We start from the raw sequence: 288,358 nt of genomic DNA on the forward strand, positions 1-288,358 counted from the left end.
AATGGAAAAGGACTAAGTCCATTTTCTCCCACCCTACAATGATAGCACGATGGTCGATGAGAGGTTCTAATAGCACTCCTGAGCATGCTGGGAAATTTTACTCAGTGAGCTTTTATTACTGGCCAGACATTGAAGATATTTTGTCATTTCATCTTTACCACAGACATGAATTTTGCATTACTATATTCACTATACTGATGAGGACCTGATAGCTCAGAGAGGTCAAGCAATTTGTCTAAAGGCAAACAGGAGAATTGGAATTCAGATTTTACACCAAAATCCATGGACTTCTCCTTTCTCTTTCCCACATAGCATTATTAGGCCAGTTCTCAACAAACCTTTTCTTGAGCACCTAGCACATGCTAGGCATTCTGAGAACAATGACAAATAAGATATGATCCCTGCCCTTAAAATAATTTTGCCTGTGGATTCAAGGTAAAAAAGGGTTGTGTGAGTGGAAATAATGTGACTGACTGTATGGGTGCTGGCAAATGCGTGGTTAAGCATAGTGGTCCCTGGAAGTTTGCCTTCCACTTCCACTAACTGTCTACAACCCATGATTGTAAACAAGCAGATATCCCATGGCCCTGCCAGTGTCAGGGAGAGAGTCCCCATGTCTCTTGAAGGATGAGGTCAAAGTTCACAGGCTGGATTCTGCAGACAGAAGCTCGGTCTGAAATGATCAAGGCTTGCTCGAGTATTTGCAAAGTTGCCTTGGAAATCTGCCGGGGTGGCTGTTGTGTCCAGAGCTGACTGGTGGAGGGAAGGTGGTACCCAAGCCCTAACCTCTGTCCCCCCACCCAACCCCTTGTCACTGTCAGGCCTCAACACACAGGCAACCAGCAAGGATATGGGCAGGGGGTGGGGGGTGGGGTTAGCACCTGGGTAGCCTGAGGCCTCAGCAAGGGCCTATTGCTCCTGTGAACCTGAGTCAAGTACACATCAGTCGCACAAGCCTCCGACGCCTGGGAGCTGTAATGACAAAGTAGTTCAAGTCGAGAAATTTCCTTCTTGCTTTTCAAAGGAACAGTGAGGCTGCCTTTGGCTCCTCTGTCAGGCCCCAGAGTGGAGGGCTAGAACCGGCTCCTCCAGTGGCTGGGCGGGGGCCCTCTGTGGGAACCCTCCTCAGAGACCCCAAGGGCTCCCCAGCACTGGCAGCATACCCCAGAAGAGGTCCTGTGTTACCAGGGGCCGTCATATGCTCCAGGCCGGGGCCTGCTTGGGGGTAACTGCATTTGTAGAGCTGTTCCTTTAGACATTTCCCATCGTTCCAAACTTTACCCAGGGAGTAGTCTTACAGAACAAATAGCAACCGGTCTCGTTGGTGAGGTGGGGTGGTTGATGGGGGAGGAAATCTGAGCCAGGATTTTAATGCAGGGAATTGCACTAGAAAGAACTGTCAGCCTGTTGTCAAGTGTTATAAGGAGCCTGCCACGCTGGTTGCTAAGTGGTCGACCCCATGGAGCTTGGCCTGCTCCTCCCACCTTCCACTCCATGTGGGCTGTTCTCATGACCCCTCAGAGCTCTGAGGAGACCTTGATGACTAGGACTTAGCCCACCAGCCTGGGAATGAGCTCTGGCAGGGGGGCTGGTGGCAGAAAATGTATGTCCAGGAGGGTGTGAACCAGTGTGAATCCAGTGAGTTCCCTCTAAGGGAACCCAGGCCAGCTCTGCACTGTGGAGGGAAGGAGGGGGAGCATTAGGGACAGTTTTGCTGAGATCCTGTGGGGCCAGGAAGTTTGGAAGCTTGGTTGAGCTTGCCCTGTAAGACCTACTTTTGAAAAGTTGCTCCTTTACTCGGACATGGTCTCATTCATATGCCCTGGAAGCTAGCCAGGTGCTTTCTGGCCTTCAGGGAAGAAGTGCTTGGATGCAGCCTTGGGCCAACTTGGGGCGAGCTCTCCACTAACCAGCAGACAGGTGTCTAGGCTGTGCAATCAAGCGTCTGGTTCAATGTCATTGAGCAAGTGAAGGTGCAGAACCAAATAGCAGTGGGGCTTATGGGAGAAGATTGGAAGAGAAAGTGGGTGTAGGGAGGTGCAGAGGCGAAGAGGAGAAGACACACAGCACACCGCGGGAGTCTTACCTCAGCCATGCCACCACCTTCATGGGTGGGAGGGGAACTCGCAAGGTGTGCAGCTGACAGTTCTTCCTCAACCTTGGAGGCCCCAAGGTGCTGGCTTCATTCAGGAGGGTCCCTGGGAACTGCCCGCCTGGCTCTTGCTCTTTGCACTCCTTGCTCGCATGCAAGTGCACACCCACAGACACGCAAACACACACAGGTCACACTGGCACCTGAGGCTGTAAACTATGGACCAGTGTGCTCCGAGAACAATAGAATGCAAAGCTACCTATGTAATTTAAAATTTTCTAGTAGATCCATTTTTTAAAAAAAGTAAAACAGGTAAAATTCACTTTAATGATATACTTTAACTAAATATATGAACAATATTATCATTTCAACCTGTAATCAAAATTAAAAATGATCAACAAGCGCTTTCCCATGTCTTTCCTTGTAGTCAATCCTGGGAATCTGGTGTGTATTTTCCAGGGGCCGCACATTGAAAATTCTGTTCTAGTGCCGCAGAGCCAGCACGGCTTGTGACTGTCCCAGAGGCAGCCCAGCTACAGACCACAGCACAGATTGCCTGCTTTCCGTAAAAGCAGGCTCTGTGGGAGAGAAAACACAGCGAGCTAGGCAGGAAAGCTGGCTGTCCTCTGCCACTTGGTAGCTGTGTGACCTTGGGCAAGTCACCATGGGATGAACATACTAGAAGGCCCCTGTGTTCCACATCTCCCACTGCCTCCATAAGGTTGCTGGTGGTCCTCTGGCCAGACTGTGAGCCCCTCAGGTGGGGATCCTGCTAACTGTGTGTGTACATGTGTGTACATGTGTGTGTGTGTGTACATGTGTGTGTGGGTGCATGTGTGTCTGAGGGACAGGGTAGGAGGAGCTGCCTGGACCCAGGAAAAGGTAGCCATGAAATGATCAGAGCTGGTGAGTCCCAGGGAAGGGGTGGGTTGAGGACCATTATCCTCCCAAGAGAAATGGACCTTTTAAGACATCCGAGAACACTCAAGGTTAGTTAGAGGGAATGACAAAGCAAAGGGTAGTCTCAGCAGCCTTTTGGGAGTCCACAGAACTCAGGAGCTGTGGGTGGAGAGAAACCAAGTGGCTTTCACTGGCTACAGTGGGGTAGGGGGGCTTCTCTGACACTTCCTTGGTTTCTCCTCTACAGAGAAATTCTGAGTCCCTGGACTAGGCCAACGGGGGGGAGAGGAACAAGTAAAACGAGGGCTCTGACTCGCTAAGGATGGGCACTCAGGTGTGCCTGGGACCGCACCTGCTGAGAGGCAAAGCAAGGCGCAGCCAGGTGCCAGCCAGCAGTGTGGGGTAGGAGCCCCAGGAGCTGTGTCCTGGTGCCCCCTGGGGCTCGCATCCCCAACAGGTCCTTCTCTCCTTCACACCAGGTTCCCTGATTGTAGAATGAAGGGGCGGGCCAAAAAGATACTGGGCTGGACAAACTGCCCCTAGGAGCCAAGTGCCAGGGTTTCAGGACGCTCCCAGGGTCAGGCTGGCTCTAGAAATGCCTTCTCCAGGCACAGAGAAGGAGACGGGGCAGTGACAGGGAGGCTGTGTCTCAGGCTGCAGTTGCTCCAAGCCCACCGCTCTACGTTTGTTTGGGATGGTTTTATAGGGTGAGGATTATGGGGGACTCTCAGGGGTGTGCTGGAAAGCCAGCTTTCCTGGGAAAACCAAGCCCTGACTGGTAGCATGATGCAGCCACTCCCGCCACGGCTCGCTTCGATGGCACAGCAACTGGCTTACAAAATGCCCGAATATTTGTCGGCTGGATTGTTGGAGGAAAGGCAGACACCCAGGGCACATGGGGAGACTCGGAGTGCAATCCTGGAGAAGGGACAGCTCTGTCATGGTGAGCATCAGGGTCAGCTCCGGTGGGTGCGGGACTCATGCGGTGCCTCGGGGTTTAATACTCTGTGCTCATCTTAGATTCTTAGTAGTTTAAAATTTGAATCTGTGTTTTCCAAATGCAGTCTGATGGGACAATGGAGCATGTGCCATGGCTTGCTTGACTCTCTGTGGTCTTCCTCCGGATGCCTCCCCGAACGTGTCCTCAGACACAGGCTCGCCTACCCTCCCCCGCCTCTCCCACCTAAGGGCAGGGGCCCGGTGTGGGCCAGCCTCCTGTCTCCCCTGATCCAGGTACTGAGCACATGTTGGCCGGGAGGTTGCAATTGCTTGGGGGTTGCCATGGGCTGGGATGTGGTCCGAGCCCCAGGTGAGGTCCTTAGGAGCCTGTGAGCATCTGCACTCACCCAACAGATATCCCTGTGTCCCAGGAGAGCAATGTTAAATAGCAAATTAAAAATGTCATGGCAGACAGAAGGTGGAAGAAAAGACGTTTTAGATTTGAGTACCTTTCACGGCACTGTCCCCTGGCTGTTGAACCAGGAGACCTGCATTTTCACCTTGCTCTGGGCCTGCAAATTATATAGCTGGCCACAGGCAGCACCTGCCTTGGGCTCCTGACCAAAAAGGAAAGAGAAGAAGTCACTAGGTCCAGCTTTTTTTCCTTCCTTTCCCTTGGTCCACAGAACTGGGTTGACAACACTTCTACGTTCAAGGTAAACTTAGATCCATACAAGACTCTTCATTTGCTTTTTTGTTTTAATTTTTTTCTTCTCCTTTCACCCCTATTGTGTCCTTCCCACCTGCATTTACCATCTGTTTTATTGAGGTTCATAGAGGCCCATCCACTCCATCCTCCGTACATTAATTTGTGCATATTTATATTTATGAAAAATACTTTGTTGTTTTGTGGAGGGTTTGTTTTCAAATTATATCTAAATGGTTACAAATTATATCTAAATTTTCTTCCTTTTCCTTACTTTTGTGCTCACCATTATGCTTTTGAGACCTAATGGTTGGCTCTCTGCAGACCTAGTTTACATCCGGATTATGCTGCAGGGAGCCTCCCCGTGAAAACAAAATCACATCTTATTTTCCCTTCGAGGCATAGGCGCCTAAAGTCTTGCCCAACACTTGACAGTTGCAAGCAACACTATGACAAATATCCTCAGACATGTTTCCTTCTGCACAAATGTGCAAAATTTTCTTGATATACATGTATTATATACATATGAGATTTAAAAAAAAACCATGTAGCATGATATTTCTTTCCCAAATTTCACTAAACACTGCTTGGCTGCCTTCCAGATGGCCACAGTCATCTCCCCTGCAACCAGCAGTGCCTGAGAACTTCGGTCTCTTCCACAGTCTCAGCACCAATTGCATCCTGCAACTTTTGCCTTGTAGCCAATCGGTATGGGTCATTTTATTTCTCTGTGATTTTCATTTGTATTGCTCCGGTTGCTGCTGAGCCTGAGAATCTCCATACACTCATTAGACTGGGAATCGCCTCTTCCGTGCCATACCTACCCGTTCACATGCATTGATTGCTTCTCTACTTTATTGATCCTCCTTCTCTGGATAACTTGCAAGAGCTTTTCACATATTCTAAATACCAATGTTTATCGGTTATAGAAAATGGCTACAATTTATCCCAGGCAATATTTTCACCCATCTGTTCACTGTGTTTCAGATGCTCATATTGAATGAAAATCTTGACTTGCGGATTAGTGGAGTCAAACAAATTTTTCTCTTCTGATGTATCCTTTCTGCATTCTGTTTAATAAAGCCTTTCCCAATCAAGGTTATAAATACTATCTTCCAGGAAGGAAGAGTGGGAGTGAGCATCAAGGAACCAACTGTCAAAGAGTCTAGGAGCTGGGTAAGCCACCGGCCTGCACGTCTGGGAGCTGATTAAGAGTAACAGCCCACAATTTGGCAATTAGACAATAGTGCAGCCTGCACTATTCCCATACATGGTATGAGTTCCTAGGTAGAGATTACTCTTTAGCCTCAGCTGCATTTGTAACCAGTTCTTTGTCCTTTTGGCTTATACGCTGTTGTCCTTTGATGTATTTAGCACTTGATGTGAGGCCAAGGAGGAGTGTTGGGCTTGCCCACCCCTTCTCCATGCACATGTGCACGCTCATTCTCTCCCTCTCTCTCTCTCTCCCTCTCTTTCTCTCTCTAACACACACACACACACACACACACACACACACACACACACACGATGCACACTAGCTGTGATCCCCTGAGGGCTGCTCTGTCCCTGGCACGGGCTGGAATGTCACTGTCCATTCTTCATCCTTCTCACTCTGGAGGACACAACCACTGGGATCAGCTTGTATGCAGCGGACAGCCATGCATTTCAGTCATACTCATTTCAGTGCCACAAGAGGAGGCCAGCAAGGAATTGCTGCATTATTGATGATGATAGTAACAACATAGATCACCTCCTCCTCATGTGGCACTTGTCCCCTTGAGTCGGCAAGCATGAAAGCTGTTATCAAAGACAACCGAATTTAGGTGGCATCTGAGTGTCCTGGTTGGGGTGCCATGTACTTCCTTCCCATGGCCTTTGTTTTTTTTTTTTTTTTTTAATTTTTATTTATTTATGATAGTCACAGAGAGATAGAGAGAGGCAGAGATAAAGGCAGAGGGAGAAGCAGGCTCCATGCACCGGGAGCCCGACGTGGGATTCGATCCCGGGTCTCCAGGATCGCGCCCTGGGCCAAAGGCAGGCGCCAAACCGCTGCGCCACCCAGGGATCCCCTTCCCATGGCCTTTGAACTGAACGCTGACTGCCTTACACCCACCCTCCTTTCCACAAACATCCACTCAGCGTCTGTCATCTGTGACAGTGTGCTAAGGGAAAGGTAAGCATTTGAATAGGCACGTGCTAAAGGCACTCACACGCCAGTTGGAGAGATCAGCGTGTGAAAATGCACCCTGAAAAGTGTGAGTCAGATATGTTGAGTTAATATGTTGTCAGTGTACATCTGTTGAGCCCCTGGTACATGCCGGGCAGTGTGTAAGGCCCTGGGACACAGCCGTGAACAGGACGGAGGGAGCTTCTGATCTGGGGGTGTGTGATAATGTCAATAGCTAACACGGATGGAGCAAGTGCTTCACTTGTATGCGTTCTTCCAATCCTTTCCGAAGCACTACAGGATGGGTAGTGTCCTCTTTTACACATGGGGACACTGAGGCACCATTAGGCGAAGTAGCTAGTCTGTAGTCACACAGCTCATAAGGGCCAGAATCCAGGACTGGACCCCAGGCAGTCCGGCACCCGAAGCCCTGTGGACAAGCCCTTGAAGAAAGGGGCCCAGAGGAGCCTGTATACAATTTTCTAGGATTCAAGTGGCCCCCTGGTAGCGGTACCAGAATATAGGGACTCCTAGGATAAATGTTAGTCATTGCTTACACATGATTGCATGAACTAGGCACCTCCTCTGTGGTCAGGTAATGTGCTAATTGTAAGGGATGGAAAATGTGCTGCCAAGTGGACCGTAGGTGCTTACTAAGTGTCTGTGATTAAGTGATTAAGAGAGTAACTGAAAAAATGAAAAACAAATCTCTCTTGCAGGTGGGTTGGACGGGTGACTGCTTTCATTGCAGGCCCCTGCCAGGTAAAAGGTGCTGAGGTCACTCAGAGGCTGTGGCTGCGATGTCTGGAGAGGAATGGGTCAGGAGGCTTCACGTGCAAAGTCAGTCCCGAGCATGATTTTGAAGGAAGAAAGTGAGACCATCAGGCAGAGAAGATGGTCGGGCATCCTGAATGCAGTAGGTGTGTGTGTGTGGGGGGGGTCAGGAAGCCTGTGGGCTGTGAGGAGGGGGGTGGGCACAGAGGGGCCCGTGCTGGCCTGGGGGAGAAGTCGGGTGAAAAAGGCAGGCTTAGGTAACCGGGGGCTTGGCGGGGGAAGAGGATGTTTCACAACACCCGGCCACTGCGGTGGGGCGGCTGGAGCCTTGTGAGGTCAGGGGCGAGGGCCCAGCGCAGGAGACCACCCAGGTTAGGGGTGGTGGGAGCCCGGGAGAAAGGGTGGAAGCTGGAGGGATCTAGGGCATGAGAACCGCCAGCACAAGTATTGGTGACGGATTTGGTGTGGCCAGGAAGGAGGAGCTGTGACCTAGGCTGACTCTCGGGCTCCTGGTCCTGGTCCAGGGCGGACGGCCCTCACCCACTGAGAGGAGACCAGGACACGGGCCGAGCGCGGGGGTGGCGGGAGAGCACGGTGCTGGGTGTGCACCCGCACGTGACCCGGGGGTCAGCCTCTCCCGAGCTCCGCCGGTGGGAAAGCCCCCCCGGCTGAGGCTCCAGGGGATGGGGAGGCCTCGCTCAACCCGCCTGCCGTGATTGGCTCAGGCCGGAGGGGGCCCCCTTGCCCAATCAGAGTGACCGCGGGGTCTCCCTTGACTCTTGGGGCAGAGACATTCTCTCTGTCTCTGTCTCTCACCCCCTCAGTGCAGAAGCAAGCAGGCCACCCAGGGAGGCTGGAGAAGAGACTTGGAGGAACCGGGGTCTTGGGAGCGCCTCGGTGCCACCAGACGAAACTCACTGGGAAGCCCGCTTGACCTTGATTCTCTGTTCTGCAAGCCAAAAATTCCCCCAGGGTTCAAGTCTGTTTGAATTGGGTTTCTGTTAATTACAACTGAAAGCACACTAATTGACACAGAAGAACAGACTTCTGGTTTGGGAATCTCAAGCTCCAAGTGGGATTTGGAATGGAGACGGGGTGATGAAGCAAAGGTTCTGCTACATGTAAGAGAAGCCACACCAGCTCCTGTAAGCGGAAGGTGGTTTGCACAGGTGACTCCAAAGTCATGGTGGGCTGCGACAGCCAGCTCGAGGCGGTGGCCCCGGGGGGACTGGCCGCAGGAGAGGTTCAGGGAAAGGCAGGCAGCCCTGCGGAGAAGCTGCAGGGCCGTGCATCTTGGGGAAGGCCCGGAAATACAAGAAATTTCCGAACTGCGCCGTGCCAGGGGCTGGCAGGTAGGAACTCTGCAGTAAAAGGTGGCCTGTCATTGGACGCCTGGGTGGCTCAGTGGTTGAGCACCTGCCTCTGGCTCAGGGTGTGATCCCGGATTTTCAGGTTCAAGTCCCACATCGGGCTCCCTGCATGGAGCCTGCTTCTCCCTCTGCCTATGTCTCTGCCTCTCTCTGTGTCTCTCATGAATAAATAAATAAAATCTTAAAAAAAAAAAAAAGGTGACTATCGTAAATAAACGTCCCGGGGCGCCTGGTGGGCTGAATCAGTAGAGTGGCGACTCTTGATCTTGGGGTCTTGACTTCCAGCCCTAACATGGGGTGTAGAGATTACTTAAATAAAAATTTTTAAAAATGTCTATTTGTTTTGGCATCTGATAGTTTTTTAGGTTATTGGTGGCTTCCACCGGGGCCACTGGGGTCATGGGCAGTGGTGGCAATGGAAGCTGGTACATGGAATCTCAGGTGGGCACGCAGGCAGGCAGTGTAGACAGTGGGGGCAGCCTTGCATGAAATGCAGATTTAAAAAGGAAAGAAAGAGGACAGTGGTTGGAGAGTTTCTTGAGATTGAGAGGCTTTATGTGGAGCAGCATGGACAGGAACCAGCCTGCTTGTGGTTCCCTGGCCTCCAGCCAGACACGGGAGCTGGGGAACTGGTTCTGGACACTTGCAGGAGTCAGGAAAAGGGCCCTAGATCACTTCTGTCTTGCCCGTTTTAAAAATTTAGAACTTGGGGGTGGAGGAGAAATGCTTTCACTGCAAGGCATTTACTTTGGTGAGGGAGGAGGGCTGGCCAAGTGAGTGGGTCCCCGGCCAGGAAAATGCATTGTTGGGTCCCTCTCCATTCTTGGCTCTGGGGATGCTCTAGGCAGCTCTGCCCTGGTGTGGTTAGCAGGGAGCCCGGAGCCCAGTCTCCACCCATGTCCTCGGTTTTTTTAGGGGGAGTGGGGGACTCGGCACCTGGGGTCTCCCCTGTGGCTCCCCACTTACCCCATCTGGCCCTGGGTGACCTAGGCAGGGCAGGGCAGGGCCACAGGGCTCTCAGGGGTGGCCTAGGTTAATCCTACTTCCAGGAGTGCTGAGGCGGCTCCCTGGCCCTGCCCTGGGTTCTTGGCCTGACGACGTGTCTGGCCTACCTGCCACAGTCACGCTGGTTTCTGTTGCTGCTGCCATCACCCAGCAAGTCCCAGGAGACACATACAAGGGCTGACTTACGATCCTGTGCCCAAGGGCTGGGTTCCCTCCAGTGCTGTGCACCCATCGCCTACACAAGTGTCCGTGCATTTGAACAGAGCATTAGTCCTCCATCTGCACACTGGCAGAAAAAAAAAAAGTCTTTACAAAGTTAATACCCACATTTTATTTGATTCCTGGCACCCACGACCTAAAATGAATCTCTCTTCTCTCTGTCATGCCTGGAGGGAGCACCCAATCTTTGTGCTTCTCTGCAACGAGGGGGTGGGAGGGGGAGACGCAGAGACTAGATGAATCGTGGCATGAGGATAGGCAGGCAGGTGTTCCTCGGCCCATCCTTGCCTACAGCCTCCCCTGTTCTCCCACATGGTTGGTCCTGTGCTGTCCACACTCCATGGGGCACCGTGAGGCCCTGGGCCACACAGTCATCTGTGCCCTCGACTATCACCTCCCTGAGGCTGGCTCAGCCCTACACCAATGCCCAGCACAGTGCCTGCCCCACACAGGATTCAGAATAGTCTCTGGGTGCAAAGGAGTTGGGGGCTTGGCAGGGGGCATGTGTAGGGGGGTGGTGTTCGCATAGGGGTGACTAGGAATTATGTCACAGAGGGATATGATCCACGCGTGTCAGTTTGGGGACAAAGCTCCCATGAGATGAGTACTGAAAGCATACTTGAGAGTATTGTCCATAGATCATCGAGATCCTAGATTCTGGTGAGAAAAAATCCCCATATGGGATTTTCCCTTCTAGGCTTTCCTGATATTGACAATAAATTCAAAGGGTGACTGTTGTGTCACCCTTCAAGGGTACAGGCTGGGGCTCCCTGGCTCCTCAAAGCTGCCACCCAGGTGGGCGACGGGCAGAGGGTGCATTTAACAAGCATCCACTGGGCATCTTTCTCCACCTTCTTCCTCCTCAGGCCAGGCTCTGCCCCTTTCTCTTCGGCTCACAAGTGCTTTGGGTGGGGTGCAGCAGGAGAAGCAGTCTGGGGGGCATGTATCCTGTCCAGGCAACCCTGTGAGATTATTTGTCTCTTAGCATCACGACAGATTCATGCCCTGAGCGGCGGGGTCAGCCAGGATCTGCGAACACCTGGTCTCCTTCCTCCTCCTGCCAAGGCTGGCGAGCTGAAATGAAGCTGCTTTTTAGGGAAGAAGACGTGTTATATAAGCTGTCCCCTCTGTTCATTAGCGCTCGGGGGCCCTGGGGGACTGGGGGACATTCCTAGTTCCTTAGCAGCAGGAATGGCTAGTATGGCCCACAGAAGCTCCATGAAAGCCCAGAAAGGCTACTCAGCCTTTCCAGAACTGCTGATGGTGCTGCTTAGCCATGACCTGTCCAGGGAGAGGTACACACTGCGAGTCAACATGAAGTCTCCAGACGCTCTGACTGGAAGTGGGTGGGCCTCGACCCAACGTCCTTCATGAGCACAGATTCCATCTGCCTTCCTCCATGGGCTCTGCAGCCTGCATGTAGAGTGGAGCTGGGAGTTATCTTTCTCGAAGAAGGGGGAACGGAGCCTGGTTCCTCATCCCTCTGAAATGGGGATGTAGGGCGATGGAGAGTCTTCAATCTGACCTGTGCTGCATCTGTGCCTTGATTACACTCAAGTGTTCAATGGCCGGGGTGAAGATCACTCTGGGAGCCGGGCCTGGAGCAGGTCCAGTACAGTTCAGACAGGACTTCAGGCAGTATGGAAGGCTGAGGGTCTCCCCAATAAATCCTCATCTCAAAGATGTCCAATGATGCTTTCTTCTTCTTACTTTTCAGTCTTGATTATCCCGCGTTGATGGAGATTAATCAGATCTGGAGGACAGATCTCCTGACCCCAAATGTAACCAGTGACCTAAATTCACAAACACCACACTTCCTTTGACGTGGCCCATGAGCAAGCCATGGCAGGCCACGTTATGAGTTGGGTCTCACCGAGCCCATCCATCTGCGATGCAGTTGTCTTTTCAAGAGAGTGAAGATTTTGGTCTCTCCCGGCTTGGTGGCTCTTTCTCCTGGTGGGTACCAGGGCCTTCTCCTAATAGCCTGTTTCTTTTGAAGCATTTTCTTGCCTGTGGTTTTCAGGCTTCTGAATCTTCCAGTACCCCTGAAGCTTTTCATCCTTAATCCCTCCCCTGCTGCCCTGGCATCTGATCTCCCTTCTCAGCTCACCCTGCCTCACTGTCCTGCCAGATGCTTCAATTGCAGAGCTAACTGTTAAAGTTTCGGGCCTGGAGCAAACATTTCAGAATCATTCTTCTTCTTCTGAGCATTAATTACCAAATTAATCACTCTTCGGGGAGAAGGTCTCTCCCTTTCCTCCGTTGCTTCTCCTGCGGGCTCCAGAGCAAAGTTTCTGGAATGATGTGTCTTCTCTCTAAATATATGGTGATTGATCAAAGTCAGGCGGCTCTTGAACATCCAGAAAGCACATCACTGGGGGTCTTAGACTTTCCTGCCTTATTCTAACAACTCTTTTTTTTTTTTTGTAAGATTAAGCTTTTTTTGATTTCTTGATGCTTATCCATCCCAAGTCTCCTCAGACTCATCCAGGTCCTTCTTCCTATCCTTTATTTTTAATTGTGGTGAGATGCATATAAACATTAAGTGTATATATGTTTTAACTATTGTTCAGTATACAATGCAGCGGCATTGAGGACATTCGGGCTGTGTGCTACCATCACCACGCCGCCCCCCCACAACCCGCATAGAACTCTCTTTATCCTCCCAAACTCCTCAAACTGTCCTCATTAAATAATAGCTCCCCACGTCCCCTTCCCCACCTCTGGCGACCACCATTCTACTTCCTGTCTCTATGAATTTGACTGTTCTAGGGACCTCGAGTGTTGGGCATCATGGAGTATTTGTCCCTTTGTGTCTGGCTTATTTTACTCAGCATGATGTCCTCAAGTTTCATCCATGTTGCAACAAATGTCAGAATTTCCTTCCCTTTTAAGGCTGAGTAAAATTCCATTGAATGGATAGACGTTTTGCTTATCCAGTCATCCCTCAATGGACACTTGGGTTTTTGGCTTCTTTTGGCTACAGTCGATAATCCTGCCATAAACATGGGTGTGCACATATCTCTTCAAGTTCCTGCTTTCAGTTTTTTGGAATTATGACCAGAATTGGAATTGCCAGGTCAGATGCTCAATCTAGGCTTAATGTTTTAGGAACTGCCAGACTGTTTTCCACAGTGGCTCCAGCATTGCCCATTCTCATCTGTAGCACATAAGAGTTCCATTTTCTTCCCATCTTGCCAATACTTGTTTCACATGTCCATTCCATTATAATACAATTCCCTGCAAGGCAAAACTCTGGAGGGACAAGGCCATGCACGATGACGTCTCAGAGAAGAATAAAGGCAACATGTTTCTACAAGAGCTGCCTACAAGGTTTCTACAAGGGTTACTGCAGGAGGGCTGAATGAGTTCAATTTTCCCAGCAAGAATATTGAAAATGGTCATTTATGCTGGCAATACCTTTATAAATAAAGTGTACGTCTATAAGTTTGATGTTCACATCCATTAATATAATGTATTTATGTGGTCAAAGTTTGTGCACCCAAATTTGTTCTTTGGACAAAAGGAGGGAGGGTTCTTGTAGACATCTTTTTTTTCTTTTTTTAAGATTTCATTTATTTATTTGAGACAGAGAGAGAGAAAGAGCAAGAGAGAGCGCGAGTGAGCACAAGCAGGGAGAGCAGCAGGCAGAGGGAGAAGCAGACTTCTCACTGAGCAGGAAGCCTATGCAGGGCTCAATCCCAGGACCCCAAGATCATGACCTGAGGCGAAGGCAGATGCTTAACCAAGTGAACCATCCAGGCACCCCTCTTGTAGACATCTTTCTACAAGTGGCCACGTTATTGGATAATATTTAAGAAATATAATTTTCCATTTGGAAATCAATCACTGGCAGGAATAATCCTCATACGAACAGTAAGACAGATGATTAGGGCAGCCAAGTTTACTACCGCTGTACATTTCAGGGCAAATCACTTAAGAGGCTCCTGCTTCGAAAGAACAGAACAAGATATGTCACATTAGGGAGAAACGCTTGATTTCAGAGCTCTTCTCAGTGGTATCAGTATAAACAGTGTGGCTCCGTATGCCAGTCTCTTTACCTGGGTCACTACCAGGCCTCCACTTTGCACAGGCATTCAGAAATGAGATGGTTTTAAGACAACACTGGCTGACCAATGGCCTTCAGATTGTTCAAGAGTAACAACAAAATAGAATCAAGAAGGAGTTGAGGGGCTAAACCCACTGATTTTGGTCAAGGAATGCGCCACCTTCTCTTCTGAATCATGCTATCGTGCTATTTGGGTTCTCAAGTACTTAATTTAAAGGGATATATAATGCCCAGCCTTGGAACCCCACAGTCATGGAAGTGGGGATTGTGAATCTCTGCCTGCTGTTTGCAAGCCCTCAGCCCAGATGGGGTTCTGTAATGACTTCTACAAAGGTGTTTAATCAGATCCTAGACAAGCACATGACTGCCATGTTTAATTATTCCAATTTAATGAAGCATTCAGCTAGATCCCTCTTGGTTTCCTATCACTGATCATGGTTGTGGAGATGAGGGGCAAGAACCCAGACGTCCGGGCCCTATTTCTGTTATGCACAGTGATAGAGGAGACTGCCAGGGTCTGAAATCTCCATCTGCAGATGTGTATTTATAGCCATTCTGAGCCAGCACCGATTCAGTTGAGGCAGATAATTTACTGAAATGCTCTGACTCTGAATCCCCCTTGAGCACACAGACTTCATCATGATTTCACTGCATGTGAGGAGCCTGGGAGAGCAGCTGATATTCAAACAACAAAATCACCAGTGCCTAACCTTCCGATCGATGGGTATTGATGCCCAGGATATTGGTAGTCTAACCCTTAATTTTGTTCTTTAATAACTCAGCTATAGTTTAGCAGCCAAAGGACATTTGCATGTCAAGGGAGCTGATTATTTTTTTTTTGCTATTCTGAAAAAGCAAGCTGCTCTGTGCATTTTAGGCAGGTCTCTGATATTAGAGATGAAAACCAGAGGCTGGTTGTTTTTGAGTCTGCAAACGCTAACAGCTGTACCCAAACCTTGATGGTAAGGATTTAACAGGGCAGTGCTTCTCTGATATTAAGATAAACTGGAAGGGCTTAAAGGATTTTTTTAAAGATGACTTATAAGCCCCCAAATCTTCTATGCCAAAATGCAAGAATGTCACCTTCAGGGTGATGATTTAAGCTTTATATAAAATTCACAAGGAGTCTTTTCTCTGTGCTTAAGCTTCTGCCTAATTCCTATTGTTGATAGTCAGGAAGCTTGGTCTTTGGGTTAATTTGGAGGTCACAGGTCAGAAACCTAACCCATGCCTTGGATTTGGGCAGGTTTCTTAACCATTTTCCATCCTGTGGAGCATAAACAAACACATTTACCTCCTACCTGCCTCTAAGCAGGTGTTGGATGAAACCCAGTCAATTCTACTTACTTTCTTTTCCGCTACTGAGTAGCACGCCAGAACTGTGTACACTAGATCAGCGGAGTGGTTTAAAATTTTTAAGCCTCAAATCCACAAACATTCAAGCGGACTAGAACTTACTCTTACCAGTAATTCCAAGGAGCAAAGCAACTGTAAAAAATCTTTATCACTTCTTTTTGTCCCTCCCCCATGCCCAACTTGGAAATTCTGAAGAACACACATTGGTTTGACCTCAGAGGATCTGAGGTTATTTATTAGATTTTTTTTTAAAATTCATGAGAGACAGAGACACAGGCAGAGGGAGAAGCAGACTCCCCACAGGGAGGCCGATGCGGGATTCAATCCCAGGACCCCAGGATCACGACCTGAGCCAAAGGCAGATGCTTAACCAACTAAGCTACCCAGGCGCCCCAACTCCTGGCATTTCAAAAGATAACTGTGAGATCAGCAAAGGCAGGACTGGTATTATGCTCCTCCCAAATTTAACTTGTATTTTTAATGATAAACCTACTCTTGGATAGGATATAGAGTATAGCACGATGGAAGCCTCCAATATACAAATTAATTCAGTCACATAGTAGACTGACCTTAATACATAATAGATCACTCCATATGGTTAGAAAAAAAAAACCCTGCTGGTATTAATTATTCCAAAGTAAAAATAATTTTAGTGGATATATTCCAGTATTTAGTTTGTATTTGGTGAATGTTCCAGAGAGTCAATGTGTCTTAGTTGGTAGAGGGTACATTTTGTAACCGACAGTGTTCACTAGGATGCCAAGTTGCACAAAACCACATGTACTACAGGAGTAGGAGGAGATTTTTCTATGGCTTGGCTGTTGACTGGCAACACCCCATTTGAAAAAAGTTTAACAGGCCAGGGATCCCTGGGTGGCGCAGCGGTTTGGCACCTGCCTTTGGCCCAGGGCACGATCCTGGAGACCCGGGATCGAATCCCACATCGGGCTCCCGGTGCATGGAGCCTGCTTCTCCCTCTGCCTGTGTCTCTGCCTCTCTCTCTCTCTCTCTCTGTGACTATCATAAATAAATAAAAATTTAAAAAAAAAAAAAAAAAAAAAAAAAAAGAAAAAAGTTTAACAGGCCAAAATCACTTTGGCCATCTTCTTTGGCATGGCCCTTTGGAGGCAGACTTGAGAGATGATTCCAACTTTTGCTAATGTAGGCTGAGAAGCACTTCTTCAAAAAATACCTTTTGGTTTTGTCTCCAGGTACACTTTAGGAAGGTGGGATTGCCCTCCATCAGCTAGGTTTTGGTCGGATCCCCTTCTTTTCTCTAAACAATGTCAACTTTCCTTCCTGTCTTCTTCTTGCCCTCTATATCACACGCATCCACTGCTGGCCAATGACACTCTCAGGACCACCTGCTGTGAAGCCTCTGTTAAAAGTTGGACATATTTATGGAAAACTCTCTGGTGAACATGGAGCCCATCTCTTCTTCTGAAGATCAGAGCTTATCCCTGAATCAGACTGTCCCTCCTGTCTCCAACCTATCAGCAGTTCTGTGGGTTCTAGTGTTCAAGTGTAACCCACCTACTTTTCTCTGCCTTTCCTTCCTCCTTGTAGCCCAGCCACGTGCCACTTCCTCCGGGACTGCTCTCGCTTTTCTGTTTTAAATTTTATTTATTATTTTGGAGAGAGAGAGAGTGAATTAAGAGGGAGAGAATCCAGCAGACTATCTGAAGAGTGGGGAGCCTGACACGGGGCTCAATCTCACGACTCCAAGATCATTACCAGAGCTGACACCAAGAGTCAGATACTCAACCAACTGAACCACCTGAAGGTGGCCTTGGTCTCTCTTTTCTACTTTCTCTTATCCCAGGGGTTGGTCAGCTATGCTGGTGGGTGGCTTGAATGCTAAGAGTGGAGTGATCTTTCAGCTTTCAGGGGTAATCAGAATTTAAAAATATGCAACGGAGACAAAACATGATATCCAAGCCCTAAAGTATTTACTACAACGGCCCACACAGAAGTTTGCAGGTGCCTATCCTAGGTGATCCATTCTCCTTCACAGGTCCGGATAGTCTTTTATTTTTTATATATATATATTGCTCCTTTCCTGCTTCATCATTCATCAGCCTCCTTTTGACTTAGGACTAAATCCAGACTCTGCCATGGCCTATCATTCTTTACTGATCTGGCTTCACCTATCTTTCTGACTTGTCCCTATCACTTTCCTCATTACTATGTATGTTCTGTGCACCCTTTCTATAGCCTCAGGGCCCTTGAACTCTGTGTCCCCTCTATCTGGGATATTGTCCCCCAGCTTCTCATGGCTGGCTTTCTTCCCACCTTTAAAGTCTCCCACCCACGGGCGTCTCCCCTGAGCACACTACCGCTCATTTCTTGATCTGTATAGAGGAACTGCATGTAATAATTATCCCACAGGCTGCTGTGTAGACATCAAAGGCTAGAATGGTGCCTGGCACAACATACCCAGCCAAACAATGTCAGCTGTTACAATGATTATTTAAGGAAGCCATCCCAGTCATTCCTTATTTCCGTCTCTCACCTTTTGAAATAATCTGTACCCCCATGTAGACTGCATGCCCCATGCAGACAGGCCTTACTGGGTCTTGACCTGTGTTGGCTGGCTCTTCAGCTCCTGGCACAGTGCCTGGCACACAGTGACAGGAAAGGAAGGGGGCAGGAAAGATCTCTCTGTGGCCCATATTAACATCCTGAATCCCTGAAAAACCACATACACTGGATGCATTCTGGAAGCACACCTGTATTGTTCACAGGGAGGCTTCAAGAAACAGCCTTAGGAAGCCTATGCCTACATTGGGTATAGGAATGTTAAGGATATTTTTAGTACACTCTCAGGTGAAGCCCATGAAAACCCATCTCTTCTAGGGTAAGTTTTAGAAATCACTTTCTTCCTCCAAATTCTTCATATGATTTCTATTCTCAGAAGGTTGAGAAATTTGCTCCTTACATGGCTCCTCTCCCACTTTGGCCCACTTTCTGCATCTTCTTCATCCTACATTTGATTCAAATTCATAGTTTACCTCTTCTCAACTATTTTTCAAATTCCCACCACTTTACCTCATGTATTTTCTTGTAAGCGATGCCAAATTCCTGGCTGGGGTAAATCATTTAACTTGAGCCTCAGTTTCCTGAGCTATAACATGGGAATCCCGCCAATGGAACGTGCAGAGAAGAGTGTGTGGACCACGGCAGCTATTAATAGTAGTTACTCTTTACTTCGAATGAGTTGGGGATTCAGTAATAAGGCGGCGAAGCAGTATTCAGTACAGATTACGATGCCAAACGGCCCAAAACAAATTCACATACACTCAAGTTATTGACACACAGATGCTAAAAATCTACATTCACCTGACAACACCGTGATTGATGTGGACTCTTTTGAACATTTATTAAAAAAGCAAGATGTATGTTCATCTCAAATAGAACAGTTAAAAATGGTAAAGCAATACAAAGGACTCGTTGCTAGCAGCATCCAGTTGTTAGAATTTCCCGCCCTGCTTCTCAATCCGACCCGGGCAAGCTCGTCCTCCCGGAGCTTGCTGCTGCCTACACCTCCCTCATCGTAGTGCAGGTCAAACCAAAGTTTATAAAATTAACAATTTAGGGTTAAATAAGCTTAAATAAGGGGGTTAAATACAAGACACTTCATCAAAGCTTCTGTACAAAGATAAACAAATTTGGCGTCTGTGTACACGGGGTTCGGCTGGCTCGCAGCGGCCGGCCGGGAGGGTGGAGGACAAGCAGGCGTGCGCTTCTCTGCGCAGAGCGTTGACTATACACAGTGAACTAAGTTGAAGGGACTGCTTACTGGGCCATAGACAAGGCATATGGATCTTTTTTTTTTTTTTTTTTTTTAAATCAGAACACTGTTAATATTCAGGCACCGTTTGCTCCTGCAAATAAATAGGTCTCTAAATTAACTGCATTCAAACTAGCGTTAAAGACATCAGTGCTTTTTTCTGTTTTCATTTTTCCTGACACGGCTTCTCCAGCTATTTACTATGCCTCTTTCTTATTGCTATGATCATGTGGCTGTGAGAAATAAAACTACTGTACATCCAAAAAAATAGAGCACCTTTAACATTAAAGTATATGTCTGATTATTTGCTTCCGGGTTTATTTTACAATACTAAAGCCCAAACTATGGTCAATTGCTTTTAACATCGCTACCAGGTCACCTGATCCACAGGAGGTGAAGCCCCTCCTCTCCTGCCTCTTGAGGTACGCCCGCGCCAGAGCACCATTCTAGTGGGGTCCCCCACACGGAGGGCCAAACCGACGCCAGGGTTTACATTCATCTTGACACCAGGGGTTACATTCGTGTGCACACGGCCTCGCTGTCCTCGCTGCTGTCACCAGGTGGCTTCAGGGAAAGAGTCGCCTCCCTACCCTGCGGGGGTGAATGGTGCTAGACGGGTGGAACAGCAAAAACATCTACGATTGGCTGCAAGCACACTGAGAAACCGCGCATCTGCGGGTTCCCGGGGTGGGGGGCGGCGGGGGGTGCTCGGGGCCTCTCCCCCATGACCCCCGGTGGGCTAGGGCCGGGTTAAGACTTTTTGTCGATGGTGTTGAAGAACCACTCCGTGAATTTTCGCAGCTGGGCGGTGGCCGTCTGGGACTCCTCCTGCAGCCGCATGTTGTCTTGGCGCAGATGCTGCACTTCGGCCTGCAGGACCGCCTTGTCCTGCTTCTCCTGGGAAGAGGGCACACAGACAGGGTCACGCATGGGCCGGCACGTCCCCTGTCCCCAAGCTACACACCCAGCACCTTTACTTCTGTGGGGACAGGGGGTGTCACCTCCTCCCAGGTGGCTGGCCTGCACATGGTGTCAGCCCAGGATGGAGGGGCCGAGGGGGACACCGTGGTGTATTATTTCCTCTCACTCTCCTTGGCCTGTGACAGGTATCAACCTAGCTGTTATTTGGGGCAGGTTATTAGCCACAGTTTACCTCTTCCTCTGTCCAAATCAGAGAGATCACAGGAGGAGCTCAAAAGACAGACCTTGAACAAATGCACGAACTTTCTGCACCAACTCCCTCATTGCTGTTGGTCCAAGGTGTTTCTTTCTCTTTTCTTTTTTTCTTTCTTTTCTTTCTCTCTCTCTTTTTTTAAAGATTTTATTCATTCACTTATGAGTGACACACAGAGAGAGGCAGAGACATAGGCAGAGAGAGAAGCAGGCTCCCTGTGGGGAACCCAATGAGGGACTTGATCCCAGGACTCCAGGATCATGACCTGAGCCAGCCAAAGGCAGATGCTCAACCACTGAGCCACTCAGGTACCCCCCGAGGTGTGTTTCTAATAAAGTAAGTACTTGGGCCTTTCACTCCATCGTAAGCTCTCCTGCTACAGTGTGTGTCCTGTGACCTTCAGAGTTTGCCACTAAACAGTATGTGAAAATAATCAAGAATTTCCAGAAGAATCACATCTGATGTACAACCCTGAGTTTCAATTCCCAAGTGCTGAAAGGCATGTCTTGCTCCAAACAGACAAAGAGGTCATTGTCAGATTGCAACAATTGGTTTTTTAAAAGTGGGATCTAACTTGACTTCTAAATCCTGCAGACACCACCCGCTGTGCTGTGCCCAGCATTCTTGGGGGGTGAACTGTAGGGGCTGTGGCTTCTGTTGGCATGTCCGGCACCTCCCTCAAGGTTTGCTTCTATTTCCAGACCTCTGCCCAGGCACCCACAATACTGCCCGCATCACTGCTAAGGGACCCCAGTCACATGAGGAGGCATGAGTATCACATGAGGACAAAGCTCAATACTCCTTTCCTTCTGCCTGGACTCTCCTTGGTGGTTTTGGGGGTCCCTGTCCCAGGATTTGCATCCCAGCATGGTTCAGAGCATCCCACGTGCCTGAGGCCACTTGGTGGCCTGCGTCTCCAAGACTCCTCTGCTCCTTTGTGACCTGTGGAACCAGTCCATGAAAACCTTTGAAACTCTCAACCTCTTCCCCCAAATTCCCTTCATCCTCACACCTCTAAGTGAATCACTACTCTCCTGACACCACCACTCCCTGGCTGCTCATGAAGGGGAGAGAGGGTGTGCTCCTGTAGTTGGAAGACTTGGGCCCTGGTGGTCCGGCAAACAGCTTGTCCCCCAGTGCCCAGGGAGTTACTTCCCTAAAACTTCAGCTTCTCTGAGAAGTGTGACCTGCCACCCCTGCTCACTCTGTCTCCAGTCCGTCCCATCACTAATGGAAGATTCTAGAATGTGGTTTGCTCTTCTCTCCCCTACCACCTGTCCTGTTTGTTGATGGTTCCAAAGCCACTCAGACATTCCACACAATCCATTCTCTCCACCACTTCCTCCCTGTGATCTGGAAACCCACCTCTCCCCAACTCCTGCTCCCACGGCCATCCTGTACCTTGCCATTACCTATAAAACTTCATAGCTTTTGGGATGCTTCAGCCTCTCAAGTCCCACTCACCACCTCTTGTTCTTTTAGAATAATTTCTCCAGTATCCACTCCTCCAATAATTATCTAATGTCTAACCTTATCTTTATGTTCCCTGCAGAGACAGTATGTCTCCTCACCCAGCTTATGCTCTAGGATCCTCAGTTTAATCCCATCCTATAGATACCCCAGGGGCTTTCTCTCTCTCTTTCTCGTCTTGATTTCCTGTCTAAACTCTTAACACTGATTACATTCAACTTTCCAATTATCCTGTGCCCACAGCTGGGGGCAGGGTGATGTCCCAGTTTGCTTGGGACATTTCTGGTTCTAGCTCTGGAGGTTCTGTATCCTGGAGCCTCTCCGTCCCAGGCAAACCAGGACAGGTAGTCATCTGAGCTGGAGAGAAACAGCTAACTTTGCCAACAGATGATGGCTTTAATTGAGGCTGCAAATTCAAATGGACCTTCAGCCTTGCTTGGCAATCCTATCAAATACACCCAGTAAATTTACTCACTATTCTACACCTACCCTCTGACCTCAAACCCCTCCTACTCCTTCCTATCACCTCTCACTCTCACATCATGACTGGAAAAAAGAAACCTTCAGAGGGGAACTCTGTCAATTTATCTCTATGTGTATGTGAACATACGTATGCACACACCCATACCCCCACACCCTGCTCTACTCTGGTACTATGTATAAACTGTCCCCACTCTGAATCAAGGCCAGTCCTTTTGTGTCCTAGGTCAGGGCATGACCCTGACTCCCCCCTATTCCTGCCATTACTTCCTTCCTAAATGGATCCCTCTACCAGCACTGATACCAGCTGTGATTCCTCCCTTCTTCCATAAACAAAACAGTAACAAAATCCTTCCTGTGACATCTCCCCATCACCCTCCCACTGTCACCTTCCCTTCCATTCCCATGGACAGCACAGTGGTGACCCAGCACAGTGCTGGTGATAGCACAAGGGCACAGCAAATGTGTGAGGAATTAGCTAATTTCTTTGGAGGACCGACCATGCACATGTGGACATGGAGGGCAGATGTTGTGAGGGTCACGTAGCTGCCTCAGGGGGAATGTAATAGCTCGGGAAGAACAGGCTTTCTGGCAGTAACTACCTCCCCTCAGGTCAGTTCATAAACAGTTGATACAACTGGTCACTCACTGAACCAAAAAATACTAGCCTGCGTGTTTCTGCCTCGCTCTGAGGACTGGCCGTCCAGAGGGCTCACCCTCACTGGGTCCTATTTCCAGCGATCCTTGGGTCCCCTAACAGTGAAAAATAATGAGCTGGAGGCCAGAACGCAGAATTAGACCTTGTGAGTCTGTTTCTATTAATCATTGGCTTTGACAAGGGCACTCATCTTTCCTGAGTATCTTCGTTTTTATTTCTCCCAGTTGGAAGGGATGGATTGTGCCAGATAGAGCTCTGATTATGGATTGCAGTGGATCTCTTTACCTTCCGAAGGTCAGTCTGCAGTTGTCGAAGAATCAACTCCAGTTGATTGACCTTCCCGGTCAGTGTGGATGGAGACCGCTCCCTAGGGAAGAAGGGGTAGTCAGAAAGACTCAAGGCCACTGGAGTGAAGACGCAGCACTCAGTACTCTTGCTGGGAAAGTTTGCACTCAGAGAATTATTTCATGTGCTTAGTGCCCAGCGAGGGAATAAATAATATCATGTCAGACTTGGAAAGGGAACATATTGCTGCTTTGGTGGAAAATCCCTTCTGAGTCTCTGTTGATTTAAAAAGGGATTCAGAATCTACAACCATAGATGCTGGTTAAAAACAAAAAAACCAAAAAAAACAAAAAAACAAACCAACAACAACTCAGAAGATAGATTATCTAAATCAGTTTATCCAACTGAGACTCCGTAGACCAATAAAGTCCTGGGAACCAAATATAGAATCGATTTCACCAATTTGTTTTTCTCAGTCAAGAAAATATCATGAAGCTTATTACCAAGATGAATGAGCAAGTTAATAGTAACACAAGTCCATATAAAAATTGGAATCAGGTAAAGAACATATACTCTGTGGGGATAAACAATTTCAAAAAATACAGGGGAATGGGATGGTTCATTCAAGTGAGGCTGGGTCATGGGCTGGGGTTCTGGGGGGAGCTGTGTCCTTGGCAGGTCCGCACCTGCAGCCTGGCAGCAGGAGACTGATCACCAAGGTCCCTGTCCATCCCAGGGCTGTGGCAGCAATTATGGGCAGACATCAAGCCTGGTCCACACCCTCCCTCTCTCTGTCAGAGATCCTGGTCACCCTGAGCCCCAGGTGACATGTCTTAGCAGGCAAGGATTGCCTACCCAGCAGGGTAGGGGGCAAGGTCAGCCCCACTCAGTCCTGGGTCTGGATCCTAAAGGTCCAGGGGATGCAGGCTGGATGTGATCTCCTGGTGGCCCAGAACTTCGCTGAACCCGTTACCCAGAGGCCTGGGGAGATGCGGGGGGTGGGGGAGGCTCCCCAGGGGCTCACATACCCAGCTGTGTCCATGAAATCTTTGCCACTGCCTGGGTCTACACATAGAGGCGGCTCCTGCGCGCCTTCCAGGTCCTGCCCGTGCTGCATATCCGTCAGGGTACAGAAGGATGCCACTCTCTGGTCTGAGGAGGGGAGACACACACACGCCAAGGCAGTTGAGTACTGGCTGCAAGGTGGCGTTTGTGCAAGCGAATTTAGTCACTAACCCTCGCCCCCACCCCACGCCGCCCCCACCTCCCAATCAGTTACTGCCCTGTTTTAAACAAAACAAAGATAAACAGACTCAGGCAAGCTGCTGACAATCAGAAAGCATGAGGATTGGCTGTCCTTGGGGGCTGTATGGCATGCGCACATCACAGCCAGGGGGACAATTAGCAGATACTGGATTTGCTAGAGCCAATTTGCTTTCTTCCTTCCACATCCCAAGAAATGCCAAAGCAGCCGGCTGGCACGCAAGAAGGGTGTCGCTGATTAACAGAACCGAGGAGACAGACCTCTCCTCAAGCAGTCCCCAAACCGGGGTGGGAGGGGGATCCCTGAGACACAGCAGCCGGGCCCCACGGCCCCTGTGTGTGCCAACCCTCTGAGCTCAGATATAACCATGCAGACGTGCAGACACGTGAAATAGAAAGAAAAGGTTACAGAACATCCGGAGCCCGTGGTCAGCCCCGGACAATCACCTAGATAGGACGTGTGGTGACAGAGCAGCCCAAGTTCTTCATCTGAGTCAAGACCTGAAATAAGATTTAGAATTTCCTATGAACAGTGGCATCTCTAAGCACCTGGAAGCCTCTGGGGCCCACACAAGACTCAAATAATGGGGTCCTGTAGAGCCTGTGCTTGTGCGTGTGCTGGTGTGCGTGTGCACCTGTCGTGCTGGAGGAGGCATGGCCCTCGACAGCCAATAACAGATGATGCCAAACCATGTGGTTCAACGTTGCACGTGAACGGTCCTGGCTGGACGCACGCTCTCGTGTATGATGAAGAGAAGTGGTGTGCCTCACACATGCAAGCCCAACCCTAAGAACACGTGCCCACTGGGGTTTGCTGAAGTGATCCACTCCGTGAACGTAGAATAGTGGCGGTGAGCGAGGTCAGCTACATACTCTTACTAGAAACAGCAGTGGTAACAATGATCAGTGTGACTCACTGCCTTATCTTGGGACTGGACCATTTTTACTCTTGGCACCAGTAATTTCACATTCAAAGATTCCTGAGCCAGGCAGGAAAGGCAATATTTTCTAAAACAGGCACCAGATAGGCTCAGCTCTGGTGGCTGAACACTGACCCAAGACTATTAGTCCAGAAATGCCAAATGGCATGCAGAGCAGTCCCATGTTTGCACAAGGTGGAGGTGAGAACCAGGAATGTATCTTATTATCTACTTCCCCCATTCCCTGGTGTCTCTTTCCTTGGTGCCTGTGCACATATAGGCATCTACAGTTGGAATCCAAGGGATATAGCAGGTGTATTAGTGCTGTGGTGTCTTTTTCATATGATTTGATTAATGGCTGAGAAATTGCACTTGGGTCCGTGTCAGGGGTGCTCTGTTCTTAATTTATCCCACTCTGACTCCCTCTGGCTGCTGGACGAGTCTCCTAATGAGGCTACCTGCTTGTCTGGTTTATGGAGGGTATTGTACTTCCTGTTAATTAGAAAGAATGGTGGAGGCTGCCAGGGCACATGAAGGAAAGCAAGCTGGAAGCACCCACCAGAGGCCTGGGCCCTCCTGGAAGCAGTGCTGAGTGCACTGCATGATCAGTGGCACAGGGAGTTCTCCGGTCCAGCCTGCTTTCCTACAGCAGATTTCCCAACATCTGTGGTAGGTACACAGATGTCCTTCAACATATACTTCTATAAAGCTTTAAGGATGTCCATCTCCACACTTCAAGCCTACAAGATGATGGACATTCTGTAACTATGCGTTCCTGAGAGACAATCATATTCCTAGTTTGGTACTGACTAGTAGGATTTGTGCATATGATGAAATAATTTGTAACTTAATTAAGATTAATAGCACAATTTGGGTGCCTACTTCTACACGTGACAAGATGCGAATGGTAGAGGTGGGGGCAGGAATGATGAGGCACGTAGCTAGCTGGGGCTGAGCAGCTCCAGGGGCGGGTGGGGAGGGTCTAGGGCTGCCCTGACATCCAAGATAACTCTCTGTTCTGTGATGATCCCAAATAATACCTCACACTTAAAAAAAAAATGAACCGCAGATATATTTTTATTCTACAGTAAATTTACTGACAAAAAATGAATGTCAAAACAGATAAAGAATTTATATTTCTCACTTTTTCATAAAAGAGTTCCACTGACTCATCCAGGTTTTACATGATCCCGTGATAATCTGGTTCGTTTCCATCTCTCTTAATATATGAGTCTGATGGTCAAGCTGAAATACCTGGACGAAAATGTCTTAGCTTGTTCCGTCTATTTTTACCTTAATTGATAAAATATCTACATATTTAACAGAAACAGAACTAGTTGCTGGCAGTCATTCAAGCATTTTTTGGGGAGAAACAAGGTCCTACTGGTCAGAAGGCAAGATGCCAAAAGGGGGGGTTTGCCAGCACTGTAATTTCACAAAGAGGATTTCACTCTGGATCTGAAAAGCTGGGATGTTGAAATCCAAACAGAATGCTGCTTGATTAAGTCCAGACACTAAACTACTCTGTAAAATAGCTAACCTCAGTGACAGTTTCCAGTGGAAGCATTATTCTTCGACAGCTTATTTCTGTGATGATAAATATTCAGTAACCAAGTAGTTACTGACACTGAATCAAGCGGCAGAGAGAAAACCGTGTCTGAGCTTCACATAAATGGTTAGCGCAGCAGATACAATCACCCACAATCCACATATATAGCCTTCTCTTCTTTCCTTCCTGTTCTCCTCTGTGCAAGAACACCTGGCTAAGGGGGGGGGGGGGAGACACCAGGCAATGAGTACATATGGAACACCTCAATCCTTTAAAATAATCTTAGAAAAACTTTATTTCAATGCAATTTCTTGGTTGCATTTGGCACTACACAAGGAGATGAACAGTCAACCAGATATTCCGCATCAATCTGGAGCTGAGTTGGCACAACAGTTGCTGGCAATTAACTCCCATGGCCCAACTGGGCAGCCTAGAGCACTCAGAGAACAGTAAGGCCAAGCCTGCCTCAGGGAGGAGGGTGTCTGCTGAGGAGCAGGAGAAAGGTACCTGTGCCCGGCCATGCAAGCGTGAGGCTGGATTCAACCAAACCCATTTGCACAAACAAAGCTCTTCTAACCTGTCTCTGCTATCACTACAAATTACAGAGAAGCTGGAACTTTACAGCTCTGTGTAGGAAATTAAAGGTACTGACTCTAAGCACCCTGCTTATCAGATCGTGGAAAGCTGACTTTACTGGCAACCAGCAAAGAGGAAAAAAAAAAAGTTACATTGCACTTTTGACATAAACACTTTGGCTTAGGCCTTTTGCAGCCTGCTCATAAATGCTGCAAGATAATAGCCTAGAGCCTGCCTCTCAGTAATGAGCAAAGAAAAGTGCTGGGATTATGCTTCATTTAAGATACAGCTCCGGTTACTGGCCCGAGACAATTTCCTTACTTTTGAGATCATTTAAGTTGATTTACTCTATTAAATTAACTTTGCATTTTTCAACTAAATAGCATTTTTCTTTTCAGTTTTTTTTAAACTAATTATGTCACCTGGGGAGTCATGCAGTATACCACACTGTTTATGCTTGTATACACACACACACACACACACACACACACACACACACACACACACAGTGTTCAAGTACCAGGAACCAGCAACTTTGTCAAGGTTAAGTTGCAGCTTCACAATGAAAACAGTGATTATAAAAAAAATTATGCTATTACTCTCTTTTTAAAGACCAAGGGCATATGGAGCCTCATATTAAAAACATAAACTTGTATTTTTTTAAAAATACGTTTCCATAAACTATTTTGTTCCCACGGTGGGGCCTGATAACTGAGCTGCTGGCTCTGCATGTGTACCGCACCCAGACACTCATGGGCACGCGCATCTCCGTGTGCCCGCGGGCAGACTGCCTTATTGTCACCACCAACCACAAAGGGCTGAAATCCAGAAGAGAAGCCGGGCTGTTGCTGGCATGTGGGACGTGGCAATTCAGTCTCCCAGCACTCATTTGTAATTTCACCTCTGAAAGCCTGTTTTCATTTAAAACATCATCCGTTCAGCAAATGCTTACCACTCATCGCCTGCTTCTGATATTTCGATAAATGAGAACTATTTTAAATTCTAGCACTTTTGAAGAGACTCTGCTTCCCTTCCCCAGCTCCAGGTCCAGTGCTGGACCCACGGCCAGTGGTTCCGGTTGGGTCTGTTCACTTGCCCACACTTGAGGGGGATGGGATCTGCTATATTTATTACAGGCGTGCCCACATCTTCCATTACCCCGCCCAATACAGGGAACGAGGCCTCCATGGCCTATACGCCATGACCTTACTGTACTGTGGAGATCAGAGATTTCATGTAGGTGTTCTGATGTGCAAAGGGTCACATCTCGCCCCCGACAAACAAAAGGACTGCACACACACACTAAAACAAACATGAACTGTGGCCCCATTTTTCAAACTTGATTGTCGCAGGAGAGGGAGGCAGGGGCATAGGCTCACTGTCCTTGAGTTACCCTCTCCCTCACAGGCTTATTAAAGAGGTGCCAATTTTTTGACATTTGGTCTTACAGGCAGAGTTTGGTTATCTACCTATTTCCAGTAAGCAAGTTCTCAGGAATTAGATTTCTGGTCAAAGAGTGGGCTCTAAAAAAAAAAAAAGAGTGGGCTCTAGCTACATATTGTCATACTGCATAAAAAGATGGATCATACCGTCTTTGTAATGATACCAGCCCTGAGTATTCTTCATAGCTTCCTGGAGTGTGGGATCATTCTTCACCTTCTAAAGATATGAGCTGGTACCTCATCGTCATTTTGAATTTACATGCGGTTGAACATTTTTCAAATACTTAATTTTGTAATTCTACTTTTGAGGACTGTGCGTCCCTATGCCTTGGCTGCTTATTTATCAGGGGTTTGGTGTTTTTTTGGTTGAACCCCTCCACACACTTGGGAGAGCCTGGTTTTACCCATCACATTCACTACAAATCCTCCCTCATATTCCTGTTTATCTGAATGTTCTCTTTCAAGTTCATAAAAATGTAAACGTTTAAATACTTTTATCTGGCATTGTATTTTGTATGTTCTCTCATTATGCAATAATTAAAGCACTACCTTGCTTCTAAGATGGTAATCCTACTTTTACTGTTTCTAGAACTGACTTTTCTAAATCCTAAATCCAAGTGGAGTATATACATTCCTTTCCTGTTTAAATTATATTCAGATTTTTGGTCTGGACTCTTCTTCCTCCAAGAAGATTAATTTCTATTTTTTTTGAATCATTACTATGCTGTTTAGTTATTATTTACGGTAGACTTTTTGTGGAATATTTTTATCTATTTCCAACTGGATGCAACTAAGCCTTTTAACATACCCTTTAGATATGTGAATTGAAGTTGTACTAAACCTACACATTAATTCAGGAAATGAATTGATTCATCATCTTGACCATAAGCTTCCCATCCGTTCTTTGCATATGTAGGACTTTCCAGTTACTGAAATGTCCTTTGCTTTCTCGAATTAGAACTCTAATGATGGCTTAATTTCCAAAGAACGTATAATTTGATCTTGCAGATACAGCTAGGGTGCCTTCTGTCTACAAACACTGTTATGGGCACATGGTAGCCCTCACACCAAGAGGCAGAGCCTACCTCCCACCTCCAGGATCTTGGCTGACTTTGGGACTTGCTTTGACCAATAGCATGTGGGGGATACAATGTTCTGAGTCCTCCCAGACCAGGAGGCCCTGAGACATCATGTAGCTTCTGCTTTTGCTCTCCTGATTGGATTCCTTGAGTCACATGGGAAGAAGTAGAATTGCCATGCTGGAGACAGGGGTCCAGCCAGAGACCAGCTGAACATATCAGTGAAGTCACCTTCCAGCTGAGCTCCCACTGAATATGGCTGCATGTGTGATCCCAGCTGAAACCAGAGGGAACCCAACCAACCTACAGAATCATGAGACATAAGCCCTTGTTCCCAGCCATAAATTTTGGGGTGGTTTTTATACAGAAATAGATAACTGAAAAAAATTAACAACCCTTTGAGACAAGGCTTACAAAATATGAGATCTATTTTAAAATCTCTCACCTACTTTGTTTTATAATCTTGGATACTTTCTTTTTTGAAATTTATTTTTTTAGTTCAAGTATAAGTAATGGTGTTATATTAGTTTTAGGTGTACAATATAACTGTTCAGCAATTCTATACTTGTGCTCATCAGGGTAAGTGTCCTCTTAATTTGAATAATTTCTTTTTTATCTTTCGTATTTTCTACATACAGAAGCATATGTATAAATGGTTTGTTACCTCCAAAATTCATTCCTTTTTTCTTTGCATTGCTTGTATAAATGTCAAGTATTTCACTACAGAATGAAAGGACAGAGTCTCAACGGATGACACTGTTTAGTTTCTGGACTGAAGGTATCTGCTTATAAAACCATTTCCCACTAAGTATTTTATAACTACTGGGAATAAAGTAGTTCTTCATTAGTTTTTAACGGTATCTCTCAAATTTCAATTTTTATCAAGAAATAGGTCCTAATTCTACTAGGTATATACACCCTTCTTGGGAAATCGGTACAATAACATTTACTTATTTCATTTACTATAACTTTTTGTAATAGAAGTTTTTCTTTTGTTATACTGGCTAAACTCCTGCCAATAACAATGGATAATCTTTCCAATCTCCTACTGAATTTCATCTAAGGTTGACATTGCTATTAATGACTGAGGTTGTCTTAGGATTTTTCTCTTCTTGTGTGTTAGCAGTAAATAATTCTCTCATGCTGTTTTTGGCTGCTCCTGAATTTCAAGAAAAATTTATATGGGGACACCACTATTTTTTTAAGATTTGAAAACAATGAACTCTAAACATATTAGTTTCAGGTAACATTTTCGATGCCCTCCATCTTTGGTCCACTGACAGTTTTTTATGCTCCCTCCTTTGTTTTCTTGCAAGAAATACCCAATTATTTTATTCATCATATTTCTTCCTATATAGCTACCTGACATTCCTTAATAACTTTTTAAATTTCTCTTATGTATTGGTGAATGCTCATTTCTTTTCTCATTCTACTCTTGTTCATTTGTATTTTCCATTTTTTGACCACTTATGTTGCTTTAAAAATATCCTAGGAAAAAATTAATCATTGCTTTTATTTATAAATTGCACTGAAAATTCATTTGCCAGTTCACAAAAAAATCTATTTGATTTCTTTCTTTTTTGTTTGCTTTTGCAGCTTTTGTAGAATCTTTTTGAAGTATAGTTAACTTGGTTAATTTTCATGGGGTATTTTTTCCCCATTTAAATATGTTTCTGAAAACAGTACATTTTTGTTTAAGGATTTTTCTCTGGCTGCAATCCAAAGATTTTAATAGGTAGCATCTTTTTATTATCACTTACTAAAAAGAAAAAAATGCCCTCGTATTCCCAAATGCTGCTTAGAATAATGATTATGAATTACATTAAGAGTCTTCCAAATGGGGATAATTTTTTGTTTGTGTTTTTCTTCTATTTTTCTTACTTAATTTTATTTCCATCGCCTTGTGGCCAGAAGCACGGGGACATGCTTGTTTTTGGAGAAGCTTCACTCATGGTAACAGAGTATCCGTTATGTACCAACAGAGTTTGGATATATTTAAGCAGCCCTGATTGGGGCAGATTAGATTGGTGCTCCTGCTCTATTCTAGAATGGCATAGTAAAAAATCTAAATTCTTACACTCATGTATCCAGTGTCAATTTTAGCTCTTAAACAAAGGTAAATGCATCATATGCAAAGTGTGGAACATAAACAGATCAACGGGGGAGAGGCATACCTGCTTGGATGAATCTCACTGGTGGATACAAGGGTCATGGTGTTAATAGGCAGACACATTCTATTTTTTGAAATGTGTTTTCAGATGTGTTGACTACTTATGTAGATGTATGGGCACAGCATTATTCCAAGATTGCTCTGAGCTCAGGAAGGCATTTTGAACTGCCTTTATTAGTGTGTAACAATTATGCAGACACTTTTTTTTTATTTGGACTATCTTTATCATGTTTAGTCTAGCTCAGAAATGGCTCTGGGAACTGGTACGAAAAGATCAAGTCACAGGCAGGGCAACTGGGTTATCTCGGTGAAGACATTTCTCTCCAAAGTGCTGAGGTGACTGATGATGCCCATTTGCCACCACACCAGCGGATGTCAGGGTGGAACTGACACCAACACAAGAGAAGCCGATTAGCAAAAGTCTAGAGTTGCAAATTCCCACTGTTATTTTCTCAAGGTGAATGCCGCCTTGTAGGGTAGCACTGAAAATTAACCGGAATTTTGAAATACAAACTATAAACATTTGGAAACTTCAGGAAGGTCAGACAGCCAAAGTCCTCTCCCTCGGCAGAGAGAATTCCACATTCTCTCTGTTCCACATTCTCTCTGCATTGGCACCTGAGCACCAGTTATCTGGTGTTTCCACACCATGCTTTTGGTGCCATGCTCTACGGGTGCCAACTTCCCCCTAGACTCTAACTTCAGCTTATAACTACTTTCTGAAGAACAGGACTGCAGAAGTGGAGGCTTACGACTGCCAAAGCCTTATGTGTTCTTTGGTAAAGGTCTTCATTTTATGGACAAGAAGCCTGAATGAAGCCTAAAAGCAGTCATGGACCTCTGAGGATTACCGTGGAACATCCACTTTGGGCCCAATGTGTGGCCATTATGGTATTTGTCCGAGGCCCACAGCCCAGCAGCTGACCATGACTATGACCAGAGTCTTGAGGTTGATACCTTAATCTTGGCTATATGCACCATTTTGCTTCTTCCACTTCCTGCTCTTACTTAGCCTGTCTCTGGACAAGATCCGTTTCACAGGAGTAATTTTATTCTGAAGAGGTAAAAGGGAACTAAGCACAGATAAAAATGGGGGGGGGGGTAGTGTATGGATCCAGAGATAAATCGATAAATATTGTTTTTTTATTTTATTTTATTTTATTTTTTTTTAAATATTGTTTTAAATCTGAAAAATGAGCATAAAATGCAAAGGACCTTCAGAGGTCAAAAACTATGCCCTGAGTCGGTATAGCTCAGGTGTCCTGTGCAATTGATACCTACATACTCCTTGGGACTAGCTCTTCTCATTTAGTTATCTCACTGTGTGCTTGATAAATAAAGGTAAGATGAATAAAACAAGCAGCCTTCCCTTGAGACATTCATCACCTAATAAGATGACACAGACAAGTGAATAAAGCAAAATTCAGTGTGGTAAGTACCATGCAAATATTTATGCTGTGGAGAACACTGCAGAGAACAGAATAGATGTTCTTATATTCTCCTGGTGTCAGTAAGACAACACAGTGTGTTCAGAACATGCCAGAGAAAATGCTATTACCTGCTGCCTGGGTTGCTCTAGACAGAGGTAAAGACCATGTTCCTGCCCTTTGGGGCAAGGCTGCATCTAGGTCAGTTTGGAAGTACAGAAGTAACTGGGCCATGGGCCTGGGGTTCTATAACCAACTTTGGGTAATGTCAAGGGAATGAAGACTGCATCACAGAGCAGATGGGACATTCTGAGGCTTCCATGTGGAGTACTTTGCAAGGTGGTGAACCAAAGACCCTCACTCCTATTAAGGGAGCAGTAAGAGCCTGTTCATTTTGCAGAAGTTTCCTAACAGAATTTTGCTTTACTTATCTACTGGAGCTAAATGTCCCTGGCGTCTGAATTAACTTGCTAGTAGCCTTCGCCCACCCCCCCCCACGGCAAAGCTTACCTACCTAAAGACAAAGATCCCAGTAACTTACAGCAAATCTACTGGCGGGCTTCCCTGGCAGGGCAAGCTTGCTAAGATTGAGGGGTAAGTAAAGCAGCCTGACTTGGAAGCCCACCTGCCACTCCTGGAAAAGGAACCTGCCTTTGTTTCCTAGATGAAGCTTGGACAGCATGGGTGATGGGGGGCAAGCTGCCAGAGCCTAAGAAGGTAAGTCGACGGGGAGCAGGAGAGAAGAGATGGGTTGCTCAGGCAGCTGCAGCCCCTCCTGTGGGGACGACCTCGAACACTGAACTCCACCGGGACGCTGCGGCCCAGGTGCATGGGGATTCTCCAACAGGCCCTACTGAAATGGCCCTGTGTCTCTTGTCAGTTTTACCAGTCACCCCAGGAGCAGCTGTAATCTTAGAAGAACAGCATCAGCAAATGGCAAAGATCATAATCCCGGGTCATTTGTTCTCTTCTTACCCACAGGTAAGGTCCTGAGGATGTGGGTGAAGCATCTTCCTTGTTTGGGTCTACCTTGACCTGTGAGCTAGAAAAAAGGTACTTCCTACGGAGCAGCTTCAACCTTCTAAAATTCACGTCAGTGTGGCAGCTGGAGGAGTCCTGAGAGGAGTGTGCCCAGCTACTCTCAGGGACCACACTGTTGGAGGAGGAAGCTGAGGCCCGGGGAGGGCCAGGGGCTTGGGTTGGGCAGATCATGTTGCACCTGCGTTTATGCCAAGCCACCAGACACCTCATGTGTGCCCATCTTGCCAAGCTAGGCAGTGTCAGCCTCTGAAGGCCTTTCCTCTCTAGCTTCCCTCATCACACTCAGAGGAAAGAGATGATCTATGCCCTACATATACAACCTCCACATTTCAGGTAAGAAAACAGGTCAGAGAGGAAGAGTGACTTGTCCCAGGTCATAGCTGGGGCCTCATCTGGAATTCAGGTTTGGGGTCCTCTGCCTAGTGCTCATTTCACGAAATGGCATGGTGTCTCCAAGGAAATATCCTTAGTCACAGCTCAGGCCTTCCCCTGCTTGTTTTCATCCATGAAGATGTGCCAAGTATCCGAAACATTAACACAGACAATCCCAAATAGAGCCATGTTCCCTGCGTGGCCGCCCCAGGCCCTGGAGGCTGCGAGTCTTTACCTTCAAATGCCCGTGCCGCGTCCACAAGGTGGGACCAATCTAAGCCCGTGGCCGTGTCCGGGAGGGGCATCAGGCCAGGATCTGCACACTTGGACTTATCCGATAAGGACCCATCGGAGAACCAGAACTCATCTGAACAGAAACAAAACAGGAGTGTCAGTTGGATGGTAGTGCAGGGCACAGGCAGCCCCTCCGAGAGGCCGGGGACTTCTTCCAGCAGACCCTCTGCCCCCAGTGAGAAAGGGGATAGCATGGTGCAGTTATCCAAAAGACACATGGCTGGAAAGACAGAGGTCTGTAGAGAAGCATGACCTACTGACTCATTTAGAGGTTGGTCAGCAACACGCTGAGATGGAAGAGATTCCAGAAAGGACTAGCTGGATGGTACAGTATTGAAATCTGACAGTTTCCTTCCAGGGCAGGTTTCTCGTGGGGACATCCATCCGAGTTGGACTAGCTGCAGGATTGATTCCTGTTTTCTGTAGGCATTACTTCCCCCTTTCAAGTGTTGCAAACTTCTATTGAACACAAGATTTGGTACAGTCTCTCTCTAGCCTGATGGTTTAAAAAGCTTCCTGAGCACCACACGTTCAAGATGCCCCAGTTATCAGTTTATTAGAAAAAATGCAGAAGGGCTAACTTTGCCTTCATTCACAGGCCAGAAAGAGAAGACACAGTCTTTTCTCATGCTATGCCCAAATACGGTGGTTGGACTGCTGTGCCGCCTCACTGAGCCAGCTTGATTACCAACTAAACCAGAAACACCTCGTCGTCCACCATGGAATTTTGTCTGTCCTTTGTCTGTATGAACTGACCTTTTAGTTTTTTTTTTCACCTGACATCACGGGACTTGAAGTGTTTATGCCATTGATAAAACTCGTTAGAACTCACTACGCATCTGAGGACAAATTTTTCAAAGGCTTCAACCGGACTTTCTCTGACATATCTTTTTCTGAACCTGCCCAAAACGTCGCAAGCAGCTGCTTGTGAACACATCTGCCTAATGAGACCAATCAAAATAATGACCACCTGGCTGGCTGAGCCTGCAATTAAGTTAAGTAAGGGGCATAATTAACCCAAGGCACCTGCAATTTTTGTTCCCACACCCTTTGGGGTAGCTGTGAAATGCTGGCATCTGGAGGGAGAGCAAGCAGTGGTGTTTGACCTTGACTCTGAAGGGCACTAACGGTCTTCCACCTGCTTGATACCTTCACGGGCAGCTCTCAGCCTTCCTCCACACGGTGCTGCTAAACCCACCCAATCATGCTATTTTCAGCACTACCACATTTAGCCATGGTAATACAAAACCAACTTAGTCCTGGCCCCCACTGTGAAGGGAATCCAGTTACGGACGCTCTGTCTGCACCGCTCCTGCCATGCTCCCTTGCCACAGGCTCATCTTCTTTGAAACAAGAACCATTTGTACGTGGTCTGTATGTTCAGTCCTCGTCCAGGCCACGGGAGAAACAAGGAACTACATAAGGAGCAAAGCTGGAGTGCCAGTCAGGAGTGCCATGCTCTCCTGACCCAGGGAGGAAGGAGCTGAGCAGAGTTGGACTGAAGCCCCTCCCAAGCGTCAGGGCTTCAATCAGAAGTTTAGGGTTCAACCTCCAGGCAGAAAGGTCAGGAAGCCCAGGGATCTGCTATCACTTCTTTTGTCTTTCAAACACACTGGCTGCTTTGCTTAAAGCAGGTTTTCCACTCAGCATACAGGGATTATTTGACTGGGTGGCAGTTGTATTTGTTACTGATTTCCGTGTGACCCAATAAGGTGAAGAGAGTGGCAGCCCCAGTGAAGGGTGCATCAGGCAGGCTATAACCTATGTCCCTCGGGGCACTCACCTGCTCCCTCTGCCTCCCCTTCCCTCCCTGGAGAAGAACACAGCTAGGACTGGAGAATTATTCAGCTAAATGAACATTTCTATAGAAAGTATACTCTGACAGTCATGCTTTACTAAGAAATGCAAACTTGAGGATTTTCTTTGCTTTTTTAGACAATCCTTCCCCTGAGCTTCTGGCATCATAAAGCCTAAAATCAAGCCAAAGGCATGCTTGCCTGTGCAGTCAGTCTACCTTGTTCCTGGCCCCCACCAGACAACACCATCCTTCCTGGCTCTCACAGGAGCCAGGTGAAAAGAGGGGCAGAATGCAAACTGAAAGGGGCACTAGGCTAACATCCCTGTCCCCAGTCCGCATGCACCTCCAGCAGTTGTGTGCTCCAAGAGCCACCCTCCCCACACCAAGGGAGTACTGGCAGTCCTGGGATGCTCTGATGATTCTTGAGCTGCTGCAGATTCCATGATATGTGGCCATCTGTAATTGAGACAAGGCACAAACTTGAATCCCAGTGGCCAGGAAGCCAGAGCCCAGAGTGAGTGAGTGAGTGTGCCCAGCTATTCACCCAGCAGGGCAGGTCAACCAGCACCACAGCTTTGCTCGCTGCTGCCCTGTACACAAGCCAAGCAGAGGCCGCTTGCAAAGCATGTGATGACTCGGAGACCTGGGAAGGTCTTGGGGAGTAAGTTTAACAAGCAGAGGCGTGCCCAGGGCATGCTAACTTCCTCCAGCTTGTGTGGAGAGGCAGGGAGCAAAAGGAGGGAAATACAGTTTGTGGTCTTTCTTCTTTATCACAAACGACTACCCTTCCTCCCTGGTTCGTGAATGGAACTTTTGTGTTTACTTGAGACTATGGAACTGGCAAAGACGATCAGTAGATTAGAAGTCTCCTCTCCCCCAGGGTTTACTTGGAGTGTGTCCGCTGACGTGTCCATCTGGGATGTTCACTAAGTGACTACTGTCTGCCTCGTGTTATGTTTGGGACAGCAGTGGCTGAGGTAGACAAAGCCCATCCCCTCTCGAAGCTTACAAGTGATGGGGGGGGGGGAGAAAATAAACAAAAAAACAGGGAAATAAAGTCTTCTAAAGAAAACAAAATGGGGATGGGAATGAGGTGCCTGATAGCATGTTGGGGGATTGCTGATCTCAGGAGGCGGCATCGCCAAGGAGCTGCTTGGTGGAGAGCACAGTTCAGGTAGAAAGCTCCTGGGATTTGAATCAAAATCTATCACCTGTCAGTGTGCAGGAGGAACCTAGTGTCAACGACAGTCTCCTTAAATGACGTATAAGAGCGCCGACAAATTTTTCTCTGGATTATCACAATGAAAAAGCACCTCAATTTCTTTTCAATTGTTTGGAAAATCATATAACTGGCAGAAAAAAATACCTTTTTTTTTTTTGTCTGAGACTCCAAACCACCACAAATTCTTTATAATACTTTTAATGGACATTAGGTATCATTACTGCCATCACCTAGATGATGCTTACTGAGCATCTTCTATATTCCAGGCACCACCAGGTACTATATTAGCACCCAGGGAGAGAATGACCAGTGAGACCTAGGTTTGGCCCCTGAGAAGCCCGGTCAGCAAGCAGATGAGCCCTGCTGGTGCTGGTGTGGGGGTGTCTGGTATGGCCCACACAGTAAGTACCTCTAACCTTGGTGCATACCACAGCAGCTGTGACTGGATAGTTTCCTGAGCTTTACAGAGGAGAAGGAAAAGGTACCACTTGCCTTAGGTATCAAAGCCTGTTACTTCAAATCCTGCTCTCCAAAGCTAGCCTTCTGTCAGCAGCACACACTGCTTCTTTTGACCAATTCAAAGAAGAAAGTAGCTTGTGGATTCTGAAGGATGGCTCATGTCCAGGCACTGAGGCTGGGGCCCCCTCCTCTCCAGCCCAGACACTGATCTTGTAGCTTCCTGTTTGTTTAGCCATGACAGGAAAGCCCTGCCCATCTCTACCAAGTCTGACTTTATTTGTTGTTATAAATTTTGAGGAGCCTTCCTGATGGTCAGATAGCTGAAATTTTGCAGTTTCTCTTCAAAAACCAGAGAACATGGAGAACATTTGGAAAAGGGAAACAAATGCCCTACTGAATCAGTCAAACCATGCCACTGTAGGGTGGCATCCACAGATATCTTCTATAATGCCAACTGTAGCAAGGGTCATCTTCTGCCTTCTAGCAGCTCTTAACCACCTATGCTCCCCCATACTGAACCTATACCTGGGACTGCAGCATCTTACGTGAATACTGAAGGAAAGGCAAATACTCATTTTATTTATTTTAAATTCTCCCCCTATTTAAGCTTCAAGAGGCATCTTTAGGGAGGTGCCTAGGTTGAAACTACACGATATGGAAACACACGTAAATTGATGCTTCTTCTTATCTTTGGAAACTTAAGAACTCTTGTGAGTCTTGGTTCATAAGAAGATTTCTACAATTCCCTGGAGAGCTTTCATCTCTATAAAAACCCAGAAATTTTCACAAAAGACCCCAAATAGCTTAAGCAACCTTGAAAAAGAAAAGCAAATCTGTAGGTATCACAATTCCATATTTCAAGTTCTATCACAGAGCTGTAGTGATCAAACAATGTGGTACTGGCACAAAAACAGACACATAGATCAATGGAACAGAAGAAATACCCCAGAAATAAACCCAAAACTATACGGTCAATTAATGTTTGACAAAGGAGGCAAGAATATGCAAGGGCTGAATATGCATGCAGCCACATGCAGAAGGATGAAACTGGACCACTTTCTTCCACTAAACATTAAAATAAATTCAAAATGGATTTAGAACTTAAATATGAATCCTAAAACCATAAACATTCTAGAAGAGAGCAGAGGCAGTAATTTCTCTGACACTGGCCACAGTAATTTCTTTCTAGATATGTCTCCTGAGGCAAGGGAAACAAAAACAAAAATAAACTATTGGAATTACAGCAAAATAAAAAGCTTCTACAAAGCAGTGGAAAAAAATCAACAAACCTAAGACAACCTACTGAATGGGAGAAGATATGTGCAAATAAGACATCTGATAAAGGATTAATATCCAAAATATATAAAGAACTTACACAACTCAACACCAAAGAATAATAATCCAGCTAAAGATGGGCAGAATACAGGAACAGATATTTCTCCAAAGACAGCATCTGGATGGCTAACAGACACATGAAAATATGCTCAACATCACTCATCATCAGGGAAATGCAAATTAAAACTACAATGAGATATCACCTTACATCTGTCAGAATGGCTAAAAACAACACAAGAAACAAGAGTTGACAGGATGTGGAGAAAAAGGAACCCTCATGCACTGCTGCTGGTGGGAATGCAAACTGGTACAGCCACTGTGGAAAATAATATGGCATTTCCTCAAAAAATCGAAATAGAACCTACATATGATCCAGTTGCATTTGGGTATTGCATTACTGGGTATTTATCCAAAGAATATGAAAACACTAATTCGAGGCAATGCATGCATCCCTATGTTTATAGCAGCACTATCTACAATAGCCAAGCTATGGAAGCAGCCCAAGTGTCCACCAACAGATGGATAAAGAAGATGTGGTATGTATGTGTACGTACACACACACACACGGAGGAATATTATTCAGCCATACGGAACAATGAAATCTTTCCATTTGCAACAGTATGGATGTATGGAGAGAATATAATGCTAAGTGAAACAAGTCAGAGAAAAAAAAATACTCTATGATTTCACTCATATGGAATTTAAGAGACAAAACAAAGGTAAAAAAGAGACAAACCAGAAAATAGACTCTTAACTACAGAAAAGAAACTGATGGTCACCAGAGGGGAGGCAGATGGGAGGATGGGTGAAAAAGGTGATGGGGATTAAGAATACATTTATCATGATGAGCACTGAGTAATACATAGAATTGCTGAGTCACCATATTGTACCCCAAAACTAATGTAACAGTGTATATTAACTGTACTGGAATTAAAAGAAAAAGAAAAAAATTATAAAAAGAAAAAATAAGAACAACAGTTTTCAGAAGGGAACATGAAGGATGTAAAAAGCCTTCCTATTATTCCCTTGAAGGCTCTCTTCCCGTTTCAGATATTGTTGAATCTTGAAAATGGATTTTTTAATCAGCCTTTGGCAGTTCTGTCGAGGATATATTCTCTTATGGCATTCTGCAGAAATAAGATTATTGATATACTTTGTTATTGTTTTAAAATGATGTATCTAAAATGGCAGAATTTTTATAAGAAACATTTACCAAGAAAAAAATTGAAAATAAATTTAAAAAAATCAGAAATTCTCTTTAAACATGTTGGGAACCTGTCAATGCTCGGGACTACACTGAATAAAGTGGGTTGCCCAACAGGAATACTTCTCAATATCACTGGTTATCTGGCCTGTGAACCATGTGTCCAAAGGGCCACTCCCCATTTCTTTCTATCTGGGCCATGGAAGAAATCTTGTTCTGAAATCCAATAATAAGAAAGGAAAACAGAGGCCCCAAATGCAGTGCAGAAATATTTCAGAATTCTTTTCAACTGCTTGATTGGTCATAGTTCTACACCTCCAAATTGGGGAACTAATGATCCAGCACATTTTGGTTGCTCCACAGGAAATATATATGAATCATGGCATGAATCACACCCGAAATGTATCTGTGAAGTACCTGTCTCACCAGGTTGAATTAAGATCTCAGTCTTGAGAGAAGAAAGATTCTGAGGTTCAAATTTGGGACATTTACCAGCTAAAAATATCTGAACGAGGAGCCTGTGATTACTGTTATAGTTATAGAAGCATGTAGAAAAGCTGCAGCAATATTTACTGTCGGAGATGAACTTACCGATCCTTTCTCTGCACTACCCTTACTCCAAATTAGGAACGAATCTCTGTAGTGACAGATTCTTTCTTTGAGGATCCCAGGCTAGGAATGCTCAGGTTTTAAAGCTTCTCAGGAGAACACGTATGCCTTCTGAGTTTCTGTCTAGCTCTATGTGGCTCCTGGCCATCCGGTGTTAGAAGGTGGATAGAATTGGCCTCCCCCTCCAAACTTTTACATGAAGCCAGGTCTCTGAGAAGCTCAGAGAAACAACTGGAAAACCTCAACTAGTCCTCACTTCTTACTCACACACATCTGTTGTTCCAGTTTCAAACTACTCTGCAAGAGTCTGATCTTCTCACCGAGGCTCAGCTGAGTGACCAGAGAGCACAGAAAGTGAAGAATGAGTAAAATGTGACAAGGAGTCACAAAAGTAATGACCACACAGGAGAGTGCAGGAGTCAGACACAGCACCAAACATCGGCAGCTCTCTCGTTTACATTTTACACTTCACTCATTGAGCCGAGAGAGAATTTTTCTGAGTAGGTTTTTTTTTTTAAGATTTTATTTATTTGACAGAGAGGGAGAGAGAGAGAGAGAGAGCACAAGCAGGGGGAGCAGTAGAGGGAGAGGGAGAAGCAGACCTCCCACTGAGCAGGGAGACTGATGCGGGGCTTGACCCCAGGACCCTGTGGTCATGACCTGAGCCAAAGCAAGAGGCTTAACCAACTGAGCCACCCAGGTGCCCCTCTGAGTAGTTTCTTAAGTAAACTGGAGAAGTCCCACTGCCAGATGAGGTTCTGTTAAAGAGCAAATAGCAAGGATCACTCTTATTCTTTTCCTAGAGAAATGAATAATGACAACAAGTAGAGCAGCTTTGAACTTGGATGATGAATTAGTTACATATCCTGCTGGTTTCCTACTTGTGCGTTTACACTTTTAAAATACTAAAAAAAGGAGGCAGTCCTTCAGTCAGTGGATGGATGAATAAACTGTGGTCCATCCAGACAATGGAATATTACTCAGCACTAAAGAGGAGTAAGCTTTTCAGGCCATGAACAGACATACAGGCAGGACCAGCCTAAAAAGACTACATGCTTTAGGATTCCAAATCTATGGCATTCTGGAAAAGGCAAAACAATGGAGCCAGGAAAAGGATCAGTGGTTGCCAGAGGTTGGGCGGAGGAAGCTTTGGATGAACAGGCAAAGCACAGAGGATTTTTAGGGAAGTAAAACTATCCTGTATGATACTATAATGGTGGACACACGGCATGTTACTTCATCCAGACCCACAGAATGGACAGCACCAAGAGTGAATCCTAATGTAAACTATGGACTCTGGGTGATGATGATGTGTTGGTGCGGATTCACAGATTCTAGCAAATGTGTCCTGTTGACGGATATTGATCGTGAGAGAGGCCGTGCCTGTGTGGGAACTCCCTGTGCCTTCTGCTAAATTTTGCCGTAAACCTAAAACTGCTCTAAAAAAAATCCATAAAAAAGAAAAAGTAAAGCTAAAAAAAAAAAGATACATATCTTTCACATGGAAGCAAATAAAGGGTATGACACGAGAACTGTCGTACGCATAGGCCACCAATTTCATGAGCACACATCAAGCATTTTGAATGAAAGAAACTACATTTGCAAGAAAATAGCTTCACTGATTTTATGAAAGCTTTCAAGAGGACATTAAAGTTACCTATTTACAAAAAAGGAAAAACATTTAGAGGATTATTAGGTTATTAGAATGTGTTTGACCTTTCATACAGTTATCAAGAAGGAGTTTAAAGGTTTCTCCAATTTAGGCAAATGGACTCGTTATAATAGGCAGGATATTATGTTACTTAAAGAAATAGATTATGAATTTTATGAAACAAGGTTCATTTCCAATTATGTTAAACATCAGAAGAAGCATTATTAGAACTTTTATTTCATTTAGCCTGAGACTTCTATGTATATTATGAAGTTCAAATTGGTTTTAAAGATAATGCTTTTTATGATGAAGCAAGGAAAAAACCTGATAATGAATATATTTCTGATTAAATCCTCATTCTTCCTGTACAATAGAAATTAAACTCTGAAAAAAAGGAAATAAAGCCAGTGTAAGAAAAATTAGCAAGCTAAAACAGTAACATGTTAATAAGAAACAGACACTAGGTAAATATCAAAGATTTTAGGGTTTGAAGGAAAATCAGGCAGAAATTGCCTAGTTAGTCTCTGACCAGTAAACTGGAATAAACTGGACATGGACTGAGAACGTGCTCCCTGTCCTAGGTTGAAAACTCAGGTCTCCTGACGCCCATCTACCACCTTGACCACCACCAGGTATTCAATGTCAAGAAGAAACAGAAACAGAAGGTTACCAAACTTGCTTGCTGCCCACCAGAATATCTACCTACTGTGCCATAGTTCTTTCTTTATAAAATCAAGTCTTAAGATATTTATGAGTGTAATAGCTAAGAGATAGATAGTCACTTAATAGAAATGTTTAATATGGGTTTTTAAATTTTCTTCAAAATGGGCAGTATTGCTTAACTTTTAGAAAATGTCCACTCTGGTGCTTTCATCATATTTTAAAATTACTTAAAAAAAAAAAAAAAAAGAAAAAGAAGATACACCAAATAATACATTTATTAAAAAAATAAACCAACCCCTCCCAAAGCTCTATAGGAGATAACCCAAAGAGCCCACACCTATAGAAGCTCAGCAACCCTGACCCCACCCCACACACTTACTTCTTAGGCTCCCCATGCTGGGTGCTGGGTGGGTCCGAGGGGGCAGTGTGCTGTGGTAGGGCGGGGTGGTGCTGAACAGGATGTCGTTGGGCAGGGCTTGGTCCAGTATTGAACTTCGAGAACTGCCAAAGGAAGAGCCTCTCCGATTGCTGCATATGCTCTCGTCAGAGAGGGTGCGATAGAGTGACCGTCTCGGAGATAGGTTCCCATAGAATGAAAACTAGGGGTTAAAACGTGGGGGGGAGAATGGGGAAGACAGGCAAGAAAGAGTTAAAGCATGGAACTGATTGGACTAAATCCGGTGGGTACACACACCACTGTGCTAGCTTCTCTGGGTTGTCCCTAGGCAGGCAGGCACAAAGCATTAGCTCAGGAATGCTAAACCAGGCTTGCAGGTCATGTAGGCAAACACACCAGGGCTCTGGTGCTGTTACTGGATTTGAATGTTTGCCTCCTTTGACATTCTGTGAAATACTATCATGAATTAGACATGCATGGCTTTATTGATTCTGAAATGTTAAATGGAACCTCCATAACCTTAGAGCAGTGCCAGCTCCTGGAAATGGAGAAGGTTGCCATTTCCAGTACAGTTATTTGAAAGCACACATAGCACTGCCTTGATTTTAATTTGAAATGACTATGTTTTAATATTAGACAATATCTGTACCAATGAACAGCATGTGAGGTTCAATATCATCTAAATAATAATAAAGCTAAATTCTGAACACGGTATAGCTTTCTAGGCCATGCAAACAGGTTCAAGAAAAAGGCTATCAGTCCAGTAAAATCTAGTTGGCTATAAAAATCACCACCCATAAAAGTCTATTACAATTGTTGAAAATGGAGCTATAGTTACTGATCATAACTGGATTTAAGGGAACCACTGAAATGACTGAGTGTTAATCCCAGGTAGGGTGAGGAAAATTCTGACTCAAGAAGCAAACAGTCCAAAGCTCAAGAAAAACTAAATCAAATCTGACTTTCCAACTTCTTCTGCATACCAAACCACATTCCTTTTATATAAACAATAGTAAAAGCCAGAATGTTTGTATCAAACAAATACAGAAACGGCTATTTACATTCATGAGTGAAGCAAGGAGGCTAAAAATATTTCTATTGTTTGTGTTCCTTCCATTGTGTCAGGTCTGTCCAACTGATGAATGGCAACTGGAATGTGTGCAGACTACAAAGTTAAATTTATACTACGAAAAGAAGGTGATTTGTCTTAGGAGGGGGGGAAAAAAGGACCCACATGCCAAGGAGAAGCTCATTCCTATAAAAAGAGAAGCTATTTGCACTTTTTGTACAACGGTCTGCACTCAAGCTTATACAGTACCATATACATGATTTGATACAAGTTTAGAAAAAAAAAGACTCATTATGATTGACTTCATCTGGGATTCCCTCTTCACACACACCAGCAGGTCCTTCAGAACATGATTACAGGCGCATTAGATTAAAGCAGCTTTGAGGTAGTATCTAATTAGAGTGTTATTCTAAGAACACAATTAGGTTAATTGCAGTATTGTTTTATTATAGGGAAGACAGAAGCACACAGACTTGGTGTTTACCCTTATCACAGACAACATAGCAATGCCTGATTTTTTTTTTTTCCTTTTCCTTTGGACAAGAGAACGTGCAGGATTAGAAGGGAGGACATCCAGATTCTGTCCCTGACTCTGCCACCGGATATTTATGTGCACTTCTCATTTCACCATGTGGGGACTCAGTTACTTGCAAAGGGAGGAGACAGAGCTAAATTACCTGCAAGTCCCTTATAATACTTTCCATGACTTCACAAAGTGGTTTAAGGGACTATAATAATAGTGAAGCTACAACTTGTAACAACACTAAGTAATCTATCATCAGCCCAGGACCACTTTGTTATGAATGAAGGTGTGTCAACCAACGTGAGGTTGGCTTATCAGACTGACACATGGCCTTCCCATGGGGCTGCTGCATAGTTCCATATTTACAATGTCCCAGCCTGGAGCAGAGGGTAGACTTCTGTAGCACGTCTGGTGGTATGGATTTAACAGCTACGGTTTCTTTCTTTTTTTTTTTTTCTTTTCTCTCTTTCTTTCTTTTTGAAAAGATTTATTTACTTATTCATGGGACATAGAGAGTCAGAGAAAATAGGCAGAGGGAGAAGCAGGCTCAGAGGGAGGGAGCCTGATGCAGGACTCAATCCCAGATCCTGGGATCACACCCTTTAGCTGAAGGCAGATATTCAACTGCTGTGCCACCCAGGTGTCCCAACAGCTACCATTTCTGATCACCCAGATCTGAAAGTACTGTAGGAGGTCTGTGTGTGTGTGTGTGTGTGTGTGTGTGTGTGTCTTAAGATTTATGTGTTTGAGAGAAGGAGAAAGAACAAGCATGTGAGTGAGCATGAGCAGGGGTAAGGCAGGGGTAGAGGGCAGAGGGAGATAGAATCCTAAAGCAGACTCCCCACTGAGCAGGGAGCCTGATACAGGTCGATCCCAGGACCCTGAGATCCTGGCAACTGGAACCTGAGCTGAAACCAAGAGTCAGCCGCTTAATTGGCTGAGCCACCCAGGTACCCCTGCCCATGTTATTTCTTATCTTTGGTCCAAATCTGCAGTGCACGTTTCATTTTCTCCTTTCTTCAGAGGAGGACCCTGGGCCAAGAGGTCAAGTCACGTGCACAAAGTCATGCAGCTGATTGTCAGGAGAGCTGAGACCTTAGGCCAGCCCCGCTTGCCTCTCGTCCATCCTCTCACCATGCTAGAAAGCTGCCCTTCCTAACCTCTCTCAGGCTCACTCTGCTGAGTGACAGAACCAACCCTAAGGATGGGCAGCCACGCACAGGCTAACAGGTAGAATCGTGAGAGAGAATGCATGTGGGGGGGACTCCTGAAATTTCTGGGTCTCTTTAGAACCTTCTTTAGTGTCTCTGGTAACTTCAAAGCCTCTCAAAAGTAGCTAACCTTTCTTCGTCCCTCCTCCACTAAGGGACTGTCAGGAAGCATCAGCTTCAGGAAATCTTCTTTGGACAGCACATGCTGAGTTTCTGAGGCTGCATCCCCCACCACGGTCTGGTGCTGAGCTGCTGTGGACAGGAGATCCATCTCACCATATAGCCTGTTGAAACAAACCAGAGGGGAAATTAAGAGCCGAGGTCAGCATCTCTGTCAAGTGCCTGTAGCCTAAAGGATTCAAATCCGCTGTTTCGATAACCACATACTCATACATGTGATTCTTAATTATTAAGTCAGCTCATTGTTGCTGCATCTGCTCCAGACCCCCACGTCATTTTACATCTGTGAAATGAGCTCCACAGCAAAGTTAAGAGTTCTGAATAATTCAGAAACAGATCAGATCCCTGAAGCCCTGGGTGGGAAAAAAAATATAGCCCACTTTTTTTTTTTTTTCAAAAAGGCCGTGTCAGAAAACACATTTTCAATAATTCATCAGAGATTATCATATGTCCTTTGCAACACTTCCTTGTGATTCTTAGAAACTCGAGAGAGGCTTTCTCTTGTGGCTAGATGACCACACCCCCACATCTCACCCGGACAACACAGAGAGAGGCACCCTAGGGAGCCTGAAGTTTAAGAGTAATCGATTCAGGCATGTGCCAAGCATGTTTTATTATCAGCAATTCCGCAAAGCCATTTGGATAAATAAAGCAGCTGTCTCCCTTAATTATCAGCATATAAAAATGTATTTACGGACAACAAAAGACTGTCTCGCAGAATTACCGTTTTCAGCTCCTTTCCAGGGAGAAAACCAGGGAGTCATTTTTAAAAGGTTTACTCTGGAAATGCAATCTGAGCAACCAAACATTCCGGAGGACACACAGAACCATTAGTGGCTGTACTGTCAGCAGAGGTGAGTGGTCCTTGCTGCATGACCTGAAATGTAATGTTCTAGGAATCCATGGCCCAGGGCAGCAGGCAACACAGGATGACCTGTATGTTATTGCCAGGTGTCACTGGGATGACTCTATTTCAAAAGCCAGGCTATCTTGTCACAGTGTGACAGCTCACTGAGAAATTACCAGCATAAGAAACTCACACAGATATGCTCAAAATTAACAATGGTTAGGTCTCTATGGCCTTCGCTTTGTTTCTGAGATAGATAAGGCTCAGTCTGAGGGTTCCACAATATGATTTTAAAGGGATAACTGGAAACTTCAGGGTTCTGTGAAACTTCTGGAGGGCAGAACAGATTTTATATTTTATGTTCGAGGAGACACTAACATTCTGTAATCCTCACTATACAGACTAGACACACTATACTTGGCCAGTCCTTTTCAAAGCATTTTTCTGTGATCTGGTGAAACACTGTTTTTGCAGTCTGCAGTGTTAGAGAGTCATCACTTCTACACTAACTGGAGTGTTTCCTTGTTTTCGGAGTGCTTGACTCAGCTGGACAAGGCCTGGGGCACCTGCCCCCGCCCCAAGCACACAGAGACCTGGCCTGGGAGCCGGGTTCAAATTGCAGCACTAGCCTTCTGTGAAGAGGGTATGTAAGTGCTCTGCCAGCCAGATCCTCAAATCCCTTACTCACCATGCCCCCAGGGTTGTCCTCCTTTTGCTAAAAGTCAGTGCCATCAAACCCAGATGTGAAAATGCACAGTCTCTGGTAGGCTCTGGAGACAAAGATGTCCACATGGGCACCTGTGGACAGAGGCAGGCCCTTTCCTGATTCTTCAAGAGAGCCCCCTGCTCAAATAGTGCTTCTACACAGAACTTGAAAGGCTTGGGATGCATTTCTGGGAAGCACTCAGAAGATGTTATTAAAGAGGCAGACATACCAATGTTATCATTAGGAATTTGCATTTATGGTCAAAAAGCGTGGTATTCACTATAAAATTCCTTTCTAAATAACTCATCTGCAATGACTGACATGATTTTTTTTTTTTTTAAAGGATTCCATGTTCAGGTTCAGTACTAAAATGATTTTTAATTGAGAGAGCAGAATCAGGTTCTTCCTATTTAAGAAGTGGAATCATTTTTTAAGAGAAAAAAGTGATACTAATTTATCAACCAAGTTTAAGATCTAGAAGTGCTCTCTGAAAATCACTGCAGTCCCCAGTGTCCCCTGGTGCTGTCAGTATTTGGGGACACAGCCAAACACAGTGGCTTCATAATTTGGTGCATGGGAGATTTTTTTTCCTTAAGGCTGTCTTTTTTTTTTTTTTTTAAATAAGCAAATAAACAGTAAAACAGCGCTGACTGCCCTTGCTTTGCATCCTTGAAACATGATTTCTTTACCTCTTCAAAGAGACAGCAGAACAGTTTCCACATGTGCTTTATAAAATGGATTATCAGCATTTTTTCTTTTTTTCAAACAGGTACATAACATCCCCCCCTTTACCTATTCCCACAAAACCTAACAACCAAAAGGGAACCAAAGTCATGTTAAAATTAGGTAGAGTCCTTTTCCTTTGAAGATGTCACTTATACGACAGATTTAAGAAACACACTCACAGACTCTGTGGGAATTCAAATTGTCCTTGAACTTGTTTATTTATGGGCGTTATGATCCCATCATCAATAATAGCACATTATCATGACTGTTCTACTGCAGGTGGCTTGTTGGATATAAGAATAAAGAACGGGGATTTCTTTTGATTTTCTATGCAAATGCCAAGGAAAGAGAAGACTTTTAAAGAGAAACATAAATGCCACCATTTAAGAAGTTTTACAGAGATGTTTCTAGATTACTCCTTTTTAGAAAAGATGTTTCTGACACATGCTCAGTCAATCCCCATGGTGTGGAAGGTTGCCTAGACACGAGCCCCTGGCCACCTTACCCCTGACACTCGGTCACTTCAGGCTCCTCTGGCGGTGGGCTGCCCTCTGATTTCTTCCAGCCGATGACATACTTGCTCACGGCTCCCTGCCGGTGGTAGGGCTTGGACACAGACCCAGGGACCTGTTGGGCACTACTGTGAGACACGATGTAGACTTTGGACGTATCCAGGGACCCACTATTTTTGGAACAGTGAGCTGAGGGGCTTCCTGAATGGTGTGAACCGCTGGGGAGAGAAAACAGACCAAAGCTGTCATACAACCAGATTCCAGCAGTGCTAGATTAGCCTCTGGATGTGGAGCTACCATGCTTGACACCCGGGAGTGACACTGGGTGGAATGAGGCAGGCACAGCTGTCTTTCCACCATGGGACTTTCAAAATGCCCAGTTTTCCAAGGGCTAAGGATGCTCCTGTGCCAGCTATAGGCCTGTGGCTGGAAGGATGTTAAAAACAATCAGAGGAAAATAAAATAGAAACATAAATAGCAAACTGAAACAGATGCTTCAAAAAACAAGGAAACACAGGAGAAGATGCTCAACCTCTGCTGTTGCCAGGAAAATGTCCCTGCAAACCACAAAAGAGTACCCCACACATTCACTACCTCACAGAAATGGGAGTATCTGACACTGAGTGTCCGGTGTTGGCTGGGACTGGGAGCAATGGGCACCCTCCCACTTCTGGGAGGAGCAAGAAGTGTGGTGGGCAGCCTGGAAGGCAGCCTAGGCATTCCTTGTGCAAGTGTGCACCTGTACAGATATGACCTAGTAGTTCCGCTCCCATGTGCATACCCTAGATAAACCTCTGCATGCGTGCCATTGGAAAGAAGTAACAATGTGGACAGGAGGACTGATTTAATAGGTTCCCAATGGCAGCAACCTGAATCATCAGTGAAGTAGATGGTCAATTAATAAACAAGAATGGATAAAGAGAATACATCATGAACAAATAAACTGAGACTGCACACAACTCAGGTGAACCTCACAGACATCATGTAGAAAAAGAAGCAAGTCACAAAGAATATGTTGATTCCATTTTTAAAGGAAGTTTATAAATAGGCAAGATGGTATTACTCAGGAACCCATATATTCAGTTAGCAAAAACAAGGAGATGCAAGGGGAGGCTGATAGAAAAGCAGGTTAGTGGCTACCTGAGGACACGACGATCGTTGGTCACAGAAATGCCAATTCTGTATCTGGTGGCTGTCTGCATGTTTGCCATATGACCACATGATACAACAGCAACAAAATAAAATTTGAATGATGTAATCCCGAAAACAATTTTTTTTTTAAGTTAGTGGTTAATAAGCTAAGACCAGAAGGACTCCTCGCTGTCTGTATAACCACCTCTAGAGTGATAAAAGCCTAAAAACCTTTTTTAATTCAGGAAATTGACACTATCACGTTTTATGATCATTGAGTACAAAATAGAGATTATTGGCATTATTTTACAAACATGAAAAAATTAAAATTAAAATTTAAATGTTTCAATTATGGTAGGCCTCCTGGTATGATGAAATATAACCTTATTCTGAAACCCCTGATAAGCACCTACCTTTCTGAAAAACCTACATAATCAAGCATCATGTGACGCAGGTGGTAAACAAAAAAAAGTCCAAAATTAAGAATGGTTATTAAAATGGACTTTTTAATAAACATTCACAAAGAAACAGGGTAATAAAATAAACCAACTCATTTTGAGAGTTTACATAGCTGGAGACACTGTGGTATATGAAAAATTAAAAAACAAACAAAACAAAACAAATAAAACACCTCATTTACTACTATGAAGTAACTGCTGTTGGTGGTAGGTCTGGCGTTCCTGCGTGGGACTCAAAGCAACTTCAGTCTGGGCTTAGACTGGGCTCTGAGGGGAGATGCTTAATTGCCTTCTCAAGCCCAAAGCTACCCAAGAAAGAAGCAAGGACTGCAGAAGGGAGCTAATGAACTCTTTTCATTTACTGGGGTACACACCCAGGAGTCACCTCCCAAAATGAAATCTCCACATCCAGGCAATGGGGTCTGAAGGCCTGTATATTTTCCCCTAAACTGCCTATTTTGAAAAATTTCAGATTTAGGGATATGGTATAAAAAAGAGTAAAATAACATCCATATATCCTTTATCTGCAGTTACTATCTGTTACTATTTTGCTACATCTGCATTATTCTTCTGTACACATATTCCTTTCTGAATCTTTTGAAAATAGCTGCAAACTTTGTGACATCATACTCCTGCATTTCAGCATAAGGTCCTTAAAAATAAGGACATTCTCCCCACATGGTAACAACATGATTATCACACTCAGGAGATCACACATTAATGCAATGCTATCACCTAATATGTCGTTCAAATTCTAATTTCCCAACAGTTCCCAATCATGCTTATGGAAAGTTTCCCCATTCAGAGCCTTGCGAAGGGTCATGCATTGCCTTTAGCTACCACGAGCTAACATGATTTTCCTTGAGATGTTTTATTTTATTTTATTTCTTAAATATTTTATTTATTTATTCATAGAGACACAGAGAGAGAATGAGAGGCAGAGACACAGAGAGAGGGAGAAGCAGGCTCCACGCAGAGAGCCTGACGTGGGACTCGATCCAGGGTCTCCAGGATCACGCCCCGGGCCGCAGGCGGCGCTAAACCGCTGCGCCACCAGGGCTGCCCGTTGAGATGTTTTATAGTTAAAATCTCAGGGTACCCCAAGCCTAGGACAGTTAACATGCTGCATAAGCCACCCACATGTCCCACTGAAATGACCAAAATGAACATCTTTTGAGCATGTATTGTGAATAATGACAGCAGGGTCAGAAACTGTCATGTGCTTTTACATTTGCTTTACAAAAGTTATTTTTCTAATGCAGACTTGATTAAAAGTGTCTTTTACCCCAATAGTTAAATGTATCTCTAGAAAGATCTCGGGTTCATGGGTTCGAGCCCCATGCTGGGTGTAGGGATTACTGAAGAAAACAAATAAATACATTTTGAAACAAATTTACTGAGTCGACTGGATGAGCAAAATGGCAAAAATCTATGCTTAGCAGCAGTAACATCATTATAAAAGTTTTCTCTGAAATGGGTAAATATTTTAGCATTTTGGCAATAAGCTTTCCATGAATCCTTCCCTTCTAGACTAAAATTCTTATTTTCAAGTTTCAACACCTGAAAGCTCCAATTGCTGCTACTAAGAAAAGGGTATAAATAATGATAAACAGGAGATAATACGAGTCATTCTGCAGAACAGTCCAGAACATGAAATTATTATTATTTGCAGTTGATTCATTTCACTTTGCAAAATCTTGGTTAGGCTGATATGAATCCTGCTTTGTGTTCTGAGCTCTTATCTATGTGTTCTGCCCTCTCAGAAAGAAAAAAGGGGGGGGGCAGAGATTGCTGAACTAAATATCTTGAGTAGCAAAGAAAGCAGGCTGTATCCACGCTTGTTCTGCTTTTTGGATGACTCCTGCACATCCCTCCACCTGTCCGTTTTTGCCTCCTACCACAGAAGCTTGTCTTATAGAGTTTTTTATGTCCTCTATCTTCCTCAGCACAATCCTGGAATTGTACCACACACACAGCCCTGTGCTTACTTTCCTCCTGGATGGCTGCTAGGAAGTAAGCGTGTGGGCGCTGGGGCTGGAGAGGGTGGTGGTGCAAAAGCCAAATCAGAGTAAGAGTGTGCCCTACACTGATGAGGGCTCGTAAACACCAGAACTGGGAACCACTGGTCCCAGGCACCTCCTACTTCTCCAGGAGAAACCCCCCGTGGGTTTATGTACTGAATCAATAAGCATTTACCAAGCATTCTTCCTGCATTGCCCTCCTTCTTTTCCCAAGCCTTCTAAGGCCCACCATGTGCAAAGACGTGTACTAAAGTGCTGTGGATACAAAGTGAATGAGACAAGCCAAGGGCCTTCCAGGCTCCAGGACACTCCAGTGAAAGCAGGCAGCAGTGAGCTACAGTCTCATGCAGTGAGATGTGGAATAAGCATAAACCATCTTGGCTAGGGGTGAGTGCTCACAGGGAAGGAAAACGGAATGGGATCCAGAGTGCGTGGGGGATGGGGTGTGACTTGAGCCAGGGTGGTCGGCCCTGCTCTCAGCCCCTCCAAGGAGTTTATTGTGCTCCTTCTGCTACTTGGCCTATTCCCAGTCACTACTCAGACCCCTGGGGACTGGCCCTCAGCTCCCAGGTGATCACGCACCAGCCTGAACAGAAGCAGAAGAGGAAAGCAGGGGAGCTGGTGATTTTGTCATCACAGACTTGTGTATGCCAGCTGGGGCACTGGCCCTTCGGGGTCTGCAGAATCTGACAGAGGCTTTCATGAGCACAACTCCTTTTACCTCAACCTGCAGAAACCTTAAAACTTATTTTAAACATTTTAAATGTAAAGTATCAATATATTTAATGTTTAAAGTATTTCAAGATAAAAATACATATAAGTATTTTTATACTCATATAAATAAATATAATGATATTTGAAATTTTAAAATATTTTAAAAGCTTCAAAATATCTTACGTCTTATTTTCTCTGGTTCTCCTGCACAGGTCAGGGGACAGATGGGAGGAAGTATTCAGAAGACTCAATTTAATAACTGAATTTTACACTGAGCAAAAGCCTAGAGCTGAAGTTGAAAGGTGGCTTCAAAGTCACTGTCAGCGAAGAACAACAAGAAAAACCCAGCCAGGTGCTAAGGGACTTCAGTCCCTCAACATGTATCATTTCCACAACAGCTGTGCACAAGTTCAGTTTAAAGTGGTAGAAGAAAGTAAAATCAATCAGAAATTCCATCTCACACTTGTACATACTTTCTAATAGTCTAACCCGTTAAATTAATGAACAGTTAAGGTATTCAAGAAAGTCTACTTCAAATCCCTACACGTATCCCTGCCTCTATTTATAAACGAATGTGCTCTCAGTGCAGCTTCCACAGAAATTTTCCTTAATAGTGCTATAAAATTCTGTTTGCGATGCCAGTAACATTTGTCTTACAAGGTATCATGGAGTCGGCTGTTTTACAAAACTTGTACACTCTGAATAAGACATTCGAAGGGTAGAAATTCCCAAGGTGATTCCTATAGTGGGGCCAATTTTCAACTGTCCCTGAGGTTGGAAAGGAATAATGTAGGTAACTGAAGTCACTAATACTTCTGCATTATATCAGCTATTTATCACTAAACATTTTAAGTCAAATTATTAAAGAGAACTGGTAAGCAGTAGTAAGAACATCTATTTTGAAAATAATCTCCATATCCTATGTTCCCTCTGCCCCAACAGAAGGAGACCTAGTATGGGGTGAATCCTTAGGACCCCTCGTCTGGCACTGCCCCTCCTTCTCCTGGTGAAACAATACTTTGATTTTCTTCTGGGGAAGCAGCAGTCTTCTCGGCTGCATGGTTTGGGAGGGACTGGCCTCTGTGAGGGGCACTGCCTGCCTCAAACAGTGGTACCTCCTACCACTCTGAGGGGACATGAGGAGGTAATTTGAAGATGTGGGTAGGAGAGTTTATGCTGAAACTAAAGAAAATCACACTTTCTTCCTGTGGACACAGGAGCATGGGCTAGGGGTCTGCAGGTGCCATGGCCATTTTTGACCAAGAGGGGCCCCCTGAGATTTCTGGGGCTTTGATGTGGAGCCTAAGGATGGAAGGCAACCCAGTTGTGGGTGGTATCATGTGAGCTGCAAGCAGAAATACCTTGACAGTTCTGGACTTTTCAGTTACATGAACTGAAATATTGTGCTTGTTGTGTGAACTGATTAGTGGGGAGTTTCCTTTGACTTGTAACAAAAATGCCCTCGAGTGACATGAACAGTAAGGAAGACGCCGATGAAGGTGTGAGCCACAGGACAAGAAAAGCAGAACAGCAGCAGTGAGGAGGTGCGTGTGTGTGCAAGTTTTACATAAATAACTTTCCATGACTTCCAGGGCAGAGAGCTGAAATGTTCTACATGTTTCTTTGAGAACGGGATCACGGTTACCCCTGTTTCTACCCACTGACTGAACATGGGGTTGTCACTGTGGCTTTTGGCCCAGAGTTGGTGAAGTCCCCGCCCCTGGCCATGGCTGTAGGAGCAAGGGACAAGGTCCTGGTGCATTGATAGTCTCGAGATGGGTTTTGGGGAAAAGCCTGATAGTAACTGAGAGTTGAGTTAGGAAGCTATGCAGACAAGAAGGGAAATTAGGGTGGTCAGTGTGCAGGGGTTAAATTCTGTCCACAGCCAAACCTGAACAAATGAGTTTCTGTCCAGTCTCTGACAGCACAAATCACAAATTAAAGGAGTTTTAAAACCATTGTACAGATGTACATCACATAAAAGTTTAAAGCTACTTGTAACTGTGTATTAAACATCTGCACTTCAGATATCATTCCTTTAAACTTAGCTAGTCTTTATTTAAAAAAAAAAATGGAACTGATAATCTGAGTGTACTTTCAGACCTTGGGTGCCCCCTTTCTGGAAGGGGGTCATCAGAACCCAGAAGACACCGGCACTGCCTTCATCAGAGGGAGCTACACCCGGACAATGCGGAGCCTTCCACCCCCAGTTCCCGGAGTGGGGGTACAACTGAGTACTGTCCAGATCTGTCCACTTCTCCTAAAACTTTAGGAGATGACACTGGGAGAGGGGAGTCAGTGGCCTGACTCGAGCAATTAATATCCATGTGTAGTTCTCGCCCTCCAGAGAGGAGGGAAGAGAACAGACACACAGTGCCTTACTGATGTGCAAATTTCACACCCAGACTTCCGGAACAAGCCCTTCATCTGAGGTTGCAGGGCTGGGCGGCCAGTGGACAAGCTACCTTGCCTGCGCGCACTGCGTCCGTTTCAGGGCCCTCCCCGCCCCCAGCAGGACTCTGGGGGCGCCCGCAGGTGCAGGCCCGGCACGCAGGCACACTGACCTGGAATGGGACGAGATCTCGCTGAGGTCACCCATGCTGCCGTCGGCCGCGCTGCCGGCCGAGATGGGGGGTGCGTAGCTGTGCACCGCGTACATCTTCGCCTGCTCGTCGTCGGGCCCTGCCACGTCGGCGGAGTCGGCCCACTGCTCGGCGCGGCTGTGCATCACCGCCCGGCCGCCCGGCAGGTGCACGGCGCCCAGGACGGCGGCGGGCATGCAGGGCGCCGTGTCGATGCCGCTGTCGGTGGAGGCCCCCTTGATGTAGGTCAGCCCCAGCAGCTCCGGGTCCATCAGGTCCCCAGACCCGAAGTGCTTGTCGTCGCTGTTGCTGGACGTGTTACTGGAGAGCGTGTTGCTGCTGGAGTGACTGGAGCAGCTTTTGTCTCCGATCTTGAGAAGAAAGAGAAATGGAGAGGCTTCGGATGGATCCATCCCATGCTTTGCTTCTTTGTGAGGATGATTACTCTCACTCAGACTCACAAAGCTATGCACCAGATGACTCCAACTGAACCTTTCTACTTGCTCTTCGGTGTGAGGCAATGAGAAAATTCACTTTTATAAAAAACACCCTGATTTTAGGCAGAAGTCCCAGACTCATAATTCCTCTCATAATTCATTTTAAGTTAAATGGGGATCATCTCAAGTCTCCGCTCAATTATTTATGCACAAAGCCCAAAAGTATTACCCCGGTGTCACTAACTAGAAAATAATCAGCAAATGTTAGACAAACTGGAAAAGCACATGGAAAATTAATAAAAGGAGGAGAATAGCCTTTTATCGAGAAAATTCTACTGTGACAAATTACAGTGCCAGCCTTGGGTGTGGGCAGAGGACTCAGGTTTGAATCACAGCGGTGTGATATTGTGCCATCACTCTGCCCCTATCTGTGCTTGTAACACTGAGTGTGGGTGATTAATACGTGGACCCAACAAGATAATACACTGTCATGTACTGCAGCTGCCAAGCGCAAGATAAGTGTAAGTGACTTCTCTGGGAGACCCCAGGTACTATTGAGAAGGGGTGCTCTTTGCACTCCCTGGAAGACAAAAAGCACAGACAGTGCAATACATGTCCCCATCTGGCTAAGGCGCTCCTACAGACACAGCTCTTCTGCACAGCCTGGGGATGCTGACACAACCTGAAGCACTGGCAAAGGGCAGAATCATGAGGACAAGTGGTGCCCTGAACTATCTTAAAGTGGCTTGGCCTTGGGGGGACACCTGGGTGGCTCAGTGGTTGAGTGTCTATCTTCAGCTCAGGTTGTGATCCCAGGTCCTGGGATCGAGTCCTGCATCAGGCTCCGCAAAGGGAACCTGCTTCTCTCTCTGCCTCTCTCTGTGTTTCTCTCATGAATACATAAATAAAATCTTAAAAAAAAAAAGGAAGGAAGGAAGGAAGGAAGGAAGGGAGGGAGGGAGGGAGGGAGGGAGGAAGGAAAGCAACTAAGTCAGGCAATGATAAAACTCCTTCACCTGCAAGTTTTCCAAACTAAGCTACTCTAAAATGTTGGCTTTATGTGGCAAACACTACCAATTCATGTTTTCGTGTTCGGTGAAGTTCAGCTTCACTGAACTATGGTTGCCTGTAAGGCTCACCCATTAGGTGAGACTTCTGTGAAGAGTAAATGGAACACTGAGTGCAAATGACCAAGAGCCAGGCACCAGGCCTTGTTGGAGTGCTACCTGCAGGTTAGCTAGCAGCCGCTGACTTTACCATCAACCATCTGGAACTGGACATCAGGTGGTCAGCTATGGGCAGAGGTGCTCCAACCACATACTCCTTCACAGTTTCTGGCCAGGCCCACAAGGGGGTGAACAGTTAATGCTCACAGTGGGTAAAGAGTTCACATTTTAAAAACAAGATTGTGATTTAATAAGTATTACGCTGGGTATCAAAGATCAAAAGGCTAAGGATATATTCTTGGCTTTGTCAGTAATTTACTATGTGACCTTTCTTTGAGGGTCTTTATAAATTAAGGAGGAAAAGAAAGCTTATTTATTTTTACTTCACCTCCACTGAGAATCCCTGGTAGTATGGCTAATACTGGGTGCTGAGATGCCTCAGAATGGCTAAAGGAAAGGTTAGTTTACCAATGAAGGACTTACATGGGAAAGCTTATTGGGGGAGTCTTTGCAACTTCCATCTTTCTGCAGCGCTCTTTCTTTATAGGAGCTCAGGACTTTGGAAGGTGGGCCATGCCATTTGGTTTCTGTCACAGAAAGAAAAGATTTGAATATCTATTTCCAGTGTTGACAAAAGAGCAAAGCAAACCCAGAAGCCAAACAAAATGGTTTGTGAAAATGAACAGGACTGTGGTTCTGGAACTTTCTGGTCTCAGCGGTGGATACACTCTAAGAGTACATGGAACAACTACCATAAAGTTAACATTCCATGCCTGTGGGCACCTCAAGTACAATCATCTATGACTGTGTCCCCTGTGACACTGGGAGACATAGCAGACCACACTGGCATGTTGTACCAAGTGGTCTGAACACACGAATGAATGAATGAATGAGGGATGACAGGAAAGGGGGAGCAGGGTGGAAGGGTGTGGAGGTTTCTCCTTACCCAGGTGCCTGCTTCCTTCCAGCGTGTCCTCCCGTTCCCTGGCTCCTTCACACTCCAAAGGGCCTGTGCCCTGGTGCTCGAGCAGCAGAGGAGACTGGCACCTGCAAAGAGCACAGAGCTGAGTGGCCTGCTGGCCAGGCACCCCCTGGCACATCCCCTGTGTGTGCTGCTCCTGAGCAGGCAATCCTGGGGAAACCCCTTATTGGAAGTCAGCTCCTGGCAAACTGGAGTGCCCCTGTCTGCTGGCCCAAACCTGCCAGAGAAGCTTCAAGCACCTGGAATCGAGGACTCTTGTTTCACCACTGGCTCAACAGAGGCACCTGGATGACAGTCGTTTACAGACACAAAAGGGCTGCCAATGCCAGGAGGCTAGAGGAAAACTTTCGTTTTCATTTTTTTTTCTTGTGCTGAGAATATATGGCACTGAAACTTCTTTAAATCAAAATTTTTAAGGAAAGTAATAAGACTGATTGGCTCCAGACTACATCTAGGTGGAGTCTGTTTTATGAAAACTCCAAATATGACAATATAATCTTACAAAAGAAATAAAGCCCAGAAAACCTCTTCATATTACAAAGCCATTTTTATTTGTAGAATTCAGTGACAGATCCTGGTTTGCAGAAAAAGCCAGAAATGGCTTTTCCATTGATTAAAACAAATCTCCTCTACTTTTCAAATGCGACTCAATTGAGAAAAATTTCTTTAAGTTCTTTTTAAGGACTCCATCTATTGCCTAAAGGTAGGGAAGGCATGTAATAGGGAAGGCATGTAACTCTGATGGCAAATGTCTCCTTCTAAGCCTAGAACAGAAGGCAGCGGATTCCAGGGAGAGACATTTCCCCTCTGCCCCTGTGAGAGCAGTAGCAGAAAGCTGCTGCTCCCCCAGGGAGACCCTTCCCGTCTGACCTGGCCATTCATTCTCCTGTCTTCAGACTCCATTAAAAGCAATAAAGGCAAAAGATATTGCCAGGAGTACCATCCTGATCTGCTTCCTCTCCCAAGTTTCTCTGTCAATTTAGCATCTCTGTGTTCCCAGGTGTCCCTGGGCTCTACTTGACCTGCTCTCGGATGTCACACACACACTATGAGGGACAGTCCTCAGCCTGATGTGTGAGGCACCCTTCCGCTGTTCTCAAACAGGAGGCAGGAAAAGATGGCCAAATGCTAAACCTGCCTTCCCCTATTTGGGACCCTGTTGTGGAGAAGATGCACTTTCAAGAGAGGCTGTGAACGGACTCCTCGACAGCAATTTAAGTGAGAATAAAAGTCCCAAAAGCTATTGCCTGTAGAGTCCCCAAATCCTTAATTTTCAGAGAAACTTTCCTTGTTAAAATGAAAAAATATTAAAATCCCACCTGGCATTTTTATATCCCCCAAATAGCCTTGTGTACAGCAGGCACACAGTAAATGCTTCCGTGCACAATACTGAACATGTCCCACCCAGGGGCCAGCAATGGGGTAAGACCAAGTAGTACCCGTCATATGTTGTTTGAGGTCTCCAGGGTCCGCTGCCGCCAGGCCCAGGGTCACTGGAGGATGACTGGTTGCTGGGTGAACTTCTGAAATGTTGACTAGAATTATTAACAGGGCACTGAGGTATCTGCAGAGCACCAACATCGGGATCTGGCTCTTTTTGTTTTACAAATAAACTCATTTTCGATGACAAAGAAAAGGAAGAAATACACATTGCAGTGTGAAACAGAATGAAATGTGGACAAATAAGCCAAGAACTGGTGATGCCAGAGACATCGGGTGGCTCATGGCTGGCAGTTTATTACAGGAAAGAGATGTGGCAGGAATAAGCCTTCACCATCTGAAGATATAAAGCACAGTAACGATTCTAGTGAAATATGGAAGAATGGCAAGAGAACCCCCAAGAATACAGAATTACGAAAACATGACTACTACTTGTTCTATGAAACTTAATGCAAGGCACGTTCTGGTCCTGTATTTAAAACCTACACAGAGAGAGAACCCTACATTTGTCAAAGCCATTTATTTTCACACATCTATTGGATGCAATCCTATTTATTTCAGACACACAAAAATAAGTAATACTCAAGAGAAGTCATTTGATAAAGACGTGCTTGCCAAGTTTCTATTTTGCTGCTAGAACCCTCCAGGTTTTTTTTTTTTTTTTCCCCTAGAATTTACTAAACGTTACTTTACCAAGGGAGGCTCTGCAGACCCCTTCCCTTTCACCTGGGCTATCTATGTGTGCTCCTTTGAATATGGGGAGTTTATAAACTCAGCAGATCTCTGAGCACAGAGAGCCAGAGCCAAGATAATTTAATGTCAAACTGAACACTTTTCCTGCATTCAACCTGGAAAAAATGAACCGGAAAAAACAGAGAAAGGCCTCATGTTGTAATCTTACTAATTATCAGTAATACTTATATAGGCTTCCTACATGCCAGGAATGGTTCTAAGCAGTTTGCAAATATTGACTGAGTCCATCTTCATAATGCCCTGAAGAGGTCTCTATCATTAAGTTTTATTTTTCAGATGAGGAAATCAGAGGTAGGAGAGGATGAGTAATAGCCGAGATGAACATATACACATCAGGTAAGCAGCCTGGCTCAGCATCCTTGCTTCCAAAGCTCTATTAGACCAGAGCCTGGCAAACCACTTTGAGGAAACTCATGGCATCTCTATGGCCCATAAGTTATGAAACCAAATAAGTTTACCATTTTGTTCACTTAAAACTACCATAATGGGAATTATGCAACCAAAAATTCTCGCCAGCTTCTAATGCCATAGATGCACTTTTAAAAAAGTGCGTTCTCTCATTCAAAAATTAATTTTGGGGGCGCCTAAGTGTTGTTTCAGTCAGTTAAGCGTCTGACTCTTGGTTTAGGCTCAGGTTATGATCTCAGGGTCACGAGACTGAGCCTGAGCCCTGTCTGTGTCAGGTTCCCTGCTTGGCGGACACTCTGCTTGAGATTCTCTGCCTCTGCCCATCTCCCCACTCTCTCTCAAATAAATAAATACATCTTAAAAAATCAATTTTAGGGGTTCCCTGGGTGGCTCAGCGGTTTAGCGCCTGCCTTTGGCCCAGGGCATGATCCTGGAGTGCTGGAATCAAGTCCCACGTCGGGCTCCCGGCATGAAGCCTGCTTCTCCCTCTGCCTGTGTCTCTGCCTCTCTCTGCCTCTCTCTCTCTCTATGTCTATCATGAATAAATAAATAAAATCTTTAAAAAAATCAATTTTAAAATTATTTCAGCGTGCTTCAAATAAAAAAAACAGAAAGAAATGCTAATGATCTTGGACCTCTTAAAATATACACATTAGGATGATGGGATTTAGTCACTGATTTTGTAGTTTTCTTTATATTCAAAGCTGCTTGCACTTATCTAGAGGCTCATGAAGAATTCCATCTCGGATACCTTGCCCAAGATGGTTTAGGGAGGCAGGTCACCAGGAGAGGGAAAGCCGAGGTCCTGGTGGGTGAGTCTGGGGTAGGACCTGTAGGTTATCAGCACCACCACTGGGCAGGGGTGGACAGATCCCTGTGGCCCTGCCTGCCAACTTGTTCAAAATAAGCTAACTCAGAAACAAGCCAAATAGAAAAGTCACCCCCCCACACACACACACACAACATCAAGTTCTAATCCGAGTCCTAGAGGAAAGACGCCAGCCTTACCTCGTGCCGTCGGGCAGCTTCCGGTCGAAGGAGGTGCTTCGAGGGATGGCAGCCTGGGCCTGTTGGAGCAGCTGCTGGCACTGCAGTCGGTCGGGCGTGCCGGGCACGGGGGAGGCCCGGGACAGGGGCTGCAGGGCCGGGGTGGGCACGCGGTGCCACGTGGTATTCCTCCGGAAGGGGGTTTTGTACTCGCATGGGGTGCCCTCACTGTCCAGTTTGTACTCCACCATGGGGATGCGACAGAGCTCTGAACACCCTCTGTTGGGCAGAGAAGAGCAGGTAAGTAGGGAGGCTCCATGCCAAGCCATCCGCGAGGCTGCTAGTGGCTTCCAGATGATGGAGCAGAGCCACCTGCCCTCAGGAACATCCCTGGGGTATGGGGGCTCTGTCTTTTGGAGGGCATATGGAGGCCCTGTCTATGATCCAGTATGAACCAGTAGCATCCAACATCACGCTTGTGGCTCTGGTTATCTGACCGATATTGCCTTAGGCATTATGTGCATATATCCTGTCTTTCTAGGTTGTTTGCTTACTTCTTAGACCCGAAAACATCTTTAACCATTTGCATATGTGAATTCTTGCACACTGAAACATGGGCAATAAACAAACTTTAACAGATTAAAAATGCCTCATATACAATCTGAACAGATTCAAAAGAAGTACAGTTATATTATGTAGGAATTAGTCGCATGTCAGTTTTTCTAGTGAGTCTGAGAAAAGTGAAGAACAAAACTAATAAGCTGTCACAGTCAAGAGGAAATATGAGTGCCCATCTTGTCAAAGTGGGGTTCTTAGTTACCATAGTCACTCTCTTAAACTAGCATTATTACAGTCCCCCAGACGCTACCCGCTGGGGTGCCCTCTCACGTACTCAAGTGACCAGTCAGGAACGTAAGACCTGTTAACCTCAAACTGTGGTTTATGCCAGACTTTCTCAAGTTTCTCATTAATTACACAGCACAAATAATACTATCAACTTGACCAGAGTTAGTCTGTGAAACTAACCTGTGCAGTATGGCAAGGACGCAGGAGACAAGGTTAAGTTTTAAATCTGAGCACCAGGGCAAATCATCTCAGTTTACCGTGTTGGTAAAGCCAGTGCCTTTCCCGGACGTTCCAGAGTCAATATAAAAACTTGCTAATATTCTACATCCCACCCATCTCACCCTCTCCGAGACATCTACTAGAGGAAGGTGTGGTTCTTTAAAAAAGAGACTTCGATTCTCAAGATGGTAGAGGAACACTTCAGCCTCTTTTCAAAATCATATAAGAACGAAGAGAACAAGAAACAAACTTGACCATCTACCAAATTTGAGACAACTGAAACTCTAAACCACAGCAATCACAGATGGAAGGCAAATGGAATAGTGCTGATGGTTCAGCAGAGCAGAGGAAGGCAAAACCCAAGGGTGTGCAGAGGGAGACAAGGAGAAATGAGACCATTCCCTTGGCATGACCCTGAGCATGCCCAGGGACAGGAAGTTCCAGGCACTCAGTGCAGGAGATAAAAGTGAAAGAGAAGGCTTCAGAGGAAGGGGTGGTTTAGAAAAGAGACAACCAAAAGAATTTTGAACCTGGGCACCGTGAGCACCACACAGCACCGGGTCACATGCTAACCACTCCTGCCTCTAAAGGGCAAGAACAATGGTCCAGGGAACTCCACCTAAAGGATCCAAACTCCAGTCACAGAGGACAGCATGGCCAAAAACAAAAGGTTAAGCAGAAGTCTCACTGGAAAATGAGACCTAGAGTCATTTCTCCTTCCTTCAAACCTAGCTTCAAAATGCTGATCACCCCACAAAGACAAACAGAATCTTCCTCTAGAGAAAAGACAATGAAATGGAATGAGATGTAAGCCATCCAATCACTCTGCAGTGAGGCTCACCAACCATTTCCTTACAGAAAAAGGAACTTTTGAAATTGAAAAACATGATAGCTAAAATTCAAACTAAAAAAGTCCACAAAGACTAAGCTAAATTGACGAACTCTACTGTTACAGGAGAATAAGCATATGGAAATTAAAGCTCAATCTAAGAAGTCTAAAGTCTACCTAACAGAAGTACCAGAAAGAAGGGAAAGGGAAAAACATGGGGACGAGATTAAGAAACAATACGGGAAAATCTCCAGAACTAAAAGATTCATAAAAACCAGAGTAAAGGGCAGCCTGGGTGGCTCAGCGGTTTGGCGCTGCCCTTGGCCCAGGGTGTGATCCTGGAGACCTGGGATCGGGTCCTGTGTCGGGCTCCCTGTGTGGAGCCTGCTTCTCCCTCTGCCTGTGTCTCTGACTCTCTCTCTGTCTCTCTCATGAGTAAATTAAAAAAAAAAAAAAAAAAAAGAGTAAAAAGTCCACAGACTGCCCAATGCAACGAATGAAGAAAGGTCTACATCAAGAGACACATACGTACATACGTAGCATGGGAAGAAACGTTTGGAGGTGATGGGTACATTTATGGTGATTAGGGTGATGGTTTTATGGGCATGGGCATGGTTTCATGGGAGATAAGTATCTCCAAACTCACTAAGCTTTGTGCATTAGATGCGTGTACCTTTGTTATGTCACTCATACTTCAATAAGGTTTTTTTCAGACATCATGTGAAACTCGAACTCTTGGGTTACAGAAGAGATCCTGAGCTTCTCGCAGGACAGGAAGGTGGGGCTGGCCTCACAAAAAGGGCCAAGGCACAGAACAGCTTCATTTTTCTCAACAACAATCCTGGATGAAAGTTGCTTCCTACCCGTCAACCCAACAGTACTTGGGATCTTGGGATGAAGAGACAGGTAGGACTAGAACAACAGCCTGCTTTCCAGCTTGGGAAACCAAACAGATAGTTGGTGCTACCCTCTGAGAACAGAAGTAGACTGAATAACCCGTCCAAAAAAGATACTCACGCCTGTTGTGTTAAACTTTTACTTCATCTTTTAACTCTCCTTTCCCCAAAGCAAAATTAATCTCTTACCTAGGTGAGTTTAAATTACCCTGAATTTCAGAAATGGGTTAGCTAAATGATTGGTCAAATCTGATAAGCCCAAATTTATACTGGATCACATGGCTATTATTATTATTATTACGATTATTATTTTATAAAATGTCAAGGTTCTCCAACTTTCACTCATGGACTTGTACTGTTTCCAAGTGTTTTTCTCATTAACTAGATGACACATCTCCTGGGACTACTGATTCATCCATGACCAACAACCTAATTCAAAGTCATGAAGGTGGGACAGGAGAGTAATATCAGAATATGGATAAAACCTACTACTCTTGTCTTCTACCCAACCTGGTGCTCTAAGGAAGTCACTGGATATTCAAATGAACCCCCAGGCTTTGGTCTCAAAGCTTGCAGTTACCCGAAGAGTACAGGTTAGGGAATCCTCAAAGGAAGGAGACCTACCCAGGTTACAGGTCCTGGGGTTGTATTTGAATGGAAGGAACATGAAACCTTGAATCTTGTGGACCAAAGGGCAAAGGGTATTTCCAGTGCCTGTCTGGGCTCCAACTTTACTGGGCTAGGCTTAAAAGGAAGAAAAAGCAAAGACAAGACAGATGATGGAGGTGTGTGGAATATTTAATTCATGCTCATAGATTGTAGCCTTTAATAAGACATTGTAATTTAGCTTAAATCTGTAAGGAAAAACATTATATAAATGCATAATCATGAGTAATATTTTAGAGAGTGATGACAAAAATGTGTGTGAATGCATGAGGTCGAGGGGAGACTCGGAATTATTTTATTTTCAACCTCTTGCACAAAGTCATATGTAAATGATCTACTTAATAGTAAAAACAAGCATTCTCTGGCTCTAATAAAGATCAGCTTTTTTCAAAAGAATGGCTTTATGTGAAAATCAAAATTAATTTTGTTAGTATGTGACACTTCTATGGCAACTACTCTTATAAACTAGGTTTCTGCTTTGTTTACTTCTAGGACTCAATCATCGAATAAAACCCGCTAATTTTAACATTCCAGCAAACCTAGTCAAATATAGTTCTGTTCTAAGAAATGTCTGGAAGGACAAGTATAGAAAATTCAACCAATTTTTAGGGAAATAAGGAGTGGTCTAAAATAAGAATTGCCAATTAACCTACAGCAGAGGTCCTCCAGCAGCAGCAGCGAGTCTGAGAAACTCATCCCCACCCGCACCTGTCTCTGCACACTCCTCTTTGTCTCCATGGATAGCTACAGTGCAAGGACATCAGGTGAGAAATCTCCGCTCCTCGGGAGAGAGCATCAAGCCTGGTGCTGCCCTGAAGGAGCGCATGGTAAAGATTTCTGACCACTAGGTAAAGACCAAAGAAACTCAAAGTGACCAAATGCCAAAACACCTAGCACAAAAAGACATTCCCCCAAAGAGTGAACTGCTAATGTTGTGTATAACTGAACATTTTTAAAGAAAGCCTTTAGCTTCCTTGCATTAGCATACAAATTCAGACTTCACAGAAAAATGCTCTCAGCTTCCTTTTGACATACATCAAATCAAGTCCACAGACATGAACTGTGTGTCTCTAGCTTCTAGCACACTTTTCACAGTTTGCTTGCCCAAAGAAGACATTCAAAGACGTTAGAGAAGGCTGTGGGGACACTTCCATGTAAGCATATGGATTTCCTCTTTGCTCAATACCAAATGAATCTGTCACCTACTTATGCTTCTAATTAACATACCAGGTAGAGATCAATATACACTCTGGTTCAGGGTTAAAAATACATATAATTCTTAACATGGCTTGTCTAGCCAATAATTTCTCCGGGTCTACTACTACTCTGTAGTATTAGAAGGAAGGCAAAACATTCTGTAGACCAAAGTGGTCATAAAAATGTGCTCACTGAACGTGCAATATTACAGAAAACTATAAAACTGACAAGCAGGTTCATTTGTTGGCGCCCTCAGAGCATCTTACATTTTACTGCTTTACTCTGCAAAACACTACTACTTGTCCCTCTGAACTTAGCCTGGTAGACTTTCTGGGATGGCTATTCCTGGACAAGGGACACTCGTTAACTTCACTGTACCCTCACTGATCAGCGTTCTCCCTGCTTCAAGCTGCCTGAAGACGTTACCTACGAGTAGGGTTCTAGAGCAACACAGAGATGGTTCCTGCTCCGGGTCACCGTTACAGGCACCCGCCTACACTGCCAAGCACTGTACTTATGCATCATCCCTAACTAGAGAGACACTCTGCAAGGTCCCCAAGTGGGCATTTGCTCTCCCAAGACCAACTTCTTTAAAATGACACCACTGGTTTCCTGGAAGAACGCCCCGTTAGCCATCAATCATTTGAGTATTTGAAAGTAGAATCACCACTGGCTGGGCTGAAGTTCTGAAGGATCCCTGTTACCTTCGAGCCTGACCATCAGGGCCATCAAGGATGGCTCCACCCAGCCAGGCCATAGCAGTTTTCTCTACCCATCCCCAGCAGGGACCCTCCCCAGGAATCACACTGTTCTGCATTAAAGAGACAGTTTGGGCTCTTGGCTCAAAACCCAGAGCTGTCAACGTGTAGCTTAGAAACAGCACACTCTCTTTAGATCCATGTTAAATCATAGGAAGTGTATAAGCTTTCCGAAGTGTTGGCTTCACAAGAAATAAGTCAGTTACAAATAGATACTACTGTTTTTCCCATTGATAAAACAGAAGAAGCTAATATTAAATAAAGACTGAGAGGTGCCTAAATGTTCATGAAAGTTCTTTCTAGATAATATGTAGATTTCTAGAACTATGGAATAGTAAAGCTCATTTAACAATCAGAATTGCAGAAAATTTTGGAGCTGTAAGATTCCCTTTATGTGCCTTCACTTATAGAACAATTCATCATTATCCTGTTCCTTTTTCTTTCCATCTTACATAAAAGTAGGACACATGAGTTTAAGCCACTTCAAAACTAAGAAGGGGGAAGAATTCTAACGGATGACAAATAGGGAAAATGCTTTTGAAGGGTGGCAAAATGAAACCAAAAACCTAGAAGACTGAGAAGACTGAAAGAAACAAGTTATATTTTACCAAAAAAAAAAAAAAAAAAGAATAAGAAAGAAACAAGAAAAAGGCAGTTACATAAGTTCACTCCTGGACCTGTACGGGGTAAGCAGTGGACCGTGCAGCAAGGGCTTAATCACATAATCGTGACTTGCATTTACTGTACTTTGAAACTGCCTATTGGTTTTATTTTTCTTGGCTGCATCACAGAGAACCTTTAACTGAACCCAATAATCTAACATAAAGCCTTACAACATACTGCAATGCTTATTCTTGACTTCCAATCCCCCGCTCACCTTGTGTGGCACTTCCCAGTTTTCCAGACACATCATAGCATTTCAGTTTCACAAAAATGTCTGAAGTAATACAAAGGAAATCTCCCACTTTCAGAAGAAGGCTCAGACAGGTTGGAAAACCCACACAGCCAATCAGGGACAGGTTCACACCAGAACCCGGACTCCTAGCTCAGCACTCATTCCAAAACACTTCATCATCCCCCTCAGAAAACTGTCAGAATAGTAATGTGGCCCACATCATGTCACAGTTTCCAGGAGGAGCTAAGAGCATCTTTGGGAACAAAGGCAGATAGATCCCCTCAAATGAACTACCTGCTTCTTTTATATTATGCACTTTGTAAAAGAACCTTTTTATAGCCCTAGGGATTGAAGTAATCACTGATATTTTAATCATTTTAATGTCTGTTATGCTAATAGCCTGCTAATAGCTAAAAGACTCTTTCCAAATCATCCAACAAGGTGACAGGGGTAATTGATGCTCATTCACTTAAATCACAAACTCTTTCTTTCTGTTGCATAGAAAAAATCAAAAGCTTCCAATGGGGAGATAACCACACAGAGTAACTTACTGTAAAGGTTAGGGCAGTGTCATATATGAAATAGGTACTACATGAAACATTAATGCACTCTTCTACGTATTTCCTTAATTTATACAGAAATAGACATCTAGGCAATACATAGAAAAAGACCTATCTAGACCATAAACCTACTTGACCAAGCCCTTTGAATAAAGGTCAAATTGAAAGGGTGTGTCCCCTACTAAATGGGAAGTAAGGCTATATGGAATTGAATAATTCATCAGCTTGCACCCCTCTCCTGCCTCACCAGACACAGGCAACTGAGTCTTCACCTACTGTGTACTCAGTACATCATTCAACTTAAAACAAGGGCTCAGAAAGTTCTTCAGGAAGCCAACATCCTTCCTTTTTTTTTTTTTTTTTTTTCCTTAGGAAGCTTGAGACCAGGAACAACGTTTTATTGTGGTACATCCTTCAAAGTTAAACACAGAAGATTCTCAATAGCTATTTGATGCCTGATTTTTGAGGAATGTATTTCCATGAAAAAGAAGACCCACTGGCTGTCCATTATTCTTGCACAGTGTACTTGTCCTTTGTCATGCATGCACCTATTTGTCACCCTCTGTGCTCATGTTACAATGTCACTGGCATCACAACATTTCAAACTGCTAAAAAAACAAAAAACAAAACAAAACAAAAACACAGGCACACCAAAAGTGTCAATTATTGACTGGAGAGGATGAAGCATTTTCTGTACTGAGCTACTAAGTATCAAGTAATACAGTATTGCTATAGTTTGAGAAATACACTTCTGTTGGGAAGACCTCTATTTTAGAATGCCAAGTAGGAAAAAAAAAAAAGACTTCAGGGAAATAAGGATGACATCTTTCCTTGTCATTCCCCCCACTTCAGTATCTAGCAAAGTTTGTGGCACAAAGCAGCTAAGGGTGAAAGAAAAGATGGAATGAGTAAACACAAGGCCACCACCTTTTTGTTACTTCTGTAATGCAAAGCTCTTACTTCAAGGGGGAAGAGAAAAATCTGAACTTCAAGTTGGAGGGATGGGGCAGAGGATGCAGAATCTCTCAGTTTACACTGAAAATTCATTCCTAGAGGGCACCCATAAGACAATACTAAATGTGGAGCACCTGGGTGGCTCAGTGGTTGAGCATCTGCCTTGGGCTCAGGCTGTGATCCCAGGGTCCTGGGATCCAGCCCCATGTCAGGCTCCCTGCTCAGCGGGGAGTCTGCTTCTCCCTTTCCCTCTCCAGTCCCTCCCCACTGCTTATGCTCTTTCTCACTATCTTTCTCACTCAAATAAAAAAGTAAAATCTTTAAAAAAAGTACCAAATGTAACTGATTTTTCTTACCCACTCAAATAAGTTGGAATTCTATTCTAAAAACCACAAAGGTCAAGATCTCAACTCACCATCTACACTATATATTTTTATCTCTATCTCCCCAAACTGCTAACATGAAAAAAACTGAGTTTTCCTTCTTAGTTCTATTTCTACATCTTCTTGTGGGTACTTCAGGGAGTGGAATGGTCTGGCAACCAGCAGCACAGCAGAAAAATGTAAAGCTTCCATTTATAGAATGAGCTTAAATTAAAATAAATTTATAAAATGAGCATAAAGCTTCAGAAGAATGATGAGAGAATAACAATTTAGGTTCAAGACGACATGAGACAATTTCCACTGTTTCACATTATATAGAAAAATATGCCTGGGATGGTATGTCAACAAAGTATGAAAAATCGCCCCAAACAGAAGCGCCACAGCAAGGAATTTCATTTCCACGTTTATTGGACATATTTACTGCATCACTCACATTGTATAACAACTCATGCATAATTCTGATGAGTTGTTATTGCCTTTATATCGGGCTTTTAAATTGATGTGCTTGCCTTAAAATGACAGTGATAGAGTGTCAGTCACCTTTGAAGGCTAGGAGCTGGGGCAATGTGATCCCTTGCAAAACCAAGTTAGAGCTTAATGAAGCATCTTCAGCCAAGTCTTCTTCATCTCTGCCACAGAGATGTCTGCTTGGGAAATAACCCTCCTCTCTTTAAAACCTCATTTTCATTTGAAGAGTGCTATTCCCCAACTGCTTCTTGCCACTCATTCCCCGTCTATGTGAATTTGCTCCCGGTCTAACCCCAGCACGACATCAGTTAATAAGCATTCCCGAAGGGATCCTCCTCATTCAGTATACTCTGGATCTCCACAAGGGAAAGGGAAAACGGATCTGCCTTCCTTTCAAGCTGAGGGACAGCCGAATTACCATCACCTCGAGGCTGGAGAACAGGACTTCAAAATGTTGGGGGAGCTTTTGATAAATACTTTCCCAACTAAAGACTTCATTTAATCCAGCAGCTTCTGAGTCATGAGCAAACACCTCCTGACCTGTGAACAATCAGAATTAAGTCTATTAGCGGACAGGCCTATCCTACTGCTGATGGCAACAGACAGGGTGGAGGCGAGTCATTCCCCACTAAGGTCCTGCTGGAGAAAATCCAGCTGATCAATGGCAAAAATGAATTGGAGCATTTTTCACTCTATCATTCGTGATGCTGACAAAGACTGAAGTATCTTTGCCATTCACTGATTTGTCTGTTTTTGTAGTCCTATGGGTCTTACATTAGAGATCAACACACACGTGCGCACAAACACATCCACGTGCACACACGCGCACACATAGACGTGTGCGCCCACAGGCACACACACATGCATCTAAATTAACATCTTCTTTTTTCTGCCCCTCCCTGACAAGCACTCTGAACAGTGTGTGAAAAAGATGGCAGTAATTATCCATGCCACAAATCACACATGTAGCTTTAGCTTGCGGAAGATCCTTGTATATTTTGCTAAGGAGAAATGGCACTAAGCGATGTTTCACTTACAAGTTTTGTACTTTAATTTTTTAAATGAGCGAAGGGGCTATCCATTTCCCCTATTATGCCCCCCTGCCCACCCATCCCAAAACTGTTCCTTAAAAAAATCTAATAACATAGAGGCTAAACTTGCTGGAGCACAGATGAAATTTAAAATGACGTTTCATCCTTGTTTTGCGGTCTGAAGCAAAGGGCTGTTACTGCAAGGATCACTTCTTGTTACGCGAAGCCGCCTGACAACAGCAAGTACTTTGATCAGGGAGCCCAGGCAGTTACAGGCAGAACACGAATCCCAAACTAACAAAAATATGGACTTAAAAACTGAGATTCAAATTCCCACAAAATTGGAAGACTGGATGGAAAGAATCTGAAATAACAAACACGAGGCTTTAAACCTTCGTGACTTGCAGAAATGGGGGCGAGGGGCAGGCAGGGTGTCACTACCAGGCAAACAGCTCATTCTGACCCTGACTAAGGTAAAAATACATGAGACAGTGATTCCAGATTAATCAGGAGAGAAGTCTGTATCTTCAGGAAATGACATTAATGAGACTCTGAGGAAACAAAGACAAAATCTGTAAATACCTTGAAGAGCTTTAATAAAAACATTTGCATTTAAAACAAAGAATTCATTATGTGCAGACCAAGGCAGAAAACATGTCCTTGAATAGAAAAGTAACAGCCAGAACTTTTATTTTTATTTTTTTATTTTTTAATTATTTTTTTTAAGATTTTATTTATTCATGAGACACACACACACAGAGAAGCAGAGACACAGTCAGAGGGAGAAGCAGGCTCCATGCAGGGAGCCTGACGTGGGACTCGATCCCGGATCTCCAGGATCACACCCCGGGGCTGAAGGCAGGCGCTAAACTGCTGTACCACCGGGGCTGCCCCAGCCGGAACTTTTAAATGGTAGTGTTTGTTTGTTTGTTTGTTTGTTTGAGCTGAGAAATAATTCAGTACTTCTCAGGAAATTATATTCTTCTAAATCATACATTCTAAATACCAAACATAAGAACTTCAACATCTTCATTAACCAGAGCTCTTGAAAAGTTAAAAAAAAATTCTACTGAGCAACAGGAGGTCAGAATTATAAATAGGTAAGAAATGTCATTTTTTAAAAATATATTTCATTTGTCAGAGAGAAAGAGAAAGGGATCAAGAGAGAGATCGAGAGAGCGAGCAAACAAGTAGGGGAAGCAGCAGGCAAAGAGAGAAGCAGGATTCCTGCTGAGCAAGGAGTCTAATGCGGGACTTGTTACCAGGACCCCAAGACCATGACCTGAGCTGAAGGCAGATGCTTAACCGACTGAGCTACCCAGGTTTCCCAAGAAATGTCATTTTTTAACTCAAAAGGTGAATATGGCAACTTTTTCTGTCTAACTCCATAGCAGTAATCAACCTCTAAGACAGATACTTACCAGATTTATAAATCTGTATTTCAATCAAAAGAAGAAAAATTTTTATATGGAAAAATTTCTGGCAACTGGCTTAAATTTTATTTTAAAACACTTCACTTACACAATATTGTGGTTTCAAAGGTCTAAAGACTTGCCTTTTATTATTTCCAAGTCTAATTTTTAATAAAATAGTTTGTCTTTGATTTCTTTGCACTCATACTACTATGTGTGATTCGGGGGATTCTCAGAAAGCAAACAGACTGAACAGGACAGAACCTGGCAAGGCAACAAGAAGCATCCTGGATATTTCCCGTGACATACACCTGCTACTCTCAAGAAGAATTTCAGCTCATTAGAACTTTATTTTATAAAACTACTGGGTAGATATAGGAAACAAACCCACAGGAAGTCAGGCAGGTAACAAGTGGTAAGAAGTTTATTTTATTTTATTTTATTTATTTATTTTATTTTATTTTATTTTATTTTATTTTATTTTATTTTTGTTTTTATTTTTTTTTAAGTAGTAAGAAATTTAACAGAAACAGACTTTTGCAAAGTCTGCATGCTAACCAGGAAGGAAGGTATACAGTATGCCTCTGGTCTGTGTTCTAAAAAAGGCCATGGTTTAGGGCTGATCTAGCCAAAAAATGGTAGCCACTAGCCACAGGTGGCTATGTAAATCAACTGAAATGAAAAATTTGCTTTCTTAGTAGCACTAGCTCAAGTGTGTGATAATTGCATGTGGCTAGTGGCCATTCTTTCAGAGAGTGCAGATATGGAACATGATCATCACAGAAGCTGCAGTTGGACAGCGGTGGTTCACAGAATGAAGTAAGGACACAAAGTACAAAGAATGATCTCAGTTACCATGGAAGTACATCCAGAAAGTAGGCAGTCATCTTGCTAACTTGGAATAATAAGAATTTCTTTTAGAGCATGAAAAAACTCACACAAATATCCTAAATTTTAAAAATTTTTTTAGTAACTAAAATGTGTGCAGTTCTGATCATGCTATGTGCTTTATATGTATCATTCTTACTTAATCTTTATAAAAGTAGTCTGAGGGGACTTGATGGGATGATCACTGGGTGTTATACTGTATGTTGGCAAATCGAACTTCAATAAATAAAAAGGAAAAAATAAATAAAAAAAATAAAAGAAGTCTGAGATAGGCAATATTTTAATTCACATCTCATGGAGAGACAGTAAGGCTTAGAGAGAGCATGGGCATGACCCAAAATCACACTGCTAAGGCCTGGATTCCAAGCATGCCTATCTCTCAAAAGCCAGAGACTGGAAGGAGGCCTGTAGGAACTCCTTTTGAGCTAGGGAGAGAATGCACACTGGCTTCTACTACCAGACACTCTACAGCATAACAGAGGGCCACAGCCAGATGGATGGCTCATTCTTAATTGGCATTTGTTCCCATTTTGGCCTAAGATCTTGATGTTGAGCACAATTATTTTCTATTAACAGTGGAACACTACTGGGGCACTTGGGTGGCTTCATGGGTTAAGCATCTACCTTCACCTCAGATCATGATCCCAGGGTCCTGGTCTGGAGCCCTGCATCATGCTCCCTGCTCAGCATGGAGTCTTCTTGTTTCTCTCTTTCTACCTTTCTCCTCTCCTCTCTCTCTCTCTCTCTCAAAAAAAAAAAAAAAAAAAAAAAAGTAAAATATCTCCCACTAATTCCATTCTCTTCCTACTCTCCACCCATCCACCTCTGAGCTTCTTTGCATAGGATTCTCGTGATGGCTTACAAGAATGTCCTACACCAGTTCAACTAGAATGGAGAAGTCATTTCACAGAGTGTATCTCATGGTCCACCACTCCTTCTGACATACAGTACTGATCTCTTACGTATTCTGTTAATAATCATTGAGCTTGCATTATAGAAAGGAACTCTAGCAGTGCAGAGTATTTAACTTGCTAAGGGTGGAGCCATGATAAAGAATATTTCCTCTTAGGGAATATTAGGTGGCTCAGCGGTTAAGCGCCTGCCTTCAGCTCAGGACGTGATCCTGGAGTCCCGGGATCGAGTCCCACATCAGACTCCCTGCATGGAGCCTGCTTCTCCTTCTGCCTATGTCTCTGCCTCTCTCTCTGTGTCTCTCATGAATAAATAAATAAAATCTTAAAAAATAAAAAGAATATTTCCTCTTAGACATGAATCTCAGCAGTCCAGGTGAACCAAGCAGAGTGCTCTTGCTCCTTAGTTTGGAAGATCTCTGCTTTTACATGGTCAATGTTCCTAGAAATTGCTTAGAAAATTGTAATTGATCATTTATTATACACTAATAACTTTTTTAAAGCTTTCTTTAAATCGCTCTAATGGTTGATGTCCAAATGACTTTGGCTATAGATGCATCTGACAGCATCTTCTGCGGATCCTGTGGGAGCAGCCAGGACAGCATTTGCTACAGAGGCCAAGAAGGGGGCGAGCCCTGTACAGGGCCTCCCATGCCTTACCTCCGGGGTGAGCCATCATCGTGGGGCTGGATAATGACCACCTTCACAGTCACGGAAGTTCGGAGCAGGTCAATCATCTGCTCATGGGTCAGGGTGGCCACAGCCACTTTGCAGATCTCCACGAGGCGGCTCCCTTGGCGGAGGCCAGCCTTCCAGGCAAAGCCAAAAGGTTCCACGTCGGCAACAATGCCTTCAAAATTGACGTGGAAGCCAAGCTGGCCCAGCCCGTTCCTCCTCAGGGTCATTTCCACGGTCTCGCAGCCTCTCGTTACTATCTGAAGGGGAAGGAGATCGTGAGACACCGCAGTGGAGCACCTCCCCTACCAACCCTCACTACCCCCAACCGCCATCCCAAGGTAGAGATGCACACACAAGCCTCCCAGCCCTGTCCTCCAACAGTCCAGGTGACATGCCAAGGACATCACAATACCAAGTTCACCATAATTAACTGTGGCATTGGACGCAAAACAGCAAAAGTATAAATAAACAGTGGCTTTACCTTCAAAGGCAAATATACTACTGATACAGATGTCCTGCTTTTTCTTAGAAGCCATTGACCCCAGAGGTCATGAGCTTTAGACAGGTTCTGATAACTCCTTCCTCCCCTTCCCTTGTCAGCTGACTTAGGTCTTTTTTTTTTTTTTTTTTTTTGACTTGGGTCTTAAGCATATAAACCCCATGGTTCCAGATGGACTGCAGCAATGGGAAAACACAGACTCTTTCGAAACCATGACAAGTTTCACCCATTAAACATTAAAAACTATTAAACAATTTCATCCAACTTAAAAAATGGCCTATACCCCTTCCAAGCTAACACTCAGAGGGCTGCTCCCAGGAGGTCACAGCAGAAGTCAGAATGTTAGAAGTGCAAGTGCTCTCTGGGGATATCCTGGTCTGTACTCCGGGAAGCTGTCTCCTGGGGGTGGACTGCCTCTGCTTTCCTGGCGGGGGTGGGGGCAGGGGGGTGGGGTGATTTAATTCAAATGTGGGCAGGCCTCCCAGGCTCCCTGGCATCTGCCGACAAGGGCAGTGTGCAGGATGGTACTCTTGCAGGCAGCAGAGACCTCCTGCACCTGTGTGGCCACCTCTTCTTCACCTCTGGGATCCATCCTTTGGGGGCCAAGGGGAACCCCAAACACAAGCAGCTTCAGTGCTCTGACCTTACCCCAAGAGCGTGCGTCTACAGCTGTATCACAAAAAGGAACATGGAAGAAAGGTCTGTGTCCCTTGCAGTGCACTAAAGCACTGATAATTAGTTAATGCCACCCTCAAAAGTGCTTACTGAGAGTAACTTACATGCACAGAAAGAAAAAACATGGGCTCATTAAATGTCATTTGATGACTAAGGCATTACTTATTTGTGGGAAATTTAAAGTCAGGAAGTATCATACCCATAATCCCCTAAAGCACAGAGCTAATGTATAAAGTTGCAGTTTAAGAAATGCTGCATTTCCATGAAACACACTTGGAATACACAGATTCCTATTTAATAAGAATTACAAGTGTAAGTACAGCTGTAGGACTGGGCTGGGTTCAGTGTATGTCCACTATGTCTGTTTCCATGGTTACCCACAGGGGCACACATGTGGCCTATCCTGTCAATGTCCCATAGACACACAGGACAGTTGGCAGCTCAGGAAATATGGGGCAAGGTATTATTGGTGTTAGTGTTGAAGTTTTCAAAGATTGAGGCTTGCAAAGTTATGAACTGAACTAATTGGAAATTGTTGGAAAAATACTTTTGTAATATGTACAACCTGAATAGAATTTTCCTTTCTTTTCAACTTTGTTTCAACTATACTCTCCTACCAAAAGTCTGCATATGTATGACGTATGCCTTGCCTTCTTTCCAATATTAATGCAATTTTCAGTTGAAATTTAACATCTATGTATCAGACTAAAGAGTGAACAGTCAATCCTTTCCTAAGACCTATGTGTCTCTCCTGCTTATTTCTTCCAAATACCTGCTACCTGCCCTACTTTTGTTTTTTGCTATCTCTTTATCCCTTCTGTTCCTTGCTTCTTAACATTTGCAAAGGGTAAAGGATTAGTTATTTGGAGTTCCTTACATACTCACATGGACTCAATAATCATAGGAGAATGGTGGCTTCTTATCCATGTACCTACCCAGGGCTGGCCACATAATTGGTGGGGCCCAGTGCAAAATAAAAATGCAGGGCCCCTGGGCAACTAGAATTTCAAGATGGTGACAGCAGAGCACTTAACCAAGCAGGGGCTCTTCTGAGAGTAGGTCCCTGAGAATGGGTCACAGATTGCACACGAATATCCCTTTAGGGGTAAGCTCATTCCTCCTGGGTCTCTACCTACATAATAGACACCTTCAATTTCAGTTTCCACCACTATTAAATGCACACTGAATCTACCGCCTGCCGACTAGCACTCGTTCCCCAAATCTGCACTATGAATGCAGCATCCTCTTTCTTTGCATTTCTGTTGCTACTACCCTGTACCAATCTTATGTTCTAATCCTTCAAAACTGTCTGTGGGTTGGTTTGTGTCCAAAATCTCCTGCTGCAAGTCATCTTAGACACACAATACATTTCCTCTAACATAATCCAGACATTAGGCAACTCCATCACATTAGCCATACCACTGCTTTTCTAGGAAAATGGTAGAACAGGATCCCCAAGACGGTGAATGGGTAAGGACCTATGAAATGTGCATTTTAGTGATTGGTGAAGCGGTGTTTATTTGTGTTGTATTTTCAGGAGCACAGATTGTAATGACTAAGTGGATTTCCTAAAAAGAAGTATTTATGACATTATCAAAAGCATAGTGCGTCCTGAAACTCACAAAGATAATTCAATTCTCCAGACACATAAACTAATCACATAATCATCCCCAAATCACATCTATGTTTATGCACATACACTCAATAATACTATTGAACACACTGAGGTCTGTTCCTGTAAATAGTGTCTACAAATAATTACATTATTTCTCCAAGGCTAGCAGATACTGACTTGATTGTATTGTCTCTAATACGTGGTCTCAAATAACAAAGGGGAGATTAATATTTAGTGGGAGGAAATGGGACAGGAAATGGGTATAAGTTCTTTTTTCATGATCCATAATTGACTAAATCTTTTCTAAAAACTGAAATGTCCATCCCCTTGGGGGGAGATTTAAATATGAGAAATTCTTTTGTCAAAGTGCATTTGGGTTCTTACAGTATATTTGATTTATTTTTATAACTGGCTTGACAGACAAACTAAAATCTGGATCTTTCTGTGTGAAAATCAGGATCAGAAATTTTAACTGTTACACACTGTGGATATCATTTAGGAGTTCTGTACTAAAAATAATATTTAAGAAAAATGTTTTATGACTGATTTTTCTTAAAGTTTCAAAGGGTAATTCTATAAAACTTGATGAAGAAACTGTGGCTAGAGATTAATAATATATTGAATCTGGTAGACTAAAGAAAAATGCCTGCTGTATAAACACACACAGAATTGAAGTTGCAAAGAGGACACAGTCATTCATAGGGCCAATGGCAACTGTATGCCCATTAATCTCCCCTAGAAGAGTATGGACATGGCAGTCTCTACACACAGACATATTATCTAGACATTTTTTCCTTTCAGATACTATAAAAATACATCCTGATGTTCCCTTTTGGAAGTTGTCTAACTTTTCCTTTCCAAATGGTTTGTAACAGGTGCTTCTCTACCACTCATATTTAGCAACTGCTCAAATGGACACAGTATTCAGAATTAAGCCCTGTAGCCACATGAAATAATAATTCATTCTCTAGGTGCCAAAATCGTGGTACAATTTCCACAGTGAAGCCCATTATGAATCTGTTATTAAAGACCTAGGATGGTAGAAACACAAAACCTGTACTTACTCCTAATCGCTGGACAATTTCCCTGATGTCTTCAGCACAGTTATCCACTGAGGACAAAAGGATACATTCCCCTCTCTCGTAAAACACTTTGATACTCATTAATCCAGATGTCCACCCAATGACGTCCCTGCAGGAACAGTTAAATACAACGTTCTTGGAATCCTTTTCAATCAACATTATGAATTCATTGGAAATCCCAAGAAGACATTCAATGTCAGCAGACTGGCCAAAGTCCCGAGCTATTACATGCCACATGATTGCTCCGACACTGAACAGATGGGCATCCTTCCTTGGCTTTACTTTCTCCTTTTTCTTTGCACCCAGTGTAATGAAGCTGAATTTCACAGAGGTATCCACAGTGGCAGTCGTGACAAAGTTCTCCGCCAGATCCTTCAAGTACTCTTGCCTTGTTCGAGTGGCCATCGCTCGAAACTTTTCTGATTTATGGGCTGCGTTTTCTGCATTGATTACTTTGGCTAAAAGGAAGTCCCGAAATACTGCTGACTTTGGAAAAGTTACTCCTTTGGGAATTGGTGGACCAAAAGGTGGCACATCTTTTGATCTAGAAACTCCAACACTGAGAAAGAAAAATAGGAAACAAAATGAGCTGTAATTCCATAATATTTGCCTTCAGAAATGTGACATATACCATACAACTCATACCATCTACTTTGTAGCTTTTTGTCATACTAATTTCTGGATATCCAGTGTTTGTTTGATATCCAGTGTTTGTTTGCTTGTTTGTTTTTCAAACTTAGTAGATGCAGGGTGTTATAGGTGGAGTTACGTCTCCATAAAATTTGTATTGAACCCAAGTAATTTGGAATGTATCTGTACTTGTAGATAGGGCCATAAAGCCCTATTTTTGATTAGGTCAAAATGAGGTCATTAAGCTCCAATCCAATCTAACTGGTGTCCTTTTAAAAGGAGATTTGGACACACAGAGAGACACCAGGGGCACATGTTCATAGAAGAAAGACCACTGGAGGACCCAACAAGAAGGCAACTATCTATAAGCCAAAGAGAGGCCCCTGGAGAAGCCAAATCTCCCAACACCTTAATCCTGGACTTCTAGATTCCAGAACTCTAAGAAATAAATATCAGTTGTTTAAAACCAACCTGCTTGTAGGTACTTTGTCACGGCTGCCCCAGCTGACTTAGAGAGAGGGTAATGGATCAACAGTGGGAAGGGAAACCCAGAGTTTCAGAGGAAACTCAGCATCAGTACTAATCTCATGTCTGCCTGCGCTGATATTTTCTACATTGAAATAAAGGAAGTGATTTATACTTCATCTTCATTGTTACTGAAAATTTTGAACATGGTGAACAAAGGAATGAAATAATTCTGTCCAAATTTGTTCTGTTAGGTGTGGGCTCCTCTTCTGGAAAGTGGCTGGTTAGATTCTTAAAAAGAACAGTCTCCAGATCTCTCTCACCTTTGCTTTAATCTGCACACTCTTCAGGAGAGTGAGTCACTTCTGGGGAGCTGGGCAGACTGTCTGCATGGAGCTGTAGCTGGTATGAAAGGGGAGGGAAAGGCTGATTCTCTTTGGGACAGAGGCACCTAATTCATTCAGGGATGGCAGTGAATACACTAAATCAGACAGTGATAGGGCATACTTGACTGTGTCCACAAAGAAAGGCCTTAAAAATGCTATAGAGGCTGAAGTATCTTTGGGACCCACCTCATCCTTGACTCATTTTCCTCTTGCTACTACCCTGAGAGTGGACATTCTAGACTGAGTAGGAATTAATTTGTCCTCACATTTTAACCTTCAGAGACTGTCACAAAGCTACCTATCTGGACTTGTGATTATGCTAACCACATATTGTTGCTTCTCCTTTACACTAGTCAGTGAGCTCCCATGGCCTATCTGCACACTGGGACCTGCCATCCCAGTAAACTCATGTTATCATCTCCCTGAAATTGTTTTTTCTTCCAGTAATCAGCACAAAGTCCTGAAAGAACTGTACTCACAGAAGGCTCAGGTGGCGCAATCTCATGTGACACTTTGCAGGATTACTATTTTGTACCTTGTTCTATGGATCTCAAGCTACTTTGACTACCTGTAGGCATTTAAGCCAGCCAAAGCATCAGGGAAAACTTTTTATATCTAACTGTGCTCCAAAAAAAGATCTCACTGTAGAGCTCCATAGTGGATAAAGGGAAGTATCTTATAAAAGGGCAATTGTTTAAAAAAAAAAAAGGGCAATTGTTTTTGCCCCAAATTACTGACCCTAATATCTAACTGGAAGTTCTCTGTAGCACATACAGTATATTAACTTCTTGATTAACTAAAATCCTGGGCATCTCAGATCCAAATTGTACATAAAAGTATCCAGAATTCAGGTCTAGCTATTCCAGGATCACTATGATATTATGGAATGGAGATCAATTAGAGATTGCTGGTTACAGAAGTATATATTATTCTTTCAAACAGAGTTGAGGTCAGAGGAATATTCCTTGGCTAGATTTAGATGATTTTCAATGGGTTGAAGCAAGAATGTATTTCAGAATTTCTTTCTTTTGTGTTTATTTTAAAGATTTTATTTATTTATTTGAGAGAGAGTGAGCATACCCACGCATGAGCAGGACTGGACAGGGGAGGAAAGGGAGAAAGAGAATCTCAAGCAGACTCCCCACTGAGCACAGAGCCTGTAATGGGCCTCAATCCCATGACTCTGAGATCATGGCCTGAGCAGAAATCAAGAGTTGGATGATTTAACGAACTGAGCCACCCAGGTGTTCCTCAGAATCTTATTTTACCCAAATAACTTGATGGTATATCTAAAGATAAGACCCTCTACTGAAAGCAGCAACACAGAAATGAGCATTCCCTGATATACAAGTTAAAGGGTTTGGGGAGAACAAAGTGATGAGCAGATGCCATGCCCTGTTTGGGATGCCAGCTCTACTGCCTGCTGAGAGGCTCTGAGCTAGCAAGTTAATCCCTCCATGTCTCAGTTTCCTCATCTGTAACATGGAGAATGAGTGCCATTCTCAAAAGGCCATGGTGAGCATGAAACCAAGTAATGCAGGTAAAGCTATTATTATGCAAACTATTTTATCATTATTACTATCACAAACAATCACTATTTTAGTCATTGATTTAACACTATCATCTAATTTTTGTCCAGAGGGACTACATATTAGATTTTCTAAAGAGGAAGCCATCGCTCTCGGTAGATACCATCTCACACTTAATCAACAGCTACCAAACCTACATAGCAAGAAGTTTACTCATTAAGTTACCATGGGATGCATTTTGCAAAGAGTTTATCTTGGAAAGTATACAAACACATAAATCCCTCAAGGTTAGCTCTGCAATAGCTATTGCTAGTAAAATTAAAGCATCTTGTCTAAAGAAAGAGGCAATTAGTTAAGTTTGCTTTTTTAAGATTTCAGAGTACATGGAGCTTTGGAGATGCTACCTCATTGTCTCTCCCCAGGCTCTAGTAGACCCAGCCTCACTTCTTGGGAACTCTGCTGCATCTGTGGGAGGTGCCTTAGACTACCTTTCTAAAGTGAGAGTATGCCTTTCTACCTTTCTAGACTTGCCAGTCGTGACAGTTCTTATAGGAGAAAGTCACCTCAACTGACAGTGAGTCTAGACTATGGATCTACACTAAGCAGTCCTGTAGGTCCTCATCAGTCAGAATGTGCCAACCACTCAACACGTGCACAAAGCTCATCAGAGAAACCGTATTTGTGGGGGTTCCCTGAGGTGCATGTGATTTATTTAGTCTTCTTCAAGATGTATCCATGGGTTAAGACATAGCAATTTAGAGAATAGTAGACCTGGACTATATTTTATCATTTCCTTGGAAATGATTTTAATGAATTTATTTTGTCTCTGGTGTGTTTTGAGGAATGGCATATGGAAGAGCCCTATAAGGTGTTTTTGGAAAATCTAAGCACTGTACCTTATTCCATGTGACAGAGTTAATATGGCTTCATAAAATGTTATGGAATTGATTTGACTATTGTATTCATGAAGATTATTACTGAGTCGTTGTGGGATACTCATGAAGTTTTTAAGCATGATCAGTACAAATGTTTATGAGGCACTTCCCAAAATTTGAGGCACGCTACTGACTTCATATTTGAATCTCATTAGCAAATGGTAATTTAATGATAACAACGTGGTTTCTTAAAGACCGACTCCATAGTCGAATGATTTGCACAATGCTACCATCTATCATAGAATACAGTACACAATCTACTTTGTTTAAAGGTAAGATCTACATCTAGTCCAATACTTGTTTCAATATCCCTCCCTAGTAATTTTATTAAAACCAGAAAATCTGAAACAAGTGAAAATAGACATTACTGATAACTTTTAAGATTTTTGGTGCTCATGAACCATCTCCTGACATCAGTATAAACTATAAGGGAAAGTAATTAAAAATACTTGATTTGACCTAAAAACAGCAGCCAATAAAATAACACCAAATTCCATAAAGCCTTAGGCTTAAGTTTCCAATCCATTAGGAAGGTTCATTTAAGATTATTCTTCATAATTACCATTCATTGGGTGAGATCTCAGAAGAATAATCCAACTTACCATGTTTGTACCAACGTCAATCTGTTTTACAGCATGGATGTTATGGTTTTTGTTTCTTTTCTTTTTTATCTCATTTTTTGAAAGTAGTTCTGAGCATTCAGGCCAGTGGTCTTTACCCAGATGTGACTAAGGAATCACCGTGGGAGGGAAACTCACCGATGCTCAGGCCAACTACAAGTCTGATATTAGCACACTGTACCTCAGTAGGGTGGGAGAATGACCACATTTAACGAGCTGTGAGGCAACATTCAGGCTAGGAAGTACTAGTTTATAGACTCTGTGTTCCTTTGAGATGGGCTAGGCGTGGGGCAGGCCTGTAAAACAGCCACATCTAACACACAGACTAGTTTCTCTGCCTTTAGGAGAACATCCTTTACAGTCTTCCCCATCTTCCCATCCCCTCCCAGTGCACACACATGAGCCCCAGCTCGGCCCAGGAGGCCGCTGAAACAGCACTTACTGTTTTAGGATGATAAAGGGAAATAATCTTTGGTGAGTGCCAGGAACTCTAATGGGTGTTCTGCATAATTTCTGCTATCTATTCTACACACTGATGTAGGTACTATTATCCTCAAATTTAAGAGAAGGAATGAAAAGTTCCAAAGCATTAAATAACTTGTACAAAGCACCGCAGGCAGCAGCGCTGGGTTCTAAACTTAGGTCAGACACCCACTCTTTTACCCCGTAAGACATGATCTTCCAGGGGCAACTACTTTCTACAAAAGAGTCTGTGGGGAGGGAAAAGGAAAAGTCAGAAACAGGCTAGGGATTCTGCGGCACAAGTATGGCTCTTTGAAGTCACCAATGCAAGCATCAACTCCTGGTCTCAGGAGCCCTGTGGGGGTGAGTGTTTCCAAAATCTTGGATGAGAAGCAAGGTTTTCCCACCACAGTAATTACTTCTGCTCAGGAAGAACCGAAATGGCCACATCATCCACCTCCAAGGCTGGTATCAATTGAGCTACGGTTCCGGCAGGGGCTGGATGCAGTTTTTAAGGGGAAAATTGAGGAAATGCATAATCTACAATTTTGAACTCCTAGGCATTTCACTTTTCAAAACGGGAAGGAGGCAGTTACTTTGTACAGCAAGTACCTGAGTGAAGACAGTGGAAATATAATTAGCAAAAGAAAAAAGGATAATGATGGGGTTAGAGATAATAATTGGAAAACAAAGATATTTCAGGAGAAGGTGTGCTGCTGAAATATAGCTGACAGAGTCAAAGCGCAGGACTGCTGGCTCACCTGTAACACACGTTTTCGGTGCACGGATTGTGTACTCTGACTATGACAAAGACGTGCTGGAAGTGGGATCGGATGCTTCTTGGAGTAAAAGGAAGTGCTCCAGGCTCTTGGAAGACAATGGTCACAATGTCATTTCCAATATGCCTTTTCCTCAGAAGCTGCGGTTGAGAACGAGAATACACATGGGGTTAACAAAGTCAATTTTCTGTACAGACAAAATGTGCCAATATATACCACTTGCTCATCTTTCTATTTTAAAGGACTGATTCTGAAAGCCAGAGTGCTTCTTTGAAAGTCAGTGCTCCTCCGTGTGACCCGGGAAGAGCAGAATGGGCTGCGTCCGAAGTGTCTATGGAGGGCAAAGCCTAACTAAGTTAATCTCTTCCACTTTAAAATTCGACTCCTTTTCATCTTGAGTTTCCTCACCCTGTAATAATAACACTTTGGCACTCAAATGTTTTCAAGAATTTTATAGCCTAAGCTCTTCAACTTAAAGCAAGGAGAGAGAGTCCAGGAGAGGGTACAGGTTTGCTAAAAACCCTACACCAGTGTGTTGGGGCCTTCACCTACTGCTCCTCCACAGGCAAGTCTGCAACAGCAACACAGAAAGACTGTTACTTTGGTGGCTAATATATTCAAACTAATTAACTGAAATCTGGCCTTTCACATGTAATTCAGAAACACAGAATTCTACCAGAATAATAGCTAGAAAACTTAACTTACAAATTACAAATGTGACAGAAGACAAGGAACCCTAGAGCAGTAACACTTTATTTATTATTATTATTATCATTATTGCTATTATTATTTGAGCAGCAACATCTTAACCGCACTTTCACTTTTCATGTTCCTGAAACGGGTCTCCCTTTGCCCCAAGTTGCTCCTAGACAGCTCAGGGCTCTGACTTAGGTATCTCCTCACCTGTAAGGGTCTTTCCCAGCAAGCCTATACTGGCACTCCACCCGTACACCCAGGTCTACCTCTATTAACATTAGTGGTAATAGAACTGTGCTAATTGTCAATTTACTTCTCCCGCATCAAATCATGATCTTCAGGGGGGCAGGGGAAGTGTCCTACTGACTTCTGATTCCCTATCTCTGATGGCCTGCACAGGGCATAGCCAACACCCATTACACATTTGCTGAAGGCATAAGTAAGTGGTAGATACAGGATCCCAGCCACATCATACTGTGCAATAAAACTGTGATCACACCTCTGAATATATGTCGATGAAGCCATACACAAAGCACTCTCTAAGTTGATGCAAGTAAAACCATAGTATCTGTGTTCACAAAGTTTGTGATCTTCAGTTTTAATAGATTCAATAATCTTTATAGGAGCTGATGATGTCACCACAGGAATGAGATAATCTCAGGTAGTAAATCTCTCTTTACTAGCAATAACAAAGACAACGAGCTTGCTCTTAAATTTATTTGGCACCTACAGAACATACCTCACCATAAAGAGCATTGAGTTCAACTCTTAAAGCCTTTTCAACCCAGATACAAAAAGGATTTCATTGTCAGGCCCCTGACTCGTGATTTAGTGCGATAAATGGTCTGTAAATGCGGGGATGAAATGTTCCTTCTTCCAGAGTTCTCTGATATGCCAGTTAAATCACTGATTCATATGCTGAAAAACTCCCATTTAAGTAGCCACCACAGTTCAAGTCACACACAAAAAGGTCGCTTTCCTGTTTGGGTGAAGTTTTGGAACATCTACTCATATATGTTAATACAGACCCAATGAGCCATCTGTAGCTTTAAAAATGTTTGCTAAATACTTAAGTTAAAATGCGCCATTTCAGACGCATGTAAAAAAATCAGTAGCAAACCAGGTCCTATACACTGTGTGATTATTTACCCTTATTACAGTGGACACAGATGATAACCACAATAAATATTTCATGTCAAGGAAAGAAAAAAAAAAGCAAGGATAAATATCTAAAACAAACATCACTGACAAGCTAGAGACTGTACTAGGTTAGGATGTTCTTCTCTCATTTCCACAATAGCTGAAACACAGGATTCAGATATTCCTTAGAAGACAAGGGGAAAAAAAGGAGCAAATGAAAAAGTAAAAAATATATATATATCATATATATATATATATATGATATATATATATCAAATACCTAACACTGTGTTCAACTTCTCTGTTCAACACGGATCACAACAGTTGACACAATACTTTACTCAAGATCTTTGAAACACAAGAGTTTTCAGATTGATGAGTGCAAGATGGTTCTTGTGATGGCCAAGGCCACACAGTGAATTCTGCACCCCTCCTGCCTACGTGGCTGCTGTGCTGCACTTCACCTTGGGCCGGCCCTCTCAATTAAACTTGTGGGGTAAGCACGAACTCATCAGTCTGTGCTTCCTCCATTTTCTCTTCATCCAGAAACCGTTAGGTCCAGTTCTATACTTCACATCACAGGAATACTGAAAGCACCACTTAAAAGTCTGGTTCCCTCAACAAGATGTCCCTTTTTAAAGCATATTCTTTGGCTTTGTAAAATGGGCCAAAAATGTTTTTAATAGTCTAGTTAGTTGAACAAGGGTCACAAAATGTTCTTGGCAAAACAATAAAGTGTGGAGGAGCAGGATGGGGGGAGGGGGAGAGGCGGGGAATTAGGAGATTCATTAAGAAGAGTAAAATCTGAAGTTCTTTGTAGGAGAAAAAAATAAGAAAAATTAACACCTTGTCCATTAATGGGATGTCCATTAATTTGTTCAAATGCTAAAGAAAAATAACATCTGGAAAGTTAACAGAAATATCTTTCACTGATTTCCCGGACTCTGCCAAAACATTAAATAACCTCAGTAATTCCTCAGACTTCTTATCTAAAGGTAAATATTTTCTTTAGTTATTATTTAGGGGTTTTTTTCTAAATGGTGAGTGATATTCTATGTAATCGAAGTCCAGAATTGGAAGGAGAAAGGGTATGGCAGCCCAGCAAGTTATGAAGGCAAGCCCCTGGATTATGAAGAAGACATGTCTGGCACTTTGTCAGGGAAGTAAGGAATGGTGGCTTCTAGTGCTGACCCCTCCTTCTAGATGTGAAGCTCATAACACTTCTCAGTACCCAGAGAACCACTTTTGTGAGAATGAGTTAATCAGTACTGTGTTAGACAGATTTACACAGTCAATCCTACAGAATTTCCAATGCTTGATTCAAGCGGTGAAATAAGAATAAAAGCTCTTGTTATGACAAGAAAAGTGAAATGTGATTCTTCACCCAATGCCATGGCAAAAATCATCCAGATGCTACAGAAATAGCAGCTATAGGGGTAATTCTCAATTCCCTAACCAAACATTGGGGCTTTAAAGGACCAGTTTTAACTCAAGGCAACAATCAAAAGCCAGTGAAAAGTGTCAGGTAGCCACACTCGGATCTAGACTGGTATAAAGTTGAACTAGGGCAGATCTAGTAGCCTCTATGCAAACAGGCTCATTTGTTCATTTTCTCTCAGCATAGTAAGGTAAAGAAAGCATTTTGCACACCTCATTCTGGGCGGCAGGGGGCGGGGGGGGGGGGGAGCAGCCTGCACAGTATGAAAGAAATGAAGATGGATGTGGCTCACAAGTGCCTAAGAGTCAGAATTCGTGAAGAGAGAGTTTAATTTGAAACTGGAAAAGGCTGATCTCCAGAGACAGTCTCCTGTCTCAAGAAGCAAATACGTGAAAATTTGCATGATTTCAAAGAGAAAACTGCATCATGTAATGATTATCTTATGTGTTCCAAAATTCAAAGAGACGAACCCAGAACTGAGCAAGAAATTAAAGGTATCCCCATAAAAACCGATCACAAGTTCTGGATCTTGGTCCTTGGGTTGGAATCTAAAGTCCTGTCCCAGGAATAGTGTTGACCAAGACTCCTTTGAGTGTATCCTTCCTACCTCTCTGACTTGTCACCCATCCCCACCTCCCAGAGAGTCACCTTGCCTCTCCAACAGGTCAGTCTGTTTCTGTCACAGGCACTTTGCTCTTGCTACTCCCTTGCCTGGGAAGTTTCTCCCTCTCACACAGAGGGTCAGCTTCTCTCTCTTCAGAGACCCTCTTAATTCTTCTTTTTTTTTTTTGATCCTCTTAATTCTGCATGTGTGCACACAACACACACACACACACACACACACACACACACACATCCTACACCCTCATGTACTCTACACTGAAGACTCAACACCAGTGGTTAGGTTTTGGTTTTGATTTTTAAGAGATTATCTAGATTTTCCTATGAAAAGTAGAAATGTGAATGTAGATCAGGAGTCTAATAAGAAAGAGGGAAACCTACACACATGATCACATAAATTCAAAAGGCTTGTATTCAGAGAGGAAAAGTCTCGCCTATCCACTCCCCACAAAAAAAAGTGAAAGCTAGGTTAACCGCTCTTAGCTTAGCAAATCATATCAAGTTTAACTGCCATCTCAAGGATTCATCGTGGACTTACTTTATATAAACAATAAAAAAATATTATGTAAAACATTTAATATAAAATATGTAAAACTGTATTTCACCAATAAGAAGAGTCAATGTTCAAGTCAGTTAGGCTAGCAAAGCTGAGTATTCTTCTGCAAATGGATAAATAGAAACAAACGAAGAATGTAGATTTTTAGAGATTTAATTAATAACAAAATGAAGAGAAGAAGAGGATTATGAAGATACAATTATTTCTGATACCTGGTAGTACCCACCCTACTGTAAGCTGTCATGTTTATTATCTGAGATAAGTACACATTCTTATTTAGGGCCTGGGGATAAATCTGGTCACAGAAAGCTGAATAAGCATTTTATTCTTCCAAAGTATTCCATATTATTATTATTTATAGGTGAACCCAAATGCAGTCAGGACCTACTCGTACAGTACTTAATGAGATATATTTCTCCTGTATCTGAATGGTTCCTTAGCAGTTCCAATTAGGGACTTACAGAACCAAGTGCATACACCCCTCAAGATAGGTCGGCCATCTATCCAAATTATATAGAGAAAGGCTTCCAGGTTGGCTCAAACCTAACAAGCTGTGTTCTCCATTACCACTGTAGAGGTCAAGTCTGTCCCTAGGCTAATGCCAGTATTCTTCAAATGGAATCTCAGAGACCTAGGGACTTGGCCTAATTCCCCTAGGGACTTGGCCTAACTCCTTAGGGATCTCCTAGAGGCTTAGATAACCCCTGAAAGCAGAGGGGCTCTATCTAACTTTATGCATGTACTTAAAAAAAAAAAAAAAAAAACTACATGTGCTAGGCACCATGCTACCTTTATCCATTTTATATGCTTACATTTAAGAAAAGGTCTCTGCCCAAGTGAATTCTGAAGCTAACTCATGTTCTTTCCACTGATAATATGTCATGATAGCTAATCTATGATGTGGCTACAGGACAAGTAGAAGGGAAGCATACAGGGGAGACAGCCCTGGGAAAAGGAATCCAACCACCAGACTGGCTCAGAGAGACAGATGGGTCTTCAGGGAAGAGGGAAACCACTTCAAGAGCGGGCTCTCTTATTGTTCCCTGGGGCTGCCTAGGTTTTCTTTGTAAGAGTCATACATTCCAAACACTGAACTCTTTTGCAACAGTGGTAAACTCTCTCAAGACTTTTAATACATCTTGGAATCAGCTTTCAGCTTGATTTATTATAAGAACAAACATAAGAAATTATATCTGATGGGGACGAGTCTGGACCAGTTAAATAGTCACAAATACCGTGGTGCTAATGAGGCCAAAGTTACAGGCACAATTCATGTACAGGCCAGCTAACTTTGCTAAGTTCTGTGGCTTCCAACAGCACTCATGAGCCCAGAGAGTCATGTCAGACATTTCCACCCCTGGGATGAACATAATCTGCAGGCATGGGTGAGGAGAATGGGAGATGTGCAGAGGGCCAGTACAACCCATACCAAATCTGGACAGTACATGTTCCAAGATTGCACACTGGCAACATTTATCTACAAACAGAATATTCTGGTAACAAACCAAGATTAGCAAAATATTAAATGCCAAAGTAAAAATAATTTTCTGAAATTTCTGATAAATTAGCCCCTTACTTTTTTAACTATCTAGGCCTTACTGTCTCATAACAGAGCTTCAGGATTGGGAACAGGAAAATAAAATGCAAATTAAGTCATCTAAAAGACTTGAGTTATCTAATATATGATGAAATAGTAACAGCAATTAAAACTTACCGAGCACATTCTGTGCCAGGCACCAGTAAATGCCTTATATGTATTGGCTCACCTAATTTCAGCCACTGTCTACAAAAGGTTCATTTATTCTTTGAACTAGTGTTTACCGCCTGCCTACCGTGTTTGGGGTATGGTTCTTGGTGTACAGGGACACCTCAATGAAGAAAAAATATAAAGTCCTTGCATTCATGGATAAAGGAAACTAGATCATAAAAAAAATTGCCCAAGATCACAAAACTAGTAGCTGGGATTCGAATCCAGATAGTATGGCTTCAGAATTCTTGCTCTGTTAACAACTACATTTTTCTGTTGAAGCTGTTTTTCTATCTAGAAGCAGGAAGCCTCAAACAGCCCAGAATCACAGAAATCTGACACTTAGAGGGACATGCTGTGTATCATCTAGTCTAGGCATCGTGTGTGCCACATCCCCCAGCTGTAAAATACAACATTCTTTCCGTCTGAGCCAGGGTGCTACCCTAGAATCCTTCTTAACACAATTTTCCAAGAAGCCACTGCTGGCCATCTAAATCATGTCCTTATTATATAATTACCTAATTTTTTGAGAGGCTAAGATCTTACCCAAAGACACAAGGCAAGTGTCTGGCTATGGCAAGTTTAGAATACATCCACTGAACTCTTATGTCCATTCTTCACCATCCCCTTTATATTATGAATACTTGCCCACATAGCATTCCATACACAGATTTCCCAGTGGACCATATACAGGATCATATATGTCCCAGGCACAATAAGGGTACTCATTAGAAAAGTAAAACAAACAATTTTACAGTTTTCTACCTCTAATCCATTAGTATAACTTAATGTCATGGATTCTCACTCAAGTTTTAAAAAACAACAAAGAGGTAACCAAGGACGTCTTTAAGCTACAGAGTCTGCAATGTGTAGTATCAACTTACAGGGGATTTGTGTTTTTTTTGTTTTGTTTTGTTTTGTTTTTTTAAATTTCTGGTTTGGGATGTTTAACACATCTATCCATCCCCACTCCCTAATGTCCATCCTTCCATCTCCTTTTTTGTGTATAGGACTTTAAGGACAGTTTCAGTGGGGAAAAATAAGTCAGGTACAGAAAACTCATAAACCCATACATTTTAATTACCATGCAATAGGAAGGAGGCAGGGAAAGCCTCGTTTGAGGTCTGCTAACAGCAAAGTCCAGCAGACTTCAGAATTCCAGAGGCTGCCATCTGGGAAATGATGGGGGCCAGTCCAGCTTGGAGTGCAGTGGCTCAAGTAATTAGGGAGCTGGAAGGGTTCTGTGGTCTGAACACTTGATTACTGGGGTCAAAAGGCACTGGCTCTGTTTCTGCTAACGCACAGACGGATTTCTTGGCCTGAGTAAGCCCTATTAGTTTTCTGAGCGACAACTCACACAGAGCTTAATTACTGAATGATTCACAAGTATCCGGTGGACAAATGCACTGGTCTAAATTAAGCTTCTTAATAGCAAGGGAATCTGTTTGGCATTATTTCAAGTAATTTTTTTTAAGAGCTAGAAATCCTTTAGGTTAAAACATATACAAACACATACATATGATCTAGTGATTGTAACTCTTCCCTTAAAAAATCATACAGATATAGGGGCTCCTGTGTGATTCATGTAAGCATCTGCCTTCAGTGCAGGTCATGATCTCAGGGTCCTGGGATCGAGCCCCTCATTGTGTCGGGCCCTCTGCTCAGCAAGGAGTCTGCTTCTCCCTCTACAATCCCCCTGCTCATGCATGTGCTGTCTCTCAAATAAATAAAAATCTTTAAAAAAAAGAGAAAAAGTACAAATATTGGCCAAAAGGTAGATTTTCTGATGGTAGTGGGAAGAAATCTGATTATTAGGAAACACTGATCATCAGGAAGGACAACAGACTGAGGTTAAGTATCAGATAAATGGCCAGAAAATCCAGCTGGCAATGAGAAGGAAAAGGGAAAGAGGAGCTATCCCTATTGTGAAGAGCTTGGCTGGAATCAGAAGCCAGCTTTCTCGTCCCAGCTGGAGGGTCTAAGGCAGTTCTTACAATTAGTGATGGGTGGGGCAAGCAGTTTCTTTGCAAAACTTTTATTTTGACTACCTTCATTGAATTTCATGAGCATAAAAAGGAGAAAAAACATTCTCTTGCAATTAAGTTTCATTCATTCAGCACATTCTTTTTTTTTTTTTTTTTAAGATTTTATTTGCGACAGAGACAGGGCAAGGTGGGGGAGAGGAAGAGGGAGAGGGAGAGGGAGAGGCAGACTCCCCACTGAGGGTAGAGCCTGACTCAGGGCTCCATCCCAGGACACTGAGATCATGACTTGAACTGAAAGCAGACTTAACCAACTGAGCCACCCAGGCATCCCTCATTCAACAAATGCTATGCAGTCCCTGGTGTGCTAATATATTTTTATAGCAAAGGAGTGCAGTTAAATGACATCATAACTAAACTTCCTTGACATGAAAACAAACTTTAACTCCTGATTGAACCCAAATACAATCAAATCACTAAAACTGAATCATGCCATGAATAAATTAAAAGATCTCCTTACAGTATTTTCTATAAATAAGTTATCTACCCATACTCAGAAACCTGAGCTCAGCTCACCTCACTGGCTTATTTATATTGAACACAGTTGACACTGGTTTCCACTAAGATTTTGCCTAGCAAGCAATAAGGTGCATGTGGAAGAGTGTCCAAGTATTTTAAGGAAAAAGTGCAACAGAAATATGCAAAACTCCTCCCTTTTAAAGGCCCACTACTTCCAAATGATGTAAAGAGTAAATATTATTAATGCTGCTGAAGAGAAAATCCCCCAGTGAGGCTTTGCCAATTCCAATCTCATGAAGCTCATCAGTGGGCTGAGCTCAGATCTGGGAAGTAGAGGGAAGACCCACCTGCTGCCTGTTGTTGGGCATGTAGGGAAGCATGGTGGACACGTGGAACATGACTTCATAGTCTTTGTATGTGGTGTAGAGGGAGTGAGTTCCTGTAGAATCAGCTGAAAACAGAGGTGGAGGACAAAATCAAGTCAGGAAACGGCAAAAGTTAGCAACGGGACACTTAGAAGGTTGTTTTCCTAAGGCAATCCATTTGCAAAGGACAAACCACCCAACTATACCCCACCGGTGGTGTCTTGGCAGCCACTCTGCTCTCTCGCTGCACACCATTCCTGCCACTTCCCAACCCACCTCTGTGGCCTTAATGCTTGGGTTTCTCCTCATCTGCTCTCATCTATGTGCTTCCCCTCCCTTTTTTCAATATGCTCACCTTTGCAATCCTGACATAGAGGACCCACCACGGATGCAGCTGAGCAGAGGTAAGCACAGGATGGAAGCTGGAGGTGCAGCTCGGCAGGCGTGGGTGCCATTATTGGAGAGTACCGGCCAACTAGCCGCCCTCCTTGCCCCACTCTGTGTGTGGGTTTACAGTTAATTCTTAATGATTCTTGGGTACCTGATCTTCCAGAACTCAACAAAATGAAACAGGACTGACTTAATATGAGAATGGGAATAAAAAATGCTCAATATTTCTTTTCCTGAATTACATAATTAATTTCCTTCCCTTTAAAAAAAAATTTCCTTCCCTTTTCAGCAGGCTATGCAATGATGCAGTCATATGATTAAGGCAGAGAACGACGGTGATCTCTTACTGTGTATTATGCACTGACATGTGTTAAAAACTGTGACATCTGAACCCCTCTTAATCATACAGCTATTCACCTGCTGAAAAGCAGAATGATTCTTTGCAAATTCAAAATCCATCTGCATTATCCACAGGTTACCACAAACTGAGTTTCACACACCTAAACCAACAGTGACTTAGCACTTACATGATAACTTTAAGGCATAGTTTTTAACCACTTTGCATATGGATAAATAAAGACAAAAGGATATATATGAGCAAGATGTACACAGAATTCAGGGCTGCCTTTCTCAATCTTTGACTAACACAGAAGTTTACTTGTCTATCTTTTAAACAATAAGAAACAATGTTATTCAAGGTCATTAAAAAAAGTTTATTCCACTGTTTGTTAGGAGGAATTCTATGTAATCATCTTGGGCTTTTTTTGTTTGTTTGTTTTTTAAGTAGGCTCCATGTCCAGCATGGAGCCCAATGTGGGGCTTGAACTCAAGATTGAGATCAAGACCTGAGCTGAGATCAAGAGTCAGACACTCAACTGGCTGAGCCACTCAGGGCCCCCTTTTTTCAATCTAAATATTTTAATTTGGAATGCCTGGGTGGCACAGTGGTTGAGCACTTACCTGTGGCTCAGGTCATGATCCTGGCATCCCAGGATCGAGTCTCGCATCAAGCTCCTTGTAGGGAGCCTGCTTCTCCCTCTGCCTATGGCTCTGCCTCTCTCTCTCTAGGTTTCTCATGAAAAAAAAATCTTCAAAAATATAAATTTTAATTTTACTTTAAAAATATTACAACACTTAACCTTCATGGACCTTTATTCTTTTCTTTCTGAATCCTGCAGTTTTTTCTTTGAATATTCATTCTGACTCAGAAACAGTCCTGAAAATTTTGTAGAAAAAAATGATCACATCCAGTTTTGCAGATTCTGAAAAGGTATTCATAGCAGACAATTTAATAAAAAGGGGAAGTATTTAAAATATTTGACGAATCAATCTGCAGATGTTAAGAGGTTATTCATCTAATAACCTCTTAACCAAATTCCATTAACCAGTTCCCAAATTAATGATCTCTTTTAGTTGTATTTTAGTTGTGTTTTAAGTACATATGTGTTATTTTTCATAGGACTTCTTGGAAGGTACAATTCCATTTCAACTCTCTTGGCTGAAGACAGAGAATGTGGCTTTGGAAGTGAAAGAGCATGGTCATAAGGGACTGATGATCCTCTTCCATGAAGAACTCACTCTTTAATAACAACATGAAGGTCAGGGGCTGAAATAACCCAGCACATTCAATAATTCTCATCACAACACCCTGCTATTTGGATGGTTAGAATTCAGTGAGAGGAATCCTTATAGACAGCTAATAGTCTAGCCACCAGGTTTCAGCTTCAGGATATTTCAATGAAGGCGGGGGAACAGACTTTGTTTTCCTAAAGATTTTATTTATCTGAGAGAGACAGAGAGAGATCCTGAGCAGGAAGGAAGGGCAGAGGAAGAAGACAAGCAGACTCCCTCCTGAGCAGGGAGCCCCATATAAGGCTCTATCCCAGGACCCCAAGATTATGACCTAAGCCAAAGGCAGTTGCTTAACCCACTGAGCCACCCAAGTGCCCCTGGGAGAAGAAAACATTTTTTAAAATAAGATTATAATTTGTCCCAAACAGTCCTACAAGATGGATTTCTGAAATTAAATATTCTGACATTTTTCATCTCAAATATCAGTATGGTAATGGAATAGGTGAATGGACAAGCTGTTCAAGGGTCTGCTACAAATATTTCTTTTTTTTTTTCCTGCAAATATTTCTATTGGAAAAGAGCTGCAGGCCATCAGGGCAGTCCCCAGTTTTGTCACCTCAGCATCCAGACCCAAAAGAGACTGTCCACAGACAGCCTCAGGTCTATACTCCACTGTGGTGAGCAGAGCACCTTAGTGGTTCATGTTCCCTCTCTTCCTACTTCATTTCACTTTGTATTTAAGACAGAAAGAACCCATTTTATGATACCCAGAAGGGACATCCCAGACACGCTAAATTTTCCTTGTGGCTCAGATTCGACCAATGTCCTGTGGGAGGACAGGGTGAAGACCATACCACACCACTCTCCTGAATTCAAGAATGAAGACTTTTTTTGCATCAGTTCTATGAAAGATCTAATTTTATTTGACCATTTCATGAAACATAATTCTTAGAAACTTCCTCTTTACCACAGGGATGTCTTAGACTTCGTCACATCTCACAGAATGCCTTGCCTTGTTCATAAGAATAACTTAGATTTGCTGATTATGAGAACCAACACGTCAACATCTCGTTCTTATGTTATCATTTCCTTGAGTGAGGTACTTAGTATTGCATCTGTAATGGATCAAGGACATGTATCTCCTAGGTCATAAAAATTCAAAGCTGATGTTGATTTTTATACCTAGAAAAGTATTTACATTATCTGTGTGGCAGTTTTACAGAATGTACAGATCAGAAGTTCTTACAATATTTCCTCAATTCACCCCACTGAAGAGAGATGACAGGCATACATAATAAGGAATCCATGTCAGCAGTGGTTTTCCAGGATGTATATCCCTAAGGGTGGCACACCCACATCTCTAGGGGGTGGCTGGTGGTTTGCAGGCAAAGGGAGTTTGCAAATAAAAAGGAAGAAAAATCAGAAAAGGTCTCATATGTGGATACTTACAGTGGGTGTCACAAATTATTTCCTAATCTTTACAGATCTGAGGCAAGAGCAATATGCATCTGATATAATAGTCAAGTCCAACCTTGGCATGCATGTAGGACACACAGGGGCCAACATATGAGGTAATACTGTCTCCAGATCTTAGGATCTACGTTCTAAACCTAACTTTCAAAAGTAGATAAAAGTCCAGATCTGACTGACAGGCACACAAAGACACAGTACCACCCTGATGGTATCGATGAGGATTCCAGGTTGATGGGCTCTGGGTAGCATGGAGCCATGGGCCCTGAGATGGACTCACACAGATGTTCCCTTGGGGAAGAAGCTTCCCCTTCATCCTGCGCCTAGTAGGAGTGGGCTACATGGCTTCCCACTTCCTCCAACTGTAGGATCTATCTGCTCACCTTTGATTAAAAGAGTAAGCAGTCAACTGCTTAATAATAAGCAGAATTTCCTAAAATAAAATTACTTTGTCTGGTATGTTAGATGCTGATGGCAATGAAATCCAATGGCACAAAGATAAGATATTTAGAATCTATGAGGACCAGAGGAAAAGGATCCTCTAAATGAAGATAGAAGATCAATCTGCACATCACAGGATGGCATAGAGTCTATGTTTTCAATCAGCTCCTTGGACCTAGTGTGTGTCCCGCTCAAGGGTACCTGGGTAAGGATACTGAAAAACAGGATGCATCAGCTTTTAATCACTGCTTTAATTCCCCAGCTAACATCATGAAACCAGAAATGAACAGAATGAGCCTGAGAACATGGCATGAGCAAACGCGCTAATATTTTGTCTTTTAGAAATGAATGCAGAGGTGAGGCTAAGAGAAAGAAGGAAATATTAAAAGATTCTTCACGAAACACTGGGGAATATCTCTGCTGGCATTACAGAAAAAGAACTGACCTTTTGAGCTTCTGCGAAACATATACCTCTTGAGAAATGTGCTTCCTTTGCTCATCTGAGGAAATCTCAACTCTATCCCAAATAAGCTTGGCTAGGCCACTGCCAGGGTCAAGAATAGGAGGGCAAGTGATTGCTCACTTAGATTTATGTGGTACGCCTACCTGCGGAGAATTAAATTTGTACACACACACACAAATATGAAGCTTACTTTTATTGTCTAGCTGAGCTCGGTATTTGGTAAATCCTTTCAGCCGGACTCGCTGGCCCAGAAGATCAAGGAATTCTTCAAAAGCTGGTCCTGCCGTCTCATTGTTATACATCTCCTCCTCTGTGCTCTGGCCTGCTTTGCAATAAAGGATCCCGATCTTGTGCTGAAAGCTCAGCTGAAATGGGGGAGAAATAGAATTACTTGGCAAAGAGTAATAGACAAGCTAACTTCCAGTAAAATTAAAACTACAGTAAGCATGCTAGGACAATTCCCATAAGCAAAAGAGGAAGCAATTGTCATTGCGTGAAATGCTACAGATAGATAATGAACACAGAAACCCCCAAATACAGCTGGATAAATGGTAGAAACCCTAAGAAATAGAATGTAAGGCTATGGCCATGTGGGATTGACCAGGTTTCCAGAATGGAGAGACAACTTCAGGAATCTTCTGGAAAATATAACTGGGGAAGTCCTAATCTTATACCCTCCATGCAGTAAGGAGCATCATCTTCTGAGTCCGAAGAAAAAAGAAAGGCCACAAACTTTTAAGTTTTTTCCCTCTCTGGCTCCTGATGCTTTAGTTGTTGTTGTTCTTTGAACATTCATGAAAATATGAAAGACAGTAATGAAAAAACAAATCAAATGAAGGTCCAGTAAGAAAGGAATCCCAGTGAGAACTGTCATAAATGTATATAAGTAGAACAACATTTTGTGTCCGTGAAAGTAACTTTGGCTATAAAATTATAGTTATTTCTGTATTTTTGACTGTCTTGCAAAGAAAACATCTGCTAAATATACAATAGACCATAAAGAATTTTAAGAGCCACTGAAGAGTTCCTGCTGTAATTCTAACTCACAATCAATCTCTTGTCACGCTGGAAGCCTCAGGACTGCGTTCTCCCAAGGCCGGGGAGACACTGGATCCATTTTTATAGCTTTCTTATTTTATCCAAAGAGAAACTACTTCTCACTCATGAAATCAGAGCACTTAATCTTACTACCAGCAAACGGAGCCTCAAAACCTGACAGATTTATCAGACATCACCGATTTCTTAAAGGCAGCAATCCATAACACTATTCACTTTCATTATCAAGCCATAAAATAGAGCCTTTAATCAAAATGTATAGCGGATTATAAGTAAAATAAGGCAAAATTATATTCATTTCCCTCGAACAGGAAAGTGATAAAAGCCGTCTCATCCACATTACCTAATGACAACACACAATTCAAAAAAGGTAGGAAGCCCCCTGCCCGGGTGATCTAAGCAGACTGCAGGAAGCACCTCACTGCACATTAGGATAAATTTAGAGTTGAAGAGAGTCAACTACCACGATATTCTGAATGTTGTCAAACTGGACTAAGTGCTATTGGGTGAGTGGGGAGGATGTTAAAGGAAGCATTTGTTCACAATCTGACTCAACAAGCTACCGATAGTGATGGACTCCACAGCATAGTGGACAGCCCATAGGCCTGGGCTCCTATCATAGCCGAAGACATTTGACTGTACAAGTGAAGACAATGATTCTTATCCTGGATGTGGGAATGTGAGATGCCATGCACAAGCTACTTTACAGCTCCTATCACAAATTTTATTGAGCTAATTCTTCAGTAGGGTCAAGTAGAGAAACATTTCCTTTCATCCAGAGACTGAGGAATAAATGTTTCTGATCAACTCAACTCTCCAAATAAATGAGATCCCATATCTACTGCAAATAGACTGTCATCTAGAAAAAATATGAAGTGCAATAAAAATGCCTAATATTATTTCATTATAAACACTAATTGTTCCTGAGTGACTTGGAAGACATTTCGGATATTAAAGCACACTCAGGAAATGCAGCACTAGCAATATCACCACGGATGTTGGTGATCTCAGCGATTGTCAGGATCCATACCGATCCTCTAACGAGCCAAGATATGCTGGTCTGACGTCTCTTTTGCCATTAGAGGATGATTTCGACTCTCTCCAGTTACCTGGCTCTAGCCTTAATGAGAGTCCAACAGAGATGCAGCGGTATGGTTAGCGCTAGTGCATGTGACCCCTACATCCCACGGGCCTGAACGCCCATCCATCCCCGCTTCCACAGCCTTCCCTGCACCCAGAGACTGCCATACTGTCCTCCACATCCTTGCAGCTCATCCTGTCCGCCCGTGCCCTGCTCCACTACCTGCCACTCACAACAGGGCTCTGCCAGCACCATGTGTCAACATCATCTGGCCACTGCATCCTGGGCTGCCGAAGCCTCCAAGCCCCCTGGCCGCTCCTGAAGCCTGTCTCAGTCTAAGCCTGTCTCAGTCTGCCCTGGCATCCCTAGTGGGAAACTCCTTTCCCTCCTCACGTCCACCCTTTTGGGAGGAGGCCCAGAGCAAAGCTGTGTGAGGCCCTGCAGTTTGGGCTGGTATGGCCTCATGCCCATTAAGCAGAGTGCTCACCAGATTGGCACAATTTCTCTATGTGATTCCAGAGTCTTCTGGACTTGATATTCCTAGGGGGCTCTCATTCAGGCAAAGACCAACACCCAGAGAACTGGACTTCCTCAGGCCTACTTTGCTGGCTGGAGTGCTATCCACATCACATCTTTCTTCCCAGACACTGGACAAACCGGGCAGAGTCTAGACCCTGACTGTGAACTGGATCTGTGTTCCCTCCAAGAAGCCCCTAGGCCCATAAAAATTAGGGTATGTGGTACCAATAGATCTCAAAGCCCCCAAGTATTCACAACAGCCACCAGAGCTCTGTTGCAGTGAAAATGTCCTGGCGCACACACATAGCATGGCATGGGCTTCACACACATTTACTGTAAGGAGCCCACAAAGTGGAACTGTCTTTAGGGACTTGGAACAAATAATTGGAGTTTGCTTGCTACAATGACTGTCATTCCACTAAAGCAATAACAGAATGAAACACTGTGAAGAGACTTCTCTGACTTGAATCTCTTACAAACCTCATGAAAACACTCGACCATCACTCCTCCTTGTGTGGTATCACAGAATCAGCAGTTCTCAGAACTGCTGTTAATCAGTTAATCAGGGCACAAAACAAAGAGGAGACTCCAGCTACCAAGTACTAAAATTCCCAATTGTCTTAGAACCAGGTTTGCATCCAAGCCTCCAGACTTCGGGCAGCCCCCCAAACTCTCACCCTTCCCACTGCCCTTGACTTAACTGCTCTGAACTACAGCCAGTCCCATGGTCCTGGCGGGAGTTCGGCTGATTCCAGAGCATCATCAGTGCTGTTAGAAACCAGAAATGCTTGTAGAAACTGCATATGGCTTCAGTGCTGAAAGCTGGACTTACAGACAGGCTGCCCAGACAGACAACCAGCACAGTACGTTTCCTTTCCTTCCTAAAACAGGATAACAACTGAGTGCTCTTATTCCCAAGGACAGAAGTCTTGTTCTCATTGACAAGGAAATTTAAATTTAAATGAAGGTGACAAAACCCACAAAGCCTCAAAAATGTCTTGCAAATAGACTGGAGTGTGCTGGGAAGCCCTTCTTTCCGGTGCTTTCTCAGGACTCCTACTCCTGGCAAGCCTGCAGTCTCATTTATTTAGATCATTTCTTTAGACTCCTATGACTTCACCTGAAGCAAGCCTGGTATGTATGTATATCTAGGGTGAGGGGACAAGAGGGAAGTCAGCCTGAAAACAATCAATCATTCTGCCAAAGATGTCATGATATTCTAAGACAGTGAGCGGCCATAATTTGAAAGTTTTTTTTACACTGACCTATATAATTTTATAAAGTCATCTGTTTTATAAGTTAGGATTGTCTCTTAAAACAGGAAAAATGGGATTTGAGAGGTTGAGAGGTGAATTTATGTAAAGTAACAAAAGTTTCAGAGTCTCAGTTAATAATTACTTCCTTTATCATTCTCCATTGAGGGGAGTTTTTCTGCTCAAAACATCTTAACGAATGTAAAGAATGGAACATGTATGTGATCTAAACTTCTGCTGAACCTCCCGCTTATGAACCAGTGTCCTGAACACAGCGATGCACTCAGTGACTGTGCTGGACCCAGTTTGTGAGCTACAAACCCCAGGGAAGCAGCACATGACCATGTATCCCTTCAGTACTTTTCAAGATTAACACCCCCCCCCCCCGCCCCGCTAAGAACAGTGCCCTAGAACTGACCCATCACACTCCTGTGCAGATTTACTATTAAGAAGGTGAATAAAAAGAGCACTACCTAGAATAAATTCAATTCTCAAACACTCTAGCAGGTTACTGGCAACTTTTAAGGAACCTTTAAAAACTCTGATGTTAAGAAAAAAAAAAAAACAGCCCTCCAATCTAAAGGATGAATATAAATAGTATCTCTTCCTCATGTCATATAGGAATCAGACACCATCAAGAGGTCAGGGTAAGTGACAATGTCACACTGTACACCATTAGAAAGTATACCAAAGTCAAACAAATACAACTGCCAAAGAAAAACCATACGAAATTCAACCAGAGTAAACGATGCATCGGTCTGCTTAAAAGCAGAGGTTGATTTTGAAAGCATGAATTTTAACATCAGACTACAAAAAGGTATTCATTTAAAAGCAGTTAAACTCTTCATTAACAACAAAAAAATTGCCCAGTATAGCTTCTGGACCTATTCGGCTGAGCAGACATCCCCAGTACTTGCTTCATTTTGTGAGGAGAGGGTCAACTCTAGTTGCTGTGATGTCTCTCAGGGCCTTGAGGACTTTGGGATTCAGGCCTGCAGAACATGGGCCATCTGTGGGAGTTTCCACAGCAACCCAAGGGTACAAGCTACCTCATCCACCAAGCACAGCGAAGCAAGCATAGTGATATATTTTGTGCAGTGTTAATTTCTTAGACAAAATTACCATTTCATCACTTTTGGAATTCCAGCCATCTGAGTATCAAATACACCATCAATATACCACATTGATGTTATTGGGTCAACCAAGAAATACCTCCTATTCTCTCTAAAACAGACAAAAGAATTTTCCTTAGAAAATTCTGGAATAGACATTATTTTTTTAGTTTTTTTTTTTTACAGCATGCATTTAAAAACAAATCCACTCATTTGAAATCTATTGCATACACTGGGATGCTGACCTCTTAGCTTCCCACTACAAGTTATCTCACATCTGACACTTGAAAGATCTCTTCCTGTCTTCTGGGCCACTGTTCCTATCCTGTCCATCATTAATTCTCTCTGGGACGATGTCAACGGCCCATAATTGAACTCCAGCCCATCACCAGTCTTTATCTTTACCAGCCTGTCTCATTCCCTTCCAGCAGGATAATCTTTAATATAATACAGCTCTGATCCTGTCTTGTCCTACCAAAAAGCTTCAGTGGCTCCCTACTGCCTCCTAAATCATGTGCAAACTCCTTAGCCTAGCTTTCAAGGTCTATATATGCTCTAGCTTTTTTTTTTTTTTTTTTTAAACTACAACCTCCTGAGATGTGCCCCTGGCTTATAAAGAAACTCATCAGAGTTCCTAAAGCAGCCAACTCCTTCCAATCCCCTCCTGGAATTCTACCTAAATTCCAGTTACAATGCCACCTCCTTCAGGAGATGTGCCGTCAAATGTTCTTTCTTCTTTTCCCAAGGCACTCACTGCATTTAAACTTCCCCAAGGTCCACTCCCATATCTGCCCTGCAGAGGTCTTGGTCTTACTTTCCCTCCAGGGGGGAAGGGACTACTTCTCTATATCAGTGTCCCCAATGCACAATGTGCACTTCCACCTGTTAGCATGAATGCCTCACACAGTGGACAAGAATAAATGTTAGTTTGGGAAAAGGTCCAATGTGAGTTTTTTAAACCCTGGAAAAAATACCACTGTTCTCTAAGAATCATGAATCAGCTGTGCTCTTGTGAGACACAAGACACAGGACACACCAGAGCCTTGGTAAAAAACCATACAGGTCACAACTCAGCAGGAGGAGAACTACACTAGAAAGCCATTGTGTTTCTTAGGAACAACCAGAGGAGGGGAAACATGCTTTGAGGCATTAAAAATAAATGATCTTAAAAGAGAGATGGATGGGAAGAGTCCAAAACATTCAGAAACACAGACACCTGCTGCTGCCCAAACGTAGAGCCCCACACACCGTACACACCCCTTGTTCATCAAGCTTGAGAAGCTGCTCCGAGACTTTGGGTGAACTGGAAGCCTGTCTCAGGCACTGAATGCTCAGCTCTGGAATGACGTACTCCAGAACTTCTTTGAGAGGTAGTCCCCGCGCGGTTCCATGCCTGGCAGTGGAGGGTATGGCATCTTCTAGAATTGCTCCTCGTAGGGTGGTAAGCTGCGGGGGCAGACCAGAAGACTTCAGAACATCACAGAAGAGTTTGTGTTTATGCTTGGGGACTTCTTGAAAGCATACTACTTTCTTAGTTGCCTTCCTTGCAGGTTAAGTCTCTTTTCTGAGGGGGACAAAAGTGACATCAGCTCTCAACTGGTAGAAGCAAAATCAACACGCCCAGAGTCTTTAGATGACAAAAGTGCATAGGGCTCAGGGAGAAGGCAAGAGGGGGCTGAATCAGTGCCTGGAGGAGGATGGGAGCCAGGCAGAACCCTGATGTTCCTGCAGCTCTCGGGCCGACCAGAGGAGGACGCTGAGGAGAAGTTGGATGTCATGGGGCTGGTCCTGGCCCCGGGCACCTTCTACCTAGCCCTACCTTCTCTTATCCTACTGCCCTGTTGTTCCACATTGACTTTTGTTCCATTCCTTTCTCTTCTCCTATTTAACTTTCCACTGCTGATGAGTCCTGAAGCTGAATGGGGACATCCAGTGACACCCAGGGGCAGGGTGATTCAGGGCTCAGGAGATTACTTACTACTGAATTTTGCCTCATGACTTGTGATAGGTCCTCAAATGTGTGATGAATGCCTGGGACTGCCATCCAGAGAGGAAATCCCAACACTGCAAGTCAAGAGACCTCGCTCTGACTCTACCCACTCTGACTCTGGGAAGAGAACTGATAGTGGTCTACAGAGTCAGGGTGACGGTTGTAGCAATGATGTCTGCCGTGCGTGATGCTCTAGAACACCACTGCCCCGCAGTTTTGTGCAATGATGAGAATGCTCTCCATCTCACTGGTTGATACAGGAGCCACTGGCTCCAGGTGGTTACTGGGCACTGGACATGTGACCATCATGACTGAGGAGCTGTATTTTTAATTTCCTTGAATTACTTTAAATAGTCACATGTGCTAAAAGCTATTTAATTGGACACCACAGGCCTGTGACTTAAAATATGTCACTGCCAGAGAGGAACTTTATCTCCCATTTATTCAGCATAGAGCCCAAATCACTGAAGCACCTGGCAACATACACAGTGGAACACAGGCTCGTGCATACACGGGTCACTAGCAAACAGTTCTCTTCTCCCTCTCTTCTCTCTCTCTCTGATCTGGAAGGAGCCAACCAAAAATACGCACGCTGGAATACTTGCCAGATATATTCCCCTCTAATTACAACAGGTCAAAAGAATAAAACCTTACATGCAGGCCAGATCTCATTCTTTGTCATCAGCATCTCTAACCTATTTGGCTATATACAGTCCATTTGTACAACAATCCCATGTTTTACGAGGCACGAAGCAGGAGCCTCCATGTGATGAAGTGTGCACAGCCATCCTGCCACACTCCCCTCCTCACTGTGGACTGCCTGCCTGTATTAGATTTTGAAGTGGTTTCTAAGTTCTGACATGAATTGTCCAGTTCATGTATGTTCCCTCTGAGCCTCCAAACCTTGCATTCTTACCATTTTATCCATTCTATCATGGGAGAGGGAAGTAAAATCATTGCCCCTTAACATCTGTGATAGGTTTTCAAATTTTTATTTGGAATAAAATACTATAAGCTTTCTCTATGATCTTAAATACTATAATCATTAATATTATATAGTATCTGAAAGAACCTAATGCAGTAACAGCTCCAGCCTCAGGACCGTAAGGACACAAGGCAGCCATTACCTCACTTGTCCTGAAGGCTACTCGGTAGTTGAACTGGGACCCCTCTTTCTCCTTGGCGTCTTCCACCTTCTCCCTCCGGATGCTGACTGCCACGGGGCCAAGGTTTTCATCTATTCCAAAGTAGTTCTGGTGCTCTGTAACAGGAGAGAGTGGTGGCATCAAAAGAAAGGAACAAAAGACCAGATGGGTATTTCTCGACTTCTGTGTCAAATCTCTGAAAAAATATCACAGGGGTCTGGGGAAACAATCCCCTGTGTGTGATCACAGTGTTTTGTTTCTGAATCAGATGTGCTCGTATGTCTCATCTTCTGTTACTTCCTCTTCCCATTCTGCTTTTTCCTAGCTCACAAGCAGCAAGAACCTTCCCGCCACCCCCCCTCCATCCCCAGCCATGATTTTGGCATCACACAAACTGCATCCCCAGAAAGAGTGTGCTGCCATTCCTAGAAATTGTTGAAAGAGGAAACTACTTGAAGACCATGACTGAACAGTTCCCCTCCAGCTGGGAAGGTTATCCTCTCTGAATGAGTGTGGGCACTTGGACTAGCCAGGTAATCTTGGTGCCCAGTGCGGTGGCAAACATCACCCCTGCACTACGAGATCACTAGCCAGGTAATCTTGGTGCCCAGTGTGGTGGCAAACATCACCCCTGCACTACGAGATCACTAAAGGACCTAGCCATCTAAAGCGGAATTTAACAACAGACGGAAAAGACACAAAAGGTCGTTAGCTGCTAAGATCAAACTGTATCTACTAACTCTAACTTGGTTTACCGTTATCAGCTAATCATGTCTTTCACAAAACAAACAAACACCCACTGGCCCTGCAGGGTTTCTAATCTGTACAGTCTTACTGCAATAACATATTTTGGGGGCCTTCTTTTCCATCTAGCATAGGAATCCCCCAGTATATTGCTCTAAGGGATGGCGATTTCATGGTGGGGTCATAATCCAAGACAAATTCCTATTCTTGAAGCCAATATATGAGCCTGAAATCTGCCAATGGCAGGAAACTCATACTTTGTGAGTAATCACTTCTGGACACTGTCTGCTGAAAGAAGTCCAAACACTTCATTGTGACCGGATTTTTTTTTTTTAAAGATTTTATTTATTTATTTGAGAGAACAAGTAGGGGAGAGAGGCAAAAGGAGAAGCAGACTCCCCACCAAGCAGAGAGCTGGATGGAGGGCTAGATTGCAGGATCCCCGGCTCACAACGTGAGCTGAAGGCAGACTCATAGCTGACTGAGCCACCCAGGTGCCATGCAACCAAACTTTTCAAGTATTGTCTTCTAATAGGGCCCGACTTAACACAACACTCTGATGTGGTCTGAACCCATACAAAATAGAGAGATCAATTACCCCAATGTTTATTCATGCAGCTTACCTATTCTTGGCAGCCCCATCATACCATCAATCCATGTGGAACAGGTGGTAAACACAAACCCCCAGGTGGTGTTTATTTCTTAATGAACTGCTGCCAGGTTAGTTCCCCAAGGTGTATACTTATACAAGTAATTTTTTCACCCTCTATGCAGAACCAGGCTCATCCCTTCTGACTGTCACCCTAAAGCTTTTGGCCCATCTTTCCTGACTCTTCATTTTTTAGTTAAAACGAAATATATCAGGTATTTATAAACTTGAAGAAAACTGTAGGTATTCGAAAGCCTTTTAGTTATAACATTTTCTACTGCATTAATTTTTGAAGGAATAAGAAATGTCATTCAGAAGAAGAAATCAGGGTGAAAATAGTGCCTACCATTGGCCAGGGCAAGCATCACCCAAAGCCAATGAAGACTACCAGCTAGACCTTGAAAAGGCATTTATTTCTTTTCCTCTTTATTTTCATGATAATTTACTCCTTTACCTTTTGCAACCCAATGAGATGAACACTGTCATTATATCTCTTTATAGAGCGACGGCTACAAGCAGTGAGTGCGCTATTTTAGGGGCTGGAAGGTGAGTTATTGACTTGCTATTGTCCTGGAATTACACAGTAGGAAACAGGCCTTTGTTTTTGATGCATAACGCATCCCCTGTGTAAATTATATGCTAATAACAGCCAGATTAACTGTTATAGACCAGAACAACTCCAGGGAAACCAAACACACATTGTAAAGAAAATGTATGGGGTTGAGGAGAGCTGATCCAACAGCAGTTAATCTGAGTTTTAAACAAAATTTAAAAATATTCATTGTGAACAGAGACTAGAAGTTAACTGTCTACTTCAGACAACTAGGTATATTATCATTTTGTTAAAGTTGGCATTATTGACTATTAGACCCATGGGCATTATAGTAGATCCTGTGGAAAATGCATCCTTACACTTAAATCAGTTTAGGATTTTCTTAGTTGCAGTTAGTAACTGTCCTGACAAGAACTTTCCTCTTTGTCTAGTTTTTCATAAGGCAAATGCATTAAGAAAAATATTCAGAAAGTGCACTAAAACCTAACCAGTCATCATCATGAAAAAACTTCCTTCCTAGAACCCACTTTGACAAGTTACTTGCAAAAATTCTCAAATCAATTCCCTATTAGGCACTTGAGGAATCCTGCAGAAGTGAATAAAATCCTGCTTCAAGTTATTTTAGAGAGAAAAAAGAATGACTAAATAAAACCCCTTCTTGTGGTGAAATTGAGAGTCCAGATTAAGGGAATCAAATCACTAATTCTAACAGCTGACAACTAAAAATCACATGGTGTGTGCTGCTCTCATACTCAGCAGAAGCTGCAGGCACAACAGACCAGGGCACCCAGGGTCTCATGGCAGGGGTAGGGGCAGGCCGCAGGGGAACACCTGGGAAGTTTCTGGGCTGGGGGAGCTATCCTGCGTCTTGATGGTGCTAGTGGCAATGCATCATATTCATTTTTCAAAATTCTTAGAACTCTACACTTAAAAAAAGGTGAGTTTCACCATAGGTAAAGTATACCTTTATTTTTTAAAATTAGGGAAGAAAAGAAGGTAGATGAGAGAAAAGCTAGTGGGTCTGGCCAGTGGATGGGTCTCTGACAAGACAGGAGTCATGAATGCTCCCCCCAGCCCGTACACCATCTCTCCAGCCCTGCATACCTGCTCCTCAAGTGTTCGCTTTCTCCCCCTCCCCCTTCTCTCCCACCCCACAGCCTTGGCAGGCCTGTCTGCCATGCTGGGCACTCTTGGCTCTGGGGGTATCCTTTCTGAGTGAGCCACCCCCGGCCTCTCTTATCCCAAGTCTCCACTGTCAGCCCATGGCTGTCTGTTCTGACTCTGTCTCTGTTTTTTGACGTATCTGTCTGAATGTCTGTCCATCTGTTTGTCCTTCCAGCCACCCACCCACCTTCTCCTGGAAGTTCCTCAGCGACATCACCTCAAACTCTCTATAGACTCCTCTCCCGTAACTCCTCTAACCCACACGTTTGCCCCCTCGACCTGGCACATCCTTCACTTTTCATTCTAACACATCCTTTAAGACTCAACTCAAGGATCACTGCAAATAATTGCCTCACCTCCAGATGAGGCTGAGTCCTTCAACTTTTAGGTCTTCAAGGCCTGATACAATAGGGCCTGATAAATGATAAGTACTTAACAAATTGTACTTGAACTAAGGAACTAAAGTAGCCTCCCTTGGTAATGCTAAAAAATACTGGTCTTACTGAACTTCAACCAAGACTATAAAAGTTAAACAAGGAGGGACACCGGGGTGACTCAGCAGCTGAGCATCTGCCTTTGGCTCAGGTGGTGATCCCCGGGGTCCTAGGATCAAGTCCCACATGGGACTCCCTGCAGGGAGCCTACTTCTTCCTCTGACTGTCTCTGCCTCTCTCTATTTGTGTCTCTCATGAATAAGTAAATAAAATCTTAAAAAAAAAAAAAATTAAAACAAGGAGGCAGCTCATTTCATGCTGGTGAGTAGAGAAGGCAGTATGAAAGGTCTTGGGACCAGAAATGTAGCAGGTCCTGCCCTCATGAGAGGGGCAATATAGTTTCTTGAAATATTTACACCAATTACAACTCACATGTTGAATCAGTGTCCTAGTGCTGCTATAACAAATTGCCACAAGCATGGAGGCTCGAAGCAACACTCACTAATGGTCTCAGCTCTGGAGGTCAGAAAGCCAAACCCATTTCAACGGGCCACAGTCAAGATGATGGTTGGGATGCATTCCCTCAGGAGGCTCTGTTTCCTCGCCTCTTCCAGCTTGTAGAGCTATATTCCTTGAATACCTTGGTTCACATGGCCCCTTCTTCTATCTTCAAGTCCAGCCCCAGATCCTGCTTCAGGGGCCACACTGCATTCTGCTCTGTCAGACTTGCCTCCGCCTACCTCTTACACGGACACTTAGGATGACATTCAGATTCCACCCAGAGAATCCAGCACAGTCTCTTGGTCTCAAGATTCTTAACTTTACCACATCTGGAAAGCTGCTTTTGACATATAAGGTAAGATTCACAGGCTCTGGTGATTAGGACCTGGGTATCTCTGGGGGCCAGTATTCAGCCCACCACACACACTTCATTCATTCACGCAAATACAGAGCATGGGCTAGGTCTCAGTTATACACCAGACACTGATAAATATGAGGGAAACAACATCGAGCACAGTGCCTGCTTCACAAAATCTTAGTCAGTGGGGCTAGCACTCATCGGAAACAGAGAATTTCACATTCTAAGTTCTATGACACGAATAAGCATGAAGTACCCTGGAAGCACCACCAATATCCCCTATGGAGAGAACCAACAATCCAGAAGAAAAATGCCACACACACAAAGTAAATGTCACAAGGCCCATCTAGCCTATTTTAACATATTCATATGCACATAATTTTAAAAAGCTACTCTCCTTCTTGTTCTCCATTTTTCATCATTCTTAATTCCATTCCTACAAAACACTTCGAATTCTATTACAGACTGAGTATTCTAACCCACAACCTCAACGTGTCGCCTCCACCTTTTAAGGCTTGCACTTGGCTTTAGTGATGCTTTGTAGCCCTCTGTCATTCATTCACATCTTTGTTTGGATTTAGCCCAAGGTCCTTGATGTTTTAGGATAATGTAAATAGTATCTTTCAAAAAGTTTCCATTTCTATTTGTATATTTCTAGTATATAGATAGTTCAGATATGAGATTTGATTATTTCTCCTTTCTGTTTGATCAGTTTTTGTGTTTTTTTTCCCCCCTCAACCTATTCTGAAGCCATGATTTTGGTGCTTGGAACTGACCCTTTTATCATTATAAAATACCTCTCTTCATCTATAGTGACCCACCTTGTTTTACAGGCCACTTCATGTTGCCCTGACTGGGGGGACCCAGCTGTTCTATCGGGGAAACCCCCAGGTCTCAGTACAGGGTGTCTTTTTCTCTTGAGCCCATCCATGGCTCCTTGAAAGTTCTCCCATTTTCCTGTATGGAGGTATTTAGCCCAAATAAAGACACAAGGCTGGGCATCTCACTGTTTTGATTTTCACTTACTTCCTAGTCTTGAGGTTGAGTGCCCTTGTCCTGTCTTTAGCTATGCTGTTATTCAACTTCCCCAGAATAAATCTTCAATCCACATCCCCACCCCACCCCCAGCCAGGTGGGGCTGAGCAGTCAAGGGACTACAAGGGACAGGAAAGAAAACCCAGCTTTTTAAACATATTTAATTAGTTCCCTACTCTCACTCCTGCCCCAGCTCTTCTTCAGATGAACCTGGTTCTGTAGTGGATGAACTGGCTTCCTGATGGCTGGTCTCCGCCACACACACACACACACACACACACACACACACACACACCCATCCATGCTGGAGGGGTGGTGTTTTCCAATCTGCAAAACTGGTCTAGCTCTTCCATGTGCTTTGGTGTATCTAGTCTTCCACTGCTTCTCTCTAGTTCTCTCCTTTGTGGCTTTATGCCCTTTGTTATTCCTTCAGGATCATTCTTAGTGATGTTTTAGAAGGAGAGAAAACACGTGTCTCCAATTTGCCACACCAAACTAGCAGTTCCAAACTTATGTACTCTTAAATACCTGTGATTCTAGTAAGCCTGATTACTGATTTCTGAATTTGGGCTATACTAACATATCCCGTTTGAGCCCTGGGTGAATTACATAACCCTTCTTAACCTCAGTGCGAGCTCCCTGCCCCACTCAAACATGTATCATACTTACCACCCTTAAGCAGTAGTCCCTTTACTGCTCAGCCCCACCCAGCTGGGAGTGGGGGGTGTGGATTGAAGATTTATTCTGGGAAAGTTGAATAACAGCACAGCTAAGGACAGGACAAGGGCACTTAACCTCAAGACTAGGGAGTAAGTGAAAGTCAAAACAGTGAGATGCCCATTATAAAGGAAGACATGAATATTATACAAAAAACTAATCACAAACAAAAAAGGACTGGACATAAAATAAACAGCATGATGGGGCATTTTGACTTTGAGCCCAACAGTGCTATAAAGTTCAAGGGTCAGCCTGAAGGTGATTCACACTTATAATCTCAAAATACAGACCTATAATCACCTAGACAAGCTAGATCCCATTCATGGTAGTCTTTTAAAGAATGCAGTGGCACATATCCTACTTAATTATTTCTATCAAGAAGTATATTAAAAAAAAAAAATCTGGGTGAATCCAAAATTTGGATATTGCCTTTTTCACCAAAAATGGCAGGCAAATTAGTGAAAGAACTTTTTTTATTTTATGTCTGCCTCCCCACACTTTCAATTTTTCTCTCTCCATTTTACACACTCTTTGAATTCAAGCAGAGAGTTGACGTTCCTGCCACTTAGTCATCACACCTTTGAGCATGCCAGCTCTGAGGCCTCCTAGCTGTTTTCCAGGGGGGTCCTTCAATGCTTTCAGTTTGCCAGGGAATAGACAGCAGGCTACCTGGATATGTCTCGAAAGAAGTCACAATCTCCTGCTGCACAGCGTAACATGCACAGCATACAGCTTCCACGTACCATCAGGGAATGCACTCCCTCCAAAGTCTCCACTGAGGAGCCAAGTTGACCCCTTCAAATGACACCCTTCAGGACAGCTCAGCTTGCTTGTCTGCATCATGTGATACTATCCATCTGAGGGCAGAGGACAATGAGCAAGTCCCCCTCATCCACTGGAAACTATCTTTATCCCAAGCACATGATTTCCATAAAATTGCTTTAAGGGTGCATCAAATAAAATCCTTCCTTGGCAGAATGGAAACTGTGAAAAGACTAGAAAAGCTGAATGAAAATCCACATATCATGCAAATACAACAGGGCGAGATCAAAAAAATTGGTTAATGAGATTGCAGTGTAGGAAATGAGATTCAGTGCATCTATCTCTGTGGTGCATTTTGTGTAGTTAGGAAAGAAAAAAATCTAACTCAGAAGAATTAAAAAAAAAAAAAAAGGCAGGGCCACTTGCCATCAGGGCCCAAAGGCTATTCCCAGGTACTGCAGTATCTTGGAAGGAACATTTATCAGGTTCATCACTAATGAATTGAATAGATGAGGATCTCAATTCTGCAGGGCCTCCTGAGGTCAGGTATGTAAAAGCACAATTCTCTGCCTTACATTCTTAGATGTTAGCCCTACATGGCCCAGCCACCATTATCAAGTCCTCCAAAGTCACGAGAGACTGTGGACTGGGCCCTGCACCCTTCACTCCGTGAATGCACACAGCAGAAGCTTTCCTCCATCATGGAGAAAAGCAGTTTTCTTGCTATTTTTCCATAAAACATAGTTTAATGTTTCTTCGTTCTTTCAACAGCAAGTGGATTGCTTAATTGTTGGCTCACTGCCTCTCTGGGTTACATCCATGGCTGCAGGTGGCTGTTGCCTAAATTCCCACCTACGATTATCTTCTTTAACCTTTGCCTCTAAACAATCCTGTGTATGCATTTTAGATCAGCTCCCCTGTTCAGAGCTCTCTTAGACTTACAGAGAAAAAGTCAACAAGGGACAATGAGTGGATGGATGGATGGATGGATGGATGGATGAATAGAACAATAGGGCCTGCTTCTACAGATAATAATAGAAGAGTCATTAGATAACTTCAAGAAGTTTCAAGCTCCCTGTTCATGTTTCATGGATTAAATTACTGAATTCACCATGATGGAGAAAAGGATGCATTTTTGCATTTCTGAAGACTCCTTTGACCAAAACTTAACCAAAGTATTAGCTAAGTTTGAGAATGAGGTGTTACAGTGAAAATAACAACATTTAATAAACCTGACATAAATGAACTCATTTCCTTCTCCCTACCTTTGAGGAGGTATCACCATTTTACAGATAATATTCCTGAAGCTGAGGGGCTAGATGACTTGCTCGGGGTCTTGCAGGGTGACACAGACGATGTTCACCTTGGTGGGCTGGTCTAGGACTCTCTCATGCAAAGGGTGTTGAGAGTCATGGAAAGTTTGAATTCTAAAAATAAATTAATGCATGGTAAAATGAACACAACTTACAGATGAGTCAACAAATCTGTCCTGAACATAAGGACAGTATCTTGGGAGACACCGTTGTAGGAAAACCTCGAATAAAAAGGGAAAGACTGGAAAAAAAAAAAAAAAAGGCAGCCGTCAAAGGCTTCCTTCAATAATCCACAATTTTGAGAGTTATTTACTACAAGAGGAAGAAGAGAACACTAGGAAAGCAAGGAAGAATGCACTGTGGAAAAGCCAAGGAAGGGGCAATCGTCCAGCTTTTTCACTGTATTTCCTAAGTATGGTAAAGAGTGAAATAAATCTTGGAACAAAGACGAGGTAGGTCAGTTTCACTAAGCTTCCAGGTGTTCTAAGACCTTATGTTCCAAAGACTCAGACTTCCAACTTGCTGTACCAAGATGCAAGGAAGTCTAACCACCACATCAGTTACACTGCACCGAAATATTACAGTATCCATTCCTCTACTCCTAGGGAAGTAAACAAAACCTTATTTCCTCTTCCTCAAATAATCAATTCCTGATAAACTCTGAGGCCAGAGGGTCCACAGGAGGAACTCTGCAGTTCTCTCCAAGTTCCTAAAACACGGCAACAGGTGGGAGCTGCCAGCCAGAGTTTCCCACTGCCAGCCGCATGGAACTGATATCATTATAACCCACGAAGCTGGATCTCCCATGCAGCTGGGCAGCTCCTCCCTGCTCAGAGCTGGCTGGGCCTCAATGGGAGCTCTGTTCGTGGAGTTCACACTGGCCAGCCAGAGAGGTGAAGAGCAGAAGCGACTGTGTCCCCTCCAGGAGGAGGACTTTGCATCCCAGAACAGTCCTATTAAATTGGACTCAGTTCACCCAATATGAATTTAATAGTGTCCAACTCCCTATTAATTTCTTCAGTGACTATTTAAAACCAGAAGGGGTGGGGGGAGAAGCCACCAGGCATGAAATTCAAAGCAAATGCAGCCATGCATCACTTAGGCATGGGATTCATTTGATATGTAAAGGTACACAGCGGCCCACAACTGCAACATTTGTGAAATTTAAGTGAATGTGTTTGGAAGGGGTGGCATATTATTTCACCAGACACCTTGCCACAGGGCCCCCTGCCATATGGTTCTACTTTTTTCCTCCTTATCTTTTTAACCTTTTTAATCATTAAAATAAAGTACTGCCCCTTGAAATGTGGCACCAGTGGTACAGACAACAGTTTCTTTCTAGAGTGAAAGGTTTTACACATTTATTTAAGAACCACTTGGGGGAGGAGGAGGCCTGTTTTGTGACAGGCATGGTCATAGGGGATATTTTTATTAGGATCCCATTTTATAGACGAGTAACTGAGGCACAAAGGAGTTGAAGGACTTGTCTAAAGCTGAGTTGGGATGTGAACCCAGGAGCCTGGCTTCAGAAAGGTCTGGGCTCCTCACATTAAGTTGTGTTGCCCTGCCCACCAGTCACAGGCCTCCGACCACAATTAGAACACATGTGCGCTTCTATTAGCAAAAAGGTAAATCTCCAGTCATTAAACAGGAAGCTGGTATCGAGACAGGTGGGAAGGTTCACTACACACATTCTGGGAGAACCCGTTCCTTTTATTTGTTCATTGAGCAGATGTATGCACAAATATTATTCTTCTGTTAAAATACTAATGACAAAAATGGCCACTGGAGAAAACACAGAGCCAGTTGAGGGTAGTTAATAAAGACGTGACCTTGAAGATTCTTAGGGAAAAGAGATTCTAGAAAGAACTGTTGGAAGTGCTGCAGATCCAACAGAGGAGTTTATCCCCAGGTTGTGGCAATGGCCCAGCCCGGGGCTAAGCACAGACATAGGATGGCCTTCAAAGCTTAAAGGTCAGCATCTTGGGGCAGAAATGGACCTTGGAAAGGCCAGTATTGCACCCTACACCATGGGGAGGAGATGGCTTTTGTTGGAGGCCCAGTCCACCTGGAGGCAACTAAAAACTCTTCTCTAAAAAGTTCTGATCTTTCCAAAAAGAATTCTAATCTGCACACACCTCAGAAGTCCTATAAAGCTACGATGGGAAGGAGAAAATCAAAGTTTTCTCCAGCATATTACTTTTTATAAGAAACAGAAGAGAAGAAATCACAGGTGAATGATGGAACTATAAACCTCTGAAGCACCAGACAGAAGGGAGACAACCGTTCAAACTAAGATTAGCTTTTCATATATGCTACAAAACCTGCCCTGTAAAAACCAATTCAGCTCCTTTACAGAGGATTTCTAAAAGATATGTATTTATTTCCTTGGACTTATAGAAAATCCTAAGGGAAAAAATGAGTTGGGCATAAGCTTTCTTCAGAGTTAGTTCAGCAGACATGTGGGAGCCCAAGAATTCAGGGTATCCCAGACAGCACCCCACAGCCACCTGGCCTTAACATGCAGATTTTAGGGGAAATTCAAAGGGGAAGTCTGTGCATTTCAATAATGAAGAAGAAAGTGTAAATTCTACAGCCTAATAATTACCCTGCTCTTGTAGGTAAGTTTGAGGAAAATATTCCTGGCCTTCCACGGATGTGTATAGAAAGGGCTGTGGCAAACTGACATCTTGACATTTTCACTCTACTTGAAACACACTGTGGAGACAGCAGGAATCCTGAAGAGTTTAATGAAGTAACATAAATCTGTAGGTTTGTTACTTTTAAGAACTTTTAAGAACTGCCTATAAGTTCTTTTTCATGTAATTGGAAAGATTCTCATATTAAACATATGAAAATTTTTATGACTTATATTTAAAAATATTTTAAGCAAACTATTTTTAAGCTGGTTTTGATTTGTGGAAAAGCTGCAGAGATAGTAGAGTTCTCTCTATATATACTTTTAGCTCACTTTCTTAGTTGTTAATATCATACATTTCTTTGGTAAGTTCACTCTATTAATGAACCAGTATTGACACTATTATTGATCAAGTCCATCTTTTATTCAGTTTTCTGCTTTATTAGTGTCCTTTCTCTTCCAGGATCCCATCCAGAGCACCCCATTACAGGTACTCGTCATGTCTCTTACAGGCTCTCCTAGACTGTGACAGTTTCCCATACTCTCCTAGTTGTGGATGACCTTGGCAATTTTGATAAGTGGTCAGGATTCTGTAGAATGTCCCTCCCCTCCTCAGGGGTTTAATGTATTTCCCTAATCAGACTGAGGTTGTGGCTTTGGAGGAAGACCCAAGAAATGCCGTTCCCATCATATCAAGGGTATAAACTAACCGCATGACCTCTCAATGTTGATGTTGACCTTCAGGCCCTGGCTGGGGAGGTGCTTTCCAGACTTCTCCACGGCAATCTTTCCCCTCTCCATGCACTAGCCCTTAGAAGGGAGTCACTAAGCACAGTCCACATGCAAGTAGAGAAGGACAATTTTTATATTTTTTCAAACTTCATAAAATTAAAACCTCTTTTATAATTTACTTTTTTAAAATAAAGATTTTTTTGTTAAAATGAACACCAATATATTTGACAGGAGGTGTTTTGCAGCTGTACTTCATCTAGGAGAGTAAGAAATAGATGTCCCTTTATCACTGTGCTTCTATCAAGTTGATGGGTTTTTCTCTGAAATAAAGCAAATACCATCATTAGCTCTTCTGCCCAGATCATGGTTGGCAAATACCTAGCGTCTACTCGTGCACCCAAGGCAGATAATGATAATTGATAATGGCTTGTAAAATGCCGATGTAGCTCTACACATAATAACACAGAAGGATGATGATCATCCAAAGCAAGTTCTACAGACACAGCAATAGAAGGTTCCATTTACATAAATTTATTTGCATCAGAAAAAGCCTACAAGTATAAAGAGGAAACTGTTCATGGTGATTATCTCTTAGGGACTAGGATGATTTTACTTCTTTCGCTTTTGTTTATTTTCCTATAATGATCATGTAATACTTCTATGCCACATAAAAATTCTAGACCAAAAAAAGGTATATTGTCAATTTTATTTATTATTTATTTATTTATTTATTTATTTATTTATTTTTTATATTGTCAATTTTAGTCAATTTCCCCCATATGAAGCAGACACATTCCTGTACCTGGGTAAAACAAGGTCCCAAAGGCTCAAACACTTAGCCACGTTTCACTCCAAAGTCACCAAAGAGACCCAGCTTTATCCTATTCTCTATCCATTACTTTTCTTTCATTATCCAAAAAGGACATAGTCTGCCTTCTAGAGTTATAGCTGTTATGGTCTGTGCAATCTGAAGGTAGAGAACATTTTGTTTGTTTGTTTGTTTGTTTGTTTGTTTGTTTATTTTTATTTAAATTCAATTAGCCAACATACAGTACATCATTAGTTTCAGGTGTAGTGTTCAATAATTTATCAGTTGCATATAACACCCAGTGCTCATTCCATCAAGTGCCCTCCTCAGTGCCCATCACCCAGTTACCCAATTCCTCCCACCCACCTCCCCTCCAGCAACCCTCAGTTTGTTTCTGAGGTTAAGAGTGGTTAAGAGTCTCTTAAGATTAAGATTCTCTTAAGGTTTTTAGAGAACAGTTTTAGAACTCCTGAGTAACTGCAGGTATGCAATTTCCTAAATGAGATAAGACTTGATGGACAGACACACAAGGACCCATGAGTTATCTTTCTCCACTGTCCATTCTGGCCCCACTGGGGACAGCCCATTGCTGACCAGAGGCTCTAAGTGCCCAGGGGCCCAGAAGGAGGCAAAGCTGGCCAGTGTGCCAGCTCAAGGGTATCCAAACAGACTCGAACAAGCAGAACACCTGTCTAAGGGGCCCTTCCTCGTGGTCTGCTTCACAAATGGAAAGAGGGAAATTGTACTTTCATTGGGACTTCAAGGGAAACAGAAGCACGGCAGGCAGTACCCAATTTTCTTCATGGGCATCGCCAGCAACAGGGAGGAACCTTCTCCAGCATTCCCTGTGCTTACTCCAGTCTTACCCCACTCTTCCTTAACAAGCTGTTTCAGGGAAGGCTACAGATGGATTTGCCCAGAAGTGATGGAGCTCCACAGTTTGCTGTGGCTGCCGCCACCCCCACCCCGCGGCATCAATCCTTCTGCAGAGTTCTCAACAAGCCATTCAGGGGCCCTGTGTTAGCAGAGCGCACCTCGCCATCAATCGCAGCCACTCGACGCTAACTACCCAGGAAAGAGTAAACCACATCATTAAGGCTCGGTACTTTCAACCCTTCCCAGCAATTGGGTGCCACTTAATTCTTTTGAAAATGAAATTTCACACAGAACGGTGGAGAATGGAGAAAAAGAAAAGGCGATTCTGGGAAGTATCAAAAGATCCTGGGGTGCCTGCTTCCAAAGAGAAGAACTTTTGAGTGAAGGGAAAAGAGAGAAAGGAGAACAAAGCTCCCTACAAACACACCCGATCTGGGCCAGGCGGCCCAAGGGGTTCTGTTTTTAGGTCGAGCAACGATGTTTCTGCCACTGGGGCTATGTCTGCAGATAAGAGTCTAGAGGTTGAAGCCAGGGACTGAGCTGGCTGCCTGTCCCCATTCCCACACAGTGGGGGACCATGGCCCACTGACCGCCGGGGACCAGGGTGGCTGCCCAGCCTCCAGTCCTTCACGGCTCTGCAGTGGGACCAGGCAGGACAGCAGCCGCAGATGCCGCTGGAGCCAATTTCATTCTGAGACACACTGGCCCACCAGGGAAGAGCTAAAAATAGGAGCAAGCAGGCAGAGTTCACGGCTGCAGGCAAGAGCAGAGGGGCCAGCTTGGTCATATTCTCTCCTCCGATCCATCAGCTGGGACAACAGCACTTCCACAGCCCAGCACCACAGAACACTGATGACAAGGCGAGCTCAGGGACTGCGGCTCCACACCCTTATCTGGCAGGCTTTGCAGAGAGGGTCCTTGACTTCACCTGCCTCGCTCATTCACAGGTCCACAGCAAAGCCCAGAACCAGAGTGAGCCCAATGCCTGGGGGGCCCAAATTCACAGGGTATCTGTCCTCAGGATCTTCACTGGAGCTTATTTTGAATTTCACATTCAAAGTTAACAAGTTTGCTGATGTTATTTCCAATGCCCTGGCAAACCCTAAGCAGTAAATCAGAAAAAGCAGGAGAAATACACCAGTCACAGACACTTTTCAAAACTACCGGGAAGTGAGAGTTGACCATTCAAGAAGAAATCTGCAAAATGCAGTCAAGAGAACTAAGAGAATCCAGCACCTAAAACTATCTCTAGGAACAGACCCTAAGGACATTACTGGTGGTGACCTTGGCTGCAGAAAGCATCCACTGCTCATTCCACAGACACATACACGTGTACTTAACACACACCACTGTATGGATGAGATGCTGGTACTAAGTATCTGCATAAATACACATTCACACACACATCTGCAACTTTTATGTCCTGGTATTTTATTTATTTTTATTTATTTTTATGTTTTGGTATTTTATTTTTTTATTCTTTTTTAAAAGATTTTATTTATTTACTCACGTGAGACACAGAGAGAGGCAGAGACGGCAGAGGGAGAAGCAGGCTCCATGCAGGGAGCCCGACGTGGGACTCGATCCTGAGTCTCCAGGATCACACCCTGGGCTGAAGGCAGGCGCTAAACTGCTGAGCCACCTAGGCTGCCCCTGTTTTGGTATTTTAAAGGGTGATCCACAAACTATTTACAAAACTCAGCTAGCCAAAATGACTCCATGCCTGAGGATTTCAGGGTATAAAAATTCCAGTAGACTATTTTATTGCTGGCATGGACAGCCATGGCTTTGTCAATTAAAGGGTCTTAATGGGGAAGCCTATTTCTTCATGGCCTTCCTTTCCAAAAATAACTAGGTTCCACCTAGAGACCATCTTTGAACAGTGTAGTATAATGTGCTGCCCCTGGACCAATACAGTCATGAGGGCCATGCATTCTTTCACAGCACAGACTAAAAAGGAAGTCCAGGTTTCTCTGAGTTCAACCAGAGGCCATGATTGAAATGGGAGCTGGGGACACACCTGGGGAAGCAAGACAGGCTGATGGAATAATTTCAGTCCCTTTGTGTCATCAGAATGAAAAGGGAAACGTAACTCAAATATGTATGAGCAGTTGTAAAGCAAGTGCCTATTTAGCCAAACAGCTCATCCAATATCATGGCTATTCTACACATTTCTATGATTTCATAATATTAGGATTACAGGAGATTGGTTAAATCTGAATTGATACTAAAATGAGGAAAAAAACTGATGGATGTAACAATCACAATGTACATGGCAAGATGACGCACAAATATTCTGAAGAAACAAACCCCAAGTAAGGTCAGCTCGCCATGATCCATACCTGTGGCAGGTCGGTTTATTCACGAGACTGGCAGGGCCCACCTACGACCTCCTTAGGTGCACTGGGAGGTGACACCTGGGCATACCAGGAGGGTGGCCAGTGACACTGAAACCAGGACAAGATAGCCCCGAAAACTATGCTGCCCTATAAGGCAGGGGCATCGGTAGCAAGCTACACCCAATACCCTGTTTTATGGAGCCCGTGTGGTTGACAGGTGTGTTGGACCTATTTTTCTGCAGGTATCTTCAATAGACCATATTTCATGTCCCCAGAAAAATGAAGACACTCATATAAAGACTGAGGATTCAACTCTATGACTTCTGAGGAATGCATCCTTCAAGCCTGAAAATCTAAATAAAAGAAAAATCCATTTCACATAGGATTAAAGAATTTCGAAAACCATGAAATCCTTTCGAAAACCGAAGGATTACCAGAATCTTGATGTTTAAGGCCATGTATAGAACTTCAGGAAAAATATTTGTTGATCACACTAATTCATACATTCTCTCGGCAAAGATTCACCCAATACTTCCAATGTGTGTGACAATGCATTAGGCACTGGGATTCCTGAAGAAGGGCTGAGTCTGGCACCATGGAGGGTCTGAGACAGCTCTGTGGCCTATGGCCTCAGACCCTCTGGTGAAGGTGCCACAGCCCGAAGTGGCACAGCACGACCAGCCCCAGACACATGCGCACATGCTGGACTCTCCCTTACCTTTCCCATAGAAGAACTTGCGGTAATAGTAGGCTCCAAGGTCAATGTGCTCTATGATGTAGCGCTTCACCTTCTCCCTGTGAATGGGCTGGTTCTCTCTGGGCACTTCCAGGACGGAGACACCTGCGTTTGTGCAGTGGGAGCTCAGAGAGGATTCAAAGGAGCAGCCTTCCCCGGAGCTGAATGATGAAGAACTGGCCCGAGAAAGGGCGATCCTCCTGTCGCCTTCCCCACCGGTCTCATTCCGAAAGTAAGGACAACTCAGGACGAGCTCATTGCTCTTCCCATCTCCGTCATCAGCATCCAGGTTCTCCTTGGAGTTGAGATCCTCCTTGCTCCCCAAAGGGGACTCACAGTTGCCCGTCTGGCCTGCCGGCATCTGAGTCTGGGATGCTGCCGAGGCCCCGGTGGTGATGTTTTTCCGCTTCCCCACGTTGGCCCTTGTAGCCATGGCTTCGTTGATATTAAACAAAATGCTCTGGACATCATAATGTGCAAAACACCGCTGGCAATTCCAAGGGCGAACACCCCGCTCTAGACGACCGTCTTCCGGATCGCATGTGAACTTGAAAGTCTCGTGTTCACTTTTAACAGTCCGCAGCTTCCGGAACAGGGACGTTTCCACTGATTCTGACTTTAACCTCCGTTTGAAAGGTTTGTCCCTGTCTCTCCCCATTAGGAGGGCACTGTCCATGTAGTCTAATCCTGAGATACGGACAAATTCTCCTCTAGAAATCTGTGCTGCTGCATGGAGGCTGGGAGAGATCGCAGGATCGCAGGGGAAAAACTCAGGGAACCCAAAAGGGGCCATCGCTTTGTGGTCGTAATTCTCTACTCGGTACCCTCTGAGCATTGCAAAGAAGTTCTCACCAGATAAACCCTGCCGGTCAATGGAAGACGTGCTTCCGTACTCCCGGTGGAGCGCGGCCCCAGTGTTGGGGTTCACTGCGTTTTGGTCTAAGACATCTTCAGCGTCGATGTCGCTGATGGTGACATCACTATTGCTTCTCTGTCTAATGGGGTGCAGTCCTCTCTGAGGGGAGTGGACAAAGATGTCTCCAATGGTGTACTTGGCCTCCACGAAGTCGAGATCAAGCTGCTCCTCTTGCTGACCATCACTCTGGTCATTTTGCCCATTGTGTGCGATGGATGTGACGCTCTCGTAACTGGTCTGAGACCGGCTTTCCCACAGCGTCTTGCAGGCTAGCTCCTTGGAGCAGTCCTTCTTGGGAGGCCACTCACACACTCTTGCTCTCACACCCATCTTGGGCACAGCTGGGGTTCCATTAGCTGGACCACCACCCTCAGTGGAATTAGAGGCAGTTAAAGAAGTGGCAGGGCCCATGTTGCCATTAATGGCTTTAAATTTTCGAGCAAAATAATCATCAGACTGCATGATTCTGGGAGGATCTTTGAACTTCGATGAGGCTCTACCAAGCTTGTGCTTCTCTTCTTGTGACTGCCTTGGGTCACTCATGTCTGCCGAGCCAAGAAGCTCCAAGTCTCACCAGCAAGATGGAGGTGAATCTAATTACATCTTTACCCACAATGCAATTGTAAATGCAGATATAAAGGCTTCCTCTACAGTTGTGCTTTCTCTTTTTAACCAAAAGCAAACAACATCCTCAGAGGATGGTTTCTCCAGAACCAGCTTCCTTCTCAGTTGCTGAAATAATTTTGTATGTCTCTGTCCTTTTCAAGAGCATTCCTTAAGACATCTGGCCTTCAGTATTTCCTTCACCTGAATCAAAACACAGAAAATAACCATTAACAATTTTTGTAGTTCAAGTTCAAGACATTTTACATATGGTTTCTTCTCCGTCCTTCTCTCCACCTTCTGCCCATCCCCAACTCCCCCAGACTGTCCCGAAGTTTCATGACTGTTCTTCATACTGCTCCTCCTCTCCAGAACATTCTGCCTTCTTGCTATACTTTGCTGGCCAGAATTTATACCACAGAATCAAGCAGGATCCTCTCCAAGAAACTTCCCCTCAGCCCACATCTGAGCAAAGAGTTCTCCTTTTGTGTTCCCACAGCGCTGGCAACTACACTTCTGGTAGCAGATCTCCTTATACTGACCAATCTCCTCCACTAGCTAACTTCAAGCTCCTCTAAGTCAGGAACATAACATGCCTTTCATCTCTATACCAACACTATCTATTAATGTGGCATGGCATGGCTTAAATTAGGTAATCAAGCAACATTTCAATTAGATATAGAGTAACAGAAAGGTCATGTTATCTTTTTGAGTATTATTATACTTTCTTTCAAAATATTTAAACTCAAAATGTCCAGCAGCAAAATGAGTTTTTAGAATGTGGTCTCTGCAATCAAGTAAGCAACTTGTAGAGATCCCCGTTACAGTGGGAAGGAGCTTGAAGAATTTGGTATCTGAACAAGTGTAACTTTCTAGTTCATCTCAACACTAGCAATTTAACAAATATGCAGGGTAAAATAAAAGCATAATTTATCTTTGTGGTCAGTAGAAACTTGACTTCTAATTGACTTTTTTTTCTTTAATCACAAATAACTTTTTCAATTCATTCTATCTTTAGACAAAAATATTTTCCAGGTATGCAGTATTTTCCCAACTTATGGGAACCTTACTACTTGCTGGCGTAAGAATGAATGAATGACTAATTATTCTGAAGTAATGATGGTAGTAAAGGTATACAACATAGCTGATTTCCCTCCATCCTCAAAGCATAAAAAACTGCAATTAACTTAGAAAATATTAAAATTCCAACTAGTTGAAGAGTATTAGAACTCTTTCCACTGGATTCTTTTTTAAAATATTTTATTTATTATTCATGGGAGACAGACAGAGAGAGGCACAGACACATGCTGAGGTTGAGAAGCAGGCTCCCTATAGGGAGCTTGATACAAAACTCGATCCCAGGACCCCAGGATTACGGCCTGAGCCAAAGGCTGATGCTCAACTACTGAGCTACACAGGTGCCCCAATGGGCTCTTTTTATTTTTAAGTAATCTCTATATGCAACATAGGGCTCAAACTCATGATCCCCAGATCGAGAGCTGCATGCTCCACCAAACTGGGCCAGCCAGGTCCCCTCCAAAGGATTGTTCTTTTTTTTTTTTTTTTTTAAGATTTTGTTTATTTGAGAGTGAGACAGAGCACAAGCAGGGGGAGGGGTAGAGGGAGAGGGAGAAGCAGACTCCCCACTGCAGGAGCCCCATGCAGAGCTTGATCCCAGGACTCTAGGACCAGAAATCTAGGATCACAACCTAAGCCAAAGGCAGCCATCCAATGGGTTCTTAATGGCTTTGAGATGAACATGCGGTGGTCTATTGGAATAACTGATATTTTCTTATCACAGCAACCTGCTTCTCCCTCATTGGGAAAAAAAAATCAGTCTCGGCATGATAAGATGCTGTCTGTTCCCAGGGCAACTTCATAATGGAGGAAATATAATGATATTTTAGGATGTGGTAAACAGAGGGAAAGCACAATCAGATGTTCGGTGCAACAGACCAGTGTCTGTCCATAGTTCTCAGAAAGAAGAGAGATGACTGCATCTTATCTATTTCACTTGGAATCATTGTGTTTAAAAGGATCATGGATGATTCTGAATTATAGTTATTTCCTCTACAATTTACACTATTATCGAATCCTTTCCTGGAAATTGAAAACTGACAACTGATATATGAAAGAAAACAACTTTTTGCCTAGAATCTCTCTGCTCAAATGGTATCTGATTTACTAGATCAGCTTCTACATAATCTATAAATTCTATGGATAATTCTGCTGCTTAGAGAACACAACAAAATTTGAAAGCTTACAAATTAGCTCTGTACCAGGCATCGGAAGTAATTTGTGAATTCTTAGGATTAATAGGACATTTATTTTCCGGTATATGCAATTAATTTGTAAATATCCTGTAACAGAAGGAAGAACCATGTCCACCGAAACCACCAAACTGTGTACTTTCAAGAAACAGTCAGCAACCAAGTACTCGCCACCTTAAGATATTAGAACAAAATGTCCCAAAAGAAACCAAGAAAGAAGAAATGAATAAATATTAAAGTGAAGTTAATGGAATAAGGGAAAAACAAGGTAGAAAAAGGAGAGACAAATCCAAAGATAGTTGTTTTGTTTTTTTGTTTTAATATTTTATTTATTTATTCATGAGACACAGAGAGAGAGAGAGAGAGAAGCAGTCTCCATGCAGGGAGCCTGACAAGGGACGTGATCCTGATCCCGGGTCTCCTGGATCACGCCCTGGGCTGAAGGCGGTGCTAAACCGCTGAGCCACCTGGGCTGCCCCCAAGGGTAGTTTTTTAAAAAAATAAAAATAAAAAACAAAGAAATAGATCTCCTTCTAATGCCTGAAAAAGGAAAAGAGAGAAAGAATAATATCATGCAAGTTTGGAAATGAGAAAGGAAACATGACCATATATACAGGAGATTAAAATAAATATGAAGTATAGAAGAATTGTACTATAAGCAACTGTATAACAACAAATTTGAAAACACAGAGGAAACTAATGATTTCCTAGCAAACCACCAATTTCCAAAACTGATCCAAGAATGGGAAAATTTTTTTAATGGAAAATCAATTTATTTTTTAAGATTTTCTTTATTTATTCATGAGAGAGGCAGAGACATAGGCAGAGGGAGAAGCAGGCTCTCTGCTAGGAGCCTGATGTGGTACTGGATCCCAGGACCCCAGGATAACGACCTGAGCCAAAGGCAGACGCTCAACCACTGAGCCTCGCAGGCACCCTAAGTGGATAATTTAAAGACCGATGATCCCTGAAGACAACAGAAACATAACCAAAACCTACATAAAAATATGTCCAATGTATACCAGAAATCCAAAGAGCCATCTTAACCATGACTCTGCAACTCCCTTATCTGCCCATTTTTGAGACCACATGCTATTTAAAAAATTGGGGAAGGATCCCATCTATCTTCCTTTTCCATGTCATGGCACACACCGAAAACATCAATATTCTTCATGAAGCACACGGCAGTCAAAGCAGGAAGGGGCTTAAGACTCAGCACGTTCGGGATCCCTGGGTGGCGCAGCGGTTTGGCGCCTGCCTTTGCCCCAGGGCGCGATCCTAGAGACCCGGGATCGAATCCCACATCGGGCTCCTGGTGCATGGAGCCTGCTTCTCCCTCTGCCTGTGTCTCTGCCTCTCTCTCTCTCTCTCTCTCTCTCTCTCTCTGACTATCAAAAGTAAATAAAAATTAAAAAAAAAAAAAAAAGACTCAGCACGTTCAAGACTCCAGCTACCCCTGGCCCAACCCCACCATGCTTCAAGCTGAGCAGGACATAGGCACATAATGGCTTTTTTTTTCTTTTTTTGGTGTCTGATCTTATTTATTTTGTCACTCTTAGAAAATCTCATTTTTGACTGGACTCAGACTTAGAGGTAGAAGCTCTCAGAGAGGACAGCCTCCGTCTCTTGGCAATCTGTTCCTGGTGTTTTTCTTTGGCCTCCTTCATTCTCTTGGCCAAAAGTTTAGCTCCCCACACAGGTAACCCTCACACCACTCCCCTGGGGTAGCTCTGGGGTTAAGGCATCTGCAAGGAGATGTGTAAGACAGGAAACTTTGAAGCCAGGATTAGCAAGGACAATGCATACACTGAAAAATGAACCATAAAATGATCAGCAGTCACCAGGCTCACTCTATTTGAAAAATCAATATTCTGATAATTAACATCTCTCTACATTTCTAACATTATCACTGTAAGAGACAGTATTAAAAACACAATATCTTTTTTGAAAAAAAAAGATCCTCCAGAAATGGAGGATAACACATTGTAAAAAAAATAAGGATTGTTATTTTTAAACATAAATAGAAACAATTAAAAAATGGATGAATCTGAATTTTCTTATTACACTTGACAAAAGGCAAAAAAACAAGGCAAACTCAGAGCCACAAAACCCTTCCTCCAGAAATCTTCTGAGAATATTCCTTCAAAATTATGAATTTTTAATTGATGGTGTGTGATAAGAACATTAGTAGCTGTAGGTAGACAGCTACTGATTTTTCCTGTCTAGGATCTATTGCCCTTTCTTTTCCAGAATCCCTCTGGGGAATCTTAACTCTAAAATCATTTAATTCATGTAGGGCTAACTCCACCCCCTAACACCTGACCGAGGTTTGACCAATGAAAGCACAGCATCTCCGGGCTACATTGACTGGTCCAGGGATGAGCCCAAAAGCCACCCAGCCAATGAGAGCCCAGCACAGCACTGGTGCTCTGATTCTTGGGAGGGCTCAAGTGGTAGAACATAAACAGGGAGCCGCTGGGCCTGCCTTGCCTATGTGACTGAGGTAGGAACAAGAGTATGGAGGTCATCAAACCTCGAGAGGGAAAGACAAAATCTTAAGGACAGAGCTCTTGACTCCAGCTGGACCTGGAACCAGCTCTACCCATGGGATTTTTCAGTTGTGTGAGCCAACTAATTATTTTTTGGTTTATCCAGTTTCAGTTAGATTTCTATATAGTCCAGATCAATTTTAAATGTTCTAAGAGGCCATATTTATATTCAGTTAAAGATCAGTGACAGTAAATTCAACGACCAAACTATTTTGTACTATGTTGCAAACTGCCTGATCCATGAGGGAATGAAGTGAAATTATAGTTCTGGCACTGAAATCCAATATCAAAACCAGAGTCTCTTGGGCAAGATCCCTGCCCTATTATTATAAATATACACCCTTTAACACATTTCCCGTGTCCACTAACAATTCAAAGTATTCAAAGCCAAAAAATTCTTGACACAGTAGCTAATAATAAAGTTGCAGCAGAACCCCTCCTGCCACGTTATACTCCTAGCCACATTTTCCACTTTCCATACCTCCCCAAAGTCAACCTCCCTATCAGCAAAACCATAGGCAGCACCTTCCTTTCAGAAGTACTACTAAGTATTACTATATACAAAGTATTACAGACAGCACCTTCCTTTTAAAATTACTAAATACATTATTTTTAATATTGCAGTAAAAAGAAAACACCTCAAAACAATCACAGCACTTGTTTTTAAGTAAGATAAATTAGAAATATGATCATGCAATTAAAAAAAATTACAGCACATAGGGAAGAATTAAAATCAATGTCTTTGAAAGCAGATAACAAGAAGGAATGACATGAGTTCTAAACAGGAGGAAATACAGAAAGCAAAGCAATGGAGGGAATGAAAACTAAAGCACAAGTTGGAATGACCTATGAAATAATCCAGAACCTAGGGGTGAGGCTTTGGATGAGAGGGAGACGCAGACATGCATACACACACACACACCCCTACACCAGTGAATCATGTTCACCCTGCAGGGCTGCAGATGAAGAGCTGCAGATCTGGGACGACATGCCTAGATTATAGGCATTGGCATATAAGACTCTTCTGCAGCTCTCATTATCTTTACTTTTTTCTCAAGTTCTAACTTTCTACCTTTGTCTGTTACTTTGCAGCATTCAGCTGAGAAGGTGTATTGTTTTGTTTTCTAGAGAGAGAGAGAAAGAATAGTGGGGGAAAAGGGAGAGAGAGAGAGAAAGAATTTCAAGCAGGCTCCACGCCCAGCACAGAGCCCTGTGCAGGGCTCGATGTCATGACTCTGAGATCATGACCTGAGCCGAAATCTAGAGTCAGATGCTTAACTGACTGAGCCACCTAAGTGCCGCAACACTTGCCATCTTTGTTAAGGTAAAAATCCAAACTCTGCCTCACATGTCTCTTCCCAATATTTTCTGCTCAGTCTGTAGCTCAGGGTCCCCCTCTTTGTCCTCTGTGCTATGGCCAGACACACATAGTGCCTTTCCAGTCTTCAAGCAGCCCACTCTCTGCACCTGTGTCTGAGTTGTCCCTGGAAACAGAGCTGATACTGACTGGACCAAGCTGACAACCACTTGCCCTCCTTGCTCTCACCCCCAACTAGGTGTCCCTGCAACACGGTCCCATGGTGTCTTCTCTTCCCCAAACCCCTGCTTGCTACACCTTCACGCCCAGGGCTGTGTCTGTTTGGTTCACCACTTCCCTGTCTCACTGGGCATGGTTTCTTATGTGTGGTAGATGTTTGATAAATATTATTAAATGAATAAATTGCTAAACACACACGTTATGCAGTGACCTTTTAGAAGATAAAATATTTGACATTTAAATGGAAAGTTCTTATAGTTACAGAATCTACTGCCATCATAAAAGTTTCATAATTTTGCAGAAACATGTTTATTATAGAAACTCAGATAAAAAAAAGAAAAGAAACTCAGATAAATATGGATGCTTGTTAACTCTTTGCAGGATGCTGTTTATACAGAGGCATGCCCAGATCCTTATAAGAACAGGTTATCTTGAACATAAAAGGCAACAGCTAGGCCACTCTGAAAACAGCTTCCCACCCCCACCACTGTCTTAGCCCAGTGAGGTAGTTATAGACGTCTTCTAACTGTACGGAAGGCAAGCATGCCATACGTCATCTTATAACCATTTCAGCAGTGGCATCTATTAGGCTAACGGCCCATCCTAGACACAATGAGAAATGAGGAGACCCAAATAGCCAATCCCCTCATCAGTCTCTGTCCTGCTCTGAGCTGGGCAAAGTGGCTGATTGTTTGCAGGGCTCCATTTTTCTTGAAATGGCACGGTGCCAGGTTCCTGGGACTTTGGATGTATGCCCACTAAGAGTACCACTCCACAGAAGGATGGAAAAGGGAAACCATCCCATCAGAGGACCTAGTCAAACAGATACTGGGCCTCACATCCAAGTTAGAGACAAAGCCGAATGAATCTAAGAGCCCCCACATCACTGTTTTCCTGAACAACCATGAGTCAGCTCCTGTCCTTACTCTGTGATTTTACATTACTTCATCCTTCTGACAGACTTTAAAAAACGGATATGAGAGATGTGCAGTATTCTCCAACAAAAAGGCCATGGTATTCTCCCACAAAAGACAGAAGTGTTATTTCATCAAATATTAAGGAGTAAAATAAAACAGACCCTGAAATGTGCATATTACAGACACCACCCTGACCACTTGCTCCCTCTTGCCTTAATGAAGAGACTACTGAAAAGTATCTTAAAACATCTGACTTTCCTAACTTCATGGCTAACTGAACTCATACTGCCAACTTGATGTGGCTAAAAAAAATTAAACATGAAAAAAAAAAAAAAGGAAGTCCTTTAATTCCTTCCTTAGGCCTTAATTAAGAAAACGGACTAATAATCTATAGTTGGGTCTCATCAGTGGCACAAATGCCCGCCTCACCAGGTAATTCTCCAAACCTAGACACTGACCATTTGTCAAGATAGGAGAAGGTACAGAGTTCATCTTAGAATGATCATTAATGAAAATGTATCTCTAACATGCTTCTACAGCTTTCTTCCTTTCTTTGAGCTCATTTTTGATGTCAAGGACACTGGCCATCCCCCCTCCATTGTTTCCAATTATTCTCACCTTTCATCCAACTCTGTGGCTTTTGCTCCCCAGTAAAAATGCAAATTTGTCACCAGCACTCTGTGATCACTTAAAAAAAAAGTCTACATGTGAACTTGCGTGACCTTATGGGTGGCAGGGTGGCCTCCAGTGAGGACAGGGCTAGCCAGGGGAGGCAATAACCCACAATTTGGGAAATTCAAGAATTTTAGAGCTTGAAGGAATAATCTGTTCTCATGCTAATGGTCTTGGCAATAATTTGTAAAGGAAAGAACAGAGAAATGGAGAAAATGTGGTATTTAAGCATAATTGTCTTTAGATAGACTGTTTTTCAAAGTTTTCCATGAGACATCAGTGAGTCTTTAAGACCAATATTACAGTTATAATTGAGCCACTTATCAGGATTGCAGCTGTAGCAAATGGATTGAAAACCACAAAATACACAAATTATGAGCCTCTTTCAAGGCAAAAAATGGTTAAAATTATATGGCAGACTTATAATAAAAGCCTAACTACTGTAAAAATGCCTATTTTTCAGACTCATATTCCATCGGCTCTAATCCTGACATGTATGATTGGATAGGGAATAAAAGGAGGAACAAGCTGTCCCCACTTTTACCTTCCCTATGACCAGGAAGGCGGGATAGAGCTGAGGTGTGCCGCCACTGAAGCCTGATCACCTGAAATGCATTCACCATAAAATCACTGCATTCAGGTACATTCAGCCCGGTACTAAGTGAAGTTATGGCTAAAGAGCCATAAAACAATCCATTAACTCAACTTCCTATCATAGTAGCCTACTAAAATCAAGGAAATGAGACAATTTGATAAATGGTCTGTTGTTAAGGATTAATGGTCATAAATCTTCATAAATATACAAGTTTAACAGTCATACTTTTGACAGCTAAGTTTTTGGTAGATGTAGACATGAAAATTAGCTCTTAGATATTTATCTTGAACTAGACAATGGGATGATACCAAAGAAATATTCTGGGGCATGAGAATATTAAAAAGAGCAAAAATCTCCTCTTTGGGATTTTGTAACATAGAGGTAACCTAAGATTTGTGAGCAACAATGTTGTAGAATTTCTAAAGTAACATGCCCAGAAAAGCTGATGCCTTTCATGTAGTTAAGGATACTTTCATCAAAGTAAGGCAGGGACCCCAGTAAAAAGCCTAAAGGATTCATTCTCCACTAAAATGTTGTATTATGAGTCTTACTGAATTGTAATCCATGGGAAATAAAGGGGCCAAATCAAAGGTCTGTGCTCTTGTTGGACTTTCTAAATGAAGCAGCTGTAAGCTTCATCAGAGTAGGGTCCGATCTACCCTATTCACACTTATACCCACAGCGTTTAGAGTCATGCTTGTCACTTAGTTGGCACTCATGATTAACTTACATCCATCCATCCATCTAAATTGAAATGGTTGCCAATCAAAGTACCCCAAAGTATTGAGTTGATACTGTCATGATACATTCATGAACACAGTGATTCTTGATTCTCTCTGTTTGGTTTCCTTGATGGATCTTCCCCTGGTCTTCTTTGCTGAATAAATGCTAACGATACTCAAAGTTTATTCTAGGCTATCTTTTCACAATTCCGTACATTTCTTCGTACAGTTCTAGTAGTTTCCTATGCCATCTCTACAGTGATGACTCTAAAACCTATCCAAAAGCCCAAAGAATATTATACAACACCACCAGGTTAAGCTAGGACAGCTTATGTCCTCCTGCTCATCCCCTTTGTACCTGCCCAATTCCAACCAGCTCAGGGATGGCTCCACCACACAGCTGCCACCCAAGCCCAGCATGCTCATTCTGCCTTCCCTGACAGTCCAACATCTATCCCAAGGCCTGTTAGTTCCTCCTTCTGAACGTTCCCAAATCCGTGTACAACTTGCTATCTCAACTGCCTCACCCCCACTGCAGTTAGACCTACTCCCTTATTTTTCCTAGATTATCATAAATCCTTTCAATAATCCCCCATTTCTGTCACAATAAAGCCTGATTGTTTTAAGGTAGCACAGTTCAGTTATGATCGAGTCCCCACGTAGCTGCCTGGCCCCTTCTCCAGCTGCTGAAACTTCACACACCATGTTTCCCACGAATTTTCTATTTCTTTTCCTTGTTTGTTTGTTTTATTTCTTTTCTTTTTTTTTTTGTTTTTTTTTTTTTATTTCGTTTCTTTTCTTTTTTTTTTTTCTTTTAGAAAGGGAAAGACAGAGAGAATCTTAAGTACGCTCCATGCTCAGTATGGAGCCCAACACAGGGCTGAGATCGTGACCTGAGCTGAAATCATGTCAGATTCTCAACCAACTGAGCCATGTAGGTGCTCCTGTCCTGAAATTTCTCATGCAAGGGGCCCTGCACAGGCTTTTCCTCCCATCCAAAGACTCTGAGACTCTCTTTCCCTCAACTTTGCTACCAGGTATTCTTAGTCAGACATTACCCCTTATGTTGGGTTCAATAGAAGCCTTCTCGAATCTCAATATTGATTCTATTTATCTTTATTTGGGCTCCAATACACCTTCTTTCCTACCATACAGCATACCAAATCTATCTCTACCAGCCTTCGTACTTGTCACTAACTTCCTCTAAACTCTAAGCACTGTGAAGGCATGGACATGTCTTTGCACATGGACACTCAGCAAAAATCCAGGATCTACCACATGCTAGCTAAGATTATGGCAAAGTTACACATTATCCCTGAGCCTCAATTTCCTATCTGTAAAATGGGAATGATTTTATCTATTTCAAAGAATTATTCTAAAGACTAAATAAAATGTAGATGCAAAGTGCTATCCTTGTGTCTCCTATAAGGTAAGTTCTAAAAATATTAGCTGACAAAACTGATTGACATGTAAGGATTTATCGATTAACTAATTGTCTTAAAATTGAGCAATTAAAATGAGTAAGATCCATAACCTTCCCTAAGGACCACAATGTTGTTTACAAAACATACCATGATAATTGCTGGTTTCTATACATTCAACAATAGGAACACAAAGCACTGACTGATGTGCCATAGTTAAGCTGATTCTCTAAGAGGCAAACAGAAGATTTCAGACGGTGAAGGAAATGCCCAAAACAATCTCCAGTTAGGTGTGACCCTCTTTCCAGCTAGGAATTCTTTTAAAAATTACTTTTTGAGGCTCTATTAAATGATAACAAGATTATTTGCAACTTTTTAACTTTCAGTGTGTCAATAAAAAAAAATTTTTTTTTAAATCAGTTCTTGGTAGTAAGCTGCTTTCCCTATCCAGCCAGCCAGCTAATGTCAAAAAAAGAGAATAAACAAAGAGCCATTTTGTAAAGTGGAGTATTTTGATCGTGGAATTTTTTTCAAGGAGACAGAACAGCTGTGGGTATTGACTGTTTTCCATTAAACCTTTTAAATCAGAAAGAGATAAAAAGAGATGGCCCTGCACCTCCTTCCCTCAGGAGGTTATTAGTTAATATGTTTTTTTCAGCTATGTGGCCCTTGAATTACAGATGACACAGTAGGAAATCAGACATTCCAATTAATAATTTAAGCTGAAGCATTTGTGTCTTAGGAGAACATAAGAAGAGAAGAAAAGAATTTCAATCCAATGCCCACTGACTTAGATTGTCCTTCTGTTATTTTCATATAAAAATCACAGAAAATAATCTGTGCTATTCTTCAAATAAAGGTTTAGTGATACTGGGTGGCAAAAAAGGGAACAGGGGCATTTTATAAGAAAAACCTGGTAGGCTAGAGCCTGGAGAAAACACTACTCACGATCCTTCTTGTTGTGTTTCTCAGAACCAATCTTCTCACTCTCTTCTTCTGTTAATTTTCCACTGAATCCACAGAGGAAACTCTTTCAAAGCGAAGGTCTGTCACACCTTGCTCCCCAAAACTCCAATCAATCAATACTATTGAAAATTGAACCAAATACACAAAGTGGCTACCTTCAATATGTTCTTTGTAAAAATGCAACAAGTAAACCAAAAGCCGTCAAACCTGAAGATGCTTCCTTTTGAGTATAAAGGGCATGAAAAGAAAACCTCACAAATTCATACAATAGTCTACTATTTGAATAATTATTTTAGCAGCAAATATACAACAAATGCTTTTCACTAATCACACACTCAGAGCCACCTTCCCATCATTCTCATGTTTATTTGAATTACAGGATACTGAGTTTCACTGAACAGCTCTACAAGGTTTATTATCTGATACAAAAAAGCCTTTGTTACTCCAGTAAATAAATGTATTCAGTTTTACTAGGCACTGTACTGGATGCTGGGGGGCTGCTCTGTAGCAGTAGGGATGAATGACAGAGCTTGCTAATCCTCAAGAAGCTGAGCGGGGTAAGATTCACACATGCATAATAAGTAATAGAAGAAATGAGTTAAAAGGATTGGACATTACTTCTGACTAGCATGTTATAAAAGTTATCCACATGCATGCGCACATACATTGCACTCCAGTGTAGGGAGTGTGGGGGCGGGGGGATGGATATCCTCGTGCGCTACTGACAGCACCTCCCTCTGAACACCAATAAAGACAGTCGTTTGGCTCAACATTAACACTGCATCTCAAAAATCCACTCACAAAATAAGACATGTGGGGGAAAACTCAGAAAGATATTTGCTCCAGAACTACAAGAACGAAAAATCTGGAATCATAAAAATGACCAAGGGTTACTATGCCCTCATATGGTAAATATGATACAATGGAATATGATACACAGTCCAAAAAGGTTCTCTGAATGTGCATGATGTTGGAATTTACAACATAAGATTATGTGAAAGGAGCCAAATACAAAACCTGATGTTAAAACTATATACATAAAAGTACTGCAAAAAGAAGCATCTTCGCCTTACGACAGTGGTTACCTATTATGGATAGGCTTATGCATGCCTTTTGCTCTTCTTTATTTTTCTACAGTGCCCAAATTACATAACTGTACATGATGAACATGTAGATCCACATACATATCAACTTTAAATTCAATAAAAAGATTTTTTAAATTGCCTGTAAAACCAGTGGATGTTACATTACACAGAGCATATTACTCATTTACGTACAATGAGATGACCATTAGCTCCCTCTACTTGCTCTAAATCCCACAGTAAGATACGTAAGCATGGAAGTGGATATCCATGTCAGTTGAGCAATACCTACTGCTGATGAACTTACTAGAGTGTATGTTTTTTTTATAGCAGGTATTCACGAAAATATTGCCCTTTATTCCCACACATTGGATGACACATTGGTTAGAATAGTAATATGGTACACTGGCATATATTTTCCTATATCCTACATCCACTGTGAGCCTGCCAGCCAGCAGTGTCTAGAAAATCTGGAATGGAGAAGGTTGTGTCTCCCTCTGAGGACATGATTAATTGTGGGCCCGTGAGCCATCTATGCACTCACTGACTCAGTTTCATCTGCACAATGGCAACTGTGTCTGCCCAGCACACATAAGACAGGTCTTGTGGGACCAAACAAGAAAGCATACATAAGCGCTCTGAAGACTATCGTCTTCACAAATGCAAAAGAAGAACAGTATGGCCATCTGATAAATAAGCATGAGGAAACCCAAATGGGTTAAGTGGTTTGTTCCTGTCTCTAAAGTCCCTCTCAAATGATCTTTCACCTCATTGAGGAACGACATTTTTCCCACTTAAAACTGAGGATTGGGAGCCTAGAGAGAAAAGGGAAGCAGGAAGTGAAACAGACCAAATCGCTGGCAAAACTTAGAAAGAGCATATTATTGAATATTAGCTATGCAAAACATTTCCACTGAGTTTCAGACTCTGATCACCCACTTGTAACCCTCGAGGAGCATCACAGCACCTCTGCTCCCAGTAGCATCCACACTGAGAGCCAGCTAAAGAGGACACTGCTGCAGGAGAACACAGACCTGGCCTCCCCAGCCTTGTCCCTGCAATCACCATCTTCACCTAGGACCCACGACCACGGGCGTCACCTGAGTGTAAAATCCCTGCCAGCGTGCTGCACGGAAGTGTGCATTTCTCACGGGATTCCATGACCCACTGTTTGGGAGTTCTTCCACTTCCAGAATTTATGTATTGGCACCTGCAACATACTTTGCCCTGAGCTGACAATCCATACGCTGGCCTGATCATTAACAGGTGGACATGGCCAGCCAGTCACCCGCCGGACCTGCAGGCCCTGCCCTCACAATGCCTTCAAGGGAGAGAAGCCAGGAGTGGGCTTTACATCTTCCAGCCGAGCCTGTGGCCGCAAGCCCACCACAAGGAGTGTGCCGCAGACCAGTGCCTGGCCGTGAGGACAGTCATGTCCCCTCCCAGGAACCCCACGCCAGCTGCCTGCTCTATTCTACTGCAGGGCCTGCTTCTCGGGGCTAACAGACACCACGGGAGGCTCAGGGAGGCAAGGACTGTCACTTACAGAAAACCACCACCCTTCCCAGAAGGCTGGGCCACCAATAAAGCAATGACCTAATGGGAGAAGACGTTATAAATACTTGATTTAATAGCTACCACTGTGTGCCATCCAAACTTTCCATCCCTAACCACCAATAAACCTGTCCTCACAAAAAACAGGAAACGTGTAGCACAGATACTGAGGTCAGCAAACAGAACGGAGACCCGGGAGGGCTCCATTCATGCTTTTCACTGGCTGCTTTTACCCGTCACGGTCCCAGTGCTGTTCACCAGCTGTGAGGCCAGCTCATTCAGGGCTCCTGGGAACTCAAATCCAGGACTTGTGGCGGAATGAGTCCTGAAGAGATGTTCTGCCCTTGATGTCCTTCGTTAATAAGGTATCTCCTTCCAGGGGGACATGTTTTCATCACATGAGGCACAGAGAATGAAGTCCAGTGCCTGACATGGAAACTCTTCCAACATACCTTACTTGGAATTTTAAAAGTCTGAGCCGAATGCAAAGTAAGAAAGGAAAGTTAAACCACTGGGATGACAGATACATGCTTAATTAATTTGGGTTGGTTATTTTTTTTTCAAAGTTCCTAACTCCAAGATCTTGACTTGAAGAAAAAATGAGAATGACCACCTAACATGATATACAGGATTTTATTAAATTAAAAATAACACTAAAAGCCTTATTTCCTATTATAAATCTATGTTCATGGGAAGTTGATACCTTTTTTGAATTTCTAGGTTAATGAATAAGAGAGAGACCTAGAAACTGCAATTATGATGATTATCAGTTCTGAGATATAAACAGAGTATCAAACAGGGAAAAGTGATCTCATGTAAAATAGCAAGTAAATAAATCATCGATATCACCATAAGCTTCATAACAATCACAGGAAGACCCAAAGATTTGACTAATAATTTGTGCTTTATCATAAGATATTAACATATGTGTATTCCATTTATTTAGGGATTTGCTATCTTCAAAACTCTTTTATGTCCATTCAATCTCAGGAAAACCTCTGGAGAGATGAGATAGAGAGCACCTCTTCTCCCCAATTAACAGATAAGGAAGATAACCTTAGGGCAATTAAATAAGTAATTTGCCTATAATCAAATGACGGTGAGTCAAGAGAATCAGAACCAGAATCTAGGCTGCTTCATTCTTTCTACTGTAAATCAGCAGCTTCTCCAATTTACATATGGTCTATTAAACTTGGGAATAAAAACAAAACAAAACAAAATTATTGGCTTTGTCCAAAAGAAGCCAACCTAATCCAAATTTGCTAATTCGAAGCAAAAAGAAAAATAGGACATCCATTGCTTTGAGGCTTAAGGAAAGGAATAGGGCTGAGGGAATGCAGAGGGTGGGTATGACACATGCAGGGGGAAGTAGGGATTTCAGAAGAGGGGATGCTTCAAGGCCTGCCTTGCCCTGCAGAGGGAAGCCAGTCTGAAGGGTCACCACCAGAAGGCAGCGGGGTCACTGAACATGAAAGAGTTGGGCACCCATGGGTGGCACATCTCTGCAGGCTCTCCCCCTGTTCCACCTCTTTGACCTTCTTAGAACCAGCCTGGGTGGGGGGGGTAGGTCCTGGGCCTTAAAGAACCTAGTCACAGGCCCAGCTCACCAGCCACTGGTATTTTGGTCTGAGTTGGCCAATATCTACTAGTTACCCGAATGTCTCAAGGGAGTCCCAAGCACGTGACTGGCAAAGGAATAACTTGGACATAATCCTAACCATAAACACAACCAAATAATAATATCAAAACTCTCACAACGCTACCAAGGATAGCATTTTGCCTCCCTTGTGCCAGAGAGTATTGTCTAGTGTTCTGAGTATTAATCACTGCCTTAGACTCACAATTGTAACGTTAGCTCTTAAGGGAGCTACTCTGACATGCTCATGTTATAAAGCCCAGAGGTTAGGTGATTTGCCTAAGGTCACACGACTAGTTACGAGCAAAATAGATTTCCTCCTGGGGTCCCCAAACGCTCATTGTTAGGCACTGCCCTTTTTTCTCTTTTTTTGAATGTGGTATTATGAAAACACTCAATTTTGGTTCATACTTATCTTGCTATGGCTGAAAAGAGTTGCCCAGCCATACTCTGTGCCCTCCCACCTCCACGCTTTTGCTAAGCCAATCCTCCTGGCTTGGAAAGCCTCTCCACCTCCATTAGAAGTGACAAAATCCAATGCATTCAAAGCCAGTTTAGATGACTCTTTCCCTCTCCAACTCACTTATCCTGAAACTTTACCCTGAAAGCACTTTCTGTTCCTTTATTGTAAGACAGTCTACACCCTACTCATCCATGCAGCAAACATGTACCTAATCTACCTGCTAAGTGCCACGCTGGGCACAGGAGGATGGACAAACACAGCTCTGGACTTGTAGGAGACTAGTGAAAGCTTCCAGGCCAAGCAAAGTGGATGAGGACTCATGGTGCCAGGATGCAGCTCAGCCAAGAGTATGCCCCACAGAGGGACTGCCTGCTGTTGCCCTTGGCTCCCAGAAGCTAAAATCATATTCAGAGTTGTGTGTCTATCCCCCCACATCCTAGCTGCCAAGATTAAAAACCCACACATCTGTAAAACTGGACGGTAGCAAGGGACATTAAAACAGGATGGTGTATGAGACATCACAAACACCTCTCTTTCCTCAGCTACAAGGAACAGAGCTGCATGCCTGACTCTTTTCTCCTGGGGAAATAAATAGGTGCTGCCAACAGCAGGCAAAAGCAAGCCACAAGAGGTCTGTAACATCCTCCTGAGGGTACCCTGTCTATCAAGGCAGTGTGTCATGAGCCATATTAAGAGTGTCTCACCACCATTGCTGGCAAATGGGGAGAGAAGTGCTGGTTCCCAGACTTGAGTGTGAGTCGCTCAGTGATTAAAGCATAATTCCTACTGACCCCTGGATCACTGCAGGTGAACCAACCTGTTTTTCCCGAACTCTCTCCAGTTTAACCAGAACTCTTTTCCAGTCTGGAGAAAGAAAGCCTTACCATTTACTGTATTTGCATTTACAGGTCCCTTCATATTTTACCCACTGATATTTTCCTGAAGCACAGGCCTGAGTCCCTCCATAAATGAACAGGATGGCTAGAAGTATTGCTCAAAACTCAAGGACCAATCTCTAAGCAAAGAGGTAAGGATTCCTTGTCTCTGAGAAAGAAGTTAACAGGTTGGGGGGCATTTTAAATAGTGGTTCCCAATTTTTAAGACTACCTGAGATATTTATACCTGGCTTCCTGGGCTCTCGTCCCATGATTCGGGTTCAGAGGGTGCAGCATGAGCCCAGGAACAAACAGCTTTAAAAGGTGGTTCTCATGCACCACTAGCATGAGCAGCTACTGGTTTAGACATAATTCTAAAGGATAAAAACCAAAGTTAAATGCATGATTCTGAAATCTTCTTATTTTCCCTTTTCTCAAGTACTGAAATAGCTTCCACTCAGATTTCACAGCTTAATGTCAAGCAATTTATTTGCTCACATTTGTTAGTTAGTTTTGAGGAAAACAAACGAAATCCAAAATTGGAACTGCTCTGGAAACCATTTACATGAGTCCAAAACATGAAAAGTTTCTACTCTGGTGACAGTAGCCTGGGGTTGCTCTGCTCTCAAGATGTACCCATAACTGAACATTTATGAACACTATGTATCAAGCATTTTCTAAGGATTTTTCAAATATTAATTCCAATAACTATATGTGGTAGGAGTTACTATTAGCTTTATTTTTAGATTTTTATTAATTAACTTATTTATTTGAGAGAAAGAGAGTATGCAAGCAAGTCAAGGGGGGGAGAGAGAGAAGGAGAGAGAATCTCAGGCAGACTCTGCACTGAGCATAGAGCCCAACACAAGGCTTGATCTCACGACCCTGACCCTGAGATCATAATCTGAGCTGAAACCAAAAGTCAGATGTTTAACCAACTCAGCCACCCTGGTGCCCCTATTATCTTCAATTTAAAGCAAAACTTCTCAAGCCCCCCAACACAGCACTGAAGGCCCTTCCCAAATTTAGTTCTATTCTACAAGATCATCCTTAAAATCTTGCTGTCTCTCCAAGTACCAAAACCATTCTGGCCTCTGACTTTCTTCTTGGGAGTCCTCCTCTACCCTGGAACTGTCCCTTCCACTCAACAATTATAACTCCTCTGTGACTAAGAACACAGACATTGATTGGTGTTGGCCCTAAGTAAAATGTTGGCTTCATCATTTACTCACTGTAAAGTGAGTTCCCCTGAGTGAATTCCTTATACCCCTAGGATCTGTTTCATTATCTGTACAAGAGGTTTTGATGTGCACATTCAAAGGCACTTGCAGGTGCCTACTACATTCTTTTTTTTTTTTTTTTTTTTATGATAGTCATATAAAAGAGAGAGAGAGAGAGGCAGAGACATAGGCAGAGGGAGAAGCAGGCTCCATGCACCGGGAGCCCGATGTGGGATTCGATCCCGGGTCTCCAGGATCGCGCCCTGGGCCAAAGGCAGGCGCCAAACCGCTGCGCCACCCAGGGATCCCTGCCTACTACATTCTAAGAACTATTCCAGGATTGAAGATACAGTGATGTGCAAACCCTATGTTTACAGAACTTATATTCTGGCAGAAATCATATAATAAAGAAGAACATGCAAATACATAACCTACCAAAGATGAGTGTCACAAAGGGATAGGATAAGGAAGGTTAGGGACATCTGGGCATGTGTATGGCTTTGGCAGAAGGGGAAGATGGGTAATCAGAAGATGGGAGATGATGACCTGAGTCACACCAAGAGGAGAGATGGGTGAGGAAACTCTTATCAGCAAAAACAAAAGACTGGATTTGGAAGCTGGCCTGGGGCATTCAAAGACCAGCAAGGATACTGGGAAATGGGTTAGAAAAGTAGCAGGGGCCAGATCATGCCAGGCTATTTTTCACAGAAGGTTCTGCACAGGAGGAGCAGCAAGGAGACCTGACTCAGGTTTCCAGTCATTTTGTCTGCTGCAATGATAACAGGCTCTGGAGGCCAAAGGTGGAAAGAGGCCGAATGGCAGGGCCCCTGCAATAGGCCAGGCAGGAGAAGGTGATGGGCGCTTGAACTAGGGTGTGATAACAGGCAGGTTCTGGGTGGAAAAATCTGGATCTGGATGAGAAGGGTAGAGTGGGCAACATCCACTAATGGATGGGCTAGGCGGGATTAGAGATCAAGAGGAGTCCAGGATGACTCCAGGACCCGAGGCCTTCTTAATAGGAAGGATTAAGTTGCCCCTCACTAAGCTGGGGAAGACTATCAAATGCAACGATGCACGGAAAATGCTCAGCACACGACTGAAAAACAAAAAGGACTCGATAAATACCAACAGTGATGCCTGCAATCAGCATCAATCCAGGTGAAATCTTGACTTGTCCAGTGAACACTGGTCACTCCCCACTGGAAATCATGTTCATTTAGGCACATGATAAATACCAACCTATCTTGTAGTTTTGCAACCTGGGTGGGGGTGGGGGTGGTGGTGAAAAGTAAACTTAGCCTACAAAACTGTGTACGTGCTTCTTACAAGCAAGAAAACACATGCCATATACTTGCTAAAATGAACTGCCATGTCTAGGGAACTGGAATTTATACCCAAAAGAAATATTCTGAGACTTTGCTGCTATGTGACCCAACCTGAACAAAGAGCCAGACACATGTAGGAAAAGAAACAAAGCAAAACCAAACCTAGACATCACGTCTGTGTTAAAAATTCAGAGGCAGAACAGGACGACAGGGTTGGCTCTTTTCACTTTAGGAGAAATACTAAAGAGGACTTAGGGAAGTCAGGTCCCTGGAGGAGAAAACAGGAGATAAGATTGGGGTCAAGATGGGCAGCCCCAGTGGCTCAGCGGTTTAGCACCACCTTCAGCCCAGGGTATGATCTTGGAGACCTGGGATCCAGTCCTACGTCAGGCTCCCTGCATGGAGCCTGCGTCTCCCTCTGCCTGTGTGTCTCTGCCTCTCTCTCTCTCTCTCTCTCTCTCTCTCTCTCTCTCTGTGTGTGTGTCTCTCACGAATAAATAAATAAAATCTTAAAAAAAAAAAAAGATTGGGGTCAAGAAAGCATGCCTGCTGGGGTGCGGCACTCTGATCCACCTCCAGCCACGTCCAGGTATGGTCTGTCACACTATGGATATGAGATTCCAGAGCCACTGGAGGAGATGGGTCAGAAGTTCCCAAAGGTCTGAGAGTGACCAGTGCCAGGTGCCGGAAAACTGGCTGAGAAGAGTATGTTAGAATACATGACTTCCTTAGCCACCCTCCTAGGAATTCTGACTCATGAGACTGGGTGTGGGGCCCCCAGACTGTTTTTAACAAGTTCCTCAGGTATTTCTGCTATTGACTCATCTTTGAGATCCATGGGGGTAGGAAAGTACTTTGGAAAATATTAAACATTACACAAGCATATGTTGTAATTAGACCATTAATTCAAAAGCAGTGCTAGTGGCCACCCTTCAAAGCCACTGCTACCCCTTCTTCCCTTTGGCCTTATGGACTCCACTCATTCAAGTTCACACTTCTCCACATGCTGGATCCCAGGTAGTCCAGGCACACAGACTGAAGAGCTTGGCCAGGCAAATCTAATCCCTACAGAAGTGGTAACCTACTGGCTTGAAGCTGGACCTGGAGTGGGGAAACTGAACGAGAAAGCAGGGAAAGGGATTTAAATCAGAGTAGGCATCCTGGGGTCTGCGTTCAGTCTAAAAATGTGAGAGGCGACAAGCAAAGCACTGGTGAAATCACAGAGGACAAAGCTGGTGCACATCCAGATGTCCAAGGTAGGCAGGAAGGCACAAAGGGAAGAAAAAGATGTCACACAGACTGCTAGACACACAATACTTAACATTCACACAACTTCCATTTAAAGAACAGGAAATCACAACTCAGAGACACTTAACAGATTCATCGATCTAAAGGTGCACAATGCATTTGGTGACAGAGCAAGATCCAACAGCAAATTTGCCTATCTACACTCTTGCCATTGAAAAATATATACTAAAAAGTATTGGACTCAACAATGGACAGAAATCCCGAGTGTATGGATTACAAGACTCAAGTATCATTAAGATGTCAATTTTCCACCCAAAGCAATCTACAGACACAATGCGATCCCTACCAAAATTGCAGGCTTCTTTTGTGAAAATAGGAAAAAAAACACACTAAAATTTATATGGAATCTATTTATAAGGGACCCTAAATAGATAAAACAATCCTGAAAAAGAAGAACAAAGCTGGAGGTCTCTCATATATTCCAATTTCAAAACTTACTACAAAGCTACAATACTCACAAATAGTGTTGTACAGGTATGAAGACAGGTATACAGACCAAGAGAACAGAGAGCTTGGACATCAATCCCAATCAGATGATCTTTGACAAGGGTGCCAAGACTATTTAAGAGGGAAAGGACTGTCTTCTCAACAAATGCTTCTGGGGCAACTGGATATCTACGTGCAAAAGAATGAAGCTGGATCCTTACCTTACACCAGATACAAAAATAAACTCAAAATGGATCAAAGGCCTAAATGTAAGAGCAGAAACAATAAAACTCATTGAAGAAAACACAGGGCAGAAGCTTTGTGGCACCAGGCTTGCCAATGATTTCTTGGATAGGACATCAAAAAGACAGGCAACAAAAGCAAAACTAGATTAAGTTGGACCTCATCAAAATCAAAACCTTTTAAGTATCACAGGTTCACAGTGATGTGAAAAGGCAACCCACAGAATGGGAGAAAATATTTGCAAACCATGCTATCTGATAAGGGGGAGCTCCAACAGCACATGGCATCCCTGCTGAACCTAGATGCAGGTTTTCATTCAGATGACACCACTGTGGGTAAACCCTGCTACACTCAGCAAGTCTGAGTCCTGTGCTGCTGGACTCTTCAGATGACTCACTGTGCTAGCATTTACACTCAGCCACTCAGTGAATCCTTGCATTACCATGTTCCCCCAAGTCCGATTCCTGAAGCACTTCTCCCCTCTACTTGAATAGTATATGAAAATAAATTAGTTGCATAGAGTATCTGTTAGGCTCTGACAAATGGAATAAATCAGTTGTAACTGGTAGCTTTATATTCCCAATTTAAAATGGCAATTTACACTCATAAATATAATACAGTATGACAGGACAGAATTACTTCCACTGACAACATCAGGTTTTGATCCTAGAGTAATGTGTAAGATACAGTTCCCAATCACCAGACTCCAGGCTGTGCGTTCTGAGTCCACCAGTCCAAAGAAAGATAAAAGGGTATTTAATAAATGGCTGAAACATCAAGGAGCTAGGTTACAAGTCTGCCAAAGAGAGTACGCTCAAAGCCTGGGAAACATCCACAACATATGTTTTTTTAAAGCTGTCATAATTTAAAGTCTTTCTAAACATCTTACTGTTTAATCTAATTTTCCCTCATGAATGTTTGGCTGCAGCTCAAATTGATTCAACATTTCCATTATAAATCTCTATTTTCACATTTTCCTGGTTTGATTGTAGAATGTCTTTCGTCTGAAATATGACACAAGCAGAAGCCTAAATGTTAATGCTCTTCACTGGCAACATGGTTTTACTACACAACCAAACTCACAGTTTTCTGCAAGCCAAATGTCTAGAAATTATTTAAGTGACAGGAGAAATAAAATTTTGCAGAAAAAAATTCTTCTATTATAAATTTTCCTTCTAGCTTCTCAAGAAGAAACAAACAAAGTCTGCTAGGTTTTTTTTTTTTTTATTAATGTTAATTTTTGCCCATCCAAAGATACCACATTTAACTTCACCTCCTGGGACGCCTGGGTGGCTCAGTGGTTGAACATCTATTTGCCTTTGGTTCAGGTCATGATCCTGGGGTCCTGGGATCGAGACCCACATTGGTCTCCCTGCAGGGAGCTTGCTTCTCCCTCTGCCTATGTCTCTGCCTCTCTCTCTCTGTGTCTCTCATGAATAAATAAAATCTTTAAAAAAAATAATTTCATCTCCTGATTGTGGAGATGCACCATGAAACTGTGTCCAAATGCTGTCGAATGCCAATCATTACATTATCAAACACATACCTAGTAGGAAGGGATTCTACACTATATCATCATGACATTTCTTTTCACAAGTCACTTTGTGATGTGTACATTTAAATGTTGAAAATCGACAACAAAAATTCTATTAGTCATTTTTATCAGGGCTCCTAAAATTATACATGACACAGAAAATAAGTGAAGTGTACTCCACATAAAAGAGATTTAATGTTCGATCAAGGTTATAAATGTTGGTGTCTCAAGTGACTTTCTCCTTAGGGATGCATTCTGTATGTAGCTCAAGTAAGAGAAAATTCTTTGACACTCACACCTGAGAATCTGACAGCAGCCAAGGCCAAGGGCACGCTGCTGGGGATCTTTGGAGGAACGTGGAGAACAGAGCTCTGTCACAGGCAAAGGACAGGTCTGATATCTGAGAGACAGTAGGTAGAAAAAGGGAAAAACCAATGCAATGTGCCCTAAGCATCATGTTGCATTATGTTAGCAACCCTCCCCCACCCCCCCCGCAACTCTTCCTTCCACTGACATGACTTTGTCTCAATGATCCTGGAGTAGAATATTCTTACCAATGTCTTATGTACAGGGATGGCTTTCAAATACACAAGGCTTCTTAACGTAAACTAGAGGGAATCCGATTTGATACTCAGGAATCTGCAGACATTCAAGGCCACGTTCTACTTCTACGTGACCCAAACAAGTCTTGCCTCCTCTGTCACTGCCTGGGGAGAACTAGTCTCCTCTCACTCTGCTTCTAATGGTATTTGACTCCAGGCTGGCAAACCCAGGCACTCAAAGAAAAAGTCAAACCTAAGAGCAATCAGGCTACAAAACAATTGAGCTGTTGTAACAAATAAAAGATAGCTCACAACACCAATAAAAATCTGTAAGATTAATGAGAAAAGATGTCTCAAAAAAAACAAAACAAAACCCCTATAAGTTCTACATCTCTTCTTGTCTCATAACTGAAATATTTCTATGAATAATTTCACTTTAAAAGAAATAAAAAGATCTGCCTACAGAAACTAAAGGTGACTGGCTAACAGGAGAACAGATCCAGTAACACAGACTGAACTGTTAAAAACCAACTTCCCTTGTGTCCAAATATTTGGGAAGTCTAACAGCCTAAGATGTTTATGTTCCAAAAAAGGTGCTTTAATTTAATTAACTCCGTGTTAATTTCTGGTATCAAGCAATCTGTGATTACAGTATGTGCTATATGTCTTGGAACAAATCCTATTTTGATCAATAGAATTAAAAAATATTCATATGCACACAAGTCTATAACTAAACCAAATGCATAACAGCAAAGCACAAGAGTTGCTTAAAAAGGACAAAAGAAGCAATATAACTCTGTTTTTTTTTTAAAGTTACCCCAGTAAATACATATTAAAATTCACAGATCCAAAACATGAAGCAACAAGGGATACTTTACCCACTTTAGGAACTTAAAAATTCCAAACTGTAATTCTAGGTCCCACCACTCTTGGGACAGGAGACACAATGTCGTGATGGCTAATAGCTAACAGTACATCAGGGCTACAGAGACAGACACAGACCTTAGAATCACAGCTCCATACTCACTGACCTTGTGACTTAGCCAAGAAACTTGAGCCTTGTGAGCCTTGGTTTTCCCATCTGTGGGATGGAGATAACAACAGGACCTACCATGCAAGACTGCTGTGAGGATGAACCAAGGTAACGCTGGTGAAGCTCAGAACAGTGCTTCCACTATGCTGTGTGTGCAACAGTTACTATTACTCATGATCCTTGCACTGCCTGCAACATTTCTATTTCTCATTAAGATATTTAAGGCTTATCCATTACTCATATATTAAAGTCATCTTGAATGACAAAAATATTCTGCATAGAACCCTTTTTGCAATAAATCATTAGAGTTATCTGTGACAGTCTCCCAGAGAAATTCTATAACCAGTCAGTGGCCAAAGGCTGGGTATAAGCCCTCATTAAGATTTGCTAAATACAACTGACATATGAACCACATGGGTTTGAACTGCGTGGGTCCACTTCCAAGTAGATTTCAACAAATATAGTACAGTATTGTAAATGTATTTTCTCTTACGATTTGCTTAACATTTTTGTTTTCTCTAGCTCTCTTAATTGTAAGAATGCAGGATGTAATGCATATGATGTACAAAATACATGTCTATTGACTGTTTACATTCTCAGTAAGGCTTCTAGTCAGAAATAAGCTATTAGTAATTAAGTTCTGGAGGGAGTCAAAAATTATATGTGGATTTTCCACTGCATGGGGGGTTGGCACCCCTAAATCACCCACTATTCAAGGGTCAACCGTATAAACAACAACAAAGTCTCAGTAATTTCAAGGGTAGGAGTGCAAAGCTCAAGTATCTCTATTCTACCACTGGCCCGTCACTGGTCAAGCAGATGGGGGCTCCTGCTGACACTGGGCTCAGCATTCAGCTCTGTGGAGGGTGTGAACAAGAAAGACTCCAGCAGGCTGGGGTATTCCTAACATGGCCCAGGCCAGAGCAGTCTACAGGGTCTCTGATCCATATAACTTCCCTTCTTCAACATGGCAGAAGGCAGTAAGCAACCCTCAGTAAGGACTCAAACTTCAAGAATGACCCTGAGCAAAAAAGAATGACTGAGGGATGCCTGAGGGGCTCAGTGGTTGAGCCTCTGCCTTTGGCTCAGGTCATGATCCTGGGTTCTGGGACTGAGTTTCGCATCAGGCTCGCCTCGGGGAGCCTGCTTCTCCTTCTGCCTATGTCTCAGCCTCTCTGAGTCTCTCATGAATAAATAAATAAAGTCTTTAAAAAAAAAATGGTGTCCTAGCAATATCTGATTCTTTCAAAGCATCATTCTATATGACGCTACACAACTCCCTTTCCAGAAGCGCCACTACCATTTTCCATTGAAACTTCTTTCACCACTGGTATCATGTAGCAAAACTTAAAATTTAAGTACCTAATCTTGCTGTTTGCAAGTTATCCAGACAAAGAGAATCACTGCAGAGAATGGTGTGATCTTGAGGAGTTTTTATTTTGCTCATTTCTACTTTGTGTAATTTTGAAACTTATGTTTAGTGTTTTGTCTACACCTGCTAAAACAAATAAACCATGTACACGTGCACACACATTCCCACACACATAACTGAGAAGATAAGAAAAACTATGTCTCTTAATCTTCGTGGCTGTAATAAGGTACACTGGTGCTGCCTGAATTCCAAGTAGAGATCTCAGATCCTCTTCTGAATTATAGTTACTCATCCAGGAAAGCCACAGCGGGCCGGCTGACTCACCAGGCACGGGAAAAACTAAAATGTGACCTTGGCATCTAAATCTGCAAGTATATATAATACCATGTTCTTTCTCCTATTTTTGTCACCTTTTCAGACCAGCTGATGAAAATTATGGAGACACAAGTTTTATCTACTTTATTTTCAATGCATCTTAAAACTGTTTTGATGGCCTATGCAGGGACCCTGCCAGTCACATGGTTCTGTTTATGGCACCCCAGAATGAGAATGCCTCTCCTCCAGGTGCCCTATGCGAAGTGACTGGAAGTTCATTTATGTGTGGTCTCTAGCTCTCCACCAAGTTTACTGGAAGCTTCACTGTTAGTAAAGCAGCTCAGTCCCTCAGGCTAATGGGACAAATGAAACCCCCTAGGCTGGAATCCCACCCAGGAGCCTTCCCTGACCCTGCCACTAGCTGGCTCCTTAGGCAAGGCCCCTAGGAGTTCAAAGGAAGGAGTCTTTCAAGTGGGAAGAGTCTCAACGTTTAGGAGCCAAAGGTCAGGCCAGAATATTCAAAAACACTTAGTTTAACTTCATTTTATAGAAAGAGGTAAGAGACCAACAGTGATTAAGTTGCTAACCTGGAGTCAAGCTGAGCCCTGAAAGCCACTTTTACAGGGTGGGTGAGGGTCTGAGAAGAGACCCCCTCTGCCGCATCTTTCAGGAAGGCACTGTTCTATTCTGTATCCCCATGGGGTAGATCTGGGTCCAAGCGATGCTGCCCTTAACCATGACCTTGGAAATGCTGCACGGCCATCACTGTGCTCACTCTGACCAAGCCAGCAAGCAGAACCACCTTCCCCACCTTCTAGACGCAGAGCCTGGCAGTTCAGAGCTGTAGCCTCTGTCCACTGGGAGCCTGAGGACCATGTTCTCGGGTCAGAAGACCCCAGGGACCTGGCAACCGGAACCGGCTCCTGTGGGCTTGATTCCACCAGGTTCTGTTACTGAATCCTACTTCTGTGCAGACTGGAAGGCCCAGACAGAAAGCGGAGGTCCATGCTGGGGGGCGGGGGGAATATCGCTGCTGTGCCCCAGACCAAGGCTCCTGCAGCATGTTCCACGGGGTCGGGTCTTTTTCTCTCTAAATAATCAGGTCATATCAAAAGCACCAATTATGAAAACCAGACAGCAATGTGGTGGTGCCTGCCAATTGGTGGCTAAGTTGCTCTGAACATCCTTACACCCCTTCACTGGTGCAGCTCCACCCCTGTGCTGCCTGCTTCCTCCTGGAGGACAGAAACCCACAGGACCAGGACACTGAGGCCTATCAGGAGGGGAGGAAGTGGACGAAGGCCAGCCAGGGGTCTCTGGCAGTTTACAGACACGTTAGGGAGGAGAGGGCAGAGAATGGGAAGAAGAAAAGGAAGTGGGATGGCAACTGGGGGAAATGAAGGAGGGAAACCTCACAGAGAAACAGAGGAAGGAATCAGACAAGTGGGGTGTGGGGGGGGTGAGGAGAGGGGGAGAGAAGGAAGGGGAGGAGGGGTAGAAGTTCATTTGGTGGAACAGGGTAATAAAATTTAAAACCTGACCAGGACACTATCAGCAACAGCCATCACTTTCATGGAGCGCCTTAACACTCCAAGAGCACCCGCTATGCGCTGGACATGACACTGACCTCTTGAGAGTTCATCTCTGGGCTTGCCACTTAACCAACAATTTATGATTTTCAATCTGCTCTAGAGTCCGGGAGACAGAAATACCTTTGATGATAAGAAGATGCAAAACTCTGGGGCGCCTGGATGGCTCAGTGGGTTGTATGTCTGACTCTTTGTCTCTGCTGAGGTCATGATCTCAGGGTTGTGGGATCAAGCCTTGAATCAGGCCCCATGCTCAGCCAGGAGACTGCTTGTGATTCTCCATCTCCGTCTCCCTCTGGCCCTCCCCCTGCTCATGCTTGCACACATGCACACACACGTGAGCTCTCTCTCTCTTATTAAAAAAAAAAAAAAAGATATAAAACCTGTAACACTGAGATCTTTGGGTTTCCTGCATTCTGAGATCCACATGCCACCCAGGTTGTCTTTAACAAATGAGACTGAATAGTGATTTTTTTTCCTCCTAAGACCTCAGGTTTATTGACACTGAACAAATCCTAAATTACTTTCATGCCAGTATTTGCACCTGTGAGTTAAGATAGTAAGTCAACACAATATAATGACGCTTACATGGTAAAAGTGTTCAGTTACACTTGGACTTTAACTCCCAACAACTTTATCTGCTGGTATGACGCTTTGTACTGACATTTTAACAAAAAGAAAGAAACTACGGAGAAAATCACATCCACGCTATCCAAATGCTAGTTTTCAGTACACTTGCACAAATGAGCTATCCCCTGGAGCAGGGTTCTCTTTGAAAGCAGAGCCCAAGCACATGACCCAGAGGCAAGGGCGGCCTTGATCCTACAGATACACAGAAAGTGAATGAGGCAGGAAAGGAATGTGAAGTCTTCAGTTGAGCCTTAAATCTCCCTTTCTCTGTGCTTTATTTAAAAATACCTACCCAAACCCTTACCAGAAGAGACAAAACAGTCTCATTCCTTTTTTATTACAATGCATCTGATATACAAAAATGTTATCTGAATAGTTAGCATTTGCAGTTAAGGATGTAATAATTTAAAGTTATCATAAGCAGTATAAATAGCACTGGACTGCTACCACCTACTTGCATAACCTTGGGAAAGTCTCATTGGGCTCTTCGGTAATTTCTCTACTGCTTGAAAAAGGCAAATTTCATTTCATAGTTAATCTGCAATAAAAATCATTTCAGAGACACTCAACATCTAAGCCAATCTCCTGCCTACAGGTGGAGCTGCATCTATGCCATACTTGAAAATGCAGGCATTTCATCTATAAGGATTATTCATTTCCAGTAGGGCTGATCCTATGATGATTCACTGTATGCAAAGTTCACCTTTAAAGAAGCTCACTTACATAGAGTATGAGATTGTTTTATCATAAAGTTCTAAAACGCATCTGACTCTAATCTTAAATGCAGTAATGCAATGACCTTCCTGAAGCATGTCTGGTTGTGTCTGGTCATTCAGAACCTTCGAAACCCTTAAGTCATTTCACTCTGACACAGAATTAAGATGCAAATTTCTCCGCAGGAGCCCTCCACAACCTGACCCCAATCTACCTCATTGCTCACTGTCCCCAAGAAACTCGAGCCTAACCCCACAGAGGGAGAGGGACAGGAAAGGAAAATACAATGACCTCAGGTCATTTGTGGACTAAGTACTGGCGAGGTGTCTGCATTTATATTATCTCATTTCATTCTTACAACAATCCACTGTGCTAAGAATCAATACCATTTGTTCAGCTGGTTAAAGAGAGAGACTCTAACCACCTGGAAAAAAAAAAAAAAAAGTAGCCAAGATCACAAGACTAGTAAATGACCAAGCAAGCACTGGGTAGTCTGTGTATGTCCACCTCCAGGAAGCCAGCTGAGCCCCAAGAGGAACTGCCCAGTGCTTGTGCTCACAGATCTTCCTCCCTAAGTGTATGCAAATAGCCTATGGCTATAAGTGGAACATGTTGTGTTTGTACACTGGTATTTGCACATGACAAAAATCAGGCGCTGCCACCTACTAATTCCCTCAGCCATGGCAAAACAGCTAAGTTGTCCAAGAATCTTCAAGACGTTATTTTAAGTAAATTTTGTAAATCTGTACTCCTCCAGAAGGCTTACTGTGTACTAGCTATGTCTCTCCCTGTGTGGGATCTGTCCAGCACGAGCCAACCAAAGGAAACCCTGTGATCCTAAGGCTGTGGGATCGACACAGAGCAAAGCCATAATAACCTCTATTTTTGCTCAAGGTCTAATTAGCGATGGAAAAATGTATTGTACACAAACATAATATGAGTGATTTACTGAAAGATTTTTTGTCATGATATAAAAGAACCAAGATTGGAGTTTATGATATTGCCATGAATATTTTCAAAACAAATGCTTTAAATATGAGCTTATGCATGTAAGTACAAAGACAAGTGTATGCATATAGTTATGTAAACCTCCCCACCAACTCAAATCTTTTTTTCTGATATACAAATGAAAGTTTTATGCTCTTACACAGGGAATAGGCACTGAAGTATTTCCATGCTCTGGGACATCTTGAGGCACAGGGAATATGTTACATGACTGAACAGATGTAAAGACTTTCAAATATAAATGTACTTAAATGACAATAGTAATCTCTCAAAAAGAGTATCTGCTCTAATAAACACAAGTTTGGTCAAAGTAGTGTAGGAATGTGATGGTAGAAAGAAATAGTAAGTCTGCTAGGAGCAACTTTTGCCTACTGGGTCACTTCACTAACAAAAAAAAAGGCATCTAACATCCAGAGTAACAGTACCAAGTCTTCTCACAGGAAAACTAAAAACTAAGCACCAAATGCCTAAGTGTTCTCATTATGCTCTTTTCTCCATCAGAACAGCTCCCCAAGGGGATCCCTGGGTGGCTCAGTGGTTTAGCGCCTGCCTTTGGCCCAGGGCATGATCCTGGAGACCCGAGATCAAGTCCCGCGTGGGGCTCCCGGCATGGAGCCTGCTTCTCCCTCTGCCTGTGTCTCTGCACCTCCCCACTCTCTCTGTGTCTATCATGAATAAATAAATAAAATCTTAAAAAAAAAGAACAGCTCTCCAAACAGACTCCTGACCCCTACTTTTGCTAAGGTAAAACTCCCTGCACGCTGGGGTAAAGCCCACTACATGTAACTTGAACATGTGAATTTCTTTGAAGGGAGTTATCAGGGTTTATACTTGTGAACAGGGCAGACAGGTGCTCCTTTTCATACCTTTCCTTCATGAGAAAAAAATCAGCCACATTGAAGTGTACAGAAGCCACCAGGGCAACCAAGCCCATATCAAAACAGGTATTTCCATTTGCAGGGATGCCTGAAAATTACAAGTAAACTGACAGCCACTTAAAAACTTAATGATTTTGACCAGCCTACTGGGCGGGCATTTCATTAGGGATAAATTGTTACAACATCCCTTGTAGTGTAACATTGAAAAACTGAAAGGTAACTTGCCCAAGGACATAAATTTGTTTCACAAACAGCATACATTTGGTGACGGACTTTTTAAATTAATTAATTTATTTTTAGAGAGAAAGGGGAGAAAGTAAGAGAAGGAGAATCTCAAGCAGACCCCCGACTGAGCAGCGAGCCCAATGTGGGGCTCGATCCCAGGACCCTGAGATCATGACCTGAGCAAAAATCAAGAATAGTGTGCTTAACCGACAGCTACTCAGGTGCCGCTGGTGATGGATTTCTAACTTTTTCTCATACACATTTCTTATTTTCTTCTTTTTCCTTCACATTTCTTATTTTCCTTTTTCTTTCTTTCTTTTTTTTTTTTTAGATTTTTATTCATTTATTAATGAGAGACAGAGAGAGAGAGAGAGAGAGGCAGAGACACAGGGGAGGGAGAAGGAGGCTCCATGCAGGGAGCCTGACATGGGACTCGATCCTGGGTCTTCAGGATCACACCTTGGGCTGAAGGTGGCGCTAAACCGCTGAGCCACCCAGGCTGCCCACATTTCTTATTTTCATATGTGATTTAGAAATGTCAAAATAAAGCACTTGACTCAAATATATAAAAGGCTCTGTGTGGGAGTCTCAGCGCTCTGGAAGAACCATGGCTGGCTTTGCTTGTTTAACTATAAAAGCAATCTACTTACCTTTACAAAGATGGGGAATGGCAGATAAATAAATAATTCATACATAATATCACCATCCTTACAAAAGCTGTGATTTACATCTATTTATTCTAACCTCTTGTCCTCAGATTGTTTTCTCTACCAAAAACTGAAAAGTCACTAATAGCTTTTTATTCTAATAAAGCAGGATAATTGTCTTATAAAAAATCAGGTTGTTGAGAAAAAACAGAAACTTTCTTCATATTATTAACAGTTTAATAATAACAACTTAATAATTAGCTATATTTATCACACTTATATATACGTATTAAAGAGAAAGCATGCAGGTGCCTTCCAGTTTTCTAATTCAGGTATGATTATCTAAATGTTTAAAATGGAATTTACACCATACCATAGATACTATATTATTCTATGACTTTTTTTAATTACAGTATCAGGCGATCCTGGGTGGCTCAGCAGTTTAGCACCTACCTTCGGCCCAGAGCATGATCCTGGTTCCCGGGATTGAGTCCCCCATCCGGCTCCCTGCTTCTCCCTCTGCCTGTGTCTCTGTCTCTCTCTCTGTGTGTGTCTCTCATGTGTAAATAATTTTAAAAATATATTTAAAAAATAAAATAAAATAAATAAATTACAGTATCAATGACTTCTTTCTCTGTCAGTACAGATCTATATTGCTCCTTTAATAAGTCATTGCTGGCTTCCTTTAAGAGCTAGAGGTATAATGCAAATTTGCTACACAATATTTCAGAACTGTTTACAAACTGAGAAGTCCTGTTCCTCCTCCTTCTTCTGGTGTCACTGATAAGAGCATGATCAGCAACCATGCTGCCATTATACTGCAAACTCTGTAAGGAATACTCAGATAACAAAAATCAAAATGCCATTTTTATCTTCCAGCAGACCCAGATCCCTGCCTAAATCTGGAGGCTAACGGAAGCTAGAGAGATTTAGATACAAAACAGTGCAGTAGACTGATCCAGAGACTAGAAAATGTGCCTTGAGCATCTCCTGGGCTATTGGCAGCCAGCTAGATGCATCATGTAACCTTCTGCATACAAGGATGTCCCTCTCACCTGAAAAACAAACAAACAAACAAACAAACAAACATCCTCAGCTCCTCAGAATACTTCTCTACTACCCTGTGGCAAAAGAAAACTCTAAAAGGCTAGCTACTATTATTCAGGAATTTCCACTTGTGGACTTACCAACATTTTTCATCTACTTTTATGGAAGGATATTTACAGCCCACACTTCCTTTGTAAGAGTCAATACCCTTGGTGAGTTAGCTGCCTGCTTAGTCTAGTAAGAGATTTCACAGGAGACACTGCTCAGCCAGCCATCAACAACACTGAGAGCTCACAGCGCCAGACCACACACCACCTGGCTATGAGAGGAGGTGCAGGTGTGATCACAGACATGCTTTAACCTACTCAGCCTGAGAAAATGAACACAGCTCCACCAAATTACACAAAGTAGTACACCAACAAACATAGCCCATTCCACTCATCCATTGAGGTCTACTCTGCTTCAGGGATTGTGTGAGGCACTGGGCATTGTGGAGGACAAATACTCAGTTTCTGAAAGCAGCACACTGTCTAGTAAAGGAAAGAGACATGCAAATAATTAAAACATGATGATGATGATGATGAAAGGCAGAACTGCATAGTGCTATGGAAGCATCGAGAAAACAGCCAACTGTCAGAGGTGGGGCTGGTCAGGATGGCTTCTCAGAAGGAGTTGCCTTACACATGTAAGTACAAAGAAAAGTGTATGTATATACTTACGTAAACCTCCTCACTCTAAGACCCTAAAGGATGAGCAGGAGGTTTGCCAGATGGAGAGGAAAAGGAAGGGCATCCCAGGCAGAAGGAGCAGTGGACCAAATTAAGACAGGATAGACCATAGGGAAGTGGTGGGTGCAGAAAGACTATAACACAGAGACCAGGGCTCTCAAGAGATGAAGTGAGTGATGATGGAAAGGGAGCTTAAAGCCAGAGCTTTTGGACTGTTTCATGCTCATGCTGTGAGCTTTTGTAGGCAATGGGGAGTCAATGTCAACCGTCAATCAGGAAAACAGCAAGATTGGATATTTCCTAAAATGCTGTCATTAGTACTGTTACCAGATAAGCCAAGATTCCACCAAAGACACAGAATCAGTAGTGTGGTTCATATACATATGTACAAGGAACAGTGAGGGAGCGGTGGGGAAGAGGAGTAGGGGAGAGACACACAGAACTGGTTTACTCGACTGTGGGGGCTGGGAAGTTTGAAATCCGTAGAACAGGCTAGAAACTCTCAGATGAGTGCTGAGGTTGCAATCCATACAGTTTTTTCTTCAGGGAAACCTCAGGTTTGATCTTAAAGCCTTTCAACTGATTGGATGAGGCCCACTCAGATCATCTCCTTTATTTAAAGTCACCTGACTGTGGTAATTAGTCACATCTACAAAATACCTACTCAGCAACACCCAGATAAGTGTACTTGACTGGATAATCGAGTGCTTGTAGCCCAGCCAAGTGGACACTCAAAACCAGCCATCACAGGGGTCTGCACTGTTTACTGAAAAATGAATGAATGTGACACCTGACACAAGGAGACAGGAAGAGCAAGCAACCTGAACACCTTGGCAGAGAGGAGTATGTGCCAGTGTTTGGAGGGGATTAGGAAGTAGGCAACTGGTGATGCTAAACCAAGTACCTGAGGAAGAGTCATCTCTAGGAAATAAGAGGAGACTAGGATTCACATACCTCTCATTCAATGAAGGTTTACTGATGAACTGCTTTTTACCCTAAAATCACCATACTGTAAAATATGGGTTATACAAATGTGTACAAAATGGGGTCACTGTCCTCAAGCTCAAAGTCTGGTTGTGGAGAGTTACATAACAATACAAGACCATACAGAATTAAATGTAAGTTTTAGCCAACAGACTGGCATAGTAGGAGGACACAGCAGCCAGCACAGACATAAGGACACATGAGGTGGGAAACACTCTGCAGTGTCCCAAGAAGCAAAGAGAAAAAACTGCCTGGAACATTCTGTGAGTTTGCCAAAGAATCAAACATTTTCTGAGGAAATGGAGAATGAGACAGTAAGAATTCTGGTTAGTCAAAAAAGTTTTTCTGAACTGGAGGGGTCTGTGTTTTGCTTGTTTTCTGTCATTGGTTGGTTGGTTGGTTTTGGTGGGGGGTGGGGTGGTGACCAGAATCCACAGGCCATTAGTTTGCTCACGGAAGGAGCCACAGATGGAGGTTCAGGCACCAAAATGAGCTCACCCTCCTGAGGAGAGCGGGCTGTTCTGCCAAGTGAGAAGCTGCCCTCGTCTTGTCTGCCCTTTCCCCAATCATGTAAGTGAAAGGTCAACAAATGTCATTTTCCAAAACAGCTTATTTTTCAGGGAAAGCTAAAGTAGTTAAGAAACATCCACAGCACACTTAGAGATGCAGAGTATCGCACACGTGCTCCCATTTCAGGGCCAGGAACAGAGAATATTAGTATCTGCTTGAATCTATGTAACACATCTCTGACAGGATACACGAGGTGCCCATAGTTCTAGATGTGGTGAGGAGGGGACGTGGTAGCAGGCAAGAGGATGGGGGGGTCGGGTGGTACGACATACACTTTCCACTGAATATGCTTCTGGACCATGTGAATACATTTCTCCAAATAAATAAAGTTGTAAATAAGTAATAAGTAACGCAAACTTTTGCCCCTCCCTCTCCACCAAAAAAGCAGATTTTTAAAGGAGAATGCACAGCTAGAATAAATAACAGACAGGTGATCATAGCCACAGTAAGCAAGTCATGTCCAGGTGATCATGGGATATGGGATGAAAGGCCCTTTCTGGGCTAGGCGGTCACTGTGTGACAATCAGCTGATCCCTAGAGAAGGAACCATGGGTGTCTTTCTAGTCACATGTATTTCTAGAACCATCATTTTCATGGTGTTCAAAATGTGTCCTGAGAATCACTTTGGTGGGGAGAGGGCAGAGCAGAGTGATCAAAAATACAAACTTTGAAAATGACCAGTCTAAGAAACAAGTACCAGCATCACCATCATCCAAATCTCATGTTATTCACAGAGAATTTCTTTGAGGCCCTTCTACAGTGTTTACTGAAGTAATTCCTGTGCATAAGTGATGAGCCAAAGTTATCTGACCCAGATACATATTTTGTTTCTAAATTCTTCAGCCTCCATGCAATTTTCTCTGAAATATTAAAATCGGAAAGAGACCCCTCACCTGCAGAGCCATGGCCGACTGTGAATGCCATGACAGGGGCACGAACAATTCTGCTCATAGCAACTGGTTTAACATCTGTGCTAGGCAAAGGCCATACAGAATGGCCCAGTAAGGGCCTGACACACTACTGGCGGTCCCAATACGTGATTCCCATTCTTCTCAAACACTAATCCTACAAGTAAGTAGAAAGCCAATTTTCTAGAGAAGTAATTACATAATCCACTTTTTACAGACAAGCTTTTTGACAAAAGTAATCACTTGAGCAAAAGGAAAATAAATATTAGTATGTGTATAAGTATAGTAATCAGGCATATGCTGAAGGCAGAGCCCAAATCACAAGGGTTCTCATGAATTCTGCAAACCACAGAGTCGAGAATTGGATGGTTTCCTTCTGCAGCTTGGTGGCTGCCTTATTAGCAGGCTCACAAGATTAAGGTTTCATATGATAAGCAAATATGAAGAGCCACCCTCCTCCTGAGGGAAAATTCTGAGACTACAACCAATCTCATTCATTCATCACCTCAATCGGCTTCCTACCCCCACATACCCTTTCCTCAGCTCATAATTAGCGTCAAATGCAGAATATCCATATTGTTTGCCATTTACCTTCCCACATCATTAAGACTCACAGACAAAACATTTGTTTTATAACCCCAAACAACGATGTGCTCCATAAATACACTTCATTTATTATTTCAACAAACATTTACCAGGAACCTACTGGAAGGCAGCTAACATGTACTTCGCCTCAGGGGAACCCCAAGGAGAGGGACATGGATAGGCCTCCCAACAGTGTGGTCATGATGTAAGAGCACACAATCCCACAGGATCCCCAGCGCCCTTGATCAAGGACAGCAAAGGCTCACTGTCTGGATGGAACACATCACAAATGGACGGCATTCCAGCCAAGTCCTGGCAGGTGAGACACGTCACCCAAGCTGATGAGAAGAGCACTGCCTGCAAGCAATGTGTGCAAAGGCACGAAAGCAGAGAAATCTAGGTCCATGAAGGGGCTGGAAAAGAAAACGTGTAGAAGATGAGCCAGAGGTGGAAGGACACGTCCAACACATCAAGAAGCAGGAACTTCTAGAGATACCAAGAGGCCATTACATGGCCAAAAGCGACAAATAATAGAATCTGAAGATGCTTGAATAAAACGAAAGGGGGTTCCTCAAGAAAGAATATGGGAAACAGAAGAAGTTCTCGATCACTAGCCAGGATTTACATGCCAAAGGGAAATGTGGGTGCTGGATGTCATTGGATGGCATTGCCTGCACCCTTCCCCCCACACAGGAGGTGGTCTCTACCCCAAGACAGCTGTGACCACACCCCCAATCACCCAGGCCCGCATGTTGAGCCACCAGTAAAATCCCTGCTCTGCTGCCCCCCACCTGCTACATTCAGCCTGCACTTACATCTCACATCTCCCCCCTGCAACTGACCTGGGGCATGTCCTTGACACCCTCTTCTTCTCTAAAACAGAAGCATTACTTCTCTTCACTGCAAATATTTCCAGTCTTATAGCACCATCCTCTTTGACTGATGTTTCACTTTTGCCAGGGCCTTTTTCTGATTCTTCCCAAATGGAAGAGATTTGAAAGCAAAATCCTCAGGGCTGTGGAAAAGTATATAGAATTAAAGCAGTCTATGTCTGAGTGTAAGCAGTTCACAGGGAAGGTTGCTAAGAGCTATTGAGAAAGCCAGCTGGGTGTGCGAAATCTCAGACATAGTTAAACATCTACACTAGATGATGAAGATGGGCATAGTATGTGATGAGATCTGGAAAGTTCACTCAACTGGGACACTTTTTTCCTACTGATTATGAATCAGTGAGGTACCACTAATGGGCCCCAAATTCTGGGGGGTTAAAGGGAGAGGCTTGCACAAATACAGCAGGAAAAACTCAGCCTTTTTCTTTTAACTGAAAATTTGCTGATTCAACTTACATTTCAAGGTGAAACATACAAAAATAATGGTCAGTGTTCTCTTCTTTTTTTTAAGATTTTATTTATTTTAGAGAAAGAGCAAGAGTGAGCACGAGCAGAAGAGGGAGAGAATTTCAAGCAGACTCTCCACTGAGCACAGAGCCCATGCAGGGCTCAATCTCACAACCTGAGCTGAAATCATGACCTGAGCTGAAATCAAGAGTCGGACACTTAACTAACTGGGCCACTCAGGCTATTTTTTGACCGTTTTTATCTTGTTTTATACATCCCTAACTCACTGTATCACCGCTGCAGATGACAATGACTAGCAAGGAAGGAGGAGTTCTCACAATCATCCTGAAGCCCAGCCACACACAGGCAAAAAGAATCTTAGTAAATACGATTTGATGATAGAAATTGTGACAGTGATCCTCTTTTTCCCCACTGCTGTGCAGAAATGGAGAAGAGTCGTTGAAAATGCCTGGGAAGGCATTATACTCCTAGTCCTCTATATGATGGAGTTTAGATATTTTTAATCTGCAGCTACCCACTCTCATTTTGGGGATTTTTGTTGTTGTTGTTGCTTAAAATATTTATTAATAATGCTACTTCATCAGTTTACCACATGGCATCTTGCTATATTCAAAGGAGTTCATTACTCAAAAGACCATCTGTCTAAGAGCTCAACAGAAGGTTTAAATAATCAGTAGTGAAGAATGTATGGTCACATTATATCAAGTCAAATATTTACATCTCTCAGATTTTGAATATGAACGTTCTTACCCAGCCATCCACCACAAGTCAGACTTAATTAGTATGCCATTGTTTTGGTATTTTTTACCTTCTATATTTTCAAACTCATACAGAAATTACAATAGGAGGAGAGCTTAACTTATGCAAACAAGACTGCCAATCACACCCGTCTGTGCAGCACCTTCATTTAAGCAAGAAAAAAATCCTGACAGCAGCAGCATTTTCAAGCAGAAAAGCAGTTAAACACGAATCAGAAAAACATTTGGGTAAAAACAGCTGATTCTGCTTTTCTGAGCATTAATAATCGTGGCTGTTGTTGCTGCTACTGTGATCAGAATGCGCAGGAGCAGCAGCAGCTCCACCAGCCCCGCGTCAGGGCAGGCAACCCCCCTGAATGGCTTCGTGATGCCCACAGCAGAGCCGGCTGGCAAACCCCTCCCAACCAGGGGAGAAGACACAGCAAGAAATCTGGAGAGGTGCATGGGTTAACATAGGCAAACGCTAAAGAAAAAAACTGCTTTCAAAGTTTTTCAAATAGGATTAAGCACAAATACGAATACATGGATACACGTTTAAATAGGAAAAAAAAATAGGCAATGTGGAAGAGGTACTACCAAATCCACTCACTAGGTATTATTTTAAAGTACTGAGTGCAGGCAGGGGCACCTGGGTGGCTCAGTCAGGTAAGCGTCTGCCTCACCTCAGGTCATGATCTCAGGGTGCTGGGATGGAGCCCTGCATCGGGTTCCCCGCTCAGTGGGGAGCCTACTTCTCCCTCTCCCTCTGTTCCTTGTTCATTCTCTCAGTCTCACTCTTTCTCTCTATTCCCCCCCACCCCCTGCAATGCAGTAGTGGAACAAGCAAACCTAATCCATTGGGTTAGGGACAAGTAAAGATGAGCAAGAGCAGTTAGGATTAGGGGAAAATCAAGTATGAATGAGAAGCCCTCTATTCCCCAGCTGGGTCGCCTTGGACAAACTGGCACGCATCTCTGAGCTGCTTCCTCCTCCTCTGCATGCAGTGATAAAGGAAGGGGGGTTATAAAGTAACCTGTAGGACTGGCAGGAAGGTTTAAGTGAGATAACTTAGGGTCTGTGTCTGGGATGTTGGTATCTCAAAAGCACAAACACAAAACCATTCTCTCATTCTCCCCTGGAAGAAGGTTCATTTTTATTCTCTGACTCAGATCCAATTCTCTCTCCATCTCGAAGATGAAAAAGTTCGATCTGTAACACCACGGAACTTAAGGTGTCTGACAACTTTAACATCCAAAGACTGGAAGGAGCACAGGGTGTGGGTGCCAAGTGGGTTTACTGCTCCCTGCTGCATGGGGGGCGGGGGGGGGGGCGGGAGGGATGCGGCAGGAGCCAAACCAACTGAAGATGTGCCCTGAGCAGGTGGAAAGTAACTGAAAATGTACAGCATTAACGCCCACACTGACAAACAAGGAGTACTCACAGCAAGAGCTTCAGGAATTCACCAGGAGGAAAGAGGTCCTGGTGGGAGGTGAGATGTGAGCAGGGCCTCAGAGAAGAGTTCCACTCCATCTTCAAAGAGAGAAAGGGCAGTGCGCTCCAGGCTGTGCAGAGCCTGGCGGAGGCTGATGGATAAGTGGGTGTGGCAGGAGCAAATGATTCATCACCAAGTGAACATTAAAAGCAAGAGCCAGAAAGACTAGTTATTTAGCTCAAGGGTTGAGCCTTAAAAAGCCAGGGAGAGAAATTTTAACTTTATCTTGAAAACAACAGGTTTTAAAGTCAGAGAAAGGTTTAATTCAGGTAGTAAGTTTTTATCGTTTTTATATCAATGTGTAGTATTTACATAAATACTGTATCTAGGGGATCCCTGGGTAGCGCAGCGGTTTAGCGCCTGCCTTTGGCCCAGGGCGCGATCCTGGAGACCCGGGATCGAATCCCACGTCGGGCTCCCGGTGCATGGAGCCTGCTTCTCCCTCTGCCTATGTCTCTGCCTCTCTCTCTCTCTGTGACTATCAAAAATAAATAAAAATTAAAAAAAAAAAAAATACTGTATCTAGCCTAGTGCCCAACAAAGAGTGAGCAGTGATTAAATGTGTGCTTTTGTTAGTACTGATAACAGTATATTTATATATATATATATATATATATATATATATATATATATATATATATATATATATATATATGGCGCTTCTTGAGCATCCAGTCTTTCCTGACCTCCTTAGGACAAGAACTGGAGCCATGAGAGGGGTGGCTCTTGCTAACTTATGGAATTGGTGTCTAACTTGGAACAGGTAAGCAGTGAGGACTTGTTGAATAAAAGAATGCATCAGTGAATGGATTATCAAGGCAGATACAGTGTTAGGGAAGGAAAGGGGAAAATGAAGAAGGAAAGAGACAGGAACAGTGGGCTGAAAGCAGATTCCTATACTTCATGCCACTCACATGGACACTACTATGTGGGTCCCCATCTCAGGTCCAGCTATTCGTGGGAGGCAGCCAGACACCAAGGAGAAGCAGCCCACTCAAGATTTCAACAGAGAGGCTGCTCTACTGCCTACTATATTTATATAGCTAACCCCTAAACAACACTGAGGTTTAGGCCCTGATCCCCACACAGTCCAAAGTCCATGTGTAACATCTGACTTCCCAAAACTTAACTGCTAATAGCCTACCATTGACCAGAAGCCTTACTGATCACATGCAAAATTAACACGTATTTTATATTTGTATTCTACACAGTATTTTTACAGTAAAGTAAGCTAGAGAAAAGAAAATGCTATGAAGAAAATCCTAAGGAAGAGAAAATACACTAACAGAACTGTATATATCATAAAATTCTGCATAAAAGTAGACCTGTGCAGTTCAAAGTCATGTCATTCAAGGGTCAGCTGCACTCTTCCCCTGCTGCACCTCCAGTGAACATTTTCTTCTCCTTATAAATGTCTCAATCCTCTTCTACTATTAAATTCATTTTAAAAATCCACCTTTTCTGCAATTTGCATTTCCTGTCATTACCAGACTATAAATCCCTAAAGTACAAATATACATGTGTATTCACTACAGAGTTAGAGACTTCAAGGAGTGATCAATCAAAATTTTCTGATTAACAACAGATAAAGCACCAACAAAATCAGACTTCTGGTTTCCAGTGTTCATTCTTTCATTCAAGCATGCACTAAGCATTTACTTCTTGGCTGCAAGGCCTATGGTGCATGAGGAAAGGCACAAAAAGCGTGAGTCCTGACTTCAGGAAGCTTCTAATCCAGTCACAGAGGAAAAACTGATGTACAAATTTTCCCGCAAATTGCTTTCAATCTCATCTCTAAGAAAATCTTTATTTTTCCAACACAATCACTAGTAAGAGCAAAATGGATACATCCTGGACTCCTGTCTGTGCCTCTGAGAGGTCTATGTTAACAAGTGCTAAAATTACTTAAATGCAGCCACAAGAGGAAAGGAGAAAAGAAGGAAAAAGGGAAGAAAGATGTACGAGTTAGATCTGAGACAGGACATATCAGTTAACAGGACAAGATGTGTACAACCCAGAGGAGACCTTCAGGAGAAGACAGGGACACGGCTGCACTAAAATAATAATGTTATATTAGGAAATGAAATATTTACACTTAAAGTTCTATTTTTAACAAACTTACTTTAAATAAGTTTGTTGTTTCAAATAAGTTTCCAATATCCAACCTTTCAATGGGAAAACTCTTTCCTGCGATGCTTCCCTACAAACAGTCCTCTTTTTCTTTCTCAAAATACCGTGCAGATGTCCTTTGGTTTGCTGTTGCAAGAACACTGGTCTAATGAAGAGTGAAACCATTACACACATTAACTAGAGCACACTACTTGTGTCATGCACACACACTGCGACACTATGACACACGTGGGGGATGTTTTCTTTCTAGAAATGTGATCTGCATCCAGCCTGTGTGTGTTGTGGGCGTCCCTGGCCTTACAGCTGTCGCCGGTGAGCTGGATATTGTTCCCAGGCATTCCACAGAGTTTGTCAGTTTAATTTTAGCAAAAATCAAATGTCCCCTGTTTCTCTCCACAAAGTATTTGGCTTGCTTCCTTATAATAACATCCTATGGAATAAGAGCAAATAGGTTAAACAAGAAGTTGAATTTATACATTTATGTACCTTAATTAGCCCACATTGGCAGAGGCTTTTACTTTAAAATCAGACACAACACAAACATCCAAAAAACTTCTAGGCTCTACATCACATCACTAATCTCAACAGTACTGAGAAAACAAACCACACTCTTATCAAACAACTGAAATCACCCAGCAAGACGTATTTATCTTGCAGTTTTGTAAGCCCCGTACCCAAAATTAAACAGCAAAGTCTTTCGGACTCAACAATTTATCTCCAAGGTAACTTAGGCCAGAGTGGGAAAGCAGGTATTTATGGAGGAAAGTGCAGGTAATTCGACCCACAATGACATGCTTTGCCTGGCCAGTGCTACCCTGGAGCAGCAGAATCCCATTCTGACCTGTAACGTCTCCAGGTACGCGAGCAAGGGCAGGTCTCCTTCTCTTAAGGACTTCTGAAGGCAGACTCTACCCAAAGGCCACAGACCGCAGAACCTAAAATTACTCTGCCATAGGCAGACTCTCACTAAGTCCAAGACCAGGCAGAGAGTGACAAAGCCCCCAACTGCTAAATGTAATCTAATAATTTGCATATGTAAGGATAAGGGTCTAGACTATGACATCAGCTTCACAGAAAAATCAGCAGATTCATAAAAGAACCAACTAGCCCACTCGGTCTTTGGAAATCCCAAATAAATGAATAGATGAAAAGGACATAACAGCAGGAGAGAGCAGGACTCTATATTGTCAGTCCTAGAAAGCGCAAAAAACATTTCTAAATAAAAGCATTCTGTGAATTCTCCATTATAGGAAAGTATGGGGCAGAGTGGGGGAAATCCATTCATCACACGGTGTTAACTCATGAGGGCATTAACTAAGAAGCTGCTTCCCTAGCAACCTGGATACTGCTACAATGTCCTGGAAGAGCATTCTGAAGTAAAGACAAGCCAGAGTTAACCCAGAAGACTGTCAACAGCTCAAGGATCACCTAAACTTGGTGATAGCCCCTGAACAGCTAACACAGGATTCCTTAGAGATGACATTACAGCCAAAGATAGCAAGAGTGTCCACAGTCTGAAATATCTACCGCAAGAATTCAGAATCCACTGAGCTATTCACGAGTTCACTGTGTAGAGAGTAACTAAAGCTGCTATCCCTGCCTATTCGGAAAACTAACAAGAGTAATGAAGTGAGTATAACTGAGCCTCTATCATCAGCGTCTGGCTGGCAGTCCTAGGCCCTCCAAGACCCCCCAATATCTACATCATCTATTGAGAGCCCCAGTCTTTCTCACGGTGGTGGTACTGCTGTTGCTTAAGCAAAGATACCCAAATAATTCATCTCGTTGACATTTTTACAAGAAAAGACCCCCAAATTTCTCGCCTTCCCTCCTTTCAGTGATGAGGCAGGGCCACGTTGAGGCTGAAACAGCAAGATGAAAATTGATTCTGTAAATGTGCTCTAATGCCACAGACCCTGGTGGCCATGGAATCCTGCAACCAGGGCAACTATGAGCACAGGAACTTCACTCAGATACGGAGAAACCAGACAGGTAAGTCTGCAGACCAGGAGAAACTAACAGGGACAGAAGCAAGAAGTCAGAAGAAATTCCATGTCATCAGGAGCTGTTTTCAATGGTACTTCAGAAACTTTGAACTTTTGCTTTGTAAAACAAGACATCTTATCCTCTCTTCCACAAACACTTTTAAAAAAACCCAAATTGAAGGCCTCCAAGTTAATGAATATCAGGGGTCAGACTAAGTCTGCAAAAAATACTGATAAGATGATTTACCCAGAAAAAGTTACACTACACTGAAAGAAAGAAAGAAAGAAAGAAAGAAAGAAAGAAAGAAAGAAAGAAAGAAAGAAAGAAAGAAAGAAAGAAAGAAAATGATAAAGAAAGCAAGCTTACTTCAAACTCAAAGCTTTAGACTCAGATATACCAAAATCTCAATAAGTACGGGATAGAGGAGGACATTGGAAAGGCCAAAGAGACACAAGCCAACACTTATCACGGCCCTGGGGCCACAGTCAAGAATGGAGAGTAAATCCTAATACCCAACCAAGGTAAACTTTCACTTGTGCTCCATCATCAAAAGAAGATTGCTAAATGCTAAAGAGGACAGCTCAATAAAACAATGGGATAGATGGAGGTGGGAGGCTGGCATAGCACAGTGCTTGTCAAATCCATGGTAGGTGATGGTGGAAGTTTGTGGACCTGGTCTCGTGTACATCTCCCACAATCAGGATGAATGGGAGGGAGTAACATACTGAATGCCTGCTCCACGAGGAAGGCATTCTATTTTATGTTAGTCACCCCAGGATTTGGTTGCCAGTATCCCCATGAAATGTGAACACAAGAGGCTCAAAGAGTTAAGGCAGCTAGCTATTCAGTCCTGGAAGCCACAGGCAGCAGGAGCAGGTGTTTGATTCTGGTCAAGGCAGTACAAGATCTCCCTGCATGTCTTCACACATGCATCATTTTCTCTCCCAGCCCCACAGAACACCAGGTCCTACCAAAGCGTGACTTCAACTAGTCTTTCCATCCCTGTCACTAGCCACTATGGACTTCTTGATTGTCCCCACAAACATTTTTTTCTCTGGCTAGTATATCTTCCGTGTGTTCTCACTGCCTCGGGGAAGCCATGACACTAGCCCTCTCCTGTTTTCTGGCAGACATGACCCAATATTACCATTACTTACCTACATTCTTGTCTCTCCCACTAGACTGAGAACCTAGAAATCAGAAAACTCTACTCAATTTGGTATTTTCTCATCCTGCCTAACAAGGTACCAGCTTCAGTGAAGATTAAAAAAAAAAAAAAACAAAGGCAGCTAAATGCAATATTGCCAGCCAGCCTAGAGCTGAATAGTGTCAGCAGGCCAAACACCCTGTATGAGCATGACACTGTTACGTGACCTGTCAATAGATAAGTCATACATTTAAAAGACTTAGGTGGAATATCTTTATATAAATGATTATATCCACATCAACAAAGCAATGTTGGTATGGAGAGCAAGCCAAAACAAAGAAACAGCCTTACTGGAAAAAATGACAAGCCCTAACGGCATTGTTCAAACAGAACCCTACCTGGAAAGTCAGTTGCCATGGGCTTTCATCTTGTACAATAAAACCTCCCTGGAGAGTTGAGAAATAAGGAAAGATCTCCCTCTGAGATTTAAACTTTAAAGATCGAGAAGCCCCAAAGCCTCTAAGATCTGACTGTATGTATCCTAATTAATGGCAAAATATAATTTGGAAAAAGGGGTTTGGGTTCGGCACTCTCGGGATGTGGAAAGGGGAGGATCCTGGAGCAAATGTTGGCATCCAGAAGAGCAGGAACTTCAGCCATGAAACAACAGTCTCTCATGACACCCTTGCCTGAATCCAGTGACTACTCAGTCCATCAACATAACCCTCTTCTCATTGCAAATATGCCAACCTCCAGATCTCTGCCTACCTGTGGATAGAATGTGGGGACTGAGAAGAGGTCCCCATGATTATACTTTTTTCTGTAAATTACTACTAAGTGGGCACTCTGGTCACATACTCAGGTTAGTGAGCTTAGTCAATGTGATTATAAGTCTACAAGACAAATCCCATCTCAGTGCACTGAAAAAATATTTTTTTAAATTTTTCTGAATGCCAAATAATGTCTATCACCCATAAATGTCTTTGGAAGAGTTGGCTGGCATTTCTGCCGGCTGATGCACTATCTTACATACTCATTCATGTTTTCTTAAAAGCCCTACAATGTGTGAATCGTGTTTTAGAGAGAGGGACATCAGTTTTGGTCAACAGATTTGTTTTTGTCTTTTGTTTTTATCAAACAGACAACAATTTACTCAGCAAGACTCACTGTCCTGGTGTAAAACTAAACTCTTACCTCTCAGGGTAGAAATGTCATACAAATAGTTTGGCTTTCCCAGTACATTGGTAACTCTGCCTTAGTCAGGCTGCAGCTAATTCCAAAAAAATTTAATTTGCCAAAGCCAGCCCAAGGCTACCCTGATATAAATTCACTTGATGTGTTAATTTCACACTTTAGAGTCCTCATCCCCTTGGTGGGTGAGTGATCTCAAGTATGTGAAGTAGCACAGGGACTGAATTTACAAGTCATTTGTAAATTTACAAATTTACAAGTAACCTCGGACATCAACCCTCCACACCTGAAGAGAGCCAGAGTCCAGCTTCCACCCTCCTGCCTGCCAGTGGGAAAGCAGGGATTATGACCCAAAACAGCCAGGCTGAGTAAATTATTTTCATTATGCAGAGCTCTTATCACTGGGAACCAGCATCTCATTTAATCAAATCTTTCTTCCACATCTTCTTCTTCCTCTTTTTTTTTTTTTTTTTAAGATTTTATTTGACAGAGATCAAGAGCACAAGCAGGGGGAGTGGCAGAGGGAGAAGCAGACCCCCTGCTGAGCCCAATGCAGGACTAGATCCCAGAACCCCAGGATCATGACCTGAGCCAAGGGCAGATGTTTAACCAACTGAGCCACCCAGGCATCCTCCCTTCCACATCTTCATACAGAAGGGACAGTTCCAATATGGGAAAATAATGATAGAAATGCAATCAGCTCCAGTTAGATCTAACAGGTAAAAAGTACTATGGGCTCCACAGCCAAGGGTACCAAGCCTGGGAACTACACAGGCAAAGAGTGCAACCTCTATTTGCCCAGGTCTGTGTTCTTGAAAAGAACTGTGACAGCTTCAGTAAAATAAATCCATTTAATGTTCTGGCATAAAAACACTTTATAAAGACCATGAGGTAATGAAATGAGCAATGTTAGAATGCTTTAATATATATATTAAAATATATATACAGAATGTTCACACTCTATAATACAACTACACACGGATACACAGACACACTTAATTCACAGAAAAAAAAAGATGATATTATCAGTTTTCATCATTGGGTTTGGGTACTTGGGGTGATTTTATTTCCTTCTTTCTATCCAAATATTATATATGAGATACACATTACTTTTGACAGGGATACCCCTATAAAGCAAAGCTGCCTTTGGATATAAACATAAATAACCTCAATTTATCAGTAAGAAGATCTAGGTCTTACTTTAAATCAGGAAATTGTTTGAGTGAGCTGTGATGCTTCTATGGGAAGCTAATCTGTTACAGATATAAGTTGACTCCATCTGTTTATCAGGGGAATAAAAGTTCTGTGATCCAGGGAGGGTAATACCTACGTGTCAGCAAATCCATCTCGAAACAAACTTCATTCCTGTTGAATCCTCCTAATTCCTTCATGACTTTTAATTCCTGCTGACCCCTTTATCTATATTTCACACAGAACTGTTGGCCTTCCAGGGCCCACAGAATTAGCTCAGAACAGAATGATCCCTATATTTTGCCAACAAAGAAACCTACTTCGAGTTCAAAAGTAAGAGTTCTCCTTGGGACACTCCTGGCATCATGGTAGCCAGCAATCCCATTCCGGGGTCCCACCAAACTGTTTGGATGGAACCCCTTGGCTAACTCAGACCCCAAATCACATTCCCGAACCAGGCAGTTAATAAGACATCAGTAATCTGGTTATTAGTAATTTATAACCAAACAATAACATATGAAAGAAGCTGTTCTTCCCTGTCAATCTTATACTCCAGTGGTCTTTAATAAATCCCTTGGATTTATAATCCCTTGGAAATATAAAACTTAATTCAATCCTCTGCCAATCAGCTAGGGAGGCTAGGGAGTACTCACAGCTCCTATTAAAAGGGCATAATTCCATGGTGCCTGGGTGGCTTAGTGGTTGAGAGTCTGCCTTCGACTCAGGATATGATCCCGGGGTCCTGGGATCGAGTCCCACACTGGGCTCCCTGCAGGGAGCTGCTTCTCTCTCTGCCTGTGTCTCTGCCTCTCTATGTGTCTCTCATGAATAAATAAATAAAATCTTTAAGGAAAAAAAAAAGGGCATAATTCCTCAGGAACAGGAAGGTTTTCCAGGGATGGCTTAGTCCTCACAGGAGGGACATCATTGCTTATTAGTCAATGTGGTCGGCAGGAAGAAGCTCTAACTCTCCACCGCCTGTGCATCTGGCAGCTGTGGGCAGAAGGGACAGCACTGAGCAGGAGGCTGGCCCAGGCCTGGAGCAGGGTACGGCCTCCAGCCTTCAGGAGGCTCACTGGCAAGGCCTGGGATCATGATGCAAGGCCTCTTCCACAGCAGGCCTCAGACCCAGACTGTGTTGGTGATAAGTTCTAATAACAGCCAGAAATGGAAGCTTCTAAGTAGATATAATTTTTCAAAGGGGACAGAATCATGAGAAGTAAGATTACTATAAAAGTACCAAAATAAAAAGCTAGGATATAAGAAATTTAAAATATTCTATTAAAGATACTGGATTTTAGAGCCCAGATATTTAGGAGGAGGAAAAAGAGTAAATAAGAACACTTCTCAAGCTAGAATTTTAATAGATAAAAGAAGCCTTTTTTGAAGCATGAAGCTTTCATTCATCAAATATTTATTAAGTACATAGCACCTGTCAGACAAACACACCATGACCATTACACATTTGTGCACACATATAAAAGAGTCACTCCCTACATGTACCAGTTCCTGGGAGGTACATCACAATCCCCACATCAGTAAGATAAAGTCAGTCAGACAGAATGAATTCCTGGGCCTTTGTGATAAATGCCATAAATGACCTCCTATCCTCACAGATCAGCATCTTTCCAACTCCAAATAATTATTTATCACTGTTAAAAGAAAATAAGGTTTAAGGTAAATTTCAAGAACTCAGCTATGCTTCTTTTAAATGGATTTGCAAATGTGCGTCTGTCACCATGTGACCAGAATAAGGACTCTTATGTTTTAGGCATTTCCTTGCCAGACTCTGACCAGCCCCCGTAATATACCTGCTGTGTCCAAGGAAGCTTACTTATATTATCATCAGTAGGCAAAGCTAACTAGAACATCCACGCAACACAAATGTGAGGCCAACAGCAAAATAATACACTTCACAATTCTTTCAATACACAAGAATTCAAACCGGATCTCATATTCATTATCTTTGAGTTTGGTCCTGGAGTGGGTGAGTCCATAGATCACCTATCCATCTTACGCTCCTCTCTGTCATAGAGACACAACACACAGAGTCTCCAAGAACATGAAATGGAAAACTAACATGTGTGTCCAGGGTAAATAGCCCTGTTAACTTTCTGGTCATTTCTGCAATGTCTACATTCACTATACATCAGCAGAGGATACCTGTCTTCTATCTTTGACTGGCATGTCTTCCATTGTGACTCTGGCTAAGTTCCTCATCATCGCTGGGCTTTGAAGGTCTCATCTGTACTATGAGGTTTGGAGCTACAGGGGTGATTCCCAAACATTCAACCGGCACACAGACAACTGCATCAGAATGATCTTGATGAAAATTCCATTTACTAGCTTCCACCTTAACCTACTGAATCAAAGTCCAGGGGCAGGAGAGAAGGGGACACAGGGCAGCATGTGGAGTGGGCCTGGGAATGGATAGTTTGACAAAGGCCAGTGGTGGCTCTTGATATGGAGGTGTGGAAATTATAAACCGTCAGGGCTGAAGGTAAAGGGAAGGCCAGAGTGCCAACCACCTGTTGTGTCCCCATTGCTCCAGCTCCCCTCTAACGCTGAAAGAGAATAACTATGGATGAGCAGCAAATCCCCACAGGGGTTTTGGAAAGTATGGGACCTGAGAGAAATACTGAAGAAATGGAGGAAATTGTCCAAATGTAGTTGGGAAAACAAAAATCTTCCCCTTGACAAGATAGGTCAGGCCAACCTCACAGAGTGACATGAATTCCCAACAGCAAGGAGAATCATTAATTTGTAACACGAGTAGAAAGGAGGAGTTAAAACCCATGGGTATTAAGCCTAAAAGTCATCCAAGATGGCTCAGAGTCTATCCCCTCACTAAGCACTGCCAAAGAAAATCTTTACTTGGCTAATTGCCTGGTTGTGAATTAGTTTGGGTATGATCTTTATGAAGATGCGTACTCTAAAAAGTCAAAGCTATACAGCAGTGATTCTAATATACTGCTCATTATGACATTTTAATGACAGGAGATACAATAAAGGAAGACAAGAATTATAAATAATATCTAATCTATTATGCGGACACTTTAAGGACATCACATTATTTTACAATGAGAGATTGTTTTTCCATTACAACTATGAGGAACCTCATGTTTCTGCCTCCTAATGGATTGATGCATATTTCTGACAATGGATTAGAACCCAGCAAGTTCTGATGGCTGCTTTAAAAACAAGTTTAAACTAACATTTAAATGGTATGGGTTTTATCTGTTTAATCCTTTTGATAAGCAGAACCAGACAATGGTATCCCCCCAAGGGGAAGGAAAGCACATCTTTTTAAACAGAGAGCAGAGATTCTAGAACAAGAAAATGTTTCACGTGTTCATTCCCCACCCAGCACTATAAAATATGCACATTTCAGTGCATTTTAAGAGGAAAAGGAGAAGAAATAAAAATTAGCAACCGAATGAACACCTGTGAAGTGATGTGTCTGGAGAGCTGGTACACCGGATTAGAGGTAGGTACACATCTGGCATCACCTGACAAATAGCCAAGCCTCTGCATTTTTAGGCTATTCAGACTCTTTATAAAGAAGAAACAAACAAACAAAAATGCTACACGCCTGAACTGTGAGGCAGGAGAGCCTTCTTGTAACTCAGCCCTTGTCAGACCAAATCCAGCAGAGCCTCAAAAGGTTCAATAGCCTTTTTATAAACCTATTGTGTGGATTAGTGCCTAAAAATAGTATGGTTCAACAGGCAGATCACACCAAGGAATAATTCCTATATACTCAACTGCCAAACAACAGACAAAGGAATGGCGAAGAACACCAAACATACTTGTGGGCAGCACGGAAGCCCCTGCGGTCGCCCCCTCCATGGATCCCTCTGGGTTCCCGACCTTGTCTGAATACCCAGGGACCCACTGAACCATTCCAACCTAGACGGGAGAGACCGAGGTGAATGGGTGAACAAGAGGGCACAGATTCTACAGGATTCTAGATTCTACAGTACTCATGGCTACTTTCAAGAGACTGCATTCACCTCACCAAAACAGACATGACTGACAGTGCTAATGACACGATGGTAACAAAGGACCTTCCAGGTCTCCCCTAAACTAATGCAAAATTTTCCGTCTCCCCTGCTTATCAGCATCAGCTGGGAAGGCTTAAAAAGATACAGAGCTGGGAAATTCAGTCACAAATCAGTTGCTAAATATCAGTTTTAGAAATCAGGCCCTGGTATTCTGAAAAGCTTCCTAGGTGATTCAGATGGGTAGCAAAGAGTGAAAACCACTGCTTACAACAACAAAGGCTTTTAGGCCAAGTTAGGTCCACAGCCCAGGTCAGAGGCAGGCAAGATAAGCCAGCTGGGAAAGGGTAAGCATGAGGCACTCCACTTGCAAAGGTCCGGCCACCAAGATGCCACCAGTACTACATTCCTAGACACCATTTCTGGGAAGAACAAAAGTCAACTTACAATGGGCTACTATGAATAGTCAGATAAGACCATAAGAGTAAAACATCACAACCTCAGTTTTAATAATACTTAATCCCCAGTTTGAACTTACTGTTTACTTTTCCTTCTCTCATTATATTTACAAAAAAGAGACTCTACCATGGATTTTTATGGCGGAGACAAGATGAAGCCAAGATGGGAGAAGAAATAATAGTGTCTTACCAACAGATTTCAGTTGGTTTTTCAGATAAAATTGAAGGGAGATAAATAAAACAACAGATCAGTTGTAATAAGCACTGTCTCGCTGAATTCAGACTAAAATCTTACAACAGATTATTGTATCCTTTTAGCCAATATCAAAACTGGCCATATAAAAGATTAAGGAAGTTGCCCAGGGGACATTAAGCTAATAATCTGACAACCTGAGTGGCAAACTCTGTCACTGACCAAATTTAAAATAAAGGTTCTTTTGCCTTCTTGTCACTAACTCATACTATTTTCACAAGCTCATTTGCCAGATGTTTTTGTGCAAATCCATGGGAGTCAGCACAGACTCAGGCTAAGAGCCAGGTGCTTACATGCAAGTGCCCTGGGCATCTCTGTCCTTGGAGCACCTGTGTCCACAGGACAGGGTAGACAGTCACGGGAGCCATTCGTGTTTAAGGAGAACATACCTGCCAAGGGCTTACAACAAGCCTTTGAATAGAAAAGTGCCCACAGGTGCTGGCTACTATTATCACTATATTGAGTGTAAGAGAAAATCAAAGAATCTGATCTCAGAAACATGTTCACAATTGTCAATTAAATATAAAAACTTAGCGTGTTTCACTGCACATGTAGACTCCAAATAAACTGCCTTATACAAGCAATGACTGCCATGACTTCATGTCACTTGTGCCTCAAGGTGTGGAGGGGACCAGAAGACCTCAGATCCTACAACATCCCAGACCGCAGAAACGTGGGAGGTATAAGGACGGTCTAAGTTTGGAAAGACACCCAGTATGTGACGGATAGTCTCCACCTCTATCAGACACATGGCTAATTACCATAGAATTGCTTCTCTCGAGGAAAAAGAGTTATTTTAACTTTAGAAAGTCTTAACATTATCCATTGTTCCTCATTAGCTTCCTTTATAAAATCTTCCACCCATATTTCCTCCAGAGAAATGTTTAATAAAAACAAACAAAGGAAAGAAAATACAACATGCTGAGATGTAAGTTACCAACTTACAATGCGTTTTGTGCAAGAGCCCTGCTGGCATTCAGGTTCATGAACTAAGAAGCACATTAGTGGCTTTTCAGTAAGGGGGAGCATTCAGAATTATGTCTTTATAATATGAGACTTCAGATGTTTCCCAAATAATAACTCTCCAGAAGACTTTTGCAAAGCTGGACATCGCACTGTAAACATTTTATAATGGAATTCCTAATATACTGACTTTACTATTCATCCCATTCACCTTTCAGAGGTCATACGGAACTAAGCAGCCACTTGAGGTAAAGATTCAACCAACCAGGAAAAGGTCCAGCTTTCATGACGCTCAAGGGTTAAGTGAGTTTTGAGAGGCTTGCTACTTCAAGTGGGTGCTGGGGCCATGGTCAGGTCACTCCTTCAACATTTATCTGAGAATCAGAACATACAATGATTTGTTTCTGATGATTCTGATACACACTGAGGTTTTGCTAGGATTCTATTTGGTCTCACACAACATCAAATGTTTATCTTTGTGAATGATAGATATACGGTATCAGTGTAATTGTACCAATTCTCCTTGTTGATTCTTCTCAGAAAATAAGACCCCATCTTGAAATCTCTGTAAGATGAGGCTAAACAGATGGTATAGCCTTCTCCAAAAGGCACCTGCCTTTGGGGCATTTCCAAAGAATGAGGTCTGAGGGCCCACCTCCCCCCAGATCTGTAACTGACTAGCTGACTAACCCTGAGCACATCATTTGACCTCCTCGGGTCCCAGCTTCCTGGTCTTTAAAATGTGGATAGTAACACCTACTTCAGAGAACTCCTGGGAGATTAAATGGGATAGGTGAGGTACTAAAATAATATCTACCACATAGTGGTAACATTAAATAAATAATTGCAATAATGTACTAGAATAATTATTGAGAAGAGGAGAATATGGCCTACAAATATACTGCAGATGAAACTGTCTGCCACATTCTATCATAAAGTCCCTTTCATGTGATTACATTGATCAGGGTTACATTTTGGGAAAAATCATTTGTAATATAATGGACATAAAGCACATTGTCATTTATTTGACTAGACAGAACCTAATGGTAAAAGAAATTGGAAAAAGAAAAGGAAAAGAAATCCCTGGCTATCACGAAAAGTGTATCTTAACTGTGAGTTAAGAAAAATAATCCCCCCCCCCAAAAAAAGAAAATAATCCCTACCATAATAAATGATAGGTTTGTAAAAAAACAAAGTAAAATGACTGATGATTCACAAAACAAAAAGAAAGAAAGAAAAATAATCCCAAGTAAAAAGCAGTTTTAAGTGTGACTGGCATCAATCAGTCCAGAAGAAACCAGAGCCCTGTACCTATCACATTAAGCACCAAATCCTACTTTGCTCAAGTAATGGGCTCCAGAGAGTCCTCCCAGCCTTGGGAGGAGAGGGAAAAGGAAGGGGAACAATCAGCAGGACTGTCTCCAGTGCAGGAGGAAAAAGGATGGCTCCATGAAGATCTTGCTCAGCCTGCCCTATACAGGATGACCTCACCAAATTCTCATACCCTATATGATCAGACACAAATTCATCATATCATCTATTTCCACACATGTTTTTGTGCTATGAATAAAGTGCACCAAAACGTATGTGTTCATCCATTCAAACACATGTAGTAAGTGCCTACAACATGCCAGCCAACCTGATGGGTGCAGAGATCCATGGTCAACTCAGCTCACTAGTATTTCCCTAATATTTAATGATTACAGCAATCATACCTCTTTTTAGAACTATTTATAAAGACTTCTTTCTTCCCTGTTAGATTATAAACTCTCGAAAGGAAGGGCCAAATTTAATCATCTTGTTTCCCTTGGCTCCTAACAGAGTGCTCCACGAATAGATATTACCCAATAAATGTGCACTGAACTAAATCACCTCCAGTATGCATAGAACGGGAGAATCCACAGCCTCCCTCCTGTGAGTTCTTCAGATCTTAAAAATCCTTTGTCTGAGGTGACTAACCCTCTTTAAACCTGGCTGACTGTGGGATGCAAAATGGAACATTTTGAAACAAAATCTGGAAAATGTCTGTGCTATCCCATGAGTATAAGCAGCAAAAATGAAGTTAAGGGAGAAGTGTGAGATCACCCAAACATTTTATAAATAGACCAGTACGTTTCCCAGTGACCAAGTGCCTGAGTAGATGATCAGGCACCATCACAGTTCAGCCTTAATCTTAACATCCTGAGCCTGGCAACGGAAGGTACACTGCTACTGGAAGTAAGCAAATGGCATCCACCCCAGTGTCCTTCCCTAGGTAGAGACATCTAAGGAAGTATGAGGTCTCTGCAGAACTTGGGCAGGACAATGAGAAATGTACCTGTGTACACTCTAAGCAAATCGAGATAAACTGTGGCCCCTTCTGAGGTCCACTAGAGACTTAGAATTTCATTGGCCTTACATAATTGACCAAAAAGAAAAAAGGACAGGATTGAAAGGAAGCCTAGCACCCCCTGCCAATACTTATCCTGATTCCTAAAAGTCACAAGGTTGAAGGTAAAGCTGAGAACAGAGAGGAGGAATAAGATACTCCTTTCTTTTAAGATTGTATTTATTTATTCATGAGAGGCACAGTGAGAGAGACAGGGACATAGGCAGAGGGAGAAGCAGGCTCCCTGCAGGAAGTCTGATGTGGGACTCGATCTCAGGACCCCAGGATCATGACCTGAGCCAAAGGTAGACACTAAACCACCGAGCCACCCAGGTGACCAATACTCCGTTCTAATAAGAAAACACAGGGGCACCTGGGTGGCTCAGTTGGTGAAGCATCTGTCTTCAGCTCAGGTCAGGATCACAAGGTCTTGGGATCAAGCCCCACATTGGGCTCCCTGCCCAGCGGTGTGTCTGCCTCTCTCTCTCTCCCCTTTCCCGACACACACACACACACACACACACGCCCTCTAATCTGTCTCAAATAAATAAAATCTTTTAAAAAGAAGAAGAAGAAGATGTCTAAAGAGTTAATTCCTATCAGAAACCTGAAGGCTGAAATATACACCATGAGATCAGTATGATACCAGCTATCCTGGAAAATCCTATTCATCTTTGTTAGGACTAGAATTTGGAGCTCAGCCCAAATTTTTCTTACTAATCCCTTAATGATAATAATTGATTTCTCCCACAGAACAAGTCTTCTGATCCTCTGATAAACAGGCGGCTAAGCCTTTATGAAGGCTAAATAAATCCTAATTTCACCAATGGGAAAATGAGAAGACCAAATGGTAAAACCATCCCTCTAAGATTATGCAACAAGTCAGTGATTAAACCAGTGTAGCGCCTCCTCAGTTCTGAGGCTCTTACAGAATTTATAGGTTTCAAGCAATGTACTCTTTACATATAAAATCTATGTGAGAATAATGGTCCTTGCACAAGAGAAAATAGAAGAACCAAAGCTAATGAGCTTCATTTATACCTTATAACAGAGAACTGTAAAGATTCGTGATTGCCCCTTTACCTGGGCTGTAAGCATAACCCATGTTAGAATAGCATCTGAAATAGATTTACAACTCAGAAAAAAAGCCTAGCTGGTACAGAACAGCCACAGCAGAGCACAACACAGCACGACGTTACTCCACACTACACTCTTCAAGAGTTTGTCGGGGTTCACATCAAAAGCAACTCAATGGTTTAAAAAAAAAAAACAGACGGTAACCAAGAATTTGCAAAAAATACTTATATCAAAAAAAAAATACTTGTATCATGTCACAAAGGACTAATAACCAGAATAAAGAAGTTTCCAAAAAATATCAGTGCATGTAATAATTCCAAAGATAAGTGGGGAAAAAAAAAAGTGGCCAATAAAGGTACCTAACGTCAATACTAATTTTTTTTTTAAAAAATCAATATTAAAATAATGAAAGAATTTTTACATTAAAATCAGAAACCAGGGCAGCCCGGGTGGCTCAGTGGTTTAGCGCCGCCTTCAGCCCAGGGCCTGATCCTGGAAACCCAGGATCGAGTCCTGTGTTGGGCTCCCTGCATGGAGCCTGCTTCTCCCTCTGCCTGTGTCTCTGCCTCATTCTCTCTCTCTCTGTCTCTCATGAATAAATAAATAAAAATCTTTTTAAAAAAATCAGAAACCAAATAATGAGATTACTTACAGCTGGTGCCAGCTAGAGGCTCACTCCTGAGTCATGGATGGAATCCTACATGGGCACAACCTATCTGAAAGGCTATCTAGCAATCTCTGCCAAAATTTTAAGTGTAAGTACCCTCACCCAGTAATTCCATTCCCAGGAATTTATCCTAAAGAAATAGTTGTATATATCTGTATCTGTATCTGTATCTGTATCTGTATAGATATAGATACACATACACATACAAGCATTCTATTAATAAGAGCCAGGCGCTGACAAGTATCTAAACATTCTTCAACAGGGATTAAATTACAGCATAGCTACACATGAAAGTCAATTCATGATTAAAAAGAATAAGTAGGAACTACCTAAATGTTGACAACAAAAAGACAAGGGCCACTCAGTGCAGGGCACCCCACCATCCAGGACGGCAGCCTGTGTGCAGCCCTGTATCCCCACCATACTACATTCACATTGTGTCCCTTTAATCTAAGGGGCACCCCATGTAGAGATACAAACCAATTCCAAGATCCATAGCCTTTCCAACACATTGAGAGCATGCTCACTGGAACCTGCTAGTCACCCCTTCTGAAATCCCCAATTTTGGCAATCCCCAAGTCAAATGGCTTTTTAAAGCAATGCTCACCTATGCGTGTGGTGGAGTGAAAAATCAGAACATGCCATCCCGAAGCCAAGGGAAACAGAACCTATTTTTAAAAACACCATTCATGGGACACAGAAGCCCAAATTTAAAACTTTAAGCAAAGGTTTAGGGTGTGGTTGGGGGGCAGGCTCACCTCACAGGGAGAATAGCAGGCTTCAGCTCACAGGACCAGGAGCAAGAACCTATAAGAGAAGAGAGAGGTCCAGTTCAGACTCACAGAAAAACTCTTGGTCCGCAGTTCATAAAGCATGGTCCCAGGGTGCCCCCAGGGTCTCAAGGCCCTTCCAGGGGTCTACCAGGTTCAAACCATTCTCACAGAAAAACACATAATTTCTCTTTCCTGTGCTCCTCTCATCGGGGCACAGCGGAGTCTTCTGAGGCCGAGGAGCACGATACAGCACAAAGACTTGAGAGTCTGGCTGTTTCTCTCCAGCCAGGTATTAAAGAGATGGAACTGGAGGGGATTATGTTGAGTGTGATCAGCCAATCGGAGAAAGACAAGGATCATATGGTCTCACTCATGTGGAATACAAGATACAGTGCAGAGGACCATAAGGCAAGGAGGGGAACCTGAGTGGGGAAACATTAGAGAGGTAGACAAACCATGAGAGACTCCTGACTCTGAGAAACAAACTGAGGGGGAGGGGAGGGGGGGGATGGGGTGACTAGATGGCAGGCATTAAGCAGGGCACACAATGCGGTGAGCACTTGTGTTACATGTTGGCAAATTTAATTCAATTAGTTAAAAAATAAAAAAAAATGCAAAAATGTAAAACAATGCCATTCTGCTTGTTAATATTTTGTTGTTTTGGAAAAGAGTGATTTTCATAAGACATGTTATTTATGATAAAAGGTAAAGGGCTTACTGCCATGTTTCATTAATTAATAACTATTTTTAAACTTCTCAATTTTAATCCTGGTATCACAAACATCAGTAGAGATAAGCTACATAATAAAAAGCTCTCTGGGGTGTGTAAATCCTCAGTAAGTTTTACAGATGTCAAGGGGGGGGGGTCTAAGACCAACATTTGGAAAACTGCTAGTCTAGGTGTCTATGTTTGGTACTAAATTCTGTTAAAATGCATATGCTTTCAATAATAAGGGGAGTGCACAACACTGGATATTCAGCAGTGACTACGTACCATGTGCTCCACTAGATACTTTCCATGTTATTTCCAAAACTACTATCACTTACACACAAAAATGACCTCTTCTGCCTCCCAGATAAAGAGACTAGTACTCTAAGAGATTATCTGCCCAAAGGGAATCACCCAGAACAAGGTGTAAACTCAAGGCCACCTGGCTCCTAAAATCATGATCTTTTACTACATCATTTCTAAAAAAAAGTAATTAGAAGAATTTCTGCTGACTGAACTGAAGCCAGGCACACCACGGCCTGCACTCCTTCTCGACATAATGCAGACTCAACACACAACAGTGTGAGGTGCACAGCTCGGATGAGATGGCATCAACATGGCTTCTCTAAATCCTGCCAGAGATCTGCACTCCACTCCCTACAAAAGACAGACCCCAACAAGTGGGGTGTGCCATGACAACTGGGTTTATGCCTGTGGTCCCAGCAGAGTATTAACAATGACCCTCTCATCCAAACAGTCACCAATTACAGAGCCACCTACTGACAAGGCTACCATTGGCCTTGGCTCTAAAAAGCCCACCTTTCTCAATCTGTCTCCATTTTAATGAAGTATTCAAACAGTTGAAGAAATGTGACTATTACTGGTCCCTCACGGTAGCTGAATTTAGGATTGAATGTACCTACAAAGGAAGGGAGGGAAATTCTCATTGACTTTACTCATGGAGCCAATATAGTCAATTCTAAGCTTAAAAATCTAAAGCATCATATGGCAAATCCCTCAATAAACCTGAACATGGAATTACCATATAATCTAGTAATTCCACTTCTGGATATGTACCCAAGAAGACTGAAAGCAGGGTTGTGAAAAGATATCTACACACCCACATTCACAGCAGCATTATTCACAATAGCTAAAAGGGGGAAGTAACCCAAGTGTCCATCAACCAATGAATGGACAAATAAAATATGGTAAATCTATATGATGGAATACTACTTAGCTTTAAAAATTAGGGAATTACAACACATATTACAACATGGATGAACCCTGAGGACATGATGCTCAATGAAATAAACTAGTCACAAAACAACGAATACTATAGGATTCCACTTATAGGAGGTACATACAATAACCAGCTTCACAGAGACAGGAAGTAGAGTGGCGGCTGCCAGGGGCAGGGGAATGGGGAGTTAGTGTTTACTGAGAAAAAAGCCTCTGTTTGGGATGATGGAAAATCTCTAGAGACAGATGGTTGCACAACAATATGAATATACAGTAGCTACTGAACTACACACTGAAAAATAGTAAAATTTATGTTATGTATAGTTTAACACACACACAAAGAAAAAAACACCAAAGTATTTATCAAAAAGATTTCCCAACATTAAGTAATTAGAAAAAGAATATGTTATTGGGCATCTTATCTCCCATCATTGTTTCAATCTTCGCTAGTTTATTAAATCCAACCAAGCATTCATCCACTCGGTCATGTTCACTGACACCTCTCAGTTTCCAGCTCCTGAGATAGGAATGCCTGAAAAAGAGCCTCAGGGACTCAGACACAGCACCAAAAGGCAACCTGGAAAGGCCTACATAGGAGACACAACCATACTTAAATGATAAATGTGGCTTGCACACAAAGCATGAACTTGTACAATTAAAAAAAAATGCAAGTCCTCTAAAGTATCGATATTTTTCAAAGTTAGGAACCTTTTTTTTCCCCTCTCAAGAGGCTTTCTGGTTTTCTACATTTTTTTTTAATACTGATACATTATAAAGCCCTCAACTTTAATTTATGAAGTAAGTCTTTAAAAGTCCTATTGATTAAACAGTTTGTGTTTCACAACTAAATATTTTATGGTTAATTTCTCTTCTCCAGCAGAGACCCTTTAAATGATGTTGTAATATCCCCTACACAATGAACACAACTCCGTAAGAGGCGCTTTTCCTTCCTTTGATACAGCAAACATCCTGTAAACAATCTATGCCCCACTCTTTTAACTCACTGCCTTTGTTTACTGACAGGAAAAGAGACTACAAATCCTCCAAGTGGCACTAAGGGCCTCCTTCATTTCCTACAAAGCAGGTGGTTTAGATGAGGCAACTGGCTATTGTCTTTTGCCTTGTTTTCACTTTACAGGAGAAAATGAGTAAGCTTTCAGTGGACCATCGTCCTTTCAAACAGCCAAACTTGGGACTGTGGGCCGTCTTGCAGAGAGCGGGTCAGGGAAAGGCAAGATGCTCTCCTGTTCCCCAGTCCACGGCTGAGAGGAGGCGACTCACACTTCAATAGGGAGCTCAGCCAGAAAGCCAGATTTGCAGGCAAAGAGAGGCCTGGCCCTTTGTTCCCACCAGCAGGTTCTTCAGCTGCTTTCCCAGTGACACAGGGTTCTGAGAGAGTGAAGGCAAATATTTACTTTCCACCAAGAAGAATAAAAATATTCCATCCAGCTCAAAGTCATTATTTCTCCAGTGTTAGGGTAGGCTCGCTAGTATTCAGGAAAAGCACCAGAGAAAAGCTAGTTTTTGTGATTTTTTTATTTTAAAACTAAAAAGGCCTTTCAAAATAATGACAGGTTTCCAAGAGGCTAAGTCCTAAGCACTAATTTTCTGTGAACTCAGGCAACATACATGAGAAATACCTGCCTGTCTCCCCTGACCCACCCTGCCTTTCCACCCCACCACAGCCCAACATTCTGGGCCAACAGGCTGGCCACAGTTCCTGCACCAAATCTAGGAACCACATCCCATGCATCATTATTGGGCCCAGGGGTGCACAGCTGGAATCCTAACCCAGACCTCACCTACTCCACAAGGATAGTACACACCTCAGGAGACAGGGCCTCTAGAAGCATATAACCTAATACAGAATTGGCACCAGATTCAAACAGCCAGTCAACTCCTAGAGAGAGTCTGGGATCACAGAGGATTCTGCAGATGAACACCATCTGCTCCAGGAAATGCATTCTGGAAAGCAGTATACCTGTCCCGCCCAGTGTTCAACAGCACTGACCACTCACCAGCACTAGTCATCAGGCTTTACTAACTCAACCAGTTGCACATAGACACACAGAGACGAAGGGTCTGTTAACTGTTTCTAGTGTATTCAAAGGTCTGTTTTTATGCAGATGTCTAAATCACAGACAAGATGTCAGCTCAAGCCTCAAGCAAATGACCAACTACTCTAAAGAGTGTTTTCGTTATGAATCAGGTCAGCACAACGTAAAACTCTCAACATAGATAGTCATGTGGTTTCACTGCAGACGCTTCCTTTTGATTTCAGTGTGGCGTGACACAGTACGTCACGGGGGGGGGATTCTGGGGGAGTTTTGGTGGCTGCTATATATATATATTTAAATTACAGTAAGAACATTTATCACAAGCTTTATCCTCTTAACAAATGACTAAGAGCACAATACAGTATTATTAACTTAATAGGCACAGTGTTGCACACACAGATCTCTAGAAATTATCCATCTTATATAACAGCAACTTTATACCTTTTTGAACGGCAGGCAACTCTCCATTTGCCCCCTGCCCAGTCCCTGGGAATCACCACTCCACTCTCTGTTCCCATGGGTCTGATTATTTTTAGATACTTCATGTTAAGTAGAATCATGGAGCATTCTCCTAATTTCACTTAGTATAACATCCTGATAACTTTATCCTTGTCACATATGGCAGGATTTCCTCTTGTTTATAGCTGAATAATATTCCTTTGTGTGTGTGTGTGTGTGTGTGTGTGTGTGTGTGTGTGTGTGTGTAGAGAGAGAGAGAGAGAGAAAGAGAGAGAGAGAGAATATATGTAGTGTGTGTGTATATATGTATATATACACACACACACTGGCATTCTTTTTAAGTCAGGTAGAAATAAGAGGGGTTCTGCAAATAGAGCCCCTTCAAAGTTATTTTAACACTTGATAAATATTTACTTAGCACCTCTAGCATCCAAACACTTTACTAAATGACATCCATATTAAGACATGGTTCTCGTCTGCTAAAGTTTACTATCTAATGGGGGGAGCCAGCTTTAACACAAGTAAATGGAACAGAGCATCAATGGGATGTAATGGCTGAAATCTCTAATGGGGTACTCTTGGGGCATCAGGGAGGAAGAGGCCAAATTTTACCTAGGAAGAGAGATGGGGAAGAAAAAATTTTCTACAGCAGGGAAAATTGGAGTATTTGAACCATGACAAAGGTGTGAGAAGTAGCAGGGAGAGTCCCATCCTCTCATATCTGTCAGCACAGTACAAAGCTATTAGAGTTTCCAGTAGCCCCCCCACCCATCCCTGGCCCAGGGTGAATCAAAAAGAATCTAGAACTTGGATGCCTCCCCACAGCTTTCAGAGCATTCCATCAGCCCCTGCAATGCCATACCACATACAGCATCCCACGAACCCTACAGCACCAGTACCTCATAAGAGTGTTCATCAGCCCTATAACACCACAGCTCACAGGGCATCCCATCAGCCCTCCTACACTCGCTCATGTCAAGACTCTAGAATCCAGGAGGCTCGGGACAAGGTTCACACTACAGATCCAGCACGAAGCACTGTGTTCTGCACTTCAAAAGCACCCAGTTAATATTTTCCCAAGAAAGAAGGAAGAGGAAAGGGATGAAGGGAAAGGGGGAAGAGGGAAAAGAGAGGGAGAGGAAGGGAAAAGACTGGCTCTCTGTGGAGACTTGAAAGCCACAGAGAATGAGAACATGGGAGACCAGGACAGTATAGATTGGAGAGACTGCCAGTGCTTGGTTAAGTACCATCTGCTGAAAGAAAGAACACAGGCACTTCTAAATGTGATTCCCACAGAACAGGCTGAATGATAAGAAATTGCTGCTGCACTGCCATTTTTTACCTGTAGAAGCAGTAATTTCATGTGATCCAGCCTTAACATAGGATCCTCCTCCGTGAGCTAGGGTAAGCTCATTCCATGCCTATCCATGCTTATTCCATGCCTATCTCTATGATCGATCACTTACTTTGGTACCATGCTAGCTTTATCGTTTCTCTTGTGCCCAAATAGCTAGCTGCCACATCAATGCCACTCCACCATCTCTAACTCACCATGCAAAAAGCAGTTTGCATCCTTCCTGCCAAGCCTCCCCTTCCACGCGTGCTCTGTATCTCAGCTAACAGGTCTGGTCTCCCTGCACATGCTCTCTTCTTGCTGCCATGAGCCATGGCAGCTGCAGGGTCTGCCTGCCCAGCACGCCTGGCCCACACTCCCTTCTTCTGCCTCTTGTGAAGATCCTTCCCTGTCCCCTACAGAATGCTGGCCACTGGGGGAACAGCATCCCCTCACCCTCACAGGTGCCTAGTTCCATGTCCAGAACCAAAGCACAGTTGTCTGCATCTCCCCTGGACAGCACAGGGGGCTTTGGCTACAAGGGCTAAGCTAGGAGGAGGTGAGCTCTGACGACTGGCTGCCATCTTGCTGATGGCTGAGCTGAAGGACTCTGCAAAGCCCAGTCAAGATAGAGAGGAAGAGTTTCTGTGGCCATGTGAGACCCCCTGGACCCAATAACACCTAAAACACGCTACTTCTAGATGCTTCAGTTACCTGAGAATTATCTTTCCTTTTTTGCTTAAAAAAAGTTTTTGTGATTCATAACCAACAGTCCAGATGAATTACCTATGCAAAACAGTGTTGTGTAGGACTTCAATTTCAAAACAGCCTTCAACTAATTCCCCAAGACAGCCTTAGTCATGATACCCATAGGATCTTTCCCAAATAAATAACCACTACAGTTCCCATCACCTGAAATACTGGCATCCTTCACAGTCTCAGAGAAAGGCCTTCACTCCGACAAAACTTTCTCAGACATTTCCAGATGAAAAAAGTTTTAAAGAAAAGCTTCCTAGACAGACAGTGTCTCTTGCTCTCTGCTAACCCCAGAGACCAATCCTTATACCTTTTGTTCTGATATTTTTTGGTCAGTCCCAAAGATGATGATTTATTTATAGATGTCTGCCGCCCTCAGTTGGGAATTCTTCATAAGCAGAGGCCTGAGGCTTAAAGGTCATCAATACACAGTTGGTGGAATGCATCATCCTAAGCAGGCAAGCATCTTGTATTCAGAAACCATGGCTGGTGATGATGTCACTGTTCGTTCTAAGTCTGTAGCCCTTTCCATAAACTTATTTTGTTAATTTTTCTTTGAACTCCTCCGAGTAAATAACTAAATTTCTGTCACTGTTGAGATGTCCTTGATGTGGTGTAGGAAACACTCTGGGTTCCCTCACTATTTCCCACAAATAAGATAAATAAGAATGACTCCCGGGAACCAGTACATCCTTGCTAAATTAAGCTAGAAACCTTTAACTATTCCTCAGTGACCACAAAGTCCAAACTTGCAACCAAGGCAACCAAGCACTGGCAGTCTCTCCAATCGACTCTTCCCAGCTTCTTGTCCTGCCATGCTCGCTCACACACCCACATAGTGGTTTTCAGACTTGCTTCAGTAGAGGATAGAGCAGTAAAAAAGTCATAATATTGTTCAGTGAACACTCACCCCCCTCTTCTACCCACTGTGTAACACATGATGAATAGTGAATATAATTTTAGTATGAAAACTGGGAACATTTTTATTAGCAGAAAGATGTGTGTGGTGAACTCACATGCATCACCACTAGCTGACCTATCCAGGGGAGGGAAAAAAAAAAAAAGGATGTTGAACTTGCCACACAGTTGATATGTCCTTCCATTCACCAGTTTGCTTTATCATCTGCATGAGGACAAGCAAAATTTAACAAATAAGAAAGTATCATTCCTTAATGTGGTGGTTTGTTACAAGAGCTGAAGACTGATTCAACCTTAGGAGCACCCATGATCCATTGGCACAGATTCGGAAACCTGTGGTATCCTACACTCTCTACTGGTTGAACAAAGTTCTAATGCAACAATGTTATGGTTTTAAGACTGGGGGATCCTCTATTATATACTTGAAACCCTGTTCATTAAGTCAATCAAGAAAAGAAAGTTTGAAACATACTTCACAAATTTAAGTAGATTCCCTATTTTAAGGAGAGCTGCTAATAGCAACCATAATAAACCTGAAAAGTCTAAATCCACCCGACTACCATAAAAGGTAAAATACCCCAACTAAAGCCTTGCTAGTAATGCTATCTCTGTTTTCTGACACTGAAAGGGACAGAGCCCGTGACCGGAGGCATTTCTTGAGTCATCCTTATATATCACTTACACAAAATGCAAAATGAAAATCTATGATAAGCCAGGTAAACCAGACAACAAAAATGAGAAAGTGTACTGGTATGGATTTATCTATTGTAGGCTTGACCACATCCAGAACAGAAGAAAGAAATCTGACAGTGCCGAGTTACAAAATAACTATGCTATCTCTTTTAAGGGGGAAGATGGGGGGAAGTATCCCAGCTAATATGTATCAATCATTTACTAAATAGTAAGCGGTATTTCATTTCAACCCCATTACTTCACTTTCTTCAGATTTTAAACACTGCGTATCTACTCAACTGAAATCCAGGTCTTTATCTTATTTTACATAAATGTAGAAAAGGTGAAGCTAACTTCTGTAACTGATCCACAAAGTGAAGGAAAGATAACAAATAAGCCATTTGAAATGCAGGAAGAGAAAATAACCTTTATCCATCCATTTAGGTTATCAGCTATTTAGGTTATTCAAGAAAATGTGCCTTCCATCAGTTTTCTCAGTACCAATATATTAGACCTTTAGGTGACAGTTCTATAAATACAGTCAGCATCCTAGTCTAGAAGCTACTGCTTATTTTCGAGCTAAGCACCCCATGGTCATCAGAGAAAGAAGATATTTTACAACCTCCTCTCTGGAAGTGGTCACCCTACCATGGCAAAACACCACTAGCCTCATCACACAAGCACAGATGAAGAGATCCAGTCTCTTAAGTCAGGGGCAAAAATGAGACGGACCAAAGGTTAGGAACTTTGAAACAATGGAAAGAATAATCATCTCCTCTAATGTCCTCTCTTGTCCTCCCAATAGTCTTCCCACTCCCAAGAAGGAGCCAGCCCACAGCTTGACACCTGCAGCTGTGTGCACACACACAAGAGTAAAGTACAGCAATGAAAACACAGAGAACAAAGGAGGAAGAAAGGGAGTCTAGAAGAGTCTTTTTCCATCACAAAGTTCTCTTAATCTTAATTAACCTAACAAGGGTAAAAAGCAGAGTGAAGAGGAAGTGAAGGTGTGCTGATACTGAACATGCAAATCATAGGCCTTCCAGAAATGACGAAAAACAAAGATGCAGGTTGGTAATAATACTGCTACTGACTTGCAAACACTCCTGACTTGCAAACACTCTATAAATGCCTGATGAACTGAATGAAAAGATTTCACAGGCTCCAAATTAGGAAAGCATGATGAGCAAAACTGGAAAAGGTGGTACCTTTAATCTATAAAAACAATACCAATGATAAAAAGAAAATTAGAGAACAGAATTGGAATGGCATTTCAAAACAAAAGACCAACATGAAAAGAAGATAATATTTACTTAGCTTGGCTTCATCAGCTATTCCAGAAAACTCCCACGTAAAAGCATAACACCAATAAAGTATTTATTAATATCTTACCAGACATTTTCATTTTACCCAGACCAGTACATCATCTCCAGAATGCCTCTACAACTGGGGATTCCTAATAGAAAAGCAGTTGAAGGAAACCTGGCCTCCTCTCAACAGGCTCAAAGGTACTAACTCCAGCCTAAGTATTCCACACTCACAGGAAGAGTCCTTTGTATCATCACACAAAATCAGAAAACTCAAGAGAAAAATAAAACAGGGCAAAATATCAATGCACAAGTAACCAACCAACCTGAATAACTTAATTTATAAAAACACCAACAAAAACAAAAATGAAGTTCTAACCCACAAAGTATAAATCTGTCCTCTCTATCACCCAGATAAACATCTGTTTAGGAAGAACAAGGAAAAGCAATGAAAGAAATGACTAAGTATTCCTCTAGGCACAAAGGCCTTTCTCTTCTGGAGCCACCCAAAAAAGAACTCCCGTCTGATGCTTCATACATACAAAACAAAATCAACTGCCAACCCCCCCAGTCACAATGCAAAGCATGAGGAAAACTTGACTGAATGACACATTATCATGAACAGTGGAATCAATTTCACAACTGATGCAATGCTGCCCTTTACACTGGGCACCTGTAATTGGGGAAAACACTGGTTTTCTTAAGCTAACATCGACTTGCAATTTTGATTGCTGGAGTGGTTCTCCACAGCAGGTGACAGGGACCTCCATGGAACAGGCAACAGACCTACAAGGGCCAGGGCAGCATTGCATCATAGAACATCACCTTGTACACAAATTATGGCTCTTCAGACATAGCTACGTGGTAGACACCTTACAGGGAAGGGATGATATGGGTCGGCTTTCAAGGAAAACAGCCGATAAACTAATGAGATCCCAGCCTCTGTGCAAAACTTAGACTTTTTGAAAACGTATACATCCACATGCACTGTGAAGGTGAGAACTTCCCTATATTTAAAGGTTCTTCTAATTGGTGGCACAATTATTTTTAATTGCAAGATAAAATGTATCAACACTTGGGGAGATTTCCCAGATGACCAATGCATGATGTTCAAAACCATACACAGAACAGGGTTTTAAAAGTCCATATATGGGGCAGCCCGGGTGGCTCAGCGGTTTAGCGCCACCTTCAGCCCAGGGTGTGATCCTGGAGACCTGGGATCGAGTCCCACGTCGGGCTCCCTGCATGGAGCCTGCTTCTCCCTCTGCCTGTGTCTCTGCCTCTCTCTCTGTGTGTCTCTCATGAATAAATAAATAAAATCTTAAAAAAAAAAAAGTCCATATATGTGGTTTCAAAATCCACATCTCAACCAACCTTTAAGAAACTACCACTGGTTTAGCATAGTATCAAAGAAGAAGATCCACAAATGTCTAAAAACAAATTAGAACACTCCAGTTCTCACATTCTTCTCAACCACATATCTGTGGGAGGCTGGATTCTCATCACACATGGTAACCAGAACAACATATCACATCAGAATGGATGCAGATGCAAAGATGAGAACCCCGCGATCTTCCATTACATCAGATATTAAAGGCAGTTTTATAAAAAGGTATAAAAAATTAAAAACACTACTTAATAGCATTTCTTTGGGTTGGGAAATGGTAACTTTTGAAAAAAATAGTATTTATGTTAACATGAACTCATTGTTAATTTCATAATTTAAAAAAAACCTCTTGGTTTTTATTTCTAACATGATAAAAATTAATAGATATAACCACATAAACAAACCTCTCTGGAGTCAATAATTTTTAAGAGTGTACAAAAGTCCCAAGACTAAAACATTCAAGAATCACCATCCTACAAAGGAACATTTAGACAGCAACTCTCACAGGGAAACAAATTTGAGAAATAAAGCAAGTAAATTAACATTTCTTATTCATCAGGTGACAATGCAAAAAGCAGGTCCATCTTAATTCATGAAGCCAGATATACATTTATTCTCTTTAAAGAACAAATGGTTAAAGTATTTAAACATTTCGGTCTCCATTAATCTCCTATAAATTTCCCAAATGACTAGTCTTGTGTGACACTACAGTAACACCACATGGAAATTCATCCAATTAGCTCACCGAAACTTGTACATTCTCCCAAATTCACTAATATCCACTGCACTATCCTCTGCCACCACTGGCTGAGAGACTTCTCACTGAATTATTGATTTTCTGCCAATTAATTACCATAGTAAGATTCAGTTGGGTTTCTCTACAGAAATTTTCTCTTTTTCCCCCGCCTTACTGTTCTTGTACCCTTTAGAGTCTGTTGGGGAATCAAAATAATTGGAGCCTTAAGATGAAATCCTGAATTCTAAAAATATCCTTGGCATAACTTACAGACAACCCAGTTGTCAGATGCTTAAATGGACAAAGACCTCTTTTTTGCTGGATAACAGACTTTGAAGCTTTCCACTTAGATCTTCCCTCAATTCCCTATCAATTCAACAACTTCACTATGTGAATCTTAGAATAAATCAGCTGTGCTAAACCCAGCCAAACACTGATAAGCACATTTGCGTATATGCTCTTCATTCATAAAAGCAGCATGCTTGACTGTGCAAAGAAAAATAAAAAACAAAAAATTCTCATTACCTATGGGAATCTAAGAGAAGGAAAAACAGGGTCTAATTCTGAAATAATACTTGCTCAATGGACACCCCTGCAGCAACTCCTAAAGCACCCACTGTAGCATTTAGACTCCACAGCAAAATAGGGAGCTCATCTCTGTCTCAAGCAGAGGTCCCCTGTAGGACCTGTCTCCTGGCCTGGAAGTCCACCTCTCCCATTCCCTTCCCCACCAGGAAAACAAGACACCTAGACACTCCAGAAGACCAGGCAGGCACGGGATAGGACATCGTCCTCATCTCCTCATGCCCACACACTCTCCCCTCTGTCTCGGGGGCGAGGAGGAGGCTGGCTACTAGATAGGCTATTCAAAGTCTCCAGAATCCATCTCAAGAATACCCATGATGACTCTCCTTGGGTACTCTAAAATTCAGGTGTCACCAATCTGAGCAGTGAGACTCAATAAAGCTGTTTTCGGGCACAATCTAAGTCTGGAGAATTGAGCCCAAGTGTAAATACTGAAGAAGGAGAAAGAGAAGAAAGAAATTTAACTCAGCAATATGGTAGGTTGCAATAACAAAGATGCTGAAGGAAGAAATTTCGAGTTTATACACATTCTGTTCGGAAGGAGGATGGTACAGAGAGAAAATACAGTGGACGTGGCATCAGATGGGACTGCGAACCCCAGCCTCACCTCGCACAAAAAGAACAAAATGGTGCTGTGGTGAAAGAGTGATATCTTCCAACTAGCAGCAGACCAAAGTCACCATATCAAACAGCGAATTCCTTAACACACAAGACAAAGGGAAGTGAAGAGAGAAGCAATTCTTAAAGCAAATTCTCTTAAAGTGGAGAGAGAAGCAATTCTTAAAGAAGCAATTCTTAAATTCTTAAATTCATCAGACTTTCCTGGATAGTTTAGAACAAAAAAAGGTATCAAAACTTGAGCAAGTTAAGGTCTGCTTAAGTTTAGGCAAAGCTGGAAAATCAGAACACAGCTTGTCCAGAGGTGTAGGCACCTGCCCACCATTGGGGCTGGTGCAAGGCATCAGCCCCAATGGGACTCATGAGAACATGGTCAAGTGGATATGACTGGAAAGACTTATTGCAATAAAAATGAGTAGCCCTGGGACGCCCGGGTGGCTCAGTGGTTGAGCATCTGCCTTTAGCTCAGGGCATGATCCTGCGGTCCTGTGATTGAGTCCCACGTTGGGCTCCCTGCAGGGAGCCTGCTTCTCCCTCTGCCTGTGTCTCTGCCTCTCTCTGTGTGTGTCTCTCATGAATAAATAATTTTTTTAAATGAGTAACCCTGCCTACGACACAAATATTTCACTGTGATTCTCTGCTTCCCTGACCAAACTAGAAAATAATTCAACTGTTTCTATTTCAGGGAGGGGGTCATAAAAAAATGAAGTTGGAAATGTTCCACACTGATCAGCAGGGTGCTGAAAGCAATCCTATGACACATGGACGAAAGCAGGGCTGTGAGGACTTGTCCCCGTCTCCCTCCACACCCAGGGCAGCCCAGGGTGCAGGGGAGCAGCCAGGCCAGGTGGGGGCCTGGTGGGGGGTGGTACCCAGTGCTCTTGGAGGACCAGACAGGACAGCAGGGAACATGGGGGATGGGACGGCCCGCAGGACAGGCAACTCCCAGGCCAGCTGCCCCCCTCGCCCGGGTGCCGGCTGCCTGTGGCTGGGCAGCGGCCAAGTGTGTCTTCAGGCAGAGACTGGCTTAACCTTTAACCCAGAACTGCTTGACTGTCTAGCATGTCTGCCCCTGGTCATGTTTTGGTCTTGAAGCCCCTTCTGCCCTCCTGATGCAGTTTGGCTGCTGTCATGGCCTCCTGGTGTCCCTTGTGAGGGACACCTTCTTCCACAAGAAGAGAGGCTAGGAGAGTCAAAACACATAGGGCACTCTCTGGAAATGAGAGGCTTTGTGCCAAACAACTAACCAAGAGGCCGGGGAACAGGTGCCATGTCTACCTCAAGAGCCGAGGGGACAGGGCTACACATCCCACTGACCCTTGCTCAGGAGGAACAAAAGGCATTTATTTCTTCAATTTACTAGAAGACCCTAAGCCTCTTGTTGTAAGAAAATTTAAAACACAGGAGAACCAGCACCACTCGCCACCAGGGCCACTCCCAGGGGTTCCCACAGCGAGTGGGCCAGCCCTCCTGACTCCAGGCACTGGGCCCAGTTCCTCTTTCCCAAGGCTCCCTGCTGAAAGGGGGGGCAGCACCTAGGATCTGGACGGGGGGCGGGGGAGAATGGCTGAATTACCTACTTCCACTAGTCTGCAATTGCAAATAAACCGCCAGGGAAAGGGAAGAAAAAAGAAGAATGCACAATTATCAATTCTTAGACACACACACAAGCTCTTAGAGGCTGTCTGATAGCAAGAGGAATATTTAGCACAGACATTTGCAGACACTTACTGTCTGAATTAAAATGGGAAGCAGCATAGATAGGAGTCACTGAATAATTAGCAGTGAGGACAATTTTACTCTGCTATCTGCCAGATACAATTACTTTCGCTCCATCTCCGGAGGTAAACACATCTAAACTGGTAGAGCTGAATGGGACCACCTGCCTCTTGTTGTTGTTGTTGTTTTTTTTTTAAAGGTTCTTCATTTGGGGTTACAACTGTGGCCACCTAAAATGTTTACGTCTGAAAGAAAGAGTCATACTCTATTATAAATTATGACTGCGGGTACTGAATCAAAATAACTTCTGGTTTACATGTGAAAATCAAACAAGAGCTGACTTATCCTCCTGTCTCTCCACTGCTCACCCAAAGGCTTTAGAAGGACCTAGGAAAACTTTATTGTTAACCAAAAACTTGGTAACTGCTAAGTTTTCTAGAATTGAAAAAAAATTCTTTTTCAGAACTTTTCTTGTTAGAAAACTAGCAACAAGACTGATTTCTTACTATCGGATAGAAAGGAGCACTAATATCTCAAACTTTGATGTATCCTTTCTTATACGTTCACCACTCAAGAATGAACCCTGCAATTAAGATGGCTTTCCCTCCTTAAATCCTACATCTCATTCTTTTTTGCCGCACAGCTAGAAAAATGGAAGAGGGGGCCAATTCCTAATTAAGTAGTAAAGGTCAGCTTCTTCCCCCACAAGAGTCTCAGTTCTGAGAGCAGCCCAACCACAGAGCGTGGGCACAGGCAGGTACACCCAAAGTCTTTGGGAAACTCAGACAGCTGCTGCAAAATGAATCCAAAGAACATCTTTTCTGCATAAATTATTACATCTCCTAACAAACACAAAAACAACATTTGCGAGAAAAAAAACAAGTAGATATTTTTCATGAAAGTTCTAAGTCAAATGCTCTACTCCCCCACAAATACGCCTTGAAAATGTTAAATTATCTGGTCAAACTCCTAACATTTTTTAAAGATTTTATTTATTTATTCATGAGAGACAACGCAGAGGCACAGGCAGAGGGAGAAGCAGGCTCCCTGAGGGGAGCCTGATGCGGGACTCCATCCCAGGACCCGAGGATCATGCCCTGAGGAGAAGGCAGACGCTCAACCACTGAACCACCCAGGTGCCCTGAACTCCTGCCTAACTTGAGTCAAGAAATATCCATTTGTTTAATGGACCTTGTTTAGAGTCCTTGCTGTGGCCTGGGACAGGGGCTGGAGCCAGGAGGCAGTACCAGCCAGCCCCACCAGCCCCTCAGGCTACTTGCATTCAGCCCACAGGCTAACAACAACCCACCTTTCCAGATAGTCCTGAATCTAACCTTGCTGTAACTAGAGGTGTTCCTTTTAAGGCACAACATTAAGACTACATCACACAAAAAATTAAAAAAATATATATACAGCCCTGTAGAATAAGGCATTCTGAAATAACTCTCAGACAAGATTTATTATGTCTAGGGTGCTTTTCATAAAATGATTTATTACGGTTTTGCTAAAATGATTAGAGAGAAACGTTCCAAAACATCTATAAAACGTTGCTAGGCATCTTGAAAGTGAGCAAAGTGGCAAGAATTTTCCAACAAGTTGTCAAAATAAAATGAAAGGACAGAAATTCTCAGCAACACAGGAAACAAAATAAAGATAACCCATTAAAAAAATCCTCATATGAAATAAGCAATATTCACAGAGCTACAACGAAGGCTTTTAGAAAAGTTTTAGAAAAGGCAAGTAGTTGGACTACCTGGTCTAAGGGATGTCTACTGTCCGTGGATACATCGAGGGCAGAGACCCTGCCTGGGCAGGCACAGGCTAGCTCTTCTGGATGCTCCATGCTGACCCATACAGGCAAGCTCAGGCCCCCGACTGCCCCACTCAGCTGCAACCTTGACCTCCTGCCCAGGGGTTGGACCTCTGATCCCCTAGCCTCCTGTCTACCAGGTGACTGGTTCCAGCCCCTCTCCCCTCCAATCTTTCAGTGACCTCACTCCATTACAACAGACTTGTAGGCCACGACTCCAGTTCCACCTAACTGATAACAGAAAATGTGAATATAAAACATGAAGAGAGAGAAAAGGAAGATGTAGCTAGAGCTACAGAGTGGTTAAGGCCAGTGATGGGGGGTAGAGGGCAGTGAATAAAAGTGAGCAGCTGGTCCTGGGAGGAGTGTAAAAACACAGGGAGTGGAATCAGAGGGACTGCTGCCAAAGTGAAGTAGCAAGGGGCAACACTGGCTACCACCCAGAGGGGCCCCAGGGAGGGAACCTCGCTGCATGCTCCTCATCATCCATTCCAATAATTCTGTCTGGAGCAGCTGTGCCCATATAATTTTGTTCCAGGAACTTCCATCTTCATCCTCTCTCTGGGAAAAATACCTTGGACCAGCACTACTGGGAGCCTTTCAATTTTTTCCCCAGTCTCACTCCAAATATTCCCTTTAAGGTTTTAGGAACATCAGTAGGCTCTGAAGCTCATTAAAGTTTTTCCCAACCCAACTATACTAAACGGCCTGAGTGTCCCAAATTTAATAGGCTCTTTCTTAGATCTGGTCAGAATTTCTCCTGATTCTAACACCATTCAACTTATCTAAAAATTCCAAGTCCTGGAAATCAGAAAGAGTGCCAATAACCCCAAAAGCTCAAAGGGGAAGAGTAGCGCCTCTAAGTTCCCATAGGCTATACTGCTTCCAGGCAAAACAGGTGCAGGCAGTCTTGGCCACGGCCACATGCTAGAATCACCTGAGGAGCTTCGGGAAGTCCAGGCGGCCCCACTCTGATTAGATCAGAACCTCTGGTGTGGGGCCTGGGCACGCTTCGCTTTTCAAATATCCCTCATGATTCTAATGTGCAGACAAGTCTGAGAAGATTCACTTAACTCCAATGAAAGTGCTCATTCTGGGGATCAGGAGCAGCTAATGTTCCTCCTGAGCAATTACACCACCCTTCGTAGGCATCACCTCATTTACAATCTTTAGCTGTCCTGATCCAGCTTGTGGACTCACTGGTCTGCTGCTGAGGGATGGTGGGGCTGGATCTTAGCGTCTTTCTTGTCAACTCTTCCCTTTTCATTCTTTCAAAAAATAGTTACTCCCACCTCATGTAAATTCCAGTCCAAAGAGCACAAAGACCTGGAGCAACGAAGGTCTTACTCTAATCAAGTGGCAAAACAAAACAAAGAAAACACCACAAAAACAAAAAACATAAAGGAGAAAAATGTAAAAGTCTGAGTTCCTAACTACAATTAAAGGTTTAGCAAGGGACACCTGGGTGGCTCAGTGGTTGAGCGTCTGCCTTTGGCTCAGGGCGTGGTGGCGGCATCTCAGGATTGAGTCCCGCGTTGGGCCCCCTGCAGAGAGTCTGCTTCTCCCTCTGCCTATGTCTCTGACTCTGTGTCTCTCATGAATAAATAAATCTTATTAAAAAAAAAAAAAAAAAGGTTTAGCAAAAAAAGTTTCAACCAGAAACAAGCTCCTTCTACTCCCTTCCCCAGAACCCCTATGAGAGGGAGCAAGAAGCAAGGACTGGCGAAGGTCAGAGGCCCACCACTCTTTGTGCCCATGGCCACTGCTGTCACTGGGCGGATCCCAACTCCTTTCAGCTGTCACCTTCCTGACAAAGGACAAAAGGCCTGGGGACCCGACACTTTCTCCCAGCACACTAATCTCATTCCATCCAGCTCAAACGGGGCTTGAGGACTGCAAAGTCATCTTTTGTGCTTCCTTCAACAATAGGGGTTTTCAGAATCTTGACTTTCATATAAACTGTCTAAATTAACTTTTCATACAGTCACACGGGGACAGGGGGTAGACACTATACGTAGACTTCATGTAGCCTTAGAATTAGTCTTTGCAGTGAATGACCATTTTCTTCCAAATAATATGCTCTTTTAAAAAAAAGAAAAACTGACTTTTGGAGACATTTGAAATTTTAGCTTTACTTCTTTAAACATTTCAAAGGCAAAAAAAAAAAAAAAAAACCCCACTTTCATTATGAAATCATCATTCAACACTAGCTTAGAGGATGAACAGCGTCCACAAACACTAGCAAACCAAATGTTAACTAGGTGAGAATAAATATCAATCCTGTCTTCCAGGATGGCCGAAGTTATCTGGAAAGTTCCACTGCTGGGAGAGAAGCGAGTGGCTTCCCCTGCGGTCTCCAGAACTGCTCTGATTCACTAAGGATGCCTTCAGAATGCCACCCTTCTAAAGAAAAGTTAACAGCTGGTTTTAAGCTGAGGACTGGGGAAGCAGTGGGGGGAGTACTGGCTAGATGCAGAGGAAGGGAAGGAGAAAGGCGAGGAAAGTCTCCCTTACAGCAACCCTGATTCCAGCACGTCAGTGGGCTCCTCTTGAAGTGGTTCTACTGACTCTCCATTCAGGCAGCCCTGGAACATACCACACATTCTGAGTTCCCTGCTCCCTTGCTCTCACCCCTCTTCCCTCAGGAAACCACCCAAGGTAAAGAGCACAAAGCTGGAAGACTTTCCCACTCACATGGCTACAGGAAAACTGTCCTGTGGGCTTCCTGTACATGAAACAAATTCCAAGCAGACGTTTTTCATATTTTGCTATAAGAACCTCAAAGTCAAGCCTCGACCAGAGCATAGCACAACTGGGCCCCAAATCACAGGCAAGGAAGGATCCTAATGTGATTTTCTGGTCACTGAAATTACTGATGTTAAAATGAAAAAAGATTTAGAGTTTGTCCCAGAAAAATAAAACCATTTCTCCTTTAATTTTTTTTTATATTTTTGTCAACTAATATATTCTAAAATACTCATGTTCCTATGGAGGAAGGATAGGGTACTGCCACTCGAGTTCAACAAATCACCTACAAAAGCATGTTCTCTTTACCTAGAGAGGTAACAGTTCATGGTTTTTGACATTAAAAAGAGCATGAAAGAGAAGAGAAGCAAGAAGCCTACTGTTATTGAGAATTTCAGTTCCCAAAAGGACACACCAACCTAATATTGTTGAGTCTGTGAGTCTGTGAATGAGTTGAGTCTGTGAATGCAGCTAACATTAAAATGTAGCTTCTATACCACCCCACCCCACCCCCCCACACACACAACTAGGATACCAGAATTTGCTGCATGGTTGGTTTATCTGAAAGTCCACTATTAAAATATGTTAGCAACAGATACAATATAAAAGACAGATTCTTGGGGTGCCTAGGTGGCTCAGTCAGTTAAGTATCCAACTCATGGTTTCAGCTCAGGTCATATCTCAGAGTAGTGGGATTGAGCCCATTACAGGCCCTAGACTCCAACCTAAAGAAGTGACAAGATTTATCTGGCATCGCATCACTCAGACAACTGTTCCTTGCAGTGACCATGGAGACTAGAAATCTCAAGAGATACGATCAGAACCCCAAACACAAATTCCATTTGTCAAGGCTGAGTCCTAGGCATCTGAAACACTTTAGAAATGCAAATAAACACCTCATTTAAAAAAATCTGTTTCTTGGGGTACCTGGGTGGCTCAGTGGTTGAGCGTCTGCCTTTGGCTCTGGGTGTGATCCCAGGGTTCTGGGATTGAGTCCTGCATCGGGCTCCCCATAGGAAGTTTCCTTCTCCCTCTGCCTATGTCTCTGCCTCTGTGTGTGTGTGTTTCTCATCAAGCAATAAATAAAATCTTTTAAAAAATTAAAATTAAAAATTAAAAAATCTGTTTCTTACATCGATTTTCTTAAAGATACACCTGCATGTGAGCTACAGACTGCTCCCAAGACAACACAGCTTGTTCTTAACTGCTCCTTCGCCATTCTGGCCTGGCTGTGAGCTCTTAATTTTCATTATCTGGCTCCCAAAGAGAAGCCTGCTCTATTGGGTCAAAGTTCCTTTAAAAGACAGCTTGTGCCCAGCTCAAACACACCTGCTGTCCTCCATAACCATTAGAAATATGGTACAGATGTAAGGTGTTGAGACTGGTGAACCAGTCAGAGATGAACCCAGACAAATGGGCCCCAAATGCCACTCCACTCCAAAACTTGCCCTGGCCTCATGCGCTGAAGGCCATCATGGAGGTGCCTTCCCTGAAACAAGCTTATTCTCTGACTACAAGCTCGCCCTCACGTTATCTGACACTTTACAAAATAAAAGACTTCCAAACTTGGGGATTTTTAGCTTGACCCTTTAAATTGAATTCAATAATTGCTGATCAAGCCATTTCCCTGACAGCCTGGGATCCATTAGATTCAGTTAACATTACTTCCCTTAGCAAATAATGAGCATCCACTGGGTAAAGAGCAACCACCAGTCACATGCTTTCAAACCTGCACCACACCAGAATGGGCATGGGGGGCCCAGATTCGGATTACATACCACTTCTTTAAAAATAAACAGTCAAGCTGCACTGCTCATCTGGAACACAGCAGCTGCTGCAAAGCTGCCCATTCTACTGAAGCCAGGAACAGCTCAACGAGTCCTATGGTGGGCCTGATCCCATGGCTGCTTCCTGACACCTGATAGTTCCCCTAAGGCACCATTTGGCACGTGAGTTCAGGATAACAGAATGCTGACACCTTTTCAGCAAAGCTCTGCCAGTAAGAATTTTGGCCAAGGGCAAATGTTTACATGTTATGAGAAATTGCATCAGCTTCTGTACACTATCAGATCGAAACCTGTTACCAATTGTGGGGACACCCACAAGTCCACTTTGTGTATCTATGTGTGCCCACCCAGCATGGCTTAGCAGCAGGAAACAGCCTTGTTTAGTGAGAGTGGCTGCACACTGCAGCAAGACTGCTTCCTTGGAGTTTGGAGACTATCCTCCTCCCGTGTCCCCCTGCTGCAGCTCTGAGCAAAGCCACATAAAACAGAGTTGTGTGAGGCCTGAGCTCCTGCAAACATGACACAATCACACACTCCAGGCTGGAGGAAGTCCACAACACAAGCCTAGTCCACTTGACACACACGCACTGTTCAAACATCCTCAACAAACCATTCAGTAATCACGTACTGACCTAGGCATCATCTGTCCAAAATAAAAAACACCTTCCAGAATGTGTTACTCAGACCTATCAGATGAAACATTAGCAACTAATGCACTAACGATGAAAAAGCAAACCCATGGGCTTTGCTTGCACTTACACAGGGCTCCCAGCAAATCACAGTCAAGAGTCCAAGCCAGGGTTTACCGCTGTCTCAGGGGCACCCTTGGCCCCAAACTGGCTCTGAAAGGAAGACCTTGGGCTTTGCTGGGGGCTTGCCAGGGATGCTTGCGAAGTTTAAGCACAGCTCTGGCAGGAGCTGTAAACAGGATAGCCACTTTAAGTTTTCAAGTGAAGGGGCAATACTGGGGACAGTTAACAAGAAAAAATAATGATTTCTTTGCATATCCTTCTGTGCTATATTAAGCAGAATCAAAAAGCACATTCTGAAAAAAAATTATAAAATCAATTTTTTCCCAGTTTCCTCCTTCATCAGCTACTGCCAAAAATCAGCCCTCCCTTTTATTTTCAATCAAGTGTTTCTAACTTACTCTGGTTCCTTCAGGCTTGTAAGGACACGATCCTTGATCTGGGCAAAACACCTTACCCCTGCGAAGTGGGAGTCAGGAGCATGAGGGGGTGAGGAATGAGAAAAGGCTGCTGGGGTGACCAAGCACCAATGTTGCTGTCTGAAACTGGCTTCTTCCTTTTGCCTGAGGGTGTCTGTTTATATAATTTCCCAAAAGAGATGACAGCCTAAATGACTGAGCGTGCCTGTTGGATGACACGAGTGGTCTATCTCTGGGCTAGCCGTGAAAGAAGTAGGCGAATCCTGAGCTCTGCATACACAGAACTCCTATTCCAGGGCAGGAAGCAACGGAAGCCCCAGGACACACTCCAGTCATGCAGGCAGAGTGAGGGAAGGCAATCATCTTTGCATCCTAGAAGGCTGGTGATGGAAGGCTTCATAAAATCATGCAGCTGCCGTGAACACAGTTCTCGGCTTCCGTGGTACAACTACTTCTCATCCTCCTCAAGGCATAATGTAAGTTACCTGTTTTCCCTGGCCAGTGGTGGCCAAGACAAACCTATAGGAAGAGGGAAGGTTTCCATAGCAGTCCCTCACTGTACCTCATAAGGAAAGAGAAAGAGTGAGTTTACCCCTGAAGACAGGTCTACTCACTGGGCCTCATCTGCACAGCCAGGCTGGGGTCAGCCCCAGGCCAGACACTGAGACAGATGGTGAAGACCACCCATCCCACAGCTGCAGTTTTCCAACTGAGGCACGAAGTCCCAAGTGCCACAAGGTTCTCCCAGGAATAGTAACTGGGTGAAGGGGGATAAGGAATCGATCCCTAGACCCTCACCTTCCACACACTCTACCTGAAAACAGCTGCACACTGCTTTCTCCCAAAATATTACCACACACTGCATCATCCCAAAGTTCAAAAACCAACCCCTAGGGCTCCAAACAAAGGGATAATTGAAAATGTGCTTATCAAGGAAGACCTCTTTAGTAATTAATCATGACCCCTTCAATTCATAAGGCTTCTTGTTTTTAAGTGCTTTAAATATATTTCTGCTAAGGGGAAAATGTGACCTGTCTGGCCCAGAAAAAAATAAAGAAACACAGATTAATGGTATGGATTCTCTTACATTCAACCTGGGATTTTTCCCCAAATGCCAAAATGTTCAAGATAGGGAAACCCCTCAGGATAACAAATTTACTTGAATGCTGTATTTTTCACCCAGGAAGTTAAAATCGATTCCCTCAAATTATACTGTCAAAAATGTATTTCAAGTAAGTGAGTCCTCTCATTATTTTCACTATATATATATATATATATATATATATATGCACATATATATATCACTGTTAAATATTTTCTACTTCCTACTAACAAAAATCACTGGAACTTGCTATTAAAACATTGGGTGTTGACTTAAAAACATGTGAAAGAGTACAGAGATTTTAAAAAGTTATTTCAAATGGCCCCAAGATGAAAACTTTGATCACGCCCTAGACACCCACTCAAGTGAAGCCAGTGCAGTTAGCATGTTACAAGGCCATGAGGAATGTCACTACTGAAGACAAAGAAGTGTGGGAAAGTCTGAAGAGGATGAGGAGGAGAAAGAAAAGGAGGAGGAGGGCATTCCAGGCAGAGAGGAGCCATGCAGAGCAGCAGAGCTGATCATGCATGCAAGGACGTTGAGGGGCAGAAGCTTTCAGCCTTTAGGGTAGGAGCATGGGGCGGGAGGAATGAGGCAGTGGAGGACCTATGTGCCCTGCTTAGGGGCTCAGATTTTATCCAAGCACCCAACAGAAGGTTTTTACTAAATCACTGCCTCTTCAGATAAAATGCTGGTGACAACAATGAAGGATGAGAGGGGGAGAATGAAGAGCTGGTAGCTGGGAGATTAGACAGTAATGTCCAACAGAACCTTCTGTAGTGATGAGAATGTTCCATCCATTCCATCAGTGATGACAATGTTCCATGTGACTACTGAACATGTGAAATGCAGCTCATGAGAGTATTTATTCTCATTTAATTTTAATTAATTTAAATTTGCATTACTACATGAGGCTAGTGGCTATCATACTGGACACACAAGCTAGAGAGCTATTTCAAAGTTCAAAGGATGATATATCCTAATGCAAGTCAGGAACAGTGGGAAAAAGATTCAAGAGGGATTTCTAAAGCACAACCGGTAGATGCTAGTGATCAACTGCATAGATGTGGTGTTAAGGACTGAGTTAAGGTGGATGTAATAGCACAGTACAAAGCAGGAGAGAGGGTAAACGACATTTGTTAGGGAAGGTAACTGGTCCAAAATCAACTCATCTACTTTGAAATGTACCAAGAATACCCGGAAGATAGCTAGAAGGTGGGTGGAAAAACGTCAGACAGGTAAAGATTTGGAGGTCACCATCACAGAGATAGTGAAAAAAGCCACTTAGGAAGGCAAGGTCACTCAGAGGGAGAGAAAGGAGAGGGAAGCCCAGCATTTCAGAGGTATTCTGGAAGGAGAGGCCAGCCAAGGCCGAGAAGAAATGACCAAAGATATTGAGAGAATGGGAGAGGGTGGTGTCACAGAAGCAGAGGGGAGAGAGACAGGGTGTTCACCTGGGAGCAGGAGGCTAGCACTCAATAAGGTAAAAAGTAGGGGAAGTCCCAAAGGACAGGGCCTGGGGGCTGGCAGGAGGATTCCTAAGACCAGGAACCAAAGAAGGGATGGGAAATGGGCTCTCACTCAGTGACACATGAGGTACAGTCACAGTGATGATAATATGATGCACATGGATGGGGACCTCAGGCCCCGCTCCAGCACCAGCTACAAGACTATATCCATTGCAAGTTCTAGCAAGGTAATCTCTTCCCCTAGGCCCCCCAGAAACTACCAGAAAAGTTCAAGTCAACTATATGACAAAGTAAAAGGGTACCCAACCAAAAACATCCCTCAAAACCCAACGTTAAGACAAGGACGTTTCACTGGAATGAAGAGGAGACAAGCAGAAGCCATAATCTACTTTGAAAATCCTCTCTTTTGTCATCATACACCTACCTGTCACCTACAACCATCTCCTTTCAGACCAGCCGGGGGGACTCTCACCTTCAAATGTTCCTGCAGGTCGTCATGCAGGAGGGAACCTCCCCTGCAAGAATCCAAGCCAACTTTTTTCAAATCAACTTTGCTTCTGACTCTCATTATCACTAATGAGAGGAATATTAACCCCTGACTTAAAATTTCCTTAACGTCCTGATTTTTAATAAAAAAAAAAAAAAGCTGTATTATTCATTCAAAACTCACTCAGCTCCTATAGGTAGCTATGTTCATTTCTTTTCTAGACTCCTGCCCTCCCTGTGTGTCAGCACTGGAGTGGAAGTCCTGCACACATGCTAGATGCTCAATAATGTGTAAGAGGAACAATAACTGGAGTCACTGAGCACCTACGATGTGCCAATAGCAGGCAAAGCACTGTTGTTTTTTTTTTTAAGACCTTATTTATTTATTTGACAGAGAGAAAGAGAAAGTAAGAGAACAGAAGCAGGGGGAGCCACAGAGGGAGAGGGAGCAGCAGACTCCCTGCTGAGCAGGGCAATGTGGGGCTTGACCCCAGAACCCTGGGATCATAACCGGAGCAGAAGGTAGACACTGAGCCAACCCATGCACCCCAGGCAAAGCAATTTTAAAAGCACTGTCAGTGAGCTCACAACCACCATCCACAATAGGTGTCATACCCCCATTCTGAGTTGTGCGTATCGTGGAAGTACAGAGCTCAGTCAGGATCAAAGGGGGTCACCACAGTACCCAAACCATAATAGGTGTCACTAGCCGCCACTACAGCCAGATACTGTCACTGCTTTCTGATCTATCAGGCAGTCAAACCACACAGCCGTGCCTCAGACATGTGATGCTAGGAAGGGCAAGCCATTTCAAGGACATTAACACTGAATTTTAGACACATCTTTTGTAGCACACACATGGACTTCATCATCTATTAATACTATTCATCGAAACAATCATTACAATTTGATAGATACTAAAACCTGACTTCAGAGTTGCTATTCAAACATAATTCTTAAATCATGCTTTCATAAGTCATGTAGATAATTCACAGAGAGACAATTAGCCTTTGACACTGCACTTAATTTAATAAGCCATTTCAGAATTTTAATAGAAGCATTAACAGGCATGAAAGAAGAATGAACTACTTTTTGAGACCTTATAACTTACAAATTAGCTAATTTTTATTTTTAACGTAAATGTCAAAAAGCACAGTATAAAGGGCTGGCAATTATACTGCCAAAAACACATGGATGTTATTGGAGTCAAGGAATCTCTGCTCTCAAAGATAAGTAAAGAGCGACAACAGTATTTTGAAAGTAAATGCCAAAGTCTCTAACTTAATTCTTAGTACCAACTAAAAAAGATGTCCCCATTGTCAAGGAAGAGCAGCTATGAGATTAAATAAAATATATATCTAAAAGCATTTAGTGCCTCACCAATAAACTACATTACATAGTAAAGATAGCAAAAAATGAATTTCCTCAAAGTTAATTTAATGCTTTCACATTATACAAATACATATTTTTTCTTGTGTAAAAAGTTTAAACGACAAAAGGCAGTCAAAAGGCTAAAAAAAATAATGCTTAAGCTCTTAACATACAACATCAGCAGGTAAGTTTTCAGAGATCTACCTACATGATACTAAACTCAGATTAAAAATGTTTTCATGATAAAAAACATACACCAAAAACAAATTTATTACACATAGTATCTAATAAATGCTTGCTAAATACTGGACTGAAATACTTCTGTTAAATATACTCAAAAAAAACAAATCAAGATTACATAATAAAATAAACAAAATCCAAACTGTACTCAGCCAGGAAACTATGCTGAAACAGAATTTTTTTTTAAGGATAGATGTAACTGAGTCATATAATTCAACTACTTTAATACCATGTTTTTTCCTCTTATAAAAGTAATATGTTCACTTTAGAAAAACTGGAAAACAAATTACACATAACCACAAGTAATAACCACTGTAAATTCTTTAGCGTACCCTTGTTCTGAGAATGCATATGCATATTTAATTTTCCTGCAAAATTGGGATCTATTATATATACATATTGCTTAGCAAGAAAAATTTTTCACTTAACATTCAATGTGCATTTTCCCATGTCATTAAATGGCCCCATAAAACAAGATATTTAATTGATTTAAATTACTTGATCATATGGAGAATGATTATTTAATGCCTTCACTGCCAATACTTTTCAAATTTTTCATGTCATAACTAATACTGCTTTGAGCATCCTTATACATAAATCTTTTGCACCAATTGTGATTATGTTGTTAGGCTAAATTCTCCACCCCAAATCCCCATGCAATTATTAACTTCTACTTTATTAAAAGTTGCACGGAGCTTAACCCAGGAGTCAAGGGAAGCCAGGCTTGCAATTCAGAGCATTAAGGAAAACTTCACTGTTCTATCTTTTCCTCTTCTCCATTAACCTCTGACCTACGGCTATGGAAGAGCTGCTTCCTTGGGAAGTCTTCGGGCACAGGTGCAGGGCTACCAGGTAATGTTTGTCTCCCACCCACACCCACACCCCATCTATCTTTCACCTCTTGAGGGAAACAGATAGGGAGGGGACCCTTAGATACAGCTTCTCACTAGGGGACAAATGGCCAGTGGGGACCTACTGCCGAAGACAGACCACCTACCATAGGTACCCATGACTCCAAATAACAAATAAAAGATGGGCTGGAATCCACAGGATTGTGCCCAGTTTGCAATATCATTCCTTTGTCTATTCCCTTAGCACAGCTTTAGCCATTTATACAGTCCTCCTCTTATTAAATATATGTATATATGTCTTTGCATTTTGGTATTATCAGACAACTCAACACTGCTTTTACTCTATATGCAGCACACCTGTATCTCATGCAATACTACACATACCAGGTGCAGGGGAGAGCTAACCAGCACTCCAAATAGAGAGGCCTAGGGGCCAGAAATACCTCATGCCTGGCAGGCCAATCTGGCCAGAGAGAGCTACGACATTCTATTCTATTCTATAGGCTTAAATTCACAGCACAAATATAAATGTTTTAATAACTTCCCTATCAACCAGCTACCTCCTTGCTACATGTCAGTCTTTATGAGGTGAAACACATTCCCTAACATTAATACAACCCCCCCCTTTAAAAGAGAATTAGCTCTAAAACAAATTAAAAAAAAAAAAAAAGCTCTTCTCCAATGAATTTATATTCCACAATTTTAATCTCCCTTCTCTGAAAGCTTACTCAGGATAATCACCCACAGCAAATTACCTGGAAACCAGTTTGTGCAAGTTGTTGAATGCATATGTAAGTCAAGTGACTAGTCATGATCATCAGAACAGTATTACGATTTCATAGTTGTCAAAGGTAACACAAGAGTACATAAAAATCCCTTTTGTTCTTAAAACACAAATGGTCTATTACTTTACAGAATACATTTTTGGACCCAGCCACCAATGACAGACCAAAGATCAATTTTGAAACACATCATCTGTTTATTTTTAGATAAAAGTTTAAAATGCTATATAGGGCAGCCCGGGTGGTTCAGGGGTTCAGCGCCGCCTTCAGCCCGGGGCATGATCCTGGAGACCTGGGATAGAGTCCCACATCGGGCTCCCCACATGGAGCCTGCTTCTCCCTCTGCCTGTGTCTCTGCCTTTCTCTCTCTCTCTCTCTCTCTCTGTGCGTCTCTCATGAATAAATAAATAAAATCTTTAAAAATAAAATAAAATAAATAAAATGCTATATAAACTGAACTTGCTTAAAGTGCTTTAAAATTTCTTCTTCCATATCCATCAGAGTGCTTCATGTCAGAGGGTCTCTCTGTAATAAGCATTGTTAAAACAAAACACAGAAACTATTTAGATACATATTATTCCCCGGAAATAGTATGTCATCAATCTGACCCTGATTAATTAATAAGCAAGAAGCAAGCAAGCTCACTTATCACATTACAATCTCTAAAAATAGATGACCCTTGAGCAGCACAAGTTTGAACTGCAGAGGTTCACTTACATGCCGATTTTTTTTGATACAGTACAATACTGTAAATGTACTTTTTCTTCCTTACAACTTTCTTAATATTTTCTTTTCTGTTGCTTATTTTAAGAATATAGTATTTATATTTAACACATATAACATACAAAGTAAGTGTTCATTGTTATCAGTAAGGCTTCTGGTCAACAGCAGGCTATTAGTATCAAGTTTTGGGGAGTCAAAAGTTACGTGCAGATTCTCGAGTGGCAGGGGGTCAGCGCCCCCGATCCCCACATTATTTAAGGGTCAACTGTACTGACACACATGGTATTTGTTCAAAGTGTACAAAATGTATTGTATTATGAGAATCTAGTATGAGGAACTGCTCTTTAACTCATAATTGTTATTTGGCTACAACTGCAGAACTTATGCATGTAACTGTGACTCATTAATATTACTCCTATATTCATAATTCCAGTGGACAAACTGACAGTTCTTTAAATGCTTTTCCTCCTCCCTATGTTTTGTTTATTGTGGTCACATGTATAGAAATGTAATTTTATGTATTAAGTCCAATTATAAAAGCTTAGGCTCTGTTGTTTTGTGTATCTTTAACTCTGGTAGTACCTATGTCAAGAAGAGAGTAAACTCAAGGTGATCAAAGATGTCAGGGAGGTCACATTCTTGGTTACTTTTTGTAGTATTTGTTTAGTGAAATACTTAAGAAATTATGCTAAGAGATTTTGATAAACAATACAATATTTGTAAGCTTTCCAGTACCTGTCCCCAAGTCTAAACAAACAAAACTGCTCACACCACACTAATCACCACAAATGCTGGCATCTACACCCAACACCAGGCCCTTAGATCAGTCTTCCTCGGGGCAGAGAGGACACATCAACTCAATCTCTCTCTCCATAAATCTGAATTCATCAGAATGCCAGGGTAGGTGTCTGGTAAAATTAGAATAAAGTGAATACATAAAGTGCAACAGAATAAGGCAATACAATGGGGCAGGGGATAGGTGTTTAGGGGAGAACCCCCCTGTCCAGTCAGTAACTTTAACTCACATTTCTACGATGAGTTGAAAAATAAAAAATTCTGTAGGGTCTAACAAGAGGCTCAAAGCACAGAGGGCCATGGATACTCTGTGACCTTGGGCTCTTTAACCAGAACGAACGGGGCAGTAAGTAACAGCCCGGCACTATAAATGGACTTGCCAATGTCTTTACTCCAATATTACTGACAATATTATTGTTTTTATAAGACTTTTAATACTATTTTTTTAAAAGCATCCTGATGGTAAGTAATGGCTGCAGAAGTCCCAGACAAGAAGTAAAAAGCAGTGTTATAAATGTTCTCTAGCAATCTCTCACTTTCATTATGGAGTCAAGAGGAGTATCTCCAGGTATCAAAGGTGGAACTGTCTCCTGACAATTCTGGAAATTATTTGGAATCAAAACATTCAGAAGAATGCAGCAAAGATTAAAAATTTGTGAACAGGGCTGAGCTTTCAGGGGGACTTGGTGGCCTTAGGTCTGAGGTGGGAGCCCACAGGCATCAGGGACAAACCTAAAGAAAATTGCATTTCAGAGCCCATTAAGACTACAATTCCATTTGCTGATGGCCCATAATGTGTTCCAGTGACTCAGTAATTAAAACAACAACAAAAAAAAACTGGAACAAAACAGACACACTACTATAAAGACAAGATCGGAAGAATCAGACTTCTGGAAACCTCCAATAAATTATGTAATCCAAGAACAAAGAAGACATAATGGCAAAAAAAAAAAAAAATTCTTGATGTAGGTCAGACTAGTTCATCTCGATTTAGGGAGCACAAAATACGATCCTTCAGGTGCTGTGTGCTTTTTTTAATCCACAGAACATGCCCAGCATCTGAGCAACAGGAAGCCAAGATGGTTCTGAACACAACAATATAAGGGTCAACCAGAGGAGTAGAGGCACAGTTCATCAGGTCTTTATTCTGAGTCCAACAATAACAGAGAACAGTGGGAGGGTGCTGTGTAAAAACCACTTCTAGGAGGATTATTAGAATATTTGCAATTTCTTTGGCATCTCTTCCTCCTCTCCCCATGAAGACATGATCCCTGAGAAACCTCCTCTAGCAGCATTCCCTTTTTCCTTCAAACTAAACAAATTAACTTAACACATGAAATGCACGCCCATGCTCCCTACAAGGGCTACGGAATACTTCCCCTAACAGCAAAAGCAGAAATTTTCTTCTGGTTTTGGTTGGGTTGATAGAATGGTGAATTTATAAGTGCAAAAGCCAATGTAAATGTTTACCCATTGAGGGAAAGTCAAAGCACACACATTTTGGAGGCATGTTAGTACAGGATTTAATCAGACACCAACAAATCACCAGGCTGATTTCCCTCCCTTACATATAAGTTTAATATTTCAGTTAAGATAGAGACACTGACCTTAGAATTTATATACACTTGATCTAACTGATTAAGTTCCATACTGCTCTTTTGTTCATTACAAACAAAAAGATGTAAAAAACGCCCAAACTGCCACAGTGTGAGTTGAAAACACACCATCTGCGGCAGCTTAGCTGCGGCTACTGCCCCCAAATCATATGAAAGCCTCCAGAAATGCTCTTCTCTCAAAGTTATCCTTAGCAGCTGTGTTCTTATCGCTCGGGAGGTTCCCTGAGTCCTTCCGTGCTTAAATTATTGGCAAAAATTAGCAAAATCAGCATAACCCATCTGTAACATATCCTGAGCAGATAGCAATCAGGAGGAAATGAATTATCAAAAATGCCATGATGCTCCTGTGAAAAATAAAAACCATTCAGCCTCTCCATCCTTAAAAAATTTTTTGCGTCATTAATGTCAACCAAGAGTTCCTCCCTACCCCACCCCCACTGCCCTTTTAACTTGTTAGTGCAAGATGACAAATGCAACTGAATCACTAAGTTTTCACTCTTTTGCAGACCTTCATTCAAGATCATGAGCACTCCCGACCTCTAGGAAAAAAAGCTGATCCAAAGCTGGATACAGTCCCCTCAACGCAGAACAAGCAAGCGGAAGGAAGTCCCTTCTCTCAGCTGGGAAGCCTGAGTACTCAGGTTCACAGCACATTCTGGGTGTTATGAGGTGGCCCACTAGAAGGAATTTATTTGGTTTGGTAGCCCCAGGATTATTCTACACACGCCTGGAAACCCACAGGATTACTCTAGAGAACTCAATACTCAGAGCCCGGACATGGCGGCCACTCCCCACCTCCACACTCTTGGCACCCAAGATGCACTGACCTCGTGCCCTTGAGCCCAGAGGGACTCACAATCTGCTCCACATGGTCTCCAAAGCAGCCACTTGGACCCAGCGGACTGTCACTCAAGAGTCTTTCAAGGTGCTGGCAAAGAATCTGTTCAAAGTTCTTTGGGGGCGAAAGCAGTGTCCTAGTAGCTCACCAGAGAGGAGGGGAATCACACACGCAACTGTTTCCTTTAGATCTGCCCCATGACCTCATCACAGCCCCTCTCAGAGCGGGAGATGGCCCTCGGACTCCAATGGAACTTCCTCCTGAATGGCACGCAAGCCGGAGCACCCTGCAGTCACTCAAAAGGTTTCTGCTACCGAGAAACCCTCTGGCTCCAGAATAAATGATTTCCATTATTCCATTCATCAAGTGTCTCTTAAGCCTTCTATTATGAGTCTGCATTTTAAACAGGGGACGAGGTCCTTTATTACATCCCCTAATCCATGTCCCCAGAAACATTTCTTTCAGAGTTACAGAATCTGCCTGCAATCTCATTATTAGTAGACTTTACCCTCCCTTCCTCCACTCAGAACTAAACCGCACTTTAAGGCAGCACTCCCTCCCATTAAAAAAGAAAAAAAAAGAAAAAGAAATCTACTGAGAAATTATTAGAAGATCTACTATATTTCCAGAACGCAAGTGCTATAAGAACAACACCCACATCTGCCCACTCACAACTCTAATTTGAGTCCCTCCCTAGAACTGCGCCTGGCACAAAAGATCACGTGGTGAGTGTCTGACAAATGAAGCAAGACATCTGAGCACCCACTATACCATGGGCAGGGCCAATGCCACAGTTGTGGCCCAGAAGCGCATGCACGGTCACAACACAACCTTCATTCCCCGGCACCCCCTGAAGTTAGGTGCAGTCGGGGCCTTGATTTCCCCAGAGGAATGAGAGCAGGAGTCATGCAGAGCCCTGCAGGAATTTTAGATGACCACGCCTAGGTGCTCCGTCCCTTTACAGCAAGCCTGAGTACAGACATGCCCAGCAGGCTTTACCCTGCCCTGAGGCTGATGTCCTGAGGTGGAGAAACGAGATTGAAGGAACCTGGTTCCATGAGTGTCAGGCCGAGTTGTGCAGCACTTACCCAGATGTTGGAAAAAAGCCAGGTTATCTCTTATCTGGACCTGCATTTTAGAGTTTCTTATACAGCAGGTAGAACTCCTTAACAGCTCTCAAGAAAAATCTTCACACACCAATAGCATACTTTTAAAAATAACAACAACAAAAAAAACAAAAAAACATTAAGCTGGTACTGCTGATGAAAACTTACTAGTTTGTTTCTAGCTAGAGAGGTGTAGCAACTTGGAGCTTCATTAACAGTGGGCAGAGCAAAAGGCACAGTTAATTAAATCTAGTATTTTCTTTTTCTCAAGTCGGCTAGTATTTTATTAGCCAGTATCTCCTCACCCTAGGTGATTAAAAAATCTCCTAATTTTTTTATGTCATAAAACTGAACTCAGGAAATTTTAGCTTTAATAATTTATTACATTTGAACTAGAAATTATACCTCAGAGATGCCTTACAAAATTTCCTTAATGTTAAACCCTAAAATTTCCTTAATGTTAACCCTAAAGAGTTAAATCACAAAGGTAAGAACAGACTTGGCAAAAATAAATACACGGATTCTCTTTTACCTAAAATTTTCCAAGTAGCACACACAAGTAAATGGTTCTCGTGTCAATCCAACTCTTCAGAAGCAAGAGGGCTCAGCTGAAATCTTCCCACCAGCCTGAGTTCACCCTGCGGCAAGTGTCTGTAAACTGACCGAAGATGTGCCTGGTTTCTCGAACATATGGGTGGAATGTAAGATTAGATTCAGTTAGAAAATGGCCAAATTAAGTGTAAAAATCACATCCCTATTCACAAGGGAAGATGAGATTTAAGAAAGATACACAAATACCCAAAAGAAATTGCTCCCTAAAATCACTTGACAATATGACCTTCCAAAAGGGCCCACGAAAAGATGTAGCTAAAGCCAGCCTGGCGTTGTAATATATTTAAAAACATGACAAAATAGGAAAACATTATGCTGAGCAAAAGCCTTGCACAAAAAAAGTATATACTGCAAGATCCCATTTATAGGAAGTTCAAACACAGGCAACACTTATCTATGGCAAAGAAAAAAAAATGAGAACAGTGTTGCCCAGGATGAGGGTTTGGGGGAAGAAGTAAGGTGATGGGGAAGGGGCAGGAAAGAACCTTCCGGTGGTAGGTATATCCTAACAGAAGTATGAGTTCAATGGGTGTGTATTTTGATCGACACTCATAAAGATACACTTAAAATGTTTGCATTTCATTTTATAAATTTTAGCTCAAAAAAGAAGTCAAAAGTTTTAAACTCATTTATGATATGTACATTGATGTGTTTAGCCCAAGTACACTGATGTGTGCCACTTACTTTAAAATGCATCCTCCCAAAAATGGACTGATGGATAGATATGCATACACCAAATGTAGTAAAATGTTAACACTTTATACAACATAGGTGGCAGATAATATGGTGTCTACTACATAATTTTTATAATTTATCTGTATGCTTGAAAATCTGTATGAAAAAAATTTGAGGGAAAGCATAGGGTGATTATATTGAGATCTCTTGTCACAGAGTTTAAAGGAGAATGCAAATCTTACCCAGCACTTAATACAACTTCATGGCACTTAAAAGGTAAGCCCAAGCAACAGGGCATGGACAGCAACTTAACTAATGCATACCCTGGTGAGACCCCAGGGGGGACAAGCACTCTGAGCCCTCTGCGGGGGTAAGTACTCACTGTCCACAATCCTGCTTCCCAAGCCTGCTGCCTTAATTCAAAACTTTGACTACTCAGAATAATTTTCAAATAAATCACCTAAGGAAATCAAGTACCAAAAGTTATAAATCCCTAAAGTCTTAGAACATGTGACCTTGAATTGCAACTGTAATACTGTGCGTGTGTTTTCTGGGCAAACAACTGAAAAAGATTCAGTAACTGTATACCAATACACCAATAACTGGAAGGCACAAACTTCCAGTTATAAAATCAGTAAGTCCTGGGGACATAATGTACAGCATGGTGTGATAGTAAATAATACTGGAAAGTATATCTGAAAGTTGCGAAGACAGATCTTAAAAGTTCTCATTACACAAAAAAGCACAATTCTGTAACTAGACTTACTATGGAGGTCATTATACAACACATAGAAATGTCGATTGTTATGCTGTACACCTGAAACTAACACAATGTTCTCTATTACACCTCACTATTTTAAAAATACATCACTTACTTTCTATATTTTTTCTATATTTAAGACACATTCTATAACCTTTAACAAATTCCAATGGGGGAAAAGTCAGATTGACTCTGTTATGCAACAGACAAGTTAACCACCATGTCAAAAATTCTGTCCCTCACTTCTCCTTGATGTTGCTTTGATAATAAAAATCCATTTTTGGAGCTGCAAAACCTAAACCAGGCAAGGAGGGGAGTTTTGTTTCAGGCAGAGTGAGCTGTAGACAATACTGGGAGTAAATGAACAACTAAGTGACAGTTTTATCTGCATTCTGGTCCCTACAGAGCCACAAGTGTCGATGCATACAAGGGCCCCTCATGGAAAATTCAAATTCTCACCATTTTCCAAAGCATTAACTCAGGCCCTGCCTTCTTGAATGTTCTCCTGACTAAGCAATCCACCACAGTCTCAACAGCCTGGGGAGCCTTCAACTGAAGAAGCTGCAGTGCCCATCCATCCTAGGGATTTTCTTCATCCACCTGACATGTAGCCAGTAGCAAGGCCACAACTACAGCAGAATGGGTGAGGAGTTTATCATTCAGTAAGGCAGCCCATTCTTTTCCACAATAGGGCCTAGCTGGTAAGCCATTCTCTTAAGTTTCTGAATCAGTTACATGAGGAAGTTTGGTTCAAGGATAACCGGAAGGGCCCTATGAGGCTGGAAATGCTATGAGTCAGTTAATTTGCTGTCTATGCTAGACACTTACCTGGGGTACAGCAGGGGATGAAGTCACAGGCCCCTGCCCTCCTGAGTCTCATACCCCAAGATGCTTCCCGCTAACTGGGAAATCTTAGAAGTCCAGCGTTGAAACAGACCTGACCTGGAGGTTGTGTGGCTCCCATTCTTATTTTTAAATTGGATTATACTCATTGTCCAGGAAGCTCAGTGGACTGTACAGGGCCACAAAACCATGCCTCACCCCACCTCCAGCTCCTGGAATAGACAGAAAATTCTACCCTGGGGCTCTTCTATACAGTGCTCCAAATGGCTTTCCAAAATTTCTCATCATTCTCCTCGGTTTTACCTTTTCCAGAAAAGGAGAAGGCAGAGGAAGCTCAGCGTTAAACCAGCCAGCGCTTGCAGGCAGAGCAAGGAAAACAAGAAAGTGTTGTCATCGTGCTGCCCTGGGAAGGCGGGAGCCTCTATTTACACTTGCCTCCATCCTCAACACCTCCCACGGCCAAGTGTACTCGGAGACGGATTTGTTGACGGAGTGACAAAGAAAATAGTGAGATTCAAGGCGGTGTCTCCCAAAGCCCTGTGAGGGCTCTGCTCCTCAGCACTCCTCACACCCTGGGCCAGCCCAACATCGCCTCTGCTCCACAGCTCATTTCGGAGAAAGCCGAGCGTGGACTGTGATGCCAGGCTCGGAGGTTGGGTTTGGAAAGCTCCGCGCCACCAGACGCACAGCGACAGCAGTCATCCGACATCACCCAGATTTAACTGCCCTAAAATTAGCAGCCGGAGCAAAGTAGTGACTGCAGTGATTGCGTCAGAGCCCTTCGGACTGGCTGGCTGCCAGCTTTAAACAAACCTTGCTGCTTTCTCTACCAGGGAAACAATATTTTGGACTAGAGCCAGCCGAGCATTTCAGCAAATGTTCCAATTCTAGCTTTGCTATTAATGTATTATAATTCAGTGACAAGGTGAACAAAGTCTGTATGGGCTACATCTGCAAGGGGGTTCTTCTCTTTGTTGTAAGCACTTATTCTTTGGGTGAGTAAAGTGCTGTGGATGAATCCTTTTAAATATTTAAATGCCTGAAATTTATTTAGAGATTCACATTCAACTGGCTCAAACAAAGATTATGCAAATCTGGCAAAGTATAAATGCAAAACAAAAATTGTTTTCCCCTTATACTTCTTTTAATCTTGGCAAAGACGCAGGAGCTAAAGAAATGTTCCCCTCGCTCCCCAACAAAGGGCAGATAACCAGATTCGATCAGCAGAATCGCTACCCCACCACAAATTACAACATTTCTAATTAATAACAGATGATCCACTGGCTGATAGAACAGGGCATTTGTCAGATTCGTTAGCCGAACCCTGGGCCACTTTTCTCCCCCTTTCAGGGACAGCTGGTTGTATTCCACCATTCTCCTGAGCATGCAGCTTCTTTCCCTCTTCCCTCCTTCCACTCACTCCTTCCATGCTCTGTGGAGACCAACCACACCTCACAAGGTAGCTGTGAGCAAAGAACGAGCCCTATACTGGGGGCAGAGACTGGGTTCAAAGTTGAAGACTAAGATGACTCAGAAAACCATGTGTTCTCTCCTTAAACCTTAGTTTTTGTGTCAGTAAAAGGGGATTGTCCCATCATCAGCTTGAAGGTTTTTGTTAAGTACCTGAGAAAATGTCAAAGAACATTCCAGCACAATCACTGGTTTTGCATTTATTTTGAAGAATACTTAATTCTTTATTCTGTTCCTAAGTCAAAAACATTGGTCTTCCTCACTCATTCCTACTATCACATCAAAGTTTTTAAACAGAAAAATAGATGCATCATTCCAAGCAAATGACTTCTATTGACCCTCAAGTAAGCAAAATCAGTTGATCGGTGAGGTGATTTTACTTTTATTTAAAGGAATCTCAAAATCGTGCCTCAAATCTCATTACAGCACATCTTAACACAGATTTATATAAGCAGGAGTTAGAATGACATCCCTCTGAGAGCACCTGGATGCTCAGTGTTAAGGGTCTGCCTTCAGCTCAGGCCAAGATCCCAGGGTCCAGAGATCAAGCTCCATATCTGGCTCCCTGCTCAGCGGGGAGTCTACCTTTCCCCCTCCATCTACCCCTTCCCAGATCATGCTCACTCGCTCACCCTCTCTCTTTCGCTCAAATAAATAAAATCTTTAAAAAAAAAAAAAAGTGACACCCCTCTGAATTCCTGGAATGTAGGAATTAATACTGTATCAGGATATTCAAGATGAGAGACTTTTATGCTTACTGAGCACCTACTATATTTAAGGTATAAGTAACTCTTCTCACATACTTTGTAATCCTCAAAAGTCCTAAGTCAACAAGAGTTATATAGTACACTACTGACAAGTTTCCAAAAATCACCGTCTCCTCCAGAAATGATTGTGGCTAATGGACCGGACAGGTTAAAGACTATAGCTGATGCTGCAGAATTCAGAAATCATGTCTTTTCACTCATCTTTATTAATAAGCCTAATGAGGGTTTTTACGTGAACTGCAGCCTTATCGGATTCTAACAGGGCTGTGCCCTTGAGACTTTCAAACCTGGGAAAGGTGTAGACCACACCCTCTCATAAAAACAAGGACACCCCCCCCCCCCAAAAAAAGGACACCCAGGGCACCTGGGTGGCTCAGTGCTTGAGGATCTGCCTTAGGCTCAGGTAGTGACCCAGGGGTCCTGGGATCAAGTCCCACATTGGGCTTCCTGCAGGGAGCCTGCCTCTCCCTCCGCCTACATCTCTGTCTCTGTCTCTCTCTGTGTCTCTCATGAATAAATAAAATCTAAAAAAAAAAAAAAAAAAAAGGAAAGGACATCCCCAGGATGCCCCAGATCCCAGAGCCATGCCCTCTGAAGGAGGCTACCAAGGTCCTCAGAACAGATGGACCTCCACTCTCACTCTCTTCAGGAACTACTTCTCCACTTTCACTAGTTTGGTATCAAAGTCCAATCACAGGTCATCTCAAGTGTCCTGGAAAAGATTTAAAAGTAAGTATAAATGGTTGTTTAGATAGACCATTTACAAAAGAAATAACCAGAACTTTTAAGGCAACATTACTTAGCTTACTTATAAAAGCCAAGATACACACTTCCTTCATGTTTAAATCCATGGCTCTCCATCATCCCTTTAACAAATATTTGTTTGCTTAGAGCCTATTATGTTGGCAAAACCCAGGGAAGACCTGGCAGGCCTGGTGAGTGAACCAGAAATACCCCTCCCATATGGCCCTTATATTCTATTGAGCGGAGACAAAAGATTAGCATATAAAAATTAAGATACAATATTGGGGGCACCTGGCTGGCTCAGTCAGTAGAGAGTGCGACTCTTGATCTCAGCATCCTGAGTTCAAGCCCCAAGCTGGGTGTGGAGCCTACTTGAAAAATACACATACACACAGACACACACGATATTAGGTCAGGCGATCCTAAGTGCTTCAGATTAAGATCAAGCAGAGTACAGTTGAGCAGAAGGTGCAAAGGAGGGAGAGTGGGGTGGGAAGTGCTGGTTCAGCTGGGCAGCTGCAGGACCAGGGCTCTGGACAGGCTAGGTGGCTGGGCTTCCTACACCCTCGAAGGAGGAACTAGTGTGTGCTACAGTTCTAGCCAATGACACACAGGCAGAACTATACTATTCCATACTTTTAAGTTTGTTCTTACTCTTCAGGGGTGCCTGGGTGGCTCGGTCAGTTAAGCAAGCGGCCCTTGATCTCAGCTCAGGTCTCAATCTCATGGTTGTGGGCTCAAGCCCTATGCTAGACTCCACAGTGAGTGTAGAGCCTATTTTAAAAAAAAAAAAAAAAAGAAGAAGAAGAAGAAGAAGAAAAAATTAGGGATGCCTGGGTAGCTCAGTGGTTGAGCACCTCCCTTCGGCCCAGGGCATGATCCTGAAGTCCTGGGATCCCGTCCCACATCGGGCTCCCTGCATGAAGCCTCCTTCTCCCTCTGCCTGTGTCTCTGCTTCTCTCTCTGTGTGTCTCTCATGAATAAATAAATAAATAAATAACATCTTTAAAAAAGAAATTGTTGTTACTTTTCAGAAGTTTCTGGATAAGCAAATGATTAGTTACATCCCATCCCTTTATCTTGATTGTGGTGCTGGTATGGGCTATGTGTGCTAGTAGGAGGCTTCTTCAACGGCTAAATTCAATTAGAAATGTTCCAAGGAGAACAGTATCCCTCAATAAGTTATCCCCTCCTCTACAAAAAATGAAAAAAAATGAAACCTCTAATTAACCCATAAGCAATTCTGGAAGAGAACAGCCCAAAATAAAAAAATAAAAAAATAAAAAAGTCCTCAGAATAGGAACAACTACAGTAAACAGAAGCCCAGGAAGGATAGGAGGATCCGGTCTGTCTTAAACGTTCGCAAGATGCTGAGAGACTCCTGAGAAACTGCTTCCAACCAGTCATGAACTCTAATCTGAGAGGGGGGTAGAGTGCAGGTCTCTAGATTAGGGGCCACACATTTCACAGGGTAACAAAAGAGCCCTTGAAATGCAAAAGGAAATAGTCCACTTTTATTTATTTTTAATATGCCACCCTTCTTAAAATGTTTATTTTTATGTTTTATAATGTCCATATCTTAGCATTATAAATTTACATGCATACATGTATATATATGCATATGCGCAAACACATATACACAGACATGTATGTAGGTATGCATAGGAATACATGTATAGAGAGCTATTTAGGTAAGTGATTTTGTATAGAAGGGGTATCCGTGTTGAAAAAAGTTTAGAAAACCTACTACAAAGAAATCACTGTTCTTTAGGTTGAGGTATTAATACTCAAACCACAGCTTTTGTCCTTTATGAAAAATTAAAATTGTAATTCTTAAAATTACTTATTAGAAACTTCAATACATAGGAGACTATATCCCAGAGCTATTCGTGAACCACATGAATATGCACTGTTCAATCAGGAACCAAATGCATTATCAAGCCCCCGAGAAGACCAGGAAAGCAATCATTGTGCTCGCTATACGGGCTACTACGCCGCCCTAAGCACTGCTATCAGAAATGCTTTTTTAACTCTACACAAATAGTTCATACAGCATACATAATTGTTTATTTACCCAAGAGTTCTGACTTTCCATAGTAACAATTTTTTACATTGGCTCTCTACCTAGATTTTTTTACTTATGAGTAACTGGATGCACAACTAAACAGCCTCCTTTGGATGACTCTGATTGTTTGAACACCTCAACTAACTGGGAGCTTCTTCCAGATTTAGCAAAACTGCAAAAGCGAAAAATATGGAGTCATCCAACGTGCAGAGCTCAAGAAGCCCCTCAGGACTAAATATATTTGGAGAATAGGAAGGGAAGAGTATCTGCTGGTTAATAATTAAAACACCAGAAAAATGGTAAAATATCATGGTTCTGTTCTCTACTACCTGAAAATTATGCAAAATAAAATAATACCCAGCTACAAAATAAGCTTAGAGCGTCCAATAATATTCTGATCTTTCTCGCAGTCTTTTTAATGCCTAAGACCTCCTAAGGTCAGAGGTCACAATGGGGCCCCATTTTCTAGGTCACTCGGTCAGTCAGTCATTAAACAAATATTTCTTATTCACCAACCATGCAGAGCACAGTTCTAATTACTAGGGACACACTAAAATTGAACTCACTTCTGTCTTAGAATAACTTGACCAGTAGATGCAGCAAAGGATGTTTGACAGGCTCTTTCAGGACATCTGCGTGGAAAAGGCAGAGAAACAAGGGCCAGCCGGTAAGAAAGTAGGTGCATTAGTAACCTAACCAGAACCAAAGTAACTCCTTATAAACCTAGAAGCTTCCAGAGACACGATTCATAGTTGAGCCAATTTAACAATTTCATCAGTGACTTGGGTAGAGATGTATAAAAACCAGTGTGATGTACCCTGCAGATGGCATTTCTTTGAGAGAGCAAAAAAAGGTTCTAAATGACAGAGTCATACTCCAAGAAACACCAGGGGTAGAACCAAATAAAATAAAGCAAAACAAAGCACAATACATGTCAAATCTTGCAATGACATTCATACAGGAAGGCAAGATATGGCTAACAGCAGCATATGATTAAGGACTTAGGGGTTTTAGTGAGCAGGAAACTCACTGAGTCTGAGCAGCGTGGCCACCAAAAAATGAATGCACCCTTGGACTCCATCCATGCAAGCAGGACATGCAAGTGGAAGGAAGGGCGCTCCTACTCTGCCCAGGTCAAGCTGAACGGGAAGACTTCAGTTCTGGGTCCAACTTTGACAGGTGTTGCCCAGTGAGTAACTGAAATACATCTATAAAGACCTGTGGTACAGGCCACCAAGGGAGTAGAATACAAATCAGCAAGTAACTTTAGATTTCAATGTTACAGGTTAAAAAAACAAAACAAAACAAAACAAAACAAAAAACCACTTTCTAATAGTCTAAAAGGTCAGCAGGGTGGAACTCTCCACCTCTTCTAGGCAATGTTCAGATATTGCTGGAAGACCACTTGTAGAACACAGAAAAAGATCCCAGCATCACAGAAGGGTTAGTTGGGCTGGATGGTGACTTCTAAACCCTGGACCTCAGAGAAGTTTTCACTGGGTGATGCAAAAGGAAAAAGTGTCTATGTATGCAAATGTAGGATAATTTCAACAATTATTTCCCTCTGGAGGGGAAGAACCTTCCTGTCTTGCAGCATGCATATCCCTTCCTCCTTTTTGCCGGGGAGGCTGGAGGAAGTGGGGTATATATCAATCTACCTTGATGAAATGTAGTGAAAACAGTAACTGCTGTCTTAGTGTTTGCATGGCAGCATCTCATACAGACAAATATCATGATCCCTAAAATCCACTTTTGTTTTTATTTCATAGATGGATAAGAACAAAATATACAGCACCAACAGGAAGGGGTAACCTTAAGGATCTCTGTAGTATGGAGATATTAGAACAACTAGACTCAACTTACTGCCTCTTTTCTTCTTTCTTTTTTTTTTTTTTTAATTTTTTTTTTAATTTTTATTTATTTATGATAGTCACAGAGAGAGAGAGAGGCAGAGACATAGGCAGAGGGAGAAGCAGGCTCCATGCACCGGGAGCCTGATGTGGGATTCGATCCTGGGTCTCCAGGATCGCGCCCTGGGCCAAAGGCAGGCGCCAAACCGCTGCGCCACCCAGGGATCCCTCTTTTCTTCTTTCTTATCACCCAACTTGGCTGGGATGGGGGGAAGGGGCCATGGAACTGGGTTATACTAAATATGAAATTTCTCAAGACACAGAACCTCTAAGGGTCAGATGTGGCTCACTTCAACCACTCTTGGGAACCAAAGTTTACGAATCAAATCCAGGAAGGATCAAAATAATTTAGCTCTGAAGTTATGAAGCATTCAAAGTCCTATTGTATTGTTCTCTCTCCTTTGAAGGGGTCACAGCAAAATATGATTAGAACAGAAAAGCAATTTCTGAATCACAGATTCTGAGGTAAACCAAGGTCAGCAAACCAATGTCCATTTACAAACACAAAATAAAGCGATGAAAGAAAAGAGAGTCATGAAAAACATCAACCATCGGTCATGTCCATTATGCTAATACCTTTATTTTAAATGTTAAAGAAATCTAAAATGTTAGTGCTGAAAGGGATCATGGAAACACTTTATCCAAACTCATTTGTGCCAGGCAGTAGAGTCAGGAAACTAGCATTTCCTATCCCTCCCACCTACTGCTCCCTATTCTATCACCCTGCAAAGAAATTAGGTACATGCACAGGAGTAGAAAAATCTGGAACACGACTTCTTGTATTCTTTAGAACTGTATGGCATATTTCATTCAGATTCAAAACAGAAAAAAAAAAACTGCATTGCTTTTCAGTCTAAATTTTCTTCAAATTCAGCATGTCTTTGTAAGGATATGTAATCCTAAACTGCCACAACAAGTAGATCACAAATGCAGAGACTTGATGTCTTCCTCAATCTCAAGAAGAAAAAAAAAACACCAAAACACCTTGCATTTACCAATTATGGCTGGGATTCAGATGGAGGCGGTATCCACTTAGATCAGGCTGGTATCCACTTAAACACATACTTCTTTGCAAAGTATGCAGTAAACATGATCTCTTTTAAATTTGCTTTGATAACCATACACTTTCAAATCAGTTTCAATTACCAAACCATTGCCCTTTCAAGGTAGCTCACTAATATTTCCTCACTTTCAAGAATAGATAATCAAAATGAATAACCCACTACTCCTATTGCCTCAGGTGAAAAGATTCCCCGGGCAGACAGGTGTTTACCAAGCTCAGGTATCAAGGAATCCTTTAAAATACCATTCCAGTCCGTGGGGGGGGGACAGCTTACAAACCCCCAGTACCCAGCTTGAACTACAATAAACATCATAAAAGCCAAATCATGATGCTCTGATAATTCCCTTAAAGGCTAAGACTTAACAGAAGCATCTGATGAAAAATATGCACTTAAATCGGCTGGGGAAAATCTGCAGCCTATACCCCAAGGCCAGAAGCTCTACCTCCATATCTGCAATTTATCTCTTATTTTCCAGACCAAATGCTTATACTGCTTATACTGCTTCTTACCCAAGTTCATTTCACCCCATCTATAGGTAGCATGTGGGTACTGATAAAAGCTGTTTCTGATTTCATTTCCTACTTCCCAGATGTTTGCCACAGAGTTTTTTTTTTCTTCAGCTATTTATGAATACACTCTAATTTAGAACAAACAAATTCAACATGTCATATTTTAAGCTGGGCAAGACACACAATAAAATGACGGCTATAAAATAAGTCCAAGATAATTTCTCCAGCTTATGAACAAGTTTGCCTACCTAGGCAAGATTTGGACAGGCTGCCATGGTCTTACTTTAGAAAGAAAGTGCTTAAAATGTGTAACTGAGAACCTGCTTCTGCTAAAATCGCCAACTACAGGCTACTGTACTTCTCAGAAAAGGGATTATGCTTAAAAGTGAAAAACCAAGCATCAACTAGGAGGAAAAAAATGAAGATGACCCTAACACAATCCTTGGGATGAATCATGCATGTGCACTCCCAACTACATGTACGACTGGAATCTTAGGAAGAAGCAATGCCATCTGTACCCAAAACTCAAGAAAGACTGTACTTTCCCATGAATAATATTGATTTAGCCCTCTCTGAAACAAACAGTGAACTATCAAACTAAGCAGTAAACACTGTAAGTGAAAATGCTGTCTAGATACATTCCTCAAATAAATGAAAACATAAAACAGACATCCTTAAATTTGTGATTAAAAATGGTGACCAAGTTGCCTCCTAAAATTCATCTTTAGGAATGCCAGAAATAATAGCACACCTTTTGAAATCTAGGTGTTTGTTTTATAAGGAACTAATATATTTCAAAGAAAGCAACAGTTCTGGAGATCTTTTTTCTCCCGTTACTAATTGCAAAACTGGAAAAATTGCAGCCCGGATTGCAGACAGGCAACTCAAAAGCCCAGTTAACTAAATGCCTGTCATAAGAAAGCCATCTAGTGTTAACATTTAGAAATGAAAACTGCAGACAAAAGAGGCAAAGAAAAGAAAAATCTTAGTGACTATTTTGAACTTACTGAAAGCAAATCTATGAGAATCGTCAAGATTCTTTGTTTTTAAAAAAAAAAAAAGAAAAGAAAAGAAAAGAAAGGCCATCCTTATGAAAACCAACACTCATCTACACAAAACCCGAAACGTGCACAATTTTATTTTGACCAAAATCCTGTTTCGGTGACCACGATTCCGTGACCAATGCACTTGATTTTTTCCAATACTCACGCTGGAGTCATCTTGGGCTGAATTAATTTAGCTGAAGCAGGTTAATGATGATAAATATCTCCCAGAGGGGCAATGCCAAGTTGTTTTCTCTTCCCTAGAAGCATCGGCTCTCGCTTGGAGATGATGAACCGAAATTGATTCTTTGGGTTTGTGGCACGGTTGGAAATTAATCTGTAGGTGCTCGAGGGGATGCTCCCAGGACGTGGTCAAACTAGCTCGAGGAACGCGGGGGACCCGACCGGGCCCGGGAGCGGCGGGCGGAGCGCGGCTCGGGCACCCGGGGCGGCACAGCCGGCGGGACCCCGGGACCCCGGGAGCCCGGGACCGCGGGACCCGAGTCGGGAGGGCGCTCGCCGCGGCTCGGATCTCACGCCGGGAGGGAGCCGGGAGGGAGCCGGGAGGGAGCCGGGAGGGAGCCGGGAGGGAGCCGGGCGAGGGCGCGCTGGGTCGCACACGCCCCGGGGGTGCGCCCGCAGCAAGTTCTGCAAGTAGCCCCGCCCGGCGCCCGGCCCGCGGCCGCGGCCCTTTATCCGCGCTCAGGTTCGTCCCAGAGGAGTCGCTGCGCGCCCACGGGGGGTCCTCGTCAGCGCCCGCGTCCCCAGGCCCCCCCGGGAGCAACCTTCCCGCCCACCGCCAACTTCGGGAGCGCGGGCGGCGGCGGCCCCTCCGCCCGCCGGACCCCCGCCCCGCCCCGCCCCCGCGGCCGCGCCGTCGGCCCCCGGCGCCCCCGGGGCAGCCCCTCCACCCCGGCAGCCCTCGCGGGGGCCGTGCGCGCACCAGCCGGAGGCTCCGGGGGACCCGCTCCGCTCCCCGTCCGCTCGCCCGACACGCACCTCGGAGACGCAGTCCGCGGGGACCTGCTGCAGCCCGCGAGCGCGGCGGCGCCTACCGGGGCCGCCGCCTCGCCGCCCGCCGCTGCCCGGGGCTGCCCATCGGCCCGGACTCTGCCGGCGCCGGGCTCCGGCGGGAGGCGGCGCGGCCCCGCGGCTGCGGCTGCGGCTGCGGCTGCGGCTGCGGCTGCGGCCGGAGCGGTCCGCGCGGGGTCCGGCGGGCGGGCGGCCGGGGCGGGGGCGCGGCGCTGCTCCTCCTCCTCCGTCTTCCTCCTCCCGCTCCGCCGGCTCCTCCCGGGCTCTGGGTCTGCCGCGCCGGCTCCCGACGCCGCCGCCCGCCCGCCCGGCGGCCCCGCCCCCCGCCCGCTCTGCGGCCTCCCATTGGCTGCTGCCTGCAGGCCCCCTCGGCCCCGCCCCGCGATTGGGCGCGGGCGCCGTCCGTCCCGCCGCCCCGCGGGGCTCGGGGCGCAGCCGGTGCGCGGTTCCCAGGCCCCGCGGCGCGCGAGAGCTCCGCGTCCCGGAGGCGTCCGGGCGCCCTTCCCCGGGAGGGGGCTGCGGGGCGCGGGGCGCGGGGCGCGGCGCCTGGCCACCTCGCGGCAGGTGCGTCCTACCTGGCCCCGCGCTCCGGGACGGCCGGCGCCGCCCTCCGCGGACTCGTCCTCCCCCTCCGGCTGGAAGAAGTTCAAAACCCGGAGTCGGGCCCCGAGCGGCCCCCTCGCGCCGTCTCCCGAGCCGCAGAGACGCGGCCGCCGGCACCGAGGCCCCGCGCGGCGCAAGCCCGAGCGCCGCCGCCCGGGGATCACCTGGAGCCGCGAAGGCGGCGGCGGCGCAGTGGCCCGGCTCGCGGTGTCCGGGGACGCTGGCGGGGAGCTCCCGCGGCGCGCCGGCCTGGGAGGGCGCCCCGGGACCGCCCCGGCAGAGCCCCTGCCCCCGGGGCTGCGCTGGGAGGGGGCCCGGAGGTGCCCGCGGCGAGGACGAGGTCAGGCCGACGCCCGCGCGCGTCTCTGCAGCGTGCGCCCTGCAGAGGTGAAAACTTCCTGAGTTTGGGCGCGGGGGTGCTTAGAGAGGCAGGAAACCCAGGCGCCCCCGGCTCGGCCCCAGCCGGACCCCAGGCAGTCCTCGACCTAGAGCAGGAATGCTTGCACCTCTATCTCGAGGAGGAGGAAATGGACTTTTTATATCCATCTTTTCTACTTCCTCGGAAATGTTGATCACCGAGGAGGAAGCACTACCTGAAACTATTAATATAAATTGTTCGACGTTTGAATGGGTTGCTGAAAAATTCATGGAACTCTTTGTAAAAAGAATGATTTTATTTATTTATTCATGAAAGACAGAGAGAGAGAGGCAGAGACACAGGCCGAGGGAGAAGCAGGCCCAGGATCACGCCCTGGGCCAAACGCAGACGGATCCCCGAGGAACTCTTTTTTTTTTTTTTTTTAAGAGAAGACTTGTTAAGCTACGGTGGGATTGGCTATGCTTAACCGGTCCGGTGGGAGTCACCACGTATAAGCAGGAGTGCACCGGTTTAGGTGGTCGCTAATCTACCTTCCAGCCCCACCATAGCATTTCCGGAGCTGGCTTTAGGGCAGCAGTAGAGCTGGCCTGGCAGTTTCCTGAGACTGGATCCAGGGCTTTCAGTTCCTCTTTCTAGAGGAAGAATTCTTCCTGGAGAGATAAAGAGGTCTGTACTTCCCCATCACAGACACTCCCTAGAATGTAACCCTGTGCAAAATTAGAGGCTGTTCTTCCCATGCAGTATTTCTCTGTTATCTAAAGCATGTACCCATTGTACAGTCGTTTACATCTCTTTGTGAAACATGGGTATAATACATGGGAGTGGGTATAATAAAACATGTCAGTGTTACAATGACATGAAAGAGTTTCTGAGTTCTCCAGGTTTGCAGGGCTTCCTATTATCAGCACTTACAAGATTGTCATTTATTCATTAAGCAAGCACAATGTGGAGACCCCGTGATGTTCCAGAAAATGCTAGGAGCAGGGGATATAAAAACACATAGGACATGGGCCCTGCTCTTCCGGAGCACACCATCTCACAGGCGTTGATCCTCACACATGGTAGATTGCTCTACTAGACATACGAACAAAATCCACAGGGATTTTGTCCCGGACAGACATTTCCTGGGGGAGCCCAAAGAGGATATATTTCTCTTCCTAACATCATCACAGTACTGCTCATGCCTCACAAGGCTGCATGGTTCATTGTCTTTCCCAGTACTCCATAAGGGCCTTAAGGAACAGAACCACGGCTCCCCCTGCATTGTGACTGTTGGCTCAAACTACGTGAGTCAGTGCTTGGCCCTGAGGTGGCTCCTGATGCTGCAGCTGCAATTGCCTGTTGTCTAGTAGATGAGGAGGAACTCTGATGTGTTCCTCAATGTCCAGTATGTGACAATATTATAAGGAAATCTGCTTAGAAGCTCAATGATGATGTCAGCCATAATTCCCTTCATCTCCCACTTTATCATCCCTCTCCTGGTGTTTTGTGAACCGAAACACCGGAGGCCCTTTTGGGCACTATCGAAGTTGGTGGCATTTTTCTAAGTACTCATAAGGGACAGCACACAGTAGTCAGCTGTCTGCATTAATGAAAGCCCTAGAGAGTTTCTGATTTCCCAGAACCCCAGGTCACATGCAGCCCTCCCTTGTCACAATGTCCCTGTCTTTAGGAGACATATCCTGAGCCCCTTTGCCATGTCTGGCCCATGCTGGACACATGCTGGCCCATGTGTCCACCTTGTAGCACCCCGTGAGATCTTTAAGGGACAAAGCTTAGGAATGAGCTTTGCATCTTCTTCCCCCAAAACAGACTCTAGAAATACTATTAGATGTAATGCTTGCATCCTTCCTCACTGGTTTTAACAGCAGCCCTCTTATTTCACACCATTTTGAGGAAGGGAAGGGCAGAAGCTGAAATTACCTTCCTGTTAAGATATCAGTGCAACATTTTGGCCTTAGGATATCTTACTGGGGAAAAAAAATCGTTTTCTATTCAAGCTATAAACTTTGCTGAAGTTCTAGAGAAAAATACCAACTATGAAGTGTGACACTGTATTTGCCCAAAAGCTAGAAGGAAGGGTCATGTGTTTATCTTGTCACTGTCACCTTCCCTCGGGTCCAGTCTTCCACTTACCTTGTTCACTTTCGGCCTCTCAAGTCTGTTTGCTCCTGTGAATTTCATTGCGCTCTGAGGGGTTCCTAAAGAAACAAACTCAAGGGATTAATCCTCTTGACAATTATGAATCAGCACATCCACTCCTTCTGAAACAATTTCAACATCAGTCTCAACGTTTTTCTCTGCATGGTGTAAAAAGGCACAGAGTTCAAAGGCATACCAGCTGTCTACGCCGTTCCAAGATTTTGAGCTTATTGGCTGACCTTGGCTAGTAGTTGTATCTATTTACCTTTGAACTTAGGAAAACTTAGTTTTTATTTTCTTAACACACTACAGGAAGTTTCTACCGACAAACCATTTGTATGCACTGTAATAAGCCCAAATGGCTCTCTAAGCTAATAAGGTTTTAGATTCCCACCCTCATTTCCTCTTCCCCTTTTCTACTATCAACCCTCTTTTAAAAAGTATTTCTTTTAAGTCAAATGAATATTCATAAGTTGCAACAAATGTGTATTGATTTCATACTACCTTCAGGGCATTTCGTTAGATTCGGAGCACCCAAAGGGCTGAACCCCAGTGTCTGTGAATTTCATGATAAGGAGCAGGTGCTCAGGACCACTGATGAGTGGTGACCACAGGGAGACCAGGAGCTCCAAGCGCCTGCAGGCAAAGCTTGAGCCAAGGGAGGAAAGGTTCATCAAAGATATCAAACCTGCCGAGCAAGGAGGAAAGAAGGGAACACGACCAGTAAAGACACAGGAACCAACAGTGCGAGGCATGTTTGGGAAACAGCTGTGCCCTTTGGCTGTGCACAGGCTTACTCACTTATGTAACATACACTTATCCAGTGCTTTGTCCCTGCTAGGTTCCGTTTTCTTCTTAGAAGGGAAATCATCCCAAGCAGACAAGCATATAGGCACTGCTTCACCTTCCTTTCAAAATGGCAATCACTCACCACAGAAATTTGTTAGGCTATGGTCTTATAAAGTAAAATAAGAAGGGCCAACTTCTGTGACAATTCACAAAACATGGTGAAGCTCCAGCTCAGAAAGCTGGGCTACTCGCTCTGGTTGTGAGTATTCCAATAGTTCTGATAAAAAGAAAGCACCTATTCCTCTTCAAGTGGAACTCAAGAGAATAATATGAGTTATTAAATAATGTGCTATATATATATCACACATTACCCATAGGAGCCAGAGAAGAAAACTATTCTAATAAAAAAAAAAAAAAAAAGCAAAAATTCTGCAAGTATATCTGGAATTCTACTGTGTGCTCAGTTCTGCCCTGGGGAATGTAGAAGATTACCACATACAAGTAACCAGATCATCCTCAAAAGTGTATAATACAGCTAATCTGGGATTTTTACATAGGAAAATTCTAATAACAATGCAATTCAATATATTAAATGTTGCATGTTGCATAGATATGGGATTGAGGATTTGGAGAGGCAGTATGCAAAGAGGGGTCAAAGATCAGTGACAGAAATCTTTCGGAATGGAAGGGTTTCCTGTTTTCTTAACATCTGTTTCACAAATAAGAAATCCTATGTGTTGATCTTCGCTGTAATCTTCGCAATCCAATGTTTGCACTTCCAAGACACATGGATTCTCTCTTTTCTGATGATCCAAGCTCATGCCCACAGCTACTCACATTGTCTTCCCTTTACCTTCCTCATCCCGGACGCACAGCTAAGCAACGTGTACAAATTTTATTACTCTGACAGCAGTCTTCTGTCCTCTTACCTCACTTCAAAAAAGAAAGAAAGAAAGAAAGAAAGAAAGAAAGAAAGAAAGAAAGAAAGAAAGAAAGAAAGAAAGAAAGAAAGAAAGAAAGAAAGAAAGAAAGAAAGAAAGAAAGAAAGAAAGAAAGAAAGAAAGGAAAGGAAAAGCTAAAGGCCTCAACTACAAATAATTTAAAAGCATCTTCCACCTCTGCTTTTGCTTTGGTGGAAGCCCAGATAGTAGATATTTTAGGAGCCCACACACTTTGGCATCAGACAACCCTGGCTCTGAATCTGGTTTGAAAGCTTCTTGGATACAAGGCTATAGACAAGTGACATCTCAAAGTTCCATTTTCCTTGTAAGAAAATGAACGTAACCATGTATCAGAGGGTGGTGGTGATGATCCCATGCGATTTGGGGTATAAAGTGCTTAGCGCGGTGGCTAGCACACAATGAGTGCTGAAAATACACACTGCATCACCAATGTTTACCATCTCCTCGTACCTGTTCAAGGGAGGGATTGGCCTTTTATTTCCACCTCCTCACACAGAACCAGCCACAGGGGAGAGATTTGGTAAATAATCCTCCAAATTTCATTCCTACTTGGGGCTTACAGTATTCATTAACCAGTGTTTTGGATTCTACTTTGTAGAAACCATCAAGCAATAACAATACCAACAGGGGCACTTGGGTGGCTCAGCAGTTGAGCGTCTGCCTTTGGCCCAGGTCCTGGGATCGAGTCCTGCATCAGACTCCCTGCAGGGGGCCTGCTTCTCCCTCTGCCTGTGTCTCTGCCTCTCTCTCTCTCTCTGTCTTTCATGAATAAATAAATAAAATCTTAAAAAATATATACTAACAATAACAGAAGTTGATCTGTGAGCAGCTGCTCTTCTCTACCACTAGATGGCGTCTATCAATAATAACACTAAAAAGCACCACACATAGCGAGGTAATAATTCTAAAGAAATTAATACAGAAAAGGCATATGTATCTGTGTGTATACATATTCATATATATATATATTTACCTTTTTCATATGATTTCTCCTTAATACTGGCTATGAATCTAAAGCTGTCTACAGTTTGGCAAACCCTTGCTTTCCTAATTTTAACAGACTCCCAGAATAACATTTGCAGTTGTTATTTTACATATGACTTCTCTTTAATATCAGTTATGAATCCAAAGCTGTCTACAGCTTGGCAAACTCTTGCTCTCCTAATTTTAACAGTCTCCTGTAACTACATTTTTAGTTGTTAATTAAACTCGAAGCAGCATCAACAGGCAAGAAGCTTCACTGTACGTAGTTGGTGACTTTCTCCACGTCTTTCGGCAAGGTTGATGGAAAAACTCACCGTCTGGGAAAAAAAGAAGGTGAAAGTAATAGGGAGAGAAGGAAGGGACAGACAGGCCGTTCTGCTGGCCTTTGTCATTCATTCAGTCGGCCCTGGGGGGCTGGGGACCCCAATCACCAGCACCATGCAAGACACTGAGCCTACAGTGATGAAGAGGATTTACTTTGAGGATGTGCTTGCTAACCCATATGGAAAAACGTTCAGACTATCAGAGATAAATGTATATAGGATGGTACTTCAGTCATCAGAGGGAATGGATGTTTCTTAGAAATTGTTAGGACATATAAGGGACAAATAGGCTTCAAGAATGTCCGATCAAGACTAGAGGGTTTCTGCTTTCCAGTGCCAAGGTGGATTTACAAGACCATGTTTCCTTGTGCTGACATTTGGTTGTCTGTGTCACTTAGGTAAGAAGAGCTGCACTTTAGGGGCACCTGGGTGGCTCAGTCGGTTAGGGGATCTGACTTCTGCTCAGGTCATGATCTGAGGGTCCTGGGATCAAGCCCGGTGCCATGCTCCCTGCTCAGCAAAGAGTCTGCTTCTCCCTCTCCCTCTGCTCCTGCTTACGATCTCTCTTGTGGACTCTCTCAAATAAATAAATAAAGTCTTAAAAAAAAAAAAAAAGGAGAGCTGCACTTGAGCATGCTTGGGGAGAGATCTAAAGGAGGGGGAAGGGAGGGAGAGAGTGAAGGGTGAGGAGGCAATCAGACAGAAATACGAGAAGAGTGGTCGAGGAGGAGCAATGTTAATTCTTCCCGCAAAATCTGAACATTCAGTCTTTGATATGGACAGACTAAGCCCATATTTTAAGATTAGAAGGGTTAGTAAGGAGAAAAAGACCATAAAATAAGATCAAACACCTTTGGACTCCTAATTCCGTTGTTTCTGGAAATTGTAAAATCAGGTGTGGAGGTTGTAAAGATGAACTCAGAGCCCTATGACCTGATACTTCCTTATTCTAGAAATTCAGAAAGCCTATGATAGGCACCATTTTAATCCACCTACAAAAAAAGCCTCCCTCAGGGGTGCCTGGGTGGCTCAGTGGGGTGAGTCTCTTGGTTTCAGCTCAAGTCATGATCTCAGGGTCATGGGTTCCAGCCCCGAGTGATCTCTGTGCTCAGTGTGGAGTCTGCTTGAGACTCTCTTGCTCTCTCTCCCCCTCTACCCCTCCTCTTCCTTGTGCACTCTCTTTCTCTAAAATAAATAAATAAAATCTTTTTTTAAAAAGCCTCCATCAGTATTTCACAATATTATTTACATCTCAACAGGTGGCAAACCAAATTTTCTGCAAAGGCTGGCTTCTCTTGCCAACTCTGACATTGTGGCAATGCTGCTGTCATCTGCTAAATACAAGGTCGAATAGGACCTCCTTGGATTCTTCTCTTTCTCTACCTTCTATGATCCAACGTGAAACTACTTAAGTTTTCCCCAGCAGTCGCTCACACCAGCCTCCTTCCCCTCCTGGCTCATCCATCTTCCACAGATTCTTTTCTCCTCAAGAGTGGACAGCTCTCAGGATGCCTGGGTTGCTCAGGGTGTGATCCTGCGGTCTTGGGATCAAGTTCCACATCAGGCTCCCTGTAGGGAGCCTGCTTCACCCTCTGCCTGTCTCTTTGTCTCTCATGAATAAATAAATAAAATATCAAAAAAAAAAAAAAACAGTGGACAGCTCTCTTAAATGAGCTCTGTTTTCTGCCTCTCAACCTCCAAACCACTGGCTATACACTACTTCAAGGGCATTGACTTCTATCTCAAAATCCCTCCTGAGCTTCCTGGTGCCTCCTGGACAATGTTCAAATTCTCCTCACCTAACATGTGGACTTTCCACAGTCTGGCTCCAACATGGGCTTCATGGATCTCTAGAGAATATCTGGCCCCACAGACCACTGCTCCTTCCTGGAACACTCACTTCCCTTTGCCCCATGTGTGACCTCCTCTGGGATTCCCTCTAACCTCCCTGCCCACTCTCACTTCCTCTGAAGCTCTTTTCCTTCTCTATCATCTTCACATTTGATGCCCTCATGATTACCTCCTATTCTTCTCTCCCTGGAAAATCTCATTCTTCCCAGTGTTTACACTTATTATTCTCATGTTGTTCACCCCTGAACCTATATAGGCAGCTCTGGCAGATATATTGAACACTTAGGCACGTGCGCGCGCGCGCGCACACACACACACATACACACTCCTATACTCAATATACCTCAGTTACAACATATCCCCAAACTTGACCATCATGTGACCTCCCAAACTCTTTTCCCTATAATCCCCATTTCAGTAATGGCATCACCACCCAATTATTGTCATGTCTTTAAGAAGACATGACAAAGAGAAACCAAGGGCTCCTCCTCAACCTCTCCTTCTCTCTCATGCACTCATCCAAGCATTGACCCAGATTTGCTTGACCTCTCTCTCTTAAGGATCACTTGCCTGTGGCTGCTTCTCCCCATCCTTCCTGCACCATCGCATTTGGCCAAAACAAATAGAACACCTCCTACGCAACCTGTCTTCTGTTTCCTATCCAGTTCTACTCTAATCCATCTGCTCCCCGCAGCCTTTCATATACATAATCAGACAACCCCCCTCTTGCTTCAAAACCTTCAGAGGCTTCCCAGTGCTCCCAAGGTTAAACTGCTACTGCCCTCTCCAACCCCCAGCCATCCAAACACCATTTATTTGGTTCTGTCCTCCCACTTCAACTCTGAGCCTCTGCACAGACTTTCTACCCCTGCTTTGGTCCAGCGAACTCCTTACTCATCCTTCGGTCTCAAGGAGCGCTCTCTCAGAAATGGTCTTCCATCCCTGCACTAGTTTAGGGCATACATACATCTTCCTGTGGCACCGGAAGCAGCCCATCACCTACTTCCTTCTCCTTTCCCGTGCGTGCAACCTTCATCTTTCCTACCAGAACAGACACTTTGTGAAGACAGAGAGTGTACAGCAGCCTTGACTGTCTCCTGCACAGAGCCCGATCTGCACCTGAATCCCTAATAGCAGTTGCTAAAGAACCCAACCTTACCCCAAACAGGCCTCTGCTGGTGGATCTAGGAGAGGGAGAGATGGGGTCAAGTGATGGTTTTTTTGTCTCCGCAAGTGATCAAATGTGCCTACAGGGAACCAATTCATCCCAAAGAAAAGGACACATCTGTCCACTTGTGGAAACTTGGAGTTGGAGCAGAGGGCTGAATCTCATGACAAAATGATGTCTATTACGCATATCAATTCATCTTGAACCCACCCAAGTGGATGGGTTCCCATCAGTATTATAGGAAGACTGATGGCTATCCTTGAAAATTATCAGTTGAAATCCAGTGCAGCACCAGGACACAAGCAAGTTGCATTTGTTTTCTTCTATTACAATGTGACTCAGCACAGCGAGAGTGGCCCCGGATTCAAACAGCAGTGGCACATTGGGAGGAGTGCCCTGCAGGAGGCTGCAGAAGCAGAAGCAGGGCCTGTCAGGGGACTGGAGCAGGGGACTAGGGGATTAAAGAGGATCAAAGAGGTGGCGGTGTCCAGCAGGTGTGGTTTTGCTCAAGCTGGTTAAGGAACTGGCAGCTCTTAACAGCTGCAGTGACCCAGGAGCACCCAGTGGATGTCACAGAGCTACCAGTAGAAGCAGTCATGTGCACTTGAGACTCATCTCCTGAAAATGCCCAGAAATGTGTGAGCCAGACAATGATTTTGCAGAGAAGAGGCATTCTGTATTAGCAGACAGATGGGAGAGCCAACAAAGACCAATGATTATTCTGAACATGGCCACTGCTGGACCCAAAGCTTGTCTAGGGAATTTCTGGTCACATCCAAATTGAGTGTATGTGTCACTGGATTTTATAGATATTATCTCCAACTCTTCACTATTATTGTAATAGGTACAATCTATGTCTTGTCTCCCTAACCACATTTGATAAGTGATGGAGATAAATCTGTCTGAGCAACTTGGCCACTGTTCAAGGACATTTGAGGAATGCTATGAGCGTATGGTATTATTTAGAGAGTACAGCACAGGGGGAGGCAGGACTCATAAGTTTTTACCCCTCTGGGGGTGTAAAACCTGAAAAATACAAGTGGACTTTTTGTCTCTTGAGAGCACAGGGCCAGAACTCTATTTTCCTCTTGATCTTACTATATTTTAAACATGGTCATTTCTCCATTATGTGGATGCTCCCCATTATCTACCCACTTATTTCCCACAGGAAATTAAAGAAGGGTGTGAAGAATGGGTGTTGAAGGTATATGTGGGCAAGTAACTATGATAAAGTGATCTCTCCAACTACATTCTAATAATGAAAAGCAATTGCTGTAGAGTCACCTATTACATTCATTACCCACACCTCATCTCTGTGCAATAGCACGAGTCATCAATAATAGGGTATGATTGTTTCTTCCCAAAAGACAAGTTGTATGAAATAAAACACAAAGCAACATAGTCTCAGGCAAGAGTTTTATGTTAGTGTGCTGTTCAAGACTGTTTCTGATTGCCTAGTAATGACCCACCAAGGACCAGCTCTGGTAGCCAGTGTTTTGCAGGAGGGGAAGAGAAGTGATACCTCATGTCCAGGCACCATACAACATCCAATGGCCAGGATAAGTAGTCAAGTGCCCAAAATACTCAGTCTGATCATTGACTACCATGCTTTCCATTGACCCATCAACTATTACTCAGTATACTCCTTGAGTAAAGCCTGCCCAAAAGGAAGAAAAATTATAACTATGTCTATGCCTATCTGTATATACAAATTAGTGATGCCTTTCAACCAGGAGGATCCCATTAGTTCAAAGAATATACCACATTACATTTCATTTGCTCTTGTTCTGATCTGTTCATGCTTTCAGTGGTTTACCAGCAGGAAAGCCCTAGAGGGGATCCATCCAGACAAAATTAGACAACATACAATTATCATCTTTAGTATTCCCACTTGGAAAATTGACTGGTATTCATGTGGAACAATAAAATCAAACTTGCTGGCATTTTACTCCCAGATCATAGATATAAAGAGAGGATCTGGTAAGGGCTCAGGGGCGGTCACTGTATGGAGGGAAGTGGGGGAGAAGACACCAAAGAGGAAAGTGTATCTGTATCCATTTTAAACATATAGTTTAAGCATTGAGCTCATTCATTCCAGATATTCTGTAAAGTGATTATCAGTAATCTTGGTTTCCTACATGCTCTTTGGAGATCAGAGAAACTCTCAAGCATTGTGACTCAACAAACATGAATACATTGAACTCTTTTTTTTTTTTTTTAAACATTGAACTCTTACTGTACGCGCGGACACCCTCCTGGGGGGTGGGGGCAATTCCAAAGGTCCATCTCATAGATGAAACTGGTTCATATCTAGTATGTGACTGTAAAACACCAAAAGAGTCTAGAGCAGGGGACAAGGATGTAAAACAACTCTAGGATAAATGCTTACTTATCCATTATCCCTGTTTACCTACCCATCCATGCTTTTATCCATCAAATATACTTTGGGTGCTATGGTATGCGTGGTTGTTAAAATAAATCAATGCCCAGTCATTAATGGAAGAGAACATAAGTAGGTGAAGAATTCTTAAGAAAAATAATAGGATTGGGCACCTGAGTGGCTCAGTTGGTTAAGTGTCAACTATTGGCTTGGGCTCAGGTCATGATCTCAGGGTCGTGAGATTGAGCACTAGGTTGGTCTCCTTGCTCAGTGCAGAGTCTGCTTGTTCCTTTCCCTCTACTCCTCTTCCTGCGCTCTCTCTCTCTCTCTCTCTCTCAAATAAATAAATCTTTAAAAAAATTAACAGGATAGTCACTAAGACTTGAATCCACTCCAAAAGTCAGGGGGATTATAATGCTACAGTGAAACCCAAAGAATGCCACAGATTAACTCAGTGGGGAAGCAGCCAGTTTTGGATTAAGATACCTTCCCCAATTCTCTTTCAGCTGCCATTTTTCTCTGATTTTCACCTTTCATCGCCTGTTTTCTGCCAACCTCTGATAAAGGCACAATTTCCCTGGGTTTTAATGTTTCCATTGGCCTCACCTCAAGGTTATAGCATGTCAAGGTTATTTTTGAGCCAAATCTAGTGAAATATTTTAGAGATAATGGAATAATTTACAGCGGATTAGTTTAGAGATAATGTAAAAAGGATTCTTTCACTCTTTAAGATGAAATCTCCTGAGCCTAAATTGACATTTACTAACCAAAGATTTTAGACTGCTTTTTCTTTTTACCTTAAATTGTTTTTCAAATGTGACATCTTTTTCTTTGTTTTATCTTTATCACTGCATGCATTTTTACATTGTGACTGCAAAGGTAAGTGAGAAAACTCAAGTTTCATTGACAGCTGAAAGAAATGTCAATGTTAAAGCCTTTGAGTACTATCTAAGCCTATCTATGTGGCATGAGCATAATTTTCAATCCTTCTTAAATTCTTAAATACCATCTGATCCACTCCTTGATTTCAATTGAAACAAGTATTTGCAGTGTATTTATTTAAGAAAACAACCTTAGCATAACCTCTTGCTCTTGAAATTTTGAGTTAGCATTTGTACTAACAGAGTTATTGAACTTTACAGGGAAATTCTATTTTAGCTTGAGAGAACAGAGATTTTATTTTTACTATTGTGTGCAGGTTCTACTACTGTATACCTACAGAATGTAAACCTGCTTTTCCACCCTCCTTCAGAACATAAAACTTGGCTAACCAAAACTGGTTCTTTCCAAAGGAAACAAGACATATCAAGACATGATACTTTATTACTCTTTGTAGCTGCTGTGAAAAAAAAGTTAATCCCATTTGTAAATAGGAAAATAGATAAGGTTAATTACAAGGACAATAAAGCATGAAGGAAAGAGACTACATACTGGCTTCTTGCTTGGGAATAGTCTGGACACAGAGAATATGGCAATATTATTCATCTTTGTTGCAACCTTGTGATTCACCTCTGACCGTTTTCATTCCCATGATTATTGCTCTGCATGTTTCTCATTCAAGTAAGACAGGTCCAACTACCAAAAAGCTAACAACTGAGACTCCCCTCTGTGGAGGCCTGAATTTGTCTTTAAAGGAAGATAAAGCCATTAAGTCAATCTTACAGGTAACCACCGTATTTACTAGACAATGCAATTACTTCTCCCATTGACCAGGAAGTCACGGTGGTCCGAAGTCTAGCCTAGCTGTGCCACAGACTAGCTATGGGATTAGGGACTTCACTCAATCACTAAGCACCTGATTTGTTTGGCTGCCAAGTATGGACAGGGAATTAATCATCTCTAAGACTCTCCTGGCTCTTATCTTGTAGGAGTCTGCAATGAAGAGATGGACGGATACAATTGTTCAAAGTTAGCAGATGCCAGCTACTCTGAGAACTCCCTGCTCAATTATGGAAGAGGAATATATCTGATTCCTCAACACAATATTACTTTCTACATGCAATTGGTTGTGCCTCTGCATTTGTTGTGAGGAAAGCATATTGAAGGCAAGAGTTTTTTCCTAAAAACCAATGACTTGGAAGAGTTGAGTTTGTCTCCTTGAGACTGGCTGTTGGTCTAATGGAGTAGAAACTATCTGAGTAGTGTTGTCATAGGTCACAGAGTCAGACAGTAGGAAGGGCAACAACCTAGGTTTTCTGGTCCCTCCTGCTACAATCCAAGACTGACAAGATCTTTCGTTGTTGCTATTATCTTGTTGTCAGGGCTTTTTGGTTTTGGTTCTTTAAACTATCATTTTCCTTAAAGAATGTTAGTGTGGTGATCATGAGTCTTTTCATTATTTTTGCATTAGTATTGATCTGTGTCAATCTCCCACTGACCTGTGCCCAAGCAGGAATCTCTTCCTTAAAGGGATTGCACTCTGAGCAGCTACAGCTTCTCCCTGCCTTGTCCATCACGAAAGAAATGATTGTCACACAGAAATCTCTTTTATAGTGACTCCTACTTTTCTCCAGGGAGGAGGGCTGACTTTCACTCTTCTTTTATTAGTTACCAGCCACTCCCTAAAGGAAAGAGACTTTAACTAAGAATAAGACTTGGTATAGGACAAGTTAAAAAAAGATTTATGGGCCTGTTTTCTCTGAGCGAATGCCTAAGAGTTCGGTCATCCAAGGAAAACAATTATATGAGTTCATTCACCACGACGAAGGCTAATCCAATTGATCTTTATGTTGCGACATGCTTCTTTTTCAGACCACCTCAAATGAAAATATAAGTTGAAAACCTTGGTGATAAGAGGAAAATAAAAACGATCAAAAGCTTTTGGCAAAGGTCAGCAAAATATTTATTCTAGATCGTTTTTACCTAATTGAAGTTCTGTTTTAATTGGACTAAAGGGATGTATGGAGACCTTTAATGGTTTCGTTATCCACTGTGTTTGTATTAGGGGGCAGACCCAGGTTTATAGGAAATAAAGCTTAAATAAACCTGAGTGTTCCCTTTGAGAAAAATATTGCAAAACTACAAATAAAAAGTTAGGTATGAAAGTGTACCTTGCTTTGCTGCCACTACCTGCAGACTTCTGTGGCTGGATGCCTTAGGATAGACTCCTGCTGGGACACGACCCCAGCCCTGGACTTTCAAGCTTCTGATTTCTATGGAAAGAAAAAAAGCCTCATGGGCACACACACAAAAAAGACACTTTACCAAATGGATGAACTCTAACCTTTTCAGTCAGGATTCACCTTGAAAAACAAAAACTCTTCAAGAAGGGATGTTACACAAGTGATAAGGGATCTGGATACTTGAACAGAGGGTAGTGAGGCCATTTGGCAATTAGCAAGAGCCAACAGCCACTTCCACCCTAGGGCTGAGTGACAATGGGTAAGGCCACCACAGCCAGGCCCAGTCTGATCTGCAGATAACAGACAGAGTAACTAGAGCCTCAGGGATTAGCTACCTAGGCCTGCATAACAAATCACTGCGAACATTGCAGCTTGAGACAATATGCATTATCTTGCAGTTTCTGGACATGGAGTCCAGGCACAGCAGAGAGAGGTTGTGTCTCTCAAGACTGTAATCCAGCTGTTGGCCAGGGGTGTGCAGTCATCTGCAGGCTGGAGTTATGTGATTGCTGGCAGGACTCCATCCTCATAGCTGTTGGCCAGGCATCTCTGTCAATTTCTTGCCACCCACGGCAGCTCGCAACATGGCAGCAGATGTCATCAGAGCAAACAGGTCAATGAACAAGAGCATGAGCAAGGCAGAAGCCACAGTCTGTTTTTTTTTTTCTTTTTTTAAAGCGAATCATGGAAGTGATATCCTGTCATTTTTGCCATGTCCTATTCATCAGAATACATCCAGCTCACATCCAGGGGACAGGACAGAACAAGAGCGTGGATGCTAGGAAGGTGGGGTCTTTGGTGGCCACTGCAGATGCGACCTCCTGCACAGGGAGACATCGGTGTTGCAAATACAGTAGAGGAGGTAGTGAGGAGGGAGGAAGTATTACCCTGGCTTCTCCTTCTCCCTCACCCTCTAATCTTCTACTAGGGCCTCCACTGGCAGGAGAGTCTTGGCCATGCAGTTCTGTAGGCTACAGCAGAGCAGGACAAGGGCAGAGACGGCTCTGAGAGCCAAAGGGTGACTGACTGGCCTGGTATCCTTTTAGATTTTCTGCCATAACAAGGCAAACAACTCAAGGGAATTTCACCTAAAGAGAACTATTTAATAGTAATTATGCCTCTTTCTGGAACCAAAAGGTATTATTTTTGCTCTCTTGTGAGGTGGGCCTACACTATATTCCAACATTCCTACTCCCCAAAGAGCCCCCAGTGCACATCCTAGTTGCCTCTACAGCTATGACCCAGAGAGGCTACCTTTACCCGAATAAGGCCTACCTGTGATTCTTGTAAACTGTGCTTGATCATCAAGACAAGTCTTGGGAGACCTGGTTAAACCTCACAGAGGATCTTACTTGAAAACTTCAGCATGATTTTTGCAATAAAACAATGCTCCGATTTTGATTTATTCCTCTTCTCTGTAAGTGACCACATGCAATCTCTAGAGCACAACAACAAAAGTAACAATAATCAGTGACCAACTGATGTTATAGGATACCTTCTAGCTGGTGGTATTTTTCAAAGACGGCTGTAGAAACATCTCTCATCTCACAAGCTGTAGGACCTTGCCAATGTCTATTAAGAGATGGTGTTTATGTCCACCCCCCTTGAACCTGGGCCAGTGTTCATGACTGCCTCCACCGACAGAGTATGGTGGAAGTGATCCTCTGTGACATCTCAGGCTAGATCATAACAATGCCACAAACTGTCACCTTGTTCTCTTGCTAAACTCAATCTGGCAATCTCGCTTCCATTCCGTGAGGAAGCCCAGGCAGCTACAGAACCCCACGTGGAGGGATACAGAGGCCTCTGGCACCAAACTGCTCAATTTTGTCCAGTCAACAGCCTAGATCATCAAGCTATGTGAGTGAACCATCTTGAAATGTATTCCTCAGCTTCCTGTTCTTTAGCTTCTCCAGCTGACACCACTTGGAACAGAGACAAACCATCCCCATTGAGCCTTGGCCAAATTATAGGTTTGTGAGCAAAATAAATGGTTGCTGTAGTTCTTTAAGCCACAATGCTTTGAGGTGGTTTGTGACACAGCCGTAGAAAGCTGGAACCTACTCTTTGGGGATTCCCTAAAAAGTTGAGGCCAAGTATGTCGCTTATGAATAAGTCTGGCTAGAAGTAACAGAAAACCTGACTTCGAGGTTTACTCACAGAACAGGAAAACTGGAGGGAATAGGCCACTGGCATTGGTTTGGAGGCTCAGCTCTCTCAGCCATGGCCTCTGAAATGCTCTTTTCTTTTTATCATTTTTGTTGCCTGAGTATAACAGGATGGCTGTCCTGGCTCAAGGCACAGAGTCTGTGTGCAAAGTGGGATGAGGACGAAAGGCAAAGAGGCCAACTCAGATCTATTTGCTTCTTTTAGCCTCTCCTCATACTCTCCTAGTCAATGGATCCCAATCTCACCTCCCGCTAGAAGAGAGGAAGGAAGAAGGCCTTTCACACCTTGCAGTGAGGGGTGACAAAGAAGGGGACTGGGTGGGGCTCCCAAGGCAGCCAAACAAAACATTTGTCACAGGACTTTGCAAGGGGTCCCTGAGTGAGATGAAGAGCCTTCAAGTGAGCAGCAAGAAGTTTCCAGAAACAAAAACTAAAAGAAATGAGTAGGAGTCAAGTCAGTTTTACCAATCAAGGAAAAAAGAAAAAAAATATTTAGATTTTATTGTCACCTGTTTAATATTCTAAAGGTTGGCAAAACTCCATATCCATATGACTAATTTGGGTATTTCCTCTAATTCTCGAAACATTTCTGGTATATATTTCCCAAATTCCTCTCTTCCCAGCTTCTGTCTGAATTCCAGTTCCACACAGGCCACCATCTCAAGCTAGATGGCCTCCCACTGCTCCCCCACCAGTCCTATCCCCACCCCCTTATTCGGTCCCCCGTCACCTCTCCTATTATGACTAAAGTTCAGTCAACTTTTACATTTCTCTCTCCTCCATCCACAAATTCTCTTCTCCTGTCATGAGCCACTTCTGCTTTTTTCCTTCTCTCTGTCACCAACCTGATTTCGTCCTACTAACTTTCTCTAGAAACAGGGCAACAAACTCTTACTGGCTTTTTTCATCTTCACTTTCTTGTCTTTCTAATCCATCCTGTATTCAGCTGGGATATTAGGAATGACTTTTATATGGTTTGATATAGTTTTGTAATTTCCGAGGAAGATTCTGTGGGCTATGTGAGTGGTTTCTCCGACAATATTGCCTGCCCTTTTGTAAATAAACACATCACTTACTCATCAATGGGTCTTGGACCAGGGCCTAAGGGTAGAACAGGGGGCTCAGCTTTAATATCTCAAAAACAGAGGATGCAGAGAGGCAGAGTAAATCTTACCAATGAAATAACTCCCCAACTTCCGAGAGTGTAGGCAAGGAAATTCTATTGTAGCTAACATGTACGGATAACATGATTGTTCACATAAAAGACTGAATGCCTGTGTGACTTTCCTTTAAATCCTCTGCTATCAAGTTAGTGTGGGGGTGGGGAGGTCTTGTTCAGATGTGTGTTTCCCAGCTGAAGTGTCCAATAACCTTTAAGTCTGCTCTTGTCTATGAGAACATGGAATCCCTTGTACCCCCTTTTTGCTCCAGACTCATCAATTTGAACAAGCTGGAACAACTCAGCTTGATATACAACTTTACCAGATTAAGTCTGAGCACAGCTCTGGTCTTGTACTTCTCTGCTTCAAACCTGTAATGGCACCTCCATCTATGCTTCTCCTCCATGATGGGCGAAGGTCTGACCTTCCACACTCATCTCTCCCTGTTCTCCAGCTGTCTTCTAGTCTCCAGCATGGTGTATCCAAGCATTCCTGCCATCTACCTTTTGCTCTGGCTGCTTCCTCTGTTTGAATCATGTTCTTCCTTCTTAACAAAATCCAGTTCAAAAAAAATGTGCAACGTCATTTATTTAAGTGATTTATAAGAGAATAAACAACTTCTTCCTCTGTATAGTATGGGTTTATCCCAATGTCTTGGACAAATTTGGTACTCAGTGAATATTTGTTGAAAAAAATAGATTGAAGATCTTTCATCTATCAGCTCTTTGACAGACAAGTTCTAATTTAGAAAACATCTTCAATTGATTGCCTGGTTAATTAATTGTCCCCTGTAGTTTGTGATGCTACCACCTGCCATTTTGTATATTAGTGTTTGTCCTGCATTGCAGTTTATAATGATCATGCTGACATAAACTACCTACTGACCCACATGGGCCATTCCTGTGTTAATTTCTCCACTCCCGCATGCATCTACACACGTGGACATATGTAGAGTAGATCTCTAACACCTCTTCTAGTGCTTAATACCACAACAGAAGTTCGGTATGAGGGGAATTTTAAAAGGTAGGTTACATAGATGACCACAGTTCTGCTTGCTGCATACAGGATCCGAATCACTGGGCTCTTCTGAGTGCCAGTCTTGGCCCTGATCTGTTTGGTGACTGAAGCAGACTCACTAGCCAGCTACTAAGGTGGATGCACCCACGAAATTAAGTTGGCTTATTTCTCTCTGGTTTTCAGCTAGGCCAAGTGATTTGTGGTTATTAGATATAGTAAATGCCAACATTCATTCTTTTCTGCAGTTTCTCTGCCTTATACCAGCAGCTAGCAGAAGACTCCAGTCTCTATTTCAAAGCATGACCTTCCATTTGAATATCTTTCAAAGTTCTTAAGGAATCCTCTATTTCTAAATTTGCTCGCAAACCCATGAGGTCCCCAGGCTCCATCCTGCCTCAGAACTGTGCTAATACTGCCTCACGTCGGGATGCCAGCACTGCCTTTATTCCTGTACTATCTTGGGTCCTCATAGTTTCGGAAGGGCTTCCAAGCCCAGGGGAGTTAATTTTGGAACACAAAGGCCACAGGGTTACCACATTAAAATGACTTAGCTACAGCTAACAAAAGACCATCCCTTGCACTCCACAAATATGGTGCTCCTCCCTCAACATCAGGATACAGAGCATGTGAAAACAGAAGACAGCATAAACATTTCTGAAAACGGTATCTAATGGTAGCCTCTTGGTTAACCTTTTTCTGCCTCTATTTCTTTTCTGTAGCTAGAATATTCTGCAGCTGCTGCCCTGAGAGGAACGGCTGAAGATTACAAAATTGATTTTAATTGAACCATTGAATCAATCCTTCACATTTGGTGTATATTAAATATTATTGGTACTAATCAGCTTTATAACATAGTCTCCATAAGAATTCTCTTTCCTTCATGAACGTATTTCCTGGTACCATCCCCCTACCCCACCTTTCTTCCTATAGCTCAAGTTAATATAATTACCCTAACTCAGAAATTAAAAGACATAATGTCAGAACTACCACTAGTGAAAAATCAAATAATGTTAACTTTAGAGAATTCCCAATTAATTTAAGAGTTAACATAGACATCTTTCATGCTTAGAAGACACATAAATATTTTATGCCTGTTATGTTAGTATCCTTTCATTCCTAAGCCTATATCCTTTGATACCTCCAGCTCACTAGCACTTACTAGGGCGGACGTTCAATGCCTGCTGCATAAAGGCCTAATGTCCAATAAAAACCGAGTCACAGTTTGTTGAATGAAGGAAGGAGTGAATAAATAAAAGCAAAAATGAAAATGTCTGTGTATAACTTTTGTCATATGAATTCTAACCTAGGTCTCATGAAGCTTAATTTTTAAGTTCCATTAAGTTCCATTTGCTAATAATTTGAGACCATGAAAATCAGCTGCCAAGGTTTACATAGCAACATAGGAGCTATGTCCAATACCCAGAAATATTTTAAACTCGAAATCAGAAAACATAAGCACACTCTTAAAATTCGAATGCCCCTATGATGCTCTTTGCATTTTCCATTTGAAGAGACTGAGACCCAGGGAAATTACAAATTTACTCAGAGGCACACAGTCAGGCAAGGTCATGCACCCTAGGTCTTTTTACTCCCCTGGCAGCCTTTAACCTATAAAATTTCTCTCCACCCCCAGCCCATCTGCTGATTCTGGGCATGGCATCTGTATTAGATCCAGCTTCTCAGAGCATATCAACTGTGAGCCAATTGGATATAAGTACAAAGAGAACAGAAAACTCTCTTTTCCCAGGCAGCTGGAAAGTTTCACTTGCAATTTATTTTTAGGATCTTGTGTGTGCTCAGGAGGAACCATAGTAACAAAGGCACCTGGGAGAACCTGCTGGAGGTATTCGCATGGACAAGTGAATAGCCTCAGAGGGAGACTGCTCCATCTTTAGGGGGAATCAAGGACAAGCTGGACATGTCCCTGTTACTAGGAAAGCCATCACTAGAGTAGACTAACCTCAGAATCAACAGGTCTCGCCTCTATAGAGGCTGTTAATGACTAATGAGATCATCTATGTAAAACTGTCATCTCTTCCCTTCCTTCCCTTCCTCCCCCAGCACCAATGCAGTGTGTAAATACAGCCAAGCAAGTGACTTCTGACTTTGAGGTCTGATCATGCGTGATGTTTTGTTAAGGACTTCACGAAACTTCTAAACCGCATAGCTGCAGGAGAGGAAGTGAACCATTCAAGACATCAGGCTACCATTTGTTGAATAGCTTCCAAGATGTTCATCCATTTTCACCATCCCAGCAAAGACAATATCAGAATCTCTTTTCTTTCTTCCAGGAGCAGGATATGAGGCTATGCACAGAGCGCACCTGCCCAGGAGAAGCCATGTTGCTGGAAGAAACTGTAGCACCTGATGGGAGCTAGCTTCTTACACGTCAATTTTCCCATGCCAAACTCTCGCATTTACCCATGGGACAGAACCCAGAGCCAATTCAGGAAATGCTTCAGTTCTGGAATTTCTCTGTCTAGTTCTTGAATGCTGACAGATTCAGTCTGGTGATTTATGCAAGGTCACACTTTGTATGTATGGCCTTTTAAACTTCACACCAAAGATGTACCCCCTTGCTATTCCTTCTCCAACATTCGGTGAAATGCTGTTCTCTCCCTTACACTTGTTGGAGAAATAGTCCACCAAATGAATCTAATGTACACAGTCTGCAGGATGGTTCACCCAATGAAGTGAGGTATACTTCAGCCCAGTCTTGTTCATTTAGCATTTCTCTGCCTGGGTGCCTTTTCACTATGACTTTGGAAAAGCTTGAATGTTTCTAATTACATTTGGTACCTTTCCAAAGGATATAAAGATACTTATTACATTGCATTTGTGCTTCAGTGTTATCTTGAAACGTGATAGTAACTGATAAAATGTTTTTCATGGGCATATCTTCTATAATTTTAAACACATTTTAATAAAATCCAAAGTTTCATGATGATATCACTAACCCGAGGCCCATACGCAGTCCTGTTATTCAATCATGCTCAAGGCTGAGGACAGCGTTATTCACAAAGAGGTATTTAATAAATGATAGCACAGGAAACGAAAACCATCTAGTCACATGGTTGGAAAGACCTGTATCGATCTTTACTTCCCCACAAAACCACATAAATATATGATGGTGTTATTGAACCAGCTTCCTCCCAGCAAATGAACTATGGCATTGCTCAAGTGGTATTCATATTATTAAGAAACAAAATCCTAAAAATAAAATAGGAAGACAGCTCACAGAAAAACATAAGTATCCAATAGAGATTCTATATCAGTAGGAATGATGTAAGATATAGTTTTAAGAGAGGAGCCTATTTTTAATTTAGAATATTCACAATATATGTATTAGAAAGGAAAGCTGTGGGTGGAAATTAACTCCCCTATGTATTGCAGATTGGGAAATGACCACCGTACAATCTCTCCAAAAGTGTGATGAGACTATATTTGCAGTTGTTCTTCTCTCTCTGCCAAAACTGAAAATTTCCTCTTTAACTTATTTTTTCTTCAAAGTAGATAATAGCTTAGAATTCTACATAAAATACTTCTATTTATTTGCATTAATTTTATTAATTTAACATTTAAAAACTGTTAGAGTATCTTCAAATCAACTCTAAGTGAATGAATAGAACATGGTGACATTTGCCCAACCATGTGATTTGCAGGCCAAACTTGGCATCTCTGTGCCACAAAGTAAGGCAAAATTTGGCTAACTAAATTTTAGACATGAAGAAAAACAACAGTACCAATTGAGAAGGTGAAGACAACCCTCAGGAAAATGCAGGCACTATGTCTCTTGCTCCTGGATTGTCTCCATAAATAGAGAATATGATTGGTCCAGGAAAAGATTGTGCTGAAGAACAAACAAGCAAATAGGAATGAACTAGAATATTCCCCCTGAAGTCCACATTCCACCTGCCACTTCCCCTAAATCAGAGGGCTATCCACTTGTTCTGCTGTCTCAAACCCTGCCTTAGAGAGAGAAGCCCATAGGAGCAGTGTCTCTCTTGACATACATCACAATTTATTTATTCTTTACAGGCACTTATAAAAACGGAAAGAGACATATATATTTCCACATATTTTGGGCAACATGACACAGCTGCAAATTCATGAGAACTGTAATCAGCAAACTTGGGTTCAAGGCCAGATAACAAACTTCATTATCCCCATCTGCCACCAGGAACTAATGATCCCTGCATAATGGAAACACCTTGAGAGTTAAAGGTCCTGAAGTCTATCCAAATACTGGTTTAGAAAGGGTCATGAGAAACCACCATAGGCAGTCTTATAGTTCTCACCAGAATCACCTCTCAGTTTGCATGGACTGAATTAAGAAAGAAAGTTCAGAGAAGGATCCATAGTGGAAAGTCCTCGGTAACATTCTAAGTAGGTGCTATCCAAACCTTCACACAGCCTAAGTCTTTATTCCTTTCTTCTCACCTCAGTAGAGATGGAAAAGGTACCCTATAATTAATTAATGCCTGTTGTTTTCATGAGGTCTTTCTTTTGAAGATAGAATCCTGCCAAAACTTCAACCAGGTTTTAAAATCATGCCTGTAGATAGGTGTTATGCTGCCTACAATCTCTCCAGCTCATTTTCTCCTGGGCCCAGAGTTCTGCATGTTTGAATTCTGGTCTCATTCTGATGCAGTGTTTCTTGGTTCCCACTGTGAAATTTGCTCAGCCTTCTTACACCACCGATGGAGAATCCGTTCTTTGCAACTATAACCTCTTGGTCTTCTCTTGCCATTAATCCGTGTAGATGTTTTGTCTTATAGTCATGCATTGCTCTCTCTGCTTGCTGTAATGCTCCTAGTTCAAGCTGTGGATTTACCAAGCCCACATTAAATTCCTATATTCCCGTATTCCAAAGTCTCTGTCTCATCTAATTTAGGATTAACTGCTAAACTAATGACGGCTGCTCTTACTCCATCATCCTGACATTATGCTGTGCTGGATCCAGAACCAACACCCCGAAACAACAGTCATTATGCAATTTTCAGTTGGTGTTGCTATTTAGAAAATACCTCTTTTGTGCATCAATTTCTCATGGTGTGTAGTCATGTAGTAGCTATGCAACTTAGCTCTTATAGTCCTCATTCTCTAGTATAGTGCATCGTCTGAATGCAGCTATGATACCCATGGCTTTTTCTGTCTGGTTCTCCCCAGCTGATTTTTGTTAGAGAAGAGTTCTTGATTGGCCTGACCAAGTTTGTGCTTCCTAAAGCTGTGTCACTGGCCACTCAGGAGTTTGGTCCTCTTCGAGGCAATTTAGAAGTGAGTTCTGGGATATAAGTTAAATGGTTAATATTTACTGAACAGAACAGATTCAACACTGACTCTTAAGGACTAGGAGCACTGTGCTTTGAGCTGATCTTTTGCTCACTTTCAGAAAGTAGGAGAGTGACTTAGGCAGAAATAAACATTCCCTGAGAAGTGGTACCTTTGAGCAGTGGGCTGATAACTGTGCTCTCCTGTGATGAGAGCAGAAGAAATGCATCCTTTCTCCATTTCCTCCCCAAGCTCTAGCTACTACAATCTTGTTAACAGATGAAATCAACTTTGACTTATTAATTTAGTGAAAGCCACATGCTCTGAATAAAATGAAGAAAAATAGCTTTAGTTAACACAGGGGAAACATTTTGAATGGGCTCCTGGCTCAGTAAGTCAGCTTTCCACAGTGGTAACTGATGCCTTTTACAGACTTCCAAATGGACTTGACCATAATAGCAGAGGTAACTGTACAGCTTATTTGGAAAGAACTCCTCCATGAGCTGAGATTTCCCACGCAAGCCTCAGTTCTTGACCTACACTTTGAAATACAGAAAAAATATTAAAATCCCCACACTGAAGTCACCATTCAAATTAAGATGCAGAAAAAAGATTTAAGGCCTGGAAAGGTTAGGTCTATAAAAGACCCACTTCACCAAATTTTGGTGACTCTATTATATCATTCATTTATTCTCTCCCTCAAAAAGCACCACCATCAAAAAAGCTTCTTACAACCTACACTAAAGTCATCAACACATCTAGAGAGGCACTTTCCCTTGTTATTACAATTTATTCCTCCAGGCTGATCAACTGTTTTTCAAAATGAACACAAAAATCACATTTTCCCTTCATATTCAAGATTCATTCTAACCAGCAGAACATTCTGTAGCATTTAGACAGAGCTTCTTACTGAAATGTACCAGGATTATATCTTTAATATAATGCATTACATGTATGAAGCAGCTCTCAGTAAAGAAGCAATTTCTATAAAGTGATCTCTCACTGTGTCCCTCACAGATTCAATGAGATAAATGTTACTCAGGAGGCTGAAAAGAGCATTCTCTTTTGTGAGTGAATACATTGAGACATTGAATAGGGAATAGTAACTTGTCTCAAATTCAACCCATTCAATAACTAGTGAACATTTAATATGTACTCAGTAATATGGGAATTACAAAGGAGCTATGTGATACGTCCCCTTCTCTGCTGGGTTTGCATTTATGTTGAAGGTGGCAAGACGAGCATGCATAAATAACAAGAAAAAGAAGTGTCACAGAACCTAATTCAACAGCAGAGAATGAAAGCAATGTTAAACATAAGGAAAAGTTGGTTGTTGCATCCAACAAAGGGGAATAAGGAGATTTAAATGATCTCTATGATTCTGTAATTCCATGAAAGGAACCAGTCACACAATATGCCAGATCCTATGGGTAGAGTCTGAGACAAAGTTCAAGTATTCCTAGTTTTAGATATAATGGCCCTCTGTCCATTCCTAAATGCTTTCAGGACCTCTGATTCTATGCAGCCAAGGTCATACTTAGTAACTGGACTTTATGAAGGGAGTTGTGGGAAGGGAGTTGTGGGAATCACAACCTCAAGTGTCAGAGAAGCCAGACATGTGACCCAAGAGCCCATGCTTGCTGAAGGAGGTGGTGTCTTCTCTCCTTTAACTGAGGAAGACCATTCTGCCTAATGCTACCAGAATTCCCTATTTTTCAGGACAAGCTCTAAGGGAAAACTTTATGTGAAATCTTATGATTTTAAGTATGTATTACTTTTTTTAAGTATGTATTACTTTGTGACTTGTGCTTTGAGTAGTTCCAGTATTTTATGGTGACATATGTTAGCCTGAGATCTTAGGCAGTGAACATATGTGGTTTAGCAATGAATGATATATCAGGCTATAAACCATTATCCTTTGGACCATTACATTGATATGAACTTATGGGTAAGTGTTTATAAAGGGATTGTCTACCTGACTCAGGTGCCCTTGAGTATCCTAAGGGGTTTCTGTGGTGCAGAAACTATTGAGTTTAACAATATTCTACATAACCAAACTGCTGCCTGGCCAACAGCTATAATTTGCTATAATGGACAGAACCATCTAATATATGAATGACCTCAGGTTAAAGATATTTACCTTCCTAAACTCAGGCACAAGTCAAGTCACATTACATTAATAATCATAGAGGAGTGGTTTCTTTTCCCCCTAGAGTATAAGATACTCAGAAGAGAAAACTGAGCTTTGAAATAGTCTATGTGGAATTAGCAAGCCACTTGGAGAATGGCTATCACTGGGCTGCAGCACCAAACATAATTGACTAGAATTTTCGGTAAGGAATAATCCATTTTTGTGTGCTATTGCCCTAGTGCTTAGTGAGATAATCAAGAACTATCAGCGGAGCCACCTTTCCAACACATGCATTGAACAAAAGCACATCTGACATGAGGCTGGTGGACACAGCAAGCTGTTAAATGACTGCCAGAGCTCTGCTCTAAGTGACAGTCTAGGAATCAGCTCTTTTGCTGCTTGCTCTCATTTAAATATGAAGTTGACCTCCTATAGCTAATTAGAAATGCATATAGCATATGATTTATGTTAGGGGGAGAGAGTTTAGGGGAAAGGTCCATTAAAGAAAAGAATAATGGAACCCAAGAGCCTTAGGATTGGAGATGTCAATTATCTCATTTAGTTCCTTTCTTCTGGAAGGGCCTATTACTACCATGTAATTTATGGGCCTGGGGAGAGCAGTAAAACCATGGAGAAGAGGAAACAGATGAATCCAGACTATTAACAACATGATGTAGGACTTATAGATTTTTACCTTCATTTTTGAAGGAGCTCACTAAAGCCCAAATATAGAGTACAAGAGAACAATGATGGTTAATTTTAAAGATTGTTCTATCTCCTCCATATGAATTTTACTTATAAAAAATATACACCTCCATCACCCAAGCCTTTTTTCTTTCACTGAACTTTTTGTACTCAATGTTTTTATATCTTTGATGATTAAATTATAACAGCCTAACATATGTGCTTTTTGATAGCAGGGCCCAGAAATAGAATGTTAATTTCATAGACCTGAAAAAAAAAATAAGCGAAAGATGAACTAGTGTTCATTTTCCCATATCCAAGCTAGAGATTTATTAAAAGTCTTTTGCATGCACATATCTCCACCTTCCAACCCATATTCCCATGACCCATATATGGATGGGAGGGAAAGCAGGCATGTATCTGTAGTTGGAGCCACAGTGCACGGAGCCAGGAAACAAGGACCAAATCATGTCCAAGAAAAAATACCAAGAATCAGTGCTGGAGCACTGCCTGCAAATGAGACTCAAAGAAGCAAGAGCCTGGATTGGTTTTGGGAAGGCTAGAATATAGGGTCAAGTGGCTGGAGATACATAGAGAGCCAAGAGCCAAGACAAGGACCTGGAGATAAAACACAGGAGAATGGAGGAGGCAGTTGAACAATGCTTGAGATTGCTCATTATTGCTCTTAGCAGCAAGTCCTCCATGGAACCGAGTCTCGGAAAGACAGGCAGTAAGATGGAAGAAACACTCTATTTGGAAATCTCTCCTTCTTCTACTCGGTCTGGAGCATGCTTCTCTCCTAGAAAGGCATTCTCTCTAGGAGTGTTTTTCTCACCAGCTCCCTTCCATTTAGCCCAATTCAATGTTTATCTGAGCAAGCATGAGTTAGCTACTGATATTCTTAGCACAAATACTCTAGCTTTTTCCATATTGTCTTACCTTTATCCAAAGATAAGCTGTTGTAAAAACTATTACTCTCAATAAAAGTATAGTAAAATGAAAAGTAAATAAAAGCATTTCTTTTTTCATTTCTAAAAAGTGTTTCATTTCATTCTCTGGTTTTACTTATTTCATGCTTTTAAATTTTATTATTGTTTTTCCAAGTATCAGACTTTTTCATGTAAACTAAGTACTGGATTTCTTCCCTTTTTTCTTCCACAGTTCAGTGAATATTCATTCTGCTTTAGTCTGCAGATTTGCTGTGTGGGTCTATATGAACATATATGATGACTTTTCTTCAGAAGTCATTAAAGTGGGGGTACTGGGTGACTCAGTTAAACATCTGCCTTCCCCTCAGATCATGATCCCAGGGTCCTGGGGTTGAGCCCCAGGAACCCCCACATTGCATCAGGCTCCCTGCTCAGTGGGCTTCCCCCTCTCCCTCCGCCCCTCCCCCTCTGCTTGTACTCACACACACACACACACACACTCTCTCTCTCTCTCAAATAAATACAATCTCTAAACAAACAAACAAAAAGGCATTAAAATGTAGTTGGTCCTTTTTTTTTTTTTTTTTTTTTAGTGTAGTTGGTCCTTAAGAATGATTCTGAGAAGCATGAAGTTACCTTTAGACAAGCAAATAAACATAAATAAAAAAGCAAATATATACCTCTCTACTAGATTATAAACTCCCCAAGAACAATTAAACACAATTTGCACATTTTGTATTGACAAAATTTAGTATACTAAGATTCTGATCACAAATATGAATTATTTAGTAAATGAGTGAATATTTATTGATGAGAATGCACTGAATATAAAACCTTGTTCTTCCATGTTGGTGCATATCTCCATTTTTTGCTTCTCTTCCCTCTTCTGAATTCCCTATACTCCAGTCAAATGGGAGCACTCATTTTCATCTATATAATCTCATCCCTTCACTATTTTATTTATTGGTTCATTCATTCAATATTTCTTTTATTCAATCAGTTGTTTACTCAAGAAAATAATTGTATTTTCAAAGTGCTAAGAAAAAATATCCAGTGAAAAGGGCTCACAAATTAAGGTAATAATATACTTCCAGAAAAATAAAAAAGTGAGGGAATTCATCACCATAATAAAAGAAATCCATAAAATAAACTCAAATTTATCCATAATACAGTAAACACAGAAGGAAGCAATCCTGGGGTGATGGAAATGATTTCATGTGGCAGCTCAGAGACTCAGGAAGTAACAAAAAACAATAAAAATGGTAAATATGTACATAAACTAAATGACTATTGATAGCAAAAATCAACAATTATAATGTTTTATGGTTTAAAATATATGGAGAATTTGAAAACAGTAGGATATAAGATGAAATGGGGTAAGAGATGTTAAAGAATCCTAAGACACTTGTCCAGGAAGTGGGAAATGTGCTAGCTTTGCTTTAGTCAAGGAGGGAAGTTTTGTTTTTGTTTTTTAAAGATTTTATTTATTTATTCATGAGAGACAGAGAGAGGCAGAGACACAGGCAGAGGGAGAAGCAGGCTCCATGCAGGGAGCCCGATGTGGGACTTGATCCCGGGACTCCAGGATCAGCTCTGGGTGGGCCGAAAGCAGGTGCTAAACCTCTGAGCCACCCAGGAATCCTGGGAAATTCTAATCTCTAGATAACCACCACATAAGGAGTAGAACAGTGAGGTGGTAGGGAATAGATATATTAAAAAGAATCAATCCAAAAGTACGTGAGAAAGAAGAAAATAAAAACAGAGAAAGGTGGGATAAAACAAACAAACCTAAATGTAAAATGGACTACCTGCTTCAATTAAAAGACAGAACTATTCAGGTGGGATAAACAAAAATTATATTCTACTTACAAGTGATCCATTTCAAATATATGGACCTGAGAGGTTGAAGGTAAAAGTACAGAGGAAGATAAACTACAAACTCCAGGGATCCCTGGGTGGCTCAGCAGTTGAGCGCCTGCCTACAGCCCAGGGTGTGATCCTGGAGTCCGGGGATGGAGTCCCACACCGGGTCCCTGCATGGAGCCTGCTTCTCTCACTGCTTATATCTCTGCATCTCTTTCTCTGTGTTTCTCATGAATAAATAAATAAAATCTAAAAAAACCCCTACAAACTCCAAGCAAGAAAAAATTAGAGTAACTACTTTATTAACAGATGTAATGAGCTCTGGGGCAAGAATTCTTACTAAAGGTAAAGATGAGGCAGCCTGGGTGGCTCAGCGGTTTAGCGTCGCCTTCAGCCCACGTTGTGATCCTGGAGACCCGGGATAGAGTCCCACGTCAGGCTCCCTGCATGGAGCCTGCTTCTCCCTCTGCCTGTGTCTCTGCCTCTCTCTCTCTGTGCGTCTCTTGTGAACAAATAAAATAAAATAAAAGAGTTGGCCACATGCCAGGCTTTAAAAACAAAAAGATAAAGATGGATGCAGTAGATCTAAAATTTTACATTTGTATCTACCTATAACAATATATATAACTGTATAAAATATATTTAATATCTAAATTTAATATATTTAAATATAAGCAATAACAATATTAATATATCTAATACATAAAGCAAGAATTGATAGAACTAAAAATGGAAATAGAAAAATTGGAAAATTTTCAAATTTGAAGTAGTGGGAGATTTTAAAAACTTTTAACACTTCTTTCTCAGTTAACGATAGAATATACATATAAAAGCCTCTAAGGTATAGAAAATCTGTACAATGTGATTAACAGACTTGACCTCACAGCATGTCTATAGCACTGATCCTGGTGACTGAAAAATACACTTCCTTCTTAAGTTTATGTGGAGGATTTACCAAAATTGACTATTTCTTGAGACATAAAGCAATCTCAATAAATTATTATGTATTGTCATACAAATTACATTCTCTGACCACCATAAAATAACAATAACAAATTAGAAAATCTCTATATACTTGAAAACTATGCAGTAACCTCTAAGCAGTGCATTGATAAACTAAGGAATCAAATTAGAAATTAGAAAATATTTTAAACCAAATGATAAATGATTATTACATGACAACACTTGTAGCATGCAACTAATACATGCTTAAAGGGAAATCTCTGGCTTAATATTAGAAAAGAAGAAAGGCTAGAAGCAGTTTAGTCATTGATCTCCAGAAGTTAGAGAAACTCAAAATAAAAAAGATAAGGGGATATTTTAAAAAGAAAAGAAAAAAACAAAATAGATTCAGCAAGTCAAAGTTTGGTTCTTTGGGACGAAGAGCAAAATATAACAAATCCCAGTCGAAGTACAGATAAAAGAATAAAGAAGACACAAATAACCAATATCAAGACAAAACTACCTATTCTATAGATAACAAAACCATCATAAAAGGATAAAATGAACAACTGTATGCTGATGTGTTTGACAATTTGGTTGGACATATCTTTAGAAGAATACAACCTATCAAAACTGACACAAAAAGGAAAACAAATTGTTAAGAAAAACCTTCTCAAAACAAAAACTTCACACCCAGACAACTTCACTAGTGAAATCTTCCAACATCCACAGAAAAGTGATCCCTCTTACATATGACTCCCCCTCAAGAATAGAAAGAGGAGTATTTCTACATTTTTTTAAAGAGACCAGTCTACACCAAGACATATAACCATGATGCCAATAACATATAAAAAAGTCCCAGAGCAAACATCTTACTTAAAATAATAAAAGCTTTTCCCCAGAAATCAAGAAAGAGGCAAGGATGTCCACTCTTAGCACTTCTATTCAATCTGTTCCTAAAGATTCTAGCCAGAGAAATAAGACAAGGAAGAGAAAAGGTATAAGAACTGAAAAAGAAAAAAAAACAAAACTTATTTTCAACAAGGTATCAAGACTGCTATGTAGAAAGTCCAAGAGGATCTACAGATAAAGTATTGGAATCAATAATGAATTTATCAAAGGTCTTAATTAAATTCACTATTACAAACTGTTTTTCATAGATAAACAATAAGTAGAAAATTAAATTTGTAAAATGATATCATTTTTAGCATTAAAAACCAACACTTAGTAATATTTATGAAGAAATGTGCAAGGCCTTTTCACAGAAACCATAAAACTTTATTGAGAAAAATTAAATAAGAACTGAACAAATGCAGAAATATATCATCTGCATAAGGGGCATAGGGTCTTCTTTTTTTTTTGTAATATTCTATTTATTTAAGAGAGAGGGAACATGAGTGGGAGGAAGGGGCAGAGGCAAAGGGAGAGGGAGAAGCAGACACTCCCCACTGAGGTGGGAATCCTACGTGGGGCTTAATTACAGGGCCCTGGGATGATGACCTGAGTCAAATGCAGATGCTTCACCTACTGAGTCACCCAGGCACCCCAGCTGGGGTCTTCTGAGGGGCTGGTAATATTCTGCTTCTTGACCTGGATGGTAGATACCCAAGTGTATGAAATTATGGTAATCCAAAAAAAAAATTATGGTTATCCAAGCTACAAATATATGATTTTTTAGGCTTTTCTACTTGTTTGCTGTAACTAACAAGGTTTACCAAAAAGTACATAGATGAATAAAAGTTCTTTGTTCTACATTATTAACATATAGTTGTAAAATTATATATTTACATTTTCTCTTCTTGACTCTTTGTAATCAAGTTTTCAAGTTTGGTGTATTTGTGCTATTAAATGTGTTTCAAAGAACAGAACTACAATGATAACATTGCACATATAGAAATGAGTTTTGGCTTGGATCCATCAACCAGAAATCACTTACCTTGAGCCTGATAGGAATGGTCACACATATTTTGATCAGTCTGCACTTTTAGACTGTATTGGAGGGGCATGACGTATGATTTAGTCTACACCTCCATACTACCAATTCAGCTACCATATTGTCTGAGTGGTCTGGGCTATATGATCAAGGATTTAACGTCACCATAGAACATAGGACTAGACTGTCATTACAACATGGCTTCTGGAAGGATTTGATTTTCAGCCCAAGAGGAGTAAGAAGCATTTATGGTTCCTTTAGAATGGCATTGTACCAACGTATCAATGAAGTTTATCATGAAACTGCCGGGCTAAGCTGGGAAGGAAACTTAAATGGTGGAGAGGGTCTGACAAATGGTTTTGAAGATTTTGGATCTAAATTCTTAACTTAATTTGATCCCCATGGTGCAATGTCTGATTCTATTCGGGCCATTTCCCTGATACAGATCTGGTATTTCCCTTGGCCATGTCAAGCTTCTTTATGCTTGTGATACTGATAAGGTAAAGATTGTCAAGTGACTTTTTACTTCTCTAGGAATTTCTTCAAATATTAGGCACATTATTTTTGATTGAGCCAGGATGCAATAGAGAAACGAGGAGCAGATGTTGATTGTTGATTACCAGTTGGTTCCATTTTCCATCAGCTGGTAACCTTCACGCACTTTCACTCAGGCTATATTTACCCATAAAACCAACACATTCAGTATTTAAAAAAAAAAAAAAGGCAATACAAATTAGATCAAAACATCTGGATATTTAGTGAGTTGGCCAGATGTTTTGGTGGTTAATAAATAAAGCCTGAAAAGAAAAAAAAAAACGACTAAAAGAATGGACAAGGACTTAAATTAGCTACCCACTCCTATCCTCCACCTCCTCAGAGCAGTGGTGATGAAACAGTATGAATCACATTGAGAAGGTAAAATCAAAGAGATAATACATTTTGAAATTTAGCCCTGAACAAATAGAGGTGACCTTCGTCATTTTGAGGAGAAATGGAAAGTTGCCTAAGCCTTTTTTGTATCTAGAAATTATTTCTCAATTGCTCATAATTTTTGAATTACATTTATATGGTTTCTCAGATCCAAGCCAAGATATGAATCCTCTAAGAGAGTTAGATGCTTTGCCAAATTGAAAATAGATTTGTTTTCCATGTTGGAATTACTGATGAAAACTGCAGGCACAAGTCCCCGCCCCCCCCTTTCTTTCTCAAAGGTGAAACACATCTTGTTTTGTTCTATTTATTTCTTTCTCAACACAATATGCGTCATTGAATAATTCTCAGTTTCAGGAAGAGCTCCAGTTGGGAAATAAGTTTGTGCTCAAATTCATACTTTTTGCTTTTTGGCTTTATAACTTTGGGCCACTTAACTTTTTTGGATCTTCAGTTTCTACCTTTACAGGATGGAAATAATAATGACCTCGTAAAGTTACTTTCAGGAAAAAGAAAATAGTTTAAATGTAAAAGCCCTAGCACCTTTCCAAGTAGAACCTCTCCTCTGCCGTTTGTGATTTGGAAGTGGGCAGGTCAGCTGGGGGAAACTCCCTCTTAGCTGGACACCTGAACACAAAGTTTTTTAAAAGGCTGGCTGTCATAGATTTGAGCAAAGAGAAGAGAGATCGGAGTGGAAAAGTATCTGGTATTTCTATATGCAAATTGACGTGACACCCTGAAATGGGAAATGCTCCATGTGTATTTTTATTTATTCCTTGAGCAAATATTCGCTGAGTACCTATGATAGCCAGGAATGATTCTAGATGTCGAGGACACAGACCTTAATCCCTATTCTGATAGAACATACATTCTGGTGGAGAGAGTGATAAAAACATAGCAAAATGGATAAACTCTATGGAAGCTAAAAGGTGATCAGCCTATAAAATAGCACAGTTAAGGGATGTCTGGGTGGCTCAGCAGTTGAGCGTCTGCCTTCGGCTCAGGGCATGATCCACGGTCCCAGGATCAAGTCCTGCTTCGGGCTCCCTGCATGGAACCTGCTTCTCCCTCTGTCTCTGCCTCTCTCACTGTGTGTCTCTCATGAATAAATAAATAAAATCTTTTTAAAAATAGCATATTTAAGACTTTGGGAGGCTGAATGAATGAGTTTTAAATATCTTGGTCACTGGCAGATATTTCTGAGCTTTTTGAAAGATGTTGCCTCCATTGGATAATATTAATAAGAATAATAAAGTCTCTGTGAAAACTTGCCAGGGTGGCCCAGGGTAGATTGTGATTTTTACTTAGTTGCACATATTAAACCATAGTGGATGAGTTTCCATTTGGGCTAAGATATTATGCTTCTGCAGAGAAGAAACAGAAACCATTGCAATTTGGGAGCAAAATTTTCAGAAGGCTCCCTACCCAGAGCTATACGTCAAACAGAATATTCTTTCCCAGGGTAACTAGCATCGCAAGGGGCTTGCCTCAGCAGGCTTGTACTTCCAGACATCATGTTCTGATTCTGAGTTCGATGTGTTCTGAAACGATTGCCCTATAAAATGCTATAGAAAGAGAATCTATTTCTGATAATGGTTAAATCTTTGCAGAAATATTTCAAGTTTCCAAAGTTTTTCTTTGATATAAAGAAATAATTAGTTGGAAAAGAAATTAATACCACAATGAAAGGGTCTATCAAAATACCAGAATAGGTTGCTTGAGAGTAGCAGTTAGTAAAGGACTTTGAAGTGTCTGCAGGGAAGGAACTATATAAATCAAAGCAAGCTTTTTATGACTAGGCAAGAATTTCAATATTTGTCCTGAGCGAATGACCCCCTCTCCCACTTCATACAGAAAATAAAGAAAGAGCAAGGACATGGAATACTTCAGTTCCTACCTCCAAGTCCCTTCCTCCAAAATGTAAGCATGTTTCTGAGAACATAGCCACATCCACCACTCACCCCCATTATTATTTTTTGCCCTCCATAGACACTTTGCCTTTCTTTCCCAAGTGAATCTATTCCCTGGGGCTCTGGATCCCGTGCCTTTCAAACCCTCAAGAATATTCTCTAATCTTTTGTCCTTCTCTGTCTCCCCTTCTTTTTCCTTTCTACTTCCTCCAACTTTTCAGTCTGTACTACTGACTCCTTTTCTTGTGTATATACTGACGCCTTTCCCACCTTAAAAACAAACCAAACTCACCACCACCACCACCACCATGACCACCACCTCTCACAACTCAATGTCTGCCTGCAGGAACTACTTGCCCTCTTATCAACCGTTCTTCCCACACTCTTTATAGGGGGCTTCGGAGCTCTCTCCACTACTTTGCCTCTCTGTTCAATCTCAGCACAATCTGTTCCTCTTTTGTTAATGAAACTTTTTTTTTTTTTTTTTAATCAAGTCAATGATGACCTCTTGGCTATAGAATGCCAAGAATGCTTTTGAATCCTTCTATTCCCTGGCCTTTGATAACAGTAGACAGGTGACTACCCATGCAGCTTGTGGATGCATGTTATCTGCCAGCATACTGGAAGATCAAGGACATATAAGAAGGTTCACATTGGGGCGCCTGGGGGGCTCGGTCGGTTAAGCGTCCAACTCTTGATCTCAGCTCAGGTGTTGAAGATCTCAGGGTCTTGAGTTTAAGCCCCACCTTGGACTCTATGGTGGTGGTGGAGCCCACTTTTAAAAAAAAAGAAGGTTCAGGTGATTTCTGTTTAACAGTTGTCTCCTCTAGGCTTCTATTTGCCCCTGGCTCTTTTTCTACCTCCCTGCTTTTCCTATCCCAATGTTTGCTGACTTCTCTTTTACCCTCTGTGTAAAGGTTGGTTTTCCCTGAAATTCCGTAATTAACACTTGTTTTCACTCCCTCCTCCTCCTGTAGGCAGTCTATGGCACATGACCTGTGCAGTTGCAAAAGTCAGGTGTTCCAAAGGCCTCTGCCGTTGGATCAATGCTCTGCTGTCACCATCTTGAAATTCCTCGTTTTTGAACAGAAACCTCTGTCTTCTCGTTTTGCACTGGTTCCCACAAATTAAGTAACCTGTCCTACTCCAGGTGATCTCATCCACAACCAAGAATGCCAGCACCACCCATTACTGATGAACTTCCTAGGTGTTTATACCTAGTATGGAATACTACTAACTTCCTGCTCTGAGAAATGCATCATCAAATTCTAACTTCTTTTAACTTCTTATTAGCCATGGTGTGTGTGATGTATTCTAGCCTTCTGGTTTTCTGCCCCAAATGCTTTTACTCTTTCTTCCTGCAGGTAAAGCCACAGTTTTCCTCAGGAAGCAGTCTTGGGTCTGTTTCAGCAAATGAATAAGAGCTTGATTGTGTCCCTGAAATGCTACAGCAAAGAGTAAGGCTTGGGTGACACTGGCTTGGAAAATGTTCAAATAGGTTGTACTAATCTGTCCCCTCTGGAACTGTGGGAAAATCTTTACAATGCCTCTGTGAAATGTCTGCTGAGCAAAATCCATCAGCATGGATTAGTTGCAAAATGTGGCGCCAAGTAACCGAACAGGTAACAATGACAGGAAGTTACTTTGTTTCTGTTTTTTTAAAAAAGATTTTATTTATTCATGAGACACACAAAGAGAGAGGCAGAGACATAGGCAGAGACATAGGCAGAGGGAGAAGCAGGCTCCATGCAGGAAGCACTATGTGGGACTCGATCCCAGGACCTGGGGATCATAACCTGAGCCGAAGACAGATGACAACCACTGAGCCACCCAGGTGCCGCAGCATGAAGTTATTTGATTAAAACTAATAGGATACTCAAAATCTCTCCTGAATAATGATCTTTAAAAAGGATGGTTAGGTTGAGGCCATCTTGATGACAAAGTCACTTATAGAATCAAATGTCTTTTGAGAATGCTTTTGGTCAACTTGAGCATATAGGAGGACATTGCTTTGATGTTTCTATGGCAGTGAGTATATGTCTCGCTCATCAGAGGGTGATTTCATATTATTAAAAAGGAAGTAAACTAGAAGGGAGTGGAACATAGCCTTGTCATATGCCATTGCTGATTGTTACCTGGAACCAAAAGTCTGTTCTTGCCAACTCTGGCTTTTGCAATGGCATTAAAATTCAGGATCTGTATTAGCATGAAGAAAATGACACCCACCCCTTTCCTGGTATCAGAGCCAACGGGTGAGGAAAAGTCATTAAAGACTGCATTACCTTGTATTGTTCTTTTCACATTTCTCTACAAGTTGATAGAAAGCTTAATGATGACCAATGGTAAAATAGTTATTCTTAAAACCTTCTTGTTCCTCAAATACAATGTGATAAGCCCAAACCTAAAGGATTTGTTGTTGTTTGTTTGTTTTGTGTTGTTTTTTGAGAAGCAAGTTAGCATAATAATTTGAAGAAAAGTAAGGGCTATTAGGGTTAAGGAATCCCAGTAACCGCTCTTTTCTCCTTGCCCCTGGAATGTTATCCCAGAAAACAGCCTCTTCATCTCTATCCCAAATGCTCCTTTTTGTTATAAGCAGTCTGGAATTGTGATGGTACCAAAGAAAGACAAAAAACAAACAGACAAAACAACAACAACAAACCAACAAAACCCTCCGGTTCCCTTCTTCAAAGTCCTTGCCTGTGTTTCCCACATATCCTGTCACTTTCCCACACCAACCCTGACTCCAAAGGCCTGTACTGGTCCCAATCTCCTTTCTGTTTGGTGGTCCTGATCTCTGTTGTCTTGGCAATAACTTAAGGGAGACTAAAATAATATTAATTTTTATTTTCTTGCAGGACTGGATAATAATGAAAGAGCAGACACTTCAACAGCTCTCAGCCCACATGAAGAATGGAAACCGACACAGATTTTACAGGTGGCATCCCTGCCCAGCTTAGAATCGTATCTGCGATTCTCTCCTATTGCATATTCTTCCTCAATGGCACGTCTCATATCCAGTTAGAGAATTGGTGCCACTATCAGGAGGCAAAAGATGAGGACTTAGATATTTATTTTCCGGGCTCCCCACAAACATTCTCACCGTCTTCTCTCTTCTCCCTGGCTATTGGCATCTAGAGATCCAGAACACCACCTGTTGGAACCAAAGGCACTGATACTACCAGGCACTCCAGACACCTCGGAGCTGAATATGCTCTCCAAGTTCATGCCTATCCTTCCCTGATGCCTGGAATCCATATAACAAAATAAAAAAGGGTATGTCAGGTCACCTAAACCCTCTACAACTCATGTAGAAGAGGAGCCACCATCTCATTGTGCCCTAATCACATACCAAAGCAACTCCAGCTCCATCAGATAGAGGAGTCCATTTAGATAAGGAAAACTCAGGATGTGAGAGACATTTTCTTCCATCACGAAAGCTTTTTATGACATCTTTCATGAGTAAACGTTACATAGAAAAGGTGTTCTCTATCATCAAGGCTTATTCTCAGAGACCATGGGAGGAGAGGAGGCTCCAGCCAAGGCTGGCTTTAAAAGCATCTGCACCACAAGTGGCATGCCTCGTGAAGCAAACTGTCACCATGGTTTTGTCCCAGGCCTTGACCATACTTGAAAGGAAGAAAGAGGGGAAGAAAGGATGTCAGGAAAAGTGAACAAAGGGAGGGATGCCTGGGTGGCTCAGTGGTTGAGTGTCTGTCTTTGGCTCAGGTTGTGATCCCAGGGTCCTGGGATCGAGTCCTGCATCAGGCTCCCCATAGGGAGCCTGCTTCTCCCTCTGCCTATGTCTCTGCCTCTGTGTGTGTGTCTCTCATAAATAAATAAATAAATAAATAAATAAATAAATAAATAAATAAACTCTCTTAAAAAATGTGAATGAAGGGAGCAGAAAGGGAGGAAGGGCTTGGGAAGCACTCAGACTTGCAGTCTCTGAACAGGTTTAATTCTGAGATCCAGCACCAGAGATGCCCACAATCTCACCCCAGTGAGCAGCCAGTGGTGGCTGCTCGTGTGCACACGACCAGCAAATCTGTCTCCTTCGTGCATGCTTCACTGAGATAAGCAATCACCATCCCCACTTCAGCGGCTGTACTTACTTTCTCTACAAAAATATAACCCCTCATTAAGATCACAACATAATTTTAACGAAATGCTAATTGCTACTTTTGTTTAACTAACCACCCTTAAAGAAATAGACAATTTAGAGTTAGTTTGGAGCAAGGTAAGTATTGTTTTGATTCCCAAGATAGCCAAAGGGCGGAGCATTTAGACCATCACTTTTATGGCTCCAGCGCCACCCAGCTCTGCACACAGGCCCCCAGGCTTCTGCATCCCAGCCCTCTCCATTCCTCACCGGTTCTGACCAGGGCATCCCAATTGCACTGAGCCCCTGAACTTGGGGCACATGTATTTCATCTAACTTGCATCTTTCTTCACATTTCTGACTTCTCGACTGCATGTGCTTGGTTTCTGATCCATAACCCTAGTCCTGCTGAATGCTGCAACCTGTCTGGTTGAGACTCTGCTAGTTTGCCTGGCTCTTGCTAGTCTCCCTTCTAAGGAGGCTTAATTCTGTTCCCTGAACCCACAGCCACTGGCCGAGGTCCTCCCTCAGAACCCTAAGAACATTACCTGACTGAGAGGGAGCACCATCCTTCTCTAGCTGGCGTTGCTTTGATCCATCTGCTGGCTTGAACGGCCTGAAATTCCAGTCCCAACTCCCCATGCCCCGCTAGGTACTGCAGGTCAGACTGGCTACCCCAGGGGCCAGTCCCATCACTGACTTGACCTTGTGATCATTGTGGTACCTGGTCTTTTCTTCCTCAGTCTTCCTGCCTCAAGGGCCTTAGAGGTGTTATCCTGAAACACAGCCAGGCTTGCCCAAGCTATGAAAATATCTCAGAAAATGACACAATAGGTTATTGGGCAGATGGTTTGTCAACATTCATAAAATACTGCATTCTTATCCTAGCACTGTCCTCCCACCAGTTCAGAAATAAGTTCCAAAACAATAAGGAACTGGGAAGGTTTCTCTTTACTTGGTTAAAAAGTGAAATAGAATAAAATTGAATGAGAATGTATGCAGAATGCTGTCAAGAGCTAGAGACAATCATTAAGAACTTAGTCAAATATTAGGTTATTCATGATCTCCTCTCATTATGTATATATCACATACATCTCACATATACATCACACACATATACATATATACACACGTACATAATACATATATGGTCTGTTTCTCGCTCTCTTTTTTTAAGATTTTATTTATTTATTCATGAGACACACACAGAGAGAGAGAGAGAGAGAGGCAGAGACACAGGCAGAGGGAGAAGCAGGCTCCATGCAGGGAGCCCGATGCGGGACTCGATCCAGGACCCCGAGAATCCCTGAGCCCAAGGCAGATGCTCAACCACTGAGCCACCCAGGCGTCCCTGTACAGTCTGTTCCTCATCATGATTAGCATTACAAAATATGAAGTATATTAAAAATCAGTTTCTAGGGGCACCTGTGTGGCTTCCTTGGTTAAGTGTCTGCCTTCAGCTCGGGTCATGATCCCAGGGTCCTGGGATGGAGCCCGAGTTGGGCTCCTTGCTCAGCAGGGAGTCTGCTTCTCTCTCTCCCTCTGCGCTTGTTCTCTCTCTCTCTCTCAAGTAAATAAAATCATTTAAAAAATCAGTTTCTATAGGCCTAGTAGTACTGTGAGTGAAGTTTCAAATGCCTAAAAGTGGCCAGGTGCCAGCTAGGATCTAAATCCACCCCACCCACCGGGCACTCTTACTCTGCCGTCTGTCCAGAGTAGAGTAGAAGAGCTCTCTCCTTCTTCCTGGACAGCCTCATAATGGGGGCAGGGGGTGTACTCCACTGGCTCCCCGAGACTGACGCATCTCAGTTGGGATGCAGTGACAAGGGGTAAGCCCGGAAGCCTCCTCTCCTCCCCTGCTTTATCAGTCCTCCCTGCACACTGTAAAGCCCAAGGGGACTGGACGGTCCAGGTCTCTGTTCACGCGAGGTTGTGTTAAGAGGACCAGCCCTTTCCTCCCAACACTGCTGAATACATTTAGACAAACAGAACAATTTTTAAACAAAGTTAGAGCAAGGTCTCTTCACACCTTGGAAAAGCTGTTTGGCCTTTGGGTGAGTCATTCCACCCACTGTGAAGTGGGCGGTTATAATAAACAGCACCTGCCTCCAGAGGCCCCTGCTAGGCTTTGCTGGCTGTTACGTTGTTTCTGTTGCCACAGCATGTGTGTATCTTGTGCTTTGCTAAAGAGCAGATCTGCACATCTGAGTCACCAGTATGCGGGTGAGAAAAATATATGCAAACCATGTCTTCCTAGCTTGGCAATTAACTAATTAATTGAGAGCCAGGGTAAACAGTTGAGTCTAACATCTAAACTGCATTAATTACTGTTTATAGAACTCCAGGAAAAGCCTATGGGGAAAGGTACAGTCTAAGTGGAGGGCGGTGTGATTACAGTTGTGGCTGTCGGTGTGGGGAGGGAGGCCTGCGGTAGCTCTGTCAGGGCGCCCAGCTTCCTTGGGTCCCTGGCTCTGCCAGCCACTCATTTCGGTATTTTAAAGGAAGTTGCTTCATTTATAAATTGAATTCAATAAGCAAAATCATTGAAATACTTAAGATTCTTTGAAAGAGGCTTGGGATAACGAGAAGCTAGAAATGCATTAATTAGCACTCATGGTATATGGATGAGGATGGTTTTAAACAAATGTCACATGTTAATGTTCGGTCAAGGGGTATCCTTTAAAGTAGTCACTCTGGAAGGCTTTGTGGTTATTCAGTTCAATGCAATAAATATTTATTGAACACCAACTGGGCTAGACACTTATGGGAATAAAAAAGATGAAAAAAATTACTCATTTGCAAGGAAGCTGCAATCTAACTGTGGAGCTGACACATGAATGCAAACAACTCAGACCCTGAGATAAGTGCTAGAAAGTGCTAGAATCAAAGGTTCAGAAAAGATACTAAGATTGCCAAGCAGAAAGGTTAGTAACGAGTTTGGCTGGGACATCAGGGAGGGTTTGGGGAAAGACTTGTCCTTTGCTAAAAGCTTAGAAAGCTGGTAATGTTGTTTTGGGAGGAGGAGTTGGGGGGAGGAGTAGGATGTAAAATGCATTCAAAGTAGAGGCAACAGTAGATACCTGGAAGGCCCATCAGGGTACCCTACTTTTCCTCCCTTCTCCCCTTCCCTTCTCATTTAAATCTTTCCCACCTTGAAATGATGATTGACATCACACATCTTCCTTTGTTTAGAGACTGTATGTTTACCTAGGGTGTGGACTGCAATATACAAACAATTTGCAATCTACAAGGCAAGACAAGTGGTTGGAGGTAGAACTGGAAGTACTAATATGTAGGTGGGTTAGAGAGAAGCTGCAAGTGTAGCCAGGCAAAGGATCAGGTCTATATAACTAACTCATCCCCTTAGGTTTTCATTCAACACACGTATGTTTGGTGTCTACTATGTTCTTAGCATTATACTAGCCCTTGGGAGGTATAAAGAAAAGTAATAAGTGGTCTCTGCCCTCAAGAACCCTGTAGACAAGCAAAAGGGGGCCTCTAGACAGGCAAAAGCAGGCCTCTATACAGGCAAAAATGTTTGCCCTGGGCAAACATATACATGAGCACGACAGCAGATGAGGTACTGGAATGACTAGATCATAGCAGGGACACACTGGTGGGAGGGGAGACATTTATGGACAGACAGGTACACAGGATTTAAGTAAGTGACAGACAGCATGGAATGACACAGTTGAGCTCTGCAGCCCTATCAGAAGTGGTGTTTCCAATGTGAATGTGTGATCAGTCATGGCCCACAGCTGTGGTTAATGGGATGTGGGTATGCTGAGACTGGTCAGGACAGATTTTAAGTCTGATATTCTTAAAGTTTATGTTCAGCATTCATTCATGAGAGACAGGAAGAAATTTATATTTTGCCTCAGTAAGGATTTTTTATATAGAAATATGTTAATTAAAAAAATATGTTAATTTACTAACCAATACACTTTGAGTGACTAAAACAGAATCAACAATCTCAATACAGTTGGCAAGACTTTCCCCACTTTCCTACAAATGGATTCTGAGATTTATTTTGTCTTTTAAAAAAAGATTTTATTTATTTGAGATAGAGAGAACATGAGCAGGAAAGAGGAGCAGAGGGAGAGGGAGGAGCAGACCCCCCCCACCAAGCAAGGAGGCTCGATGCAGGGCTTGATCCCAGGATCCTGAGTTCGTGACCTGAGCCAAAGGCAGACACCCAACCTACTGAGCCACACAGGCATCCCTCTTAGACTTATTTTGATCTGAGTTCTTCTTGGGAGGCTCATTGAATAGTTGAACATATACGCATGATTCCCATCAGCGGTACAAAGGACCAACTTATATTTCAGCACCTAGGTAAGAAGCCATGTATGAAAACCTTAGTTAATAAGCATCATCATCTAAATTTATCTCTATGGTGGTCTCTTCCTGGTGCAGATCTGCCTCTGAGGCGTGGTCCAGCTGGCCCTGCCTGAGAACAATTCCTATCCCCAAAGAAAGCAGAAACATATGTGCAAGTTATCTGCCCTGTCACCCCGTGAGGACAGTTTAGCATTCTGAGCACCCCAAGTAGATAAGTCTTCAGAGTAAGTGGCCAGTTCACACCTTCCCTTTGGAGCAGGTTTGACAGGAGAAATTGGAGAAGGTGTGAACACCCTCTGGTCCCACAGGGAGTGCTGATGGGACAGAACAGTACAGGCCAGAATGAAAAGATAGCCTGGGTCTCCTTCATGCTTTCAGTTGGATGGAGCCTAAACATAGGACCTTAGGTATCAGGACCTCTTTATTTTCAGACAAACACACCAAAACCTCTCTATCCAGATCAATGCTGGGTCTTAAAAAAGAGTCACCTTCAGAAGTTCTCTAGTTAATTTATATATATATATATATATATATATATATATATATATATATATATATATATATAATTTGAAACTCTCCACATGGAATAGACATTAAAACCTATGTCACCTTCTTTTGACCATTCTCAGTGAAGTTAGACTCTGACATTAAGTTAAAGAAGTGCGAAGTAGTGGGGGTGCTTAATAGGGGCCCTGATGTTTACCTGGCATGGGGCACCCGGTTACAGCAGGAGGAGCTAAGACGCTAAGACACTAAGACACTGGCCAGTGCCAGAATGTGCTATAATACAAGGTTAAAAAGATGGCATAGGAGGAAATTGGCAATTCCTTCTGGCCAGAGTCATCAGAGATTTTTATGAAAGACTTTCTCTTTGAAAAACGCTTTGAATACTGGCAATGATTTCTTCCTCTTTTTCTTCGAGGGAGTGGATCTTGCAAAGCAAAAATGAGATTCTTGGCCACATGGGGAAGGGAAGAAAATATCTGGGGAGAAAATCAAGGAGGGCAAGTTTTTTTTTCCTTTACTTTCTGTGGTGGGAATAACTTCAGCAAAACAGAGCAAGTGGCTCTGTGGACTGTGATGAAAATCATTACTATGGTTCTAGGGACGTGTATCAATGCCAAAGGCACCTAGAGAATTGAGCCTCAGTGTGGGTAGGAGGCTACTCTCATAGTGGAGATCAGTTCAACCAAAATTGTATAAATCAATTTAATTCATTACTGAAGTTTCTCATCAAATATTAGAGGATGTTCCATGTGTTTTACTTAGGAAAACACCTAACAATCTATAGTCCCATAGAGACCAGCCCTCCTCCCCTAGAACCTTCTTTCCTTCTGTTTTCTTCCTACCTTCAAGCTCTACCCTTGAATAACTGACCTCAGGTCTGTGTTTGGGGGTCAGTGGCTGGGCTGAGAAGAGTTGCCCTTTCTCCTGCTATGGCAAGTCACACATTGTTTTTGGTCAGTGCCCTGACAGCCCAGACACAGCCACAAGGGTGCCTCCCCACTGTGGGTCTAATATGGGCATCAGTGACCTCTGCTTTGTTTACCATTTCCTATGGAAGACTCCAGCTAGCCTGGAAGGTCTTGGCTTCTGTGTGTTGCCTGGAAGTGGCATTTGGAGAACATACAACTGTATACCCTGCTTTTGCAAGGAAAAACAGAAAACTCATCATTTTCTACTTCTTTTAAACTAAGGTATAGGTGTGAGACCCAGGCTTCACCAATCAGACCCACTTGCCCAAGATTTTATTTGGGCATGAGAGTAGGGATATGCTATAGATCCATTTCCCTAGTTTATGCAGAGGCAGAGCCATCAAGGTTTTGAAGATGGGATTGTTTATGAGATCATGACCCTTAGGCAGAAGTAGGATCAGTGAATCAAATGAGCTCATTACTGAAGTTTCTCACCAAATATTGAAGGACATTTAATTCATTTTACTCAGAAAAGCACCTGATAATCTCCTTCTGCCATTTCTCTTTATCTCACATAGATGGCAATGCCAACTTAAAGCATTCCTGTCTCAATGTTCTGCCCCAAATTCTCTCTCCATTCATCCAGGTAGCACCAACTTCACTTCTTACGCCCACCACACTCCATTTGGCTCTATTCCATCTTCCTCCACCATAACCCCTTGCCATTTTCAGTGTGAGCCCAGTCAAGCCAGTCTAGATTCCTTTCGGTGCTCTCCTTATAGAATCCTATTCCATAATTAAAATGCCCAGGAAAAGCATCCTATGTGATTTTGCAGAAGCCAGATGAAAAAAGTTTTATCCAATCCAACCAAAGGCCACAGAGATCAGTACTTTGTGCAAATTTATAAGATGGTCATAGACTAGACTGGAATTCGGGGTTTTGGGTGGTTAGTCCCGAGCACCCTGTGCCATGACATACCTCTCTGCAGTGGCCCTGGGAGGCTGGGGTGCCTTGGAGTTCTCCACACAACCATGGACCAGACCAAGGTGTCCTCAGCTTCCAGAGACAGATCGGGTTGAAAACTCTCAGAGTACTATGGTCATGCACAATTGTGTGTAATCTAAAGAATTCTATAGAATAATGTAGTTTGGTGGATACAGGGAGTGCTGAGTGCTGAGCACTGTCCATAGAGGAACCAGGATGAACTTTTCTCTGGTGGAGTCCTCAGTGTGACCTGAAAATACTTGCATAGGAAAAGTCCCCAAAAGTCCCAGTAGAATCATCCAGGAGTCTCTGGCACCTGCGCGTTCCCTTCAGTCTCCACATTTTAGGTATTCACTGCCTCACCCTGGACTGTTGGTGTGTCTCCCTGACATGTCTATTGCTTTCCGGTTTTCCCCACCCATTATTCACACAGCCACCAGAGTAATCTTTGTAAAGGTGGATCACTGATCACTTAGAAATCTTTTAGCCCACCAAAGGACACCTAAGGTTTTGAAGCCCCTTGTATATTTGTCCCAACCTAGATGACCTGACATATTTGCCCCTTCTCCAAATTATACATTCTATGAAATTGCTAAAGTGCCAATTTTCAAACTTTACATTCTGAACTCACAACTACTTTATAAAGAATAATGTGACTTCTGGGTATTTATCTTATGCATGTAAAAGTACTCAGAAAGAACAGAAAATAAGTTCCATGTTTTTCTCATTGACATAGTCCACGTTTCTAAAACAGGACTGGGAACATAGGCGATGTTTAATAAATATTTATTATAGAATGAAATATGGGCAGGACTGGTTGTGTAAAAGGTATTATTGAATGGCTGTAGCAACTGGAGGCTGTATGGAAACATACAGATAAAGTGTTCGGTTTTGCGTGCATATGTCTAGTTGGTAATACAGCTTTATTTCAGAAGCTCAGAGAAGTCAGAAGGCAGTATATTTATTTATGCATTCATCCACTCATTCATTAATTCAATCAATTTATTCAGCATTGGCTATAGAAATGGTCCTAAATTTTATACATCTCCATTTGAAAAAAAATCAGATTGAGCTTTATATTGATCCAGAGAAAGCCACTTAAAAAACTTTAAAATAATTGGTAAAAGTAGCTCTTCTGGAATATACATAACTCTTTACACTACATGCCAAACTTAGTGGCTTCAGTGAAAGGAACTAAAAACCCAGGAGTTAATGTCTATACTCTAGATGTTCAGTGAGAACCAACATCAGATAGGGACAATTTTTTTAAAGATTTTATTTATTTATTCATGAGAGACACAGAGACAGAGGCAGAGACATAGGCAGAGGGAGAAGCAGGCTCCCGCCCAATGTGGGACTCGATCCCAGGAACCCGGGATCATGACCACAGATGAAAGCAGACACTCCAACCACTGAGTCAGCCAGGTGCCCCAGATATGGACAAATTAATCACATCCATGATTTTCAAAGTTCCGAAAGTTCTATCCTATTTGCCATTAAGAGATTAAAAATTCACAGGAAAATTTATTGGCTTACCTGTTCATTGAGGAATAGTCATCAAATGTCTGCTATGGGCTGGCATCTGGAAAAAAAGATGACTAAGACACAATCCTCATCCTCAAGAGGCTCCCTGTGATAGGGACTGCACATGAACAGATCTTCGGACAGTGTGAAAACCATGAGGGAGACAGAGTGCTCTCAGAATCAGAGCTGGGACACAATTTGCTTCCACTAATTATAAGATTTGCTTCCAATTGGGAAAACTGGATAACCACCTGCAAAAGAACGAGACTGGACTTTTTCTTTACACCATACACGGATATCATCAACTCAATATTGATTAAAAACTTAAGTGTAAAGACCTGCAACTGAAAGAGAAAATAGGGAAAAATCTTTATGACACTGGTCTTGGCAATGATTTCACGGACATGATGCCAAAACCACAGGCAACAAAACAAAAATAAACAAGTGGGACTACATCAAACCAAAAAGCTTCTGCGCAGCCAAGGAAGCAATCATAGAGTGAAAAGACAACCTAAGGACTAGGAGAAAATATTTGCAAACTGTTTATCTGTTAAGGAGTTAATATCCAAAATACATAAGGAGGTCCTACAACTCAATACTAACAACTCTAATAGGCTGATTAAAAATGAGCTAAGGATTTGAAAAGATGTTTCTCCAACAAAGACATACAAATGGCCAACAAGGATATGAAAAAAATAAATGCTTGGGACACCTGAGTGGCTCAGTGGTTGAGCATCTGCCTTTGGTTCAGGTCATGATCCTGGAGTCCTGGGATCGAGTCCTGTATCAGGCTCCCTGTGGGGAGCCTGCTTCTCCCTCTGCCTGTGTCTCTGCCTCTCTCTGTGTGTCTCTCATGAATAAAAATAAATAAATTCTTTAAAAAAATAAATAAATGCTCAACATCACTAATCATTAGGGAAATGGACCACAGTGAGGTATTACCTCACACTTGTCAGGGTGGCTATTATCGACAGAAGAAAAGACACTTAGTACTGTGAGGATGTGAGGAAATTGGAACCCTCATGTACTGCTGGTGGGAAAGCGAAATGGTGCAGCCACTGTGGAAAACAATACTGAAATTCCTCAAAATATTAGAAACAGAACTACCATATGATCCAGCAATGTCTTCTCTGTATGTTTATCCAAAAGAATGGAAATCAGGATCTCAAAGAGATAGCACTCCAGTGTTCATTGCAGCTCTACTCACAGGAGCCAAGATATGGAAACCACCTGAATTTTCACTGACAGATGAATAGATAGAGAAAATGTGATAAGCACGCACGTGGGAATATCGTTCAGCTATAACAGAGAAGGAAAGTCTGCCACATGTGACAACGTGGAAGAAGCTTGAGGAAGTGATGCTAGGTGAAATAAGCCAGTCTCAGAAAGACCGATACTGCATGATTCTGCTTATATGATGCATTTAGATGGTCAAATTCATAGAATCAAAGAGTGGAATAGTGATTGTCAGGAGCTGGAAGGATGGGGAAATGAGGAGAAAAAGTTTCAGTTTATAAGATGAATGAGCTCTAGAGGCTGCTCTAAAACATGATGGCTACAGCCAATACTGATATATACGCTTAAAATTCGCTAGGAGGATGGAACTCATGCTCCGTGCTCTCATCACAATAAAAATTTTAGAAATTAATTTTTTAAAACCCCGTTTTAAAAAATTCTTTTTTTCAAAAAAAGCTCCTCTTTCTTATTTTTCTCTTGGCTGCCAGGAAGTTCAGTCAAGGTCTATGCCAGTTGCCTCCTCTTTGCTCTAGGTTTCTGGGATTCCCATTCTCCCCACTCCATTCATTACTCAGAGCTGAAACCACACATGTCACTTAAACCCTTTTATTGTACTTGTGCTTTTAACATTTGGGGAAATGGACAGGACATAAATGGAAAATAAATGAATTCTTCCCAGAAGCATAACAGTGAGGAAGGCATTAGAGCCCAGGCTCCCTGTTTATCAAATTTGTGGCTCAGAGAGAAGCGCTCTTGCAGGAAACTGAATTGGTCAGAACTCTGAAAATCCAGAGCTTCTTCTGGAGACTTCCAGTGATATTTGCTTTATGAGTTGGAAGTGGGAGTGGAGTCAGGTGGGTGGGATATGCAAGGACCATCTTTATTGTGCTGGTGCAGTTGAGGGGGGTGCGAAGACAGGAATCGCAGAAAGTACCTTGCTTCCTTTGGAAACCTCCCTGCCTCTCCTCTATGCTGTTGGACTCTGTTGGCCTCCCAGCACCCTGTAAGTGTTTTAGGGGCTGGGATCATGCCTTTTTTTTAAGATTATTTATTTATTTGAGAGAGATTGAGAGATTAAGAGAGAGCGCGTGCGAGAGAGAGCAGGCAGTGGGGCAGGGGGAGAAGGAGAGAGAGAATCTGAAGCAGATTTTGTGCTGAGTGCAGAGCCCAATGTGGGGCTCCATCCCAGGACCCTGAGATCATAACCTGAGCCAAAATCAAGAGTCAGATGCTTATGTGACTGAGCCACCCAGGTGCCCCCAGGACCCTGCCTTTTGCCCTTGTGATCCCAGCACCCAGCACAGTGCCCGATTGAAGGGGCACATATAATAAATGAACAGACACGAAACATTTCTTGTGAGCTTTGGCTTCAAGTCACTGAAGGAATGGCAATGGTGTTATTTAAAAATGGAGAAGCTTGGGGAAGAACAGGTGCACAGGTCAAGGGACAATGTAGAGTTTAGTTCACAGTGTTGAGCATGAGGGGCAGGCGGTCCAGGTAGAAATGTCTACCAGCACATAGAAATTCCCTACAGACTCTCTGTGTCTCAGTGTTCTCATCCGTACAATGATATCCTAATACAACCTCTCTCATGGGGTTATTGAGAAGGTCAGAAAAGACGATGTTAAGTAAAGTGTTTGTCACAGTGCTTGGTTCATCGAAAGCACTAAGCGTTAGCTAAGAAACATGCTACAGGGCTAATGTTGATCTCTTTCTCCGCACATTTCATTTCATACTTGCTTAGTAAGTCTTGCTAATTTTCCCATAATCTATATAGCTGTGTCTGTTTCTCCCTTTCTACTTGTCTCTCACTTATTCAGACCCTCTTCCAATTTCAGAAAATGTATCTCAGTCTCCCCAGCTCTGTCAAACTTAGTGCCGCCAGATGCCCATCCTAGAGCATTCGCAGACGCCTCCTCTCCACTGGCACTCGTGACCTTCAGCCCCTCCCGCTGGCCACTGTAAAAAGTCAAAGTCAACTTGGTGCCCTAGGCCTGGCTTTACCCACTTTTCCAACCTGATATGCAAAGCCCATGATTTCTAGCCTTACCCAGACTAGGCTCTGCTGGCAGCACCTACAGAGGACATCCTCTTTGCTCACCCCAACCTAGTCACTCATTTATGCATGCTACTGAAACTGCCCTGAGCTCGGGAGCCTCGTGGGCTCTGCTAGCTTCTAGCTGCAGACTCCATGCAGGGTACCCAGCCCCTCCAATGTCAGCTTGCTTATCTTTCAAGATGAGGGAAGTAATGCCCTATGAGTATTTCGGTGTGACTGCAAATAAGCTAAGTGAAAGGGTCTGGCACACAGGAGGAGCTATAAACAAATCTTTTCTAAATAGCTTGCTGTTCACGTGTCTCAGGCCTGCTGGGAACCCACAAGCCTTCCCCCCTCCCTCTTGCATTAAGGAGAGGGCAGCAAGCATCACATCCAAACAGCAGAGACGACATGACGTTCAGGTCTCATGTCCAGCATTGCTCCAGGGGGCTGGCGTTTCTTCCTGAGGGAGTGACAAAGAGCTGCCTTGGCAACTGCCTCCCCAAGGAGCACAGGTAGGTGTGAGGTTGGGAGATCTAAAGTTGATGACCTAGTCCAGTCTTTTCTCATTTTGAGAAAGCAAAAGGCTGGGTCCTGAAACATGGAGTTTATCCTGGTCATGGAGTGAACAAGAACCATATTTCTCATGTTCCGAACCCAGCCCTCATCTGCATCGCCAAACACCTTTCTCAGGGTAACTGGGTGGTTCAGTGGTTGAGCATCTGCCTTCAGCTCAGGGCATGATCTGGGGTCCTAGGATTGGAGTCCCACACTGGGCTCCCTGTGGGGAGCCTGCTTCTCCCTCTGCCTGGGTCTTTGCCTCTCTCTCTGTGTCTCTCATGAATAAATAAATAAAATCTTTTTAAAAATGCTTTCTCATTATACAGGGTTTGTTCCCCTTTTAAAGTATTCAGTTAAAGCTGTTTTAAGAGAGACTGTGTTCTATTTATCTTTGAGGCCCTAGCACCGGGTGCTAGGTACTTGTTAAATGTGTGATGAGTGAAGGAAGGAAGGAAATGGACTTCTGTCCCAGTGGACTGGGCCCTCCAGGGCTTCCCAGGGCCCCCTCAGAGGGATTCCCTGTTGTGCTGATGCAATGACAGGGTGTTCCAAAGCCTCTTCCCCTCCATGAACTGGGATGCACAAGAGGCACCAGAGCTTCTCATCAGACCTCCATGCGAGGTCGTCAGAGCACCACAGAAGGCTCCAATGGGAACACCAGCCCAATGCTCCCCCAAATTAGACACTATTCTTTAAAAAAAAGATTTTATTTATTTACTCATGAGAGACACACAGAGAGAGGCAGAGACATTAGGCAGAGGGAGAAGCAGGCTCCCTGTGGGGAGCCCGATGAGAGCCTCCATCCTGGGACCCCGGAATCATGACCTGGGCCAAGGGCAGGCTCAACCACTGAGCCACCCAGGTGCCCCAGACACTATTCTTATGATGCCTGTGAGCAGCTTACTTGGGGGAACAGCTCTTGACAAGAGATGTTCAAGAAGGGAAAGCTGCTCCTTGGCAGAGACCCGATCCTAATTGCAGGGAAGGGCTTGTCACCATTGGCTGCCTTTTCCAGGACTCCATAGTGGCAACCAGATGTCCCAGCCATATGCTGATTTTTCTGACTTCCTTTTATTGTCCCACCTCAAAGAAACCAAGTGTCCAGGTGGCCTAGTTGCAAGACTTCTCGATGCTAATCGTCTCTTGCTTGGGACATCACTGCAATGCATTTCTAAATAGGATACAAACCCTTAGGAAAAGCTGACCCCAGAAATAAAGAACATTTATTTTGACTGGCAAGTGGAGTGCTGGCTCTGGGGACCCATGTTCTCCTCTGATCCTGACTTCCTTCCTTAGGAAGCCTGATGTTGCCATTTGATAACCTGTCCCAGAGAGCGTCATTAGAACCTGGGCTTACTGATGATGTTCCATTCTCCCTGAACACATACTCCGTCAAAGTCACCTCCACTAATGCAGAACAAAGAGGAAATGGCAGCTGTGCTGTCCCAGGCTTCCCTGGGGGCCACTGTCCCTGAGTCACTGCTGGCAACCAGGTCTGCTCTGATGCTGGTCCTTGTCAGCCCTACGCTTCTTTCAGGGCTGTGACTCAGCTCGGTGGCAGCAACAGTGGCTGGAAGGCAGCATTTGCTAAGCCCTGCTTCCCACCAACGTTGCCTGCCTCTGAGCCCAGGTGCAGACCTGTGCACAGCCCCGGGGCCCCGAAGCTGGCAGTGCGCTTGTGGCGTCTTTTGAGGAGCAATAGGAAGGTCTTGGTCCCCGTCAGATGTCATTTGCCCAAATTCCCTTTTGACAACTCACTCTTTCAATACTCCCCTGCCCTCTTGCCAGACTAAATGTCAACCAGAGGTTATCCAATAGAGTGACTAGTATTTCAGGTTGTTCCGATCTTTTCTATACAGCTGTCTGGGTGCTTCCTCCAGGCCTCTCACACACAAGGAAGAACCTACTTAATTTCCCTCAGGACCAGCTCTTCGTATCCTTAAAAATAGCATTCAATTTTTTAAATGACTCAGAATCCATGTGCGAAGGTCATTCACTGCACAGTGAAGGCAGCTTCTTCTGGAGGAAGACTCACTTGGGAGACGGCGTCTGGGCTCACCCAGCTCGTCGGTGGAGAGGTCTGACCTCTGAGAGGATCATCCCCTCAGCAGAGACTGGGTTCTGCTCTGTCACTTCACTATTTTTTCTCAGATGCACATCCAGATTGTTCCTGGAGCAGAAGGGGACAGAGCAGTGTGTTACTCATTGACCCCTAAATACACAGGCCGTCTGCAGGCTGTGGCACTGTCCCATCTCTGCACCTCTGCTCACTCTGCTTTTGTCCTGTCACTTCCTCGTGGCACTTTTTTTTTTTTAAAGACTTATTTATTTATTTGAGAGAGAGAGAGTCAGCACAAGCAGGGGGAGGGGCACAGGGAGAAGGAGAAGCAGACTTCCTGCTGAGCAGGGAGACCGACATGGGGCTCAATCCCAGGACCCTGGGATCATGACCTGAGCTGAAATCAAGAGTCAGATGCTCAACTGACTGAACCAGCCAGGTGTCCCTTCCCCGTGGTGCCTTTAGAGGCAGGGAGGAACGTGGCCAGATCCTTCAGATTATCACCAAACCAGGAACCCCAAGCAATCCAACAGAATTATGCCAGGCTGCCTTCTCTCCTTGTCCACTTGTCTTTTCCATGTGCTCAGATCCTGCATCTCATTGGTTCTGAGCAGTTTGGAGTTTGGGATTCAGTTCTGTGACTTCAAGGTTGCTCCTTCCCTCATTAGCTCTCCATCTAGATGCCTAGGGATTGACCCTGGAGCCCCCTTTGTCTGCCAGGCTGGTTTTGTCAGTCACAAGTGATGTTCTGCTGCTCACCCCAGGGGACACCACTTACTTTCTGACCTACTCTGCCTTCTGGGAAGCTGATAAAGCAAGAACTCTCCTCCTTCATATCTTAAAATTCCACCCAACTTTCAAAGACAAACTCAGCTTCCATGTGTGAACGAATCTCTCCACTCCACATATCAGTAACTCATTTATATTTCTGTCCTGTTATTTACCCACCCCCCAAATAGTATAAGTTCTAGTTTTAGATGTGGATCTCTCTGAGCACAAACTTTTATTTGCTTTTTTCCCCCCTCCAGCAGCCTTTACTCTGCAGGAGAGCTAGAGGTGACCCAGTAAAGTAACCATTGAGTTGGAACAAGGTAGTCCACCAAGCAGGAAATTTAAAAAAACATACTCTGATTTCCTCACTTTAAATAAGTTTCTAACTTTTGGTGGTATGACTATATGTGAAAAACCTCTACTTTCAGAGGGATGAGAATCAGAAGTATTAAGCTTATCATCCCAACCTTGTTTTTCCAAAGGCAAGCATATTTAGGTTTCACTTTTCTCAACATTTTTTAAAAGGTTATTTGAGGGAGAGAGCTGGGGGTGAGGGGCAGAGGGAGAGGGACAAGCAGACTCGCCGCTGAGCAGGGAGCCCACGGAAGACTTGATCTCAGGACCCTGAGACTATGACCCGAGCCAAAGGCAGACACTTAACCAACTGAGCCACCAGGCACCCCTACTCTTTTCATCTTTTTTCTTATTTTTAAAGATTTTATTTGTTTATTCATGAGAGACACACAGAGAGAGGCAGAGACATAGGCAGAGGGAGAAGCAGGCCCCCTCCAGGGACCCTGTTGCAGGACTTAATCCTGGGGCCCTAGGATCACCACCTGAGGCAAAGGCAGATGCTCAACCACTGAACCACCCAGGTGCTTCTACTTTTCTGATCCTGAACACAGCCTACACTGGTGTGTGTGCAAGTGTGTTATCTGTGCTCAGTGCTTCACAAGATATACTGGTGATCTCAGGGTCTTTAAATCTTTGGGCAGCACTCTAATCCCCATCACCTTGAAGGCTTACAGAACTCACTCCTGCTTTCAGTCAGAAATCTGTATCACATTGCATTTCTCCTTTTGGATGGAAATGAATGTTAATCAATGTAAAGGAAATTATAACCTTTTGAATTTCAGGCTATCACATGACTCTCTAGGCTGAAATCTCCTACAAAGGAAAATTATTGCTCAGGTGACAATTGCCAGGCCTACTCACTCCATTCACAGACCATTACAAAAAAAGTTGTTTTTACCTGTATTCATATATCTTCTATGCAGCAATCATGCAGGTTTTATGTGCCATTAGCTCCGAGAAGTGATATTTAATTTTGTTAAAAGTAGTGATGGGTTTTGCCGCCCAAAGAATTGAAGGCAAACGATTAGAGAATGCTAGCAAATTTATTATTATTTTAAGCAGCCGACTATGCATCAACCATCACTAGGCTGATTAA

General features: G+C 42.9%; 1 protein-coding gene across 8 annotated transcripts; it reads right to left on the minus strand.

The window, feature by feature from the left end:
- Positions 1–18,951: 18,951 nt before the first annotated feature.
- SIPA1L2 (signal induced proliferation associated 1 like 2) lies at positions 18,952–232,363 on the minus strand. 8 transcript variants are annotated; one of them, XM_041748993.1, is made up of 23 exons: positions 232,205–232,363; positions 185,345–185,393; positions 124,944–126,684; positions 108,585–108,718; positions 106,725–106,913; positions 100,637–100,811; positions 96,093–96,196; positions 87,029–87,186; positions 81,223–81,799; positions 77,352–77,626; positions 63,800–64,057; positions 61,630–61,713; positions 60,155–60,255; positions 59,692–59,795; positions 57,588–57,976; positions 50,693–50,917; positions 47,859–48,012; positions 44,908–45,127; positions 35,529–35,660; positions 25,165–25,218; positions 24,483–24,606; positions 23,455–23,536; positions 18,952–20,284 (listed from the first exon to the last, which is right to left on the minus strand). In XM_041748993.1, the coding sequence occupies exons 3-23, from the start codon at positions 126,418–126,420 to the stop codon at positions 20,138–20,140; spliced, it is 5,163 nt and encodes a 1,720-aa protein (XP_041604927.1). In that variant the 5' UTR covers positions 126,421–126,684; positions 185,345–185,393; positions 232,205–232,363; the 3' UTR covers positions 18,952–20,137. The 8 variants fall into 8 exon arrangements, with proteins under 8 accessions (XP_041604927.1, XP_041604922.1, XP_041604923.1 ...); XM_041748988.1 differs by having other exon boundaries at positions 61,630–61,725; XM_041748989.1 differs by lacking the exon at positions 232,205–232,363 and adding an exon at positions 231,372–231,500 and having other exon boundaries at positions 61,630–61,725.
- Between the last annotated feature and the right edge of the window lie 55,995 nt (positions 232,364–288,358).

This window comes from Vulpes lagopus, chromosome 3, assembly GCF_018345385.1.
Source record: "Vulpes lagopus strain Blue_001 chromosome 3, ASM1834538v1, whole genome shotgun sequence".
Classification (NCBI taxonomy): Eukaryota; Metazoa; Chordata; class Mammalia; order Carnivora; family Canidae; genus Vulpes; species Vulpes lagopus.

Bases quoted from the DNA above. Each gene is read 5' to 3' on its own strand.
- SIPA1L2 (XM_041748992.1), bottom strand. From the start codon at position 126,420: ATGAGTGACCCAAGGCAGTCACAAGAAGAGAAGCACAAGCTTGGTAGA. The intron at 64,058-77,351 runs GTAAGGCATGGG...TCTGCCCAACAG, and splicing joins GATGATGGCTCACCCCGGAG to AGGGTGTTCAGAGCTCTGTC. The intron at 25,219-35,528 runs GTAAAGACTCGC...ATCTTATTTCAG, and splicing joins CGCGGCACGGGCATTTGAAG to GTCTTGACTCAGATGAAGAA.